Here is a 288,358-nt window from a genome sequence, read left to right on the forward strand (position 1 = left end):
ATGAACCTGTATTTCTTTATTCTTTGCAAGTTTGACGAACTTCTGCAGGATTTAAACAATCCCTGGATCATTTATTTGTTTTGGGGCTGGGAGATTTCTCAGAAAACTTTGCTCACGTTGGACACTGTAATTGGTATTGAAAGAAGGGATGTACTAACATTTGGAAACGATGCTAGACGCTTACAAATATCATTGTGGTACATGGAATGCGGAGAAGTTAAAGATTGAGTGATTCTTCCAGCTGACTGCCTGGGTTTAGTTTCGGACACTCCCTTGTCACGAGGTGGGGGGTGAAGAGAGACAGAAGGTGCAAAGTCTACCTGGTGTGTGGGTATAACAGGCGGGTCGTGCTGAGAGAGCGGCAGGCAGTGAGTGAATGAGAGAGGCAGAGGGACGTAGTGAGTGAATAAGAGAGAAGGACAGAAAGCAATTGTAACAAGCTTATTGCTCCAGCCATGAGGAACTGCAGTGCACGCTAACTCTGGCAATTGCTGAGACGACACTTCCCTATGGCGGTGGCAGAACTGTACACCAAGGTAACTCAGTAACTTATTTCACTCTCCACAGTCAATCCTTCGCCCTGAAGCCAAGCATTGCTGGCAGCATCAAATGCACCAATCTATTCCGCGTACCCTCCGCTGTACCTGTAAAAGGACTATATTCTCTGCAGGTGTTCGGGACTTTAAGAAACTCTGGCGGATTTGTTGTTCGGTGAATTACAGCATTGTGTAAAGTTGTTGCTGTGAAACGCCTACAGCAAAACAAAACAAGAACTGCGGGTGCTGGGACAAAAACAGAGATTGCTGGAGAAACTCAGCAGGGTTCTGATGAAGTTGGACTCGAAACGTTAACTCCGTTTCTCTCTCCATTAGATACTGCCGGACCTGCTGAGTTTCGCCAGCAATTTGTGCCTTTGTTCCACAGCAGAGACCATATGGAACCGCTTTTATCACTGAGGCGGTGTGACAGCGTTGCCTAATGTCATTGGGTCCTCTCTGTTTGTGATGGGCTGATCTACCAGCTTTCTCACGTGGGTTTCTGAGCCGTTTGGAGTTTGAGATGATTTGGACAGCAGGAAGAAAGTTGTACATTGTTCAGAAAGGTGACCTCACCTGGAGGCAGTAACAGGATCTGGCTGTGTACACTTGCCCAGAATTCATTGAACGCTGATCCTCTGAAATTTCAAAGGCAGAGAGAAGAATGCCCCGAATGTTGAAAAGTCCTGTTTTTTGTGATTACTCTGAAACTGTCTGGCACCTGCCACAAGCGATGTACCAGGTGCACCCTTCTGTATGCCAACTTTCTGGGGTCCTGTATAGTTTGACTATGTAATGTATTTTGTAATTACATCGATAAATCTGACATAGTTTGGCACCACGTTAAAATACTCAGAGAGCCAGTACAGATATGATGGGGTGAATGGCCACAAAAATACATTGTGACAGACCAATAGGAGTAGGCCATTCAGACCCTCGGTCTGCTCCATCATTCAGAGAAATAATGGCTGTTCTGTACTTGAATCTCATTTACCTCAACACAACAAAAGTCTTAATCTATTTCTGTCTTCAAAGTTCCAATTGCCCTAACATTAGCGATTATTGAGGAAGAAATCTCCAGGATTGTATTGCTTTTTTTTGTGAAACAAATCTGCTTTATTTCCCTCCTCATGACCCATACTCTAATTCTCAGATGATATCCCCTTACCAGAGGAGAATTTTTCTTTGCATCTACCTGATTGAATCATTTAAAATTTTAATCACCCTCAAACTTTTAAATTCGAGGGAAATTCAGATCATTTTTTTTCTAACCTGGCCTCAATTTAACCCTTTCAGCCCTGCTATATTTCCAATCAATCTGCACCATTGCCCACTCCAAAGCAATTTTTCTTTTGTGGTTTCCTGATTAAAACTAGTGAGAGAACTCCAGGTGGGTTCTGACCAAGACTGTGTCAAAACTTTGCATGCTCTTTTTTGATTAATTTTTGAACCTATCCAGAAACTTGGATGGGCGGCACGGTGGCTCAGTGGTTAGCACTGCTGCCTCACAGCACCAGGGTCCAAGGTTCAATTCCAGCCTTGGGCAACTGTCTTTGTGGAGTTTGCACATTTTCCCTGTGTCTGTGGGTTTCCTCCAGGTGCTTCGGTTTCCTCCCACAGTCCAAAGATGTGCAGGTCAGGTGAATTGCCCATAGTGTTATGAAAATCTGGGTGGATTACTCTTCAGAGGGTCGGTGTTGACACTGTAGGGAATCTAATTTTAGCAACACAAATAGTGGAAAAAAACAAGATGGGGTATGAGACTCTATTCCCCAAAAGCAATCATGGAGCACAATGTAACAGTGCTTTGAGAGAGGGGGTTCCAGAACTTTGACCCAGTGACTATTCCTTTGATATGATAGAGCTCCAAGCCAGGATGATGAACATCTTCGAGGGGATCTCCACATGTAATGCATTGGTAGCTCTTGTCCCTTCTAAGTGACCGGGATCATAGGTTTGGAAGATAGTGTTGAAGATGACTCAGAGTTGCTGGAGTACATTATGTATTGGTTCACACTGCTGCCATTGTGCATCAATAATGGAAGAAGTGAATGTTTACGGCTGTGGATGGTATACTCATCAGTCAGGCTTCTTTAGTGTAGTTAGAGCTGCACTCATGCAGGCAAATTGAGGGCATTCCATCACCCTCCTGACTTCTATCTTTGTGGATTCAGAAGATGGCTGACTTGCCTCAGAAATCCCAGCCTCTGACCTGCTCTTGCATCCTCAGTATTGACATGGCTGGTTCATTCATGTTTCTGATCCATGGTAACAACTTGAATGTTGACAAATGGAGGTTCAGTGACAGTAATACCATTGGCCTTCAAGGGGAAATGGTTAGATTCTCTGGTCGTACCAGGCATTTATGTGGCACGAATGCAGCACAAGCCTGAGAGTTGTCCAGGTCTTGATGCATGTTGGCAAATACTGACTGAGTATCGAAGGAGATGCAAATGAACATTGGCTGTTTGTTGATGATTGTACACAAGTCTGACCTGATGATGATGGAGAGGTCATTGTTCAAGAAGATACCACAGAAGGTGAAGGTGGACAGCATCTTGAGGGACTCCTGCCGTACTGTTCTTAAACGAAGATGATTGACCTTCAATAAGGACAATCATCTTCCTTTGTGCTGGCAGCATTAGAAACTAAATTTTCCCAATTTTGAGTTTTGGTTTTCTTGTCCCCTTTTGAAAAATACAATTGAGCCTCATATTTGAACAGTTGGCCGCTATATTGAGATGTGCAACAGGGTTCAGTACTGTGGGACTGCCACAGTATAAGAAGTATAATATATTCATTATTCACCTTCTTCCCATAGATCAATGAATGGAATCACAACAGGAGAGATGAAAAAAAGTGATGTAGATATGCTCTATCATCTAAAGCACTAGTCAAGTCATTAATTTTCAGAAGTGCCCTCATCAATGGTATGAATACTGTCTGAGAGGCTCTTGTGTTCTGGTGGTAGTATCACTACCTCTGTCAACTTAGTCCCAAGTTCAAGTCCCACCTACTCCAGGGATGTGCAATAATAACATCTCTGAACATGTAGATCTGAAAATATCTTTAAACAAACAGTCTGCAAGTTATGGACAAAGCAGCCTTTAACATTCTACTTTGACAATAGCATCCTAAAGTTGACAGGCCAGCTGTGTGTAAGGGAGCTGTTTCTGAGTTTTGCCCATAATTTATGCATCAATAGAATAGCCTGGCAGGGAGGGGTACCTGCTTGGTGACTTCACATTTATTTGGAACAAGAAGTAATAATATTTGAGATACTTGATATGGCTTGGCCTGGATTTTGAAATTTAGGATAATGTTTTTAAGAAAAGATAAGTTTTCAGTCTTTCCTTTCCATTGTTTTTTTTTGAGTTTTCACTTGAATTGCTATTTCAGGGGAATAAAAGAATTCTCGGCCCACTTTTTTTTTCTATGCTATGTGAGTTTGACTCACTTCTTTATTGTCTGTGAAGCACACTCCCTATGGATCTCTATTGCAATTCAGTTGCTTCCAAGCTTCGTTGCCAAGTGCCCCTCCCTTGTCTGCTCTTCTCATTGAGAGTAATTATTTTGTGGCTGCATAATTAATCATTGCTGTTGTTTAGCCATTTATGGGTCTGTAACACTTCACAAGTCCAATAAACATTCTGGCTTCAATATTAATTAGAAGAGGTGGGTAGGAAGTAGCGGTGGTGTGGTGTGGGATGAGAAGGTTGACCAATTTGTGCTTGGGAAATCCTGAAGGGTTTAGAGGGATATGGACCAAGTGCTACAAATGGGACTAGATTAGATTAGGCTATCTGGTTGGCATTGACAAGTTGGACCGAAGGGTCTGTTTACATGCTACACATGTCTATGGCTAAGTGGGTGCAGAATTAATTTCAAATTCATTTATCTTCCTAACATTGGTTACTCAACAAGAAATTATTTTAAAGAATCCTTGGGGATCAATTGGACCACTATAGGGGCAGCACAATAGTTAGCACTGCTGCCTCACAGCACCAGGGACCCGGGTTCAATTCCAGCCTCAGACAACAGTGTGTGGAGTTTGCACATTCTTCCCCTGTCTGTGTGGGTTTCCTCTGGGTGCTCTGAATTCATCCCACAATCCAAAGATGTGCCGGTTAAGTGAATTAGCCATGTTAAATTGCCCATTGTGTTCAGAGATGTGTAGGTTAGGTGTATTAGTCAGGAGAAATGTGGAGTAGTAGGGGAATAGATCTGGGTGGGTTATTCTTTGGAGGGTTGGTGTGAACCTGTTGGACTAAATGGCCTGTTTCCACACTGTAGGGATTCTATGAAATTCTATGTTACATTCATTGTTTCATGATTCTGTCTCCCATGTCCTCTGGGTTCGAATAGCATAGTGGTAGTGTGCCTACATCTGATCTAGGAGGCTTGAGTTCAGTTCCTCCCTGCTCCAGAGCTATATAGTAACATCTCTGAACAGGATAATCTGAAAACTCGTCTCCCTCCCCTCAGGTGTCTGAAAAGTCCTTTGATCTCAAATTAAAAGGACAGCAAGCTAAAACAGGTTTGCACCATTTACTAATCTGAGTGAGTAAGGGCAGACTTAGGGCCCCCTTTTCTCATTTGGATAGTGCTGAGTGAAACGGATACTGATTGCTCTGTTTAGGAATCTTCAGCAGTTCCGATAGCCAACAAAATGAGAGCACCTTTGTCAGTTCAATCATTGTAGGGTTGGATGGAGGAGAGTGCCATTCATTGACCCCATTCTCTTCGTACTTCCCCCTCTCCCTTCAAATCATAAGACAGGATCGAATTTGACCCATTTGAAAAGCAAAGATTGAGGTGTAATGAATGGTGGAAGCTCATTTACATTATTGAAAGAAGATTTGATGCCCAATTTAGGTTTTGCGGGATTCTCCTAGTTGTCGTGCTTTTGGGTATACTGCCAAAAACACACCATTCACAGTTTTTGCCCCTTTCTTAAAGAAGGAATTTATTGTAGCATACTGGCTGTAGTTATGACAGTCATGTAACTCTCACAACATGAATAACCTGTCAGGGTTAAATCTCAGCAACGACGATAGGTTACCTCTGGACCATCTTTAATGTGTTCCCTTCATTGTGGATCAACGGTATTAATCGTCTCCAATACATCATCAATGAAATCCGCTGTGATTGTGCAAAGTTATTTGTCCTTGACTTCTTTTCAGCCTATGACACTGACCATCCTGTCCTCCATTATCTAGCTCAGTGCATCTGCCTGATTGTAGGCAGATCATTTTCATGATTCTCTTCCAATCCTTGAACTTTTATCTACAGAGTCATCCAAGGATGTATCTGCCCTTGGAATTCTGTTCTTCTTCATCTACATCATGTTCGTTCACAGCATCATTTGCTGCTATTGCTATTGCTGTTTCATATACAATGACAACACCTGGCAGTACTTCCCACCAATTGCATGGAGTCCTTCATCCCCTCTGCTTTGTCTGATTGCTTATTTGATGTTCAGTCTTTGAGCATCCATTTCCCGCAGTTAAACTGTGCCAACCCTGCCACCTGCCTTCTCCATTATAAAGTCCATGACCTTGCTCCTTATGCAACCCATTCCTTTTTCCCAACCACTCTCTGGCTGAACCTAACTGTTGCATGCAGTTCAATGTTGATCTGAGTTCATTAGTCGCTGTTTAAGTGTGTTGGTGGGTAGAAACAAACACAAACCAGCAGACACAACGCAACCAAAAAAACAATAGCCACATTACCTTGCAGCAAAGACATATCAGAAATGACTTTCAGATTACTCCGACCCCTTGGCATCATCATCGCCCACAAACCTACCAACACCTTTCAACAACAACTAATGAACCAAAAGGATCCATTAGACACTACCAACAAAACTAACGTCATTTACAATATAGCATGCAAGAGCTGTAAAAACGCTACATTGGACAAACTAGCAGGAAGCTTGCCACCAGGAAACATGAACACCAACTAGCCACCAAAACATGGCCCACTCTCACTCGTTTCAATACATACAGACAAAGCAAGACACCACTTTGACTGTGACAACAAACACGTTCTAGGACAGGCGAAACAAAGACACATATGAAAATTCTTAGAGACATGGCATTCTAACCATAACTCCATCAATAAACACATCGATTTAGGTCCTATCTACCTTACCTTGAAAAACAGGACCGGAAATGACATCACCCACCTTAAGAAACCAAGACCTATAAATAGAGAGGCGGGTCATACCACCAGCGCTGCACCCGGAGACTCTCGCTGTTGATGTTACCTAGTATGGTGATAAAACGTCTGAAAACAAACCTTCCAGTTCAGTGGGCTAACTTACATACTTCCCCATATCCATAATTTTGGTCGCTTGCTTGGGTGGCCTGCCATACTGCACTCTCTGTGAAGTTCAGCTCCTTAAACTCTACTCTCCGTGCCCTAACTCTGTCATGATTGCTGGCTGACTTTGTTTTACTCCCTACTCTCTGTATATCCCATTACAACTTCTCGATTCAAATCTCTTCATTGCTTCACCCTCCACTGTCCCTGCCACTTTTTCCAGTCCGATAGCACCACCACATAACTCCCTGCTTCTCTGTCATTGGCCTTTTATGCATTTCACTCTAGCTGCCTTTCCTCTTCACTCAACCCTTGGCTACGGTGTCTTTCGACACCTGGGCTTGCTCCAAAAGTTATGTCCCTCCACTCTTGGCTTGTTGCCCCTCTCTCCTTTTAGACTATCCTGAAAAGCCACCATTTGATACAATCTTTGGCCAATTGTCCTAATATCTCATTCTTGGGTCGATGTTAGTTTATTTCTGATTAGACCTCCGTAAAGTATCCTCAGAAGCTTTTCTATATTAAAGACACCAAGGTTGTACAGTGATCTTATTAGCTCCAAATCCCTCCTGAATTACAGCTTTCACTTAACCTCTTGTAGACTTTGAAATTAGACAATTGTGTTCAAAAACATAACCTGACAGGATTAAGGAATAGGAAAGAGACAGTTACTGGATGAGAGAGATTTTCAAGTATGACCTCCAGGTGACAAGCGACATTAAAAAAAATGTTAGATGATGTAATGCTGCAGTCATTATAAGACTACACACCCATCACCACGACAAATGCTGTGAGATAGTAACCAGTTTAAAGAAAATGGTTGAAAAAACATGCAACTGTAGTTTTAAAAAGTAGAATGCTTACACAACAACGTACTTTCTTTCATGGACTTGAAGGGACTTCTTATTGCTTAATTTTAAAATAACTGTAGCTGTTTTTGAAAAATAATTGAATTTTGAGATCATTTTGGTGCAAAACATGCCTTTTTAAAATCTAGTAACACTTTAGGACGTCTTGCTTTCAATCCCTCAATAGTGACTTAAACGTTTAAAGCTTACAAAAACTTTAGAAGTTTGTTTTACAATTTCCTGAGTGGTTTCAGTGAGTGTAATAAACAGTTAAAATGAAGTATAAGCTGCTGCCTCGTGTACATAATAATATCTGCTTTAATTCTTAAACTAAGTGTAAAGGCCAGTGAACAGCTGCCAGTTCTCTCATTATTGTTCCTATCTCCTTTTATTTGAATAAAAGGCAAATAGTTGCCATAGCAATAAGTGAACATTAAAGTTAAGTGACTTCCATGATGGTCCGGGTAGTAAAATCAGTCTACAATGTACAACTGGCTACGTCATATCTATCTTGCCTGTTACTGCAAGTTTAAGTTTTAGTTGCTACTTTATAGTTTGACTCTATGACAACAATCACTAACTACAAAAATAATTTATTGTCTGGGACACTTTAGATGTTTGAACGCTGTGCATTATTGTGTTGATTTCTAGAAAACATTCTTTGAAGATATAGGATCTGGAGTGGTACCATTTAGAATATTTATCCTATTGAAGTCAGTTGCATAATTTATTTAATTTTGTGTATTGAATTTGATATTAATTGTGCTCTTTAAACATGTGATCAGCTGCATGACATAAGTTTTCATCAACATGTGAAACAAAATTTAGACCAAATGCTTAATTTTATCACTCCTCCAAATACTTATTAACTCTTTAAATCAATTGAGAAAAATAAACTAAATACCCTGAATGAAGTAATTGCTGTCCTAAGAGTATTCTAATGGTCAAAAAGCTGAAAGATGTTTTGTACAATGGTAAGTTAGTTGTTGTTTATTACACAGTTAAAGATGTCAGACACATGTAACGATCGAAATGTGTGGCACTGGAAAAGCACAGCAGGTCAGATAGCATCCAAAGAACAGGAGAATCGATGTTTCAGGCATAAGCGCTTCCCACCACCCACCACACCCCCCCACCCCATTCCCCCCTACATTCCTGATTAAGGGCTTATGTCCGAAAGGTCGATTTCTCCTGCTTTGCGAATCTGATCTAGAGTCCTCACTTTCTCAGTGGCTCATGTCACACTAGAGAATCTCCAATGTCAAAAGGTGAGTGGATATGACCATAGTCTAACTGAAATATCTGGAAAGGTCATCAACTCACCAAGAGTGCAGCAAGTCAGAAACTACTCCTCGAACACGATTCAAGAAAACTGTCCGTCCTTCCTCTCTCCCAATCAGTGCCATTGAGGATTTAAGGCTGTGACAATGTAACACCTGACTAGGATAGTGTAATGGAAATCAAGCCCCACTATTCCAGGAATTGTCACAAGAATTAAAAATTTTAAAACAGTGCACAAAATTCCTCAATTTCCTTATCTTCAAGATCCTGGGTGACAGACAGCAAGGACCAATTTTCTATTCTCAACAAAAATTACTATTTAGTACAAATAGATTTAAGCTGTAGGTAAAGAGTTATGAACTGTCAACATATAACCCTATTACCTTTTAAAAAGTTCCCCTACATGCACATGTGTGCTCACACACACACACACATTGGTACTAGGGATGGAGAGAAACACACACATACACACACACATTGGTACTAGGGATGGAGAGAAAAACTGTGAAAGCAATTCAATGGTTTCTGTCCGTAGGATTCACTGAGGTGATCCTTTTGACTTGTCAGGACTTGCTGCTCCTCAGTCTTTTCTCAAGATCTTTCATTCGCTTGCAGACGCACAGAGTGACTGGTTCACAACTTTTAAAGTTATTGGTTAAAAGCCACAGCAATTGAAGTTAATAGCAATTAGCAATGACTAAATATTCTGGGCTGATTTTATTTATTATCATGTCGGCTTATATAACAGTACACAACACCATAATTGAAAGATTCGTTTTACGACATGCTAATCAATCAATACATTGAATCCGGTAATTATATTGAGACATATTGTTTCATCTCTGACATTGTAATGTTAAAGTAAAATAAAGTGAGATTTTTTTTACTGAAGAAGTGAGTGATTAAAAATGGAAATGTACTGTAACTGAGGTTACATTGCAAATTAAAATCTGAAATAACTGTGGATGCTGTTCTGAGGAAGGGTCACTGGACCTGAAACGTTAACCCTGATTTCTCTCCACAGATGCTGTCAGACCTGCTGAGTTTTTCCAGCTATTTCTGTTTTTGTTACATTTTTAGAATAGTCTGACTGTGGTGGGCTGTTGGTAGATGATGCCATGCCCCATTCTTAAAGAGGACCAGTAAGGATAAATAATATTAAAAGAGAAAATCAGGGAGGACTGAAAGATAACGGAACTCCTGGATTAATCGAGTGCATTTCAAATACCCAGTCAAGTGGCATAACCTTTGATTTCCTCAGGGTTTTAGGAATAACAGGAAAACTAGATCTCCATAAGAGCATTGTCTAAATCCATAAAACACGTCATCCTTACAGATGTGAGAAGAGGAAGTGATAATGCAGAAAGTATAAGTTAATTTTAAGGAGCACCCACATTCAGAATAGAACAGGCTGGCATTTGAAGGGAGTTAACCACTTTGTTTCAGTAAGAAAACAATATGCCTGTTTATAAAAGGTGTATACAGTAAACTTGGTTAAAAAAATGGAGGAGTAACCAGATCAATCAAAAGGTAAATTGCTCCGTTTGGATTAAATATCCAGATCTACTTCTTACTGGGAGTCCACAAAGAACACATTTTCAATATGGCTTGGTTGCGTTAGACTTCCTTTACACCTGAACTTTTGTACCAATACAAAATAGCTTTAGGTGTGCTTCAAATCAAAGCTACAAGTAAACAATAGACAATAGGTGCAGGAGTAGGCCATTCAGCCCTTCAAGCCAGCACCACCATTCATTATGATCATGGCTGATCATCCACAATCAGTACCCTGTTCCTGCCTTACCCCCATAACCCTTGATTCCACGATCTTTAAGAGCTTTATCCATCTCTTTCTTGAAATATCCTGAGACTTGGCCTCTATTGCCTTCTGGGGCAGAATGTTCCATACACCCACCGCTCTCTGGGTGAAGAAGTTTCTACTCAACTCTGTTCTAAGTGGCCTACCCCTTATTTTTAAACTGTGTCCTCTGGTTCGGGACTCACCCATCAGCAAAAACATGCTTCCTGCCTCCAGAGTGTCCAATCCTTTAATAATCTAATATGTCTTAATCAGATCCCCTCTCATCCTTCTAAACATTAGTGTATACAAGTCCAGTCACTCCAATCTTTTAACATATGATAGTCCAAACCATTCTGGGAATTGACCTTGTGAATCTACACTTCACTGCCTCAATAGCCAGAATGTCCTTCCTCAAATTTTGAGACCAAAACTGCACACGATAGTACAGGTGTGTTCTCACCAGGGCCCTGTACAGCTACAGAAGGACCTCTTTGCTCCTATACTCAATTCCTCTTGATATAAAGGCCAGCATGCCATTAGCTTTTTTCACTGCCTGCTGTACCTGCATGCTTGCTTTCATTGTCTGATGTACAAGAACACCTAGACCTCGTTGTACTGCCCCTTTACCTAACTTGACTCCATTTAAGTAGTAATCTGCCTTCCTGTTCTTGCCACCAAAGTGATAACCACACATTTAATGACAGTATGATACCCTCCATGGTGTTTTGGGCCATTACCATTGTGTTGAATAGGCTGGATGTCAAACAGACCTGACATCTGGCCATTGGTCAGGCCCTGTGGATCTTCGGCTGCAGCGGCAGAACTGTATTTCCCACCATCCATAACCTTGTGACCTGGTGGATGTGCCACTCTACCATTGCCAACAAGTAAGGAAGTTACCCATGGTTCATTGAAGAGCAACAGGCATTTCTAAAAACGAACTGCCCCCCTCCCATTGTAGTTACAACACTGGCATCTACCTGCAATGTGGAAATTTGCCCAGGTATGTCCTGTCCACAAAAATCAGGATAAATCCTAGCTGGCCAATTACTGCCCCCATAAGCCTACTCTCAATCATTAGCAAATTGATCAAAGACATTGTTGACAGTGCTATCAAACAGCACTTGCATCAGAATAGCTACTCACTGATGCTCAGCTTGTGTTCTGCCAGCCCAATCAATCATTACATCTTTTGTCCAAATATGGGCAAAAGAGCTGATTCAAGGGGAAGTGAGGACAGTTACTCTTGATGTCAAGATAACATTTGAAGCCCGAGTAAAACTGGAGTCAATGATTTAAAGATTTTTAAATGGTTTTCAAAAGAAACAAAAGGTGAGAAAAAGTTTTTTGTTTTCTGTCAGCCAGTGTTTTGGATAGGAAATGTACTGCTTGGAAATGTGATGGAGACAGGTTCAATAGAGACATTGTGTCTCTTTCAGCCATCATTCAATGTGCAGGTTACGGGGAAAAGACAGGAGAATGGCACTAATGGCATGGTGTTCATCTGCAGAGCTGATGGGCTGAATGGCCTCATTCTGCTCAATTACATTTCCGTGGTGTGAGGCTTGGAGGGGAGCTTCCCAATGATGGGGTTCCCAGTTTGGACTGTCTTTATTCTTCCTGGGAGGTGGTAGAGGCTACATGTTTGGAGAGTGTAATTGCACTACAGCAAAACCTTTTTGGGCCACATCCAGTCAGAAGTCTCAAAAGATGTAAACTGGTTTTGAGAAATTTTTAATAATATTATTTAAAGTTAGGCTTGTGCCGTCCTAACTATAAACATTTACGACTTGGGAGCGAAACCATGCCCACATATAGACAGATACGTATAAGGGTGTTTCCTAACGTGGTTGGAGACAATTTGGAATGAATATTATAAATTGTCTGTCAAGCGAGTAGCTTTACAGATGCACTATATAAAGTTCAGAGGTAATAGTATCATTTCAGATTACAGAGCTGGAGTATATAGCGCTGAATTTAGCCAGTGCTGTTGGGCAGTTTTGCAATAAAGCTAGCTGAATCCAGCAGATGCTTGAGAAGGAACTTTTTCATTTGTTTTAAGATGCACAGGGGAATAAAAGCTCACTTCACCCTTTGGGGATAAATTTATTGCAGACACTCACATTAATGATCTCTTGTAAAAATTCTCCAGTACCTATAGTACTGGTATATGTCCCATTCTCCACACCCTTTTTAGTTGATTGCTCAGCAGACTGAAAGAAGAAACACTAGCAGCAATTTATAATTGTAAAGGATCTTTAACATAGTAATTGAAAGGGCAGATGTAGAAGAATATGGAAGGCTGAGAGCCTCTCTTTGCATTAATAGAAAATGTGATGATTTCCTTTTTGTTTTACAGTATAATAGTGTTTGGATCCCTGACCCTGATGAAGTCTGGCAATCAGCTGAGATTACTAAGGACTATAAGAAAGGATCAGATGTACTATTTCTGCAGTTAGAAGATGGCACTGTAAGTAGACAAAAGACTTTAAGATAAATGTGATTGATTTTGTTCCATGCACACTTTTTTTTTCATTTGCAAAATCATTTAACTGAATTTTTGGTTTGCATTGTGTTGTACAGCAAAGGGTCAGCTGTGCCTCAGTTGCTAACAATCCTGCTGCTGAGTTACAGAGTTGTGGTGGGTTCAAACCTCATTCCAGGATGTCAACATACAAATAAAAGCTGACAGTCCAGTGCAGTACTAAGGAAGTTCTGCAATGTAGGATATGCAGTCTTTCGAATGAGATGCTAAACCCTAATCTTATCTGCCCTTTCAGGTAGCATGAAAGAACTTTGGGACCTTTCTTTAAAAAAAGGAGTAGGAGAGTCATTTCCAGCATTCTGCCCAAAATCTATATCTTAATCAATGTCACAATAAAACAAACTGCTTGGTCATCATTATATTGTTGTTTGGTATTTGCAAGTTCCTTCACTGCAGCAATTTCTAAAATTCAAGTGTTTTGTTGCATGCAAAATGCTTTGGGATGTCCATTGGACATGAAACACACTATTGTATTGTTTTGTATACTGAAAGCTTTTTTTTGCTATCCTGGCTGTGCTTACATTAGAATTGTGACAGTTTGCATTCCTGCTAATAAAAAGGAACATTTCTTTTATGTAAATGACTTCAGCCTGTTGTTGGCCACAGCTAGCACCATTCCCAGATACGGAAAATGTAAGGTTAGTTTTATGTTATGAAGTTCATAGAAGCTGATTTTCCATTTCCTGGGCCTCCAGTAATAACTTTAGATGTATAAATACATAGCTCCATTGTTTGGTACTCTGCTTAATTTGATATCCAACTATATTTTGTAATGTTAAAGCACACAAAACCTATAAGCTGGGTTGTAAGCGTGTTTTCTACCCTACAGTTGTGGTCTGTGTGTACTTGACAGGCTTCTTTCAAGTATTTCAGGTACACTGTGTACCCTTTGTCCTGTGAGCATGTTGAACGCAGTGTTAATCCAAACTGACAAGTAATTGCACTACGTTTGAAATGTTTGGTATGAATTACTTCAAACTAGAGTAGAAGTTACTTTTTCACATAGAGGGTGGTATGTGCATGGAATGAGCTGCCAGAGGAAGTGGTGAAGGATAGTACAATTGCAACATTTAAAAAGCATCTGGATGGGTATATGAGGGATAGAGGGTTTAGAGGGATATGGGCCGGGTGCTGGCAGGTGGGACTAGATTGGGTTGGGATATCCGGTCAGCATGGACGGGTTGGACCGAAGGGTCTGTTACCGTGCTGTACATCTGTGACTCTATAAAATACTGGAAATCTGAAACATACACACTGAATGCTGGAGAATTAGATGAGATTTTATCAGAAGATTTGGAATTAAATCTCAGAAACGTTTCAATGCATAAAGCAAGATCTAACTTGTAAGTACTGACAATAGCCAGTCGATTTTTTTTCAGTTCCTGGAAAGAATGAAAAAGACTGGGTATATTAATTTGGGCATGCAGTCATCTTTGTAATGAAAATATATGTTTAAATAGCACCTTTTTAATATTGTAAAAACAACTCCAGACACTTCATGGAGTGTCATCAGAGTAACATGATCACCCAGTCACATACAGATGTTAGCCAATGTTCCCTCTGACCAGTGCGGCTGTGCAGCTCATCGGAGGCTATGCACTCACCAATTGGCATACACATGTATTGACATCTGGTTCTGGCAGCCCCTACTGTACATGGACCTCATGCAGAAGTTAATGAAGTGGCGGAAACCTTCAGAGGGAACATAAATGTTAAATGACTGAAAGTTTGGTCAAAAAGTATATTCCAAGCAATAACTTTAAAGGTGGGTTGACTGGGGCAATGAATTCCAGAGCTTAGGACAAAAGCAGTTGAAGGCACAGCCATCATTGGTGGAACGACTAAGAATTGGGAATGCTTAAAGGACCAGGGCTGATAGAACAGGGAGATTTCCACACTAAGTAATCTAATCTAATCTAAAAATCTCAGAGCATTGAAGAGTTGAAGGAGGTTACTGAGGTACACAAGGCCACAGAGATGTTTGAACATGTAATAGTGCTTTCAATCTCCTCAAATCATCTCAAAATGCTTCATGTTAAAAAAAAAATCTATTTGGAAATGTAGTCGTGTAAACGACCCCATGAAAAAAAACACAAGTGAATTTGCTTTGGCATTGTTAGAGCAATTAGGAAATTAGGATCTTATCTCACAGATGGTTGTTAAAACATTGAAAAGTTAAACAGAAGTAACAGATTAACTTGAGACTTGGAGTTGTTTTGGTGAAAACAGATGCCACTTGGTGCTCAGATGTGAAAATCTAGTTTGAGCAGTCAATTTGAGTCCTCATTGCGGCTTACCAGAATTTGAATTTGTCTGCAGGCACTAAAACAGGCATTGCAGGGTTTGAGCATCTGGATGGGATGACATTGGTATGTGAGTTGCAGCCAATCATTTCTCCTCAAGGTGTGGAGGCTGCTGATTGGTTCACAACAGCATGATTCAGAATAACTGTGACTGAGTGAGAGGTCATGCAGGATCCCAGACACATGTTGGGAGGTTCTGATGGAGCAGGTCCACAGGAGGAAGAAGCATACCTTATATCCAGACAGAAGATGTCTACCTTCCCTCCTGCCCTCGTCCCATATTTCAGCTACAGTTGTTCTGTCAGCTTTCATAGCCTTTGCCCATTCCTCCTCCAGATCAAGCAGAATGCTATTGACCAAGCATTTCCTTCTCCCTCACTCCTTATGAGGTGGCCAGTTATGCACTTGACATGAGAAATTAATAGCTTTCTATTCCTGATGAAGGGCTTTAGCCCGAAACGTCAATTTCGCTGCTCCTTGGATGCTGCCTGAACTGCTATGCTCTTCCAGCACCACTAATCTGGAATGAGAAATTAATTAATGTAGTATTAAGTGGCACTATGCAGATTCACATTGGTTCCTTGGTTGCAGACATGTTGTGGATTGCTACCTGTGTGGTCTGCATGGATTCTTTTCAATGCATATCACCAGAAGCAGTAGACAGGTTTTCCCCTCCAACATTTTCAGGCAAAACACTGAAGAGATTTTCCAGAATAATGATCAGAGTAGTTTTGTCATCCAGCACTTGAAAATTGCAGGACAAAGAGACACCATTTGAAGCTTTCCATTTTGCACTCACCAGTTCAAATGCAAGAATATTAAATCTGAAAGGGAAAAACAGTTTACACTGCATGAGGAGAAAAGTGTGCTGATTAGTTGGCAAGTGGAATCTCTGATCACAGTGGCTGCCATGGAGAGGACACCAGTAAACAGCCATCCCCACGGGTTGAACATTTTAATTGGAAACGGTGTATTGTTTTTCTGGTTGTAGAGGTAAGGGTCCTGCCTATGAATATACTTGTGTATATATAGCTTTCAGGGAACAATAGTATAATCCCTGCTGCAGTAGAATCCCTACGGTGTGGAAGCAGGCCATTCAGCCCATTGAGTTCACAACGACCGTCCAAAAGAGCATCCCACCCAGACCCACTTCTCTACCCTATCCATGTAACCCCATATTTGCCATGGTTAATACACCAATCCTGCACATCTTTGGACTGTGGGGGGAAACCAGAGCACTCGGAGGAAACCCATGCAACTCCACACAGACAGTTGCCTGAAGGTAGAATCGAACCCAGGTCCCTAGTGCTCTGAGGCAGAGTGCTAACCACTGAGCCACGACATGCAAATACTTCGACTAAGCAGAGTTGACTTACCTTTCTTTTCAAACCTCCAGCAGCAAATGAACTCAAATATTCCAAACTCGTGCTCAACCCTCCACAATGATTTGTTTACCAGTCACCATTAGGATAGGGCGTTAATCAAGTACTCATCACTAAAATCCCTTTCTAGTGATAAATGACGGTGGGCATTTTATGTGGTAATCAAGCTATTAACCACTCTCTGGGCAGTTGTTCTCCGAATAAGCTTCTAACACTTCACTACATTGTTGTCTCGTGCTAAACCTGACTTTCACAGCATCTCAGAATTATTATGTCACAAATGGAGGCCAGTGAGCCCATCGCACCTGCACAATACTGTACTGTACCAATCTATGAGACTGTACTGATGTTTCAGCTTCAAATCCTATCTCCAAGCATTCGGAGAACCTGGGGAAAATTGCTCCCCTTCCAAATATTTATTTAAATGTGGCCTTAGCATTTGAAATGAGAAAATATGAAAAGGTTTTGGTAAGGCAAATTAGGTGGTCATTTATTATTTGGAAAGTAAGAATTCAAATGGAGTAGACTTGCAAAGTGATGTGGGATCCATGTGCAAAATTCACTAAAAGTAACAATGCAGGTTAGTAAGACCACAACAAAACTACACATTAGGTTTAGTTCGAAAGGGATAGAATTGGAACGTGCAAAATTTGCACAAATCTTGAATGTTAGTTTCACCACACTAGACAGCAATGTGGACAGCAATCTGACTCTGGTAGATTGTTCCACCTAAAGAGTCAGGACACACTGCTTTCCACTGGAAGAATGCTATGATATCTGCAAGTGTGCCACTTTCAGATTATGAGTAAGCCAATGGTATTTTCGTTTAATTCATGGGATGTGAGCATTGCTCATCAGCATTTAACCCATTAGCAATTGCTTTTGGGAGATAGGAGTAAGTTGCCTTCCTAGCCTGCTGTGGTTTTTGTACAGTTGGAGCTCCCATACACCTGTTAGGAAGGATGTTCCAAGTCACACACTATAGTTACAGCAATCTATTCCAAGTCAGGATTCGGTGCAACTTTTGAGGGGAAATGGCAGCTGGTCGTGTTTCAATATACCAGATATCTTGTTCTCCTCGATGGTAAAGGTCACAGGTTTAGCCACTGCTGGAGTGCACTGCAGCCATGACGTGCCACTATTGGAGGAAGTGAACATTTTTAAGAAGGTGGCTCATTGATTAGCAGTGTTGCCTCACTGTGCCAGGGACCTGGGTTCAATTCCAGCCTTGGGTGATTGTACAAACTCCACAAAGACAGTCTCCCAGTATCTGCGAGGGTTTCCTTCAGGTGCTCCAGTTTCCTCCCACAATCCAAAGAGATGCAGGTTAGTTGGATTGGCCATGCTAAATTGCCCTGTAGTCCAGGGATATACAGGCTAGGAGAACCAAGTTAAAAGTCACACAACTCCAAGTTATAGTCCAACAGGTTTATTTGGAAGTATAAGCTTTTGGAACACTGTTCCTTTGTCAGGTTGCTACATACTGGAAGAGCAGCGCTGTGAAAGCTTGTTCTGCCAAATCAACCTGTTGAACTATAATCCGGTGTTGTGTGATTTTTAACTTTGTCCACTCCAGTCCAACACTGTCACCGTGACATCAGACTAGGTGAGTTGGCCATAGTAAGTGTGGTGTTATGGGGATAGGGTAGGGGCTGGGTCAGGATGGGATGCTGTTCAGAGAGTTGGTGTAGACTCAGTGGGACCAATGGCCTCTTTCGGCATTGTAGGAGTTCCATGAAGCGGTGATGATCAGGACTGATTTATTCCAGAATACGTTGAGCTTTTTAAGTGTTGCTGTAGCTCCATTAATCCAGACAAGTGAAGAATATTCCATCTACACTTGTAAAGACTTTGGGGAGTCAGGAGGTGAGTCACTTGCTGCAGTAGAGCTACCATCTGGTTATGATTATGGCATATCAGCTGACAGCACCTTTCTTATCTTATTGCTCATGGTCTCTTCAGAACATTATTTTTGCTTCTTATAGCAAAAGGCAAAGTGAGTTTTCCCATCAATTTTTGAGTCATTTATTTAACTAAATGAATAGAAATTTTATTAAGTTTCAGTCAATACTTATATAATAGTTTATAAAATTGAAATGGCCTATTTTAGAATATCAAATAGAATTGTATTGAGAAGTTATTTTTGAAGAAGTGTGTTGTAAGTTTTAAGTTTAAAACTCTCACACTGAAAACTTGAATTGCACACCTGAAGATTCAGTGCTTTCTGCTGAGTACAGGTCAATGCCAATTATTTTGACATTTATCCAAGCTTCAAAAACCTGAACGTTACTTGTTAAAGCCAAGTCATGTGCTTATGACGTTTACAATAATGTTTGATCATTCATTTAAAGAAAAGAGTCAACATATTCCATCAGTTTAGTGTTTCTAAATGATTCCTACATACTTCGGACAGTAGATTCTGATATGTTGCACAGTTGACTGTTTATTTTATATTTTAAATTGATTGAAATATACTGAAAGGGTGGAAACCAGTTCTACTCATTTGCCAGGCAGAATAAGTGAAGTATTCAAGCTCCATGCATTTTTTTACTAATATATAAATACGCAAATGGCAGTCAAACAGGTTAAACCTCTTGCTTTCCTTTATTTAACTTCAATCATTCATAGACAAAGACAATGTGGGTGTAGACATAGTTCACATTTTTTAAATTTCTAATTTGTCCAGCCCAGAGAATAAGCTAAGATGAATTGAATTAAATTGAATTAGCTTTACTGTTATATGGACTGCTTGAATTTAATTTGAATGTCGGTGCTCCCAGTTTTGCTAAATTTGCCCAGCAGACATACTTTAAATATTTTTCTGTAACCTATTAGCCAATTGTAAAGACTAATTTCTGTTCCATTCAATGAGGAACAGATATTTTACTTCCTTACTCATTGCCTTATAAATCGATCCGAGTACTTTTTCTTGTGTGTTTGCCAATGTACCTTTGTGCTGTAGTTAACAAACAACACTGGGGTCTGAGATGAATGGTGTTGATATAATATGATTGTTGCTTATGGAAGTTTGTACCATGCAAAAGAATAAAAATAAGTAAATAAATGATATGGCCTTACTCACATTTTGGTGCCTTAATATTGTTACTACACAGCATTCATCTGCGTATACTGTTTAAATATTTCCCATTCTTTAATGATAAAGTAGAACATGGCACCATGTCTGGTAATAAAGAAATGCTATACATGCCGCTGTATATGCTACCAAAATAACTAGTTTCCCAGTGTATTGATTCCTCCGTTGTGTGTAGCCTAATTGACTTCAGTGTTGAATAGTTGCATTTTTTTTAAAAAGTACGTCTCATATGCTCTGTTTTTCTCATTTAATTTGAACATTTTAGGAATTGGAGTATCCAGTTGATCCTGTTAAGATACAACTGCCACCTCTCCGAAATCCAGACATACTGGTGGGTGAAAATGACCTCACGGCACTCAGCTATCTCCATGAGCCTGCAGTTTTGCATAATCTCAAAGTGCGCTTTGTGGATTCCAAACTCATCTACACTTACTGTGGTATGAAATGAACCCACAGCAGATATCACAACACACTTTTTTGGAAATTGTCATTTGACTAACACGATGATTTTAGACTATGATAACTGTTGACTTTTTAAAAAACTTTAGGTATTATTCTTGTGGCTATTAACCCTTACAAAGAAATACCAATCTATGGAGATGCCATCATCCATGCCTACAGTGGGCAGAATATGGGCGATATGGATCCTCATATCTTTGCTGTGTCCGAAGAAGCTTACAAACAAATGGCCAGGTCAGTTTTCCCAACCTATTCAATATTGTTCTGGTCTCAGCTGAAGTTTAATAGATTTACTAGTTTAATAGATCATATTTTGATCTGTTTGGAGTTAACAATGTGTTCCCTCACTGAACCAGAAGCACACAATACTACAGGATTTGCTATAACAATAAAACAGAATTTTGTTAATGAAAGAAATTAAGATAAAATAGAATGAACCAAAATACCCACTTATCATAAAAATTCAAAGATTTTTAAACATTCAGCAGAAATGTTATTCAATTAACCACAAAATGTTCCATTTATAAATTGAAACAAAACAAAATGGCTAAATATATTACCCAAATTACATACTGGTACAATATACAACATATTATTCATATAATTCTCGTTCTAGAGTTCCTATATCGAGCATCCCAGTAGGTTTCAGTCACTTGTGCCTTCAAATTTTAAACTGCAAGTACCTTCAAGCTTGCTCCGCCATTCAATATGGCTATGGCTGATCGTTTAATTCAGTAGCCCTGTTTCAGCTTTCTGTCCATACCATTTGGTCACATTAACACTAAGCAACTAATTCTGAACATTCAATATTTTGGACTTAACAACTTTCTGAGACAGGCTCAGCATTCTCTGGGTGAAAGTGAGGACTGCAGATTCTGGAGATTAGAGTCGAGAGTGTGGTGCTAGAAAAGAGCAGCAGGTCAGGCAGCATCCAAGGAGCAGGCGAATCTACATTTCGGGCAAAAGCCCTTCCTCAGGAATGGTTTTCCTTTCTGAATGAAAGCATGTTTCCTCATCTCTAGTCCTAAATGGCCTGTCCCATATCCTTAAACTGCACACAGTACTCAGGTGTGCAACCATAGCTTCTGGTTCTGTCTCCTCTCCACTTTGAAAGTTCAGTCTACCACTTAGTTTCACTCTAAGGTCAGACAATCTGCTGCCGAAACACTCATCCAAAGTCTTATTCCTTCAAGATTCAATTATCTTGCAGCTTCTCTGGTCATTCATCTTCTGCCTCTTTATCCAAAGCTCTGCTACCTTTATTGTAAGATACCATTGTCCTGTTGATTTTTAACCTAGTCTCTCTTTATTCAAATTTTGCTTTCTTTTTATTCATTGTGTGATAATATTATGGCTTTAAGAGGTGTATTTTGTCCTGTTCTTTTTTATGAAGAGACATTGAGACAGAGGTGGTGATGAGTCTACTTCAAGCCGGTAAAATAAGCCACTTGTAAGACCTTTTTTTAAAAAATGTTGGAACAATAGAAGCAGCCTGAATGGGTGGGGTCAAGCTCCCACAGAACCAGAATTGTTTCTTTAGCTTTCAGTCGATGTTGGGGTTGTGAAAGCTGCTACATCTCCGTCTCTCTCTTTGCTACAGTTTCTCTTCCTGTTGCTAGAATTGCATGTGAGACTATCTATTTTACTGAATTTGCCTTTGCCGAGGGTCTGTTTATAGCATGTTACTATATTGGAACAGTTACTGTTTAGTAGTTGAATAATCTATTGCTCTGTTAAGTTTTTAAATAGAGGTATTCCATACTTTCTTTTGTTGTAGTTTAACTGTTGTGCATGAATAAGGTGTGTTTTGCTTCAGGTCTGATAGTTTGAGCAATTAAATTGCACCTGGAACATAACACTTGGCACTTTAAAATAAGAAAAAAGGTTTGGGTCTAGGCTATCCCCTTGACATGTTTTGAGGGGTTTGGTCTGGTCCATAACAACAGAATAGCTTGTGGTTTTCTGCTCAAATGATGAAATAGTTGAAATGTTGAATATGTCAGGATGTAATTTAGTTAACTGTGTAGTTTAGTTTCTGCTAAAAGTGCAGGATGTGTTGTTCAAATCTGTTGACATCTTTCTGTTGCCGCATTGTGATTGAGACAGGAAAAAAAATCATCTTGAGATAGACCTGGGCAACAGCAGGGATAAATGATTATTATGTGCATAGACAGTTAAAAGAAGTTGGTGAAGTAATTCCACAAAGGCTGGTATCCCATCACCAAATCACCCTTTATTTACACGGAGCCAGCTCTATGTCAATTAACCTCTGACACTCCACTCCTGTTTATATCTGTCAGTCAGGGCTCCCTGATTGGGTCTGTTAATTTGGTCCAATCAGGGAACTCATTTTTTATGATGTCTACCTGGCTGACCCTGTTATTAAACATTACATCTTCTATTTTGCAGGAAGGGGCTTATGAAAACAACCATTGTCAGGATATAATCATTCATCTTGGACATTGTGTATTTAGAGGTCCATACAGGTTTTTGAGCTTTCTAAAATATTTACTGAACGTGTCAGGAGCAAAAAGATCAATGAATATTATGTTTCTGCTTGGGAAGTTTGAGAGAAGGGTTAATAGTGTTTCCTTAGCTGCATATCTAATGCTTTAAGATTTCACTATACTCCTGCATGCATTGTTTTTGTACAAACATGAATCAATTCATTTGAAGTACCTAACTCTGTATAATATAGACAGGAGTTATATGTAATTAGAGGATTTTTGCATGAACTTTACCACAAGCTACATTTTTAAACTTGTTTTAAAATATAAGTGAACCAGTTTCAATGTTTGTACCAAGATATATGTTGTCTTTTAATAATGTGTAGGGAATATTTAACATCTGTGGTTTGTTTCATTATAATCTGTGGGAACCGTTTGTTAATCTCATACTAGGTCCATGGCACAGAAACCATCCATTTGGGGATAAAATAATACTCATAATAAAGAAACCAGTTATTGAATAAACTTTGATTCAAAGTCAAAAATAATTTGACTCCATTTTTATTTCAAATCATAAGCATTTAAAGCTAATTAAAATACCATTATTTTAATTATGCTGCTGATGGTATAGTTTAATGGTCCGATGTCATAGGTTATTTTCTTGTCAATCTTTAACCTTTTTAAACTCTTCAGCAGCAGAGAAGCAGTTTTTACTTTTAGTTTTTATTTTAAATAAACTTTAGTATGGTATGATCTGCCTGTAGACTACACTTCTAGGAAGGATATTATTAAACTGGAGAGAATTCAGAAGAGATTTACTAGGATGTTACCGGGTATGGAAGGTTTAAGTTCTAAAGAAAGACAGTGATGTCTTTCACTGGAATGTAGGAGGTTGAGAGGCAACCTTTATAGAAGTTTATAAGATAATGAGGGGTTTAGATAAAATTAATGTAGTTGTCTTTTCCCTAGGATGCGGTATTTCAAGACTAGGGCATGCATTTTTAAGGTGAGATGGGAGAGATTTTAAAAAATGCACGAGGAGCAAAATTTTACACAATAGGTGGTTCACATGTGGAATGAACTTCCTGAGGAAGTGATGGATGTGGATACAGTTACAATGTTTAAAAGACGTTTGGATAAGGACATGAATGGGAAAGGTTTGTAGAGACTAGTTTTAATGTGGGATTATGTTTGGCATGGACTGGTTGGACCAAAGGATCTGTTTTCCTGCTGTATGACTCTATGACTCTAAAACAACACTGTTCCCTGTATCTCAATATATGTGATGACAATAAATGAACTGAAATCAAGATAAGTTAGGTTTTATTTGTAGATCTGATGTATAATGTCTTCTTTCTTTGTCTTTGAAGGAAGAATAGAAACCAGTCTATTATTGTAAGTGGAGAATCGGGTGCAGGGAAGACTGTGTCTGCTCGATATGCGATGAGGTATTTTGCTACTGTTAGTAAGTCCAGTAGCAAGGCTTGTGTAGAAGATAAAGTCCTTGCATCAAATCCTATAACAGAGGTAAGAAGCAGCAAAGTAGTTTGTAATAGTTAAGAAACGTGATACCTGGGAAAATGCTCAAAACACGGCTATGAGAATTAAACATAGAACCATCTGCCTGGACTAGAAGGTCCAAGTTCAAGTTCTGTCTGTCTTGAAATGTTTCATATCATACCCAATCAGGTTGATTAAAAACAATCCCTAATGAAGAGCGTATGCCCGAAACGTCGATTCTCCTGTTCCTCAGATGCTGCCTGATCTGCTATGCTTTTTCAACACCACACTTTTCAACTCTGATCTCCAGCATCTCACATTCTCCTTTAAAGTAATTATAACCATCGTCCCCATTCTGTAGTTACTTACAGTTCTGAAATTATTCTAAGCTATCTCCTCCATTTATAATGTGTAATATTTCAACTTCTGAAGTTTTGTTTGGCTAATTTTTAGACAATCAAGAGCTATTGCTATTAGTTTCAATTGTCGGCATTATCTATTTGCTTGCTGTATAGTGATAAATAATCATACAGTCAATGTACAAGATATACAGTTCTGTATTACAAAAAAGTAGTGAAACTTAGGTTTATAGTTGACAGTGATAGGATAAATATCCCTGTCTATATGTTGTTATAGTTAAAATCTTCACAATGCAATATTTCTCTAACTTTAATTCAAGGTCGCTTTTTCCTTGCTAAATTTCAAAATTTATCCAATATAAATTAAACAACTTTTCATTATACAGATGTCTTTTTGCATGATTTAAATTCAACTTTAATCTGAAGTTATTTAAATGAATTTATCAATTGTGAAAATTGTTAAATTGACATTCTTTCATTTGTAAATTTTAGCCTTAACTCTAGCATTCTTTCAATGAAATGGAGAAATAACATTTCCATAACATTTTTTAGTGTTAATGTCACTGCTAATTATTTGTAGGTAATTTGGTTGCACTGTCCTTGTACTCTGTTTTACCTCCAGACGGCTGTAACACTGTTTTTGTTTCCAGGCTATTGGGAATGCAAAGACAACACGAAATGACAATAGTAGCCGTTTTGGTAAATACACAGAGATCAGTTTTAATAACCAGTATCGAATCATTGGTGCAAATATGAGAACTTACTTACTGGAAAAATCAAGGGTGGTATTTCAGGTAAGAATTGCATTTAGCAAAGAGTAATATTGTGGTTCTAAAATATGTTCATTTCTTGACCTTCTGTTACAGTCAGCTAAACACATTTACAATTGAAAAAAAATTGTCTTTTCTTTAGTAGATTAACTTTTGCTATTCTACACCACATCAGTCACTCATTCTTTTCTTTAATGTCCATTCATGGGATGTGGGCATTGCTGGCTGCGCCAACATTTTTTGCCTATTCTTACTTGCCCTGGAAAACGTGGTGAGTTGCCTTCTTGAACTGCTGAAGTCCATGGGTGTAGGATGGGTGTTCCAGGATTTTGACTCCGTGAAAGTGATGTACTTCCAAGTCACAATGTTGTGCACTTGGGGTGGGGGGGGTCATTCAGAACTATGGAACACAGTCTCAGAATAAGGGACAAACCATTTAGAACCAAGATGAGGATGAATGTTGAAAGTGGTGGAAATGTTATCTATCAAGTGAGTTTCTTTGTCCTAGATTGTGTTAAGTTTCTTGAATGTTGTTGGTGCTGCATACATCTCGGCGAATGGGGAGTATTCAATCACAGTGGGAGAAAGTGAGGACCGCAGATGCTGGAGATCAGAGTCGAGAGTGTGTTGCTGGAAAAGCACAGCAGGTCAGGTAGCAACCAAGGAGCAGGAGAATCAATGTTTTGGGCATAAGCTCTTTATCAGGAATTACTTGGGCCTTGTAAATGGTGGACAGGCTTGGGAGAGACGGGAAATGGGTTACTGCACAAAGTGACTTGCAAGGAATGTCCAGGTAGCTGATGATCATGTGCACTTTTGCTCAGGGTTATTGGATGATGTTTGTCTCAGATTTTGTGTTGGTAATGACAGCGAAACTGTCAGCATTGGCTATCGTTATAACATTGAAACTAACAGTCACTTCTAGTATCTACATATGCATTGAAGAACAGAGACATTCAGATGTCGCTGTTGCTGGTTCCATGTTTCTGCAAAAGGTGTGCTTTTAGGCATCCCACTCACTCGCTGCCCTCTTGTAAATTGAGGTTAAAAATCTCACAACACCACGTTATAGTCCAACAGGTTTATTTGGAAGCACTAGGTTTTGGTGCACTGCTCCTTCATCAGGTGGTGTGGAGCAGGACCATTAGACACAGAATTTACAGCAAAAGATTTCAGTGCCATACATCTGAAATAATATATTGAACAAACTTAGATTGCTGTTAGCAATATAGCACAGTTATTCTCACAGCTCCTGGTGAAGGAGCAGCACTCCAATAGCTAGTGCTTCCAAATAAACCTGTTGAATTATAACCTGGTGTTGTGTGATTTTTCTCTTGTAAATCAGCAGAGATCCAATTGACTTGATGGGAACATCCACTCTTGGTTGTTAGCCTTGCTGTAAAAAAAACCCTTGGAAATGTTCTATCTTCTTCATTGAGATACAACTCTGTTTAATAGTGTTCATGCATCGTAATTACTGCTGAGCATCCTTCATAGCTTTCAAACATAATTTTTATATCGACTTTGGCTTGTAGTACTGGATTTGAAAATCAGGACAAATGCAAGAATGCCAATTTTCATATCAGCAACTTGTTTCCTGTCAAATAAGTTGGTTTGGTGATTTGAAATTTGCCATTCTTGCATTTTTCCTGAGGAGCACAAGATGAAAAGTTCTAACAATATGCCTCTCTTTTCAGCAAGATTTAATTTTTATGTTTGTGGAATTTCAAATGATTCCAAAACAAATTCACACAATTTTTAAAACATGGGTTTAAAAAATAATCTTTGGATTATCCAATTATAATTTATTTTTTAAATAGAGAAATAAATTATTAAAAGTTCAAGACTTTAAGTGATTTTAACCTCTTGGTTTGCTGTCTGTGAATGCTTCAATCTAATTGGCTGCTTACCTGCTTGCTGATATCACTGTTGCTGGATGCAAAGAGATCCTTTTTACATGGTACCAGAGTTGATCTGTCCTTGGGATAGGACAAAGCCATACCACAGAATATACCATCTCTTTATTGGTAGCTTTTTTCAAGGTCAATAGTGAGTACCCTTACTTTGTTACTGAACCCAAAATCATCTGGTCCATTATTGCCATACCATTATCCTCTCACCAAAATAAACAACATCGAGGCAGATTCTAGTCACCCAGATTAACTAGATCAATTTCAAAACAAAACTGAATGAAGAAGAATACTTACTGCCCTGCAAGGAGATCTTAAGGAGACCAGGCCCATATTCTCATTGTTTCTCTTGCAGTATCAGGGAGGAGATTCAGAACTATGGAACACAGTCTCAGAATAAGGGACAAACCATTTAGAACCAAGATGAGGAGGGATTTATTCACTCAGAAGGTTTAGAACCTTTGAATTCTCTACTCCAGTTGACCATGTATCCTCTGACTTTGAGTATGTTCATGACAAAGAACGATATGTTTCTAGATACTAATAACATCAAAGGACATATAGATAGCAGCAGATGATGATGTTGAGGTAGATGTTCAACCAGACTCTAGAACAGTGGAGCAGACTTGAAGAGCTAACTGGTCTTTGTGTATAATGAGCAGTTGATTATTTGTTAATATTTTGAGGTATCTGTGATCTCCAGCAATGGATCTAATTTAATTCTTTTTTTTCTAAAAGCTATACAAGTTGAACAGTGCTGAATTTAACAGGGCCAACATGCTGATTGAAATAGGATATTGGGGGAAGCTCCAATTAGATAACATCGCTTTGTCCACTACTTTAAATTGTAACATTGGTTACTATTGCTTGTTAAAGTCTGTATCCTACATCTCCACAATAATCTTATTTTAAGTGCATTGGAAATGTGGTCCTCTAGATATTTAATGTCAGTTCATTATCAGTGCTGTAGTTGTATTTGACCCTATTATAATTGGATTACAATATCTATTTAATAAATCTAGGCTGAAAATGAAAGAAATTACCACATATTCTACCAGCTTTGTGCTTCTGCAGATCGACCTGAGTTCAAGCATCTGAAATTAGGTAGGTATATTAATAGCTTTCTGTCTCAAGAAAATCTGTTACCTTAAGAGCTTTACAGTCTGAATATTGTACTGTTCTTGTGAGTAGCATCTCTCTCATCTAGATGCTCTGGGTTTGAGTCCCACTCTAGGAATCAATGGCCAAGGAAGGTATGTGTGAGCAGGAGAAAGTGAGGACAGCAGATGCTGGAGATCAGAGACTAAAAGTATGGTATTAGATAAGCACAACAGGACAGACAGCATCCGAGGAGCAGGAGAGTCGACGTTTCGGGCATAAGCCCTTCATTAGGAATGATGAAGCTTATGCCCGGAACGTTGATTCTCCTGCTCCTTGGATGGTGCCTGACCTGCTGTGCTTTTCCAGCGCAACATTTTTTGACCCAACAGATTGAGCAACAACTTATAATTTATTTCAGAAAATGGCAGCCAGCCAGAGTGGGAATGAATTCTGGCCAGCCTTGTAATGGAAAGGAAATTGGAGCCTCTACGATCGCTATCTGTAACTCCCGATTATAACAAGTATGCAAAAATATACATGGCACCAACAAATCAGCCGTGAGGTATCAGTTGGCTGGATGACCTGTTGGATCAAATTGATGCTAACAGCACAAGTTCAGAAGAAGGGTTACTGGACCCAAAATATTTGACTCTGTTTTCTCTCCACAGATGTTGCTAGACCTGCTGAGTTTTTCCAGCAATTTCTGGATTTGTTTCTGATTTCCAGCATTCACAGTTCTTTCAGTTTTCTTGTCAGTAGATTCAGGACTTGTGCCATTCCTTTACCCATGCTGGCGATCACAGTGCTGTGAATCAGATGCACCTATGAGGAGAGAATAAGACTGAGTCTGTGTTTGCTTGTTTTTGACCAAGTGATTTTCAGTGCCATAAGCCTTTTTAATCAACAGCTGTCTTGCTCAACGTTTGATTCAATATGTTAAAATATCCCCAGCTCCTGCAGAGAACTTCAGTTACGTGAACATGGGAGGGAATACTGTGATTGATGGTATTAACGACCAAACTGACTTCATTGAAACACAAAAAACATTTTCGCTACTGGGTAAGTAACCATATCTCAAATTTTCTCCAATGGCTGTGTTACTATCTGTATTCACGGCAGAGTTAGCTCAGTTGGCTGGATGGCTTGTTAGTGATGCAGAGTAATGCCAAGAATGTGGGTTCAGTTCCTGCGTCAGCTGAGGTTACCATGAAGGAACTCAACTTCTCCTATCACCTGAGGTGTGATAACCCTCAGATTAAACCACCATCAGTCACCTCTCTCTAATGAGAGGACAGTCTTATGCTCCAATAGGGCCTCTTTGAACATACCCCATTCTAAAGAGAAAATCAGATTTAATAAGGGAATTAAAGATTAGCCCTGCAATACTTCATAATTAATAACAGTGGGATTAAAGTTTAACTAACGAACTTTGAAATGTTTAAGCCTAAAGTTGATCCTTCCCATATGGAATATATCTACAATAGAATTTTCCTTGTTCCTTGTTAAAATTTATTTAGTGTGATGTATACACTTCCCTTCACCTGATTCTTTTTTTGTTGTTAAAAGACTTGTTCAAAAGATGTGCGTGCCTCTGGCTAAGCAAGCATTTATTGCCCATTCCTATTAGCCTGAGTGAGGATGGTGTGAGCTGCCTTCCTGGAATATTGCCGTCCATGTGGCGTAGTTATACCCACAGTGCTGTTAGGGAGGCAGTCCCAGGATTTTGACTCAGTGGCAGTAAAGGAACAACAAAGTAGTTCCGAGATAGGATGGTGTTTGACTTGGAGAGGAACTTCCCTGTGATGGTGTCCCCGTACATCTATTGCTGTTGTCCTTCTGGGTGGTAGACATTTGTCTCGCTTCAGCTTTCAACAGAGAGCTTCCTCTAAACTGTCTTGGGTGTACTTACCTAAAAACAAAACCTATGTTGCAGGCTTGAACAAAGACTTTCAGATGGATATCTTCAAAGTGTTGGCAGGGATTCTGCACCTGGGAAACGTTGGAATAAAAGCTGTGGGTGATGACAAATCCTCAGTCAAAGTAAGATATGGCTCTCAAATCTTCAGTATTTGTTAGGTCTTGTAGTGCAACTCACGAACAGAATAAATACACAATGGAAGGCTGTAACTTCAAGTAAACAATGACACATCACTGAATTATATTTTCTGTGTTTTTGTTCATATCTTGAACTCCTACAGATCAAAATTGAGATATATTCTATACCAACAACTTTAACACTGTATTTGATTGTATTCAATCTGCTTCTATTGTTTTCTTTCTTCATTCCTGGGATGAGGGTGTTGCTGGCTAGACCAGCATTCACTGCCCCAGAGGGCAGTTAAGAGTCAACCACATTTCTGTGGGTCTGGAGTCACGTGTAAGCCAGATGAGGTAAGAACAGCCGTTTCCCTCCCTAAAGGATACTAGTGTACCAGACTGGTTTTTCCAACCATATAACAATAGATTCATAGTCATCAGACTTTTAATTCCAGATTTTTATTGAATTAAAATTCCACAATCTGCCGTGATAGGATTTGAACCAGGATCCCCAGAACATTACCTGGGTCTCTGAATTAATTGTCCAGAGATAATACCATTAGGCCATCTGGATGGGTATATGATTAGCAAGGGTTTTGAGGGATATGGCTGGATGCTGGCAAATGGGACTAGATTGGGTTGGGATATCTGGCCAGCATGGACAAGTTGGACCGAAGGGTCTGTTTCTGTGCTGTACATCTCTATGACTCTATGACTATAACACATGAGCAAAATAATCGATTGCAAAGGTAATACTAAAGAGATTTAGCAGAATGATACTGGAGGTGAGGGATTGAAATTATGTGGAGAAATTAAGGGCGGCACGGTGGCACAATGGTTAGCACTACGGCTTCTCAGCGCCAGAGACCCGGGTTCAATTCTCGCTCTCAGGCAACTGTCTGTGTGGAGTTTGCACATTCTCCCCGTGTCTGCGTGGGTTACCTCCGGGTGCTCCGGTTTCCTCCCACAGCCCAAAAATGTGCAGGTCAGGTGAATTGGCCATGCTAAATTGCCTGTATTGTTAGGTGAAGAATGGGTCTGGGTGGGTTGCTCTTTGGAGGGTCAGTGTGGACTTGTTGGGCCGAAGGGCCTGTTTCCACACTAAGTAATCTTAAAAAAAAAAGCTTGATCCCAATTGAGCAGCGAAAAGCCTTTTAATGGAGGTGTTCAAAACTAATGAATGTTTTTGACAGAGCAGACTGGGAGAATCTCTCTCCTCTGGTAAGAAAGTTGATACGTAAAAGTCACTGAATTATGTAATTAGTAAACACAGCCAGGGCAAGTCAGGCTTTATTTTCAACTCGACAAGTTATGAGCAGTGTGGTGAAAATATTTTCAGTGATAACTTTCTGAAATACATGGGATATGTGAATAAACAAGAGAATGTTTGCAGGTCTAAGGGAAAAGTGGGGTCAGTGGGATTAATTGGGAGAGGCACAGGCATGATGGGCTGAATGGTCTCTTTCAGTGCTCTGCTGACTGTTCTATGAATTGTTTGTGCTATGTCAATAGTGGCTATCAACACAGAACTTTTACACAATATTTTAGCTAATTACTAAGGAATAAGAGTATGTATAGCAACTGAATATTTAATTTTAAGAATTAATCTGTCATTATCTTCATTAGTCTTTCTTGTATTCCTCTAAACAGCGTGATGATGATCATCTGAAAGTATTTTCTGAACTTTTGGGGATCAAGCTGGAGGAGATGGCTCATGGACTGTGCCACAGAAAAATTGCTACTACCTCAGACACTGTGATCAAACCCATGACCAAGGGTCAAGCAATCAATGCCAGAGATGCTTTGGCTAAACACATCTATGCTCATCTGTTCAGCTGCATTGTGGATCACATCAACAAGGCTTTGCAGTTTTCTGGCAAGAAGCATACATTTATTGGCGTTCTGGACATTTATGGGTAAAAGCATCAAATATTGTTCTGTTTGTTTTGCAGCAAAGTGTCAGTTGTTGCTCTGGGCACTTTAAATTTTTTTTTTAGTTATTTATGGGATGAAGGCATCACTGGCTAAGCCAGAATTTATTACCCATCCCTAATTGCCCAGAAGGCAATAAAGAGTCAACCATATTGCTGTGGATCTGGAGCCACATGTAAGCCAGCCCAGGTAAGAGTGACAGTTCCTTAAAGGATATTAGTGATCCAGATGAGTTTTTCTGACAATCAGCTAGTGATTTTTGTGGTCATCGCTGGACTTTTGTTGCACTCAAGTTCCACCATCTGCCATGGCAGGATTTGAACCCAGGTCCTCAGAACACCACCTAGGTCTTTAGAATAACAGTCCAGCGGTATTACTGCTCAGCCATTGCCTCCCCATTTATATCTATTTAGCTGATGTTACGACGACAAAGATTTAGCTTAAGTTTAAAATGTTCATGGATGAGTGAAAACTGCATTACCTTATTGTTTTATGTATAAAGAAACATGAAGTTGAGAATCTATCTTTTCACAGTGGAGTTCACTTTTCTGGTTGGGTGATTGAGAGCATGACAGGTCTGTTGCCCAGAGTCTAAGGACAAAGGTACCTCTGATTTTGAGGTCCTACTTGGTTTACGTGTGGCCAGTGAATTGCCAGCAGACACTCCAGTGCAGTTGAACTGGATTGAGACCTATCAATAGTTGGCCACGTCGACATAGCTCAGGAAATTCAGGTGGCTAAGGTAGTGTATTGGGACAGTGACAGCAGCAGCCATGAATATTTTTGTGGACTGGGGCAGGAAGGGACTTTCCAGGAAAGCATGCACACAAACTGGTTCAAATCTAGATTGGTATCTAGGATCTTATTTATGCCGTGGGACTTGCCATTAATAAACCTGAAAATGATTAGTCCTATGGATTCTTGTTGGTAGGCCCTTGAAGTAAAGACCCAGTGATTTTCCCAAGGCGGTAATGCCATGTCCTATTTTGAGTTTGTTACTGCTGATTAATAACAGGCAATCCAAATGCAAATCTACCAAGAAGGTGCTCAACAATAAGTAGAGAAAGGAAGTGATTTTTCTTTCCCTTCAAAATCTGCAGAGGGTGCTGCCTTCGGTTCAGTGAATACTAATGGGTGCTTTATCCAGGTGTCATTCACCATATATTTCACTGGATAGAATCTGGAACCTATTCAGTTGGGGACAGCACCATTTCGCCATTATTTCTGATCCAAAGCTGATCTAATTGCATTTTCTAACAAAACGTTCACTGATCCATGCTGAACCTACAACTGAAAAGGAGAGATTTCAATTTGGGCTTCAGGCAGACATGGAATTGTTACATAGGCAATTCGCAAGCCAATTGGGGTCACTGTGCCTACAGATTGGTTTTCTGCATTGTCCCTGTGTGCGCTCACCCTCACTACCTACCAGCCAAGCAACAGCTAGACTTCTAAAATTGTCATTCTCACTTCAAGTTCCTCCCAATCTGTGTGTATGTCCTACAGCCCTCCAATCCTCTACAATGCCTGAGCTCCTCTACTCCTGGTCTCTTGTGTATTCCCAATTTTAAGGTTGGCTCACTTAGCTAGATGACTGGTTTGTAATTCAGAGTGATGCTAACAGCATGAGTTCAATTCCTGCACCAGCTTGAGGCTACAATGAAGGATTCTCCCTCTCAATCTCTCCCCTTACCTGAGATGTGGTGACCCTCCAGTTAAACCTCCACCAGTTGTCTCTCTCTGTACTGAGAGATTGGCCTGGTAGGGCTGTGGTAACTTTTCTTTCACTCAGTCTGAATTATTATAGAGTTTAAATGCTCTATGATTTATTTTCTCTTCCATAAACTAGGCACTGGGTTTGACAGTATTACTGCTGTGACTGAACTCATGGCAGACACAGACTTAAACCTAGAATCTACAACATTTAGTTTTGATCCAAACTATAAATACATCATTGTACCTTCAGGATGATGAACCGATTTTGTTGTTTCGATTAAATGTATATAAAGTAGAAGCAAAATCATTATTTCCTATTCATTCAGGTTTGAAACCTTTGATGTGAATAGCTTTGAACAGTTCTGTATTAATTATGCCAATGAAAAACTACAGCAACAATTTAACTTGGTGAGTAATTAAATAGCATGCTGCCAATACATTCTATTGCATGTTCATCATTTTGGGATATAACTTCAACCAAGTTTGTGGATTGGAAACTGTTGCATTTCTGTCCTCTACCATCATCTGTAAGATTATCTTAACATTAATGAAAATTAAATGCAAATTTAACACTTCAGATATAAAATCTCTGCAGCATGTGTTTAAACTGGAGCAAGATGAATACATGAAAGAAGACATTCCATGGGCACTGATAGAATTCAATGACAACCAACCTTGCATTGATTTGATAGAAGCTAAGATGGGCATACTGGAGCTATTGGATGAGGAGTGCCTGGTAAGAATGAAAAGTTTACATAATTGCCTGTTATTTATGAGCATTTGGCTGAAACAGATCCTTCAGGATGCAATTAGAAATACACCTGAGGAACTCTGATCACAAATGTAGTGGATCAAGTGGTGTCAGATCACATGCTAGATCATGAAGTAAACACAGATCCCTTTCTGGATGATTTATTTATTTAGAGAGCACGGGTCTAACCCTGACCTACTACTCTCATGTCCCAGCAGTCTTTATATGTAATGTAGTTCTTGATTAAATAATTCCCCATGCCCTATCTTAATAAACATGCCATTAACATGTTACAATAGTCCTTGGTGCATAGGGAGCCCTCAGTGCTGTTAGGAAGGAAGTTCCTGGATTTTGATCCAATGACTGTAAAGGATCAGCAATATTAGCATGTTTTTGAGAAGGTTTGTAGCTCAGGTTGAGGTTCTGGATGTAGGTTTGCTTATTGAGCTGGAAGATGTGTTTTCAGACGTTTTGTCACCATACTAGGTTACATCATCAGTGAGCCTCCGGAAGAAGCACTGGTGGTATGGTCCATTTTCTATTTCTGTGTTCAGGTTTCTGTAGGTTGGTGATGTCGTTTCCTGTGGTGACATCATTTCCTGTGGCAATGCCATTTCCTGTTATTTTTCATAGGGGGTGGAAAAAGAGATCAAGTAAATGTGTTTGTTGATAGAGTGCCGGTTGGAATGCCATGCTTCTCGGAATTCCCATGTGTGTCTCTGTGTGGCTTTTCTTAGGATGGCTGTGTTGTCCTAGTTGATGCGGTATCCTTCCTCATCTATATGTAAGAATACTTGTGACATGTGGCATGTTGATGTTCATGTATCCTGGTGGCTAGTTTTCTGCCTGCCTGTCCAATGTATTGTTTGTATCAACAAACACATAGACTTGGATCCCATTTACCACCCCCTAAGAAAAAGAACAGAAGATGACGTCCCCACAGAAAATGATGTCACTACAGGAAATGACATTACCAACCCAAGGAAACCTAAACACAAAAATAGAAAGCGGGCTGTACAACCAGTGCTTCATTCAGAGGCTCACTGATGATGTTACCTGGTATGGTGGTGAAGCGTCTGAAAATGAACCTTCCAGCTCAGCGAGCAAACCTACACCCAGAACAGCAATATAATTCCAAATCAGGATGGTGAGCAGCTTGGATGGGATCTGAGGATGTCCCCAAGCATCTGCTGTCTTTGTCCTTCTAACAAGAAGAAGGTGAAGGTGCTGTCAAAGGAACTGCAACGATTTTCTGAAGTGCATTTTGTAGATGGTACACACAGCTACCATTGTATGTTGATGGTTAAGGGAGTGAACATTGAAGCTGATGAGAGGGATGTCAGTTAAGTGCTGGAAGATATGAGGCTTCCTGAGTGTTGTTGGAGCTGCACCCATTCAGGTAAAGTGAAGAGTAATCCATCACACTCCTATAGCTGGTAGACAGACATCAGGGAATCATGCGATGATTTACTCGCCACAGAATTCTACTCTCTGATGTGCTGTTGCAACCACATTGTTCATATGGCTAGTCCCATTCAGTTTCTGCTCAAGGGTAATCTCCAGGATGTTGATGGTGGGGGATTCAATCATGTCAATTGTGCTGGCTGCAATATGATTAACTACAATACATGATGAAAACTGACACTGAAGTGGAAAGTTTAATGCCTAAAAATGCAGTTAGAAATGTAAAACTCTAAAGCAGGCACTGACCTGGGTCCACCACCACCTAATTTTAACGGAGGTGGGATAAGGGATGGACAACCAATCTGTTCTCAGGAAGGTGCGATTGTTACTTAAACATTTTAGTGAGGTTGCAATGCAACAAGGGCAAATGGTTTGATTCTCTCTTGTTGGAGATGGTCATTATTTGCTAGTTGTGCAGCATATTTGTTGATTACCACTTGTTATTGTCCATATTGTCCAATTGGGTATTGTCCATAGATGGGAAGAAAGTGAGGACTGCAGATGCTGGAGATCAGAGCTGAAAATGTGCTGCTGGAAAAGCGCAGCAGGTCAGGCAGCATCCAAGGAACAGGAGAATCGACGTTTCGGGCATGAGCCCTTCTTCAGTAAGAAGTCTGATGCCCGAAACGTCGATTCTCCTGCTCCTTGGATGCTGCCTGACCTGCTGCGCTTTTCCAGCAACACATTTTCAGCTATTGTCCATAGACGTCGACTGCTTCAGTTGCTGAGGTGTTGTGAATGGTGCAAAACATGGTGCAGTCATGAGTGAAAATCCCACTTCTGACCTAATGATGAAGGGAAGCTCATTAATGAAGCAGCTGAAGATGTTTGAACCTACACTACCCTGAGGAACTCCTGCAAGAGACATCCAGTACTGAGATGAAAAGGCAGCCAAGTGTATCATAAACCAGGGGTGGGTTTCCTTCCTGATTCTCACTGAATCTGGTTTTGCTAGGGCCCCCTAATGCCATGCTGTCTCAAGGGCAAGTCACTCTCACATCACCTTTGGAGACCAGCTCTTTTGTCCATATTAGAACTAAGGCTGTAGTGAGGGTTTGAGCTGAGTGGGCCTGGCAGAACCCAAACTGAGCACCAATGAGCTGATTATAGCTGTCCAAGTGCTGCCTGACAGCACTGTGGACAACCTTTTCCATAATTTTGCTGGTGATCAAAAAGTAAATTATTGGGGCAGGCATTAGCCAGATTGTATTTGTCTTGAATTTTGTGTTTGGGACATACCTAGGCAACTTTCCATATTGCCATGGAGATGCCGATGTTTTAGTAATATGTATCAAAATACCATTGTTTTACCAGTTTTCGAAAGTTTGGCATTCAGAAGTCAATAAACCTGAAGAGCAAAAGAACTAATCTAGTTTAGTGGCCAGTTACCTTGAGGCATTTCCAGAATAAGTATAACTTAAAGGATGATGGGGGGACAAGAGAAATTGGTAGATATTATTTTGACAATAAAGGTTTTGTTTTGCTGTTTAGGAGTGTATGATTTGAGTTGTATTTCCATTCTTGAACCTGAGTCTCAGTTTGCAGTTTTATGATCCAGTCACTTGAAGGTTCATGAGGTGGTTTCCATGAAACTGGAAAGATGAAATTGATTTTCTTTTTAATATTAATCAAACAGTTGCCGCAAGGAACAGAGGAAAACTGGCTTCAGAAACTGCAGAATAATTACTTAAATAAAAATCCTCTCTTTGAGAAGCCTCGAATGTCAAGTAAAGCCTTCATCATCCTGCATTTTGCTGACAAGGTAAGACACTGTCAGGGCAGTTGTTCTGCAGTGTCCTTGAGTTGTTCATTATTAACAATGTACCTGATAACTCAGGAAGCTGAGATTTATGGAACTAATATATCGCCATAAACTCTTTTTTTTTGTTTTTCACTCTGTCAAGGTGCAATATGAATGTGACGGATTCCTTGAAAAGAACAGGGACACGTTATATGAAGAATTGATTAATGTATTGAAGAAAAGTAAGGTTTGTGACCACTTCTGTAATGTAATGATCACTTTTAGATCTTTTTTTTGAAGGGAAGTTAGCCATTTTAAAAGGTTGCTTACAAACCTGAAGATGGAGTACTTTGTTGCTGTACAAGTAAGATAGCTTCATATCATCCCATTCTGCTCTGTTAGCTAGTTATTCTTTGTGAAAACAACACAAAATTACTTCCCAAATTTGTTTTTTAAACTTATTTTAGTTGTTAGGAGTGTGATTCCCCATATCAGCAAACGTCTGTTTTCTCCCCTTGTGCTTTCATTTTGTGAAGAGTGACTCTGGACTGTAGGTTTGACTGTTGTGTGGCTGTTATGTAGGTAAAATCTTCTCGAATGCCACTTTCTTTCCCACAGAACTATGGAATCTTGACTAAACCAGTTTATTTGGAGCTGAATTAGTCCCATTTACATTGTCGGATGCATTAATCAACAGTGGGCCAGGCAGCATGTGAGGTGTCTGACTTGCTGTGTTCTCCTAGCCTCCTGCTTATCTACCTTGGATTCCAGCATCTGCAGTTTTTTTTGTCTCTAAACAACAGCGGAACAATCATGCATGCAAGACTTATTTCGGGGGGGAATGAAGGCCTTATCAGTATTATCGGTGGACTGTTAATCAAGAGACCCAGATAACACTCTGGGGACTTGGGTTCAAACCCTGCCATGGTAGAATTTGAATTCAACAAAAAACAAATTCTGGAATTAGGGGTCTAATGATGACCATGAATCAAGTGTCAATTGTTCAAAAACCCACCTGGTTCACTGATGTCCTTGGGAAGGAAACTGCCATCCTTACCCTACATGTGACTCCACACCCACAGCAATGTGGTTGTCCCTTAACCGTCCTCTGGGCAAATTAGAGACGGGCAACAAATGCTGTCTAGCCAGTGATGCCCAAATTCCATGAGTGAAGAAAAGAATAAAAAGCATAGTTGCTGCAATAAGCAATATTGCACAGTCACTAAACGCAAGCATCGCTGATGCACAGTTTATTACATGGTTGCCTTTTTGACTTGATTTTGTTATTTATGGATTTCCTCCTGTTCTTAGGAAGAAATGGTAAAAACCTTTTGGCTGACCTGTTAGTGTAGCCTTGAAAGTATACCCCATCTGCAAATTGATGCTTCTGGCATAAGTATTGCCAGCAGCTGATAACTTATACTTTCTTTCCCACAGAACTGTAGAATCTTGACTAAACCAGTTTATTTGGAGCTGAATTGGTCCCGTTGTAGGATGTATTGAACAACAGTGGGGTCAGGCAGCATGTGGCATGTGAGGTTCTGAATGTGCAGTCGATTGTGCTGGCTGCAATATGATTAACTACAATACATGATGAAAACTGATACTGAAGTGGAAAGTTTAATGCCTAGAAATGCAGTTAGAAATGTAAAACTCTAAAGCGGGCACTGACCTGGGTCCACCACCACCTAATTTTAACGGAGGTGGGATAAGGGATGGACAACCAATCTATTCTCAGGAAGGTGCGATTGTTACTTAAACATTTTAATGAGGTTGCATGGCCACAGGTTTAGATTAGGTTACTTACAGTGTGGAAACAGGGCCTTTGGCCCAACATTTCCACACCGACCCACTGAAGCACAACCCACTCAGACCCATTCCCCTACATTTACCTCTTCACCTAACACTACGGGCAATTTAGCATGGCCAATATTTGCACATTTTTGGACTGTGGGAGGAAACCGGAGCACCCGGAGGAAATCCACGCAGAAACTGGGAGAATGTGCAAACTCCACACAGAGTCGCCTGAGGCGGGAATTGAACCCTGGTCTCTGGCGCTGTGAGGCAGCAGTGCTAACCACTGTGCCACCGTGCCACCCACAGTTCTAATTTTAACCTGTTCTCATGTAAACCAACAAGAGAAAGGAGATTGAAGATGTGAGGTAATTGCCTTTACAGCAATGCTTGTGGACCAAGAGGAGCAGATGTGTTTTACACCAGGTCCAGGAAGCTAAAAGCAACCCCACCAATGGACTGTTCCACCCTGTCACAACTCACTGGGAAACTGCACTGAGAGTCAAGCCCCACTCTTTCCAGAGTCACCACAAATATGCAAGTTTAATTAAATCACTCATTTGCTCAGTTCTACCAAACTGTCTAATTTGGGTTAAAAGAATATGCTCTTCCTGAACTTTTCCATGAAAAAGATTACAATTATTTGATGCAATCAAACTGCTTTTAACCAATGGCCAAAAAACCCCATGAATTGCTAACTTATCCCTATAAGTTAAGCACCATTCTTTTTTTTAAATTCCCATAGATGTACGAACACAAACAAAGGAAGACAAGGCAAGACACAAGTATTATGGCTGGGGGAAAGTAAAAGGAAAACAGAAACACTGTTGTGTTATAGGTCCAGCTCCCATGGGCATTAAATTGTTTACTATCTGTTCCTTTTGATTTCTTTTAACTCCTTGTTGATAACACAAGGTTGTGCATACACCAATTCTCAGTCTTTTGTTCATTGGTTAAGAATTCACCCTTTGACTGTCTCCAGAGATGCTTTTACCCCTCTTCCTTTCAACAGATTTGCAGAGATAGCAGCTGATAGAGAAAGATGAAGTAGGTGGGTTGCTGGGATTTTCTTCTTCTTCTCCACTCTGAAAGGAGACAAAAGGAGACAATACATTCTCTTTGAAGGCTGTATGCTTCGCTTGTATTGTCCACAACCAAAACTGTAAGCATCTACTTAAGAGTCGAAGAGTGTGGTGGTGGAAAAGCACAGCAGGTCAGGCAGTGTCCGAGGAGCAGGAGAGTCAACGTTTGTAGCATAAGCCCTTCACCTGCTTAAGAACCAATCAATTGGCTGTTACTATGCTGAGCCCACAGCAACTGTTGAATTGACAAACCAATCAAAAGGCTATCTCTGGACAAAATTGCCATGAGCCCTCACATGGCCAATGACATTTTTTTTCCTGGAATTCTTCCCCTCAATGCTCCAATAGGGCTGCATTGAGCATGCAATTCACAATGTTCTTCAATACGTTGTTTTCAACAAAGTAAGAGTGATTTGCTTGGTCCATTTCAGAGAGTAATTTGGAGTAGTAGGAGTCTGGATTACTCCTCTGCAACTGGCAGGAAAGGTTAGGTCACCCTTCGCAGGATGGTAGCCAGTGACTAGTCATGTTTAGTGTTAGGTCCACAACTTGTCACTTTATACATAGTGATCTAGATGAAGGAACTGTGTGCATTCTGGCTAAGTTTGCAGATGACATAAAGATAGGTGGAGGGACAGGTAGTATTGAGGAGGCAGGGAGGCTGCAGAAGGATTTCGATAGGTGAGGAGAGTGGGCAAAACAGTGGCAGATGGAATACAACATGGGAAAGTGTGAGGTCATGCACTTTGGTAGGAAGAATAGAGGCATGGGCTATTTTCTAAATGGGGAGTAAATTCGGAAATCTAAAGTGTAGAGGGATGTGTGGGAGTCCTAGTCCAGGATTCTCTTCAGGTAAACTTGCAGGTTAAGTCAGTAATTAGGAAAGCAAATACAATGTTTTCATTTATTTCAAGAGGACTAGAATATAAAAGCAGAGATGTACTTCTGAGGCTTTATAAAGTTCTAGTCAGACCACATTTAGAATATTGTGAACAATTTAGGGTCCCATACCTCAGGAAGGATGTACTGGCACTGGAGTGGGTCCAGAGCAGGTTCGCGGGAATGATCCCTGGAATGAAACGCTAAACATGTGAGGGATATTTGAGATCTCTGGGTCTATACTTAATGGAGGTTAGAAGGATGAGGGGGGATCTAATTGAAACTAACAGAATACTGAATAGCCAGGACAGAGAAGATGTTGGGAATATGTTTCCATTGGCAGGAAAGCCTTGGACCTGAGGGCATGGCCTTCGAGTAAAGGGAAGACACTTTAGAACAGAGATGAGAGAAACTTCTTTTCGCCAGAGAGTGGCAAATCTATGGAATTCATTGTTACAGAGGCTGTGGAGGCCAGGTCATTGAGTATATTTAAAACAGAGGTAGATAGGTTTTTGATTGTCAAGGAGATCAAGGGTTAGAGGGAGAAAGTGGGAGAATGGGGTTGAGAAACCTATCAGAGCTGAAAATGTGTTGCTGGAAAAGCACAGCAGGTCAGGCAGCATCCAAGGAACAGGAGAATTGACGTTTCGGGTATCAGCCATGATTTGAATGGCGAAGCAGACTAAATAGCTAAATGGCCTAATTTCTGCTCCTTTGTCTTGTGGTCTCTTACCCTGTTCACTGTTATCCTCACCAACCCCAACTGAAAAGCTCTCCTGAAACCCATATCGATCTGTGAGGGTCAGAATATAACCTGTCATCTGATAGTTCTCTCTGACCTGGGTTATTAACCTAGGCCAATCAGGAAAGCCCTGGCTGACCAATAATATCAGGAAAGGAGAGGTGGGTGCCACAGGGAGTGGAGTGCATTATTTCCCCCTCCAACTCTATTTTGATTTAGTCCCTACCCTCCCCTCCACTGTTTTGATCACACAGCATTGCCCTTTGATGTGAAGGGCACTGTTTGTCACTGGCCACTTGGGTGTTTTTCCTATCTTCCTGGTGGTGGAAATTGAATAAAGATTCGTACACTTTGTGTCTTTCACTGTGTCTCACACCTGCACACACACACCATGGGTGCTGGGGGAAAAAAAAAGAAAAAAAAAAGAGAAAAAAAATAATCAGAGCTGTCCCTAACCTTCCCTTCAATGTTTGATCACACAACAACATTGCCCTTTGAGGTGAAGGGTCACTGCTTGTCACTAGCCACCTGGGTGTTTAAAAAAAAGAAAGAAAAAAAGAAAAAAAAACAGGAGTGTCCCTTCCCCTTCACTGTTTGATCACACAGCATTGCCCTTTGATGTGAAGGGTAGTGTTTGTCACTGGCCACTTGGGTGTTTTCCTTTCTTCCTGATGGTGGAAATTGAATAAAGATTCGTGCACCTTGTGTCTCTCACTGTGTCTCACACCTGCACGCACACACACACCATGGGTGCTGGGAAAAAAATAAGCACTACCGCAGTCAGGCGGTAGTGTGGGGGTTTTAAAAAAAAGAATAGAAAGAAAAAAAACAAAAAATAAAAAATAAACAGGAGGGTCAGGGGTTCTAAAAAAAAAATAAAATCAGGAAAGGAGAGGTGGACACCGCAGAGAGTGGAGTGTATTATTTCCCCATTCGACTCTATTTTGATTTAATCCCTGTCCTCCCCTTCATTGTTTGATCATGCAGCATTGCCCTTTGATGTGAAGGGCACTGCTTGTCACTGGGCACCCCGGTGTTTCCTTTCTTCCTGGTGGTGGGAATTGAATAAGGATTTATTCACCTGTTGCCTTTCATTGTGTCTCACACCCACGCACACACAACATGGGTGCTGGGGAAATTAGAAAAGAAATAATTCGAAAGAAAGGGGAAAAAAAAATACCTGAAAGGGAGTGACTCTGTGCTGGCTGGCCCATGGTCAGTGTGTGAAAGGGAGTGACTCTGTGCTTGTTGGCCCACGGTCAGTGTGTGAAAGGGAGTGACTCTGTGCTGGCTGACCCACGGTCAGTGTGTGAAAGGGAGTGACTCTGTGCTGGCTGACCCACGGTCAGTGTGTGAAAGGGAGTGACTCTGTGCTGGCTGACCCACGGTCAGTGTGTGAAAGGGAGTGACTCTGTGCTGGCTGGCCCACGGTCAGTATGTTCCTGCGATTGTTGTTTTCTGCTTTTTTGGGGAGAACCTGATTCCTAAACTGGTTGGTTTACAAAGCCAGTTGTGTTAACTGGTATTCCTTTTTTTATTGAGGACTGATTTTTAAACTGTCTGATCTACACAGTTATTGTGTTTCAGGTGTAACTCAGTTCTCATTAGGGAACTGTTGTCTCACTGACTGGTTACAGCCTATGTGTTACCCTTTTCTGCTTTACTTTGAGAAAAGAACAATGTTGATTTTGTGGCAGGGCTTGGCCCTTGCACTCTGGCTTTTTTTACATGTGTTTTCACTTTTTGGTGTTTGGACTGAGACCTTGTGAGAAAATACATCTTTCCAGATGAGCTGTTCCTGTGGGTAGGCCTCTTTAAAGACTGAACATCTGTGTGTGCTTGGAGGTGAGCATTTGCTGTGTCTTGGAGTTTGGGAGTGAACCAAACCCCTGTGAGTTAACTACAATGTATTGTGTTCCTGTGAGTGGGCCTCTGTGGATAAACCAGACCTCTATGGAGACTGAACACCTGAGTATGTGCTATAGGGTATGTATTTGCAGCCTTCAGGAGTGGACTCTGTCTTTGGTTGTGGATTCCATCTCTGACAATGCATTCTGCATATTGGAATAGACTCTGTTCCTGGGAATGAACTCTGCATTTTGAAGAGAACTGTTTATGGTAATGAACTCTATACCAGGAAGGACTCTGTTGACAATTGACTCTGTCTTGTTGCTTGTTGGGTTTATCACCTGCACAGTTTTGTGTGCCTCTATGCCTGGCAGCCCTTACTGTGAGCTGGGAGGCTCATAGGTGGGTGAAAGCTGTCACCCTGTAAGTGGGTAGGCCGTTCTGGGCACTGTCATCCCTGGACTGGGCAATCGGGACTGGCTGTCCTAGAGGTGGCCGGAAAATGTGTCAGAGCGGCCAAGAGCCAGAAGGTGCATAGGGGCAGGCCAAGATTCAGACGGCTTGTGGGCTGTCCTCCTAGGGAAGGGGTGGGCCGGAAGGTGCAAAAGGCAGTTAGGGAAGCTGGAAGGTGGGTAGGCTTGTCCTGATCACTGTTGTTCTGGGTTTGGCGGGGGGGGGGGGCGTGATTGTGGTAATGGGGTGAGCTGTCCTAGAGATGGTCGGAAGGTGTCAGGATGGTTCAAGAGCCGGAAGGGACATGGGGCGGGCTGCCTTAGAGTTGCCGGAAGGTAGGAGGGACGGGTGGGTTGCTTGGGGGTGGGGGAGGGGTGGTCTGTATTCTATGCTCTGTGTTTCTTATACATAAAAGACAGTCTAATTAGATTTGTTATTGTTTTGTGATGACTGAAAGTGGGATTTGAGATTTGTTCTCATTTCCCTGGAAAATGGTTGAACAAATGGGGTTTGGGGTCTGGCTTTGCTGCTCCTCTCCCTTGTAAATTGCTGTTTCTCTGTATACAGCTGTTAATGTTAATTGTTTGTAAATTGTATTGTTTAATAAAATAGTACCAGGAAATGGATTGACTCTGTGCTGGATGGGCCACAGTCAGTGTAAAAAAAAACCTAGGGAAATTAGAATCTCAGTTCAGGCAACTGACTCTGAGCTGGCTGACCACAGTGCACAAGTAAATAAAGGGTGACTTGGTGATGGGATACAGGCCTCTGTGCAGCTATTTCAGTGTTGACAGGAGAAAACAGGATGTGCCTGAAGAATGTTTGCTTGCAACCGTCATCCTGAAGTTAGGGTAAGTATTTCTGGCATCATGCCTTTATTTGGGAAGTTTGACTCATTTCATCCTGCTGTTAAAAACAGGGTGCAGTATATGGAAAGAATGTAATATTTTTTTCCAGGCAAATGACATTGGGGCAGATGAAAAGCAATCTTTCTGACTGCTTGCGAACCCGCAGCATTCCCTGTTATAAGGGGCTTAATGTTCCCAGGGGCCCGAGGCACCTCCAAGAGTCAATGGAGTTAGTTAAGGAATATTATGATGCCAAACTACCTCTAATTCTGAGACACTTTTAGTTTTTTCAGCTGTTAGAGAACCGGGGAATCCATTTCAGGGTTTTTGTTGAGGTGGAGATGGAGGTTAGATTTCATGGAATACAGGGAGAACTAGCCATTTGGATACAGAACTGGCTCAAAGGGGTAAAAGACAGAGGGTGGTGGTAGAGGGTTTCTTTTCAAACTGGAGGCCTGTGACCAATGGAGTGCCACAAGGATGAGTGCTGTGTTCATTGCTTTTTGTCATTTATATAAATGGTTTGGACGTGAACATAGGACATACAGTTTGTAAGCTTGCAGGTGACGTCAAAATTGGAGGTGTACCAGACAACAAACAAGATTACCTCAGAGTACCATGGGATCTTGATCAGATGGGCCAATGGGCCTAGGAATGTAAGATGGAATTTAACTTTGATAAATGCGAGGTGCTGCATTTTGGGAAAGCAAATCTTTGCAGGACTTATACACTTAATGGTAAGGTCCTAGGGAGTGTTGCTGAACAAAGAAACCTTGGAGTGCAGGTTCATAGCTCCTTGAAAGTGGAGTTGCAGGTAGATAGGACAGTGAAGGCGGCGTTTGGTATGCTTTCCTTTATTGGTCAGAGTATTGAATACAGGAGTTGGGAGGTCATGTTGCGGCTGTACAGGACATTGGTTAGGCCACTTTTGGAATGCAACGAATTCTGGTCTGTCCCCTATAGGAAGGATATTCTGAAACTGGAGGGTTTGAACTCTCGGGAGGCTGAATAGGTTGAGGGGTGACCTTATAGAGGCTTTTAAAATCATAAGGAGCATGGATAGGGTAAATAGACAAGGTCTTTTCCCTGGGATGGGGGAGTCTAGAACTAAAGGTCATAGATTTAGGGTGAGAGTGGAAAGATTTTAAAAGGGACGTAAGGGGCAACTTTTTTATGCAGAGGGTGGTGTGTGTATGGAATGAGCTGCTAGTCGAAGTGGTGGAGGATGGTACAATCACAACATTTAAAAGCCATCTGGATGGGTATATGAATACGAAGGGTTTTGAGCTATATGGGGCGGGTGCTAGCAAATGGGACTAGATTAGGTTGGGATACCTGGTCGGTATGGACGAGTTGGACGAAAGGGTCTGTTTCCTGCAGCTGGTATTCCCTTTGCCCTAGCCTTTTCTCCTGAATTAAAATTGGAAGGAAGATGTCTCTGAGAGTTTAAAGGAGAGAGGCCCCCATTTACACACATGGGTTTTTGAGCAAACGACAAAAAAACCTGAACGTTTTTTTTAAAATTCACTTATGAGACAGGGGCATTGCTGCTGCCAGCATTTATTGTCCAGCCTTACTTACCCTGCAGAAGGTGGTGTTGGTGAGCTGCTTTCTTGAACTGCTGCAGTCCATATGCTGTGTGTAAACCCACAATGCCATTAGGGAGGGAATTCCAGGATTTTGTTCCAACAACGTAATTATTATTGTGTGACTTCTTGCATAATTTATTCTGCGAAGCATGTACACGTTTTGGGAATGAGAAATTTAATGTATGACGGTGAGCTACAATCTCCAGTGATTTATGGAGGTAGTAGTTCTTGCCAGATGCTGTAGCAGCCATGTGAATGGTATAGCACTCCTATATGATGGATCCATGAATCATCGAGATCCAGTTTTAATCACAATGCAAAGACCTGCATGGTTAACATACATAGTTCAGTGATGAGGGATCATACAGACAAATTGTCTCTGTGCCCCACCCTTTGTAGTCCATTGGTAAAATCTGTATTTCTGCAGACAAAACAGAAATGTGATTTCTGGGTCCATGATAAATTAGCACTTGGACAGCACAAGAGCAATAAGCTTAGCCAAATTCTACCAAATAAACCAAGTTGAGTTGCTTGGGTTTGAACAGCTATCCAATTGGTCTTACGTGAGTGTGTACTGGACACTGAGCAAGCACAGAACCAAACAGGAGTCCGAAAGCTTCCTGGTATTTAATTGTGCTTGAACAATGACCACTCCTGGAAAGACAAATAGTGCCCGTGAAACCTCAGCCAGTAAAAGAGTGGAATAAGCCAGGTTGACAAATCAGTGCTGATGGAAAATGTGGCTTGCCAAAATCTGGAAAAAGAACTTTTTAGGTAAAAGATCTAGAATGGAGCACAAATTAAACTGCCAAACATGATTTGGAAAACATAAATGCATTTCATTAAATCTAGCCTTTGCTTTTTTTTTCTCTTTTTACCTGCACAGTTGAGTCTCCTAGCTGATTTCTTTCAAGAAAATGAACAGTCTACAGGGAGCTTGAAGTCAAATATTAAAGTCAGGCCGGCAAGACCAGGGTTTAAATCCTTCAACAAACAGCACCGGACAACTGTCGGTAGTAAGGTATAATTAGGCAGTGTCCTTCTTGTTTAATGCTGAGGGGCTTTAACATTGTTGTGAAACAATGCATTTCTAACTCTGCTTTGTGGGTGTTAAATTATAGTTCCGTAATTCTCTGCATCTACTAATGGACACCCTCAATGCTACAACACCTCACTACGTGCGTTGCATTAAGCCGAATGATTTGAAGCTGCAGTTTGAGTAAGTGTGTTGCTGCATCTTTCCAACTTCCCATATGGAAATGTTTACCTTTTTGTTACAAAATTGAGAAGAAAATCCATTAATAACTTGAATTTCAAAGTGCTACATTGTAAGCTTCTGTTTTTAGGTATGATTCAAAGAGAGTTGTTCAACAGCTCAGAGCCTGTGGTGTTCTGGAAACTATTCGGATCAGTGCACAGAGTTATCCTTCCAGGTGAACCTAAACTTCCTGTAGTTCTTTGATCATCTGCCTGAAAAAGCATAAATATCAATTCTCAGCTTAATATTCTCAGGTGGACGTACTTTGAGTTTTTCAGTCGCTACCGCATTCTGATGTCACAACAAGACCTTGCATTAGATGATAAAAAACAGATCTGCAAAGAAGTCTTAAAGCATTTAATTCAGGTTAGTAAGTTAAGGCTATAGCTAAGTTGCAGTTGTCTAACTCAATTGTTGTCAGTTGTTAAAAATCACACATCTCCAAATCAATTGTTGTAGTTTGCTTTAGCCAAAACATATTTTCTTTTACATCAGCTTATCAAAATTCTGACAATTGATACATTGAAATTAATCAATAATGCTGTCATGGTTACTTTCTACATTATTTCTGTACAAGAAAATTACTGTGAATGCGAAGACTTAAGGTAAACTACATGATAATTAACCTTACTTTAGTTGCATAATTAATAACACACATCTTTTAAGAGTAATACAGTGAAATAACGTGTCTATGATTTGGATAGCCTATGCAACCAAAATATCATGAAATAAACTTATGAAAGTTACATGTCATACAAAAGTTAACTATTGTTATTGTAGCTAGCTGCCACTGACTCATATATTTTATCTCTATATCCAAACATTAACAAAAGTTGTGCACTGTGAGTTCAGTGGTCCCTCAGTGCTTTTCTGAGCAAGCAAATAAATACTATCCCTTTCATCATTCCCTCCCTCAGGATCCAAACCAATACCAGTTTGGTAAAACCAAGATTTTCTTTCGCGCGGGGCAAGTGGCATATTTGGAAAAACTGCGTGCAGATAAACTGAGAGCTGCTTCAGTCACTATACAGAAGAATCTGCGATGCTGGATTCAGCGGAAAAAGTTCCTAAAAATGAAACGTGCTGCTATCATCATTCAGCAGTATGTTCGTGGGGAACGTGCTGTACGGTAAGAGTTCTTGTCACACTGCTGCAATTTATGAGCGTGCTTTGAAATAACAAAGAAATCCCATATGCGGGAAAGGCTTAATCAATGTAGTGAAACCACGGTATGCCCTTTTAAAAGTAATTTCATGGAAGTGGGTGTCATTGTCAAGGCAGTCTTTGTTGCCCAACCCCAATTGCCCTTGAACTGAATTGTACTCCAGACTGTTTCAGAGAGCATTTAAGAGGCAACTACATTGCTGTGGATCTGGAGTCACATGTAGGCCAGACCATGTAAAGGTAGCAAATTTCCTTCCCTAAAGGGCATTGATTGGTCAGATAGATTTTTGAGTTAATAGCTGATAGCTCTCATCTCCATGTTTTATTAAGTGAATTTAAATGCCACCAGCTATTGTGGTGGGATTAGAACCTGGGCTCCCAGACTGGTTCTCTGGATTACTGGACCAATGACATTATCACTACACAACCATGTATTTGTGTTCATGTAACACATTTCACACCCTCAGGATGTTCCAAAGTGCTTTACAAGCAGTTAACTAGATTTGAAATCAAAGGCTGGCCATTACATGCTCCCAATGGGCGTGCATTCAGTTAAAAAGGGATGAGGGGTATGTAAATTAAGCTAAGTAGCCAACCCACTACTGGCATTCCCTCTACTTTTCGTCTGCACAGACCTCTAAGGTCCATGTGTGGCAATGACTTCCAGATGGTTTTTCACATTGCATTGGATTTTATAGAGTCAGAGTCATACAGCATAGAAACAGATCCTTCAGTCCATGCCAAACATAATGCCAAACTCAACTAGTGCCACCTGCCTGCTCCTGGCCCATATCCCTCCATTACCTTATAAATAAAATGCATTCCACATGTTACATGCTCTGCAGAATAATTACAAGTGTTTAATGTGTAATTAATTTGAATGTATAACAGGAAAAGGACACATTTTGTCATGCATTTGTCAGGATAATTCAAAGGGCAATCGAGCATTTATTCTAAATGAAAGGGTTGGTTGGCAACTTGACTCTGATTGGTAGACGTTTTGCCATGGAGAATGCACCAATTAATGATGTTTGATGGTTAATAACTAAAGAATGTGCCTTTTTTTTCAGCAATATTTAAGTTAAGCATTACCAAATGACTATTGATGCATGTATGATTTTATTTTAAGACGTGTATTGAATGCAGCTATTTTAAAACAATCCTGGGCTGCAGTAATAATCCAAAAACACTGGCGGCGATTTTCAGTGTCTCGTCATTACCGCCTCATTCTCAAGGCTATCATCAAAGTTCAGTCTTTCACCCGAGGCTGGTTAGCAAGAAGGCAATATAAAAAGGTAAGCTGTAAATCCACAAAAAAGGTGCAGACTATGGATATGTCAACTGTAGATTAAGAGAATATGGAAGCATTATCACTGTCTCAAAGGCTAAACACATTTTAACTTAATTACAGATGAACAAACTAACAAAAAATTGGAAAATCTGTAACTGCAGACACTAATTACAGAAGTGGAGAATTCATTTATTCATTCATGGGATGAGTGCGTCTCTAGCTAGGTCAGTATTTACTGCCCATCCCTAAATTGCTCAGAGGGCAGTTAAGAGTCAATCACATTGCTGTGGGTCTGGAGTCACATGTAGGCCAGACCAGGTAAGGATGGCAGTTTCCTTCCCAAAAGGACATCTAGTTTTTCCTGACAATTGGCAATGGATTCATGGTCACCATTAGACTCTTAATTCCCAGATATTTACTGAATTCAAGTTCCACCATCTGCTGTGGCAGGATTTGAACCCAGATCCCCAAGACATTACCTCTGGGTCTCTGGATTAACAGTCTAGCGATTAAATCAACTAGGCAGAAGTGGGTACTGCAGATGCTGGAGATCAGAGCTGAAAAATGTGTTGCTGGAAAAGCGCAGCAGGTCAGGCAGCATCCAAGGAGCAGGAGAATCGACGTTTCGGGCATAAGCCTTTCTTCATTCCCGAAACATTGATTCTCCTGCTCCTCAGATGCTGCCTGACCTGCTGCGCTTTTCCAGCGACACATTTTTCAGCTCTGATCTCCAGCATCTGCAGTCCTCACTTTCTCCCTGCTGGAGATCAGAGTCAAGATTAGAGCGGTGCTGGAAAAGCACAGCAGGTCAGTCAGCATCTGAGGAGCAGGGCTTCCTGTTGAAGGGCTTTTGCCCAGAATGTCAATTTTTCCTGCTTCTCTGATGCTGCCTGACCTGTGCTTTTCCAGCACCACTCTAATCTTGATAATACCAACAGGCCATTGTCTCCCCAGTATTCTTTCAGTATGTAAAAATACACAAACAATTAGCAAAGAAGATCACTGTCTAAGATGCTAATGGGGGAAGAAAACCAGGGAGAAGCAATAGACAATCAGTATATTAACTGAATACTTCCTCTAGTATCCACTGGACAAGCAAGCCCTCCCCAAATAGTGATAACCCAAGGGGACTTGATGCCTTCAACATAAATGTGTTTTAACAGTCAGGGACAAGAACAATTCTGGGATATGTCAGCAAATTCCATTAAATCTCTGCTAGATTGTAGACAGGGTGAAATAATGCCTGTGTCCAAAAAGGGTGACAAGATAGACACAGGTAACCATGGATAGTCAGCATCATTTGTGAAAGCCGAATAAGCAGCGCGCATTGGAAAGGAAGGGCAGGATGTTCTCTGTCCGCCTCTGAATAACCCCACCATGGTCACCAGGGGGTTAGAAGCTTGAGGAACATGGGGAACAGTCAGCAGTGGGTTTTTTTGTCCCCCTGAATTGACCTGAGGGTACACTTCTCATCCTATGAAATTCTAACAGGAATAAATAGGGTCAAAGCAGGATGGATTTTCCTGATGATTCTGCAGTCCAGAACCACGGGTTGCAGTCTATGTACTGGGGTGGGCCATTTCGGATTGAGACAAGGGGACATTTCTTCACCCAGGGAATGGTGAGCCTCAAGGAGTCTCTGCCACGGAAAGTTGAGGCCAAAACATTGAATGTTTTCAAAAAGATGTTAATATTGCTCTTGGGGCTAAAGGGATTGAAGGGTGTGGGGGGGAAGTGGGAAATGGGTACTAAGTTGGTTCAACTCAGCCACAATCGTACTGAATGACAGAGCAGGTTTGAAGGGCTGAATGGCGTACACCTCCTCCTAGATCCTATGTTTCTAACTAAGGATGTTAAACTTCCAATTGGGCATAAAGAGAGCAGATGAAGCCTAGTCTAGACCGGTGGAACACTCTGCATTTGGAAGATAAGTTGAGCACCTGATGTACTCCATTGATGATGAATAGTGGAGGCTGTGGTTAATAGGGCATTGATAGACTCATTGCTGAAGACATCCAGCAATTAACAAAATCAATAGGACATGGAACTATAGTCAAAATGTGAGAGGACAAGTCATAGAAAAACATGCTTAATCTTTATAATGTTGTGCTCAAAGAATGCCTTTAATAATACAATGTGGAGGTGCTGGTGTTGGATTGTGGTGCACAACGTTAAAAATCACACAACACCAGGTTATGTCTAACAGGTTTATTTAGAAGTACTAGCTTTCGGAGCACTGCTACTTCATCAGGTAACTAGTGGGACAGGATCATAAGACATAAAATTAATAGCACAAGATCATGGTGTTGTGATTTTTAACTTTTAATAATATGTGCAATCCCAGAGGAATGCTGCTCAAGCTCTAGAGAAAACAGCAATCACAGAATTGTTGAAACACTGAAGAGACTTGAATTATTGTAGCCCTGTAAATAAATGACTGTGATGTTTTGAAAGCACAAGTGATGGTAAATAGTTTACAAAAATCTAAATTTAGAAGATTAGTTCAACCAAGCTGTGTTAGTTGTGTAGGTAAATTTTAGATTGATTCAAATAGGGAACACATCAAAAGGGTTTCTGGTTTGCAAATGAAGTACAATGGATTGAGAAAGGTTCTACATCTATATCTGTCTGAATTGTATTCACACTAAAAGCTAATGCAAAGGAAGAGCTTGCATTTATACAATGTATTGGGACAATCTAAAATGCTCAGAGATGAGCTACTTTCTGACTGAGACATGGGCAATTACAGCAAGTTATGTTTTTGAAACAGTATTCATAAATATCAATGATATATGAGTGCTGTTTAGTTAATTATTTACCCCAAGTAACCAATTGAATGTTTTATCACTTTGGATACAGGAAGACAGAATCTTAAATCTGAGAGACACCTACCTTTTAATTGATTCAATATTTCTTGTAGATGCTGCAAGATCAGAAAGCCTTAGTAATTCAAAAGCACGTCCGTGCTTGGTTGGTAAGACGCAGATATCAAAGTATACGGCGTTTCGTTTTGAACATCCAGCTCTCATTTCGTGTTAAACAACTCCACAAGAAACTGGATGAGCAGGTGGGTCATATATCTGTCTGAAAATTGCTGCACGTTTTTAGAATATGTTTAAAATTTAAATGCATAAAATCTCAGACATTAATTACATGTTTAGCCTACTATTACTTTGACAAATTCTCACAACACTTTTGAAAATTCTTCTAAATAAATGAAGAAAGAATATAAATTACAATCCAGTGCTTGTCTTTCATGTTTAGTAATGTTCAGAAAACTTAGTTCAACTAAGCAAACTTTAACAACCGATGTACATAAGCTTACGTCCACTGGCATCCTCAAACATTTGCAGTGTGCACGGAGTTACAAGTATTGAAACTTATTTTGGCAATGCTTGCAAAAATGGCATGTTGTAGGCAACTCAATAGCAATTAATCATGATCTACTGTAACCTTCTAGCGAAAGGCAAACTTTGTTCTTCTTCTGCGATGATCTGCAAAATATAATGACATGCTAAAATAAAAAACTTACTAAGGGGTATAACTCAGTCATGTGGAAGACTGATGAGTTTCTAGCAAACAGTAACAAGATGGCAGAGTGGATGTGTAACTGATAAATGATATTCAAGGTTGAGGTGGTGCATTTTGGTAGACAGAATGAGGAGACTGCCCATTCTTTAAAAACTAAGTGTCTAAATGCAGTAGAAGTGGAAATTGACTTGAATGATAGATTCACAAATCATTAAGAAATGCAAAGAGGTACTGATGTCAACTAATTTTACCTTCTGGTTAGCAAGTCCATAAAATAGGCACAGTATTGCGGACAGACCTGTTCACTGATTAGCAAGTCAACTTTAGCCGTATTATTTTGGAAACAATTTAAATATAATGGGTGGAATCTTGGAATGACCCAGAGCTGAGGTTGGTGTGGGTGAGATCATTTAGTGAAGCGGGAAATGGTGGGTTGATATGCTGCTCCTTTTTCCCCTCCTCCACCCCTGCCCATCGTGGAATGGCCTATGGATGGGCATCTTGCCTTGCTCGGCAAAAGTGAGGACTGCAGATGCTGGAAACCAGAGTTTAGATCAGAGTGGTGCTGGAAAAGCACAGCCGGTCAGGCAGAATCAGAGGAGCAGGAAAATCGACGTTTTGGGCAAAAGCCCTTCATCAGGAATGAAGGCCGAAACATAGATTTGTTTTTCCCGCTCCTCGGATGCTGCCTGGCCTGCTGTGCTTTTCCAGCACCACTCTGATCTTGCCTTGCTGCCAATTGAGTGCCTTACAACCGAGTGTTGTACCCACAGTAACCACTGTCATTGCAGTGGAGCACTCATTAGTAGAGCTGCTGGTCTCTGCTGACTTGCAGCTCTCAATGGGTTGGACTTTAACCTTTTGTGTCTTTGACCCTGAGGAATGTCAAAGGTCTAATTGGCCCATTGCCTCCCTGACTCTTGACTACCAGCCAAAACCCCCTTCAGCTCCACAAGATATTTCTCAAACTATTTTGATTTCATTCTTGTCCAAAATGGTGCACTGAATATATTGGATGATTTTTAAACTTTCAAAAAAAAATGTAGAACAGAGAGAGACAAATGTCCAGTTTTAATTGTATCTAATCTGGGTTTATCTTCCTTTATCAGAGCAAAGAGAACAAGGGGTTGTTGGAACGGTTGACACATCTGTCTACAATTCACTCAGCTGATCTCAACAAATATCAAAAACTTGAGGAGGAGCTGCAGAAAGCAGTGACACAAAAGCAGTTCATTGAGGAACAAGTAAAGAAATCCAAGGGCCAAACTGAGCAGGTATTTCTGTTTGTAGGACCCCCAAGCCAATCTACACTCATATCATTTTGGAGGGGAAGCAGGAATTGGACCTTTCAGATGTTCTACTTTACTCATTTCTCCAATTTGCAATTCATGCAGACGCTGTCAGAGTTTAGAAAGCAAACATTATCTCTACAAGCACAAAACCAGAAACTGGAGAAGCAACATCAGGAACAGACGCAAGAATTGAAAGGTGTGTCTGCTACTTTTAGAAAATGTATTTTTGAGGTATTATCATTTACGCTTTTACTATTACAATTTGTTAATTGTTGTTTAAGAATATTAAGAAAACATGAATGGAGTAAACTGACAAAACAGTCAGAAGTAAAATGACAATATCCTTTATTTATTCAGTGAGCTATTTATGATCTGGAATACATTGCCTGAAATGGGGATGGAAACAGATTTAATAACCTACAACAGAGCATTCAATAAATAGTCAATGGGAGACATTTGCAGAGCCATGGACAACCCACAGAAGAGTGGGATTGATCGTTTTTACTGTCAACACACACACGATGGCTTGAATGGCCATTTTCATTATTGTATTATCTACAATGACTACTTATGCAATCCACCTAATTGTGGGTTGTTACTGCTACCTTTTGCATAACTCCTGAGGGCTTCCTTTATCTGATTAACCCAAAATCCTCAAAGGTAGCACAGAAAAAAATCTTCAATATATATTCAGCCCCACATTTTCACCAGTTATTCTAACAGAGTCAAGTACAACTTTGAAACAGACCAGATATTCTAATCAAGTCCCATTTGCCAGCACCCGGCCCATATCCCTTCCTATTCATATACACATCCAGATGCCTCTTAAATGTTGCAATTGTACCAGCCTCCACCACATCCTCTGGCAGCTTATCACACACACACCACCCTCTGCGTGAAAACGTTGCCCCTTGGGTCTCTTTTATATCTTTCCCCTCTCACCCGAAATCTATGCCCTCTAGTCCTGGATCTCTCCACCCCAGGGAAAAGACTTTGTCTATTTATCCTATCCTGCCCCTGATGATTTTATAAACCTCTAAGGTCACCTGATGCTCCAAGGAAAACAGCCCCAGCCTGTTCAGCCTGTCCCTATAGCTCAAATCCTCCAACCCTGGCAACATCTTTGTAAATCTTTTCTGAACCCTTTCAAGTTTCACAACATCCTTCCAATAGGAAGGAGACCAGAATTGTACATAATATTCCAAAAGTGGTCTAACCAATGTCCTGTACAGCTACAACATGACCTCCCAACTCCTCGACTTAATGCTCTGACCAATAAAGGAAATCATACCAAACATCATCTTCACTATCCCATCTACCTGCAACTCTACTTTCAAGGAGCTATGAACCTACACTTAAAGGTCTCTTTGTTCAGCAACCCTCCCTGGGACCTTACCATTAAATGTATATTTCCTGCCCTGATTGGCTTTTCCAAAATGCAGCACCTCGCATTTATCTCAGAATTATACAGCTTAAAAACAAACCCTTCCTGCCTGTGCATGGCCCATATCCTTCCAAACATTTCTTATTCATCTACTTACTTAAATGTTTTTTAAACATTGTAACAGTATCCACATCCATCGCTTTCTCTGGGAGCTCATTCCTTCCGAGAATCATTCTCTGTGTAAAATTATTGACCCTCATGACTTTTTAAAATCTTTCTCTTCTCACCTTAAAAACATGCCCCCCCCCCAACCCAATCTTAAAATTCCTCAGCTTAGGGAAAAGATACCTGCCATTCACCTTTATCTAAACCCCTCATGATTTTATAAACCTCGATAAGGTCACCCCTCAATCTCCCACACTCCAGTGGAAAAAGGTCCAAGCCTATCCAGCCTCTCCTTTTTAACTCTCATTCTCCATTCCAGATAACTTCTGGATAAAACTCTTCTGAACTCTCTCCAGCTTAATAATAACCTTCCTTTAACAGAGTGACCAGAACTGGACACAGTACTCCAAAGTATTTGGTTATCTTGTTTTATATGAATCCTTATAATTCCCAATTTCATTTTTAAATATCTTATTTAAAGAAGACAATTCATTGGCATCAACTACTTGATTCTGCTTTGTGCATTTATGATGCATTTGATAGGGGAAAATTTACATTTTTAAACATTCAAACAATGTCATAGCAATGCAATAATGGTAATGCTGCACCTCTGGAAATATTTCCATATCAGTGTACTATCTTTCAGGGATATTACCAGATGTAGAATATTCTCACTGACTAATATGTTTGCGTGGATATTAGTGAAAGACTAAGGTTCTTAATGCTGACACATAGAAGATGGAAGAATTCTGGAAGGACGTTGTGAAACTTGAAAAGGTTCAGAAAAGATTTACAAGGATGTTGCCAGGGTTGGAGGATTTGAGCTATAGGGAGAGATTTGAATAGGCTGGGGCTGTTTTTCCTGGAGTGTCGGAGGCTGAGGGGTGACCTTATAGAGGTTTATAAAATAATGAGGGGCACAGATAGGGTAAATAGACAAGGTCTTTTCCCTGGGGTGAGGGAGTTGAGAAGTAGAGGGCACAGGTTTAGGATGGGAGGGGAAAGATATAAAAGAGACCTGAGGGGCAACGTTTTCACGCAGAGGGTGTGGAATGAATGCCAGAGGAAGTGGTGGAGGCTGGTACAATTGCATCTGGATGGGTGTATGAATAGGAAGGGTTTGGAGGAATATGGGCCAGGTGCTGGCAGGTGGGACTAGATTGGGCTGGGATATCTGGTCAGCATGGACGGGTTAGACCGAAGGGTCTGTTTCCGTGCATCTTTATGACTCTAAGACAATGTAAGGAAATTGGTTTAGGAAAGGATCATTTGGCATTTGTGAATCATTGCATTCATCTGTCACTCACAAACATCATCATATTTTTCAACCTTGCTGACCATGTTTCTGAAATTAGTAATCTATTTTGTGTTTCTGAGCTTAGTCATCTCTCACTTAATCGGAAGAACCACACTGAAAATTAAGATGTCATGAAACAACGACTTGAATTTTTACCAAATGTAAATTTGCAAGAAACTGTGCAGATGTGTTATCAAACAAAGACTTTTCATCATACGTGCCACATATTAGGAGAGGTGACCATAAGTTTGTTCAAAGTAATCATAAGGAGCATCATAAAGGAGGGAAAAGAAGCAGAACATTTAGGGAGAGTATTCTGGAGCTTAGCAGAAGAGTAGCCATTAGAATGGAGCAAATACAATCAGATGTGCAAAAGAGGTCAGAATTGGAGAAGTGCAAATATCTCCAAGACTTGGAATGTTAGACAGATGAGGAGGGAGGCCATACAGGAATTAAACAATAGTTGTGAGAGTTTTATGCTGGCGGTGCCATCAGACAGGGAACCAATATAGATTATAAGGCACAAAAAATAGTGAGGTACTGGCAGCAGAATTTTGGATGAAGTAGAGTTTATGAATGGTGAAAGATGGGAAGCTGGTCAGGAGAGGGTTGGAATAGCAAAGTCTTGGGGTAACCAAAGGCCAGGTTAGAGGAGTCAGAGAGGAGAGTTGTTGTCAAGGTGGGAATAGGTTGATGGAATAAAATTACTTAGTGCATTGCTCGTGTGTTGAGTAAGTGTTTGTTTTGCTTTTATTATACTACTAGCAAGAATCGATCCCTCTAAACTTTTCTTTGTTATTTGACTATTTTCTTTGTTATTTCATTGCACAGTACCTGTTTGTGATTTTATGCAGAGCCAGGCAGGTTCATTGTCTTAAACAGGGGTGACTTGCCTGTCATGTGTGCTACCTTTGCAGTTGATAGGCAGATTAGAGAGAATTTAATAAAAGGAAAATACTGCAGTGGCTAGAAATCTGAAATAAAAAGTTCTGGAGAAACTCAGCAGATCTGGCAGTATCAGTGGAAAGACCAGCGGAGTCATATTGGATTCAAAAATGGCGTTATGATTAGATTGGATTACTTAGTGTGGAAACAGGCCCTTTGGCCCAACAAGTCCACACTGACCCGCCGAAACGCAACCCACCCAGACACATTCCCCTACGCCTAACACTATGGGCAATTTAGCATGGCCAAATCGCCTAACCTGCACATGTTTGGACTATGGGAGGAAACTGGAGCACCCGGAGGAAACCCACGCAGACACTGGGTGAATGTGTAAACTCCACACAGTCAGTCGCCTGAGGCAGGAATTGAACCCGGGTCTCTGGCGCTGTGAGGCAGTAGTGCTAACCACTGTGCCGTTAACTATTAATAATTTCTCTGGCCATTTCTTGCTCCTTTTTTTTTTAATCTTTCCATCTGCACAAACTCTCTGCTTGCATTTTACCATAATGGAAGGAGTGGACCTCTGATGCGACAAACCCCTCGGTTATGAAACCAAACCCCTTGATGGCACTTGAATCCACAATGTTCACATTCAAGGGACAGAACTCGGCCAGATCAACACAATATTTTTGGTGTAGGTATTAAATAACAAAGGAAACGGAGGTGATTCTTTCACTAGTCTGTTCTGAGCCTCAAAGCTGCTGAAACTGAATTGTAAAACCGGAAGATTCGAACTGTAAGAAGACAGCAATGTTTGCAGAAGTCTAGAGTCTTTTTGGATATGTCCTGTAACATAACTGCTTACTTAATTTTGTTTGTTCACAGAAAAAATGAATGCAATAACACGCCAGCATCTCGGTGATTTAGGAAGGGAAGAACAGCAGAGAAGGTGAGAAACCACATGTATCTTCTCTTGTTTTGGAGGTTTACTCTTCTTCTCCAAAAAAAATTTCTGCATGAAATAGATTAAGCGTGGAAAAGATAAGCTGAACAAGGACTCCATAACTTTGGCTTAAGCATGTAAAATTATAGTGCACACTTCCATTTTTGATATTTACCAATTACAACAAACTATTGGCAGTTCTCTCACTCCTGAACTGAATATGACTAAGTGGAATTTAACCACAGCGGCCTCTTCTGGAACACTGTGTCCAGTTCTGGTCGCACAGTTATAGGAAGAATATTATCAAGCTGGAGAGGGTTCAGAAGAGATTTACCAGGATGATGCCAGGTATGGAAGGTTTGAGTTATAAAGAAAGGCTGGGACTTTTTCACTGGAGCGTAGGTTGAGAGGTGACCTGATAGAAGTTTATAAAATAATGAGAGGTATAGATAGAGTTGATGGTAGTTGTCTTTTCCCTAAGATGGGGAATTTCCAAGACCAGGGACCTGTTTTTAAGGTGAGAGGAGAGAGATTTAAAAAAGACATAAGAGGCTTTGTTTTTACACAGAGGGTAGTTCGAGTATGGAATGAATTTCCTGAGGAAGTGGTGGATGTGGGCATAATTACAACATTTAAAAGACATTTGGATAGATACGTGAATGGGAAAGGTTTGGAGGGATATGGGCCAAGAGCAGGCAGGTGGGACGAGTTTAGTTTGGGATTATGTTCGGCATGGACTAGTTGGACCAAAGGACCTGTTTCTGTGCTATATGACTCTATGACTTTGTGTAGGAGATGGAAAGATTATGTTGAAATTACTGGATTAGTCATGTAGAAGTCTGGATTAATGCTGTAGACACATGCTTCCAATTCCTCAACCCATCCAGGAGAATTTAACTTCAACTAATTAACAATGATCTTGAAAATAAAGCCTGTCTCGTTCATCAATGCCCTTCAAGTGAGAGAATCTACCATCCTTAGCTGGTCTGGCCTACATGTGCCTCCAGACCAAAAACAATGAGCTTGAGGTTTATCTGGTCTCTGAAGTGGCCTGGCAAACCACACAATTGTAGGTAATTCACCAGCACCTGTCCTAGGCAACTAAGGACAGCCAATAAATGGCACCATGGCAGGTGAAGATCATTTCCCAAGTCTGAATTTTAAAAAGACATACAGGCATATATGTTTGTCCATATTTTAACAAATTGCTGCATTGTTTGTGAAAGAAGCTGCCAGCCAATTTTATTCCTGATTCTCATAACGTTTGAGTGCTGAGCAGACCTCCTTAGAAAACCTGAGCTGTGAATGTCCTAAAGGACTATTAAGAATTTCTTGGAACTGGTTAGATGTCAGGAACAACCAGGTTCTACAAATCACCTGGGCCCCCATATTAAATTTTCGTCACGGTGAATGTTTAAGCTGTAGCAGGTGTTACGATTCCTGGGAAGGAAATGACTGAATATGCTTTCCTGGGCAGCATGGTGGCACTGTGGTTAGCACTGCTGCCTCACAGCACCAGGGATCCGGGTTCAAGTCCCACCACGGGCTCTGTTGATGGAGTTTGTACATTCTCTCCGTGTCTGCGTGGGTTTCCTCCCACAATCCAAAGATATGCAGGTTAGGGGAATTGGCCATACTAAATTGCCCGTAGTGTTAGGTGCGTTAGTCAGGGGTGAATGTAGGGGAATGGGTCTGGGTGGGTTACTCTTCGGAGAGTCGGTGTGGACTTGTTGGGCCGAAGGGCCTGTTTCCATACTGTAGGGAATCTAAACTGTGAATTTTCTTTATCCTCCATTTTATCTTCACATCTGAAGCCAAGCAGCCATTTAGAAGACAGTGCTCTTGAAAAGCTTTACGGTGCCTATAAAACCACAAAGGCAGCAACTTTCATTTGTATAGTGGCTTGGAAACAAACAGTTCCAGGATGAAGTTTCATTATTGTTCTTGATCACAATATTCCAGGCAGCTGCTGCCATACTGTAGGGAGTGCTGGATGTACTGTCTTTTTAGGTTAGATTTTAGCTGGATGCAAAAGAATTTATGGTACATCATAGAATCACTACATTGAGGAGAGAGGCCATTCAGCCCATCAGGTCCACACAGACAGTGGCCTAAGGCTGGAATCGAGTCCAGGTCCCTTATGCTCTGAGGCAGCAGTTCTAACCACTGAGTCACCATGCCACCCCTTTGTAAGGTTAACTTCCACTGTAACCTCAAGCCAGGTGGGAATTGAACCCACACTGTTGGCATCACTCTAAGTTGCAAACCTGCCATCTAGTCAACTAAGCTAACCCCCTGATGTCCTGGCCAACAATGTATCCCTCAACCAACATCACAAAAAGCAGATATTGTCTGCTTAGCATCACATTGTAGTTTGTGGAATTTGCTGCATGCAAATTGGTGGCCACTTTTTCTTCATTACTAAACATTTCAGTTGTAAGTCATTGATGATGGAGCACTCTGAAATGTGTGGTGGGCATGAAAAATGCTCCGTAAATGCAAGTTTACCTTCCTTCACCGTCAACACAGTTTTGATACCAATCAATGATTTTCTTGCTCTCGTCCTTTCCAGAACATTGGAAAATAATTTTCAGACTCAGAAAGACAATTATGAAAAGCAAATCAAAGCACTGATTGATGAAATCAAACATCTACAAGAGGAAAGAATCCAGTTACAGGAGCAGATTCAGGAGGAGTACCTGATAAATGACGGTCTGCGTAAGGATTTGGCTCAACTGGCTGACGAAGCACTAGTAAGCACGAGAAAACTCTTGGTTTATAACAGTTTGGAAGAGCTTAGCTTTAATTAAATATCAGTTATATAATGGAATAGATTCGGGATAGAATGATCGATAGGGACTTGGGACCGGGCACACACACTCGTACCAATTGGTAGGGTGGTGGTGTCCTTCAATGCTGTATTCAGGGGGTGGTAGAGCTTGTCAGCTGAATCTGTGCCTGTGCCTGGTCTTAGTGTTCTGCTTTTCAGTATATTACAATGCAGAGGTTAAATCCCTCTGTTAATTAAAACCAAACACCCAGAAATGCTCACCTTGCCTCATAATCTGTTAAAACGTGAGTGAGTGACAAACAACTCCTAATTTCCACTGTTTATAGAAATGTAACAATTTAGTTTTTGAACTCTAAGAGTGAACACTAAATGAAAATATTAACAAACTGAACACTCTTTCCCTATTAACATGCTGTTCCAATAACACACTCATTAAATATCACATTAACTTAATCTCAAGTCCACACAGTCTCTGCCTTCTCCACTGCCTTCGATCTTCCATCTGCTGATAAACCTGGGTTTTCATCCTTCTTTTTACTGCTTGTACAGGAAAATATATCTTTTGTTAGAGAGAGTGCCTTCTTATTTCTTTTGAGAACAAGATGCTAGATGGGCAGTTAGCTCTCCAGTTCTACGGCAGCTAGCTCTGACCAATTTTTAAAATGCCTGCATTTTTATACCCTCAACGTTGTTCCCTCTCATTGGTCTGATGTTGGCAATATGATAAATTCAAACTCAATTGGGTTTTAGTACCCTTAGGCATAATTTAAATTAGTTGGTTAAATTTGAATTGTTGTCAAAACAGCAATCAAAACTCAAGTATCCATTTAACAGCCAATTGTTACATGTACCTATTTTGGAACAGCCCATCGCTTAGCTGTTCTGTTCTAGCAGCTGTGGCTGTACTTTAAATTTACTTTAAAAATTCAGAAAACACTTCCACCTTAGAGTGATCATGTAGCTCTTTGATTTTGTAACAAGTAGCGCAAACAAGGCAGCTAAGGTGCTGGCCCTCTGGTTGTTAAATGTTCACTGTCAATACAATACTGGAATGTTGTGAGGACCAGTAGCCTTTGCAGTTTCTAGTGTCTTCAGCCATTCCTCGTTACCATGCAGAGCCAACCAAATTGGATGAAGACTGCTATCCGTGATGCTGAGGATCTCCAGAGGGGTGGCCACTTCCAATGCAGAGAGGAACCTGAGAGCTGACTGGAAAGTCCCAGCCAGTCTCCAATGTTTGTTTGGCTTTAGGTGCCCATAAGCTAGCATCCCACCAACTTAGGGGCTGGCTGTACCCACAACGCAGCCCCATTCTGTGGGAAAATGGTCTAGGGTGTAACAGAGCTGGGGAACTGGTATTGCAGGTGGCAATGCCATATTTAGCAGTGCCTCAAAATTAACTGGTGGTTTCTGCTGACCTGGTGAACCTCAGCCGCAGTGATGATTTGGGGATCAATCTGCCGTGTGCCCATGTGAATGTGAAATGTCAGTGCATTGGATTCCTTGCTGATGGTCACCAATTTGTGTTTCATACACAGATATCCATTTGTTGAATCATACAGCTTTGAGATTCATTAAGCTTTTGTTGTAAATCTACAAACAGTTTCCACCTTCTGAACTATTTTCCTATCCTGAAACCAATCCCTACTGGTGAAAAAACTTGTTTTTTTTTGGAAGAAGTGTTTTAATGTCACTTGTTAAAAATATTCTGAAGTCCACATAGACTGAGAGGACAGAAGAGCATCAACAAACTACTCCTTAATTATATGGCAAACAGAATTGACTTCACTTGCTTTCTTTGATTTATTTTCTGACTGGTCATTCAGGATTGTTTGTTTTCATAAGTCTTGATTTTCTCATTGATTGTTTTCTCATACTGTCCTTGTGTTTGATTTGTACATTTCCTATCTGCCAAGAGATGTAAAGCATGTGATATTTTAGTACCTGCTGATTCCCAAGTAACTGCATGATGCCAGAAATGTTTACCCTAACTCAAAGACAACTGGGGCAAGAAAGTTTCTTCAGGAGCCACTGAAATAACTTCAGAGGGTATCCCATTAGCAAGTTGCCCTTTATTTACTTGGCATTGATCCAGCTCCCTCAGACTCAGCTCTCTGAGTGAGCAGAACCTCTGACACTCCTGTTCTTATCTGTCAGCCAGGGCTCCCTGATTAAACCAGATTAACAGCCCCAATATTCTGAGGTCCTTTGTCATAGTTACTACAACTTTGAGGTATAATTTTAACAAAGAAATTCACTCGGGGATGCAGACATTGCTGCATTGGTGGGGCAATGCCCAGAATGCCAACAAGACAAAAATTACCACCAACAGCTTCCCCAGATTTGTGGTAAACCCTAGACTAAGTTACATGTTGACTATTCCGGCCCCCTCATGGGCTCAATATTCTTAGTCATTGCAGATGCCCACTCAAAGTCACTGGATATGCATAGAGTTCATTCGTTAAACACTGGGCCAGCAATAAAAAGACTGCAAGCATCTTTTGCAGTACACAGACTCCCAGGAGTTGGCCACAAATGATGGGCCATTGTTTACCAGCAGGGAATTTAAGTATTTCCTAAAGTCAAATGGTATTCACCATTTTAAGGACTGCTTAATACCATCCATTATCCAATAGTCTGACAGAACGAACAGTCCAAATTTTGAAGGCAGGCTTAAAGAAACAGCCTACAGCTTCACTAGATATCAAACTGTCCCAGTTCCTGTTTGATTATAGGACCAGTCCTCATGCAACTACAGAGCTAGCTCCAGCAGATGCTAATGGGGAGAAGACCACGCACCAGGTTAAATCTGATCTTCCCAGATCTGGAAGTGGAGGGGGAAACAGCATCAGGAATGTCAATGCTGGACACAAGATTCTGCTAGCTGAGAAAGACTGTTTATTTCAGGGGACGAAGCTTGATGTAGGAACCATGGGAATGGTGCTCCATGGGTAAGAGGCATGGTGGTTGTGAGGTCAGGGCCAGTGATGTATAAAGTTTGGGTAGGTGCAATGGTCCTGAACAAGCATGTGGACCATGTGAAAGCTGCAAACTCACAAATGGTGCAGGAGCAAAATGTGCGCAGCTCCTCGACAACCTTTCCGACTGTTCCAGAACTGGTGGGGTTCTCCTCTTCCATCAGGCATTGAAAATGTCTCAGAATCTGACATGGACATGGTAGATTTCACCACCTTGATGCCTTTCTCACCTGAAGATGAGAATGAAATTCTTCAGAAATGCTCCAGGGGTGCAAGAGGTGAGCTATTGTGCATTACACAAGGTCCATCTTCGAGTCAGAGCTGGAGGAACCTGACTCAGTGCTAAAAACATTCCAGGAGGAGCTGCAAATAAAAGAACTGGCCTATGTCCTTCAACTCAGAGGGGGAGGAATGTAATGATTGCAACCATGTCAAGCTAGGTAAACCTCATAGATTGAGTTCCCTGATTGGGGGTGTTAATCTGGTCCAATCAGGGAGCCCTGGCTGACAGAATAGAACAGGAGTGTCAAGGGTTCTGTTCACTCAGCTGGCTCTGAGGGAGCTGGATCAGCATCAAGGACTCTCCATGTGTAAATAAAGGGTGACTTGGTGTTGGAATACCAGCCTCTGTGGAGTTATTTCAAAGTTATATTGTAGTGGCTGAAGTTTCACAACGTTCTGGAAAACAATCATATCGTTCGCTGGCTGGCAGCTAGATCTTCTGTGTCTGAAAGTCCTTTCATTAGAAATGCAGATTTAAATGATCATTTCTCGCTAATCAATAATCTACTTTCCAATGTCACCTTGCAATTAAGAATGAGACATTGTAGAAGTGAATGATTAAAGATGTCAGGAAGGGCAATGGGACTTCACACTGCGAGCCTCACACAAGCAGCACCAGGAGAACACACTGAATGCAGACACTGCAATCCTGATAGATGAATCATTTCCCTCCTTCAGCTCTAACATCACGCCAATGATGGTGTCCCAGCAGCTCCTGCTGGGCTTTGATTCTGCTCAAATCAGTGTCTCCAAACGATCATACTTCTGTCCTTGGCCAATGAGGATCGATACACCATTCAAGTTTGGTGACCGTCTCCTTCCCGTCTGGACTTCTTGGGAAATAATTCAAAGGAAATCACCTTGTGCAGATCATCACTTCTGTAGTGAAGCCTATGAAAGTGATTGCATGCAAGCCTTTAGAGATATGAGCTATATGTCAAATGTCACGCTCAGTAGCCATCAATCTTGGAATGACAATGTCATTTCTTACAAAAGCAAGGTAGCCTGGTAATTATAACTGGCCCGTTGAACTTCTTTTCTCTGTACATTTTTGATTGATCAAGTTTTCTTTTTCAATTTTGTTCGACATTACCATAATTTGCAACTTAAAACATTGTAGGTATTTTAAACTATGCAAATACTTTATTTAAATATTTCAAATCCACCAATGCTCCAAGATATTATGACACACCTCTGGAACAGTGGAAATTGAATCCTGGCCTTCTGGCTTAGAGATAGGGACACTACCACCGCACCAAAAGAATCCAAATTGCCAGTTGTACACTTTGATTTATGATGATATCAGTAATCTTTGCCGAATTAGCCATCTACATATGACAAGGATTTACTGCTGGAATTACTATAACCTGTGTATAATAGCTCACACAACTTTTCACAGGTAATTCCAAAACTTAAAGGAGACATTGCAACTCTTGAAATGAAGAACCAAGATTTGGATATGTGCCTGCAAAAGCAAAGAAAAGAAATGAGAGGTAAAACTGCCAGGGTCCTCGTGTATTTAAGCTCATTAATACTGGGGAAGAGATTATAACTTGTAGGCACTGGTTTGATTGTATTTAAAACTACATTTATGAGCAATATGAACAGGCCTTTAGAAAATGAAGAACTTTTAAAATGTATTCCTTGTTGTTTCTCCCCCGTGACTTTTGGCTTTTGGCTCTTTATTCCCAGTTCACATTATTCTCTGGATATTAAGGCAACGTGACTCTGTAAATTCACATGAAATCAGTAAATGTAGTGTTGACAGAACTTTGAATTTTGTGATTTTTCAGTTCTATAAGGCTCAGCTAATGAGGGGATTCGTTTGGAGAAAATTTCATCTCAACTTAATGAAATGCCCTGTATTTTCAGTCGTTCAAACAATTTTGGAGATTAACTGCCTTTCCAGAAGAGAGAGCATTTTAATTTTGTTTTGGTGAAACTGTACTAATTTGGGGTAAATTTGTCCTAATACCAGCTAAGGGAACCTCAAGTTTTGTAACTTGGCGTCAGCATCAAGTTTTCCCACTAACTGCAACAACAATAAGATGCAAAGTAATGTTTAGGTTTCAAACTCCAACAATACTCCTCAACTTCAAAACATTAGAACTGTGTGTAGTTCTGGCTGTGTTATTATAGCCAGAATTATCCATTTGCATATGACAAGGATTTACTGTTTGAATTACTATAACCTGTGTATAATAGGTCACACAACTTTTCACAGGTAATTCCTTTTATTATTATAAAAGGAAAGACTTAAAGGAACTGGGGATAGTACAGAGAAGATTTACAGGAATTGTACCTGGAAAGTGCAGGTTTTCATTCTAGGAAAGGATTGATAGGCTGTGTCTCCTTTCTCTTGAAAGCTCAAGATGGATGGGCTCCCTAATACAGTCATAGAGACATAGAGACGTACAGCATGGAAAGAGACCCTTCAGTCCAACTTGTTCATGCCGACCAGATATCCCAACTTGCAAGCACTTGGCCCATATCTCTCTAAACCATTCCTATTCACATACCCAACCAGATGCATTTTAAATATTGTAATTGTACCAGCCTCCACCACTTCCTGTGACAGCTCATTCCATACACACACCACCCTCTGTGTGAAAACGTTGCCCTTTCGGTCCCTTTTAAATCTTTCCTCTCTTGCTTTAAACCCAAGCCCTTTAGCTTAGGACTCCTCCACCCTAAACCTATGCTTTCTAGTTCTGGACTCACCCGATCTAAGTAAAAGACCTTGTCTATATAACCCTATCCATGCCTCGCATGATTTTATAAATCTGTATAAGGTCATCCCTCAGCCCTTCAACCCTCCAGGGAAAACAGCCCCAGCAGAGGACTTCAAGACAGGAAATTCAAAATAGAGTTCCTCAGCCAAGGATTAGTGAGAGTGTAACACTCGTCATAGGGAGTAGGTGAAGTGAATAGTATAGATACATTGAAGAGGGAGAAGGGAATAGATGGTCATGATGAAAGATTTTGATGAAAAACATGGGAGGAGGCTTGACTGGAGCATAAACGGGAACATAAACTAGATGGACTGAATGGTCAGTTTTTATGTCATACATCCTATGTAATCCTTTGTGGAAAATGAATTCTGTTGTTCTTCAGCTTTTCTGCACCATTTCAATGATTTTAGTTTTAAGTGTACTTCTCAAAATGCAAATGGTTTCTGTTTTAGAGTCAAAATAAAAGCTAATCTAACATCAGGGCTTCACAACCATTGGAGAGAGACAATGTGTATTGATAAATTCAAAACAAATCTTGCAGAAGCAATGGGTTTAATTTTGCATTGCTGACATCTAGATGTTTAGTTCAATATTTTTTAAAATACACATATGCATGATGTATCTTCCAAAACAGTGATGTTTGCCACCTCAAAGGCCAAGAGCGGAATATGCTTGGGACCATCACCAGCTACATGTTCGACTCCAAACCATACATCATCTTGAGTTGGAACCACTTTGCCATTCCTTCACTGTCACTGGGTCAAAATCCTGCAACTCCAACTCTCATGCACTGTATGTGTCTCTTACACACTAGGCAGCTCACCCCTTTTCGTAAGGGCATTTAGGTTTGGCAATAAATCCTAGCTGACTCATTAATGCCCACATCCCATGAAGGTTTTTTTTTTAAATTGTTCAATATGTAGATAAATGTCTGGTCTGAAATTATATTTGATGAAAATAACCAGCTTTTAAGTTTGCTTAAGAACCTTAGAAGCATTTTGTCTGGATGAGTGCAGCTCTAGCAAGAGCCAAGAAGCTTGATACCATCCAGAACAAAGCACCCTGCTTGTTTTGGTATCACTTCTTCCACTATCTCTATCACCGATTCTCAGTAGCAGCAGTGTGTACTATCTGCAGAAATTCTCAAAAAAATCCTGAGACAACACCTTCCAGACCCACAGCCACTTTCATCTAGAAGGACGAGGGCAGCAGAACACCGCTTCCTATAGGTTCCCCTCCAAGCCACTCACTGTCCTGACTTGGAAATATATTGCTATTCTGTCAATGTCACTGGGTCAAAATCCTGTAACTCCCTCCCTAACAGCCTTTAAGGATGTACCTAATACTTGTGGCTTGCCCTCATCTTCTCAAGGACAACTAGGGGTGGATGATAAATGCTGGTGCAATCAGCAAAACACCATGAAAGAATTAAAAAGGCCTTGTAAGGATCAATGGGATATACATACTGTACCAACTCATTGTTTCAGTTGATTGGTCCATTTGAACCATTAGGAAGAATTTGCCAGTGTTTTACTGATGTTGTCCTCTTGCTACTTAAAATGCATACGGAAGACTTAAGGAGAGAGTTCTCATTTTGTAAAGTTAGCAGTATTAGATTGCCACTGATTCTGTGCCACATCTGATTGACCACTGGAAACAAAAATTGGGTGGGCACTGTAAAGGTCAGTTGACCGATATGGCTACTTTCAAATTCCTGATTAAAATTGACGGTGGAAATTGCTAACTCTGCGTAGGGGAGCTTATTAATTTAAAAGCAAGTAGAAGTGGTGCTTAAACAAACCACTCGCTTACGAATGTTTGTTACATTGCTCCTTAAAGTGCACTTTCAACCAACATTGAGCAACCTGGCATTGCTTAGTAACATAATTCTGTAAACATTTTCCCCAGCAGTCCAACAGCTGGTCACAGAGTATAATGATACTGTAACTTTGTGCACATGACAATGAATCAATACTAAGTGTTAGATGTTTTTAATTCTAAGTTGATTCTGATCTATATTGAGTTGGGGTAATCGAGCATTCATGCTGCAGTAATGCCAATCTTGTGTAGCTATGACAACTGCAAAGTAAATATGTCTTAGCAACCAGCCACTAGGATTTCCAGCTGTATGGAAGATTTGAACTGCAGCAGATGTCTGCACTAATGCTCTATGAACTCAGCTGAGGTAGTATCCCTGCCTCCAGTCTAGAAGGTCTGGGTTAAAGTCCCACCATTCTTGAAAGTATCATTTAACATTTCTGAACATATTGAATAAAAATATCTACTATTGATGGGAGGGAACTGGTAAGGAGTTCTCCTAACTCTCCCTCAGCGAAATACAAATTGCTTAGCTCCTAGATTTTACCTTTCAGAATAGATGGTGTCAAACACAAGTATGAAATTGCAGGAAAATCGGAATTTTGTATGATTATCTTAATGCATAAAATGTAGGCAGATATGTCGTGACTATAATGCTTTAGCAGTTTTGGGAATGCATTCACATTCTAACATCATTTAGCATGTGGTATTATAAGCAGTTGCGATCGATAACTAAAATTGTACAAACATCTTCCAACTGACAGAAAAAGTTGAAGAAATTACAAAACAGCTCCTTGGAGGTTTAGAGGGTGAGGAGCTACGAAAGAGGTAAGAATATTTTTGTTTAAATTTGGCATTATCGCCAAGTAATTATTACATAAAGTACTGTGAAGATTTGGGAATAGAATGAGTCAGTTATGGTTTGAACTAAACAATTTTCCTGAATAATATTGCACTTCTAATACATTGGAACAAAACTTGGCTTTTTCCCAAGTCTCTTCAGTGGCAGAACAGTACTTCAGTTGGAATCGTGGGATTTTGACTGTGAGAGTCTGCCATCTGTTACTGTTCTCCATAATATCCACTGCAAGCAAAACAAAATAGCTTACCGACAATTTAATTAAACCATCCTATTACAAAGCATCCACATGTTTACAAAATAGAACTTGCTAATGTCTGTTTCAGATAGTAACATGTCTTTGAGAGTACATAAAATTAGCAAACCAGTCAAATTCTCTCTTTGTGTTGCAGTGTGCTATGCTGTAGTGCACGCTGGGAAACATAGACTGGGACTGCCTTGGTGTTAAAGGCTTGGACAGAGAGGAATTTAAATGTGTACAAAAATTTTTCTGATTCAGGATGTGGATGTACCTACTAGAGAAGGTGCAAAACCTGATCTACTCTTGGGAAATAAGGCAGGGCAGTTCTCTGTGGGTGTCAGTGACACTTTGGGGTCAGCGACCATATTTCTATTAATTTTAAAATAACGATTGGAAAAGGAGAGACTGGATCTAAAAGTTGAAGTGTTAAATGGAGGAAGGCTAATTTTGATCGTATTAGGCAAGAATTTTCAAAAGTTGATTGTGGACAGATGTTAGCAGGTAAAGCTCTCGCTGGAGAATGGGAAACCTTCAAAAACTAGATAAGGAGGGTCTAGAGACAGTATGTTCCTCTTTAGAGTGAAGGGCAAGGCTTTTAGGTGTTGGGAGAGCTGAATGATTAGAGAAGTTGAAATTTTGGTCAGGAATGAGAAGGAAGCATATATTGGAAATAGACAGCGGAGATTGAGTGAATCCTTACTGTATAAAGACAGTAGGAATATACTTAAGAAGGGAAATAAGGAGGGCAAAAAAGGGACATGAGATAGCTTTGGCAAATAGAGTGAAGGAGAATCCAAAGGGATTCTACAAATACATTGAGGACAAAAGGGTAACTAGGGGGAGAATAGGGCCCCTCAAAGAGCAGCAAGGCAGCCTATGTGTGAACTGCATGAGATGGCAGAGATACTAAACAAGTATTTAGCATCAGTGTTTACTTTGGAGAAGGACATGGAAGATATAGAATGTGGGGAAATAAATAGTGACCTCTTAAAAAATGTCCATATTACAGAGGACGAGGTGAATAAATCCCCAGGACCTGATCAGGTGTACCCTCAAACTCTGTGGGAAGCTAGGGAAAAGATTGCTGGGCCCTTTGCTGAGAGATTTGGATCATCGATAGCAACAGGCAAGTGCTGGAAGACTGGAGGTTGGCTAACACGGTGCCACTATTTAAGAAAGGTGGTAAGAAAAAGCTAGGGACTGTAGACCAGTGAGCCTGACATCAGTGATGGGTAAGTTGTTGGAGGGGATCCTGAGGGACAGGATTTACGTGTATTTGAAAAGACAAGGACTGATTAGGGATAGTCAACATGGCTTTGTGTGTGGGAAATCATGTCTCACTCACTTGATTGAGTTTTTTGAAGAAGTAACAAAGAGCATTGATAATGACAGAGTGGTGGATGTGATCTATATGGACTTCAGTAAGGCATTCGAAAAGCTTCCTCATGGTAGATTGGTTAGCAAGGTTAGATTACATGGAACTCGGGAAGAACTAGGCATTTGGATACAGAACTGGCTCAATGATAGAAGACAAAGATGGTTGTGGAGGGTTGCTTTTCAGACTGGGGGCCTGTGACAAGTGGTGTGCCACAAAGATCGATGCTGAGTCCAATGCTTTTTGTCTTTCATATAAATGATTTGGATGTGAATGTAGGAGGAATGGTTAGTAATTTGCAGATGACATCAAAATTGGAGGTGTAGTGGACAGTGAAGAAGTTTACCTCAGTACTTCAGGATCTTGATCAGCTGGGCCAATGGCCCAAGGAGTGGCAGGTGCAGTTTAATTTAGATAAATGTGAGGTGCTGCATTTTGGAAAGGCAAATCAGAGCAGGACTTGTACACTTAATGGCAAGGTCCTAGGGAGTGCTGCTGAACAAAGAGACCTTGGAGCACAGGTTCATATCTCCTAGAAAATGGAGTCTCAGGTAGATAGGATAGTGAAGAGAGCGTTTAGTATACTTTCCTTTATTGTTCAGAGCACTGAGTTTAGGAGTTGGGTGGTCAGATTATAGCTGTACAGGACATTGGTTAGGCCACTTTTGATATATTGCATGCAATTCTGGTCTCCCTCCTACAGGAAGAATATTGCCAAACTTGAAAGGGTTTAGAAAAGATTTACAAGAATGTTGTCAAGGTTGCAGGATTTGAGCTATAAGGAGAGGCTGAATAGGCTGGGGCTGTTTTCCCGGGAGCATCGGAGGCTGAGGTGTTCACTTAGAGGTTTATTAAACCACGAGGGGCATGGATATGGTAAATAGGCAAGGTCCTTTCCCTGGGGTGGGGAAGTCCAAAACTAGAGGGCGGAGGTTAAGGTGAGATGGCATAGATTAAGGTGAAAGGATAAAAGGGGCCTAAGGGGCAAGTTTTCACGCAGAAGGTGGTGTGTGAGCTGCCAGAGGAAGTGGCAGAGGGTAGTACAATTGCAACATTTAAAAGGCATCTGGATGGGTATATGAATAGGAAGGGTTTAGAGGGTTATAGGCCAAGTGCTGGCAAATGGGACTAGATTTATTTAGGATATCTAGTCGGCATAGACAAGTTGGACCGAATGGTCTGTTTCCATGTCGTACATCTCTATGACTCTGTGACTGGCTACCCAGAGAGTCATAATGGAGTTGAAAACCGAAAGAAGAATAATGAACTAAAATTTTGAAAGCCATTAATAAAAAACACAAGCAACAAAAGGAAGATAAGTGTTTTAAAGAGCAATTAAATAAAATAACAAGTTAAGAAGCAAGGCTTAAACCTGTTGTTTGACCATGTGACACTTGAGAACCACTCTGCAGGAGCCTTTGCATGAATGTCTGAGTGCTTATATTCTGACACTGTTCCTGCTGTAATGTATGAGCAGGAATAGATTAATTCATTTTATAATTAGCTTTTTTTAAAATGAGAATTATCTCTCCTTGTGCATGCTTTCCAATTATAACTAAATTTTGAATCGTAGATCATATTTTTGTAGGTGAGTAATAAGTGAGCCCATTGCATGGCCCAAATGTTGCTGTCCAATTAGCAACAGGTATGGTGCCCATGTGAGCATAGGTGAATGCAGAAGCCTGGGAACTGCTGTCAATGTAATATTATACAGGCTGCAGTGTTGAAGGCTTTTCTGGAAAATCTGCAGATGGATCACTGTGGTGATGTGAATTTAGGCTAATCACCCCTAAGCTCTCTCTAAAGACTGATAAAAACTTAGCTCTTCTGTTTTCTTAATGGCGTAGTAAGCTGAATTTGCTTTTGAACAACCTCTGACCCTGAAAAACATTAGTTGTAGCATCTCATTTTCTTTTGATATAAACTTACTGCTGTAAATTTCTAATAAGTGTGTAGTACTCTCTCTACCTTGCATTTAGTCCCATGCCTAGATCTGATTTTTATTTTGCTTCCATTTAAACATAGCTTATAATTTCTGTTTCTTTCAACTCCTTCTTTGCAATCTGTGTGGGTTCTTCAATATAATTGGTTGAATTGCTTCAGACACCTCATCTGCACTGAAAATGTGCTAATTGTCAGTGTACAGGTGTACATAAGGTGAACAGCAAAATATGTTCTTTTGTCTCTTCCAGAAAAATCCTGCCAATGCATTGAGTATTTAGTTTTTGTTTTAAAATCACCATATTTAAAAGCTTTATCTCTGTAAACAATTTTGATGGGAGCAATTATATTTGAGTAACCTGTGCGTATAAAAGAGACAGAGATCTAATATCTAGTAAGTCAGTCATTTAAAGTTGAAGATACAAAACTCTCTCTTGACGGCCGTCCACAGCAAGTACAAATCCTAAAAGTAAATTGGAAGTATTATTGCGACTTACAATTTGTTTTTGATGTCACTCCACTGTATTCTCCCTGTTTGGTGCACCTGATTTTAAAAACCTGTTGGATATTCCAAATAAACTTTTAATTGCCAATCAGGTTAAATATTAAACATGTTGGTGTTTGAATAACTTTAAATAATTCTTTACTTGAGACTTTCTCCAGAGGACATGGAGCAGCTAAATGAAGATGGAGAGCTCTGGTTGGCATATGAAGGATTGAAAAGAGCTACCAGGTGATGGGTTATTAATGAATCTTTTTCTGTGTAAATTAATAATGGCAAAGTTGCAGAATAGTTTGTGGGTTGCAGTTTTCTGGTGGTAGTTTAACTTGTATCTGCATGTTACAATTATATGTAATTCAGTCCTCCACTATAGAATTACTAAGTAAAGGACTATAAAAGGCTTGTCTTTATCTAGTACATTATTACATCCTCAGCCTGTCTTAATGTGCTACAAATTATATTAATGATCATGCAATTTAATGTAACACATTTGGTAAGATGGTTGTAAAAACATTATCTCTTTGATAAATACTCAGGCTGCAGTGACAGATTTGTGTTGATGCCTGAGTTTTAAACACAAGCTGGACTGTAATGAGCCCAGACAGTGAAGAGTGAATTCTGAACAGTTTTGACGGAGAAGTAAAAGTATGTATGTATATATATATATTATATATATAGGAAAAAAGATTTTAAGGATCTGATAATTATAGGAAGGATGCTGTCTCATTGTCACTGCTCACTTGGTTAGCTAGTTGGCTGGACATCTGGTCCGTGTATCAGAATGATGCCAACATTGTGGGTTCAATTCCTACCCTGTTAAGATTCTCGTGAACAACTCTCCTTCTCAATCTTTCCCCTTGCTTGGGGCATGGTGACCCTCCAGGTTAAACTACCACCAGTCATCTCTCTCTAATGAGAGAGCATTCCTCTGGGACCATGGTGACTTCATCTTGCCTTTTACCTTTTTGGTACATATTGGCTTCTGCATTCCTGGGTATCCAACCTGGCTCTGATTTTTTTTTTGTTTATTCCCTCCAACTACAGAGGAACCTCGATCATCCAAAGGACACTGGTGGGGAGTTTTTTTTTTAGTTAATCGAATTCTGGATAATCGAATGCCGGATAACACTGTTTAGCCAAGCATCGGGACCTTGTGATCTTGCCAGATAATCCGATATTTGGATAATCAAATGCTGGATAATCGAGGTTCCTCTGTATTATGTATTAAAATAGTGAGTGGTCTTATTCAGAGGTTTTGCAGAAAGAGGTGACATTATAGAGATAATATTACCTGGCTGATTAAAATTAACATTAAAATTAATGATTTTTCCAGTCTCTCAGAAATGACCATGAAATACAGATGTTACGACCTACACTAACTGATGTTTTAGCTATGGCCCTGTTCTTGAACGTGCGTTTTCCAGGTCTTTGCTTTTGTTCCTGTTTGCAGCCATTCTGCACTGCTCGTTGCCTGATCTCCTCTCCTGCCCCAGTTTGTACACTCACTCATCGTTTCCCTAGCCTACTTAGAGCTTTGCAAAGGTAGATTTTGGCTTTCTTTGACCTTTTATTTAGTTTCTTACAGGCAGCGTTTCCCCAGATCTGTGGTGGTCCTGATGTCCCTACTGTTGTTAACTCTGTGCAGACCTCTTCTTGATGATTTCCTCTCATTTGTTTGCCCTATTATAGGCCTGGGCTCAAGCAGAGTCTCATTTCCCATCCCTTTCATTTGCTGATTGAATTTGGAGATTGACATAGATAGCTTGACCATTCAGCCCCCAATTGACCAAATCTGATCATGGAAAAGCATCAATTCACATCCCCTCTCCATACCCTTCAACTGTGGAGTTAAATTTGGGGTTAATTGTCCCCTCTACATCCTTGTTGCTATCATTTGCCTCTCTTAACCCTCCCTCTCTTTCCCACTAGATCTTTTTCGTCCTCCTTTCTCTGTTCTCCCCCTCACCTCCTGTTATTCATACTTTCTTTATAACCACCTTCTCCCTTCCCACCAAATCCCATCATCCACCCATCCTCCCCACACTCCAACTTGCCACTCGCCTTTAGCCTTCTTTGGGGCAGCACGGTGGCTCAGTTGTTAACACTGCTGCCTCACAGCATCAGGGACCTGGCTTCAATTCCACCCTCTGGCAATTATGTGGAATTTGCATATTCTCCCAATGTCGGTGTGGGTTTCCTCTGGGTGCTCCGTTTCCTTCCACAGTCCAAAGATGTGCAGGTTAGGTGGATTGGTCATGCTAAAATGCCCGTAGTGTCCAGGGATGTGCAAGCTACTCGAATTAGCCAAGGGAAATGCAGGGTTACAGGGATAGGGTGGGTCTGGGTAGGATGCTCTTCAGGAGTCTGTGTCGACTCAATGGGCTGAATGGCCAGCTTCCACACTATAGGGATTCTATGATTCTTCCCTATTCTCTCCATCTTGTCCTTTGCCCCATTTCCATTTTTTATCCATGCTCCAGTGTCATTCCAACTTCCTTTTCCCTTCCCACAACACTCTCTCATCATTCCTTATCCTTTATCCTCTCCTCTGCTGTCTTGGTCAGGCAGCTGCCTAACCCAGTCTGCTTTCTTTTATGTTCTTGCTCGAGTGCTATGCAAATATTTAATTATTTTACAGGCACCTCGGATTGCAGACAATTTCAAGATAAAAGTCGGTTAGTGACGTTTTGGTCAGCTGCTTGCATTTCTGTGGCGTTTTCAGAGACACTTGTGCCTGTTGGAACAGCAGTAATTCAATTAATTGTGGCCTTCCATTCCACAGAGTGATGGAAATGCATATTCAGTCTCAGAAAGAGAACTACGAGAAAGAAATCGAGGAACTCAGTTTTAGAATTGATCAGCTCTGTGAAGAGACAATGCATCTCCAACAAAAAGTCGAAGCAGAGAATGACACTAATGAGACCATTCGGCAGGAAGTGACTAGACTGGCTAAAGAAAATCTGGTACAATCATCAAATCATTAAGATCTTGCATGTTGTACATTATATATGTTTCTTTCTAATATATGTCAGCAAAGGCCAAGATGGGTTCATTGACTATTTAACAAAAATGAACTCCATAATTAAAAGAAAGATATATAACACCACTGAAGTTGGGCGGCACGGTGGCTCAGTGGTTAGCACTGCTGCCTCACACTGCCAGGGACCTGGGTTCAATTCCTATCTCGGGCAACTGTCTGTGTGGAGTTTGCACATTCTCCCCGTGTCTGTGTGGGTTTCCTCCCACATTCCAAAGATGTGCAGGTCAGGTGAATTGGCCATGCCAAATTGCCCGTAGTGTTAGGTGCATTAGTCAGGGATAAATGTAGGGGAATTGGTCTGGGTGGGTTGCTCTTCCAAGGGTCGGTGTGGACTTGTTGGGCCGAAGGGCCTGTTTCCACACTGTAGGGAATCTAATCTAACATTACACTCTGAGAGTCTCCCTCTGTTGTTAGTTACAGGAAAGTAAAGGCAATGGGAATTTTATTCCTATTACAAATTTAACGCAATTTAGTAGTGGCACCCACTAGCCTTTCAATATTTTTTATATTTTAAAGCATTGTTTAAGAATTGACTGCAGGTTCAGCAACTCATTAAACAAGCCATTTATTGTGGTTTCCCATGTGCATCATTAGCAGAAACTGAGCAAAATGTTATAGGGGCAAGTCTTGCTATCCTTATGAGGGATACTCAAATAAATGCAAAATACTGCAGATGCTTTATTAGATTAGATTACTTACAGTGTGGAAACAGGCCCTTCGGCCCAACAAGTCCACACCACCCTGCCGAAGCGCAACCCACCCATACCCCTACATCTACCCCTTACCTAACACTACGGGCAATTTAGAATGGCCAATTCACCTGACCTGCACATCTTTGGACTGTGGGAGGAAACCGGAGCACCCGGAGGAAACCCACGCAGGCACGGGGAGAATGTGCAAACTCCACACAGAGTGTCACCCGAGGCGGGAATTGAACCCGGGTCTCTGGCGCTGTGAGGCAGCAGCTATAACATGAGGGGAGCAGAAGAGAAAATCCACCATTGTCCCTCTTCAAGAATAAATGAAAACACAAAGTACTAGAGAAACTTAGCAGCTCTGGCAGCATCTGTGGGAAGAGAAATGATGTTGATGTTTTGAGACAGATATAACTCCATTATCGGATATGAAACGTGAACTCTGTTTCTCTGTCCACAGAATCTGCCAGACCTACTGAGTTTCTCCAGTACTTCTTTATTTCCGATATGGGTGGCACGGTGGCACAGTGGTTAGCACTGCTGCCTCACAGCGCCAGAGACCCGGGTTCAATTCCCGCCTCGGGTGACACTCTGTGTGGAGTTTGCACATTCTCCCCGTGTCTGCGTGGGTTTCCTCCGGGTGCTCCGGTTTCCTCCCACAGTCCAAAGATGTGCAGGTCAGGTGAATTGGGCCATGCTAAATTGCCCGTAGTGTTAGGTAAGGGGTAGATGTAGGGGTATGGGTGGGTTGCGCTTCGGCGGGGTGGTGTGGACTTGTTGGGCCGAAGGGCCTGTTTCCACACTGTAAGTAATCTAATCTAATAAAGCATCTGCAGTATTTTGCATTTATTTGAGTATCCCTCATAAGGTTGCTGTCTTGGAATAAAGAGTGAATGCTTGGACAGGTAACAATGGCCCCAACAATGAAGTAGCCCATAATTAGCCTGTGAAATACTTGGGTAGAATCCCAGTTGTAGGTCTCTTGATCCCTCACTGTGACTTTACCAGCAGCTGCTGTGAAATGTAATATGTGCAGTTTCCATCAATGCTCTGGCAAACCATCAAAGAAAGTTGGTCACACTTTCAAGGTGTCGTTGACCAGATTCACAATGAAAAGTAACAGTTTGGCTAAAGTGCTGGAGAATTGCCTGTGGAACTATATTCCAAAAGTAGAGGAGAAAATGATTAAAATTAAGCCTCACTATTAATGTGTTGTCCCACTTTACAATGTGGGCAGGAGAAGGTTAAAAGATTTAACTACAGGGAAATATGTACCCAATATTCTTATAGCCTTATGGGGACATCCATACATCCCAAAGATGATGTTGACCTACCAATATCCATGAAGCCATTTGAGTTTGGTTCATTTATACCAGAGAGCTGCTGCATGTTCAATGTTGTTGATGGTGTTGAATTTACCTTCATCGGGAGTAAACCATTTTTGTGTGCATTCAGGTCATACCAGAATTCAAACTCCAAATCTTAGAGCTGCAAAAGCAAAAACAAGACATTGAGAAGCACTTACAAGGACAGGTTGTGGAAATGAAAGGTGATTATGTATGCTATGTCGCACGTATCCAGAGCATACAAATTGTGGAGTGTGATCTCTGATTTTTAGTTCAGTATAGCTTTTCCTAAAGTAAAATATTTGGCTTCGCAAGTGTTGAATTTTCCTAACAAACATAGATAACTTATTTTGTTAACAGTCTCTTGACATTTTAATAAGTAAGCTTCTAGCTAACGTTACTCATCAGTTGTATAGTTGAAGGCAATGCACATTACATGAAAGAAATTCTGTGCACTGATAAAATAACTCCAATTTACAGAAAAAATGGAAGAAGTTACTGATCAATTACAAGGCAATCTTAAAGAAGAAGGATTCCAAAGAAGGTGTGAATCTCTAACATTAGTCCCTTAACATCTAACTTAGTTTAAGATTGGTTCTACATGTAAGAAGGATACCAATATTTTGCATTAACTGCAAAAAAGCAGAGCTCTGGATATGTGTATCGAAATGCAAGAACAGAATAATTAATTACCAGCTTCTATTTATCTAATGTCTAATATTGCACTTCAGATTTCTAATCATTACCTCAATTGTAATGCAGATTTGCTGTTGCATGATGAGCGTATTACTAACAAAATTCTACTACTCTGTGCAACAATATAATCATAGTGTGATGTTGTAGTAATTTACTTTCTTGAATAATATTTTGCTATCCGTCTTTGAACATAATAATTAGCCGTGCAAATCAAAACCAAATGGATCGTATTATTTCTGGAACCTTACTCCTCAATACGTCTGGTTTACCATTTGAATGTAATGCTCATTTCAATCATAAAACGTCCTTGTTCGAAGGGTCAGGCCACCTGCTGTGGGCATGTTTTCATTGAATATTGTGAACAATTGGAAATGTCCAAAATGAGAACATCTTTGTGCAGCTCAACCATTTGCTCAAGTATAATCAAATGTTTATTCTGAAATGTGAACACCAGAATATTCATTTATTTTTCTCCTTCTGAGCCAGTGTTACCTTTGGCATGTTTTAACCAATTTTTTTTTATTTTCTAAATGTCCTATTTTGGAAAAAAGTAATTTTCCAAGGTTACCAATTACTCCATTATTATAGTTTTAATTCTCTTCTTTTCCCCATGAACCTTAATCTGTTAATATTTACTGAGTAAAGCATCAGATTAGAGTCATTGAGTCATAGAGATGGACAGCATGACAACAGACCCTTCGGACCAGATATCCCAACCCAGTCTAGTCCCACCTGCCAGAACCCGGCCCATATCCCTCCAAACCCTTCCTATTCATATACCCATCCAAATGCCTCTTAAATGTTGCAATCGTACCAACCTCCACTACATTCTCTGGCAGCTCATTCCATACACGTACCACCCTCTGCATGAAAAAGTTGCCTCTTATATCTCTTTTATATCTTTCCCCTCTCACCCTAAACCTATGCCTTCTAGTTGTGGACTCCCTGACCCCAGGGAAAAGACTTGGTCTGTTTATCCTATCCATGCCCCTCATAATTTTGTAAACCTCTATAAGGTCAACCATCAGCCCCAGCCTGTTCAGCCTCTCCCTATAGCTCAAATCTTCCAATCCTGGCAACATCCTTGTAAATCTTTTCTGAACCCTTTCAAGTTTCACAACATCTTTCTGATAGGAAGGAGACCAGAATTGCATGCAATATTGCAACAATGGCCTAACCAATGTCCTGTACAGCTGTATTATGACCTCCCAACCCCTGTAGACCTGTACTCAATACTCTGACCAATAAAGAAAAGCATACCAAATGTTGTCTTCACTATCCTATCTACCTGCGACTCTACCCTCAGGGAACTATGAACCTCCACTCCAAGGTCTCTTTGTTCAGCAACACTCCCTAGGACCTTACCATTAAATGTATAAGTCCTGCTAAGATTCTCTTTCCCAAAGTGCAGCACCTCGCATTTATCTGAATTAAACTCCATCTGCCACTTCTCAGCTCATTGGCCCATCTGGTCCAGATCCTGTTGTAATCTGAGGTAACCCTCTTCGCTGACTGCTACACCTCCAATTTCGATGTCATCTACAAACTTACCAACTGTACCTCTTATGCTCGCATCCAAATCATTTATGTAAATGACAAAAAGATTCTTTCAAACAAAACATAACTTGCTGGGAAACCTCCAAACTGAGTTCTGAGAAAGGGTCACTGAGCCTGAAACGTAGGTGGACATATAATTGCAAAATGATTTTACAGCAAGTTCATATTAATCTGCTGAAAAGTCTGGTGTACAAGTTGCATTCATATATGTTCTTTGCATATAAGTAATGACTTCTAAACCAGTGTAATCTATATATTGTTTCAGTTTCCCTGTAAAATTAATTCAAAAATACAATGTGATTTATAGACCATATCCACTGCAACTGATTTGCAAGAGACAATGCCAAGAATTAAGTCATAATTGTTTTACCTTAATTATCTTAAAAACTTTCTTAAAAACTCCCTTATTTACAATTAAGTTTATAATTGAACAATGTTCTAAACAGTAACAAAAAGGCATGATTCCTTTTTTTTAATGTTAATAATACTGGGAGTTTTCAGTATATTAACCAAAACAATTAATATTCAAATCAAGTATCGAATGCCTCAATTGCCCTTCTAAAATTTAAATAAAAACAGTCAGGCCTGTTAATCGACAACAGCACAGTAAGGTTTTTCTACTGAAATATTCTCAATTTGTTGACAATATATAGATTGGTAGAAATCCAGAAAGCTAACTGTGCCAAAGAAAATATGGAATTACTTGATAAAGTGAGAAAACTTGAAAATGAGAATCATCAGCTACTGAGTTGGACCCAAGCTGATAGTGCAGCCAGTAACAGAATGAAGCAAGAAGCATCTCAATTAACATTGGAAAACTGGGTGAGTGCTGGAATATTGCCATCCCTAAAGTTCAATGATAATTTTTATGTTAGTAGATGCAAATATATGTAATGCAAGTCTGTTAAAATCTTAAAGTGGAGAGAATGTATTTAAAATGCAATTTTTGTATCAGTGCAACAACTTTAACTTATGTCAGCACTAGATTGGCTGAGTTTGGATACTGTCCTTGGAAACTTGATCACCTACAATGGGGACATTACATACTCCATCAACAACATAGGACGTGTATCATTAAGCTCCTTTGGTGAATTGAATTCACAGCTCTTGGGGGGACAATTTGGAGCTTCATTAATTGAAATATGAATATGAAATATTTGTTATAAATAATCTGATATTGCTTATGTGACCTACTTGATAAAACATTCACTGACTTTGAGGCAATTCAAACATTAGCTAAGAGCACCCATTCTTTACTGCCCTTTTGAAAATATCCCTTTAATGGGATGACCTTACAGCAGATGTATATGATTTGCAACTCGTAAAGGCCACTGAGTAAAAATTAGGAGAATGGTTTTGCTTTAATTTAATGTTTTGTATTTGATTGGAGGGCCTTCCCTTGTTTATAAGAATTGTATAATGTGATGATAGTAAAGTTGGAACTGTAGTATGAATGTTTGACCTTTCACACAGATGATCAGTTTGTAGGACTGTGAAGATTAATCCTCTGTCTGCTTTGTTTTGGAGGATCTGGAGGAACGTCTTGATCAGAAAGAAAAGCAAATCAGGAAGTTGCAACATCAGATTAAGTCCTTAACCAAAACAATTGATAGAGGTACGTAACTCAAACTTTGTCCATAATTAGTGCTCTTTGGCTGAAAATGTTGGTGTATAGCAGAGACAGCAAAATATTAAAGCTAAAACCAAGCTTTTTGTAATCAAGAAGGAAAGTAATCAAAATATTTCTCAGATATTTGATGTTATGACAAGAAATCTAAAAGAGTATCACTTAGGTACTTGAGATTCAAAAGTTTGAAAGTGGAAGAATCTGCTTGATTCATAAACGTGTTAATGATTCTGGACAGGAAGTCGAGCCAATGGAAAAGTGAATCCCATTGTGAAGAAGGAGTTCCTTGGCATGTTAGAATGTAAAACTGAGGATGAAGAAAAGCTCATAAACAATCTAATTTTGGGTAAAATTGTTTTCTTTGTCTTACAATTATCTCTGATTTCTGAAAGACAGATGAACGGTATTAATATTAGACTTACGTTTAGGAGTCTTCTCTGTTGTAATGTATATGGTCTTGCTTCACTACCAGACCTAAAACCACGTGGTGTGGTTGTAAATATGATTCCAGTACTGCCAGCAAGTATCCTGTTCATGTGTATACGTTACGCTGACGATAGTAATGATGCTGAAATGCTGAAATCCCTGATGAACTCTCTACTTGATGGTATCAAAACAGTCACTAAGGTATGTAAACCTGGCACAAAGTCAAGAGGGTGGTGCTGGAAAAGCAGAGCAGGTCAGCCAGCATCCGAGGAACATGAGAATTGACATTTCAGGCATAAGCCCTTCATCAGGATGAAGGGCTTATGCCTGAAACGTTGATTTGCCTGTTCCTCAGATTCTGATCTCCAACAGTGGTTAGCACTGCTGTCTCACAGCACCAGGGAACTGGGTTCGATTCCAGCCTCGGGTTACTGTCTGTCTGTGTGGAGTTTGCACGTTCTCCCCATGTCTGCGTGGGTTTCCTCTGGTGCTCCGGTTTCCTCCCACAATCCAGAGATGTGCAGGTTAGGTGAATTGGCCACGCTAAATTGCCTGTAGAGTTAGGTGCATTAGTCAGAGGGAAATGGGTCTGGGTGGGTTACTCTTCGGAGGGTCGGTGTGGACTGGTTGGGCTGAAGGACCTGTTTCCATACTGAAGGGAATCTAATCTGCAGTTCTCACTTTCTCCACAAAGTCGAGGCATTTTTTTCAGAAAAACTTCCTTTTAAACAAATTTTGAAATATGAGCTGTTTTGTGTAAAGTATTGTGTGGGTTACCAATGACGTGTTTTGGAAGTTTTCAATTTTTAATTGAGAAAATAGCTAACACATTTAACATTTAAATAACATCAGGAATGTTGATAGAGATGTAATGGTGTATGGATATCAGCAAGTTTACCAAAATTAGGTTACATTTTTCAGTGGTTTTTAGATGAACAATTTTTTTTTATTTAAAATGAATATTCTGTAGTTGTTTATACTCATTCTTCCAATATTGTCTTGTTTAATAGAATCACAGTGAAGACTTTGAAATGCTGTCATTTTGGCTTTCCAACAGTGTCCATTTTCTTAACTGCTTAAAGCAGTACAGTGGAGAGGAGGTAAGAAGATGTCACATCCAGGAATGCTGGAATTGTTCATTATGTCTCCAAGTTTTGTTATAAATTACATTAAATACAACTTTAAATATAAATAGTAATTAATGTGCCACCCTACAATTGAGATAATATTAAACTCATGCATGGCTGTGCGATCCCTATTTATTTATTCTTTCACTGGATGTGGGGGTCACTGGTATGGCCAGTATTTGTTACCCACCCCTAATTGCCCTTCAAATGATGGTGCAGTAAGATCACATTTGGAGTACTGTGCAGTTCTGGTTGCCCTAATGTAGAAAGGATATTATTAAACTAGAAAAAGTGCAGAAAAGATTTACCAGGGTGCTACCTGGATTGGAGGGTTTATATTATGAAGAGGCTGAATAGGCTGGAGCATTTTTCCCTGGACCATAGGAGACTGTGAGGGGTGACCCTCAGGTCTGTAGAGGTCTATGAAATTGTGAGAGGCGTAGATAAGGTAGACAGGGAACAGCTTTTTTTCCCAGAGTAGGGAAGTTTAAAACTAGGGAACATAGGTTTAAGGTGAGAGGGGTGAGATACAAAAGAGTTCAGAGAGGCATTCTTTCACACAGAGGGTGTTGAGGCTCTTGAACGGGCTGTCGGAGGTAGTGGTGGAGGCAAGTACAATTTTGTCATTTAAGAAACATTTGGACAGTTAAGTGGATGGGTAAGAATGGAGGGATATGGATCAAACGGTGGCAAATGAGTCTGGATTAATTGTGAAAACTGGGTGGGATGAACAAGTTGGGCTGGAGGGCCTGTTTCCATGCTGTAAGCCTCGATGACTCTATGGTGAGCTACTTCATAATCCACTCCAGTCCATCTGGTGAAGTTATCTCCACAATGCTGCTCTTGGGCTCATTTGAGATATCTCTGACATCTTACTCTTGGCCACAATGTTTCCTCTATATGTTTGTTAGCAACTTCTTTCATATTCATTCTGGAGAAATGAGCCTTCCTGTCAACATTTTATTGCTCATTCCAAGTTGTCTTTGTAGACTTTGGAGAACACTGTCTTCTAGAACTGCTGCAGTTCATGCAGCAATATGATGTATGATTGGAAGGGGAGTTAGGACCCTGATGGTGTTCCCACATCTGCTGCTGTCATCCCACCACAGGTCATGTTTAGGAAGTGCAGTTAAAGGAGCCTCAGAGAGTTGCTTTGTGATGAATACTGTAACCACTGTACACTGGCAGTAGAGGAAGCAGATGTTAAATTTGGTACAATTACCTCTGGTTATTGGTGACTTCCAGTATTATACTGGTGGGAATTTGCTGATGGTAGTATTGAGGCAATGTAGTTTGGTTCCTTCTTGAGGAGATGCTGATTTCCTGGCATTTATTGAGTGTTTCTTTGCCATGTACCAGCCCAAGCTTGGATGCTGCCCAGATCAAATAATATTTGACTGTGGGCTGGTCTGTTATTCGAGGATTAACAAATGAATCTGAATCCTCTGCAATTAACAACAGTTTGTACTTGTATGGCAACTTTAATGTAATTAAATATGCCAGCGTGATTCACCGGGAATATTGTAAGGCTATTTCTGACACCATATTGTACAAGGTAGTACCTGGGGAAATGACCAATAGTTTTATCAAAGTGATGTGTTTTAAACAGTAAAGAAGAGAGAGGGGAGGGAGATTTGAAGGAGGAATTCCCAAGCTCAGGCAATAGGTGGCTGATGCCTCAGTCACCATTTGTGCAGCAGTTAAAATTGGGGATGCCCAAAAGACCAGAATTAGATGAACATCCATGTATTGGGACGATTTTGAGGGTACAGGTGATGACAGCGATAGGGAGCATCTTGAAAGCAAGAATGAGGGCTTTTAAATTGGGGTATTGCTTGACTGGGAGCCTGTCTAGATCAAAGATTATAGGGATGATCCCCAATTTAATAGTTTGTTGTGTGTAAGGACACAGGCAGCAGAGTTTTGGACAACCTCCTATTTATGGAGGAAGGATTCTGGGAGAGAAGCCAAGAGTCTGTCAGAATAGTCCAGGCTGGAAGTAACAAAGGCATGGATCAGAGTTCCAGTAACAGATGAATGAAGCTGGGTTGAAGTCAGGTGGGGAACACGACGGAGGTGAAAGCAGGTGTTCTTCATGGAGGCAAGGATGTGTAATGGAAAGCTTAACTCAAGGTTTAGAAATGACGCCAAGGTTGCAAATTGTCTGGTTCAGCCTCAGACAGTTGCTAGAAGGAGAAAATGGCATCAGTAAGCTAAGGACTGGAATTGCAGGTCCTTGTTCCTTACAAGTACTGTCACCACAATGTTTAACTGGAGGAAATTTCCGCTTATCCAGTAATTCACTCGTCATTACTGAAATAGTCTATGATGGTTGGATCTTGAATGCAGTTGATAGAAACTGTTGTTGAGGGTAGCACGGCGACTCAGTGGTTAGCACAGCTGCCTCACAGCGTCAGGGACCCGGGTTTAATGCCACCCCTGGGCAACTGCGTGGAGTTTGCACATTCTCTCCAAGTCCTCTGGGTGCTTCGCTTTCCTCCCACAGTTCAAAATATGTATAGATTAGGTGGGTTGGCCATGCTAAATTGCCCATAGTGTCCAGTGATGTGAAAATTAGGTGGATTAGGCATGGGAAATATGGGGTTACAGGGATAGGGTCAGCCAAGGATAGGAGAGGATAGGCCAAACCTGGGTGGGATGCTCTTCACCAGGTCGGTGCAGACTTGATGCTCCACTTTCTGCACTGCAGGGATTCTAGGAAACTCTTGCAGAAAGTGAGATGAATGGTCTCAAACATGTGTCTTCCTTTGTCTAGAGTGTCTCCAGCCACTGATTTCATTTTTCTGCCCAAGAGCCATCGACTTCAGTTTTACTCGGCTCCTTCATGCCATACTCTGTTCAAAGCTACATTGTTGTGAGGGACAGTCATTTACCTTTGCAGTTAAGCTCGTGATTCCATTTGTGAATCAAGACTGTCGTGAAGTGTGTGTTTGTGTGTGTGTTACATAAAACATTAGTTGAATTTTTTGGTAGTCTCAGCAAGGAGTATTTTAGTCCATTTGACAGCTGGAAAATGGGTCTTTCCAACTTATCAAGTGCGTGCCTATTGTTTGTATTGTGATTATTCTTGCTCCTTAACATACATTTATTGTTTTTATAAAGGAGTTTATGAAGTACAACACTCCTCAACAAAATAGCCAATGTCTGAAAAACTTTGACCTGTCCGAATATAGACAGATTCTGAGTGACTTGGCCATTCACATTTACCAACAACTCATTCAAGTGATGGAGGATGACCTTCAACCAATGATAGGTAAAGATATTTCTACATTTCATTTGTATTCTGTTCAGAACTAGCACATCAGGTCCTTGCAGAAGATCTTACACCATCACCTCCAAAATAAATCTCAAATTCTTGTCAAGGAATCTTAGACAAGTAATGCTAAATGAAATTCCAAGCGCCTCAGTTGGAATGGGGTGAGGTTGTACCTCTGTGCTGCATGTGTTTGCTAAATGTGTTTGTTGTGTAGGGTAGTGATGGCAAATGGACTGTATTGCACATATAAGCAGTGGTGCAGTCAAGTGATAGTGCTCTTCCTGGTGAGCTTGGATGGATTAAAGAAGTAGCCTGCATTATGGATCAAATCAAACCCCCTCAAAATATTCAGAAGATAGTTTAGACCCTAACCTTTTTTTATTTTAAAGGTAAACATAAGGTGTCACATTCCAGGTACAATTTGATTGGTCAAACCACCGGATTTAAAGCAAAGTACACTTTATTCATCCACTATAGTTCAAATAGAACAAAAGAGCGAAGAGATTGAAATAAGTTAACTCAACTGGAAAACTTAACAGAATGCGAGATACAGTAACTATTAGTAATTAACTGTTCCAATACAGTAATATCCCATAAACACACCTCTTGGGGAGAAAAGGTAAATTCAGAATGTCTCACATACAACTCCAACAGCACAGGAGGGGAACAAAAATCAAGAGAAAATTCTGAATGTAGCAGCTGGGAAAGATTTACTGCAGCTTCCAACCCTGTTGAGACCCCAGCAACAACTGCTGCTACTAAAAAAAAACTAATCTGAAAATCCTGCTTCTATGAGAGTTTGATCCCACCCATTCAGGCTGCTTCTGTAGTTCCAACTTTAGGAATAAAATCCAAGGCCTCACAAACTGTTCACTGTAGTGGCTCTGGTAGACTGCTCATCGCCTCTGCCTTAAAACCTCTCCTTATTTTAAAAAAAAGAACAAAATAACGTCTTAAAGCCAGAGTATCATCACACCTGTTTGTGTGGGGACGTGTACTGTCAGTGATTACATCAGGATATACCAGCAGCACTCTACAACTGTAATTGCTCATTCACAATTGTTATTGCTCCATTTTAGTACCGGGAATGCTAGAACATGAAAGTCTGCAAGGTATTTCGAGCATGAAGCCAACTGGACTTCGGAAAAGATCTTCAAATTATCAAGAAGAAGTGGACAAGTACACAATATCTTCCATTTTGCAGCAGCTCAGCTACTACTTCACCACCATGTGTCAGCATGACATGGACACTGATCTGACCAAACAGGCAGTTAAACAGCTCTTCTTTCTAATTGGAACAATCACCCTCAATAATCTCTTCCTGCGCAAAGACATGTGTTCATGCAGAAAAGGAATGCAAATAAGGTAAAGCATTCTGCTTCAGTACTTCCTCACAAAAAAATGAATTGCAATAAGTCTGTGAGAGGTGACATGATGGGCTCAATTTTAACCCTCTGGAAACAAAACAGATTAAATCTCACTTCCAGGTTTTTTATTTCTAAAGCTGAACAGAGATTTGAATAAAAATAAAGAAGTTACATTTGTATAGCACCCTTCACAATCTCTGAATTTTCTAACCAATTGAAATACGTCTGAATATTAGTCAGTGCAGAAATGCAGGGAAACACAGCGGCCAATTTCTGAAGAGGGAGACCTCCGAAATAGCAATGAGATTATCATCTGTTTTAATGATATTATTGAAGGCTGCACGCTAGACAGGATGTCAAAAGAATTTGCATGTTACTCTCTAAATCATCCATTATATCTATCCAAGAGAGCAGTCAGGGACTTAGTTTAACTTATCTGCTGAAAGACCTCATCTCTGACAATCAGCACTCCTTGAATATTTCAGCAAACTGGGTGGGTTACATGCTCACGTCTCCAGCTTATAAAGTCAACTTTTTAAACGTAAACGGAGCTGCTCCTGAGCTGAGGCTGAGACCATAATAAACATTTTTAAAATCCTTTGTGCATTTTTTATGCTGAACTGGGCTGCTCTGTGCTTGCAATAAACTGGACACAAGTTTTAGTGAAGACTACAGGTCTGGAAGAGAAAAAAAATGATATCAACTTCATAACCCGGAGGTGTGAACGTTGTTAAATTTCTTTTCAGTAAACACTCATTCTAACTTGCATTCTGTTTACATAGTGCTCAAAGAATTAAGATAATACTTGACAAGCAGTGCATTATTGTCACATATATGGATGCGTGCTACTAGGAGAGGACATTGAAGAAAGGGAAGAAGTGTATACAGAGCAGTAAATTTGCATTTAAATGGCAGGTTGCTAAAATAATGGAAATAGTGTTACTCATATTCTTTGTGATTAAGTTGAGTTATTTGTAATGCATGTTTAGCTCAGAATAATTCAAAATGTGGTGTTATTGTATTATATTTTTCATTATTAATATCTTTGTCAGAGGTCACAGTAACCTTTTTGATGTCTAGATGAGTGTATTATTAATGAAATGGTTTCTTTATTTTTGGCCCAGATGTAATATTAGTTACTTGGAAGAGTGGCTGAAGGATAAGAATATGCAGAGTAGCAATGCTAAAGAGACCCTGGAACCACTCTCTCAGGCTGCCTGGCTACTTCAGGTTAACAAGACCACAGATGATGATGTGAAAGAAATATGTGCAAAATGTACATCTCTCTCAGCTGTGCAGGTCTGATTTTAACTTTTAGTATTTCCAAATGACCTCTCGTGATTGTTGCCAGACACGTTTTAATTTTCTCTCTTTCTCCCTCCTCCCTGCGCTCCCGTCTCTCTCTCTCTCTCTCTCTCTCTCTCTCTCCCCCTCTCTCTCTCTCTCTTTTCCCCCCCCAAACCCTCTCTCTCCTCACAACTCTCTCTCTCACACCCTCCCACCAGCCCCTCACCCTCTTTCCCTCTTCCCTCCCCCCCCCCCACCCCCACACATCCTTGCCTCTCTTTTATTCCCTCTGTCTCACACCCTCGCGCTCGCTCTCTCGTCCTCTTTCTCTGTCATCCTCATCCTCTTTCTCTCACTTTTACCCTCACCTTTGCGCTCTCTCTCTCTCTCTCTCTCTCTCTCTTGCTATCACTCACAGCCTCGCCTTCTTTCTCTCTCTTTCGCACACCCTTGTCCTCTTTCTTTCTCTCTCGCCCTCACCCTCTTCTCTCTCTCTCTCTCTCTCTCTCTCTCTCTCTCTCTCTCTCACACACGCACATGCACACACACACACCTCTCTCTCTCACCCTCCTCTCTCTCTCTGTCTCTGCCACTCTCTCCACATACATATTTATGTTCCTTCACTCTCTCATCTCATCTGGCTCAGTCTCTATTTTTGATGAGATCATTAGATCAGACATTGAGAGAATTAAATAAACTACTGAAGGAAATATATCTGATTTTCTTACTAACCTCATTCGGTTTATTTGGGTTTCTGGTTTGATTGTCTGCATTCCAACATGTGTATTATATTTTGGTTTATCAGGTCTTCAGATATAACAATAATTTCTTATGTGTTTTCTCATGAAAGGCAAATGAATGAATTTATGCTGTACTGTTCTCACCACTACACAAAACATAAGGACAGAAACACATAACTATGATTTTGTCTTAGCCAGTGAATTTATTGAATTAAACCTGTTATCAGTAGGAATGATTAATGTTAATGACTAATATCCTCATGGCCAATGGAGTGTTTCCATTATGTAGATTTTTTCCCACTTTATTTTAACAGATTGTCAAGATTTTGAACTCCTACACACCAATTGATGATTTTGAGAAACGTGTGGCACCATCCTTTGTGCGCAAAGTTCAGGTGAACAAAAATAATCTTTGACATTCAAACTAATTCCATAATCTGCACACAAGCAACTATTGGACAGTCCATACTCAAGCAGGGGTTTGGGGAGAGAGAGGGATTGAGAAAAAAGTTACAAGCGGGCGGGCAGCATGGTGGCACAGTGGTTAGCACTGCTGCCTCACAGCGTCAGAGACCTGGGTTCAATTCCCGCCTCGGGCAACTGTCTGTTTGGAGTTTGCACATTCTCCCTGTGTCTGCGTGGGTTTCCTCCGGGTGCTCCGGTTTCTTCCCACAATCCAAAGATGTGCAGGTTAGGTGAATTGGCCGTGCTAAATTGCCCATAGCGTTAGGTGAAGGGGTAAATGTAGGGGAATGAGTCTGGGTGGGTTGCACTTCAGAGGGTTGGGTGTGGACTTGTTGGGCCGAAGGGCTTGTTTCCATACTGTAAGTAATCTAAAACAAGAATTTGCTGTTTTTACTTTCTTAGTCACAACTGAACAGTCGTGGAGATGGATCAACATTGATAATTGATGCCAAATATCATTTTCAAGTGACTTTTCCATTTAGTCCATCTCCACAAGCATTGGAGACCATCCAGATTCCCAGTAGCTTCAAATTAAACTTCCTTACTCGGATCTAAAAGAATGCTACTGTGTCAAATATCCGATTGGTAAACTTCGAAGATGAGAATTGTTTTACAATTAATATTTAAGACATGGATGACCTGGATTTTGGAAATTTGGGTATTTATTTTTCTTTCTCATGCCAAACTTAATGAGTTATTTGAGTTTAACAACATTTTTATATTGTGCATTTAACAAAAATAAATGCAGTCTAGTTTTATAAAAGTTCAAAACATGTTAAGTCTTGACTGGCTGCTCTTACAAGGACAGTATTCAATAATTTTTAAAACTCTGCCAGGATTTCACAAACGGTTGCAGACTCATGTTGCCTAATATTTTGTATAAAGGTGAAACAAGTGATGTTTTTCATAGTGTTTATAAGAGATTATTCTCCCAACAATTTATACCAGTAGATTTTTAAAAATGTTTGGGTGTACAGATTCTGAAGAAATTAGCTTTTTAACTATACAGAGAAAAGTGATGCATGTTTAGAACTAAAGGAAAAAAAGGTTGTTTTTATGGTTTTCCTATTTATCAAAACTTTAATTCTTCTGTACAGAATATATTTTAACATTATACACTTGTGTTCAATAAAAAGGACAATAAAAGAAAACAAGTGTTTCATTTCTGTGTGAGATTTCACTGTATATTTGTAAAATTAGAAAATAAATTTTAATCTCAAGTGATCAATGTATTGCTTTTTATAAATTTAAGAAACATTTTTGCCTATTGCCTGCATGAGGAAAGGCAATTTCTTTTAGACCACTAACAGCACAGCAAGACAATTGCCTCCTTTTTACTACGTTCCATCTGGTCTACTCTTCCACATTGAGAAGACCACCTTCAATTCAACATCATCCAACAGAAATGGATGTGTCTGCACTGCAGACTTATTCCCTTGTTGTAAATCTGTGCTATTTCCCTGTTGGCTAATAGGAAGGCAAGGATTTCAATTGCAATATGCCAGTTCTGCCAGTTTACTTTCCTAATCTGAAACAATTTATGATTACCTGGCACATCAGGTCTGTAAGGGTTTAGAAGAATTTCCCAATGGGCAACGAGAATTATTTCAAAATGCTTTAACTGTACTAGAACGAAATCACTGTTTTCACCTGCCTCAAAACACAGCAGCTTTAATTGTCATCATGAGAAAATGGAGTTTATCATCTATGACTAACCTGAACTTGTTGTAATACCCATGCAATGAGAGGGAATTGTAGCTCACCAGAACCATTACAGCTAGCAAAAATGTATTAACTATATTCTTGATTTTTTTAAAAAAATCAAATTATAGCATGAATAGTGTATTGCTTTAAAATGCAACGTTTTATTGTGATGAGGATTTTAGTGAGAAAGCCTGCTGTTGTATGTATACAATAATGCTGTTAAAAGTTATGCTTCTATTTGAGGGATTAATTACTTGTAGCAATCCAAGAACAATGTTCAATGATGCGTTCACTCCAATGGGTCGTCTGGTCCTTCTCACCAATACATTGCCTAACACTGTAAAGGCGCTGATGTTTCCCCTTTAATAATGTTTCAGAGCAACACACTGGTTCAGAACTTTTAACAGCTCTGTTCTGTAGACTTGAAGAGCTGGTTATTTGAGCTTTCATCAGGTTTGGCTTAAGGGAAACTCCTGTCAATTTAGTTCATTCTTAGTGTTTCACTTATCGACCTCTCGATAAAACTTCATAGCTGCAATGAATTTTATTACTTTAAGTTGGCCTGAGTTCAGTGGGAGCGCTCTCCCTTTTCAGTTGGCAGGTACTCCAGAGACTTCACACAATCTAGGGGGTCAATTCCCTGCGGCTCTGTAGCCCACATTGTGGTGAAATGTTGAATCAAGGTTCTGTCTCTCAGGTGATTATAAAAGATCCCTTGGCACTACTTGAATAAGAGCCGGAAAATCTCATGTCTTGGCTGACATTTATCCATCAATCAATACCACTAGAACAAATTATCTGGTCATTTATTTCCTTCTTATTTACAATATTTAACTCTTGAGTGGTTTGATGATTTTTGACCATTTGTACTGGTGACATAATTTGGGATGTCTCATGAAAGGTGCTATATAAATTCAAGTTCTTTATTACATCCAGTTATATTTTCTGATATGAACCTAACAAATTAAACTTATTGAAATTCACTTTTCTGTTGTTTAACTCAAAACATGATTCTTCTGAGTAACACAAGTGCATATGTAGTCTTCATAAACTATAGGCAGCACAGTGGCTTAGTGGTTAGCACTGCTTCCCCACAGCACCAGGAGCCTGGGTTTGATTCCACCCACAGACTGTGTGGAGTTTGCACATTCTCCTGTGTCTGAGTGGGTTTCCTCTTGATGCTCTGCTTTCCTCCCCTAATCCAAAGATGGTGAGAGGGGAAAGATATAAAAGAGACCTAAGGGGCAACTTTTTCATGCAGAGGTTGGTACGTGTGTGGAATGAGCTGCCAGAGGAAGTGTGGAGGTTGGTACAATTGCAACATTTAAGGGGCATTTGGATGGGTATATGAATAGGAAGGGTTTGGTGGGATATGGGCCAGGTGCTGGTAGGCGGGACTAGATTAGGTTGGGATGGATGGGTTGGACCAAAGGGTCTGTTTCCATGCTGTACATCTCTATGACTATGTGCAGGTCAGGTGGATTGGCCATGAGAAATGCAGGTGGGTGGGTCTGTTCTTCGGAAGGTCGGTGTGGACTTAATAGGCCAAATGGCCTACTTCCAAACTGTAGGATTCTAATGCATTTTACTTATGGAAAATAACAGTTTTTGTGGATATCTAAAAATTACGCACCACAGGTTAAGATTGTTAGGTACAGTGACTTTGTAACTATTGAAGACTTCCTTTGTTCAGTATTCCTGAAAGAATTCGGTTCAGTTCATTAGAAATACCAAACTGGAAGATTGTCACGACTGCATTGACTAAGTTGCAGTGCAGGAAGGAAGTCTTGCTGCCAAATTAGATAACCATAGCTGCATGTGCTACTTAAAGAACATGAATGTCTACTTTGAAACAGTTCTGAACAAACTGTTAACATTCCAAGAACTTTGAAGGAAAAAGATCATTCAGTACTTCCACTTTTACTCATTACTCACATCCGCATTCAACTCTGCAGATAGTGTTGTTGTCCCACTGTTTCTAAGCTATTATAAATAAACCTCTTGTCAAATTGTAATGTATACACTATTGAGTGCACTAGATGGCAGTATCTCCCATCCGGACATAATGTTTCTTCTGGAAATGGATCCATTAAATTCTGTTTATCTTCTGGACTTGCTCAGCTTCCAGTATTTTCGTCAAGTATACAGGTATTTACCCACCTCAAATCCTATTTCATTTCAAAAACAAGATTATTTTAAAGCTGCGTTTATCCACTTCTCCATGAGGAAAAATAAGTTGAGAATCTTCATCTCTTGTTACCATTGCTACACTGTCTAGCCCTTTCTATGGAACAGTTTGTGATTTAAATACAGTAGTTTTGCAGACAAGAAATGTCAGCTTTACTGGTCTGTTGTATACACTAAAGTTCTCTTGTCAAATCAGTGATGCCTGTTTTTTGTATTTGAAAGAATCGAGCCTTTTGAAGCTGTAATTTTATAATTTTCTATTGTTCACACTCCCCATTTTCTTTCAATTTCCATTAGTTCCCTGAGTGTTGTTAAACATCTTCTCCATTTCTGAAATGTTCTTCTAGTTTCTCAGATATTACCCAACTTGTAATGTTGCACGTTCTGCACCTGGGCTTTTTCGTTGCCAGGTGACGGTGACCTATGTTTGTTCCATGAAAGCACAACGTGACACTGTATCAAAATGCCGAATTGGATCCAATGGTAAGAAATACTCTGAAGAAAAAGATTGGTGTAGAGGTGAAATATTACAGAAAAAGTTAATGGTTGGATCAATGTCATGGCTTATGAAACATTTATTTATCGAGTACACAATTTATATGGATCCTTATTGGCAGAAATAAATAAGTACTCAAAGATTGTCAGGACACTAAGGTGATATCACAGGCTTCATAATTTTAATAACTGTTCATGGACTGAATGAATCAATAAAAGATAAATTGTTACACACAAAAACTAATAAAGGTTAGGACAGACTTAAATAGGAATTGAAAGCAATTAGCTACATATGGGAGTGGGAGGCTACATACACAATATTGCTTTGACCTCTACTTGATGAATTGAATGCTTCATGCCACAAGGATAACTGAATGCCCTGCTGAAGAACTTAAGGAGTTAATCATGGGAAAGCTATGATTTTGAACAGATAGTCAACGCCAAATATAACAAGAAACAAAGAGATTACATTTGATAAGAGAGGCAGCTGCAGTCTTGCAATAATTTGGATGAAAGTACTTTTTTAAAAAAAATCACCTCGAGACCGATGGAGGAAAATCTGTGAGAATCGAACACCAGAACAACTCAGCAGCAGAACTTTGAAGAACAATGTTGCAGAAGAACTGGACCCCGGAGACGTCCAGAGACAGGTTACTGTTGGTTGAAGCTCTGGTCAGGTTTCACTATTAACCAGGTAATAACTCATACAGGTACTGGCTTACTTGAGGGGGCTTATATTTGGTTGCTACATGCAACAAAGTTTTGAATCATTGTTCCAGTACTTGATTGTGTGATCTCTTAATAAATAGCCGAATTAAAGGTAACTTGGGATGATTTACCCACAACTCTAAGAAGCTAAGAGTGATCATGGGCTGTGTGTCCACAAATCCCTGAAAGTGGCTGTATCGGTTAATAGGGTAGTTAAGTAGATATATGGGATGCTTGTCTTTATCAGTCGATGATATTGTAAAGCAGGAAGGTTACGTTGGAGCTGGTCAAAACTGAGGCCACAGCTGGAGTACTGTGTGTACATCTGTTCACCACACAATAGGAAGGATGTGATGACACTGGAGGGAGTGCAGAGGAGATTCACCAGGAGGAACTCAGTATGGACAGATGCTGGATAAGCTCAGGTTTGTTTTTATTTGGAGCACAGAATATTGAGAGGGGCCTGATTTGAGGTGTATAAGATTATGATGGGCATGGGCAGGGCAAATAGAAAGCTGCTCTTTCCCTTAGTTGAAGGGTCAGAACAGGGGGGCACACTTTTTAAGTTAAAGGCAGGTGTTCAGAGGAGACTTAAGGAAATATTTTTTCACCAGAGGTTGGGGGGTGAGATCTGGAATTTGTTGCCTGGGAAGGTAACTGGAGCAGGTAACCTCACAACCTTTACAAAGTACATGGATGAGCACTTGAAATGCCAAAACATTCAAGATTACAGGCCTAGTTTGCTAAAGCGATCCTAGGGGTGGTAGATTAGATTCCCGAACCAGTCCACACTGACCCTCCGAAGAGTAACCCACCCAGACCCATTTCCCTCTGTCTAATGCACCTAACACTACGGGCAATTTAGCATGGCCAATTCACCTGACCTGCACATTTTTGGACTGTGGGAGGAAACCGGAGCACCCAGAGGAAACCCACGCAGACACAGGGAGAATGTGCAAACTCCACACAGTCACCTGAGGCTGGAATCGAACCTGGGATCCTGTGAGGCTGCACTGCTAACCACTGAGACACCGTGCCGCCCATGTAGTAGTGTATTTTTTAGTGGTGTATACTCAATTGGCAGAAGGGCCTTTTCTGTACTGTATGATCCTATGATTTGATAAGCTTGATACAATCAAAACATGTGCTGCATGATTCAAGTGGAAAATACACCAGTGTCACTTCCTTGATGAGAGGATTTTGAATTGGAATCACGACAGCAAAAAAAGGGAAAATAGACTAACGCACGTTCTATGTTGTATAGAATAGAAATTGATAGAAACAAATACCTAATGCCTTCTGGCAATGCAAAACCACAAGGGAACCATCCAGATAAACTACAAAGACCTTCCTTTTCTAAGATGGTGTATCAACAGCCTTTCTTCCCACAATGGAACAAACTGCCAAATGAAATAATCACACCTGTTATGGCTTGAATCCCGAGGACCTACCTTTAGATTATTAATTTCACTTTTATTATCAGGGTTACCATCTCAGCAGCTGAGGCCTACATTAGCCAGAACTACACCATTTAAACATTGGTAGAATTAGCCAGAACTACACCATTTAAACATTGGTGATTGACCCCTTTGTGAAGAAAGGAACAAATGACGCTGAACATTACCAAACACCAGACGAGTGAAACATTACTTTGATACTAAAATTAGGCACTTCTTGTATTGGAGGACAGTTTACACTTGTGTTGTTCAATAAAAAGGAAAATAAAAGAAAACAAATGTTTGATTTCTCTGTGAGATTTCACTGCACATTTCAAAACTCTACTGAGCTGGCTGCACATCTCTCTTGCCCTCCTACACTGACTGGCTTTATCTTTTCATTCAGCCTATTAAAAAATTAGATTGGTAAATTGTATGTACTTCTCTCTACTGGAATAGCATAGGATTATTATCAGGTGAGTTAATTCTCTTCTCAATGGATATTATTTATAATTTTAATTTAATGATCAATTGTTGGCTTGAGCAATAAATGTGATTGGTTTTCTAAAATCGGTAATTATTGCCCAGGATGACCACTTCAAAGTCATAGAAAACCTGCCCTATGGTTGTGACTACAATATAATGTTTTGGGCAATTTATTCAGGAATCAGTAATCATATTCCCTGAAAATATTGGGCCACTAAAATATACTCTAGAGAGAGTTCACTCTGCTGATATCAGGTTTGGAGGAACTTTCTTAAGAGAGGTTTAATAGATCTGGGCACCACAGCTTAGGAAGGATATATTGGCCTTGGAGGAACATAGATTTACAAGAATCATATCAGGATTCGGGGATTGTGAGGTGGGGGGAATTATATTAATTAGGCTTGATTTCTCTGGAATTTAAAAGATTAAAGGTGATCGTATCAATGTCTTCAAGATATTAACAGGAAAAACACAGTAGATAAAGATAAACTATTTCCACTGATTCAGGATCCTAGAACTAGGGAACATAGTCTGAGAATGAGGGTTACACTGTTCCGGGGAGATGTTAGGAAGGTCTTCTACAAAAAAAAGGGCAATAGATGTTTGGAACTGATTTCAAAAGGGCAGTGGATCTGGGATCAGTAAGTTGAGATAAATCAAAGAAATTAACAAAGCTGGCCAGATTACTTAAAAGGTTTGTACATTATTTCATATGGATTCCTTGATTACTCTTCTAGAAGTGTTGACCAGGGTCACCTCTTTCGTTCACTCAGGTACAGATAGTAATATTTCTAACTCACCCGTCTACTCTCTGGGCTTTTAAAAGCTGGTGTAGGAGATTAGGCAGGGAGCTTTCAGCTTTTCATGCTGTGTCATCAGCGGTAAAACTATTCTCCCAGAACAAAAGAGTCAAATATTTTGGTTCCACCCTAATAGATGGACTGTCTTTTCCCCAAGGTCTCAATTACTATTGGACATCTGGAGCAGATAGGTGGGAAGGAAGATGGACAGGTAGGACAGTTCAAGAGGATCCTGTGGCTGACCACTTCAACTCCCCCTCACACTCCCTAAAGACATGCAAGTCCTAGGCCTCCTCCATTGCCAAATCCAAGCACCCGATGCCTGGAGGAAGAACGCATCATCTTCTGCCTTGGGACCCTCAACCACACTGGATCATTGTCGACTTCACCAGTTTCCTTATCTCCCCTTTCCCACCTTATCCCAGATCCAACCCTCCAACTCGGCCCCACCTTCTTGAGCTGTCCAACCTGTCCATCTTCCTTCCCACTTATCCATTCCACTCTCCTGTCTGAACTATCACCTTCAACAATCTATCGCATTCCTAGCTACCTTTCCCCCAACCCCAAACCCCCCCCCTCCCATTTATCTCTCAGCCCCCTTGGGCACCCCCACATTCCTGATGAAGAGCTTATGCTCAAAACGTTGACTGTCCTGCTCCTCAGATGCTGCCTGACCGGCTGTGCTTTTCCAGCACCACACTTTTTGACTATTATTGAGGGAGACAGTGGTATGGTGTAACGCCATTGGTCTAGTCATCCAGTCACTCTGTCTGGTGTTCCGGGGGCTTGCATTCCAATACCCACCATGGCAAATCGTGAAACTTGAGTTAAATAAATATATGGCTTAAACAGCAAGCCTAATGGCAACATACAACCATTGCCAATTGTTGTAAAAACACACCAGGTTCACTAATGTCCTTCAGCAAAGGAAATCTGCCATCTTAGCCTGGTCTGGCCTACATGTGACTTCAGACTCTCAGTAGTGTGGTTGATTCTTAAATGTCCTCTGAGCACTTCGGGATGGGTAATAAATGCTAGTTGAGTCAGCAATACCCATATCCCAAGAATGAAATTTTTTTAAAACGTAAATATTCCACCCAGTTTCCAATCATAAGGGTTGTTCAAACCATTCCTGGTAACTGATATATCCAAACTTGTAGATTCAATGAAAATATATACCTTTTTAAAAATTTTATTTCATGGATTTGAAACTTTAAAGGAACTTTAAGGATGATTGACAGCTTTCAAATGCTGCGTTGAGTATTTGGAAAACTAAATCATGTGATCAACTTGCTGATCCATTTAAGACATCAATTGACTCGTAAATCACCTGAATGGTTAATCATTCCAAACACTCCAGAGACCCACAAAATATTCAATGTGTTTTTCTGTTAGATTCCCTACATTTCCCGCAATAAAGTGCAAAGTTGCAGTGAATATAAAAAATGTTCTGTCTAAAGGTGTCAGTAAAAATATTCAAAATGACCTGTAACCCTTTAAGAAGATTATCACTTGGCCATTGAGGCTGGATTAGTTTCTCAAATCCTCAGTCTCTCAAATCCTTAGTCTCTCAGAGCCTGACTTCAGCATCCCAACTGCATTCTTCCTATAACATTCAGGTACGTCTGAATTGAATCTCAATGTTCAAATGTTGGCATTTTACATGCAAATAAATGTTTCAGATGTTCCCATTCCAGCATATGTTTGGAATTAATGGATTTTCCGAATTAAAAGGCGAGGTAATAGCCTGTCGTGAGGAATTCTTCATGTGATCTGAATTACAGTTCAAATTGGTAAACATTGTGGATATTTTACATTTTCTTTTATCTGAGTAAATTGAGTACAGATTTTGGTGCTGAACAAAAGAGAAAGTGCTTGAAATAGTCAACTACCTGGATCTATTAAGAAAGACTGGATAGGCTGGGACTTTTTTCACTGGAGTGTTTGAGGTTGAGAGGTGACCTGATAGAAGGTTATAAATTAGTGAGAAGTATAGATAGAGTTGATGGTACTTGTCTTTTCCCTAGGATGGGGAATTTCAAGACTAGGGGGCACGTTTTTAAGATGAGAGGAGAGAGATTTAAAAAATAACATTAGAGGCAAATTTTTTACACAGTGGATGATTCGCGTGTGGAATGAACTTCCTGAGGAAGTGGCGGATGTGGGTACAGTTACAATGTTTATAAGACATTTGGATGGATACGTGAATAGGAAAGATTCGGCAGAATATGGGCCAGGCAGATGAGATTAGTTGAGTTTGGCATTATGTTCGGCATGGATTGGTTGGACTGAAGGGTCTGTTTCTGTGCTGTATGACTCTGACACTGTTTGGAGAGAGAGAAACAGAGTTAGCATTTTGCTTTGGATATGACTCTTCTTTCAAGATTATATTCGACTTAAAACATTAACTCCGTTTACACTTGACAGATGCTGTCAGATCTACCAAATATCTCCATTACTTCTTCTGTTTATATTTCAGATTTCCAGTATCTGGGGTATTTTTCCTTTATTTCAGACTTTTGTGATGCGTTGCATGTGATAAAATTGCATTTCTAAACTATCAGGAATTACTGAAAATTCTCAGGAAGTCGAACAACATTTGTGGAGAGAGAAATTAATAGAACGGTTCCGATGAGAGGTCATTGGGTGGAATCTTGTTAAGGCTGTGAATCACCCGTCAGCCAAATAGAGTCAGCGAGAGACCCTTGCTGCCCCTTCCCCTTTTAAGTGATGTGGTTTTAACAGATGCCAAAAGGTGTTTACAGCAGATGTAAAGGTCACATAACCAGTTGGTACACTAAATACAAGGGCATTTCTCCAAACATCCCCTTTTTGATAAAAACAAATGTGTGCACTATCATTTGCAGTTATAAATTAAGTTATCCAGCATGCATATTTAATAATGAAAGTTATCATTCATGAATGGAACATTGTGCATTAACTCTCGTCAGTTCCACGGCCATCAGTTTCTACACATGTTGTATACATAGTCATTAAATTGGGCAGGTCTCATAATTGTGTATTTGGGCATTATCAATGACTGTTCTTTTGTCTGATCATTCTTAAGATGATGTTCCTTCACTGGGGAATGTTGATCCCATGTGGTAGTGTGTGATGACTCTTGTTCCTGATCCATTTCTGTTGCTGGGAAAAGTGGAACTCCAGAACTGAATATTGTTCTGTACTCTGTAGAGGTGGTGAGATCACTTCTCCCTGAGCTGCTGCCTGCAGAGTACAGAACTACATTCAGTCCTACAGTTCCACTGTTCCCCAACAACAGAAATGGATCAGGAACAATAGTTACCACACACTACCATATGGGATCAACACTCCCCAGTAAAGGTGCAAATTCACTAGATGTACCAATATATCTGTGATTATGATGATAAATCTGCTTGTTCATATTCATTGTGTGTGATCAAGCTAACATTAGCTCTATACAGGTCCCAATTTGCTATATGAGCCAACTCTTGTTGAGAATGTTGAACGTTTGCACTCTGACTTCTCTCCAATGCTCAGTACTGACAACTACTTGGCAGTTTTATTAAAATAAAAATTTGCTTTCTGTCATTTCATGTTGATCTTATGCATATTACTACTTCTGGCATTGGTAGTTTTTTTTTCCCACTTTGGAAGGATAATTTGTGTGTTGTGTGACATTAATCTTTTGGATTAGAGTAATTTTGATGACTTTAGTAGGTGAATCCCTCCACTCAAGGATTGTCTTGTCCAAGACTGCACCAGATTTGTTTGCTTTCTTATGATCGCTTTGGCAATTGTTACCTAAGCCTTTCCATTTGACTGGAGATAGTGTACAGCTGATGTATAATATTGAATTTCTCAATCATTTATGAAGCAACTGCATTTTTCAGTCATGACTTGAGGCCAACACCCCAATGTCTAGAATGCCACAACAACTGCCATAACAGTGAGACAATCTCACTGATTGTTGTTAACATCAGTTAGTCAATAATGCGAATAATAGTTAATGGTGACCAGATAAGGAATTCTGCAAGCTTCATCCATGGCCTACGATGTCACACACATCAGAAGCATATCTTGTGAATCATTAGCTGACATCTCTTCAGCAGTCATCTTTATAAGCTTGCTTTGTTTCTTTCTAGCTAAACACTTGTGTGAAAAGTTAATCCAGTTTTTTGCAGTTGGACACTAATCCCCCACACTGAACATTCTTTCTTTTCTTTTGTGTGAGTAATATAGAATCATAGGATTCCTATAGTGTGACAATAAGCCATTCAGCCCATCGAGTTAACACAGCCCCTCTGAAGAGCATCTCACCTAAAACCACCCCCTACCCAACCCTAACCCTGTAACTCTGCATTTCCCGTGGCTAATTCATCTCGCCTACACATATTTGGACACTATGGGCCAATCTCCTTAACCTGCACATCTTTGGACTGTGCGAGGAAACCGGTGCACCCGATGGAAACCCACACAGACATGGGGAGGATGTGCAAACTCCACACATACGATTGTAGCAGTGCTAACCACTGAGCCACGGTGCTACCCACATATGCATATCCTGTCCTCTGGTCATTATCTATCCACTGGTTTTTCTGCAACTATTTATCCCTTATTCCCAATCTGTTTTTCTCGTTTGACCTGGAACGTCAATCAGCATAAAGCAAAGCATCATCTGTTCTCGCATTAATATTTTGTAGCTGATGATACTCTCAAAACTGCTACCCATATCAATCATTTTTTTGGTGAGATGTTGCCTCTCTCTCAGGAGATGTGCTCTCACTGCAGAATCTCTAATGCCTGGCCAATCCTATCAATGATGAGATCAAACTTTCATTGCCCAATCTGATAGGATTTAGTGAGGTGTACCAGTATGGTCGCACACTTACCAATTGTCTCCTTCTCCCTTAAAGCTCCAAACTTCAAACACGTACATAAGTAACATTAATATGGGATTCAAAGTATATCTTCAAAGCCTACATACCTCTCATATGCTTTTCTTCTCCTCAGTGAGATCGAGACTACAATGCAATTTGTTGCATTCTTTCTTCAGCTCTGATAGAAAACCCTATTTGTTCAGAGTTTGACATTAATTCTGTAGCTATTTCATTGCTTTGACACTGAGAGTGCAAAAAGATTCCAATTCTGTCTCATATCTCCTTTCATTTTGACAGCATGAGAGGTGTGACTCGCACCGTACTTCAAAGTTTCAGACTGTGTTTTTGAACAAAATCTTCCATGCTCTTTGTTTTAGAAGCTGGCTTTCTTACAGGTGTTTAAATCCACACATCTGCAGGTACACCATCCCTGACTCATTTCAAGTGATACGTGTCTCATGGCTGCAACAGCCTACACACAGAAGCAACCTACATTGAAGGTAGAGGTCACATGACTACAGCAAACCAGCCAATAGAGTTATAGAGATGTACAGCACAGAAACAGACCCTTCTGTCCAACTCATCCATACCAACCAGATCCCCTAAATTAATATAGTCCAATTTATCAGCATTTAGTCCATATCCCTTTAAACCCTTCCTATTCGTATACCAATCAAGATGCCTCTTAAATGTTGTCATTGTTCCAACCTCCATCACTTTCTCTGGCAGTTCATTCCATATACACACCACCCTCTGCATGAAAAAGTTGCCCCTTAGGTTCCTTTTAAATCTTTCCCCTCTCACCTTCAACCTATGCCCTCTAGTTGTGACTCCTCTACTTTGGGAAAAAGACCTTGGCTATTCACCCATCCATACCCCTCATGATTTCATAAATCACTGTAAGGCTACCCCTCAATATCTGACATCCCAGGGACAACAGCACCAGCCTATTCAGCATCTCCCTATAGCTCAAACCCTCCAACCCTGGCAACAGCCTTGTAAATCTCTTCTGTACCCTTTCAAGTTTAACAACATGGTTCCTACAGTAGGTAGCTGGAAGTGTGTTGCTGGAAATGTGTTGCTGGAAAAGCACAGCAGGTCAGGCAGCATCCAAGGAGCAGGAGAATCGACGTTTCGGGCATGCGCCCTTCTTCAGGAATGAGGAGAGTGTGCCAAGCAGGCTAAGATAAAAGGTAGGGAGGAGGGACTTGGGGGACGGGCGTTAGAAATGCGATAGGTGGAAGGAGGTTAAGGTGAGGGTGATAGGCCGGAGAAGGGGTGGGGGGCGAGAGGTCAGGAAGAAGATTGCAGGTTAGGAAGGTGGTGCTGAGTTCGAGGGTTGGGACTGAGACAAGGTGGGGGGAGGGGAAATGAGGAAACTGGAGAAATCTGAGTTCATCCCTTGTGGTTGGAGGGTTCCTAAGCGGAAGATGAGGCGCTCTTCCTCCAGCTGTTGTGTTGCTATGGTCTGGCGATGGAGGAGTCCAAGGACCCGCATGTCCTTGGTGGAGTGGGAGGGGGAGTTGAAGTGTTGAGCCACGGGGTGGTTGGGTTGGTTGGTCCGGGTGTCCCAGAGGTGTTCTCTGAAACGTTCTGCAAGTCGGCGGCCTGTCTCCCCAATATAGAGGAGGCCACATCGGGTGCAGCGGATGCAGTAAATGATGTGTGTGGAGGTGCAGGTGAATTTGTGGCGGATATGGAAGGATCCCTTGGGGCCTTGGAGGGAAGTAAGGGGGGAGGTGTGGGCGCAAGTTTTGCATTTCCTGCGGTTGCAGGGGAAGGTGCCTGGAGTGGAGGTTGGGTTGGTGGGGGGTGTGGACCTGACAAGGGAGTCATGGAGGGACTGGTCATTTCGGAACGCTGATAGGGGAGGGGAGGGAAATATATCCCTGGTGGTGGGGTCCGTTTGGAGGTGGTGGAAATGACGACAGATGATACGATGTATATGGAGGTTGGTGGGTTTGTAGGTGATGACCAGTGGGGTTCTGTCCTGGTGGCGATTAGAGGGGCGGGGCTCAAGGGCGAAGGAGCCGGAAGTGGAGGAGATATGGTGGAGAGCATTGTCGATCACACCTGGGGGGAAATTGCAGTCTTTGAAGAAGGAGGCCATCTGGGTTGTTCGGTATTGGAACTGGTCCTCCTGGGAGCAGATGCGGCGGAGACGAAGGAATTGGGAATATGGGATGGCGTTTTTACAGGGGGCAGGGTGGGAGGAGGTGTAGTCTAGGTAGCTGTGGGAGTCGGTCGGTTTATAGCAAATGTACATGTTGATTCGGTCGCCCGAGATAGAAATGGAGAGGTCTAGGAAAGGGAGGGAGGAGTCTGAGACGGTCCAGGTAAATTTGAGGTCGGGGTGGAAGGTGTTGGTAAAATGGATGAACTGTTCAACCTCCTCGTGGGAGCACGAGGCAGCGCCGATACAGTCATCGATGTAGCGGAGGAAAAGGTGGGGGGGTGTCAGTATAGCTGCGGAAGATGGACTGTTCCACATATCCTACAAAGAGGCAGGGATAGCTGGGGTCCGTGCGGGTGCCCATGGCTACTCCTTTGGTTTGGAGGAAGTGGGAGGATTGGAAAGAGAAGTTGTTCAGAGTGAGGACCAGTTCAGTCAGTTGAAGGAGGGTGTCAATGGAAGGGTACTGGTTGGTACGGCGGGAAAGGAAGAAGCGGAGGGCTTTGAGTCCTTCGTGATGGGAGATGGAGGTGTACAGGGACTGGATGTCCATGATGAAGATAAGGCGTTGGGGACCGGGGAAGCGAAAATCATGGAGGAGGTGGAGGACGTGGGTGGTATCCCAAACATAAGTGGGGAGTTCTTGGACTAAGGGGGACAGGACCATGTCGAGGAATGCAGAGATGAGTTCGGTGGGGCAGGAGCAGGCTGAGACAATGGGTCGGCCGGGGTCAGGTTTGTGGTCTACCTACAGTAGGTAGGCCAGAACTGAAAATGATATTCCAAAAATGGACTCACCAATGTCCTGTACAGCCACAACATGTCCTCCCAGCTATTACACTCAATGTACTGACCAATAAAGGCAAGTGTACCAAACATCATCTTCACTATCCTGTCTACCTGTGACTCCACTTCAAGGAACTATGAACCTTCACTCCAATTCTCCACAGGTCCTGCCCTGGTTTGCCTGACTAAAATGAAACAGTTCACATTTATCTAAATTAAACTCCATCTGCTACGTCTCAGCTATTGGTTCATTTATAAAGGTTCTTTTGTAATCTGAGATAAGCTTCTTACTGTCTACTATTGGAGTCATCTGCAAACTTACAAACTATTTTTCCAATGTTCACATCCACATCAGTTATATAAATGACAAAATACATTTAAGTACAGTTGCATTATCTGCAGATACTTCCAGTGATGGCCTGCTAAATTGCATGTCAACCAGACAATGGCAAGGCTACCAGTGGACTTTCATGCAGAATCATTAACCTGGCATTGAGAGCTACATTATAGAAGGGCCTAGACTGTTGCAGGAGGAAGACCCAACATAATGGAATATGGGACAATGGTAAGTGATGTGTAGGTGGTTTGCTCAGGTTTGGCCTTACTTGAAAAGGGGGAAATGGAATAGAAGTAAAGGGAGGGGGTTGATTCTAGCTGGCAACACCATCCCCTCTATTCCCTCAGTCAGATACTGATTGCCTTTGGTCAGTAGAACCCTCTCTTGCAAGGATACAAGCATATATTTTTTATCTATTTATGGGATGTGAGCATTGCAGGCTAGGTCAGCATTTATTGTCCATTCATAATTGCTTGAAGAACTGTTATGAGCTAACCTAATTGTTGTGAGTCTGGAGTCACATGTAGGCCAGAATGGCTAAGGGTTCCTGAAGAACATCGGTGACCATATCAGGTTTTTACAACCATCGAACATGGTTTTGCGGTTCCCATTGGGCCAGCCCCTCCAGATTTTTATTGAATTCAAATGTCACCACCTGCCATGGTGGGATTCAAACCCATGTCCGCAGAGCATTCGGCCAGGGGTCTGGATTACAAGACTAGTGACGTTTCCGCAGTGTCACTGCCTCCTCCACCACTGTCAGGTGGTAGTTACCAGGAGCATCACATGGTGACAGGGCCATCTGAAGCTGAGTTGATCCCAGTGATGATGAGCCAAGGCCCATAACTGGTCATTTAAACACTCTTAAATGGCATTGCAACAGGCAGGTCAACCAAGGGTCTTCCTAACCAGAGCTTAATTCTGACTGAGGTGGAAAGGCAGCAGTGTGCAGTTGCACCAACATTCCACTTTCCAGCATCCAAGCCTGGCACCACTCGGGTCAGACGATCCCACCCTTTATCTCTACGTCTACCTTTGCCATCGCTGTGTGCTTCCAGCAAGTCCTGTTGCATTTCTGACTTTGCTTTCGTGTAATTGCCGTTCAAATTTAAAAGGGAGAAAGTGAGGACTGCAGATGCTGGAGATCAGAGTTAAAGAGTGTGGTGCTGGAAAAGTACAGCAGGTCAGGCAGCATCTGAGGAGCATGAGAGTTAACGTTTTGGGCATAAGCCCCCCCCCCCATATTTCTGATGGAGGGCTTATGCCCAAAACGTTGACTCTCCTGCTCCTCGTATGCTGCCTAATCGGCTGTGCTTTTCCAGCACCACACTCTTCGACTCTTCAAATTTAAGATGTCCCTTGTGTGAGGAGGTGGTCTGGTCTATGCTTATATTTCTTATAATATTTACTTTGGTGGTATGAGGTTTGATTAATCTAAATTCACAAGATGTAATTTGGTCCATCAGTGGAGAGTGAATGATTGAGTATGTGTGTGGGAGTGAGTGTGTGTGAGAGAGAGAGTTTCTACCTGATTGCATTAGACTATATAGCTTTCTTGTCACTCACCAAGTGTGCTGTTGAATATTTGTTGTTTCTTCCCTCATTTTACTTTTTCTGTCTGCAATTCCAGGCTGAGCTTCCTGTGAAATGTGTGACCAGACGTTTGCTGCTGCGACCTTTGGGCCGTGTGAAAAATGCCAGGAGGTCGGGCCATTGCGGAACCTTTACATCGACACAGAGCAGATCAACTTTTGCTCACTGTGTGTCGAAATGGTATGGCCAATTAGTCGCCTAGACTTTGAGATCTATCAAATTAGCAAACACAATTCAAACTTCAAATATGTTTTAACAAGTTAACGGAGAGAATGTGAATGTAATCAGCATTCATATCTCTCGGAATTATTATAGGCCTCAAACCTCAGCAGCTTCACATGGTCAGTTAAACTGGATTATTAATGTCTCTAAAAGAATGTCCATTGAGAAATCCTGCACTTACTGTGCTTCTATGTGTTTGAACAGATCCTGATCTAGCATTTAAACTGCTTTTACTTTTATAGGATTGTCCAGGCCAGAATGCCAATCAGTGCCTTTGACAGAACTACTCAATGATTCCCTTTCTCATGCTCTTTCCCCATCGTCTGCAAACACTTCCATTTCAAGCCTTTAGCCCATTCCCTTCTGAAAGTCACTGTTGGCCCTACGTCCACCACATTTTAGATATTGCAGTCCATTCTATTATGGCAGTCCACTGTGCAATGTCAGTGCGGAGTAAAAGCACTTCACACAGGAGTTCCAATTCAGTCTGAGTATGATCCTAGAAGACTTTATTCATATGAAGTGATTGAGATTTGAAGTAAATTACATTAATGCCCATTAGAGTTGAGTGAATCACTGGTTCACAGGAAACAACTAACTTGTTCAAACTAGACAGAACATTGATTCACTGCTGCCCAACTAGACCTTTAGCCATCTTTTTAGTTGCAGATACAGGGAGTGCTTTCAAGGTGCTGAAATCTATGTCAGATTAGCCAGTAAAGTGCCATGGAGTCCAACAAATCCCTAAACATTCGATACATGAAACAACATGTAATTTACACTCCAAACTCAAACTAATGGTGTGACCTTTCATTCCTAGTCAAGTCAGGTGATGGTGCCAGATTTTCAAATTTAATATTTGGTACAAAATGGAAATTCGTTCACATTGTAATCGTGTCTTTTAAGAGGGAGCTCGATTAGCACTTGAAGAAAGGTAATATTGTAGACTAAGTGGAATGGTTAGGAAAATTCAATTGGATTTGATAGTTGATGGCACCATTGGATAATGACCTCTTCTGAGTTTAATGTCCATAAATCAAACATTTCTCCAGTTAATATTAGAACCATTGGCAATGTAAGTATGTAATTCATTCCTTTAAAGTTGAATTTCCAGTCATCTGCAGGTGCCTCATCAATTATTTTCTTTCATCATATAGTTAGAAGTAGGGATTTTTGCTGCTTGTTATACAATTTCCATTTGTATCTCTCCCAATAATGAAGCTCACACACAGCAAGACCTGAATAATATTTGGGCTTGAGCTGATAAATAGCAAGTAGCATTCACACCACACAAGTGCCAGTCAATTACCTTCAACAACACAGAGAATCAAATAGTCGGGATCTTTTTCCCAGGTTGGAATCTCAAATACAAGGGGGCATAGGTTTAAGGTGCGAGGGGTAAAGTTTAAAGGAGATGTGCAAAGCAGGTTTTTTACACAGAAGGTGGCAGGTGCCTGGAATTCACTGTCAAGGCAGGTGGTAGAAGCAGATACAATAATAATGTTTAAGAGTCCTTTAGATATACACAGGAATAGGCAGGGAATAGAGGGATATGGACCATGTGCAGGCAGATGGGATTTGTTTAGAATGGCATCATGGTCAGCACAGACATGGTGAGTTGAAGGGCCTGTTTCTGTGCTGTACTATTCTATGTGCCCCTACCATCCCTGAATCCCATACCATCACAATCCTGAAGGTTATAAATGGGCCTGATAAACACTGCAGCTAAAAGAGCAGTTCAGAAGCTGAGGGTTCACCTCCTGAATCCCCAAAGCCTGTCTGCCAGCTACAAGACACAATTCAGGAGTCTGATGGAATACTGTCCACTTGGCCTGGATAGGTGCAGCACTCAAAGCTGAACAGCGTGAGACACAGAGGGGTGGGTTTTATATTTTCAATCAATGGGAACAAGTCAGGACCGTGGTGGAATATTGTTTATTTGCCAGGATGAGTGCAGCTCCAACAATGTTCAAGAATTTTCACAACATTAAGGACAAAGCAACCCACCCTGGTTGATACCCCAACTAACCCACCTTAAGCATCCTCTCCCACAGTGCCAAGAATGTGTACCATCTACAAGGTGCACAGCACAACTCTCCAAGGCTCCTTAGACAACACCTTCTGAATGAAAATCTCTACCATAAATTTCCTTCCAACTTAAACCCCATTCTTTCCCTTGCAACAATATGCCATTCTTTAATTGTCAGTGGTTCAAATTCACAGAAGCTCCCCGCAAACTGTCCTGTGGATGTATAGTTTGTAGACTACACAGACTTAAGCTAAGATTAGATTCCATACAGTGTGGAAACAGGTCCTTTGGCCCAACAAGTCCACACCGACCCTCCGAAGAGTAACCCACCCAGACTCATTTCCCTCTTACTAACGCACCTAGCACTATGGGCAATTTAGCATGGCCAATTCATCTGATCCTCACATCTTTGGATTGTGGGAGGAAACCAGAGCACCCAGAGGAAACTCTCATTGACAAAAGGAGAACGTACAAACTCCACACAGACAGTTGCCCGAGTCTGGAATCGAACTTGAATTCCTAGTGCTGTGAGGCAGCAGTGCTAACCACTGAGCCACTGTACCACCCTCACATCACATTCTCTGAGACAATAAGGGATGGTCAACAGATGGTGGTCCAGCATCAGATGTGTTGATTGCTGAAACAAGTGAAGAAAAACATTAGCACTGCATCTGTTGGAAACCTGGAAAAAAATACAGAAAATGCTCAAAATTCTTCACAGTCAGGCAGCATCTGTGGAGTGAGAAACCAGGTTAACATTTCAGGTCTGTAACATTATGGATTGCACTGAGTAAAGCTCAAGATGTTTTGAAGGAAATGGGAGCAGTGATTGTGATGGGCAATTGTTGAACATTGAATCCTACCGTTCCCTACTTTTTAGTGGTGCTGGTTTCTGTCTCCACATATACAGTCTGACCAGCGGTTTCTGTGTTTATCATTCTGCGCTGTTAATGGTGGTTGGGGGTTTAACCCATATTGAGAACACAGTGAGTGGAAACCAGTCTGAGTTAGCACCTCTTAAAAACGAGCAGGACATTTGTCCAGTGTCCGTGCATCCACATTAATAGACTGCAATTTTTCCAGCTCTTTGCAAAATGAGACCATACAAACCTTCCACGACAGGAAGACACTAATGAAATAATAGAATCAACCCTTCCCCCGTTTAATATTTTCATGTTTTAAAAAAAATGTGGGAATAACTCCAGTGTGTGGTGGCGCAGTTCACATCTTTGGGTGGAGGGAGTCTGGAGAAATTGTGGAGAGAGATGCACGGGGCAGATTATAGACATCCTTCACCTGGAGAGTGTTACTGCAGGAACGCGGTGGGTACAAGTGTATCCTGGGTTTGGGGATTCTTTCAGTGTTGGCTTGGGAAATGTCACATTTTGAAACTGATAGCTAACCAGTAGGGTCACACGCACACCCACACAGGGGAGGGTAAACTGTCTGGGTGTGAATGCTCTCCTCCTGATCCTTGTCTGGTCAGCTTGGCTGCCTGATTGATCAACCCTGGTCATTTCAGAATGGAAATCTTGCCGCTTAGAGGCTGATGTATCCTCCCACTGACGTCAGCCAGCCTCCATCTAACTGTTTGAGCTGGGCTTTGGGTATCATTCCCGACAACAAACAGCATCTAAACGCAGGGAGAAAAATCCTTGCCTTTGTTTGTGTTTTTTTTTAAAAAAGAAATCTTGTTTTTGTTTCCTTCTTGGTGTCAAAAAGATGGCAACCGAGGGGCTGCAGGAGAATGAGTCCGTGTCGTCGCTAAGGGAGGAAGCAGAGACGCTGAAGGGGAAACTGGAAGAGGAGAGAGCGAAGCTTCATGATGTGGAGCGTGAGTACAGCAGCAGCACCAGGGCCCAGGCAGTCTGCTCTCACACTGAACATGGACGGTGTCTGCCTTGGGTGTTCTGCCAGCCCTCCCTGTCATGGCTCCAGCTTGAGCCAGGGCATAATCCAAAACTGCAGCATTAATCATGGAGAGATGTGTGTGTGATGTGGATTTTAAAATTATCACTAACTGTGTGTGTGGGGGGGGGATGGGGTTTCTGTAATAATCAGTATTGATAGTTGCTAAATGTGTTTCATGTCTTTGTGGATTTTAAAATAAGCAGTAATTGTAGAGGTAGTTGCTAAGTCTGTGTGTGGATTTTAAAATCCATCAGTAATTGGATAGGTGATTGCTAACTGTCTGTGTGTCGATGTGTGTGTGTATTTTAAAATAATCAATAATTGCATAGGTGGTTGCTTAGTGTGTGTCTGTGTTTTAAAATAATCAGTAATTGCATAGATGGTTGCAAAGGGTGTGTGTGTAGATCTTAAAATAATCAGTAAATCGTTTCTAGGATAAACTGGGCATATTTGCTTTTACCCAGCGATGCCCTGTGCTATTCTTGTGAAAGATTTTCAAGAATGGGGTTTCTTATAATTGGACAGTGCTTGGAATATTTATACCAGTCCCCATCAAGAACATATTGTAAGTAAAGTTGAAAGGAGCGAGCCAACCCACTTCAGGAGAACAGATGTGAATGAATCTTTCACATGGTGCCATGCTCACAGATGTTCTCCTGCCTGCTACCAGTGCAGAAATGTTACCTGTTTTTAAATGCAACTTTGGTTTAAGAAGAAAAATGAATGCCAAAGCAATGGGAGAGTGTCCTGTTTCAAAGAACATTGGAGACACAGTGAAGTCTCCCAGTTGTTAAATATGGTACTCTATATAAACCAACATCTATCCAGTATAACAGGAGCTGTCAGTCACTGGGTGATCCATACAAGGGTTTAAAGAGTCTGCCAAAAACAACCAGATTGTGTCTACAAAAAACAAACTGATACGATAATAGACCATTCAGAATTGGAATCTCTACAAGGTGCTTCGTCAATCACAAGATGCCATTCAATAAGAGTTTACTCAAGGAAGAATCTGTCAGAAATCACACAGGATACAGGATGAAGTCTATAAAGAAATCAGAAGAAGGTTCATGCACAGAGTGGACACAGAGCAAGGATGGAAAGCTGGAATAGGACATTAAAATAAGATACTGAGTTGTTGGACATACAGCACCGAGGATCATTGCCCTGACTTGAAGCTTCAGCTCCTGTTTCCCCAGTGAAATGATTACTTGCACCAAATTGTTTGATAAATGGTCCTCCATCCCCATGTTTCTTTTTTGCTACTTTGATTTCTCCTTGGTTCCATCTCATGCATGTAGTTTCCCTCTCTCCATCCATCCATCCAAAGTATAATCTGGTCGGCCATTGGGAATTCTATTTGTGTCCAGTAGCATATTGAGACAAATAGAATTTTTAGAAAATGCTTGTTAAAGGTAAAGGAATCTGAACGTTTGAAGACTAATGATGTGAGGTCTTCCTGGTCAGTTGGATTTTGGAGAGAACAGACAATGTCAGACAAGAGAGGGGAAAGACTGGACGTTAGCAACCAAGTTGTAAGCAAAACAGATAAATTTAAATCTGTATATTTTTCTCCTCTCTGGTTTTATTTTAATTTGAGTATCACTGGTTAATACAGGGAAGAAATAGTTACCCTACAGGAACCCGGGCGAATTTCTATAACTCAAGAGGTGGTCTTGGGAGCAATAAGATTGAGAACACCTGCACTACACCAAATTTATCCCACCAGGTTCATCCCCAGGTCTTTCCCTATAGCCATTTCTGAGCAGGACAATTGCTGTGTTCCCTCAAATCCTTGATATATTGAGATCAACAAATCTCATCCGATCTCTCCATTTCTTCATGAACTGGCTCTCAAGTGTTTACTCACTTGAATATCTGATCTGAATTACCAGTTCGGAATTTGTTTTCTGAGACTCTGAAGGAGTTTGAGCATATCCAATGTATTTTATAACTGGGCCAATATGCGTTCTGTGCAACCAGATATGGCCACCTCCCTTAGGATCATGGAATCCCCACAGGGCAGAAAGAGGCCATTCGACCCATCAGGTCTGCACTGATTCTTTGAAGAGCGTCCCACCCAGACCTAAACCCCACCCCAACCCTATATGGGGATTTTACCATGGCTTACCCACCTAATTTACACAGCATGGGGTAATTTTTAAGTATGGTCAATCCGCCTAACCTGCACGTCTTTGGACTGTGGGAGGAAACTGGAGCACCCAGAGGGGACACACACAGACACAGGGAGAATGTGCACACTCCACGCAGACAGTCGTCCGAGGCTGGAATTGAACCCAGGTCCCTGGAGCTATGAGGCAGCAATGCTAACCACTGAGCCACTGTCCCTTCCTCATACCAGAGTCTGCTCGACAGTATCCAGGAACAATCAACAAATAATCTATTACTCGCTAATTTACCAGAGAGCAGCATCTCCTATGAGACTCTTAAGGACCAGTTATAATAGATCAGATAAACCAGCATCAGGGCCATTTACCATGTCTTTTGACTCATTCATCACTCAGTGTCTGATGTTGCTAAAGTGACAAAATTGGTGAGATGAGAAAAATCAGCAGAAGGATACCATTTATGCTTTGCATTTGAATGCACATATTTTTATCAAAGGAAGAAAATTCAAGAAATACAATTTAACCTAAAGTAGCAAATTTGAATTTTTGTTTTGCTTCAGGTCTCTTTTCCTTGGGGCCGTGCTGACCCATTTAAAACAAATCTTTACCCTTTCGGAATTGTCAATATCTTGGCTCTTGTCAAGGCCTCTTTATTGATTCCATCCTGTTTTCCAATTTTATGATGGATAATGGACCATGGATTAACCCGATCGTGAAGACTGTGGCACTTTGTCCTTGTGCTCTTGTGCTGTTGTGTTGCTAATGGTATGTTTGCATGGCCTAGCAACAAAGTAATGAATTACTTTCTCAAGAAATGTTAGATTAAAAAAAGACATGTTGTGATCTGAGCTGTGGACACAGCTCTGGGCTTTCTGCCTTGCAGTGATGGCGAAAGGTTAATGGTTTGTTGGAGACAAGTGGAAAATCTGGACTGTAAAATGGAAAAAAAAATCAAAAGCATGTAATGAACTGTATTAAATGTTTTCACTTTGTTTTACCTGAATGGGAACCAGGAAGCTGACAAAGGAAGCTTACTACAACTGACAAAGCAGACCTTGCTGCATTGATCAGAGGTTATTGCGCAGATAGATAACATTGGCTATGCAATCTCAGGAGAGACGGCTTTCAAATGTAGAATATCTATCACAGCACTATTTCTGAGAAGTATGAACTTTCAATAAATGTGTCTGGATTTCTTTGAACTGCATTTGAGAGTGATATAAGACTTTTAAAAATCCTTAATTCATTTTATAGGACGCATAAGAAGATCTCAGTCACTCATTCTCAAGTTGTGGGCAAGGCTGACCAGCCCGTTATTTATTGTCGATCCTTAATTAGCCTAAGAAGATGACAATGGACCTTCTGGTCACACATAGATCTAGAATGGATAATGAGAGCAAGTTTACTTCTCTAAGGGACATAAATGAACCAGCTGGATTTTTACAACAGTCCTATTGCTTAATGACCCACTTGTTCTGGCATCAGATATTGTTTTCACATTTCTTTTATTTGCTCTTTTCCCTTTATGCTTTATTCTGCAGTATATAGTCCATTTGCTTCTCCACTGGAGTTACAATGTACATTTGAAGGAATATTAATTGATCTACTGTGCTTCCTATGTGAACGGTCAGTGTTAAATATGCTGTTTTCGTTTGGCACAGGCTTAGTGAGTATTAATATGATGAAGATACAAATCAGTATAGGAACCATCTGTTTTAAATGGCAAGGTACTTCTGATTACTAGTAGGGAATAATGCAGAGTTGAAGATGTAACTGTTACTTTCAGGTGGAGCAGTGACTTCCTCAGTTGTCAGGGATGCTAATATAATTCTTATCCTCAGTTGGAATTATTCAGTTTCATCTACTAATTTTGGAATCAAATTGCATTGTATTCAGCTTTGTAGCTCTGCCCACATTTAATCTTTGCTGGTGGAGACCATGAAATTGGGATCATGTTTTTTAATAAACTGAAGGGGGCGTTCTATACATTCAGTCTTTCGGTTATTGACACTTCTGTAAAGAGTGCTGACAGGGGCAGGACCACTCTGTCTTCATCTGCCACAGATTAGCCTGAGGCTGTCTGAATAATTCACTATTAAGTTAGATTTACATTGAAGTCTTCCTAAATGATTCGGTGCAGGAAGGTATAATGTGCATTTTTATGTAGGGGTTAAACTGTGTACAATGAACGAAGATTAAATTGATACCAGACAGTGTCCAGGGCAGTCCATGTTGAAATTCTGCTGTTTATATTTGCCAAAGCGAAGATCTGGTATCCATTTCGAATGTCATGATACAAAACCATTTTATAATCTCTCAGTCATTGTGTTTTTTAAAGATTATCAAATGTTTCCTCCTCTGCTGTCCTTACCAGTTCACCAGGTGGCTGAGCGAACAGAGGCACTTGGACAGTTTGTGATGAAGACAAGACGGACTCTAAAAGGCCATGGAAACAAAGTGCTGTGCATGGACTGGTGCCGAGACAAGAGAAGAATTGTCAGTTCCTCCCAGGTCAGACCTATCTGCATCCACCCACTATTTTATTGCCTTTGCATAATTATAGAAACCTGCAGTAGAAGAAAACATAAATCTGTTTGGGGAGGCAATGATCTTGGGCTTAATTTTGGAAGTTATTCTAGAAAATATGCACTTACTTCTCTATCATCAATTTGTATTGCAGCTTAAGTTAAGATTTTCTCAACTTCAATTGCTTGATTTTCTATGAAGTTAAAAATCACACAATACCAGGTTATAGTCCAACCGGTTTAATTGGAATCCCACTAGCTTTCGGAGCGTCGCTCCTTCATCAGGTGACTATCACCTGATGAAGGAGCGACGCTCTGAAAGCTAGTGTGCTTCCAATTAAACCTGTTGGACTATAACCTGGTGTTATGCGATTTTTAACTTTGTACACCCCATTCCAACACCTGCATCTCCAAATCTTGATTTTCTATATTTGCTATTGAAGAAAATAATCCAATTTTAATTGACATATGGCATATTCAATTCATTTGAATTCAAGTTTCAGATTGAAACTGGAATAGAGGATGCTTAGAGGTTTGCAGAAAGGAAGTCTATTTATTTTATTATAAACCTGCTACAACCATTTCGGGGAACTCTTAATCTGGTATGGGAAGAGAGCTTTGTTTTTCCAATAATCTTTACTCTCTGGAAATAAGAAGCTTAAAGGGCACTTGAAGGCTTTGTCTGATGGGTAGACTTCGGCCTAATTGACATAATGGATGTTGTAGCATCTCTTGCTTGTATGATGTTAAGAAATATTTTTTCTGTCATAATTTTACAAATTGTCCAGGTACATTAATAAAAATAAATTATAGTTAAAGACTAAAGATAATTATAGATTTGATTCAGCATTGCCAAAACCACACTTCAGATTACTTGTATTTTACTTTCACTGTCATCATGTTTTAGCTGCTTCTGGTCACCTATTGTTATGAGCTGCAGAGCAATTAAACTCCTGTTGAGCTGTCACTTAGACCCTATCCTGTGTTGAGTTTTAATGAGCTATTGTTCTGACCTCTGCTAGCTTCCATTCATGTCGTATTTTCTCATTTGTGTTTAGAATTCCTTTCACAATTTTGCTCTATTTCTTCACAGCCTCCCTTCACCACAATTCACAGGTTTCATTGTGGACTACTGTACTCTGTATTCTTGCTGCCCCTGTCTCCACTTCTCACTGACAGTAATGCCCTACTCAGGCAAAAACTAACTGCCCTGGATCAGAGGTGGTGATTCTCCACCGTCAGCCACCACAGTCATTTGTATGATGCAGACCCTCCTAAAGTGATCTGAGGGAGGGAATTCCATGGTTTTGACACCGCATTGGTGAACAAATAGAGATGTATTTCTAATCTAGAATTGTGTATAAATGGGAAGGCAGCTTGCAGATGATGGTGATTCCATACAGCTGTGGCCGTTGCCCTTCTTGGTGGTCAAGGTTGTAGGTTTGCTGTGCAAGAAATCAGGGTAAGATGTTGCTGTGCCTCTTGTAGTTGGCACACACAGTTGCTACTATGAACATGGTTGGATGGGTGCAAATCAAAAGGGTTTCCTTTGTCCCGAATCATTTTAAACTTGAGTGTCATTGGAGTAAAAGTCACTCAGGCAAGTCAAGAGTATTCTAGATGCTTGTCACTCGTTGTGGTTTTAAGGAGCCAAGTGGTCAGTCATCTGCGGAATACCTAGCCTGTAACCTGCTGTTGTAGCTGAAGTTTTATGTGGTTGTGCCTGTTAATTTTCCCATTATTACTGATATTGAGTGTTTCTGTGATGGTAAGACCTTCATTGAATATCAAGGGGTTAAGAAAGAATACAGCTTGACCTTTTTTTCAGGGATGAATTAAATGTCAACCACATTGTTGTGGTATGGACAGCAGATTTCCTTCCCTAAAGGTTATTAGTGAATCATATTGGTTTTATGAAAATGTCATTTCATGATCACCATCACTGAGATTAGTTTTCTATTCCAGATTTATATCATCAATTTCATCTCAAAGTCCCAGATCATTTGTTGAGGCCTTTGGTTAGCTAGTTGATTAACTTAACGCCAGTAAGCCTGTTGCTACATTTTTATAAATGCTTGTGTCTCTTGCCCTTCATTTCAAAAGGAGTGGAGTGTAAAAGTAGCAAGGCCTTGCTGAATCTGTCCAGGAAGTTGTCAGACCACGCCGGTGAACAGTTTTGGTTTCCTTGTTTAAGGAAAGATATACTCTCATTGAAGGCCGTCCAGAAAAGGTTCAATGGGTTGGTAGAGAGATTTTCTTGTGAGAGGAGGTTGAGTAGGTTGGTCTTATACCCATTAGAAGTGAGAGTTTAGAAGAATAAGAGGCAACCTTATTGAAGCCTACACAATTCTTGGGCTTTTCAGAGTAATGTGGAGAGATTCCTTTCCCCAAGACCAAAGGACATATTTCAGAGTATGGGATCACCAATTTAAGGGAGAGATGAGGAGGAATTTTTTTTTCCCTTAGAGAGTAGTGAAACTGGAATTCTTTACTACAGCACGCTATTGAATCTGTGTTGTTTAATATATTCAATGCTGAGATAGACATATTTTTAATCAGAGAGGAAATCAAAGGTTATGAGAAAGTGGAGTTGAGGATTATCAGATCAGCCAGGATCATTTTGCAGATTCAGTGGGTTGAACCACCTGCATTTATGGCCTTACAATCTTATATGTAATACCCAGAATTCTTCAAGAAAGCCTTAATTTGCATCACATGTAAGTCCTTGAATTGTTTGTGCAATAATATATCAATCTCTAATTCTACATTTACAAGTTTTCCAGTGGGTGATTATTATGGCATTTTTCCGTAAAGCTGATTTTAAAAATAAGTTCTAAACTCACTCATACTTCTTGATTGACAGTTAAGGTGGTAATCCCACATGCCATCTCATAAACAAGAATATGTGTAAATTGTGGGAGTGGGAAGGAGGACATTTTTATTTTTAAAGAGACAGTGATGTTGTTTACATTTGTAAGGTTAGCACGTCTTTACTCTGATTGATGGATAAATCATTGCCTGCAATAGTGTAAGAATAGGCTGGAGCATGCTCCCGGGACCAAGAGTGGAACTTGCTTTGACCCCAGTGGTGTAGGTACCTTTTATTAAACTGATTGATTGAATTGCACTGCAATGCATGGAGCTATCTGGCTCAAGTAGAAATGAAACTATTGGTGTGACAGTTAGTGGTAGCCTTGAGGGACGCAGGAGGAAGTGGTGCAAGTTTTAATATATTAACTGGAAGAGCTGTGAGAATCACAGGTCAGTCAACTTCTGGTGCAGTTGGTAAGAGCCATTTTCTCAGCTAATCCATATGCTACTTTGTGGCATTATTGTGTTTCACTACAAGTACACATCAGCTTATATTGTTGCAAAGGAGACATCCTCCGGGCTTTCTCCAGACCCGGAAATGTACTGGGCATGACGTTGACCACTTCTGATATTCATTGGGTCAATGGAAGGCTTGCTGTTGTGTATGGTGACCTTTGTGTGGTTTGCCATATTGGGCTGTGTATTTTAAAATTACATCTTGATCACAAATTATGCTGTTGTGACCTCGTCAGTTGTATTTTGATTGCTGAAGAACCATTATCCTAATAGCTGAGACCTCATTGCCACAGAGGCCTGTGGAGGCTAAGTCATTGAGTGGTTTAGAATGTAGAAGGTAGAACAGGCCTACTGGCCCATAATTTTGTGCTGAGCATGACACCGACTTAAACTAATCCCTTCTACCTGCCCTTGGTCCATCTTCCTTGCATATTCATGTCCTTATCTTGAAGTGTCTTAAATATCCCAATCATATCTGCCTCCACCATCATCCCTGTCAGCGTGTTCTAGACTCCTACCATGCTGTGTGTTTAAAAAAAACTTGCCCCTCACATTTCCTTTGAACTTTCCCCCTCTCACCTTAAATAGTATTAGACATTTCAACTCTGGGAGAATGATTCTGACCTTCATCCCTATCTATGCATCTCATAATTTCATAGAAATCTATCATGTCTCCCCTCAGCCTCCATCGCTCCAAAGAAAACAATCTGAGGTTTTCTAGACTCTCCTTATATCCCATACCCGCTAATCCAGGCAGCATCCTAGTAAACTTCTTTTGCACCCTCTCCAAATACTCCACATCCTTCCTGTAATGTGGTGACAAGAATTAAATGCAATACTCTAAGTGTGGCCTAACCAAAGTCTTATAAAACCACAACACGACATCCTCACTCTTGTAGTCAAAAAGTGTGGCGCTGGAAGAAGCACAGCAGGTCAGGCAGCATCTGAGGAGCAGGAGACTTGACGTTTCGGGCATAAGCCTTTCATCAGGAATGATGACTCTGATCTCCAGCATCTGCATTTCTCACTTTATCCTGACTCTTGTACTCCATTCCCTGACCAATAAAGGCAAGCATTTATTGGTCGGGCAATTCTTTACCACCCTATCTACTTGTGTGGCCACTTTCAGGGAGCTAAGGACTTGAACCCCAAGATCCCTCTGTGCATCAGTGCTGTTCAGGGTCCTGCATTTAACTGTATACTTTTACTTCGTGTTTGATCTCCCACAGTGCAAAACTTCACACTTACCAAGATTAAACTCCATCTGCTTTTCCTCCGCCCATATCTGCAACTGATCTATATCAGTTGACAAGCTTCTACCACAATTCCACAGATCTTTGTGTCATCTACGAACTTACTAATTCAAGCATCTACATTTTCATCCAAGTTCTTTATATATATCACAAACATCAGAGGTCCCAATATGGATCCCTACGGAATTCCTCGAAGTCACAGACCGCCAGCCAAAAAGACATCCTTCCACCACTACCCTCTGCATTCTATGGGCAAGCCAATTCTGAATCCATGTGACCAAGTCACCATGGATCCTATGCATCTTAAGACCAAGATACATAGGTTCTTGATGAGTAAGGGGATCAAAGATTACAGGGAGAAGGCAGGATTGCAAAACCTGACCGAATGGCAGAGCAGACTTGATGGGCCAAATGGCTGAATTCTCCTCCTATATCTTACAGTTTTAATGAATATAGACCTTGTGTTTGTTTATTGTGATGATATTACAGTCTTGGAGCTGTGATGATTTGTCAGCAGTTTGAGTTGTGTCACTGAATGACAAAGAAAGAAACAGTGTGGCACTTATTTTTGGAGTAACAGGTTGATGGACTGAGCACCTAATGGGGCTGGTCATCAACAAGGTTGGAAAATGTGGAAGAGGAAGTCTGTCAGTTCACTGAAAGTATAATGTTGTTATCACATGTGGATCTACCACCTACTTTTTGTTTTTTTAAACTTTCTAATTAACCTGGAGCAGGTGGGACTTCCTAGTTCAGGGGTAAAGATACCACCATTGCAGCACAAGGGCTCCACCTAGTTTTGTATTTGAGTTTTGATGAGATCTGACTCCCTATTATGATCCTGGGTTTCTAATTAGACAATATTCCAGAAGCTGTGTTCCAATGAGTGTATACTCAGAAGCAATAGTCTAACAAATATTGGGATGTACCAACTTTGAGGATTTTCTGTTTTCTTTACATTAGTTTCACTTACCCTCTGAGAAATGTAATGGAGCAGTAAACCCTCCTGGAGGTTTTTGCAGAAGTGAAGGAGAGGATCATTAATAGTTTGCACAATTGCAGATAAGCAGTGTAATCCCATTAGCTATCCTCAAACAAGCTGTGCTGCAGATGGCATTAAATAAGGTTATATTTTTGCCACCATCTTCCATTTTTGTTTTACGTTTTGAATAAAGTGCCTCAGCTGAATAGTATTTTGCAACAATGAATCAATAAAGCTACCAAAAACAAAGAAAAACAATTATCAGAAAAAAGGAACTATTAATGATTAGATTTTGATAGTTGGAGCAAAGTATCATGTTTTGTTCAGTAAAGGATTTAATGAAAAACAAATCCTTTCATTCCCCTCTACAGAGGAACTTCTATTATCCTGCATTTAAATATCTGAATATCGTATTATCCGGCAAGATTGCAAGGTCCCGATGCTCGGCTAAACTGTTACCTGGCATTAAATTATCTGGAACTCAATTAACCGAACGAAATACTGCCTGCCCGGGTCCTTTGGATAATCAAGATTTCTCTGTATATGGATCCTAAAACTATTCAGTTTGACCACAAGTCCTAGCACTGGCCTGTACCATAGAGTAATAGTGGGGAGGCTGTCAACGTTCACTATTATTAAGGAACAAATTATGTGACGTCTTCGTATGAATGGTCCTGTTTCTCCAGAAGCTGAAAATCTCACTAAACGATTCAGCCATAGAGGCCCACATTGAAATCCCACCTGCTCCAGAGCTGTGTGATGGCAACTTGGAACAGATTGATAATACTTCCAACTACTCAAACGGAATAAGGTTGCATTGTTTGCCTGCCAGATACCCTCTGAAGACATCAAAAAATGTTGGGGTTTGTCAATTTAAGTGTAATGTTTTGTTAACATTATACATTTAAATTACTGCCATAAGCTAAAACGTGTCCGCTAATTTGTTTTTATAAGTGTGCAGGCTCATTCTTTCAAGTTTTAATCATTGGAGATTTTGCAAAATGTGAAAATATAATTTTTCTTCCCGTCCATTTTCTCTTACTTAATATCTTTTTCTCTATATATATCTTGCCTTCTGTACATTTGTTTGTAAATATATGGGATTCATACTTCTGTGTATAAACATAATGCATTCATTTCGAGAGGACTAGAATACAAAAGCAGGGATGTAGTACTGAGGCTGTATAAGGCTCTGGTCAGACTGCATTTGGAATATTGCGCACAGTTTTGGGCCCCACATCTAAGGAAGATTGTGCTAACACAAGAGGGTGTCCAGAGGAGGTTCACAGGAATGAGTCTGTGAATGAATGGCTTATTGTTATGAGGAGTGATTGAGGAATCTGGGACTGTACTCTATGGAATTTAGAAGAATGAGGGGGAATCAGAGTGAAACTTACCGAATACCAAGAGGCGTGGGAAGAGTAGATGTAGAGAAGATATTTTTACATGTAGGAGAGATCAGGACCCAAGGGCACAGCCTGAGAGTGAAGGAACAACCCTTTAGAACTGAGATGAGGAGGAAATTCTTCAGCCAGAGGGTGTTGAATCTGTGTCAATTGCCACAGAGGGCTGTGGAGGCCAGGTCATTGACCATATTTAAGACGAGATGGATAGTTCTTGATTAGTAAAAGGATCAAGTGTTACAGGGAAAAGGCAGGAGAATGAGGTTGAGAAACATATCAACAATGAGAGCAAGGAGAAGAAATGATTGTGATCAAGAACAGGAACAGATCCACCAGATTCAGTTTGGAATGCCCGGAAACCTATGTTTAGACTTCCAAAATGCATGAATGGTTCCAAATTGAGAGAATGGATCAGCTTAATGGCTCAGTGGGTAGTATTACTGCCTCACAGTGCCAGGGACTCAGGTTTGACTCCACCCTCAGGCGGCTGTCTTTGTGGAGTTTGCACGTTCTCTCTGCATCTGCATGGGTTTCCTTTGAGTGCTCTGGTTTCCTCCCACAGTACAAAGGTGTGCAGATTGGTTGGACTGGCCTTGCGAAATTGTCCAGTGATGTGCAGGCTCGCTGGGTCAGCTATGGAAAATGCCGGGCTACAGGGATAGGGGGCTGGGTCTGGGTGGGATACTCTTTGGAGGGTAAGTATGGCGCCGAAAGGCCTGCTTCCACACTATAGGAATTCTATACTGAGGGAATGGGGACACATCAGGGAAATCAGACTCATCTAGAAAATCGCTGGAAGTTTTTCGAGATTTTGTGAAAAGGGAGCTTTCATGAGTGAAATGCTTCAGGAATCTGTGTGAGAGACCACTGCTGTTTCCAATATATCTCAATGGCTCAGAGGTAATACCAGTTGGTAATAGTTTCAGATGCTGGGAGGAGGTAGTCAGTTCTTTAAGAAGGCTGCTGCTTTTGCAATTCTTAATAAATTAGGCAGTTAAGCAAAAACAATTGCGATAGAATTTAGCAGAAACAAGTGCTGTATATGGGAAGAAAAATGAGGAACTCACATGCAACACTGATGAAATTGTTAAGTGTGAAATTGAAAGAGATATAGAGCTTTATAGATTCAAAACTGAACAAAGCCAAAACAGCAATCAGATCACTGAGTTACATCTCCAAAACGATAGATTATCAGTTAGGGAATGTCGTGTTGCAGAGTCACACACTGAAAGAATGATGGAACAATGTACGTAAAGAATCATTCATAACTTTAGGATGATTTCCTGAAGTGCAGTCCAGTTACAATAAGGGAAAGGCAGCAGCTAGTTTGTATTGAGCACTTGATAGTGACTAGGAAATCAGATTTAATGAGGTTGGTTGAGGAACAAAAGTTTAGCTGGACACAAGAAATAGCTCTCCTGCCTGACCAGTATCCCATCACCAAGTCACCCTTTATTTGTGCAGTATAGCGCTTGACACTAGTTGTGCTTCCTCAGAGCCAGCTCTCCAAGTGAATTGAACCCCTGACACTCCTGTTTATATCTGTCAGCCAGGGCTCCCTGATTGGACCAGGTTAACAGCCCCAGTCGGGGAACTGTATTATATGAGGTCCACCTGGCTGACCTTGTTACAGTCACTACACTGCCCTTCCTTGTCACACTGCCAAGGGCTCTTTTATCCAAGTTTGAGAGCATCTTCTCTGAAAGGTGACTTCTGTGAATGTGCAGAACTCCCTTTGGTACCAGGCTGGACTGTGTGCATAGCTCTCTGGAATGGGACCTGAACGCACAACATTCTGACTCAGTGGTGAGTGAGTTACTGACCGACGCTTCAAATGAGCTTCCAAATTGGTATCAAATCCTGAAAGGCTTTTTAGGTAATTTTGTACTTTCAGAAACTGTTTTACGTTGATGGAATGAATATTTTCTATGAAAATGCCTGATAAAACTGCAGTGGTACTGCAGTTCTTTGTGAGGATAGTCCCCATGTACGATCATATCCTTTCAACTCCCGGCCTGCACAGTGTTACAGTGTTCTGTCGGCCTGTCTGTTATGGCTCAGAGCTCCATCCTGTCTGTCTGAAGCCCAGATGGTGCTCCAGTTCCTATTTAATTGCAATGTGGTTCTCAAAGCAATCTATTGTCTCACGCGGTGCTCCATCTCCCCCACCCCCTGAGAAAACAATTAATTTGCAATTAATTTGATTTCCTTGCTGCAAGAGTTGGATTTAAAAAATTGCAGCTTCTCCAGACGAGACAAAGCGTGACCAGGCTCAGAGGGGAATATTTGTATTAAAATTGTTGGAGATAGATAAAATGCTGATTCATTGATTCAAATGAAGCATATTGATTGTAGTTAATAGAGACAGTGTCCCAATGGGAAACGACTGGGGTTCCGGCATTGCTGCTGGAGTCAAGAGATTCCATTCACTGTTTTAGCAGCTGTTCTTCAGTCCCCATGGGGATGTGACATCCACCAGGAGATTCGAGCACAATGCCTCTCCTTACAGAACAGGCAGATGCTCATTTGTGTTGTTGGTACATCCTATGTATGGAGTAGCCACTTCAGAGAGAGAAAGGCCTAAGTCCCGGGATTGTTTGTGTACAGCTGGTTTTATTCTTCTAAGCCTGTTTATGCACAAAGCACAATCAATTAAGTTGAAAAGTTTATTGACCCAGCCCCTCCAATAATGTGCCAGTCCTTTGAAGCCTTCCCCGAGTGATCACCTATCATGTTGAAGTTTGTATGTGAGTAAGGAATCACAGATGTGGCCATCACCATCTCTGAGTTTGACCTGTTCCTGTGATGGCACAGTCAGGATGCAGTTGCCTTGGAAGTCTTCAATGTTGACTGTGGACCACATGAAGTCTCAAGACATTCTGGTTAAACATGGGCAAGGACAGGGGCATTGGGAATCAGGGAAAGCTCTCTGTTGGTCAGAGTCATACCCTGGCACAAAGGAAGATGGTTTTGGTTGTTGGAAGTCAGTCACCTCAGCTCCAAATCATCTCTGCAGGAGTGCCCTAGGCTAGTTTCCTATGCCCAACTATCTTCAGCTGCTTCATCAATGACCTTCCCTCCATTGTAAAGTCAGAAGTGGGCAGGTTTGCTGATGATTATACAGTGTTTAGCATCATTTGCAACTCAAGGCAGCACTTGACCGAGTATAGCATCAGAGAGCTCCAGCAAAACTTGAGTCAGTGGGAATCAGGAAGATTTCTGAGTTGGTTGGAGTCATACCTAACACAAAAAAAGGTGGTCATAGTTTGTTGGAAGACACTCATCTAAGCTTCACGGTATCAGAGCAGGAATACCTTTGGGTAGTGTTAGAAGTCCAACTGTCTTCAGCTGCTTCTTCAGTGAGCTTCCCTTCATCGTAAGACCAGCAGTGAGGACATTCTCTCGTAGTGACAGCAGTATTTACCATCTACAGATGCCCTCCGGATACCCACCATGTCTCTTCAGATAGTTCCTAGCAAATGCTGCGATCTCTCCCACTAAGGAGAACAAGAGTAGCAGATACATGAGAGTGCTGGCACCTGAAAACTCTACCCCTCAAACCACACACCGTTCTGACTTGGAACCATATGGCTTGTTCCTTCATTGACACTGGTTCAGAATTCTCGAACTTCTTCTCTAGCTGCAATGTGGGTGCACTCAGCACCCAGCAATGAGATTGTAATAATGCTCACTTTTCCATGTCCTATTCTGTGCTCTTTCATCTACCCAGGCCAGCTTTCGCTCTCTTTAGACCATATACACATGGTGGCCACAGCAATGGCTGCTTGATTGGGCCAGAACGTGGCCTCTTGATTCCAGTCCACTCCTACTAATTGGTCACCACTCCTGACCCCCCACCAATTAATGCCTTGATCCACCAATGTCAGAAACATTGTCTAGACAAAAGAAACCCAACGAACTGGGGATGCTGGTTATCAGAAACAAAATCAGAAATTGTTGGAGAAACTCAGCAGGTCTGGTAGCATTTGTGGAGAGAAAGTAAAGTTAATGTTTTGCGACTCATTCTGAAGAAGAGTCACTGGATCTAATGCGTTAACTCTGCTTTCTCTCTGGAGTCGCTGCCAGACCTCTTGAGTTTCCCCAGCAATTTTTGATTTTGTTTCAGAAGTGTGGTCTGCTTACCGTCACGGCTGAGTTCACTATTCAAAACCTGCTTCCTGAATCCTCTGCCAAGATTCTGCTCTTGGTTTCGAACCTGGTTCTCCGGTTTTGATCAGGGCTGGGATCACAGGCTGATTCTACTCCTTGCTCAGAGGCTGTGTGTAAACCCAAGATCTGTACCAGTAACCAGACTGTCAGCAGTATCATTGATATTGTCCCACAGCCAGCAAGGTTGGGCCGGGCACTTTGCTTGGTATGTGTACCTCACTGGCAGTATTCAAATGAAGTCAGGGCCTTCAGTCTGCCAACTTGGTGAATGTTCCATAGAATTATAGGATGGCACAGTACAGAAGGACTAGGTGAAAGTAGGTACTGCTGGGGATTAGAGTCCAGATTAGAATAGTGCTGGAAAAGCACAACAGGTCAGTGCATGACATCAATGTGGACTTCACCAGTTTCCTCATTTCCCCTCCCCTGACCCTACCCCAGTTCCAACCTTCCAGCTCAGCACCGTCCTCATGACTTGTCCCACCTGTCCATCTTCCTTCACACCTATCCGCTCCACACTCCTCTCCAACCTATCACCTTTACCTCCACATCCATTCACCTATTGCACTCTCAGCTACCTTCCCCCATCCCCATCCCCCCTCCCATTTATCTCTCCATCCCCGAGGTTCCCAGCTTCGTTCCTAATATGCCTGAAATGTTGATTTTCCTGCTCCTCGGATGCTGCCTGGCCTGCTGTGCTTTTCCAGCACCATTCTAATCTTGCCAGTACAGAAGGAGGCCATTTGGCCCACCATAGATACCTCTGTCGGTTCTTTAAAGAGCTATCCAGTCAGTTCCAAGTCTGTTGTTTCCCGACAGCTCCATGAAATGTAAACACTTGTCTTCTCGATTTGACAATAGTAGTGTCAGATTTTACCCAATTGATATTGTGTTTACAGAGATATGTGAATGTAGTTGTACTGAATGAGCAAGTTAGAGTTTAACAGATTTGCATTCATGTGATGCATAGACAACAATTCAATAGAAATCAAGGAGTTAATGTTTGGTAACACTGCAACTGAAGGTCTCCTTTCTGGTTTTTGTCACCAGTTTACTGACATTTTTTGTTTGTTGGTTGGTGAGGAAATTGTGCAAGCACAATTGTTTCCATAGTAAATAGTTTTAAATTTGAATTGGTAGACGTGTTAGGTTTTGACATGGAGCAAACCCTTGCTCTCTCAGAGTAGATATTGAAGTCAAGTACTGGTCCTAAGATTTTAAAATCCACCCACAGCCCTGATGTGGGCCTCAGCTGAAGCCTAGCTTCTTACTAGTCGATGAGATGTGACGGGGTGGTTGGGGGAACTCCCTGAGGCTGACTTGAGTCATTGGGAATGTAAGTCTGCTGGTGCGAGGAGGGTTCGCAGAGCCCCCACTACATTCTTGTCAAGCTCTCCCTTCCTCCTCTGTCCCTGCAAATAAAGAATTGGCAACAGAAAGTGTAATTTCTGAGCCTCCCTCTCCAGAGCACTTTGCACCTGAAGTATGGAATCCAACCAGCGCATGGCAATGAACTACAGATTGTAAGCAGCCTTGCACCCTCTGAGGAAGCAGTGTCAGGCCAGCCTGACTGTTTCACTGAGGGGGGAAAATGAGATGCTTTCTGATCTTCCTCCTCTCATTCTCCTACGGGTGGCTGTAAGTGCAATTTTTCCCATCCCCACCAATGGAAGCTGACATAATGTGTACCGCAGGTTGTTAACAATGAGATTCTAAGCCCGTTCAGCTATCAGTAGAATATCAGCAAGTGGAATTTACTACACAAAGCAGAATCGTCCATTCTTGTCCGCTGTCTTGCTCACTTCCTGCAAAGTTGGCACGGTGACTATTCGGAACAGTTAGGGTGATCATGGAGCTGGAGAGGAGTAAAGATCAAGCAGGTGGCTCTTAATGGCCACTCTCTGCCCCATGGTGATGGTGTAAAAACTAGTCTGTGGGAGCCCCTCCTCCCTGAGTCACCAATTGAGGAATTGTCCTCACTGGTTTAGGAGGGCCAGCTGTTTCTTGTTATCTCATACAGAGCCCCAATATCTTGTGGTGTATCTTCAGGGCTGTTACTTCATTTGCAAAACACATCAGTAAATAAATTTTCAACAAATTCTCTGCAATGCGGGGGAAAGGGTGACATTTGCCTTTATAGTTTCACTTGTGCCTCACAAGGGACCTCCATTGCCAACGCCCATTCTTGGTGCAATGTTTGCAGAACTCTGGATGAGATCTCCGAAAGATTTATTCTGATAAAGAAGCCCATTCCCCATGAAGCCTCCACTCCAACATAGAAATGTCACGTTTACTGGACTCTGTACAAGTTCCAACAACAACCCAGCAAGAATAATGAGGAAAGCAAGATCTTCCCTTCCAACCAGCCCCGGTGCCCAGAATGGAATGTTCCGGCCTTATTCCCCTTTCTCCCCTGTTAGAAAAACATTCTATGTGTATACTTAATGGAAATAAAGAAACCATTTCATTGTTTCATTCTTATCTTTTCAACATTTTGCAGAAAACCATCTTTTGCCCTGGAGCTGGCCACTCTATTAGAAATGCTGTGATGAGTGGATTGGTTAAATTGATTTCTCTGGGTTTCTGCCTGTGAGGATGTTGGAACTGTGTCAAGTCTGTCAGAAAGGTTCCAGAGAAATTCCGTAACTCTAAGCGACCCCTGGTTGCACCTGGAGAGACTGGAAGATTTTGTGTTCACACGGCACTGCCTTCTCTCAGTCAATAGGCTTGCATTCACATTTGTACAAAGTTAAGAATCACATAACACCAGGTTATAGTCCAACAGTTTTATTTGGAAGTACAAGCTTTCGGACTGCTGCTCCTTTGTCAGGTAGCTAGTGGGACAGGATCATAGAACACTCAATTTATAGTGAAAGATCAAAGTGTCATAGAACTGATGTGATGTATTGCACAAACCTAGGTTGTTGTTAAGTCTCAATACATTGCCTCAGTTATATGATACTTTGATCTTCTACTACGAATTCTGTGTTCTATGATCCTGCCTCACTAATTACCTGGTAGTAGCTCAGATGACTGAGGGAAGGAGCAGCACTCTGTGAAAGCTTGTACTTTCAAATAAACCGGTTGGAGTATAACCTGGTGTGTGATTTTTAACTTTGTCCACCCCAGTTCCACACCAGCATCTCCACTTCACCTTTGTAAATAGTGCTCAAAGACACCGTGTGAAAGTGCATATGTCCTGACTAATTTTTCTTCTGTTTGCAGGATGGAAAGGTTATTGTGTGGGATGCTTTCACAACCAACAAGGTAAGCCCCAAATTAACAGATTGACTCCACATTCTTCTAATTATATGATGTTGCAAGCTGTGATTTTTAACAAGTTAGCAAACTCTCAAAATATCCTGATCCTTTGAGCAGATCTGCAGTTTTGTAGGCTCATCTCCATTAGGATGGCAGCAGGGGATGTTGCAATTAGTCTCAATATTGAGAGGAAGGGGATGGACAGACATCTCTCAAATATACACACACTCACCCCCACACTCACTCTCATCCCCAAACATCACACACTCACACACACCTGCACAGCCCCCCCCATAAGCACAGGCACACACAAATACACATACACCCAGACATACATACACACCCAAACCTGGAACAAACACACATAAACATAGACTTAGACATACTACCAGACACACACACACACACACACACACACACGTCCATACTTACACATACATATACACACACACGTCCATACTTACACATACATATACACACACTCTCACTTTCATGCCCAGATACCCATAATCACTTATACACACACACTCACACCTACACACCCAAACACAACTACTTGCACACAACCTACACGCTCACTCTTGCACACTCCCACATACACACCACCATTCTCACTCACTCACTCAGCCTGTACATAGGATGTGCCCTCATATAAATATGCACTGTCCAAACACACTGTGCCCTCATATAAACACATATTGCCTTCATGTACCTATACACAGACTGCCCTTTATACAGACTGTGTCTGTGTACACATTTACAGGCTATCTGCCTACTCCCGTCTCCACAGCCCACCCACCCATTGATAGACACGTACTTCATAGACGCACATGACCTTAACAAATTCATCTCACACCCACATACAGTCATACCTTCAACTGAACATTTTGAAAGATTTACAATTGGACTACTGAGTTGTTTTAACATTATTTAGATTGACATCTGTATCTGGGCCCAGCACTTGCTTTCACTGCCTGACTGTTTCACAGAGTGACTCTGGTCAGACTAGTGACCAGGCTGAAGGAGCCAGGAGATCAGTGCTTGCTGTTGCTGTTCCTGTTCCTGATGCTGTCGAACCCTGTGATGATAATTGTCTCTCCAGAGTAGCATGCAATGCTTCTGCTTCTAGTTCTTGCTGTAGACTGAGCTTTAAAGGGAATCAGAAATCCTGAACCCACAGCTCAGACCAAGATTTCTTTCTTTCACTTGTGGAATTTACTTGTGGAATTGATGTTTGTTTTTACTGACCCCAGTTTGTGTTGGCTGTTTGCCTGATCAGTAACGGTGCATTTTGTAGGAACACGCAGTGACCATGCCCTGTACCTGGGTGATGGCATGTGCCTATGCCCCGTCAGGCTGCGCTGTTGCATGTGGGTGAGTACAGTCTCTTTCAACATGAACCTTCATATTTTCTATTGACAACTTTCCCTTTCCATGAGCAATCAGCACATACTCAAATCTATGGCAGCATTTCCAATTGAAAAGTCAGCCAGGGGTTTGTTAAAATCTGCTGCCATGGCTTCCCTGGGCCCTGGGAGGAAGTAAGGACTGCAGATGCTGGAGATCAGAATAAAAAAGGTGTGGCACTGACCAAGCACATCAGGAATTCCTGATGAAGACCTTATGCCCGAAACATCGATTCTCCTGCTCCTCGGATGCTGGTTCCAGGGCATAACATGCTCATGTGCTAGTCTCAGTCAAATTGCAGGAGGCATTAATATAGAGTCTAGTGAGTGCCCTCTACATCTGGCATTCAGCAGCTTAACCAACAACTCATAAAAATGCCCCCTGGAGGCTGCTCACAAATGACTTAGTGCCCACTATCCACTCATTTTAAAAAAATCCATCCTGCTTTCCAACACCTCCTCAACTCAAACTGCTACTGACTCATTCTGGATGCTAGCCAATTTCCTTACAGCCCACTAAGAACATCTAGTGTGGGACACTAGGCAGTTTTCAGTATCGGCCTGTGATATTTTCATCTGGGTTCCAGACAACCACAGCGAGAGAGAGAGCGCGATGGTGGTGGTGGGGGGAGGGGGGGAGAGAGAGAGAGAAAGAAAAAGAAAAAGAGAGCGAGAGAGAGAGAGAGAAGAGTTTCATTTAATTACCATGTCAGGAATTGTAGCCCAACATTGAAGACTCAATATGTAGCCCCCTCCATCGCTCAAGAGCCAAAGATGTCATCTGAATGAAATCAATCAGAAGTAATTTTCCTGCTGTTGGAAAGTTCTGGATTTCCAAGTCAGGTCTGCAATGATGAGGAAACTGGTATGCTCTACAAATAAGTTACAAGTCAACTGGATTGACTGAATATCCTTTTTTCACTCCGTCTGAAATGTTATGGGGGCAAGGGCAGGAAAATAGGCTGAATGGAACAAGTTCCAGTTGAAGAACTAGGCTTGCAAGGATCTAATGGACTGATTGATTGTGCCATACTTTATCATTGCTGGGACGTTCAGGACCATTCATGAGTCTTTGCGGTGCTGTGTTCAGTCATCCCTCGCAACCTGTTCATTTTCTTTTCCCCCCAGTGGCTTGGACAACAAGTGCTCCGTGTACCCACTGACTTTTGATAAAAATGAGAGTATGGCGGCCAAGAAGAAATCTGTTGCGATGCACACAAACTACTTGTCTGCCTGCAGCTTCACTAATTCAGACATGCAGGTAAGGCCAGTCAGGGACAGTGTTTTCAGTTTGAACAGTGATCGAATAAACAGCGATCGAAAAGGGTTGACCATCTTCATACCAATTCAGGGGGAAACCTTTCATGATATAAAATCCAAATGCAAGTGCAGGACATTGGGCACTTCTTTATGGTGGTGTGGCTTTCCCATGAATGAATACACAATCTTCTTAAACATCGTTATGCATCGACTTATCTGAAGCATTTAATTATCTGTTTTAGAATGTCTTTATTCAGTTTGAGCTTGTTTTGTGTATCTTCAGGCCCTCTTCTTTCCTGGAGAAAGGTATGGAGTAGGGGGAGGATTTTTCAGTCAGATTAATTGCTTGCATTGAACTGCATGAGCATTCCTTCTGCAGCCAACAAGACCTTGAGCAGAATTTGAACCGGGAGCCTTTTCATCCCCAGACAGGTTTGCTGACAATTTTGTTGTTTAGCGAAACAGCCTATAGCAGACGTAGTGGCACCACTGACATGTTTCTGAACATTTGTGTTCCCATTTGTTTTGTCTAGATTAGATTAGATTAGATTAGATTACTTACAGTGTGGAAACAGGCCCTTCAGCCCAACAAGTCCACACCGACCCGCCGAAGCGCAACCCACCCTTACCCCTACATTTACCCCTTCACCTAACATTACGGGCAATTTAGCATGGCCAATTCACCTAACCTGCACATTTTTGGACTGTGGGAGGAAACCGGAGTACCCGGAGGAAACCCACGCAGACACGGGGAGAACGTGCAAACTCCACACAGTCAGTTGCCTGAGGTGGGAATTGAACCCAGGTCTCTGTCGCTGTGAGGCAGCAGTGCTAACCACTGTGGCACTCAGGAGAACAGAGAGAACAAGAGTGAGATGCAAGTGATGGAAAAGTGAGCCCAAAGTACAGGAGACCTGAAAAGAAAAGTGGTGGAGAATGAGGTAAAAAGAGAGGGATCAATTACACAAAATGAAAGACAATGGTGGGAAATGGGGTGAAGGAAGAGAGTGAGAAAAATAGAAACAAATGCCTCCAAAAACAAGACATCACAGATGCTGGAACTCTGAAATGAAAGGAGGACATGCTGGGATTGCTCCGCAGGTCTAGCAGCATTCCTGAAGAAGGGCTGATGCCCGAAACGTCGATTCTCCTGCTCCTTGGATGCTGCCTGACCTGCGCTTTTCCAGCAACACATTTTCAGCTCTGATCTCCAGCGTCTGCAGTCCTCACTTTCTCCTCCAGCATCTGTAAAGAGGAAGGTTTCAGGACTGACTGTTCATCAGAGTTCAACCTTAACGGCAAATGAGTAGGGCTTGAATATTTGTACTGTCTGTTCAAATACGTACCCCCAAAGCTGAGTGGGTCACAGTACTGATGGGCAATTATGTAAAAACTTAAAGAAAAAGAATACACTAAAGAGCACACAAAAAAAAGTTTTAATTTGAATACTTGATTATCTGGGATTCAGCTGTCCAAAGTTCGGATTATCCGGACAAGATTTCAAGGTCTTGATGCCCGTAACACCGATTAGTCAAGTGTCAGGACCTTACGATCCTGTCCGGATAATCTGAAATTTGGATAATTGGATGCCGGATAACACCATTTAGCCAAGCATTTGATTATCTGAACATTCGATTATCCGAACAAAATACTCCCCACCCGTGTCGTTCAGATAATCGAGGTTCCTCTGTAGACAAATTTTGAGAGTTGTGGAACACAGAGCATAATCACAGAGTAACGGGTTGCCTATTTAAGACAAAAATGAGGAGGAATTTCTTTCTGAGGGTGGTGGCTCTGTGAAACTCTTTATCACAGAGGGTCATCGTTTTTAAGAATACTCAAAGCTGAGATAGATGGATTTCTGAGCATGAACAGAACCAAGCATTATGGGGATAAGGCAGGAAAGTGGAGTTAAGGATTATCTGATCAGCCATGATCTCATTGATGACAGAATAGACGTAATGGGCCAAATGGACAACTTTTATTCCTACGTCACATGGCTTTATGGATTGGGAGTTAGCACCAACACGAATGTAATGGGCCAAATAATCTCCTCTGCAAATGTTTCTGATTATACATGGTTTTAGTCCCAGTTAGGAACAAGAGTTTTCCATTATGAATTATCGTTCTCAGAATATTTCAGTGCATTATTAAGCCTGAATACTGATGATGAAGAGAAAATGTATTCAAGGTGAATTATGTCTAACATCAGCCAATTAGTCAGTGGTGAACAGTTCTACTCCTAAAAACAGAGCTTTTAATCATTATTGTGACTTAATCACTCATGAATCATCGTCCTGCATCCCTGTATTATTAGTTTCCCGCTGAGTATTTTATGTATCCCTCAGTTAAACACATTAACTGAAAGCATTATAAAGGATTTATATTTGTACACCATTAATGTAGAATATAGTCTTTGCTTCTGCAAAATTATTAACTCAGTTTAATTCTTCCTTTGATATAGTCCAACTTTCCTTTAGAAACATTTCTTGTCTTCTGTTGTGGTTACGGTTAGATATCAATGGCTCTGAAGCTAGTTACCATGGCAGCAGCTTAATGTGCAGAATGTACCCAGAGGCCTCTACTGGGATTGATTGAGGCACAAACAGTTGGAGTTGATTTAATCAATCCCAAAGGATTTAGAAAATCAATCTTGGTGAGCTGTTATATTATTGACTGTTGAAAAACATTCCAAAATGAATTTCATCTTAAAACATGCAAAATCTAAAGAAAGTAAGAGAACGCTGTAAAAATATTCATGTTTGTTGCAGCTAGCTCTATGCATCCTGGAGTCATAGAGATCTACATTACAAGAAAAAGGCCCTATGGCCTGTTATGTCCTGTTTGTCAAAAGCAACCACCTCACCGTTCTCATCCTATTTTCCATGGCTTGGTTTTGCAAGTACATATCAAAATACTTCTTAAATGTTATAAGGACTTCTGACTCTCCTACCCTTTCAAACAATGAGTTCCAGATTCCCAACACCCTCTGGGTGAAAATGTTTAGCCTCACCTCCCCTCTAAACCTCCTACCCCTTTATCTTAAATTTGCACCCCCCCCCCCCCCCCCCCACCACCACCACCACCCCAGTTATTTTCCTCATTTTTGGTGTGAAACTGTGAGATGCAGTTGAGAATTTAACTTTAATTTTGGACAGTAGCTTGTATTGAAGAAAAGAGAGCAAAAGACTGATACTTGCTGTTGGAGCTGGTCTGAGGACAATGTAGATGATTCAACACTGAGATGTTGCTACGTTCAAGGGCTGGCAGCTGGTTGGAGGTTGACATGGTCAGTCAAGGGGGCACGATAGAGAACTTTGAAAAGAAAAGAGTGAACCGGTTTGAACAGGAGGTAGTTTTGCTTTAGAAGCTGTTGAACTGGAAAGCTGTTTTTGGTTTTGTTCTGTCTAGTTATTCTCCAGTTAGCGACATGTTGAAAGTTCTGAGAATAAGACCTCAGTCAGTAAAAACTAGAAAAAATCTCTAGAGGTCTGCAAAAGCTGTTTGCATTGATCAGTGATTTTTAAATTTAAGCAAAATGTGTAGTTCTATGTGCCTGTAATATTTCAAAAAGTTCTGGTATTTGTCATTGAAATGATTATCAAACTGACAAATGACAATTATTTTCTTTTCTTTTAAATTGATGTCAGGCAGATATCTGTATGGTTAAACCCATTCCATTTTCTTCTTCTTATTGAAAACCTATCAATGTGAGGGGGGGAAAAGTGGTTTATATTCGGAGAAGATTGGGCTTAGATAGCAGGTACTGATTAATGATTTTTTTGTTTATTGATATTATATTCTTAAACAAAATTAACAATTTCTTCTTAAGTTATAAACTTTGTGACCAATAGCTGTTATTTTTAAACAAAGTTAGGAACAGTTGAGTAATTTTGAGGATCATTAAATGTTTTACTTTCACTGTGTTGTGAATCCAGTGAAAGGGAGACTGAATTGATTCAGCTTGCTATTCCTGTGTTGTAATACCAGGCAGGAATTGGCTGCACTATTAGCATGCAGAATAGTTACTCTGCGATATGTGGAGGTCATTGTAATATTTCCAAAGTCTAGGAAGAATGTTTGAAGCCTTCTATATCTTTCATCTTTTTGATGGCTATGGGATTTTCTTTTTAATTCACTCATTAGATGTGAGTGCAAGGCCTACACTTATTGCCTTTTGAGTCCACATTTTTGAACAATTGCAGTCCATGTGGTGTAGCGACACTCCATACAAGCTCTTGGCTAATAATAATGACACATGGGGCATAGTGAACATTGTTGGAGTGGAAGGAGCAGTCCTCAAAACCCTGTTGAGTCCCTGGTCTGAGCTGTAGCTTTGGGACAGTCAGCATCCACATACAAAAGATAGCAGAGCAAATTGTAAACGGTCAGTGATAGACTCAGATCTTGGGAGAGAAACGCCCACTGTGGGAGGAAACCAGAGCAAACCCATGCAGACAAGAGGAGAATGTGGAAATCCCACATAGATGGTCAACGGAGAGTGAGATTAAACCTGGGTCTCTGGCACCATGAGGCAGAAGTGCTAACCACTGTGCCAGCCAGGACTATGCAGCAGACTGAAGGAACCCAGATAGAATGAAACATTCAGTGAGATAGGAGTGTTTAACAAATGAAGAGTTTGATGGTTTAGGAGAGAAACTTCACCTCTCTGCATTAATAATGCTTATCCAAATTTAAGTGGGCAGAGTCAAGTTTAAAACTTCTCTCCATTGTTTTATGTACTTGAGAAGCAATGTATTAGAAGAAGATAATGGAATGTTTTAAACCACTACATTTATAGAGATGATCTGCTTGACATGGCTAATTGGATCATGTGATTTCCACTTTGTTGTCATTATAGAGAGAGTGTTTCTGAGTTCACCAGCTTTTTTGTACATGTTGCATTAGAATCCTTCCCCAGATATTGGCACACCTCACATTTCCTTCCTGACAGCAGTCATGTATTTGGCTTCCGATTTGGTACAGCAGGAATATTGAGCTCGGTACGACCATCTAGCTGTTCCCCACTCTAAGTTCATGATTTTTAGAGAAGAAAAAGGTGGCAAATGACTGACCTATGTAAAGTCCAAGATAATTATTGTCAGTGGAGACAAACGGGATGTGCATACGGTATCAGTCTGGATCCCAGCCAGTTGGTGAGACAGAAACCTTTCTTTGTGGGTAGTTTATCGACTACTCAGTCATACAGCTCCTTCTCCAGACCAGTCCAACCCATTTCAGTGTATTTTTAAAAATGTTTATATCCAGATGTCTGTTCGCTGTTTATATCTACCCAAACGATTACTCAGTCAATTAAGCCCAATCACCAGCTTAGCCCCCTTACTATATTAACACAATGCATTTATACTTTCTGAATTATAGCCTAGAGCATCTCCTGTCTGTCCTTCTTGTTACGGGCCCAATCTCAAATAAAGTTTTTACCATCAGTTTGGCACCTCAGCAGGAAAGTAACATGACAACTTCAGATTCAAAATGAAAAGCACAAATGGACTGTATGATCCAATTAATATCCTACAGTGAAAGGCAAGATGGATGAATGAATTTGTCTCACTAGATGGCACATGTGTACAGGAAATGGCAGCTGTGCATCAGGCTGAGTTACAAAGCAGTGAGAGAAAGATCTTGCATTTATACAGCACCTAAATCACATTGTGAGGGGGGAGGTCCTAAATACATCTTTTTTTTTGTTGAAATGCAGTCAAGATTGTTAGTAATACATCTGTACAGAAGCAAGACCCACCCTTGCAGCACTGTCAGTGTGTGTTGACAGTCCATGGATACTTTATTAAGGGCAGCGTGTGAGTGTAACAAATAATTGTTGAAGTTTCAAAGAGCAAAGTTGTGAGATTCATCAGTAGAGATGGGTACAGGTACCCTTTTGTTACCCGGTTGCGTCAGTAAGGCCATAGTACTTTTAGTTTCTGAAATGTTTCTCGTTCTCCTCTGTTGAAGATCCTGGGGGTTGATGTAACAAGAGCCACTATCCTTTCTCACTAAATTGTCTGCATAAAGAAACAAAACGTTTGCACGCCATTCAGTCATGTGGATGAATGAACCCATTCTCCTGGAGTTCACAAGATTATCTTCAGTATGTTGGAGATAAATTTTCCAGTTTTTACAAATCAGTTTTGCATTTTATCATTCATTGTTGCCTCTGTCAAACAATGGCACCAGCATTTTCTTTTCTGGTTTTAACTTGAAGCTAATTGAGAGAATAAAATATTTTGGAAGTATTTGCATAGACTCTTGTTGATGATTCAGCAAGTTCCCCCAGTCCTGAGCTGATTTTGATGGTCCTGGAAGGTCCCAAGTCCAGTTCCTGAATTGTGCTGAGTAGGCTGCTCTCAGTCAGGTTTCATCCTGAATCTGACAACAGCAGGGTTTGTAGGAGCAAATTACTGCAGATTTTGGAATCTGTACTGAAAACAACTAAAGCTGGAGATCAAAGCAGGTCTGATAGCATCCATGGAGAGAGAGCAAGCTAATGTTTCGAAGGGGAAAGTGAGGACTGCAGATGCTGGAGATCAGCATCAAAAAATGTGGCGCTGGAAAAGCACAGCCAGTCAGGCAGCATCTGAGGAGCAGGAGAGTCGACGTTTCGGGCATAAACCCTGATGAAGGGCTTACGCATGGAACGTCAATTCTCCTGCTTCTCGAATGCTGCTTACCTGGCTGTGCTTTTCCAGCACCACATTTTTTGAAGCTCATGTTTTGAGTCTAGATGACTCTTCATCAGAGCTTGCCAAGATTTGGTTTGGTTATGACAGCTCCCACATTAAACAACCTGCTGACAATTTATCAAGGCTAATATGTGGAAAGTAACCTCTTGGTGTGTTTAGGATACTTCATCAGCAAGCAGTCAGTTTCAGGAGATGTCAGGACTCGGGAAGCTGTTTGCAACCGATTTGGTCCTCTCACCCATAAACCCTGAGAGCTGTTTCAATCGTCCAGTAGTGGGTACTTTGAGACAAGTTGCTGCACAGATGAACTTACTGCCTCTCACTTAATGAGCCACTGATCTCTCAGAATCATATCTCACAGAAGCAATTCATTTGGCCCTATAGTCCATTGTGCTTGTGCTAGTGCTTGAAGAGAGGTTTCCAATCAATTCACCTCCCTTGCTGTTTCTCAGTAGAGCGATCAATCCTTTCTTGTGTATATTTTCTGTTAGTGCAGGAGACACATTGTCTAATGTGCCTGAAATTGCCATGGGAGCTGTATGGCAGGAGATTGGCAGAACCCAGGAAGGTTTAAAAGTCCAATTTTCTGGAAGTTATTTCAAAATTACGGTCGGAGAATCAGAGCTCTGCAATACAAACTGGGACATGTGCTTAGAAGGAGTTTACATGGGCTTGTGTGTTTAAGGGAAAGTGTTGATGGTGTGGTAATGTTACTGGGCTAGCACCCCTAACCCCTGGTGTATGACGCAGGAGGGGGATCAGGGGTCTGATGGTGAAACTTAAAGACTGTTGATTCTTGGTAAAACCGTCTAGTTCACTAATGTCCTTTCGGAAAGGCAATCTGTTGTTCTCACCTGATCTGGCCTAAAAGTGACCTATCTGGTTCACCTTTGGGGTAGGCAATAAATGCTGGCCCAGCCAGTGATGCACACATTCTGTGAATCAGTGTTTTTAAAAAAGCATGCATTCCTTGATTTACTTCAATATTCTTTTTTAAAGTGATCCTATTGGAGAATTTAGTGGTAACCCAAGATTCAAACCTGATTCTCTTCTGACAGAAACCAAAAGAACTGTGGATGCTGTAAATCAGAAACACAAACAGAAATTGCTGGAAAAGCTCAGCCGGTCTGGCAGCATCTGTGGAGAGAAATCAGAGTTAACGTTTCAGGTCGAGTGACCAAGGCTTTCTCTCCACACTTGCTCCCAGACCTGCTGAGCTTTTCCAGTAATTTGTTTTTGTTCCTACTCTTCTGGTCTTTATCTGATAATTATTATATTGATGTTTGTGGGAGATTACTGTGCACAAATTGGCTGTTGTAGTTCGTACATGACAGCCGTGACTCTGCTTCAAAAGCACGCCATTGGTTGTGAAGAACGTTTGGATGTCCTGAATTTGTGAAAGGCTATATATAAATGGAGGTCTTTATTTTTAATTCAGCACTCGTTGGAATCTTATTAAGAAAGACTAGAAGATGCTTTTCTGGGAAATGGTTAAAAGGTGATGCTATGATGGTAACTGATATTATTTTGAGGCAGGGGAAAGTTATTGGGGAATAGTTAAAGGTACAAAGTTTAAAAATCACACAACACCAGGTTACAGCCCAACAGGTTTAATTGGAAGCACACTAGCTTTCGGAGCGACGCTCCTTCATAAGGTGGTAGTGGAGGGCTCAATCCTAACACACAGAATTTATAGCAAATTTACAGTGTGATGTAACTGAAATTATACATTGAAAAATTGATTGTCTGTTAAGTCTTTCATCTGTTAGAATATAGTGATAGTTTCACTTCTTTCATGTGTAAATCACAGAACCTTTTTTTTTAAATGTTGCATTCTTGGGTTAGCTGTTAACAATGGTGATAGCTCGACAATATGTTGAAGGTATTGGCCCCCTGTGTTCTCTGGGTAAAAACAATGACTGCAGATGCTGGATACCAGATTCTGGATTAGTGGTGTTGGAAGAGCACAGCAGTTCAGGCAGCATCCGAGGAGCAGTAAAATCGACGTTTCGGGCAAAAGCCCTTCATCAGGAATACCCCTGTGTTCTCTGTCTATGCCATGCTGTTTAGATTGATTCTAATCTAAAAAGTGAGATAACGGAGTTTTGCATAAATTCATGCAGTTTTTGAGCTCAGAGTTCTACATGAATGCATGCAGTTTTTGAGTAAAGTACAATGTAACCCTGCAAGTACAAATTCACCCCACAAAATATGTGTGCATGTGGGTCTTTGTCTGTCTGTGTGTGTCTGTCTGGGCTGGGAGTTGTGAGTGTGAGAATGTGTATGTGTGTGTGTGTAGTGAGTGCAGGGTGTCTTATGTCTGTGAGGGGTTGCATGTGTGAGTGTGGGGAGTGTGTGGGTGTCTGTAAGGGTGTGTGTGTGTGTGTGTGTATGTGTGTATAGGAGTGTGTGTGTGTGTGTGTGTGTGTGTGTGTGTGTGTGTGTGTGTGTGTGTGTGTGTGTGTGTGTGTGTGTGTGTGTGTGTGTGTAGGAGTATCTGTGTGTGTTTATAGTGCAATGGTGGTCACCTGTAATGCAACATGTATCCAAGGTCCTGGTTGAGGCCCTCCCTATAGTGGGCAGCACGGTGGCACAGTGGTTGGCACTGCTGCCTCACAGCTCCAGAGACCCGGGTTCACTTCCCGCCTCAGGCGACTGACTGTGTGGAGTTTGCACATTCTCCCCGTGTCTGCGTGGGTTTCCTCCGGGTGCTCCGGTTTCCTCCCACAGTCCAAAGATGTGCAGGTCAGGTGAATTGGCCATGCTAAATTGCCCGTAGTGTTAGGTAAGGGGTAGATGTAGGGGTATGGGTGGGTTGCGCTTCGGCGGGTGCGGTGTGGACTTGTTGGGCCGAAGGGCCTGTTTCCACACTGTAAGTAATCTAAAATCTAAAAAAAATCTAATCTATAGGTACCGAACTTAGCTATCAGCCTCTGCTCAGCCACTTTCCTCTGCTGCCTGTACCAAAGTCCACCTTGGAGGATGGTCACCCGAAGGTCCGAGACTGAATGTCCTGGACCACTGAAGTGTTCCCCAACTGGAAGGAAACCCTCCTGTCTGTTGATTGTTGTGTGGTGCCCATTCATCCGTTGTCGTAGCCTTTGCTCGGTTTCCCCAATGTACCATGCCTCTGGGCATCCTTGCCTACAACGTATAAGATAGACAACATTGGCTGAGTCACATGAGTACCTGCCATGTATAAGGTGGGAGGTGTCCCCACATGTAATGGTGGTATCTATGTCCACACTCTGATACGTCTTGCAGCGCCTACCGTGACAGTGTTGTATGGAGTTGTCCTGAGAGCCGGGCAGTTTGCTACGAACAACGATCTGTTTGAGGTTTGGCGGTTGTTTAATGGCAAGTAGTGGAGGTGTGGGGAAGGTCTTGGTGAGGTGCTCATCCTCATTGATAATGTGTTGCAGGTCACGAAGAACATGGCGTAATATTTCAGCCTCTGGGAAGTACTGAACAACGAAGGGTACCCTGTCGGTTGCTGCATGTGTCTGTCTCCTGAGGAGGTCATTACGGTTCCTTGCTGTGGCACATCGGAACTGGTGGTCGATGAGTTGAGCATCGTACCCCGTTCTTGTGAGGGCATCCTTGAGTACTTCCAGGTGTCTGTCACATTCCTCCTCATCTGAGCAGATCCGGTGTATGCGTAGGGCTTGTCTAATATGTTTTGGGTGGAAGCTGGAGCAGTGTAGCATTGTGAGGTTGTCTGTGGGTTTGCGATAGTGTGGTGCTGAGGTGTCCATCCTTGATGGAGATGCACATGTCCAAGAATGAGACAGATAGTCGAGAGTAGTCCATGGTGAGTTTGATGGTGGGATGTTGATGTCACTGTGTAGTTTTATCAGTGACTCCTCACCATGGGTCCAGAGGAAGGAATTATCATCAATGGACCTGATGTACAATGTTGGTTGGAGATCCTGCATAGAGAAGAAGTCTCGTTCGAACCTGTGCAAATGTTGGCATATTGGGGTGCAAATTTGGTCCCCGTAGCTGTTCCGTGTGTCTGGATGAAGAAAACTGGTTGTCAAAGGTGAAGACGTTGTGATCGAGGATAAAGTGGATGAGTTGTAGGATGGTGTTTGCAGACTGGCACTTGTTGGTGTTGAGTACTGAGGCTGTTGCCGCGATGCCATCCTTGTGGGGGATGCTGGTGTAGAGTGCGGAAAAGTCCATTGTGACGAGGAATGTTCCCAGTTCGACTGGTCTGTGGGTGCTTAGTTTCTGTAAGAAATCGTAGTGTCGTGACAGAAGCTGGACATCCCCTGTACAATAGGTTTCAAGATACCTTCCATATAGGCGGAGAGATTCTCACATAGGGTCCCATTGCCCGACCCGATGGGACGTCCCAGTGTGTTGGCTTTGTGTACCTTTGGAAGGCAGTAGAAGTCGCCTACACAAGAAGTATGTGGGATGAGGGCGCGTAGGGAGCTCTGAAGGACTGGATCCAAAGTTCTGATCAGTATGTTTAATTCGCGGGTGTGTTCTTTGGTTGGATCAGCTGGTAGTTGCCTGTAGTGTTCCTGGTTGTTCAGTTGTCGGTACACTTCCTTGCAGTAATCTGTTCTTTACCTGCTGGTTTGGTGACAATGTTGTGATTGGTTTTGAGAGCCTGGATGGCAATGCACTGTGAACGGGTGATGTTTTGCTCTACCTTGTGGGTATGGCTGATGAATCTGGCATTTATATATTTCCTGACAGTTTGAGCATTCATGTCAAGCCCAGGGCAGCGGCCCTCCGGTGGGGTCCAAGTTGACACCTTCTTTGATCGCTCCTCTACAGATCCCTGTGATGACTGTTCCAGTTCATCAGTGAGCTCATTGGGATCACTGCTGGCACCTTGAAAGAATTCCCGGAGTCTCATTCGTCTGATGAACTCCTCCGTGTCTGCTGCCAGAACCAACGGGTCCATTTTGGTGGTGGGGCAGAAGTTGAGACCCCTACTCAGGACTTCAATCTCTTCCAGTCGAAGGGTGTGGTCCGATAAGTTGATAATAGACTTCCCCGCAGAGATAAATTTGTGTACTGTGGTTCCAGGGTGGGCTTTGCTATTACTGGTGAGAATGCCAACTTTCTCCAATTTTTTGTTCTTGGCGTGCATGTATGTGATGTAGTTTTGTCGCCTTGTCTGTTTGGCAATGTCGGGTAATTGTACTGATGTATCCTGAGTGCACATACACACGGACACACAGACACACAGACACCCATACACACCCTTACAGACACATACACTCCCTGCACTCTCACAGACTTAAGACACTCTGCATTCACTACACATACACACACACTTTCTCACACTCACAACCCCCAGCCCAGACAGACACACACAGACAGACAAAGACCCACATGCACACATATATCTTGTGGGGTGAATTTGTACTTGCAGGGTTACATTGTACTTTGCTCAAAAACGGCATGCATTCACGTAGAACTCTGAGCTCAAAAACTGCATGAATTTATGTAAAACTCTGTTATCTCACTTTTTAGATTAGAATCAATCGAAACATCATGGCATAGACAGAGAACACAGGGGGCCAACACCTTCAACATATTGTCTAGCTATCACCATTGTTAACAGCTAACCCGAGAATGCAACTTTTTACAAAAAAAGGGCTTTGTGATTTACACATGAAAGAAGTGAAACTATCACTGTATTCTAACAGATGAAAGGCTTAACAGACAATCAATTTTCAATGTATAATTTCAGTTACATCACACTGTAAATTTGCTATAAATTCTGTGTGTTAGGATTGAGCCCTCCATTACCACCTTATGAAGGAGCGTCACTCCGAAAGCTAGTGTGCTTCCAATTAAACCTGTTGGACTATAACCTGGTGTTGTATGATTTTTAACTTTTGTACACCCCAGTTCAAAACCGGCATTTCCAAATCATAGTTTAAAGATAGCTTTACTCAATCCCTGCCTGCATTTTACTTAGGCCTGGGGCTCGGGGTGGTGGGCGGGGGAGGTTACTGGAGACATGTGACCTGACCCCCAGAACAATGGTGATGCTTGAATATCGGAGGAACCCGTGAGTGGAGTCTTTCAATCTTGGGAGGCTGGTTTGCTGCAGCTAGCACATGGTAAACTCTCCCATTCTTACCATCTTGTGTATCAGAAATGTTTATTAATTGATTGATAATCAATTAGCCACATTATGGCACACCTTCCACAGTCACCAGGTCCTGAGGTGGGACTTGAATCTGGAGCTTCTGGCTTAGAGATAGGGATAGCTACCCACTGTGTCATGAAACCAGCAATGTTGACTTTATTGCCAGTTTGAAAAGCAATCATAATTGCCTCCTTGATGACCTTTTTGTCTTCTTTTCCTGTATCTCCATAGATCCTGACATCGAGTGGTGATGGAACCTGTGCCCTTTGGGATGTTGAGAGCGGACAACTGCTTCAGAGCTTTCATGGGCATGGCGCAGATGTCCTTTGCCTTGACTTGGCCCCATCTGAGACCGGCCATACATTTGTGTCAGGGGTGAGTATTTTCTCGGGGACTAGTACAAGAACACCATAGCTCTTTGAAATGTTGTTGTGCAGTATCTAGAACACTGTGTGGAATGTTAACTTCATGAGTTTTGTGAGGAGTCATGCATGTTTTGATTGGTTCTTCATTCACTAGATATTACTATAGACAATTTAGTAACTCCATTCTCTATGCAGTTATATTCTGTCCTTAAAAAAGCACTACATTTGGTAGCCCCCAGAAATGGGCAAGCAGATAACAATGTGATTATCATGTACCTGTGGGTTGCAGTTCCCACAGTTTGCTAACTTCAGGCCGGCAGCTATTGTAAATTATTTCAGCTTCTTGCTCATGCAAACTGCACTGTTCATGGTTGTTTTTTTGTGCAGTGGCTAATGTCATGTGTGGCTAGCAACACTTAAAGCTGACATGCAACTATTTAAGGGGAGGTGCATTGTGGCAGGGGCAGGGTTGGCAGTTGTGTAAGAAGTGACTCTATTCTGGGTAACAGTGAATGATGGAATAAAATGGGAGAGTGTGGGCTTCGTTGTTTTGGATGGTCCACTGGAGACCCTGGTGGAAGAGGTGGACAGAAGAAGAAACGCCCGGCATACACAGGGAACTAGGAGACCTTTTGGATGCACAGTCAGAAAGCAGTGGATGCCAGTAGCCATAGACATCAATGGCAGGATTCAAGCCCAAGGTTTTGGATATAGTGCTGCAAGAGGTTCAGTGACCTGACACTAGTGATCCAGGTCAATAATTGTGTCTTCAGATGCCATTTCCTATCAGCTTCACCAGTTTTCCTACATGCGCTGTTCAATTCACCACTTGCCAATCACCCACACACCAATAGTTCTCGATGATTGTCTATATCACCAATACATTTCCTCAGACAAGCCTCACACCCACACAGTGTCAGCATTTCAATCACAACAGACACACCAACCAGATTCTGATACTCCAGATACATTTCCACTCTCATGAAGGGCATGGTGGCTGCAGGTTATAGGAATGACTGGAGGGAACAAGGGTACCAACCTGTTTTACCCTGTGAAGGAAATAGTATTGACAATTTGTGAGCATTTATTGCTGAGGCCGTGAGCAGTGGAGGGGCTCAAACCATCAAAATTGACTATGTCCTCCTTGATAATCCTCTTTCTCATATCCCCCTACTCTTCTTATCCAATTCACTTCTAATGTATACCTACAGCTATTATAAGCATGCACCACTCACTTCCCCATGCCCAGTATTCCTTTACCACTGTACGTTTCTGCTTTCAGAACTCTAGAAGTGCTACCAGCACAGGCAGTGAAGGGACAGCATGAAGACATTGATGATGAAGATGCTCATCACTCGATTTCAACCTCTCACCCTCTTGCTCTGATACTGATGTGTCTAGAGTCACAGAGATGTACAGGACTGAAAAAGAACCTTTGGTCCATGCCAACCAGATATCCTAAATTAATCTAGTCCTATTCATAGTATTCCAAAAGTGGCCTAACCAATGTCCTATACAATTACATAATGATCTCCCAACTCCTCTATTCAATGCACTGACCAATAAGGACAAGTGTATTAAATGCTTTCTTCACCCTGAATACCACAAATCCACTTTCAAGGTCTCTTGGTTTGGCAACAGTCCCCTAGGACCTTATCATTAACTGTATAAGTCCTGCCCTGATTTGCCCTGTCAAAATGCACCATTTATTTAAACTACATCTGCCACTCCTCAGTTCATTAGCCCATCTGATCAAGATCACATTGTACTCTGAGGTAACCTTCACTGTCCAATATACCACAAATTTTGGTGTTATCTGTGCTGTATGGGCAGCACAGTGGCTCAGTGGTTAGCACTGCTGCCTCACAGTGCCAGGGATGCACATTCGATTCCAACCTCTGGCATCTGTTTGTGGAGTTTGCACATTCTCCCCGGGTCAGTGTAGGTTTCTACTGGGTGCTCTGGTTTCCTCCCACAGTCCAAAGATGTGCAGGTTAGGTGAATTGGCCATGCTAAATTGCCTGTAATGTTAGCTGCATTAGTCAGGGGTAAATATAGGGCAGGGGAATGGGTCTGGTTGCGTTGCTGTTTGGAGAGTCATTGTGGACTTGTTGGGGTGAAGGGTATGTTTCCACACTGTAGGGAATCTAATCTAATCTGCAAACTTACTAAGGACAGTGTAGAGAAAGGACTGACATCTAAGCACCTGGAGACATGGCTGGGGCAGGAATATGACATAAATTACACTGGAGATGATTCATTCCGTTGAAATGGCAGCCTACAGAAGAAAGCCGACGGGTGAGTGTTATGCTTGGTGCATTGGGGAAGCCTGCCAAATGGTCAATCCATGTGCTAAGTCAAAGAACGAGGAAGAATCCCACACCAATGTAGTGCAGGACTTTGTGCAGAGTTTGGAACCCATCATTTCCAGGGCTGGCCAACTACGCCTAACTCTTGTGGCAACTGACTTGAGTGTAATATCTGATAGCCGATATTTCCGCTTCCGCTGCAACACAGCTGTGATGCCTTCCGCCAGCAATGACATAGTGGATCAGCAATGCTGAGGTTCAGGCTAATGATCCAGGGAATAAAAATAATATATTGCAGTTGGTGGAAATCTGAAACAAACACCGAGAACGCTGGACCAACTCAGCAGGTCTGACAGTGTCTGTAGAGAGACCAACAGAATTAAAATTTTGAGCCAGGTATGAGTATTCTCCAGAAACATTGACTTTGTCTTTTGTACAGATATGGCTTCTGCCTTTCTCTTCCAGCAACTTGTCTTGCTCTGTGTGACCGCAGTTGATTCTCTGAGTTATAATTTATTCGAAGGGGAATGTCTGATAGCAACTGATTTTTGGAGAAACTTTAAATTCAGAAATGCGTACTCAGCAACTGCCACCCCACTTGCTGTAAAGCAGCAAACAAAATGGGAAACACCACCCACAAGCAAAATCAAAGCATCAGATAGAAGAAATTAACCAGGAAATTGAAACACATAAAAGTGGATGAATCCCCAGGACCTGATCAGGTGTACCCTAGAACTCTGTGGGAAGCTAGGAAAGTGATTGGTGGACCCCTTGTGGAGATATTTGTATCATCGATAGTCACAGGTGAGGTGCCAGAAGACTGGAGGTTGGCTGACGTGGTGCCACTGTTTAAGAAAGGTGATAAGGACAAGTCATGGAACTATAGACCAGTGAGCCTGACATCGGTGGTGGGCAAGTTTTGGAGGGAATCCTGAGGGACAGGATGTATATGTATTTGGAAAGGAAAGGACTGATTAGGGATAGTCACATGCCTTTGTGTGTGGGAAATCATGTCTCACAAACTTGATTGAGTTTTTTTGAAGAAGTAACAAAGAGGATTGATGAGGGTAGAGCGGTGGACATGATCTATATGGACTTCAGTAAGGCGTTTGACAAGGTTCCCCATGGGAGACTGGTTAGCAAGGTTAGATCTCATGGAATACATGGAGAACTAGCCATTTGGATACAGAATTGGCTCAAAGGTAGTGGTGGAGGGTAGCTTTTCAGACTGGAAGTCTGTGACCAGTGGAGTGCCACAAGAATCGGTGCTGGGCCCACTACTTCTCAGCATTTATATAAATGATTTGGATATGAGTGTAGGATGTATAGTTAGTAAATTTGCAGATGACAGCGAAGAAGGTTACCTCAGATTACAATGGGATCTTGATTAGATGGGCCATAGGCTGACAGTGGCAGATGGAGTCTAATTTAGATAAATGCAAGGTGTTGTATTTTGGGGAAGCAAATCTTAGCAGGACATATATGCTTAATGGTAAGGTCCTAGGGAGTGTTGCTGAACAAAGAGACCTAAGAGTGCAGGTTCACAGCTCCTTGAAAGTGGAGCCACAGGTAGATAGGATAGTGAAGAAAGCATTTGGTATGCTTTCCTTTATTGGTTAGTGTATTGAGTACAGGAGTTGGGAGGTAAAGTTGTGGCTGTACAGGACATTGGTTAAGCAACTTTTGGAATATTACATGCAATTCTGTTCTCCTTCCTATCGGAAGGATGTTGTGAAACTTGAAAGGATTCAGAAAAGATTTACAAGGATGTTGCCAGAGTTGGATGATTTGAGCTATGGGAAAGGTCCACTTTCCCTGGAGCATCAGAGACTGAGGGGTGACCTTATAGAAGTTTATAAAATCATAAGGGGCATGGATAGGGTAAATCAACAAAGTCTCTTCCCTGGGTCGGGGAGTCAGAACTAGAGGGCATAGGTTTGGGGTGAGATGGGAAAGATATAAAAAAAACCTACGGGGCAATGTTTTCACATAGAGGATGGCTGAGCTGTCAGAGGAAGTGGTGGAGGCTGGTACAATTGCAACATTTAAGAGGCATTTAGATGGGTACATGAATAGGAAGGGTTTGGAGGGACGTGGGCCGGGTGATGGCAGATGGCACTAGATTGGTTTGGGATATCTGGTCGGCCTGGACGGGTTGGACCGAAGGGTCTGTTTTCATGCTGGACATCTCTATGACTCTAGAGGGCATAGGTTTAGGATGAGAGGGGAAAGATATAAAAGAGACCTAAGGGACAACTTTTTCACGCAGAGGGTGGTACGTCTATGGAATGTGCTGCCAAAGGAAGTGGTGGAAGCTAGTACAGTTGCAACATTTAAAAGACATCTGGATGGCTATATGAATAGGAAGGGTTTGGAAGGATATCGGCTGAGTGCCGGCAGGTGGGACTAGATTGGGTTGGGATATCTAGTCTGCATGGACGAGTTGGACCGAAGGGTCTGTTTCTGTGCTATATATCTCCACGACTCAATGACTCTAAATAACCTGTGAGTTGTTGATGGTCGCTTTAACTAACACTGGTTAGGCCAGGTGGTGGAATTCCTCCTGCTGCTAATACCTGCTCAGCTGTTTGAGGGCCAGATAGAGCATTCACTGGAGTGTTGAGCAGTAAAATGGCATTGCTGGTGTGAGAACAGCACATGATCAGATGTCATAATCTGGATTCGTACCTCTGGTCATTCATAGCACATCCAATGATGCCCTCACTCAGTGTGGCATCCAGCACAAGGAAGTATTGCCATCTTTTTCTGCACTAGGTGACACCCTTGGCAACTAAACGACAAGCACTAGGATTCCAATTTTGCCTCTGAAGCTCTGGAATTTCACCAACAGGCACAGTTTGACCCAAAAGTCCAACCATTCTCTCATTTGAGTTGGGCTCAAACTTTCTGCAAATCTCATTAGAATACGGATGAATTTAAACTGGGGCGTAACCGAACATAGACAGATGGGGCCAAGGATAGTGAGGAACTCTCACTATAGGTTGCTTCCTTAATTATGATAACTGAAGTTGTGACTTATTTAATGAACATTTATGTACATTAACTTATTTATTAGTTGTGTGAGTAGGGAAACTTTTTAATGAGATTTACACCAATGCCATAAAAAACGCATTCAATGAGCCATCTTTGGAGGAAGTTGTTTTTGTGTGAAACGTCAGAAAAAGGAACTTCAACTAAAAATCGGATCTGAATATGAAGAGAGGATTTGAGCAATTACCATTGCAGGTTGTCATGTTAGGGACTGGTTTATTCTGGTGGACAGATTGGTACTTGGCTGAAGGAATCAGTTGGAAAACATGGAAAAGCTTTGGGGTCTAATAATACATGTGCCTGAAATTTCTCAGTCTCTTGGGCCACATCGTCAATTGCAGTCTGTATATCGGTGCACAAATACACAGGAAATTCCAGTGTCAGACGGGAAAGCATTTGCTCTGGTTGCTACGTGCACTGCAACTGCGTACATCTGCATTTGTTTGCTTGGTATTTCTTGCAAAAATATGAACGTCTCTGTGGCTCATTTATTTTGTGTACTTGCAAGTGCGGCACACATAGCCAATGAAGCAGTTCTTCCTGACTGTGAGGCAGGAGTGCTATTTTAATGACAGAACTTCACTCATTCGTGTTTTGAAATGAACCCTGTTGTATGATCAGCACAATCTTTGCAAATGATGCACCAGATGTTCCTTTTAATGCAGTTTTCAGATTCCAAAGTGGTTGAACTAAATTGCTTTCTGCTCTTGTGGTTGTCAGCGTCACTGCATCCTCCTGTGTGTAAGTATAACGACCAGCTCTGCCTAGCCAATTGGAAATGGTGTTTTACAGGAAGCACAGCACAGGAAATTGTTAGCTTGAAGTCTGGGATTTTCCAACCATTCATTTTGATTTGAGGAAAATTACAGGTTGGACAATTGAGGTGGAAGGACAGTAAAAGGACCAAGTAACAGTGACATCACCTTTTGAACTAGTGAGAGTGACTCAATGAAAGGAAGTTGGATAGACACTTGAAAAAGAAACATTGACAGAGCTGATGGTGAAATACTAACCAATGAATCTAGGTCACTCCTACCCCAATGTTTCTCCAAGGCATGATGGGCTGTGCTTCTGTGCTGAGGACTGGATTTTACAGGGAGTCATTGTCCACGTCTCCAAGCTTTCCGCTTTTCCAAATGCAGCCATTTTACTCTGGGAGTAGAATGAATTACTCCAGGGTGAGACTTTTGCACCCATCTGATTGGCTGTCATCGCCTCTAATCCCCAAAGCACCAGGATAGAGCAGTGGCCACTGCTGGAACTGCAGGTGGTCCCAATACACTAGTGTTGGAGTCTGGACCTCCAGTGCAGACTCTGGCTTTGGATTGGCTTGACTGCTGTCCCTAAGGTTGGGCTGTTAGCTTTGAGAGGCCTTGAGGGTGAGATACTTAAAGAGGAGGGAAAGGTGCTGAGTGGGGTGTCACAGATGGCTACGGGAACCCAGAAAGAAAATCCTATCCTGCTTGCCCAACAGCCCAGTGTAGTAAAATCTTGCCAGGCTCTGCCTTCCTCCTCTGTCATGGGTGAAAGAGCAGCTGAGGCAGTTGCCTTAAGTGGGAACATTTGATTGCTTTTAAGAGAACAATAAAAAGGGGCGACTGAAATTCTAATATTTGTAAACTTTGGTAAAACACGGGAAATTTTCCTTAGAATTCTTTAGGACTCCTTGATAATGCATTTTCAATTGGACATTTAATGTTCATATTTATTAATGTTAAAAGCTGCTGCATGCTAAAGAGTCTCAGAAGTAGAGACTGGTTTGGGAAATGCAGATGTTTTTTTAAGTAGTCCCTCTCCAGGATGGTTGAATCATTATTGGAGGCACCTTCTCCTGGTTAAATCCTTCAGGGGTACATCAGTGAAATACTGATTTCAAGATGACTAGAGATTGCTTCCATGTAAAGAACAATAACAGGGCATTAACTGGCTGTTAAATGGCTACTTTAAATCCTCACTACGCCCAAGGGCATGCGGGTTACCTGACACCTTTCCTGTTCCTTTTAATATGGGAGAAACGCCAAGGGTGAGTGGGAAGGCCATTTGGTTAACTTTATGACTTCCACATTCCAGCTCTCCTCTCCTCGCCAGACAAATACATCCAGAGGGGTCCATCAAATCCACTCCATTGATTCCAAATCTCCCACTTTAATGAGTTTTTACGATGCTGGAGCATCGAAATGGTTGCAATTATGTTTCCCCAGGAGCTGTGGGCAAAGTAGCATTGCTGTTTCACTTCATCTGTTCCACATTTACTTTCAGTTTTTCTCAATTTAATTTGTCCATGATAGGAGCATAACAGAAAGATTTTCTGCTCTGACCTTCCATCTGTAATTAACTTTAAATTGGATTTTAGGGAGATAATTGGTTCCATTTATAGACCTGAGTCTGCGAGACTGAGCATGTCTGGTGTGGTGCAGCAGGGGAATCACTGTGATATGCAGATGCTGGATTGTAATCTCATTAAAAAATAATTTGATCATTTGCCTTTCTTCTCACTGAGAAACTGTACGAGCAGATGCAACCTGCTTCTGAAAACCTGTCATTGTTCTTTAATGGCCAGTTAATGCCCTGCATTAATTCTTTCTGTAGAAACCATGACAGTTGTCTTGCAATCAGGAGTTGACAAGCTACCATAAAAGGACTCCGAATTATTTGGGATCCTCCCAGGAAAAGGAGCCTCTGAAAATAATGCAACCATCCATCCATAGGACAGGCTACTAGGAGAATATCAGAATGTGCTGAATGACTAATCTGTCTCTGTTTGTGCGACTCTACAGCTTGCAGAGTCTTTCAACATTAACAGCTATGATCTGCACACATTAAATGTCCTCTTAAAGGTGTATTATCAAAAAGTCCAGAAGAATTCTGAGGGAAATTTCCCTTGTTCAATCAAAGTTTTCAATTTGTAAAATTCCAGCTTTTCTTTGTTGTTGTTCTCTTTAAAATGATCAGATTTTCCCCACCCCCCAATTGATTTAATTCAGGTACTTTCCATTTCTTCATTATTGGTGCATCAGGAAAATTACTGGTCAATGTACATGCATTAGCTGAAGGCTGTGCAGTGGTTTTACTGGTTTATTGTTGGAGTGATCTCATCCTTGGACAAGAATTTCTGCAGGAAGCGAATTAAAATGAAAAGTGGACCATTTCCTTCCCTTCCAATTCTGTCTTGAACTGGTGGATGATTGTTTATTCAAATGGTTAAAAAGAAAATTGGGGCACTGATTCCGGATTGGCGCTGGAAGTTCAATATGAGAATTAAAATGATTTATTGTGTGCAAAATATTCTTTTGAAAGTGGATTATATTGCTACAGTTGGCTACTGATCCATTTCAGTCAGCACATTTAAAGCCGAATGTGACTAATATTTGACAGAAGGAATATATTGACAGGGAAATACGGCTTGAACATTGAGTTACAAATGTTACCATAGGTCAGAGTGGCCGACGATCATCTCCTGTAACAATTAAAGATTTTAAGATGGGCATGTCTCTGACGATGAGAAAGTGAGGGCTGCAGATGCTGGAGATCAGAGCTGAAAAATGTGTTGCTGGAAAAACACAGCAGGTCAGGCAACATCCAAAGAGCAGGAGAATCTACGTTTCGGGCATAAGCCTTTCTTCAGGAATGAAGAAGGGCTTATGCCCGAAACATCAATTCTCCTGCTCCTTGGATGCTGCCTGACCTGCTGCACTTTTCCAGCAACACATGTCTCTGTCAATGCAATGTGGCATTATAAAGAAGAGGTTACTCCTCGCGTCAAATCTTCATTTCATCAGGCACATGTCTTCTTTTTATCACTTCTGAGGTGTCTGGAGAACACATATCAAAAACAGGCTCTTGCAAAGGATTCCCAGTCCCCAGACTGGGGTCTCAGGAGCCTCTCTCAGTTCTGCTGCAATTGGAGCTTAGCATCATTAATGGCAGCAGAGTGAAAATCTAACAGCAGAGCAAGCTCTTAATCCTGTGAATTAATGCAGAAAGTCCAATACTATGGATTTGAGCTTTCATGTCCAGAAGTAAAATAAAAGATGCTCTGGTATTCAAATATTGTAATCCATTTTTTTTTCAGCACGCTTCCAGAGACAGCTCAACATCACTTGCAGCATGACATTCAACTTATTTCAGCTTTCTCCAGGAAGAGTCAAGGTTGAAACCTAAAGATCACAGTCCAGGAGGGGTGAGGGGGAAACTTATGCAACTGGGTGCAGTAGGCCCAATTTTAACTTTGCAGTTGAATAAGATCCTGCTCACAGTATTTCAAACATCGACATGATGTGGTCATTGACAAAGGGTATTAAGGTTGCACTTTCTGTTGGCTGTTTTCCAACACAGGAATGCCTTTTGTTTTCTTTCACCCCCACCAATGAGCCAAGTGGCCTGGTTAGTCAGGTAGAATCCTGCGCAAGAAGATGCCTTCGCAGAGATGGCGATGGTAGTTAACATTTCTCCCCAACACGTCAAGCTCCCCAACACAAACTACTGATTTCAACAAGTCAGCAGGAGGGTGAACTATCGTCATTCAAAAGGAGAATGATTGGGCGTTACCCGATATTCATGCAACTCTCCCATTATAACATTTCACATGACAGTCCCTCCTGCTTATTTCAATTGTTTTTACACAAAGAAATGTCATGATCCAATGATTCAAATAAAACAATTTAATCAGAACAGTTGTGTCCATTTTTGAGTAACTAATAGATGATCTTATGGGTAATTCCGATAAATGACTTTGAGTTAGCAGGAGTAGATTGTATGGGACCATTCCCACATTTCTTTTTATCTGTTTTAATTTCTCCTTGCATTTGACATAGTTAATGGTCATTAAAGTCAACTAAATACTTTTCAGTTAAATGCAATCTCTTGTCTATTTATGTTCTTATTTACTTGCAGGGCTGTGATAAGAAAGCAATGGTTTGGGACATGCGCTCTGGTCAGTGTATCCAGTCCTTTGAAACGCATGAATCTGATATAAACAGTGTTAGGTTAGTGTATTTATTCTGTAAATTTCTTGAAACTACACGAGAGATTTATGAACTAACTCCCTCATTTAGTTTAACAAATTGGATGACGTGTGTGTGTGTGTATGCATGCCATGTGGGAAATGATGTCTGTACACTGCCTATGGTTATATGTTTAAGATGGAAGCTATGGTCACACAGCTAGAATATGTAACATTCTGGGTTACAATAATACACTGGTCTGTTGCAAACCTGATGCTAAAGTCCATTTTCTCACAATAGGTATTTCCCCAGTGGTGATGCTTTTGCTTCTGGTTCAGATGATGCCACGGTAAGTCAACTTTAATCAGATGTCATATCATTGTTTCCCCTGGATGTTATATAGAAGAGTTTTATTTTGTCAAAAATAGGTCCTGACAAACATCATACGATCATCAAACTTGCTGTCTTATTTTGTTCTGCTAAATGTGAATAACTTTTAGATACACTATGTAGCACTTTTTTGTCACCATTGGGTGATAGCATATAAATACTTCAAACTTTCTGTTCCTGAGCAATCTTTCATTTCAGTGAATTTAAGTAAATCGTTTTGAGACAGCTTTTGGTTATTAAAAAAAAGCGTCAAGTCGAGGTTGTGGTTTCCTCAGAGATGCTGTTATTCCCAATCATGATGTTCTATGTGGCTCTGTGGTAGCACTCTGTCCTCTGAGTAAGGAGGCTTTGGGTTTGCATTCTGCTCCAGACCCTTGACAGACTGGTGGTTTCCATCGCAGTACTGAGGGAGTGCTGCACTGTTGAAGGGGCTGCCTTTCAGATAAGATCTTCAACTAATCTGTCATTTCAGGTGGTGGTAACGGATCTGCTGCCACAATTTCCAAGAACAGGAGAAATAATTTGGCAGATATTTGTTCCTCAATCGACATTACCAACATTGTCTGTGAGAGCTTGCTGTGCACAGGATGGCTGCCACATTGCACCAGTAACTGAGCTTCAAGAATACTTGTCTAGATGAGTGCAGCTCCAACACTCAAGACTTGACACCATTCAGGGGCATTTGGCTGGCATCCTACATGGCCTCACCATCTTTGAAAGGCTGCTATGCACTTGGATATTGCCCGTCACCAACAACATTGTGGCACAGCAGCCAGAAGGCCATGCTGCCTTGACACGGTCGGCACTCCCTCGCACATGCAACCCTCTTTTCTCACTCTAATTTCTGTTTAACCACCAGGCCACTCACTTACGAGTCCCGGGGCTACACCCTGCTGAACACTTCAAGTCAGTGCTACCTTGTTCCCAATGCAGGCAAGCAATCTCACAAACTTGAACACAGATGTGAGCTTTTATTTACAGAATGGCAAAGGGAAAAGAAATGAAGCCAACGGAGGCCGACCTTTGCCCCCATGATGCCCAAGGCTTGGGTATCATGATGACCATATTTATCAGTCAACAATTGTATGTTGCCCCCACTTCTCTTCAGTGAAGTTCCTACTGACGGTTGGCGCCCATCACAGCTGATCTGTGTAAAGGACAATGTCAGCTTCCTTCACCCCATTGTCCTAACCTCCTCCTTGGAACAATGGTGTTGTTCACCAGTTCCTCAACATCCATCTCCTCACTTTGTTGCCTGCTGTAGTTGTGCAGAGTGCAGCACACCAGGATGAGACAGCCAGCCATGTCTGGGCTCTTCTAGAGGGCCCCCTCACAACTGTCAAGGCAGCAGAACCACATCTGGAAGAGCTCCATACTCTGCTCCATCAATGCCTGATTGAGATCAGTGCAACACTAAAGCATCTGCATCATGAACTATGTTCACACTGGGTAGCCCATGTCCCTCAGTAAGCAGCTTTGTAAGGCCCCTTGACCCTCACAACCACTGGGACATGAAAGAACTCCAGGATGTAGGAGTCATGGTAGGTGCCAGGGTAGTGGGCACACAGCTCTAGGAAGAGTGGTCACAGGGCTCCCGGACAAGGATGGAATGGAATCCCTTCCTGGTGATGAATCTCCTGTTGTGATACAGCCCTGTCAGTGTCACATGTGTACTGTTGATGGCATCCTACACCAGATCTGGTCCTGAATCCCACTGCCCGTGGGCAGCAGCACTGAACACATCATGGGGGATCAAAATGATCCAGCGTGGTGTTGCCCAGACAGCATTGGTCACTGTCCTGATGTTTTTTGTCAGAGTACAACTGAGAGATCCCGCACTGGGCACCGGTCACTGCCTGGAAAGTGCCAGTGGTAAAGATGTTTAAGACAGTGGTCACCTTCCCGGCTCCAGGGTAATGACAGTCTCTCACTCCTGCAGCCCAGTTCCAACCCTGTGTATTGGGATATATGGAGCCTGCATTGGCACTGCCCCTCGCTCATCCCCAGAAAATGGAGTGGGAGCTGTGCCTCCTCCTGCGCAGTGTCTCCATGATCCTGAAGGGGCGTGCAGCTGTGACCGCTCCCTGAGCCAGGCGCTCTGTGTCCTTCACGGGGCGGGCGGGGGTGGGGGTAGGGGTGTGGGGGGGTGGTGATGATGATCTGCTGCTGCTCCTGGACATCCCATTGGCCCTGATCCTCCTGTATCCAGGGAAGGCAGCCCCCATAGCAACCAACATCCCAGTAGCAGCAGGGCCCAGCACTCCTAGTGGACAGAACTTAGCATTGGGAATGTAACGAGTGAAGGAGGATATTAGGTCTCAGGGCAGTCATTGGTGGCATGTTGTCCGGGCGAGAGCTGACCATGCAGTGAAGCATGCTGAATGTGGATGATACGTTGACATGAGGATTCTACCTCCGCGTGTACAGTAACTTGCCAAAGGTGCCACACCGGCTGAGTGATGACCAATGGCAATGAGAACAACACCCCCCTTCGTATCCTCCTCCCAATCAAACCTTGAATCAGCATTCAGTACAGAAGCCTGAACCACCTCCATGACAGAGAAGAACTCTCACTGGTGTGGCTCACACAGGAACCATGGAAGTTGAACGAATTGTGGTTTCCTTTTTTGAACCATCATTGCTGCTTTCTTCAATATTATTGAGATGACCAAGTTCAATGTGCAAGCATCAAACGCATGCATCAAACTGCCTTTTGACTGGCCACTGATCCTTAAACAGCTTCAATTTGCACGCTAGCAAATCAGTGTTTGTAAATGAAATATTGAGTTTTGCAAATGGCTGCTTCGTGTTTTTGATGCTGCAGTGTCAGCAAATATGGAGCTTGTCAGCCATCAAACCAATGCTCCCTTGCACCCCCCCCCCCCCCCCCCCCCCCAACCCCCCCGCCATCCCCAGATATTGTTCCAGACAGTTTCCAGTACCATTTTATCTGTAGAGAAGGGAAAGTCATGGTGGGACACCATGATAGTGGTGAGCACCGAGCTGTGCTTGGTCACAAGGTACCCCACCCTGGAGCCTGCACGTCCCCCATACCTCTCAATACCTCCATGTCACATTTCCAGTCCTCCCCACAATGTGGAAATGCATTGTGTTGAGCTTTGTTCATTACTGTTCCTCCCTGCCCCCGAACCCTGAGCATTACACCCGAATGGTGCCCACCCTGCTCTTCTCCTCTGTGGTGGTTACTGCCAACAAACCCCCCCCCCACTGTGTTCAAAGCTGTACCAAATTCCACTGCCCGCTGCCTTCCCCTTGAATTTCCCCCTCTCATTGTTCTTATCCCTACCTCTATGAATACTTCTGCTTCCCTCTCTGACCCAAGCCTTGATTCCCCCAACGATTCCCCCAACGCTGCCTCAGTCATTGATGCCCCCACTGCCCTGGCAGGTTTCCATCTTGAAAGCTTTTTTTATAATTCATTTGTGGGACTTGGGCATCGCTGGCTGGCCAGCATTGATAGCCCATCCCTATTTGCCCTTGAGATTGCTGCAATTCACTTGCTCTGGGTTAACCCACAATGTCGGTAGGGAGGGAATTCCAGGATTTTGACCCAACGACTGTGAAGGAATGGTGGTATATTTTCAAGTGAGGGTGGTGAGTGGCTTAGAGGGGAACTTGCAGGTGGTGGTGTTCCCAAGTACCTGCTGCCCTTGTCCTTCTAGATGGAACTGATCGTGGTTTTGGAAAGTGCTGTCTCAGGATCTTTGGTGAGTTTCTGCAGTGCATCTTGTAGATAATACACACTGCTGATACTGAGCACCGATGGTGGAGGGATTGAATGTTTGTAGATGTAGTGACAGTCAAGTGGGTTGCTTTGTCCTGGATGGTGTCAAGCTTCTTGAGTGTTGTTGGAGCTGCATCCATTCAGGCAGGTATGGAATATCCCATCACACTCCTGACTTGTGGCCTTGTAGATGGTGGATAGACATTGGGGTGTCAGGAGGTGAGTTACGCACTGCAGTCTCCCTAATCTCTGACCTGCTCTTGTAGCCACTGTGTTCATATGGTGAGTCCAGTTGAGTTTCTGGTCAATGGTGACCCCAAGGATGTTGGCAGTAGGGGATTCAGTGATACTGCTCTAAGATTGAAGGGCAGATACCCAGGACTGTGTTCAGCCCAGGCTTTTGCCTGACATGGAAGAGCAGCCCTAGACAGGACTGAGCAGAGTCCAGCCTGCTGTGTTCACAGCTCTCTGACTGACAATATGCCACTCTGCTTGCTGTTTGTACTGGTCCTACAGGACTGACCGCTGAACAGTCGCCAGAGTATAATGGAGCAGATCCCCCAATGTGAGAATTCCAAGTGGAGGGGATCAACCATGAGAAAGCCACTGAAGTGTGTGTGGCAGTGCCCCGACTGACAAAAACGGCACCAACCCTCCCCTGACCAATATCTGTTCCCCTTAACTGGACAGAAGACTGGCCCCACCCAGTTTCCGACATGTCCACTGAATTGAACAAAGGTGCAGTGTGCTTGCAGCACATTCCTGGTGAAGAGCTTATGCTCGAAACTCCGACTCTCCTGCTCCTCGGATGCTGCCTGACCGGCTGCTTTTCCAGCACTGCACGTTTTGACTCCAGTGCTTGCTGCGCAGGCAACTGGCACATGCTGTATCTCTGCATGTGCCATTCACCAAAATGTCCCGATGGTTCCACAATGCCAAACACAACAGGCAGCCTGTCTGGGCTTAAAGTGGCAGTAGTGAACTCTGGCTGAAGTGCCAATGTGCTTACAGGCATGGCACTGCGTGACAAGGCAGGGCATGGATGGTGTGAGCCTGCAGGTGGTCACAAAATGAACAAACACTAGGAGCGCGAGCAAGCAGCCCTGAGATATAGCCTGGTCCGTTTTGTGAGCTGGGAGCCTGTCCCTGAGCACAGTGTCCCTACAGCAGCCTTCTTGATGCTATTTGCAGAGCACCCTGCAATGCAAGCTTTGCCTCGTGAGCAGGAGAAAGTGAGGACTGCAGATGCTCTCAGGTTTCCCCCCCCCCCCAATTCCTGATGAAGGGCTTCTGCCCAAAATATAAATTCTTCTGCTCCTCAGATGCTGCCTGACCGACTGTGCTTTTCCAGCGTCACACTTTTCGACTCTTGCCTCATGAGCAGCCATCCAGTGAATCAGACAGTTGCCATGATGGTCAGGATGCGTTGGCAGTTGCAAGATGCCAATGCCTTAGGTGAAAGCTTTGTGAGGCTGGTGCCTGAGGATCATGCCGTGAGATGTTGTTGCCCAGTGTCCAACATAGAGGTCGTCTGGGACAGGCAATGAGCTGAATCCACCAGGTACCTGCTCCAACTTCCTTGTCGAGTCTTTCTGACATCTACCTTGTTTTGCAAGACAGGAGGCTCATTAGTAATAAGACAAGTGTGGCATTAACGAGGTGTTTAATAATCGCTGTTAATCCCCATTAAGTGAGATCTGACTGCTGCCTGAAGGGAATCTCAGCACGCTTTGCTACTGAGGAGATGGAGTGAGCTGAACTCAATGTCGAGATGAGTCTCGTGGTATTTGTCATCCTCTTCTGTCACACATCTTGCCATAGCTCATGTCACTCAGGCCCCTATATGATTTCACCATGGTGTTTGATTTGTTAGAATCTTAGAATCCCTACAGTACAGAAAAACGCCATTTGGCCCATCAAGTCTGCACCAATCCTCCAAAGAGTATCTCATCCAGACCCAGCCCCCACCCCATCCCCATAACCCTGCATGAGGTTTTTACAATGGCTAACCCGCACATCCCTGGATACTACAGGGCAATTTAGCATGGCCAGTTCATCTAACATGCATTTCTTTGGACTGTGGGAGGAAACTGGAGCACCCAGAGGAAACCCTGACAGACACTGGGAGAATGTGCAAATTCCACAAGATGGTCCCCCAAGGCTGGAATTGAACCCAGGTTCCTGGCACTGTGAGGCAGTAATGGTGACCATTGAGCTAACGTGCCACCAATTTGTTCAACCAGTTGCTGGGATTGCTTGCTTGCAATGGCCTGTTATATGTCATCACAAAAACTGAAACACAACCACACTAGCTCAGTTCTGTTGTGGGTAAGATGCTCTTCTGAACTGATGATAGCATTCTGTTTGTGGAAAATACCCTCCACTCATGCTGAAAGAGTGATTCATCAGATCTAGTCTATGGTACCTTGCTCTTAAACTTTGAGCTGGAAGTTTACAGAACTACGCAGGGGTATTTTAACACTTAATGTCTGTTCAGAAATTCCCTATTCTTTCATGAACTAGTCCCCATCACAAACATTGGAAGCCACAGATTTGATTGAAGCCTTTAAATTTGTTGAAGAAAAACGCTGAAATCTTTTCCTGTTTTGTTTCCAATTTCATTTTGATGGTCCTGACTGGCTCCATCAAGGATAGGAATATATCCATTTGCAAGCGAGGAAAGTGGAGCAGAGAGGGAATAGAAATAGATTTTTAAAAAACACAATATTCCCCAACGTTACATCCTGAGGTTTGAGAATACAGAAATACTACCTGTGTGCGATTGCAATGAACTTACGTGAGAAAAGAAAGACATATATCTATCTAGCACTTTTTGGCTAACATCTCAAAGTGTTTTGCTGCCAATGAAGGACTTTTTGATGTGGAGTCAGTAAACTGTAAACCTTCAGAACTTTTTAATCAACAACATTAACCTTTCTCTCTTGAGCCAGAAGCTATCAGCTCTCGATCTTGGAAACATGTGCGGAAAATTAGCTGATTTTTTTTTCAGATGTAATCAAACACTCAGGAGCTCTGAGGATTATTTGTTCCATCAATGATTGATATCTATGAATGGTGGGTGGGCCGGAAGTCTCTTGGTGTCTGTGAATCTTTGCCAACAACAGCAGCAGACAGTTATGTAAAGCATTTAGTGCGGTGTTCCAAGGGATTTTTAGATAGGGCTGGGAGTGGACTGGAGGTGGGGAGAGGGAAATAGATGAGAGTAGTAAGGAGCAGGTGCCAAGCCTGGGTGGGAGTGCTTTAGAGGTGGTTGAATATTCAGTTGAGAATGCATTTTGTTTGTTTTGTTTATGAGAGCGCTTTTGAAGAGGAAGATTGAAATGGGGAGGAGGCGAAATGCCGTAGGGAGGAACTGGCAGATTGTGTGATGTGATGATGCATCTCCTTCAACAAAGTTAGGTTGCCCTTAGTCTTTTGCCTCTAACTCAAGCTGCTTTAGTTGAATTTTAGCTGAAAATGTGTTGCTGGAAAAGCGCAGCAGGTCAGGCTTATGCCCGAAACGTCGATTCTCCTGTTCCTTGGATGCTGCCTGACCTGCTGCGCTTTTCCAGCAACACATTTTCAGCTCTGATCTCCAGCATCTGCAGTCCTCACTTTCCCCTCTTAGTTGAATTTTAGCCATCTCCAAAGATTCTGATGGTGTTTCCAGCAAAGTTAAATGCTGAGCTATTGCCATAATTATCTCTCCTTTCCTCAGGGAAGGAGGCAACTGCAACTCCAGATTGTCTGCTAATTCCAGCAGTTTGGCCTTATTCACCTTTTCCAAAGCTCCCAGAACCGACTTCTTCCACCCTCAGAAAACTCTTGGTGACTGAAAGAGCCATTGCAATTCCCAAACACAACTAAAATCAACACCCAGAACAAAAGACACAAGCATATACCACTCGCTGCCTTCTGGTCCAGCAACCCTAATCCAAGTCAGAACTATAGAGCCCCCAAACTGTTATGGACCAGGTCAGACCCCCTCAAAACATTTCAGGAAAGTAGCCCTAACTTTGCCATTTGTTTAAGTAGATATAGAATGGATATTCCAGGAGGGATGCAGCTGGCCCAACCACTTAGTTTTAAACAAAATAGAATTTATTTGCAAGATTACCAAATGAAACACAAACAAACAAGAACAGAATGTAGGATAATCTATCCAAAAACCCAACAGATTATCCCAACTTATTGATGCTGTTCCAAATACTTGCAACAATCCCCAAAAACACAACTTTGCAAAAATAAAAGATCAAACACGGTCTTACAGGTGAGAGAGACAGAGAGAGAGATGGCAGAGAGATTCAATATGGAACACCTTCTTCCATGTAGCTGTTTCTTTGACCAGCAGCCTCAAAACTGACTGACTGCTGGCTCTGAACAGCCAGACTTCTAAAACCCAACCAAACCAGAGAAATGCTTAGCTGGGAGAACTGTATTTCATTGTACAAGTGTTTTGTTTTAAAAATTTTAAAGCTTCCCCAAGTAGATCAACCCAGACATTTTGGAACCTGTGTGTGACGTTTCAAAAAAAAACAAGGACAATCTAACCTTGTTAAAGGAGCAGCATCATCACAGTGACAATGGAAGCTGAGGTTTTTGCTACTAATGAGGGGACAAAGACATGGGGATTCCACAAAAGACCAGCGTCTAAGGATTGGTGGTCACTGGTAGTAATGTAAGTCTGAAGGTGGGTGTATAGTTAAGGTGGAACAAAGCTGCTTATGGGTTAAAGGTGAGGGCGAGATTTTCAATTTTTGTGCTTTGGGGGAAGCATACAAGAATACGGGCAATTTTCATTTGCAATAGAAAGCTGGGTCGCTTTGTGACCAGTTCAAGTGGGCATGGGTAGGCAGAGCAGGGCAGTGCAGGAAGAGAGGGAAGTAAGAAGATCGGAACCCGAAGAGGCCATTTAACCCCTCAACCGATTCTGTCACTCAGTATGATCATGGCTCATTTGTGGCCTAAATTCACATACTCGTTTTTGGCAGACATTCCTTGATACCTTTGGATAACCAAAATCTATCATGCACAATTTTAATATTAAGAATGATCTAACGTCTTCTACCATTCAAAGGAGAATTTTTTTGGTAATTATGTCTTTAGTCCTAAACATCCCAGCAAGTGAAGGTAGGTTCCCCCAATCTACCTGAAATATCTCCAAACCACCCAACAAGATGCCTTTCGGCTTTCTGAATTCTAGGGAATACAATCCCAGCTTATTTAATTAAGGGCCCCCAATCTGTGGGTCACAACCCCCAGTGGGGTCACAGGATCATAGATTTCATCCTCCGGCAACTGTCTGTGTGAAGTTTGTACATTCTTCCCGTGTCTGTGTGGGTTTCTACCTTATGTTCTGGGTTTCCTCTCACAGCCCAAAGATGTGCAAGCTAAGCGGATTGGCCATACTAAATTGCCCCATAGTGTCCAGGGATGTGTAGGCTAGGTGGATTAGCCATACAGAGTTATGGGGGTAGGGGGTAGGGTCTGTGGAGAGTCAGTGCAGGCTCGATGGGCTGAATGGCCTGCTTCCATGATCTTATATTATTAATTAGGGTTGTGAGCACCTCCTCCATAATAGCAACAGTGACTGTGGAGCAGAGACCTTTTTAGGGCTGAAGTGGATGACCACACAGTGCCACAATTTTGACAATTCACTTGAGTGCACAATATCTCTCATGATGATTGTTCATTTCAATACACAGTGCTTACTGTACCGCACATGCTTGTGTCATTGTAAAATTGGATATGTGGCTTTCGAACCCACCTTCCAAGTTAATGAATAAAGTGGCTTGTTGAGGCCCAGCACACATGCTTGTGGGACATCACTAGTCACTTCCTGCCAATTAGAGTATCCTGTCCACTATCTATACAGTCTTGTCACCTTTCGTTTTGCCAATCTCCTCATTTCCACCCAGTCTGATATAACTGAATTTACCAGTTGTCTCCTGGAATTCCACAGAATTAACATACATAGTCATACACCATGCTTTAACCACATTTTAAAAAATTTACCAAGCATCTGCCCGTTTATAAAGATATGCAGCCTTCAAGAAAACCAAAGGATCTGTCTTTTGAGAGTTGGATTGTTTTGAACTGAAACTGGAATATCTTTTAAAGTGTCCCATTCTGCCTTGACAAATTTTAAACCATCAACATCTTTACAGTTTTCAAAGTAAGTCTGAAATTATAATAATTTAAGATTTTCATAAGACTGTTGCCTGTTTTACAGTGTCGTCTGTATGATCTCCGTGCAGACAGAGAAGTAGCCATCTATTCAAAGGACAGTATTATCTTTGGTGCCTCCAGTGTAGACTTTTCACTGAGTGGTGAGTATCTTCATAACGGCTAAAACAACCAATTCTAGGAAATCGGAATTACACTCAAAGGCTGAAAAAACACCATCGAATCTAAACTTGTACTTCAGCCCTCTGTGTTGTCCATTCGTTTTTTATTATTACGCACAGCGGAGTGACCTTCCTACCACCAAAATCACTGCGATTTATTTTTTCCAAACTAGTAACCACCACTAGTAAAACACCAAGAAGGCTAGTTGAATGTTTACAAACAAAGCCCATTAAGGGCAATGCAAGCCACCAAAGGTGAGGTGGGGGTAGAGAGAGCAGGAAGGAATTAAATCAAAATGGAGTTAGACGGGGAAATAAAGCACTGTGTCCCCCATGGTGACCACCTCTCTCTCTAAAGGCATCGAGAGCATTGATGGACACAGTGTGCTCCCTCTCCAAGGATACCCTCTCTCTTTCCAAGCATGAACATCCAGTCTCTTCTTATCCTGTTGAAATAAAGAAAGGTATGCAGTTAATAGCAATGATTAGTACTTTCAATGCCATTTGGTAGTAGTATCTAATGATTCAGCAGACTTGAGTTGTTCTTAGATACCTGACCTGTGAGTATTATGTCAGTGTAGCACTTCCAGTTTGGGAACCAAAAATTAAATACATAATGAATGCCAGGAATGGAGAGAAAGAAAATTACATAGATATCCTTTCAAATGATTGCTGCCAGTTTCTCTAAATATAGTTTCCAAAGCTTTTGAAGAATGTAGTTAATACTTTTACTAATCATTAATTGTTAAGGAAATTTTAACTAGCCTTTCAAAGTTAAGGCTAGTTTCCAAATATGATGAGTTTTCAATAATGGATCTATTAAGCAAATTGGTAAAATTGATTTGCAAACATTAGGGGATGGATGTTCTTCTTTAGTACATGGATGAATATGTCGAATTAGTTCTGTCAACACACACTCCAAGGAAACAACTAACAAGAAAGGGATGCTGGGGAACATTTCAAATTGCACAGAAAACCATTGTAATTTTTTTTAAAAATTAGATCTATAATTGATTAAAATAAGAGTGAACTTCATAACGGAAATATATATATATAAACTGGTTTCTATCAGACTAATTAAAAAAATCTTTTAAGAGTCTGATTATAAACTATAATAATTAATATTATAATTCTGTGAAAAACCTGCATGGTGAATTGTTCTCACCGAGAGCCAGTACAGACATGATGGGCTGAGTGGTCTCTTTCTGTATTGTAAACATCCTGTGTATGGTGAAAGCATGTGATGTCAGAACAGAACTTTAGTGCATTCAAGACTGATCATGGACGTGGCCAAGGAGATGTCCCTGGCTGCAAAGTCACATGAAACAAGCAAGTTACTAGATAATAGGCACTTGGAGAGCAGATCATAGCAAAGGTCACCCTTTATCTTGCCTTTCTTTTGATACCATAGCCTGATTCCCTTCTTTCTCCACTTGAGGTCGAGACATTTGTAAACCCACTACTCATCTTACAACATAATAGGTGCAGCCACTCCTCCCGAACAAAATTGTCAATAATTGTATTGTTCAAACATATTATGAATAGCTGGGGTCAAAGCACTGATGCCTGAGATACCCCAATAGTCATTGTCTGCCATTCTGAAAAAGACTTGTTTATTCCTACACATTGTCCCCTGTCTGTCAACCAGTTCTCCAATAAACTACACCCCATCGCATGCACTTTAATCTGTGTAATTATAAGAGTGAGTACATACTTTCCTGTAACCTCCCAATGACAAAATGACATGTCAGAACAAAGTCTCATTGAATACACAAACAGTGACATGCAAACAATTGCTTTGCTGGTTAAAGTGGCCATTAACATAACAGTAAGGAAAGATATTTTCTCTGACAATGTGGAATCTGTGTAGATATTTTGGATGTCATATAAAGATATAAAGACTCCCCCAAACTGTAGACACCCCTTCCCCCCGCCCCCCCACCGACTGTTATGAGGAATGGCATTAAACAGGAAGTTAGAGATGCATGCAATAATGGAACATCTGCAGTTATGGGTGATTTTAATCTGCATATAGATTGGGCAAACCATAGAGGAGGAATTCCTGGAGTGTGTATGGGAATATTTTGTGGATTAATACATTTTGAGGAACCAACTAGACAACAAGCCATCCTAGACTGGGTATTGCATATTGAGAAAGGAATCATTAGTATTGGCGCGAGATTTGTGCTCATGCTCGAAATGCAAAGAAGAAAATGAGAAGTTAGCATGTAGATTACCTTGCCAACTCTGCTGAGATTGTTGACATTCTTTTGCCATAGTGGTCTGCAGCTCCAGGGTTGACAGAGATGGCACTCATAGCTAGTGCCATCTCCCTCCAGTTTGCACATTTGATATTTATGCCAGTCTTAATAGACTAGATTAGATTACTTACATTGTGGAAGCAGGCCCTTTGGCCCAACAAGTCCACACCGACCCTCTGAAGAGCAACCCACCCAGATCCATTCCCCTACATTCACCCCTTCACCTAACACTACAGGCAATTTAGCATGACCAATTTACCTAACCTGCACATTTTTGGATTGTGGGAGGAAACCGGAGCACCCAGAGTAAACCCACGCAGACATGGGGAGAATGTACAAACTCCACACAGACAGTTGTCTGAAGCGGGAATTGAACCCAGGTCTCTGGCGCTGTGAGGCAGCAGTGCTAACCACCATGCCGCCCATAGTACCCAAATCCAACAGCTTCTGCCTCCTACATTATATCTGTTTGTGTAGGAGTTGGAGGTTGGCATCAGTATATTTTTGTGTTCTTCAAGGTTGTGCCCTGTCCTGGTGCAATCTGAGTACACATCATGCTCAGTAACGTCTACAATTTTAATAAGACTGTTGCTGTCATGTCCAATGAAAAAATCATGTACTATTCTCTTGTACTAGTTTTATTGCAAATATGTACTTTATTCATAGATAGAAATCTTTAGGTATGTGTACAGTTAATGAAGCCATTCAGATCTATACTTTCTTTCCTTACAGAGAACAAATTAAGCCTTTGATGTTCATGATTCTCTGTATTTACAGTCAACCTCTTGGCATTTAGCTGAGGTGTCAGGAGGGCCCAATTATTGAATGCCCCCCCCCCATTATTCTTTGGCAGCAGGACTTCACATAGTGGTCTTTCTCCTCTATGCCTTGGCAGCAACTGCCCCAAGCTTTAGTGCATCCCTCAGCACGTAGTCCTGGACATTGGAATGTGCCAGTATGCAACACTCAGTCAGGGTCAACTCCTTCAACTGGTAGATAGCAGGTTTTGGGCAGACCGAAGAGCATCTTTCACCAAGTTGACGGTACTCCAGGCGCAGTTGATGTTTGTCTTGGTGTGCATCCAAGGGAACAGACTGTAGAGCACGTAGCCCCATGTCACAGAGCTGCTTGAGACGAACCTTGAGAAACACCACTGCATTCCTCTCCAGACTTCATTTGCATAGGCACAGTCCAGAAGGAGATGTGTGACAGTCTCGTCCCCTCCACAGCTGCTTTGAGGGCAGCGTGTGGTGGCGCAGACAGTCCAGGCATGCATAAAGAATCTCACAGGCAGGGCACTTCTCACCACCAGCCAAGCCATGTCCTGGTGCTTGTTTAAAAGTTCTGGCATTGAGGTATTCTGCCAAATGACTTTGGTAGTCTGCACAGGAAACCGTTCAACAGGATCTGCTCTCTCTTTTTCCCAAAGTGTCTCAAGAACGCTAGGTGCTGACCACTTCCTGATGGACTTGTGGTCAAAGATGTTTTCTGTCATAAATTTCTCCACGAAGGACAAGTAATACGGAACAGTCCAACTACTTGGAGTGTTCAGCAGCAGTGAGGCCAGGCCCATCCTTCGCAACACCAGGGACAGGTAGAATTCATTTCTGTCGTACATGCTTGTTCTCCAATGAAATGTTGACCTGTCTTTTTCAAGGATACATAGCTTCCACTAGGTCAGTTATTTTACTTCCCTCAGATTTAGTACCAGTGACTGCCCCAGTGAGAGGTGGAAACTTGCAGACCACTTGATGGCACAAGTTTTTGTAAAGATACAATAGCAGCATAATTCACTTTGAGAAAATAAAAGGTCAGACAGTTCACAGAAAATAATCAGCAAGGGATTTGTGATTATAATTTAATGAAGTCATTTACAGTGTAAGAACATCTATTGTATTGATCTCATATAAAATACACAACACAGGCTATATGAAAGAGTTTTGAAACTGTACAACAAAGGTCCATCTCTCCATTCCAGTAAGACTGTAAAATAAAAAGTGTGTTTGAAAACTAATCCAATTCAAAATATTGTTGACCACTCTCAGGAATTTTAATGTTATGGGGACTTTCCAAGCAAAATATTTTTTGTTCAGTATAACTGTGGCTCAGAACAAAAACATGTTGATGACAGTAGTGAAAAGGAAATGTCATTTAGTCAGAGAGATGAGGGTCTGACTGAACTGTTCAATAAAACTGGAGAGAAAATGCAAAAGGGATGTTCAACCAATCCATTTTTGTCCATAAGAGAAAGGCTTAAATAACATACATAAATGGTTCTTTCTAAATGGATGGTTGCTGAACATTGAATAATTGCACCCCAAAAGGCTCTGTGTCTATTAAACATGTGATGCCCCTGGCACCATGCTATTTGCATAGTGTCAGTGCTCTACTGATGAACTCCCCTTTGCTTTGTAGCAAAAACTGTAGAGGTGGGAAGGATTACAGAATGGGAGCTGGGAAACTTAAGTGCTGTAGTAATGATAATGTGTGATGATTTTAGACCATTGTCTGGGGAGGAGGACTTCAAACTTAAAAATAAACACCAACACAGTGGTTTTTGGACTTGCCCCATTTGTCGGATTAGCAGCATGAAGCCCCTGCACAAACCTCTCAAGACATCCCTCCAACGGGACACAGGATGAGATAACTTGGGGAGGCAGGAAGCCATGAGAGTCCTTCTTCCCCCATTTTGTACATTGTTAAAAATACTTCATTTGCTCCTTCTTGAGTGATGGACCCAAAGACCCTTCCCGGGAGGCCCAGGGAAACTGAGAGCAGTGTAGTGGCACAGGACAGAATTCCTGCCCGTTCAGTGGTTAGCACTGCTGCCTCACAGTGCCAACGACCCAAGTTCGATTCCAGCATCGGGTGACGCTCTGTGTGGATTTTGGACATTCTCCCAGTGTCTGCGTGGGTTTCCTCCAGGTGCTGTAGTTTCCTTACAATCCAAGGATGTGCAGGTTGGGAATTGGCAATGCTAAATTGCCCATATTGTTCAGGGATATGTAGGTTAGATGCATTAGTCAGAGATAAATCTAGAGCAATAAGTTAGGGGAATGAGTCTGGATGGGTTACTCTTCAGAGGATTGGTGTGGACTTGTTGGGCCAAATGGCCTGTTTCCACACTGTAGGATTTCTCTGATTCTGTGATTCCTCCTTGCTAAATCTGGGAAGCAGTGGTTTTCCACATACAGTGAAAAGACAATCCTTCCTTGAAACAGCTATTTGCAATGTTTCACTATCCCTCAGGACGATAGAGAGTTTTGTGACAGAATGTTCCATCTTACGCATGACTCTTATTATCATTCTGTTCTGCCAGTATGAAATGGGATCCGCAGTCCAGAATTATGAGGGACTGAGGTTGTAAAGTTAAAAATGGTCACCAAAACTATATGCTTGCTGTATTCTCCAGGTCGCCTCTTGTTCGCTGGTTACAATGATTACACCATCAATGTGTGGGATGTATTGAAAGGAACACGAGTGTCAATCCTGTTTGGACATGAGAACCGGGTCAGCACTTTGCGAGTTTCCCCTGATGGCACTGCTTTCTGCTCAGGATCGTGGGATCATACTCTGAGGGTTGGTTTGTTAAAAAATAGATATTAAATAAGAACATTTTGCAACTTTGTGCTTGAGGAAGAGATCTAGCGCAAAGTCTTCTGCTTTCTCAAGTTTCCATTTATATTAAAGCAGCCCCTCCAAGGGCAACCCACAGTGTGCTTCCCAAAGCACTAATAGCTGGCAGGAGGTGGTGTTCCTGATACCCAGTCAACATACTCCTGACAACAAATAGAAGTCACTGCTGGTATCACTATTTCTCATCAACTCTGGAAATTGAATGTCTGAGTGCTTAATATAAGCCATAATTGCAATTTCCACTTGCAAATTTGTACAGGTCTTTGCTGACAGAAGGCCTGTGATCAAATTGATAGATTTTGAGATAAACATAGCAATACACTGCACAAATGCAATTGCGCCAAGATTGGGCTCTTGACTTTTGAAGATCTGTGATTTTTGCTCACACACTTATTCCAGTGTTGCCAGCTGTGACAGGCTAATCTCAACCACCCAGGACTTTGATTAGACTAGCATCTTGTAATCATTTTCAAGCAGACATTACCTGTGGAGAAAGTGAGGACTGCAGATGCTGGAGATCAGAGTCGAGAATGTGGTGCTGGAAAAGCACAGCAGGTCAGGCAGCATCCTGATTCCTGATGAAGGGCTTATGCCCAAAATGCCGATTCTCCTGCTCCTTGGATGCTGCCTGACCTGCTGTGTTTTTCCAGCACCACACTCTCCTATATTACCTGTGTCAATCTGGATCCAAGCCAGTCAAGAGACAGAAAAGCAGTATATTTTCCTTTGTATATAGAGTTTAACGACTCTAGTCTTAAAGTTATTAGAATTCCATTCGTTATAAAGTTCCAATCTGAAATGTCGACTCCCCTTCCCCTCTGATGCTGTGCTTTTTCCAGCTTCACACTTCATTGACTCTTTCATATACCACGAGAAAGTGAGGACTGCAGATGCTGGAGACCAGAGTTGAAAAATGTGGTGCTTCTTCAGGAAGCCCTTCTTCAGGAATGAGGTTGATGTGCCAAGCGGACTGAGATTAAAGGTAGGGGGGAGGGAATTTGGGGGAGGGGTGATGGGAATACGATAGGTGGAAGGAGGTATTCCCAGCGCCCCTCCCCCAAATTCCCTCCCCCCTACCTTTTATCTCAGCCCGCTTGGCACACCAGCCTCATTCATGAAGAAGGGCTTATACCCGAAATTCTCTGGCTCCTCGGATGCTGCCTGGCCTGCTGTGTTTTTCCAGCACCACCTCTTTCATATACCAGTTCCACCTTCTCCCCTTTATGTTCCGTTTTCTCCCCCCTCATTTTCTCCCCTTTAGGTCGACTCCGACTCAGTTAATGTCAATCACCTGGTTAGCTACTTGCTTCATTAGTGATTACGCTGTTTTGACAGCTCTGATTGTGCAATGCAGAACCTGGAAGACTGTAAGTCGTAGTACCAGAATTAGGCCATTCAGCCCATTGATTCTGTTCTGCCATTTAGTGAGGTCATGGACAAAAACATAAACTGCTGGAAAAGTTCAGCAGGTCTGGCAACATCTGTGAAGAAAGATCAGAGTTAATATTTTGCGTCCAGTGACCCTTCCTCAGAACTGATGGTGCTTGGAAACTGTGCGTTTTTATGCAGTAGATGGGGGTAAGCAGTAAATGATAGGTGAACAATAGAGAGAGAAAAACAGTTGAACAGACAAAGAAGTGGATAACGATCTGGCTAGGAGGGTGAATAGCTGTTAATGGGGACTGTTAGTGGCTAACAGTGGGTTGTACTTAATAACAGACAATGTGATAAGATCATCTGGTGTGTGGAGGTGGGGGCTAAGACATGGGTGAGTTCAGACCCTAAATTTATTGACATCAGTATTAAGTCCAGAAGGCTGCAGGCTCCCCAGGTGGAAATTGAGGTTCAGCTTGCGCTGAGCTTCACTGGAGCGCTGCAGGTGGGGTGTTAAGGTGGCGACATGGAAGTTCAGGGTCTTTGTTTTGGGCAGAATGAAGTTGTTCTGTGAAATGGTCACCCAGTCTACACTTCGTTCCCCAATGTAGAGGAGACAACATTGTGAGCAGCTCCTACAGTAGACTAGATTGTGAGAAGTGCATGTAATGCGCTGCCTCACCTGGAACATGTGTTTGGGCCCTTGGATACTGAGGAGGGAAGAGGTAAATAGGCAGGTGTTACACCTTCGGTGATTGCAGGGGAAAGTACCATTGGGCTGCGGGGTGTTGGGAGGGAAGGAAGAGTGCACCAAAGTGTCTCTGAGAGAATGGTCTCTTGAAGGCAGACAAGGAAGGGAAGTGGGGGTATGTGTCTGGTGGTAGCATCTTGCTGGACGTGGCATAAATGGCGGCTAATGATCTTCTGGATGTGGATGCTGGGGGGATGGTATGTAAGAAGAAGGGGAATCCTATCGCTGTGCAGGAGATGAGTCATCCCCAATTGAGAACCCTGTCAACAATGGTTCTGGGGTATTGTCTATTAAGGAAGAAGGTGAACATTAGGAGGCTCCTTTGTCATAGTTGGAATCTGAGGAACATTTGTGATTGAAGCTGGAGGAACTGGGAGAATGGAGTAGACTCTTTACAGGATGCACTTCTCACAATCTAGTCTACTGTATTAGCTGCTCACAATGTGGTCTCTTCTACATTGGAGAAACAAAGGGTAGACTGGGTGATTGTTTTACAGAACACCTACAATCGGCCCTCAAAAAAATAACCGTGAACTTCCAGTCATTGCCACTTCAACACCCATCCTGTTCCCTGGCCAACATTTCGGAATCAGGCTTGCTGCAGTTCTCCAGTGAAGCTCAGCACAAGCTGGAAGAACAGCACCTCATTTCCCCCTGGGGGCCCTGCAATCTTCTGGACTTAATATTGATTTCAATAATTTTAGGGTCTTGAAATTTCTAATGTCCCAGCCCCCACCCTATACACCAGGCCTTGTTGTAACATAATCTGCTATTGCATACAACCCATTGTTAGCCACTAACAGTCTCCATTAACAGGTATTCACCCTCCGAGCCAGAACATTATCCACTCCTTTCTCTGTCCAACTGCTTTTATCTCTCTTTGGGTTCTATCCCAACCTATCATTTACTCGTTAACCCCTATTTTCTGCATAAAAGCCCACATTTTCTGCATAAAAGCCCACATTTTCCTAACCACCATCAGTTCTGAGGAAGGGTCACTGGACCCGAAACATTAAATCTGATTTCTTTTCACAGATGTTGCCAGACCTGCTGAGCTTTTCCAGCAATTTCTGTTTTTGTTTTTGATTTACAACATCTGTATTTCTTTTCGTTTTTATTTAATGAGATCATGGAGTTGATCCTCAACTTCACTTTGCTGCCTTTTCCCTATCATCCTTGATTCCTTTACTGATTAAAAATCTATCTGTCATAGCCTTGAACATGCTTAACGACCTTATCTCTACAGCTGTCTGTCTTAAAGAATTTCACAAATTCACAACTGTCTGAGAGAAGAATTTCAGTGTGTCCCTTGGTGGACGATTTCTCTCTGTGCTGGACAAGTGAAATTATAAATCCATTCTGCATAAATATGTTCATGACTTTATTGGAGTGAACTTGAGAAGCAAATTTGTGCCATGAGAGTCAAATATTTCAAAATGCATAAATGATCCAAAATGTCTTCACTTAACAGTACTGAGATCATTACCAGTATAAACCAACAAAATGAATTTACCTTTTTTATTCTGTTTTTCAGATTTGGGCTTAAAATTTCTTGAACTTGATCACCCAACCTTCAATAAAGTTTCCACTCTAGGATTTCGTGGTGTTACTAATTTGATGGCTTGACTCCTAGATCTTCTCTGTTATAGGAAATGTGAAAATATTTGGGGTTTGTGACATATAACCAAGTCTGTAATGACAATCTAATAATTTAAGAGTTCTAGTAGAAGATTAGAGAATTATTATTTTGGTACCGTCATTCAATTCAACCTACAGCAAATAAAATGTTTTCAAAATAGTTTCTGCCTTTTCCAAATGTTATTCAGTAATAAGTTTCCCCACTTTCTGGCCATGCGTCCATTTGTAAGTTGTTCTTTAATTTGCACATTTACATCAAAACTTTAATGTTTCCATGCAGGGTGGGTGAGTTCAAAACTAGGGGACATATTTTTAAGGTGAGAGGAGAAAGATTTAAAAGAGGCCCGAGGGGCAACCTTTTTACTGGTTCATACATGGAATGAACTGCCAGAGGAAGTGGTAGATGCAGTACAGTTACAACAGTTAAAAGACATTTGGGTAGGTACATGAATAGGAAAGTTTTAGAGGTATGTGGGCAAATGTAGGCAAGTGGGAACTAGTTTGGGAAACTTGCTCAGCGTGGATGATTTAGACTGAGGGGTTGTTTCTGTGTTATATGACTCTATTCCAGCAAACCCTTCAAATCAGAATGATTTAATCTGTGGGGCTTTTTTTTTTGTAGCTTTCTTTGGTCAAATTGTTGATTGCACTGGGGGAAGAGACCCTCTAAAGAATTGTTTATATTCTGTGTTTAATAAGAACTATATGTGAAAATTTATGGTGTGATGGTGAATGAACTGGATAATGAACAGTGTAGAGAATCTATTTAAGCTAGATAATATGTATGTGATATATATACAGTAATTTGAATTGTGCGGAATAGGTACACTACTTATAGGTGGCAAAGTTCCCTTTTGTTTAAAATTCGGCATGCCCATTTTGACAGCATAATTTTTTTTACAGAATTGTAAAATAATATTTAATAGCAGATGTCAAATCTGTGTAGTAGGTCTATAGTCAATGACTGTTTGAGAACATTGAATATTGCTACAGGACTAACCTAAGCATAAGATGTTTGAAGTGGTAAATTGTAAAATTCAATCAATGTAATCCAATGCAGTAGATTTAAATGCACTGTGAACTTTTGAAGATTTCAATTCACTTGGTAAGAAGTGCAATACTATGTTACAATACTACTGAGGTCTAGGCAAAAAGTAAAGCTCTCTGACTCTTTGTAGGGTCGTTGTTAAAGCATTTCTTTTCTGTAGAACCAGTATACAATTTTGGTTTTGTTTACTGTACTTGTTTTGTGTATATTTAAACAGTTCTTTTGGTGAAAATTTGTGTAAATCTTTTGAAATGTACCAAAAGTTAATAAATGGAACATATAATATTTTAAATAATGTCAAATGTTTTGATTTTACACTTTAAATAAGGAAGAGGGTAATGATTCCACATAATTTGATTTTTAAGCTCTTTAAAATGAACAGGGTGATAGTTTCTCAAACAGCCAGTAATTTCACTCCAGAAAGAGGGGTGACCTCGAACAAAAAGAGGAGTTCTAGTCACCGGCAAAGATTATCATTAACCATGGTGGGGCCCTGCTTCTGAAAGTCACAGTAATATGAGTTATGCTGAATAAATAGGTCAGCCAGTGAAAAATATTTCAAGGAAATAAGTCCTTCTTTGCACCAAAGAATATATCGTGAATCAAAATGGAAATAAAATCTTTATTTCATAACCTTTCTTAACTTAGAAATCTATTATGTTTAAAAAGATATTTTTCAAGCATGCAATGTCTGTTAGCGCCCTGACACATTTGACGAGTGGGTGCCACAGGGACTGGGAGGTTTTGGATTTGATGGAATGATATTAATTAATTCAATGTTTCCTTCTGGTGTTGTTTTCATATTGATGTATCCCCTCAAAAAAAAGGGTATATTTGCAATAATTTGTTTAATGTTACCCTAGAAGCCTAATGTCTCCTTTTGAGATTATACATAAAGGCAGACCAAATCCTTCAGCTAAGATGTCCTGAAACAAACATACTTGATAAGTGATCCCTTTCTCATTTTGAATCTCATCCCTTCCATTCTACTATTTCTTGCTCTTTGATGAATATTTATAATGTTATTGTTACCTTTGAAATTGTGTACATTTGAATTTTGCTCTCTCGACTCGCATGATCTTTAAATATGCCTCTGCATGCTATCCCTCAGCTATAGGCACACATTTTAATGAAATTGTCATTCAGTCTTCTGCCAAAACCTATTCTTTCTCCGGCATCAGACTGTTGAATGCCTTAGCTTCATTACTGGTCCTAAACCTAAATTTTATACCAGTTATTCATTATTTCCTGATCAACTTTGTCTTTTATTATCTTTACCCTGTTGGTGTGCTGCACTGATGCATGGCCTTTCACTTTAATTTCTCAAGAAATAATGCACGTGCATACCTATCATCTGGTGTGCTTTAAAATGTTGTGCCAAACAATTTATGTACATATATAGGGGTGCAAGTCATAATGTGGCAGCTAGCCTGTCTGCTTATGGGCATGACGGTGTTACAATATTGTGGTGTACAGCAGTCCTAGCTCTGTAACAGTAAATGAGCACGTTGGAGCTATAATGCACTGGTAATCAATGTGTAGCATCAAAGCAAAAGATGTGAATTTATACAGCACAATTCTTGATCATAAGACATCCCAAAGTGCTTTCAGGCCACTGAAACACTTTTCAAGTGTGATCACTGTGTTCACTTACAAAATAAAATCAATTTCTACACCGCAAGATCCATTTAACAGCATTGAAATAACCAGACCATACCACTGGTTGAAGAAGATGTTTGCCAAATAGGAACCTTTTACACCCTCTTGAAGGTGTAGATGTTGCTGCAGTAAATCTCATCACTTGACTGTACAGCACATACCTAAGTATCACATAAAAGCCCATCTGAGGTAATGAAGAGTTTAGAATGGCTTGAACCAACATACTTCTGAATCAACAGACCAGAATGCTGGTGCTGAATCATAGCTGGCATGGTGTTTGGAGTGTTATAAATATTTTAATAGAGAAATATGTAGAATTAGCCTCACATCGCCAGGGACCCAGGTTCAATACCAGCCTTGGGCGACTGTCTGTGCTGAGTTTGCACATTCTCCCCGCATCTGTGTGGGTTTCCTCTGGGTGTTCTGGTTTTCTCCCACAATCCAAAAGATGTGCAGGTCAGATGAATTGGCCATGCTAAATTGCCCATAGTGTTAGGTGCATTAGTCAGAGGGAAATGGGTGGGTTACTCTTCAGAGGGTTCGTGTGGACTTGTTGGGCCGAAGGGACTGTTTTAACAATGTAGGGAATCTAATCTAAAATTTACACCATAGCAATTGGCCATTCAATCAAATTGGCCAATGCCAGTGTTTTATGGTCCACTGACTTAGAGAAATAATGAGCCCATCAAATCCACACAACCCTCCGAAGAGCATCCCACCCCCATCTCTGTAACCATGCATATCCCATGGTTAATCCATCTAACCTACAAATCCCTGGACACTATGGGGTAATTTAGCATAGTGAATCCATGTAACCTGCACACATTTTTGGACTTTGGGAGGAAAGCCATGCAGATAGACAATGTGCAAACTCCACACAGACAGTCTTCCTAGGGTGGAATCAAGCCTGGGTTCCTGCTGCTTTGAGGCAGCAATGCTAACTGCTGAGCCACCATGCGCACTGACTTGCATAGTCCACTTGGCAGCATTACTGGTCAGTGGAAGGGGGTGAGAGTGGATTGGAGAATTGGGAGTAGAGATAAGGATGGGTAGGGATGAAAGTGGCATTGGGATGATGGTTGAGGGTGTGGGTATGGGGAAGGGATTGTGATGGTTGATGAGGGTGTGGGTACAGGGCAAGAGATTAGGTTCGGCGTGGGATGGGGTTTGAGGGTGTGGGTGTGTGGGAATGGGGGAAGGAATGAGGATGGGAGTGGGATGGGGGTTGAGGGTGTGGGTGGGTATGAGGGAAGGGATTGGAATGAGGGTGTGGGTGTGGGGGAAGGGATTGGGATGAGGATGTGGAATGGGGAAAGGGATTGGGGTGGAGGATGATGGTGTGGGTATGGGGGAAGGGTTTAGGATGGGTGATGAGGGTGTGGATATGAGGGAAAGGATTGGGATGGGGATGAGGGTGGTAGGGGATGATGGGAATGGGGAAACGATTGGGATGGGGATGAGGCTGGATATGGGGGAAGGGACTGGAATAGGGAGAGGATTGGGTTGGGGGATGCAGGTGGGTTTGGGGAAGGGATAGGAATGAGGGTGGGTATGGGGTAAGGGATTAGGTTGGGGAATGAAGGTGGGTATAGGGTAAGGGATTGGGTTGGGGAATGAGAGTGGGTTGGGAAAGGGTGTGGGTGGGTAGGTGCTGGGCAGCTTTTGGTGGGGGGGCGGGGCCAGCGCCCCTTTAATACGTGACGCTCGTGCGCCGTCACAATGGACGTGACGTGCATTTAAAGGGCAGCTCCGCCGCTACTGTCGGCGTAGTCTCTGTCAGCGCGAGGGGGACTGGGTGCGTTACCGGGCAACGTCAGGAAGGAAAAGGGGCCACGAGCGTCACCGGGGCAACGGGAGTTGGGGAGGGGAGGGCGGGGACGGTTTACGGGGGAAGAAGCCGCGAGCGTCACTGGGGCAACCTGACTGTCTGAGGGCGGGGCAGGAGGAACAAGGAGACTCGGCAACCGTTACCCCTGGCAACAGCGGAGCCCTGGGAGCAGGTAGCGAGCAGCCTGAGGAGCGAGGCCTGCACTCGACTGAGGCGAGGAGGATGCGGGAGGGTGTGAAGGAGGAAGCGCTGCTGCTGGCCCGCGATTACCTGCAGCATTGCCTGAACCCGGCCCGGGAGCCGAGGCCGCCCAACAAGACGGCCTTCACCCTCCGCAAAGTGGCGGACCAGATGGTGGAGCAGCACCAGGCCGCGTTCAACAACATGAAGAGCCGCTTCGACAACGGCCTGCAAATGGCGGCCTGGCCGCGGAAGGCGGCGGCCGGGCCCGAGGGAGAAGCGTCGGGGACCCCAGCGTCGGGCCGGGAGGGGACCGAAACCGCGGCGACGACGACGACGGCGGCGGTGGCCGCGGCCGACTTCCTGCGCCGGGTGGTGGAGGAGATGTCGGCCGACGAGAAGATGAACTGGGGCCGGGTGGTGAGCATCTTCGCGTTCGCCGGGGTGCTGGGCCGGCACATGAGGGACTCGGGCATCGTCATGAGCCCGGAGGCCGGGCCCAGCCTTGTGGATTCGCTGGCGGAGAGTGTGGCCAATTATCTGGGCAAGGAGCGGCGAGAGTGGATTGAACAGAACGGGGGCTGGGTAAGTCCGGGAGGCAGCCCATGGCCTGACCTTGGGTACAGATTCCCTGCTCATTAAAGAATAGTTGCTCCCTGTGTTCATCAGCGCCTTGCCTTTTTATACTAGTCATTGTTTGGAGATGCTGGTGTTGGACTGGGGTGTACAAGGTTAAAAACCTCTCAACACCAGGTCCTGATCAAGGAGCGGCGCTCCGAAAGTTAGTGCTTCCAATGAAACTTGTTGGACTATAACCTGGTGTTGTGATTTTTAACTTTGCCTTTATACTGGCTCTTCCCTGTGACTCCTGTAGCCAAGAGTTAAGCGCTGACTCGCTGGTCTAACATTTTGAGGCAGAAGTGGTGAGCTACTTGACCAACCCCCCCCCCGCACCCCTCAAACGTGGCCTCATGTTGGGAATTGGAGAAGCAAGCGGTTTGTAAATGGGACGTGGTGGTTTAGCCTGTAATGGGTTGGGGCAAAGATTGAGCAATGGCTGAGATGTCACACTTTCAAGGCAAGCTTAAAGGTTGGTCACGTGCTCACCAAGTCCCTTGAGATTGTTAGGGAACATGTGCTGATGGCCTGGACCTTCCACAACAGACCACCAAAAGATTGGATAAGTGGTCTCTCGCTTATCCTTTCCATTGAATCTTCGTGCTAATACTATAAGGTCATGCTGCAACGACTGACTTCAATATTTGAAGCATTCAGGCAGGAACACTACTAACTCCTTGGGTGTGTTTATTTAGCATAACTTGTCCACCCCAACCAGCATAACTAAAATGACCATGGAACCTTTTCTTACAAAAGAAATCTGTTGTGGAGGAGGTTTTCATGTGACATTGTTTATTCAAGGTGTTGCATATTTGAATTGTCTTAGTTTAAAAGTCACGTGTTTGTATGTGAAATAGAATGTTAATATAATGTAATCTCAGAAGCCTCGTTTGTTTAGAGTTGCAAGACTCTTCATGCTACAGCATAGATCTACATTTTAGGGTTTTTGAATGTGTTGAAGATAAATTAATCCTTAGTGTTACGGGGAGATAAATGTTTTAAATTGTACTAGAGATTTTGGCTGACTTTTTAAAAATTGTCTGAATATTTTAAGTTGTACACTTGTTTATATGTAGATTTTTGTATTTGATCCTCTATCAATAAAAGTGCATTAAGAAATATGGACTAGGGAAATTTACATAGACATCTGGCAGGCGATACGCAAATACACCAGCTGGGCTTATGCATACACAATGCATGATATTGAATGTAGATCTTGAAGCAAACACAGCTGCTTGTCTTCCCTGTTTTCTGAATGGGTTTGATTTCTATGTTGAGCAGTGCTGTGCTTGGCATTTGAAATCCAAGAATACAAATTTATTAATTTTATGGAAGTGATAGTACTTCATTGAGGTTCAAATATTTCTCATGTTCCCATTGATTTTCCTTGTATTGAATACAGTCAGAATATTTTAAAGAGACTTTATGCATCGGCATAGACTGTCAGTGCTGATGTCTGAAGATTATTTTAGTGTGTAATCTGATTTCAGTGCTCCCTATACCTGGGTGTCAAGATATGACCATTTTAACATTCAGAATTTTATAAGGTTGGTTGACTTTCATATTCTGCATCTGTTAGTATTCCAAATATTAATAGTAACATTAGACTGAACAAATGGAACTAAAGGGGTGAAGCTGTTTTGGTGAATGTAAAATTTGTTCTTTGTCTTAACAGGAGGGATTTCTCAGATTCTTTGGCAGTGATGACCATTGGCAAGAGTCAACAGTACGCAACATGCTGATAACAGTTGCTGGGTTTGGCATAGCTGGATTAGCTTGTCTTCTTGCTGTCCGATAGACTGGTGCTTCTGATCAATTGGAACAATTGCTAACATCTAGAAGATATAAATTTCTCAGCACAATGTTTTCCATTTTTATCTTCCTTTATAAGGTATTTTTGGAGGTTACCATTGTGTGCGACATTACAGCAAGAAACCTGAAGATTTTCAAAAATTGTCTGCAGTTTTGCTAGTGTTATGTTTGTACACTTAAATTTCATTTAATATACTGCCTACAATATTACAAAGTATCTCTTAATCTTTTTAAAAAGGCTTTCCTAAGAATAGTGCATTGAAGGAAAAAAAGACAAGGTTATGACCAAACTGGAAATTAGAAGCCTTTTTCTACAGCCTAGTTCTGTTCTGAGAATCTCAAAGAATTGCACTAACTTGTCATATCTAGACTACCCAACAAGGCATAGCCAAATACAATTGACTCATCGCAATCATCCATTTGGCTTTTTTGCAACAAAATATCAGTTATGGCATCTGACATCTTTTTCCAAATTTAAATTAAAAGAAACCACCTAATACAGAACCTTTCAGTGTATATATATCAAGTACTGTTAAGTTTCTCCCCTTCCATTTTCCTGTCATTAGTTTTGGTTTATGAAAATCCATTATTATTTTGTAGTAATGCTTATTCAATCTTTTTAGTCTTAAATGATAACCACAATTTTAATGGAATATGGTATTTCCATATTTATTTACAGTGTAAACATTAGCTAGCAAACCATTGCAAGCAAAGTAACTTTTAAATTTTTCCACTAGCAAAGTGTTAATAATTCTGTACTGTATCAAGGTTGTATTACATTGTACATGCAAGTTAGAATGTTGTAAGCAATTCACTTGTGAAAGTTGACTGGTAAATCACGATTTAAACATCCCACATATTAAATTGCATAATAGTATTTATTTTATTAAAATAAAATCATGCTGTGATTTTTTTAAAATCAGCTTTGAAAAGCTCGCTTTTACCTGAGCATTTATCCTTGGTGTATGGAGCTATTAATATTATATGTAGTTCCTGTATTCTTTGGGATGTTCTCAGACATAGGATGTCAAATTTGTTTGGTTGATCAACAAAATTCCTTGCTGTGCCCTAATTATTTCTAAGTAGTGTTAGAGGAGGAAACATTGCTTTTTCAGGGTTTCCTGTTATATGTATTACTTTACTGTCCTTTGTTTTTCTCCAGCTCTGATATATGTATGCCGTTTGGGTATAATGCTTGAATAAGCAAGTAATTCTACAGTTTCAAACAATTTGAATTTTCAAAATGTTAATGTGCCTAAGTTTTTTTTTATCTTCCCCCAAATATGATGGTGTGCTTGTGGCTAAAGTTGGTTGTGACTGTTCTGTAATGCTAAAATGGCAAAACCAATGAAACTTGCAAATTCTGAGGCTCTGTGTGGTAACACTCGATTAACTTATTTTATTCAAGTGGCTCTGTGAAACTTGATACAAATACAGGCATATATTCTAACCTCAACCACCATTGCCTTCAAGCTTTTGCTATTTGAGAGCACTTTTTTTAAGGAAACAAATCATTCCAAGACAATTGACAAGAACCTTGTGGTCCCCGGCTGATTTGGGCCCTCTGACCAAAGGAGGCAGGAGTTGGAGACACAAAGTATGAACCAGAACTGAATGTCTGCAATTGAAAGTGCAAGGCACTTTCAGCAATTTAAATTTGGTGCTCATGCAGTCTGGATGGAAGTGGGGGAGGACTGAGGACCTGAGTGACTTGAAAAAAAGGTTGCTTCACTGGCATAGGAGCCAGTGTGTAGGTGAGCAAGTGTTTTGCACGACTTCCAAGTGTCTGGAGGGGAGAGTATGCAATGGACTAGTCTAGGAGTAGCTGAACTTAAATGGGCTAAAGTTTGAATGATGTTAGAGATGGATGTAGGCTGTCTTGTTGAATTCATACATTTCATCAAATGTTTATATCTATCTGGTGACACCACTGATCAGACTGACAAATTATGCACATATGTAAGGACAACAGCCTAGTCCCCAGCTCTCCTTATGTGAATTGTTTTGCATTTAGTTTTGAACTGCAGATTTAACCTGAGAAATCTAAGAATGCATATCATTCGAGCAGTTTAGGGTAGTGTTGAGGAATGCATAATTGCTGATTAAATGTTTAAATGGAAATAAAGCAGATTGCAGTCCTGTTTCCTAGTTGACTCTATATTTGAATGTTCTGGTTTTAAAAAAAACAAATGAGGTAAATGGTTTTCCTTTATTATGCCAATGACTTGTGACCTTTCACAAAGGAAGGTAAAATAACAAGGACATTGCTTCACAATTTGCTCCCTGTGAGATCAGAAATGAAGATATTTGAATGATAACAAAGCTTGGGGTGATGTTTATTGCAATTGCTGAATTCCATACTAAAACACTGTACTCCATGGCAAATTGGTTCTATTATAAGAAACTTCTGCATTTATGATGCACCTTAAAATTTCTCCAAACAATGGGATGTTATCACTCAGCAATTTGTCATAAATATTGCACAGCAGTGAAGGCTGCACTTATTTAAAAAATATGGTTACTGAACGCCAGCCCAGCTCACTCGTCATAAACATCTAATGGTGTTTATAAGCTCAGACCCCACCTCTAATCCACTATCTTGCAGCATTGATGTAGTTCTTGATATAATATCGTTATCAAATTACATACAAGTAATGGCAAAGAATGCCTACAATCTATATAATTAGCAAAGCTGGTTTGATATGGAATAAAGGATTTTCCTGAAGAAAAGCATAAGAGCCAATTCTCATTGGCAGGTGAATCATTTCATTAATCAAATGAATCCCTCTTGAAATAACATAATGTGGTAGTTCAGCTCACTTGCATATAAATCCTGATCCCTGCTAGAAAAAACACTGAAAGGTAAGTCTCGAAGCTCTACTGTGGTCTGGAGAATTTATTTCTGGAATTTGTTTCCAGATTTATTTTTGAATATTAAGTTTCCCATATGCTATTTCCTCTTTTTCTCCCCCACCCTCTCAAATCCATCATGGAATCAAAAGTCAAGAGGGAATTGATGAAAAGGAAACTTGCACATGTAGCTCATTTATTTCTTTAGTCATATAGTGATGTTTGGTTAATTTCAACAGGATACATGCAATACACTTTGGTTAATTTCAAACATCAAACAGTGTATTGCATGTATTCTGTTGGTACCATGATGTTTTGAAGTTTTGAGAATTTTTAAGTCAGTGAATCCAGAGCTCCAGTAATGTAATATTTTCCACTTTAGATTAGATGTCCACTGTTTGTGGAATTCACACATCTACAGCTATAAAATCCTGCTGTAAACAGTGAGTGGGAAATTTTGAGAATTTTTGAACTCCTTCAAATGACCCCTGTAGTCACTGATCAGCAATGTTTTTTGTTTACAACTGGATCAATTTTGATCTACTTAATACTTTTCCCAGGGCAATGAAAACACCAATGGATGTGTACCTGAGGCTTTGAAGGGTATGTGGGATACTTATTCCCACCTATAAGTGCTGATTTTGTCATTTGGGTGATGTGATCAGCAAACAAGAGAATTTTAATTGGTCTTTTAGATATGAATAATGTGGCCAAGGCCATATTTCCATGAAAAGAAAGGCTTTCATTTATATAGTATCTCTCAATGGTTCATAAACACAGCAAGATTTCAAACGTTGATGTAGTAATGATCTGACTGAGATGTTAATTGAGAAACACTAAAATAGCACCACAGGACAAACACTAATTCCATCTGTTGCTTCCTCCTTTTTTTAAAAAGGAAAAGTACTTCCCACCAACTTAAATTGCATAAGTGTGTCAACTTGATGCATTATTTTTGGAATGTAACCTGAGTCATGGGCTCCAAGGCAAGAGTAGTATTAACTAACTCTGTGGTTGCCCCAAGAATGGTGAGCTGACACCTGGCACTGCTTTAGTGCACACTCATGGGAGAAAGTGAGGACTGGAGATCAGAGTCAGTGTGGTGCTGGAAAAGCACAGCTGATTGGGTAGCATCTGAGGAGCAGGAGAATTCATGTTTGTCATGTCAGGTTTAAGTAGGGCATTCTGAAATTCTGACCTAACGATTGTATATCTAAATCCAGGTGATGGGGAAGTTGGGAGTCAGTGTTGCTGTACTTTTCTGTATGTAAAGTCTGCAAATGTAAAAGTAATTATAACTTGTGGCTGGTATGTTTGTAATTACTGCACTGGATATTGGTGCCTCTGGCAAGTGTTATCAGGATGTATGTGTTCCTTTTATGTTGCATACTCTCTACACTGGCTTGAACAATATAGATGGAGAGGCTTTCAGGGGTTGGTATGTAGATCAGTCGTTACGAAGTACTCAGCCTCTGCTGTATTTCTGGTTATAATTGGCAGCATTGATTCTAATACAGATGATCAGAACATTGGTAATTGTGCCTTTGAAACTCGGGTGGTGGTTGGTTTTGTTCGGTGACTTAATAATTAGCAACCAAATGCACAGTTGGTGCAAATGTTAACATTCATTAGCCTAAACAGACTAGTCAATGAAGGAATAAATACTGCTGATTTAGTTTTCGATAGCATAGAATCCTACAATGCAGAGGACACCCTTTTGGCCTCTAGACTCTAATCACCAAAAATACACTGCCTGCGTTAGTCCCATTTCCCCCACACTTGGCCCATAACATTGAAATGGAGATGCAAAATATTCTTCAACCAGCAAAGAGCTTTGAAATTACTTCCGTCTGAATGGAGCTGAACAGTGGAGTTGTAATTTCCCGATGCAGCTAATGACTGGTTCAGTAATTTCTAGAGGCTGCAATGATTGGTCTAAGATTGTGTTTTTGGTTTGTTTTTGTGTGGAGTACTGAGACATTGGAAGTTACAATGGGAGTGTAAAATGAATGAAGAACTGAAAGGGAGCAGAAACTAACAGGATCTTGAGAGAATGCATGTATTGATGTGATTAAATATAAAGTACCTTGGACTCAGGGAGTGGGCCACTGAAAAATTAAGCAGTTAGATCAAATACACAACAGCTTTTTTTTGTCAGCTAAAACTCCAACCATTCATTCCTAATTGTAATTTTGCTCAAGCATATGAATAGTATACCTTGTTTAAATGCTGGTTAGTATTGAAGACAGGGTTGGGATATTTCAGCCTTAAAACTTTGTGAATCTGACAACATTCCAGCTTGCAGTATGGATGACCTAACCAGAGCTCAGAGCCTAGTGCTAAGCCCACTCAGTAGGATATGAAGGTGGGTCTGACCAACAGTTCAGCTGAAAATATGGGTTATGAAAATATGGGAAAACTACAAATGTACATCTCCCTGCTGCTGCTGAGGAATTGCTTGGTGAGTTGCAAACAAACAAGTTGCCTCGCTGCAAGGAGATGAGCTCACTCAAGCCAAGGAGTTCACTCTTGCACTTTAGGGCCACTTTCTGAAGCTAACAGTGCTTTTCTGTTTTGTGTGCAGAGCTGGCACCTACATGGAGATGGCCATCTGCCAACTGTTTTTGGTTTTTGGGCTTTCAGATTTTGAGAAATCCCCCTTGACAATACATGTCTTTTTCCTGTTCCAACAATCTATCCCTCTCCATTTTGTAGAAGGTATGTGAGATATTTCATACAGAGGTATCCTCATTAGTACTCTGTGGATATGTGCAGCAGGTCCTCTCTACTACTAGCCTTGGGCATCCACTCACCACCATCTTTTTGTTAATAGGATGTGGAAGTGGCCACTTCGGAAGCTGTCTCCTAGAAGGTTGCACTGAGAGATATCCTGATGACTTGCACAGTCTTGGCATAATGTGGTTCTGACAATTTCTGGGGAAATGCAACCTCTGGTATCTACTGCCATTCAGATGAACTGGTCTTTGTCGATAATTGTATTCCACAGAAGCCTCCTGGTACTCTTGACAAAGGTATGCTTTTTCTTGAGCCTGTAACCTGCTGAGTTTCTCTGTTGGCAATGATATGCAGCTTTCTCTCTGCTGCCGTTGGTATTTAGCATACAGGCTAAGTCGCACAAGTCATAGCCCGATAACACAATCCTTTCAGTAAAAACCCACAAGTTACTCCCTTTACTTAAATGTGCTTAATGTCCTTTCCCCAAAATGGGTAAGTTTTTAATAGGAGTTGCCGATTTGAATATTCAGTTTTGAAGTTTACGGTGTTCTGAATTTGTTTTAGATGTGCACGCATGTAGAAAAGCACTTAATACATAAGAGGCCAGGTGGCAGGCCTGGAGCCACACTATAATGTAGTTTAGTGCCTTCTGGTGAAATGGGAGGCAAATCTGTTTTGATTAAACTTGTTTTAATGTTGGCAGCATTTCATAAGTGATTAATTGCTTGTTTTGTGTAACTACCTGTTTAGGTAGGAACACATTCTGCACTCACTAAATTTAGGAAAAGTATCTTCAACTTTGCCAGCAGACAGCAGATCTTGGGGCTTCATGATGTTAATGTTGAACCTATTTACAGCATAAACTGGGGGCGAGGGGAAACTCCCAAGCTTCAACTTGAAAAATGTCTAACCGACTAACACAGAACAGATGAGACATGACCCACATAAATTAGTTGTGGCTAATTGGGGAAATCCCTAGTGTCATTTAAAAATGATTATGTAATTAGGTTGCACTTGTTTCTGCTGATGCGTGGAAATCATTATTGATCTGGGGCATTTACAAATTTAAAATTGCTTGAATAAAATTGAGGTGTCAGCTCTTTCAGAATTGGTTTCCATATAATGAATCTGCCCACCAATGAAACATTTCATGGAGTTTCCAATAGCAGAATCTATGTTAGAGCATAGAACGTAGAAAAATACAGCGCAGTACAGGCCCTTCAGCCCTTGATGTTGCGCCGACCAAAGCCTACCTAACCTACACTAGCCCAATAACCTCCATATGCTTATCCAATGCCCGCTTTAATGTTGAGGACATTAAGCCTGTAGTTAACTGAAAATTATGCATTCAATATCAAATTGTAGTTAAAAGAAAGTCCCATGGATTTCCATGTGTATTAGCCATTTTTGTATCAATGTCCCCATTGGACAGGGAGTGTTTGTGACTGGTTGGTTGATTTTCACATTCTACAATGTTATTCCCCAGCAACTGTTTCCGTTGACAGCATTTGGACAGTGAGCTGTTATCTAGAATGTGCTGCATAACAGGGTGGCAGTGACAAATACAATTGTAACTACTTAAAGTTTCTAATAGAAAATGTTTAGGCTAAGTGCTAGGCATGAAGAAAAACATGGGAGATGAGAGGAAAGAAATGAGGAAGGGACGAATAGATTACTCATCGATATGATGGACCAAGTAGCTGTCTCCTGAGCTAATAATCCAATGATTCAAACTCCATCTTAATTTGCCTTCAAATAAAAATGTTGCCTGCCATCATAGAAACCTTGGATTGGTCCTAAGACTTCTCAATTTTCTGATGTATGTAGCCTGTGGCAAGCTTTGGATGCAGTATTTGCAATCTATAGATTTAGAGGAACGAATACAAAATAAGAGTTTCCTGTCAAAATGATGGCAGATTTCACACTTTTTTAAGAAACTGATATTGCATCTGATGGTAATGTTTGTTTGTAAATCCTGTCCAATTAAAAGGAAATGCATGTAGCTGGAACTTGGGTAGCTTCCCTCTTTAAATTGTTCTGGGTAAGGAAGTTTCTTCTTATTCCATATTGGAATTTTTTGGGTATCTTGTACTTCAGGTTTGCCAGATTCTTTACTGCTGGCAATTGGAACACCTTCTCATTGCCTGTTATCAAGCGCCCCTCTTTTATTCTTCAATATTATCAAACCTCTGTCTCCGCAACCTTTTCACAACCTGAATTTGATTCCTGGCATTTTGAGGTTTGCCTTATTATTTTTGGTGGGTGTGTGGGGGAGGGAGAAGGGGTGGGAAGGTGTGGCAACACTGACTTGGATTTATGTAGCCTTTGTAAAGGAAACAATGCCTCAGGCACTTACAAGAGCATTGCTTGACAAAATTTGAGGACAGGAAAAGCAGATATTGGGGTAGATTGCTGAGATTGTAAATGGTTCCTTCTCTTGGTATTGTCACCCTTTCAAAATAGCAGTCTTCAATCTCCACAAAACATCCATTCTTTACCCCTCTGTCCTTACAAGCTCCAAGCTATTTTCTAACCTTTCCTCAAATCATTAATGTTTTAATTACCATTTTAATTCATTCCCATCTCAGTTTGTTCAAATCCCTGCCTATCTCCTGTCCTGCACCAAATCTCACCTATTTGGTTTTCTTCAACATGCCCCCCCGCCAAAAAAAAACTTCACTTACCATAACACTCCATTTCCTACCATTCTTATCCTTACACTATTTCTCTAACCATGTCCAGCCCTACACTCCACTCCACTTCTGCCCCAACACTTCTGTGTGTGTCTCTCTCTGTCTCTTCAGTCAAGTTATTAGTCACCCTTCATAACATTGCTTTTAAGGTCTTTTTGGTCATTCCAGTGAGACGTTTTGTGATTTAGTACATCATAATGCAATGAAAATTCTTCCTGAAATTAGTTGACTGTAACAATGAAGCACAATCTGAGTTAATAGTGACTAGTTTTATAATCTGAGCTGGCAGGGAAAGGATGGGCTGAATTTATTTTATTCTATAGATTTTTATTCTATAGATTTCTATACTTATTCAAACTAGGATCTTTATCAATAGTGAAAGCAAAACAGTTCAAAAGGTCATTTAGGTAAAAACAATGACTGCAGATGCTGGAAAGCAAATACTGGATTAGTGGTGCTGGAAGAGCACAGCAGTTCAGGCAGCATCCAATGAGCAGCAAAATCCCAGTTTAATGGCTATAATTCTGTCTGTCTGTCTTTCAAAAAAAATTGTTGAGTCAGTAACATTCATCCTAGCATTTGGAATCAAAAGATGTGAAATGCGCACTCTTCAACATTTAAAATCCCAATCCTATTTTTACAAAGTAATAAGAGTGAAACTTTAATTATCCAGAGCTGCAGCTTGCTGTGCTCCACTTTGAAGAGATCATCAGAACTAACTTGCACATGAAGCTTGAAATTATACATTATTCAATCAAGAAAGCTGGTGTGGTTTTTGAAGTCTTGCATTGGTTATGCTGTGAGGTTGTGCATATTTGTGCAAACACATTGGAGCCTTGGAATAGTTGCTCAATGTCTACTTGTCAACGCTTTAGCCTGAAGCTGTGGTGAATTTATTCAGATGTGTTATTTCCACGGCTTCCCCACTACAGCTGATTTCTCAGAATTAACATGCATTTAGCCAGAAACAGCCGATTTAACATCCTGTACTACTGGTCATAAGTGAAACTTTGCTTATTGTAAAACATTGGGCATGATTGCCCCTTGCATGATGTGAAACTTGCATTTTGTGTTTCTAAGTTTGCAACCACTACTAATTTTGAAATTTGAGTTCTCTCTAATGTCTTTCTGAAGTTATGCACATGCAGTCACGATCTCAGTGACATTTAAAGTTTTATCCTAAAATAATCTTAATGTTCTTAATTGCATTTAGACACTTGCATTTAAGCCACTTTTTATTGAAGCCTGTGACTAACATGCAGTAAGCCTTTTGGAACACTAAATTTTGTGACCAAATGTGGCAGTCAACTAGTACTCAGTAATTGTGTGTGTGTGTACTAGAATTTTATGCAGAGTGTTTATATTTGTTTATAGGTCTCGACCTGTTTCTGATAATTTGCATGTAAATATGTAAAATCTATTCACTGGCCCTCTTTCCCCCTTGTTCCAGGCATAAATGACTTAAATTAATGAATTCTGTTTTATTGAGACCAATATGGCAATCTTCTCATTAACATTAGAACAGGAGGCCATTCCTTACACATTCCACTATTCAATGAGATCACATTCCACACTGTAAGTAATCTAATCTAATCTCATCTATGTAATGTCATGAGGGCATGTCATCCAAAAGGAATTACCTATCTCAGATTTAACATTTCAGTCTGCTGTAGAATGTTCCAAATTTCTATAATCTTGCCCTTTGTGAAGAGGTTGCCTAATTTCACTCTTATTACTCTTCTTAGATTTACCAACCAGCAGTTTCTCTGTCGATCCATTGTGTTTCCCTTAGAGTCAGAGTCCTACAGCACAGACAGGCCCTTTGACCCAAATTGGATCTATGCTGACCAAAATGTCCAGCCATGCTGACCCCGTTTCCATGGACTTGGCCCATATCCTTCTAAACCTTTCATATGTACGTATTTGTCCAAATGCCCTTTTAAAGGTTGTTAATGTACCTGCCTCAACCACTTCCACTGGCAGCTCATTTCTTGTGCGTACCATCCTCTTATAAAACAAAAACATTGCCCTTCAGGTACCGTTTTTATTCTTTCTGTTCTTAAACTGATGCGCTCTCTCTAGTCCTCAATTCCCCAATGCTGGGGAAAAAAGGAAGAGAGCGAGTGCACTCAGCCATGTCTCATGATCTTGTGCACCTCCTATCAGGTCTCTCTCTTTCTCCCCCTCTGTCTCCTGTGCTTGAAAGGGGGGGGGAAAAAAGTCCTAGCTTGTCCGACCTGTTCCTATAGCTCAGACCATTGAGTCCTGGCAACATCCTTGTAAATTTCTTCTGCTTTTTTTTCAATTTAATAACATCCTGTAACAAGGGTGATGAAAACTGAACACTACTCCATGTCAGGCCTCAGCAATGTCCTGTATAACTACAAAACTTCCCAACTTCTTTAATCCATATCCTGATTGATGAAGGCCAGTGTGCCGAGAGTAGCTTTCACTGTCCTGTCTACCTGTGATTCCACCTTCAGAGAACTCCACCTGATTTCCAAGATCCCTCTGTTCCACTACACTCCTTTTTAAGGCCCTACTGTTCAACATCTTAAAACTGAAAAGAGAAATTCAAAATTCCTTGGAATGACAACAATGGGTAGTAACATGTCAAAGAAAAAGACAAATGAGTGTCATGTTTACTCTCATCATTCTTGAACTATCTTCCTGTAAATTTTATGCTGGAGGATTACCCTGTTGAAAGTTAAGTTAGTTTTTAGACCAATAGATAGCTAAATATGTTCTATCTTGTCTCACTTGAGGATCTTGGACTTACAGGATTTCTTTTGAAGGTTTGAAGATTGTGCTGTAATGTTTAGTGATAGGGAGACCGCTGCATAGACTTGATGGATGAACAGAGCACAGTGAAATCCTTTTTGTTTCCTCCTATTCTCTTCACCACCTCCCACTCCTCTAGTGAACATGCACTCTGAGAGCAGAATAATACATACAGGTTGGATGACATGGCCTATTCCTGTGCTAATATGTTCTATTGGTATCCAGTTTTCCTAATCCAGAATGGTTTACGGTCCTAAAAATTACATTATTTTTAATCTAAGGCTGCACAGCTGATGTTAAAAGATCTTTATTCAGGAGATGCTATGCACAAGAGTTTTAAAGGAATGGACTGCACGAGCCATGCAGTATTCCTCAAGCGACAAGAGGAATGATGCCCTAATGCCTTGCGAAGAAAATAGCTTCGGTCGCATTTTCTGTCGGTCAAGCTCAACAGCTAATTAGCATGTGATTAAGCATTCAACTATTTTTTGAAAATGTAATGCTCCGGATTGCTGCTTTATTTTTTTTGAAACTATTAAGGTACAAAAGTCTTTTAGACTTTTTTTTCTCTGCTATATTTATTCCAGTTACAACTTTCTGAACTTTAAATATACAAGAATAGAGCAACATTGATCTTCCAGCCTGAGCAGAGTAGGAGTTTGAATAACCTGTATTGAAGTTGGCTTTGTTTACTTGAACATTCTTTAGCATGCTCCTGTCCCTGACTGTAAATTCCTCCCCAGTTATGCTAATCATTGTGATTAATCAGGAACGTTGGATTTCAAGTGCTCAGTTTCGGTTTTTGGAATGCTGGCAATCTTTGACCATTAGAAGTTATACAACACCACTGGTAGTCTTCCAATGATTTGGTTTTTGTTTTGAGGTTAATAAACCTACAGGGTTTGTATGAACATGTTTTGAGGTGTAACTGGATAAGTATGCTTTCATTGTGTGCCAATAGCCAACTCATTTAAAATAAATAGTGATGTTTTATGTTTTCAGCAGCATAATGCTAAGAGGACTGTTAGCAACCTGATTATAGGCTTTTGTCACAAGATGATTTTTTGAAACTGATTTTTACAATGATTCAAATTAAAAACATTTGACCATCATGCTTTTACTATTCAGAAAGCCAAAACCCTTCAGGTGTATGCCTCAATTTAGTTTCCCTCTTTCTGTAACGGGTGGTTGAGTTTCCATTGCTAATTTAGAAAGTGGTATTTTATTTTTGAATCCAGTTCTTTCTCTAGTCTCTATTGTGTATTTTTAAAAATAAAACAAAATACTGGAGACTCAGCAGATCTGGTAGCATTTGTACAAAGCACTAGAAATAACACTTCAAAAAATTCCCTCACTGTTTCAGTTCAGAATCCTAGCATTTTGCTAGGATTTAAATTTGGACCAGTGCTCCTTTTTGCCTCTACTTATTCCTTCATGATCAGAGAAAACAGCCTTCACCAGCTATTGTTCCAGAGGAAGCTCAACAGCTGTCTCTACCATGGGAAGAAAGTAAAATGGAAATAACAATATTAAAGGGGTAAGAGGATTAGTTGAGCTCGACTGGCTAGATGACTAAAGAGTGATGCAGAATAAAACCGAAAGAATGCGTTCCATCCCTGTCCTGCCATTGGTAGTTCATGGACTGCCTTATCCCCCACTTAGGTAATGGTTACCCTCCAGTTATACATAATCTGTCTCTTTTAATGGAGAGAAATTACAAGGTGAAAGACACTTGCAACTGCAGCAACTCCATGACTTTGGGACATCCCAAAACATTTTTAATACTAACCAAATACTATTATTTATTGAAGCATTGTGACAGTTGTATTGTCAAATGTGACAGCAATGCCATCAACCATGGTTAAAGCTAGCTAAGTGATTGAAAAGTATCTCAAATAGTTTAAATCAGAAAAGTGAGAACTTGCCCTGCTCTGAAATGAAATCTTTTTACACTTTTAATCAGAAGGCCTATAATTTCTCACTGCTCTGTGGTCCCCTGTTGACATTCCACATGAGTCTACTGTAACATTAATTACTTGTCCACTACCTGTGGTCGGTGACATTGCTAATTTTTTTTTAACTGTGCAATACAAGTTCCTGATCCCTGTTCACATGTGCAAGCATACTCCGTGCTAGCAAGCTTATACAATCTATTCTTGAACCTTGTGAAAGAATCAGGAACATGTTAATTCCTGCTGTGTAATGCAAGAAGTCTTTCTCTGATTAAAATTGTTTGGTCTCCAAGGTAGAAATAGGATGTGTTTTACTTGAACCATGCAGACCGTGCCCTGGTAGAATAAATAACTCGGGCTGCGTTGAGAGCTCAAACTAATGAGAGGGGTATGATTTGGACAGGGGGAAAGGGAATCTACAAAGCACAAGGATACACCAGCATTATAGCTGTGACAGTTACCTAGACAGTATCCTGAATGAGAGAAGAGGAGAAAGTATATCAACATAGGCAAAGCGCAGTAAATAGGATCAAAAATGGGGGGAAAAGTGCCAAAGTCAAATTAACGACTCTTTCTTCAATGTAGGTGGTATTAGGAAGGAAGTAAATGAATTAGCAGCACAAACCTAGTTTAATGGGTTTGATCCTCTAGCCATTATGGAGTAGCGGTTACCTGAACATCAAAGCTGGGAACTAAACATGTGACTGACTCTTTTGGGGGGGTGAGAAAAACAGATGGGAAGTATCCTCAGTACATTAATAACCAAGAAGTTATTTCAAATGAAAAAGTGGAATCCATATAAGTGGAGATAAGAAATAAAAATGGGAAGAGTACACTCATAGAAGTAGCCTGACATTAGGTGTGATGGGACAATAAATTGGAAGGTATTAAGGGCATTCTTTTTAACCTTGTGTGACTTTAATCTTGTAAATTTGGGATGGTCAGATTGGCAGAGGTAGGCATGTGAAAGATTTCATATGTATTTGGGGCAGTTTTGTAGAAAACATGCTGTGGATCCAACCAGGAATACGGCTGTTTTGGATCTGGTGACTTGTAATGACTTGGGTTTGTCAAATGATGACTGAGTAAAAGATCCCTAGAGACTGACAGGGACATGGAATTTAGCATTCTGTTTGAGAGGGAGGAACTTGGGTTGGAAGCAAAAGCTTATGAGGATAACTTCAAAAGAATGAGTGCAGATCTGGCTGGTGTGCATCAGGAAGGAGCCTAGCAGCAAAGACCGTTGAAGAACAAAAATAGTGGTGTTTAAGAAAATAGTTCATGGCTCTCAGGAAAGATTCTAATCAAGAAGAAGGATTCTGGCAAGGGGGTAAGCCAACCATGGTTAACCAGGTAGAGGGGTACCATCAAATTGTATGTGGTCACCTTTTGTGGTAAGGTAGAGAAATGGGAAAGTTTTTTTTAAAAAACCAGACAACCACTAGAGTAATAATGGGTGAAGGTAAACTTGAGTATAATCAAGATGGACAGCCAAAAGTTTCTTTTGAATATAAAAATTGAGTTCAAAATTAACATGGGCCTCTTCACGAATGAGGGAAAGGAAATAATAGGGAACCACAAAATGGCAGGAGTTGAACAAGCACTTAGTATTTTATTTTGAAGATGGATACGAATAGCATTCCAAAATTCCTATATCAAGGATCAAAAGGGGAAAAGACTGAAAGGCCCTGGCCCTAATAAAGTGTGATATTGCTACAGAAATAGTAGATGCACTAGCAGTTTTCTTCCAAAACCTTAAATTCTGGAAAAGTCCAGAAGATTGATCGTTTTCAAATGTAACACTTTGTTTCCTTCCCTTTTTTCAATAATACAATATTAAGTAGTGAGGGAATCTGAGGTAAACAAAATTGAGGCATAGGGTAGACCATGAGCATTTTCACCCATGGCAGATATGCCTAAAGCTAGAGGAACAAGTTTAAGGTGAGGAGTAAGTATTGGCATAAATATGGTGGGACAAAGAGTCCATTTCCATGCAGTGATTTTAACTAACTGTTGGCCGGTTTGCTCTATCTGTTATTTTGAAAATGCTACAGTGCCATTATATCCTCTATAATAAAATACATTCAGAAATGTGCAATATGATCAAGCAGGGTCGGTGTGGCTTCATGAAGGGGAAATTGCACCTGACAAATTTGTTGGAATTCTTTTGAGGAGATATCCAGCAGCATAGATAAAGAGAAAGCAGTGGACATAATATATTTGGATTTTCAGTAGGCATTTGTTAAGGTACCATGTTTTAGGCTACTTTTGATACTACCCTGTGGTGGTGGAGGTAGTATGGATGGAGGACTGGCTAATAGAGTTGGGATAATGGAGGCATTTTCAGGATGGCAAACTAGTGGGGTGCAACAGGGATTAATGCTGGAGCCATAACTTACAAATGTTAATGACTTTGAGCGATGTGGATATGCTAAGCCAAGTTTGTGGATGAAAAAAGTGAGTGAGAAGGCAAGTGGTAAGGATGACAGCCTAGAAGGGTATAGACAAGTTGAACGAATCTACAAAAACTTAACCTTACATTTTCCTATATATTCCATCGGTTATGCACTTTGGTAGAAGGTATACAGGAGCTGAATATCTGAGAACATAGAGAGCTGTAGTCTAGGAATTTGGGAATTCTCGTGCAATAAATTGCATTAAGCTCACGTACAAGGTCAGGTAATAGGGAATGTAAATGGTATGTTGCCCTTTCAAAGAGAATGGAGCATAAAAATAAGGAGGTATTGCTAAAACTATACAAGGCACTGCTTTGACCACAGCTGGAATGCTGTGAATAGTTTTGGTCCCATTATTGTAAGGAAAGATGTAGTAATATTGGAAGCAAACCAGATAATGATCAAAAGCAAATTACTGCAGATGCTGGACTCTGAAACCAAAAGAGAAAATGCTGTAAAATCTCAGCAGGTCTGGCAGCACCTGTAAGGAGAGAAAAGAGCTGACGTTTCGAGTCTAACTGACCCTTTGTCGAGGCTAAAAAAAGGAGAAATAGGGAGGTATTTGAGGCTGAGAAGGTGAGTCATGGCTCTAGAAGCAAAGGTCACTATAAAGAAATTATAGTGACAGTGCATAGAGAGATTATAGGGAGATTAGGAGCTGTGAATGACCTGGCTTCAGCCTTGTGCTGTGAGACAAAATATGTAGGCAATTTGGGGGGGTAAGGAAGGAGAGAAGCAGAGGCAAAATGGAAAACCAGGGAGAAGGGTAGCAAAGGGGGAAGAAGAGGAGAAAAGGATGATAGTGGAGAGTGAGAGAAAGAGACAATCAAGAAATAAGAGGTACAAAACAGTGGGGGGAAAAAAATTTTTAAAAAGTAATTAAAAATAAATGAAATAAAATTCTGAAGTTGTTGAATTCAATGTTGAGACCAGCAGGCTTTAAACTGCCTAGTCGGAAGATGAGATGCTGTTCCTCCAGTTTGCGTTGAGCTTCATGTTGAACATTGCAGCAGGCCAAGGACAGACATGTGGGTATGGGAGCAGGATTGTGTATTGAAGTGGCAAGCCACAGGAAGGTCCTGGACCTGATTGTATACAGACTGAAGGCGCTCAGCAAAGTGTTTTGTGTCTCCAATATAGATGAGACCACACTGGGAGCAACGAATGCAATAGACCAAATTGAGAGGTACAAGTGAAATGCTGCTTAATCTGAAATGAGTGTCTGGGGCCTTGGATGGTGAGAATGGAAGAGATAAATGGGCAAGTGTTGCACCTTCTGCGATTGCATGGGAAGGTGCCGTGTGTGATGGGAGAGGTGTTAGATGTGATGGAGGAATGGACTAGGTCGTCCTGGAGGGAACGATCTCTGCGGAATGCTGACTGGGGAAGGAAAGGGAAGGTGTGCTAAGTGGTGGCGTCATGTTGGAGTTGTGAAAATGGCAGAGGATTCTTCTTTGCATGTGAAGGCTGGTGGGGTGAAAAGTGAGAACAAGAGGGATTCTATCCTTGTTCTGGGAGGGGGAGAAGGTCGTGGCATGGGAGATTGACAGCGCCCTGTCAACAACTGTAGGTGGGAAACCATGGTTGGAGAAGGAGCACATATTAAGAGCACCATTTTGGAAAGTGACCTCATCGGAACAAATGCAGCGGAGGCGAAGGAGCTGAGAGAAAGGGGTAGAGTCCTTACAGGACGTAGGATGAGAAGAGCTGTAGTCAAGATAGCTGTGGGAGTCGGTGGGCTTGTAATGGATATTAGTGGATAGACTATTGCCGGAAATGGGGAGAGAAATGTCAAGGAAAGGAAGGTAAGTGTCGGTGACGGACCAGGTGAAGGTGATGGAGGGACTGAAACTGAAAGCGAAGTTTATGAATTTTTCCAGATCAGAACGAGAGCATGAAGCCGCACTGAAATAGTCATCGATGTACTGAAAACAGTTGGGGGAGGGGACCCGGGTAGGCCTGGAACAAGAAATGTTCCACATACCCCACGAAAAGGCAGGCATAGCTAGGACCCGCGCAGGTACCCATTCCTACACCTTTGATTTGGAGAAAATGGGATGAGTTGAAGGAAAAGTTAGAGAGGACAAGTTCAGCCAAGTGGAGGGCGAATGGTGATGGATGGAGATTGTTCAGGCCTCTTTTCGAGAAAGAAGCGAAGAGTTTTCAAGTTGCTTGGTGTGGGATGGAAGTGTAAAGAAATTGCACATCCATGGTGAATAGAAGTTGGTTAGGGCCTGCGAACTGAAAGCTGTCAGTGTCGCAAGGCATCAGAGGAATCCTGGATGTAGGCCACCCTTCTCCCCTGTTTTCCATTCTGGCTCTGCTGCTTCACCCCTTCCTCCTCCCTCCAACCCCCCCCCCCCCCACCCCCTCCAAATCCCCCACATACTTTGTCACATAGCACTGGCTTCAGCCTTGGTCATTCACTGCTCCTAATCTCCCTATGCACTGCCATTATCATCTCTTTTATTGCTACCTTTGCTTCTGGAGCCATGACTCACCTTCTCTCACCCTAGTATAAATACCTCCCTATTTCTCCCTTTTATTTTATCTTTGACAGAGGGTCAGTTAGACTTGAAACATCTGCTCTTTTCTCTACTTACAGATGCTGCCAGACCTCCTGAGATTTTCCAGCATTTTCTCTTTTGGATTCAGATAATGTTCACTAGGCTGTTCCTGGGTATGGAGGGGCTGTCATATAGGGAGAGTTTGAGTAGGTTGGGCCTCCATTCAATGGAGGTTAGAAGAATGAGCAGTAACTTTTTTATTGAAACAAAATTCCTAAGGGACTTGACTCAGTAGATGCAGCAAAGCTGTTTGTCCTTTGGGAGAGTATAGGACCAGAGGGCATAATCTCAAGGTATCAGCAATTTGAGGTGGATGATGAGGAATATCTCTGTAATTCTTTCACTGCGGAGGCTGTCCAGGCTGAATCGCTAAGTGTATATCTCAGCTTTGAATATAATCAGTAAGGGAATTTAGGGTTGGGGGGGAAATGCCAGGAAAGTGCAGTTGAAGATTACCAGATCAGCCATGATCATCTTGAATACCAGAGCATGCCTGATGGCCTATTTCTGCCCCTACGTCTTATGGTACATTGTATGTTCATTTAGCAAAAGTGAATTTGATCCAATCATGTTGAGTACTAATCTCCACTAGAGATTAAAACTTTCATGAATTTTTGAGCAGGGTCATTGTCTCTCACTTGATTGTATTTGAGTAAATCAGATGATTACTATCTATTTTCTTCTGAACAACATAATTATCAACATTGACCATGTTGCCTTTGAATTCTTAGTTAATGCATGACTCAAGTTTTACAATGAACATGACTCCTGTCTGATCTGTGACTCAAACTCATTTACTGTTGGTAACAACAATGTGCAATAGCATTCTTCATGTAATGGACTAATGCTGATGCAGAAAGGTCAAATGAGGACAGATTTGGGAAGGGATTTATTTACTCTCTCTGTTCATAGCATACAACAGTACAGCTCAAACTGTCCCAATGGCCCACCATGTCTGTGCCAACCATGATGCCATTCTAAACTAATCCCATCTTTAACTGTACTTCATTGTATTTTGAGTGCTTTGATTATGGGAACAGATTTTTAAAAACCACCTATCATTAGTCCCTCAATTATGAGAGCAGCAACAGAAGCCAACAAGTTACATTTCTAAGCAACAGATGAGAGAGCAGAGTCAGCAGTTTCTCCAACTGTGTGTGTATGTGCGGACAGTAGCTTCATGAAGGGAAAACCTGAGAGGGTAGTGGCAGCAGGAGATTAAAGTTGGTGGCAGAGAGCCTCATTGTGCCCCTCCATTTTGGCTCTAACAGGTATAAAGAGATTGTTAGTGAATATTTCTTCCATGCCCCTCCTTGGCCTAGTGGCTTAAATCAGGAGGTATTATTGTAGCTGAAAAGTACACTTAAACATTTTTTTACCAGAGATGGCTAGACAGATGTGTTGCAGCTATTGTATGTAGGAGTGGGTGGATCCCAATGGATCGCATGGTGACCGCACCTGCGGTGAATGGCTGCCTGAAACTTAGGTTGTGTTCAAGCTGGTGACTGAGCTATAGCCACTGCAACACATCAGAGGAGAGATACCTGGCCATTGTGCTTCAGAAGGTGGTCATAACTCTTTAATTACATCAGGGACCTGAGGGTTTGACCGTGAATGATCCGTCTTCCACCAACTCCTGCCTGCCATGCATGGGTACACTTATTTACAAAGAATAGGGCTCTGTCAATATGTAACTTACAACACTATTAATTAAGCCATACTACTAGCCCAACTGTTGATCTTAAATTAGTTGTTTGCATATTTGCCAGACAGAGGTCTTTGACAACCTGCCCCTCTATTCAACAATAATGCTTGATTTTGTAACAAAGCTTGACATCAAAATTTCTGAAGAAGCTGGTAACAAGAGTGATAAGTTGCCTGACCCTTCATTCTTCTTCCCCTTTTAATTAAATCATGGCCAATCAGCTACATTTTAGCCAGGGCTTTGCTCCAAATGTTTTGATAGGTATTCTTGATCAACCTGATTGAGATGCCGGTGTTGGACTGGGGTGTACAAAGTTTTTTAAAAAAAAAATGACAACACCAGGTTATAGTCCAACCAGTTTAATTGAAAGCACACTAGCTTTCGGAGCGCCGCTCCTTCAGGTGGTTGTGTGATGAAAGAACAGCACTCTGAAAGCTAGTGTGCTTCCAGTTAAACCTGTTGGACTATAACCTGGTGTTATGTGATTTTTAACTTTGATCAACCTGCTCATTATACCTGGTGAAAGTTGAACTCAGGCTTTCTGACTCAAGGTAGGGATACTACCACAGTGCTTTTTGTATCCCTTGAAAGCCTTTTTCATATACTTTTGGCTCATGAACAACAAGCTCAGATGCTATTGGTATGTATTTTGAGAAGGTTTTTCATCTAAATTTGTCCTTTTGAGATTTGGGAAAGATATTACAGTTATCCTTTATCTGGAATGATGAAAGTATTCCCTGTTGCAATATGGCACTATTTTACTGGTCAAATAAGCTAAAGACTAAATAACAGCATTCTGAATGTACAAACCTGGTGAGCTTTTACATGTTGATCAACTACTGCAACTGTACCATATTCCTTTCCCAGACATTCCTTGATTCAAATGACTTTTTTTGATTTTTTTTAAATTGTGGATGTGATTTTTAGCTGAGTCAGGTTAGTAACCTGACAGTGTCATTCTGAGGTAAAGTACTTGTGAATTCAGAAGACACTATCTGTATTTGTACTGTTTTTATTGGCTGCAGTTGATGCCAAATGATGTCACTAGCATACCTTTTCTGGTCCAGAATTACTGAATATACAAATAAACAGAAGCCTCCTTTTGTGGGTGGCCATCAAGACTGACTGAACAAATAGTTTACAAAATGAGCACTGTGTATCACAATAGGTGAAATATTTTATTATTCAGGAGTGCCCAAGAGTTTTAGGGTGAAGCATATTAGAGTCTTAGAGATCTACAGCCCCAAAACAGACCCTTTGGTCAACTCGCCATTGAAGTGATTTCACTCATCCAATCTAATCTTCAGTGATCATCAAAAGACAGTTCCTGACTTGTTTTGATAGATTTCTAAATTTGGATAAAATCAGGTAAATGGCTGAATCCTGGAGTTGGGCCTGTGGGGATTGCCATTAAGATGGCTCTATCCATTTGAGTAGTTGTGGCCAGGCCAGATGTTATCCTCTTAAGTCCAACATGGATTTTACAATTTGTTAAAAAATTAAGTGCAAAAAGCACTTCCCAACCAATTATTTATCATATGAGTACTACTTTTGAAAATGGTTCGTTCATAGACTAAATGCTAGCATTTAGTGATGAGGGAGTGACTTATTACAGAAGTAGTTGTGTGGAAGCAAGATGACATTGATTTTACTTGAATATACACCTTAGGTGCACAGTACCGTGAGTTGTTATATTTTTCATAAGTCTGTTAAATATTCCCTGAAATACTAATTTAGGAAAAAAAAACATTCTGTAGCACGAAAGAAGGGGATTGACTGCTCAACAAACTGAATATGTCAAAACAAGAAAAATGTTTAAGGGCTTTTTTTTTCCGGTGAAGATTTTAGTTTTATTCATAAGAATAGAAGAGGTCTTTTCAGGTACCAATTACCAGGTTTTTCTTCATGAGCAGAAGTTCCAGATGTTGTAACAAATTGGTGGGTACCACAGATCAGAGGACTGCTCAGTTTGAGATGTAAAGAATTGCTGAATTGGATACTTTGTTTAATTCTTGATGCATTAACACACCTAGAGTTAAATGGAAGCCCAAAGGTTTCTTGAAAGTTATTGGTTCTGTAACTCTGTATATTCAGGTTCCTGGCTATACACAAGAATGCTTGAGTTGTCTAACTATTCTTTACTTGTAAGTGGGATGTCAACATTTATTGCCTAACCTGGAACCTTAAGATTATTGAAAACCCCTTGAACTGCTCTAGTCCATAAGAGTACATGCACCTACTCTGCAGATAGTGGGAACTCCAGGATTTTGATAGTTATAGGGAAAGGACTATATTTCTAGGTCCAGATGATGTGTGGTTTGAAAGGGAATTTTCAGGTGGGAGTTTTCCTATTCATCTAATAATGTCTTTTTTTTAAAAAGTCTTAAATTGTAATTCCAGCTTATTCTCAATACAATTCCTTCATGACCAACATTTGAAAAAGTTCATTTCTCAAAACTGAACATTCTGTAGCATTTTCAGTGGGCCAACTTAATTGATCTGTTTATACTTTGGCCATGGTCAAAGTCATTGATCTGAAGCCTTGAATAAAACCAGAAGAGACTAGTCAGTGCTGGCAGCATCTGTGCAGAGAAACTGTAAATGCTTTTGTTGATGATGACACTTCATCAGAACTGGAAAGTCTAGAACTCTGATCAGGTTTGAGTCCATTTTTTAAAAAAAAGTGTGCACGCACAAGAAAGACAGCAATGACAGTCAAGTCTCTCTGGAGTTGCCACTTGTCTACCTGGCTCAATAGCATGAGCTGCCAGGTTTTCCTGCACTTTGCCAATCATAGACTTCTACTTGCTAGCCTCCAACTGCACCAAATCAGCAAACAGACATAAAGCAAACAGGAATTGGCTACATGGGCCTTTTACTGGTGGTTGTTAACCTTTTAGAAAGGAAAATAGTCACAATGAGTTTGGTAACTCAGTTTGTGTAATAGCACTTCTGGGTATTCTTTTTCTTAAAAAGGAGGCCATCCGGCCAGCCAGTTCCTTTTAGAGTCATAGAAACGTACAGCACAGGTACAGACAATTCAGTCCAACTCGTCCATGTCGACCAGATATCTCAACCAAAACTAGTCCCATCTGCCAGCACCTCGCCTATATCTCTCCAAACTCCTCCTATTCACATAGCCATCTAGATGCCTTTTAAATATTGCAATTGTACTAGCTTCCACCACTTCCTCTAGCAGCTCATTCCATACACGTGAGCGCTTTAGGGAACATCTCCGAGACACCCGCACCAATCAACCAAACCGCCCCGTGGCCCAACATTTCAACTCCCCCCTCCCACTCTGCCAAGGATATGGAGGTCCTGGGCCTCCTTCACCGCTGCTCCCTCACCACCAGACGCCTGGAGGAAGAAAGCCTCATCTTCCGCCTCGGAACACTTCAACCCCAGGGCATCAATGTGGACTTCAACAGCTTCCTCATTTCCCCTTCCCCCACCTCATCCTAGTTTCAAACTTCCAGCTCAGTTACTGTCTCCTTGACTTGTCCGACCTGCCTATCTTCTTTTCCGCCTATCCACTCCACCCTCTCCTCCTTGACCTATCACCTTCATCTCCTCCCCCACTCACCCATTGTACTCTATGCTACTTTCTCCCCACCCCCACCCTCCTCTAGCTTATCTCTCCACGCTTCAGGCTCACTGCCTTTATTCCTGATGAAGGGCTTTTGCCCGAAACGTCGATTTCGCTGCTCGTTGGATGCTGCCTGAACTGCTGTGCTCTTCCAGCACCACTAATCCAGAATCCTATCACTCGATTAGCCAAGCCACAGTCTCTGTAGTCTCCTTATGTTCTCTTTGCAAGTCACTTTCCTACCTCACTATATGTTATCAACAAATTTGTCAACTACACATTCCAAGCATTCATCTGAGACACTCGTGTCAATTGCAAATGGTTGAAATCCCAATTATGATCCCTGCAGCACACCACTTGTTTCAGTTTGCCACGCAGAGAAAGACTCTCCATACATACACATTTCCTGTTAGCCAACCATTTTCTATCCATGCTAAAATGTAACCCCAACTACATGAGCATTTATGAATTAGGTCGGCCAAAAGAACTCCATTATCTTTGCTATCTTCAGACTTGTTATTCACTGTGAATTTAAAAGCTATTGAATTCAAAATAACCACTATCATTCTTCACACTCCAATTGAGAGGACTGCTTCCAAGCGTTATCTTTAGTAGTATTAACCTGGTGAAGCACTGGTGGCTTCCACTGGAGATACTCTATGGTCACAAGCCCAGAGAGTTCAGTCATGGTGCTAATTATGCCAAGAGCATGGGTTCCATGCTCAAGATTCAATATCTTCACTGCTGTGGCCTGGGTTCAATTCGCAGTTCGGTATGTGAATTTGCTATTCAGACAGGACTGTTGTGATGCAGGTGATTGTGTCTTTACCCCGAGCCAGGAGGTCCGGGTTCACATCTCTCCTGCTCCAGCGGTAAGTAGTAACATCTCTGGAGTGGTCAATTAGAAAATAAAACTAACTTCAGGAGAGAAAGCAGAGTTAATGATTTGGGTCTAGTGACCCTTCAGAACCAGCAAATAGACATGCCAGGCTCTCTAAGCTCTCTGTTAGGAGAGCTTCCTAAGGTGTTTTGGGTGTTTTGAACTTGCTATCTGACCCTTGCTCTTTGACATCAATCCAGTAGATCTAGGTTTTTACAGCCAGAGTTTGTCTTGCCGAAGCACCACTTCTGCCTCGGGAGAGAGAGTATATGACTCAAATTGTTCATCCTGTGACCCAATTATGGGTCATGGCCCATAGTTTGGGAGCTGCTTTCCATTTTCAATTTGTGCCCTTTAGCCTACTTCAAAAGTCCTGTTTCAGTTTACGTGAATCAGGATTTTTTTTTTAAGAAATGAACTTTATGTTGATTATGAGGAAACTATCTGAAACAAGCTGGAATTTCAAAAGTTTAAGACCTGTTCAAATAATGAATGGCATCATCAGCAAAAGTGCTCATTGGACTAAACCAAGAATGCAAAGACCACCCTCACCCACCAAACCCCTGACAAGACCTTGCAAAATATGTGCCTGTTAACATGATCTGAGTTGTTTGCAAATAATTATACTGACTTTGCCTTTTGCTTCCTCAGTTAGATAATCAGGCACACATGACTGTGAAACAATAGCTTGTGTTGCATTTGCACAATGCTGTTTTAATAAATTATCCTTTAGTGTGTAATTTCAGGGCAGGTACAATCTAACAACATTGATGTAAGCTTTTGTTGTGCCAATTATTTTAAAGTCCAGTAAACCATTAAACCAGCCTTTTTAAACATTACTGACATTGTTGAATCATAGTTTAGTTGTAAAGTATTATACAACTTGTCAGTTGTTTAACCCAGAACTCATTTAAATGTTAACTGACCAAACTTTGTTTTCATAATAATAGTTTAATGACATTCACTGTAAGTCAGCCAGCAACTTCTAGTGAGACAAAAGTAGGCCATGAATTGCAAACTGCTGCAATTTACTGGACAACATGCACTGCTCCACCATTTAACCATCCAAAGAAAACAGCCTTCACCTTTAACCTTCTTGAGTTAAGAAATTGATGTATACATTGGAGATTTTCGTGTAGAAACTTAAAGTGCCTGTCTAGTTTGTTCCTGCAACACCACTCAAACATTCTGGCATAGAATGGAAACTAGAGTGCTGTTCCAGTAGGGAGTAAAGTTAGATAATTTTTTTAAAAATGATTTTTAGTTTTTTCACATGTACCCAACCTCTCCCTTCTGGCTCTTTGTTCTCAAATGTTAAACCTCTATGGTTCATAAAATAGACTGTTAGGTCCCAGATTTCCTTAACAGTTCCTGTTCCCAGCAATTTCCAGCATTAATGCATGCTTGCACAGTGCATTTGGAGGGATTCTGGAATAATCTAACAAGCAATGTTGCTTTGGTCTAACAATATTGGAGACATGAGCTGAATGTATCCACCCAATTAGGCTCTCAACAGAAGTGGGCAGGGCATAGATTCAGCCAACACGTTGGTGCTCCTGTATGTGTCTCCAGGCTATTTTTGCAGGGGTGAGTTTATGGGGTACAGCAAGGGTAATGCTCATAAGTGATGGGTAGTAATTCAGCACTCAATGGTCTATTGAGAGCAATTATTGATCAGGTTGACTGCAATTATCCAATCTGCCTGTGAGGTGCCAGGAAGCAGATTTGGGGCCTAGCACTCCAGGCAGGCTGAAATGCTGTCCCTGCTTTTCTGACTTCACCTTTGGGTTTCTGGGGAGAGGGTGGCTCACCTTGTGTCTCTCTCTCTCTGCTGGGGGAAAAAAATAATGCTGGAGGGGCTCTGGTTGTCTTATCAGCTTTGAGAGCTCACCTGCTACCCTGAATTGAACAATGAGCCCACCACTGATCATTATTTGGCTAATTCAGGGAGAATTGTAGTTCAGTCGCCATTTACCTTTTGATCCCAATTTGATTAAAAACTATTGCGTTTTAAAATCTGCAAGGAAATCTTCAGAGAGGGTTTAATATTGAATTATTCAAGCACATTTTATAATGGGTTTGGGAATATTTACTGATGGCAGATTCCCTCACCAATATGCTGTGGAATCTGTGGTGAATTTAATGCAGACCAGTCAACCCTGTTGCTGACCATCTCCACAAAAAACATGACATTTACTTCGTTGATTAATCTAGAGTGGATTGGATTAGATCTGAGTTGCATTGATGTAATCCTGACTTAATAACATCCAGTCAGTTTTTTGTCTTTGTCAACTGTTCATGACATAAATTGCTCTTATATTGAGTCTATTGCATTGCAGAAGTTCCTCTATTTAAATTTAAGGTGGAAAAGTCCTCTGTCAATGAATCAATTCTGATTTTTGTGGAAAGGTTTTTAAATCTTTTCAGTTGGTTGAACCCAGCTTCCATTAAATTTGAAAAAGGCCAGTCTCTTAATATGATGTTGATAACACACAGAACCATTCAAAGTTCTATCATAGTTCTTTTTGAATCTGAGTACATTTCACAACACTAACCTGGAGTAAAGGCAGAGTTTCATCTGCAGGAGTCTGTGAAATGCCTAGTTCCCAGGCTCTGAAATGATTGGATAGAGGCCTTCTGTATTTTCTGATATCATGTAGGAAGTTCATGGCTAGGTTCAGAAAAGTAGAACCATGCAAATGCTGGAAATCCTAAATAAAAACACAAATGATGGAAATAGGCAGAGGTCGGATTGTATGTGAAAGAAGAATTTGAATTAACATTAAAGTGAAACCTGATAAAAGTTCATCAACCTTAAATATTAACTCTTGTTACTCCTGAGTGTTTCTACATTTTTTGTCAGCCCTGACTATTGACTTTCTCTTTCTGTGGTTGGGCCTGTGCAGGATTACCATTTGAGTGAAAGAATCATTTGAATCCAGGAATACAAGCAAATTTGGATCACTTGGTAATGCGCTGTGTATGTGTATGTTACACTCCCACCTGACTCTCTGCACCTGGGAACCAAAGATGACTGGTGTTTTTAAACCAGGAAAGCCACGACTAATTCCCACAACCCTCCAACTTCCCAAAGCAAAATGCTTACATTGGTTTACTGTTTTGAAAAGAAACTATGTAAAATCAACTGGTTTTGAGAAGACTCTACATCACACATTTATCTTCAACCCTAGTCTTGAGGCATGGTCTGTTGCAACAGTGACTTGTTATCACAAGGCCTCAGATGACATCCCTTGCATCAGAGCAGCTCCGAGCAGTACAAAATTGCCTAAATAGTATTTGCAAGTACTAATAACAACCAAAGTTCAGAGAACCGAGATTTCTAGTCCAACAACAATTCCCTTCTCTGCATATGTACACATTGCCAGTGTACATTTCTTGAGCTTATTAAACAAAAGAGAAACCAGAGCCAATAATGATTTCTGCACTGCAGAAATCAGCTTTAATAAATGTAGACACTCAATTCGTGATTCACATTAATTATAATTCAGCAAAAATATTTTTATAAAATCCCCCACCCCCAGAAATATAAGTAGTTAAATGGGTCTGGGGTAATCCATTTAGTCCCTTGAGTCTGACACATGATTCAATAAGGTCGTGACTAAACTGGACATGATGTAAACTCCACCTTTATCTGTTCTCCATTACCCTAGTCTAATTTGCAGATCAAAAATCTTTCTCACTTGGCTTCAAATCTATTCGTTCACCAGCTTCCCCTGGTTTTTGGATAGAGAAAAACTCTCCAAGGAAAGAAATTTCTGTCTTAAACTCTGAAACTGCCTTCTAAAGACGATTTAATGATTTTTAAATATATATATATATATTTTTCAAATTGTATCATTCCTTTTTAAAATGAAAATAACATTACTGAAACCAGCTGGCTGAATCAAACTGGACTTCAAAGTGCTCACACCTGCGCTGTCCACAATGGACTTCTCTTTCAAAACCTCAGTTGGGTCATACATCACCAGCATGATCGTAAGACTGATGAAATGCAAATTTATCTACTTTTCCCTTTATTCACTTTTGGAAAGTGAATAATGTTCCTTTGTATTTTTCTTGTACTGTATCAAAGCAGTTTTGATGTTGGATTCTGACAAGGTGAAAGGAGTATGGTCAGTAAGGCACAGAAGCTCTATTGTCTGTGATTGAAGAAAGCTTTCCAAACATACAAGTTCACAGCATGAGTTCAGAGCACGTTATTATTAACTAAAAAAAATTGCAACACAGTCAGAACAAACACTTTCGCTGTTGCATGACTAAACATAGATGGATATATCCTAACCACAGGTACCAGCCTTGTTTCTTAGCATTAAACCATTCCCGTTGAGTTATGAGGTGTGATCTCACCTGTACGGTGGCAAACATATTTTACTTGTGTACTTGTCTATCTTCCTTCTAAATTTTGTGATCGAGCATATTGTTATTTTATGCAGATTGTACCTCCACTGGAGGGTGTAATCACAGCACCACCATTTTACTTCTATAAAAATAGACCTGGGTTTTTAAGGCAGTTAAAGTTTAAAAAAATTAATTGGCAAGCGCCTGGATATATCTTTACTATAAAGTACAGAGGCATCTTCTCTAAGTATAAGGATTTCTGCAGAAGAAAATTATTTGAATGGTACATTGAGTGACGACTTAGGGGAACAGTGACAACTGGAATTAATACATTATATCTTTGAATTGTTTCACCCAGGATAAAAGAGTACCTGCAGAGAGCAGGTGGGGAAATAACACACCTCTCGTGACCTTAGACCTCCCAAAGTTCTTTTATAGCCAAGAAAGTATTTATTGACTTGTGGCCACTGTTGCAATGTCAGAATTTGCACACAGCAATGTCCCACTAACAGCGGTGTGATTGTGTGTAGATTGTGCCCATTATATTCAGTATATACTGGCAGCACTTACAAACCACATTAATCAATTCACAAGGTAAATGGATTTTTTTTTATTCATTCAGGATGTGGGTGTTGCTGGTTGGACCAGCACCTATACCTCATCTCTAGTTGCCCTTAAGAAAATGATGGTAAGCTGCCTTCCTTAGCTGCAGTCCACAGACCCACAGTGCTATTAGGGAGGGAATGACTGGATTTTAATCCAGTGACACTGAATTGGCAAGATATCTACAAGTCAGGATGGTGAGTGGCTTGAAGGGGAACTTGCAGATGGTAGTGTTCCCGTGTATCTGCTGCCCTCATCCTTCTAGATGGAAGTGGTCATGAATTTGGAAGGTGCTGTCGAAGGAACTTAGACAAATTTCTGTATTGATGCTTGTGGACAGTACGCACTGCTGCTGCCGCCAAACATTGTTGGTGGACGGAGTGGATGTTTGTGGATGTGGTGCCGGTTAAGTTAGCTGCTTTGTCCTGGGTAGTGTCAAGCATCTTGTGCTGTTGGAGCTTTACTCGTCAGGTAAATGGAGATTATTACATCACACTCCAAATTTGTGCCTTTTGTGATGGTGAACAGGATTTGGAGTCAGGAATATGATGTTTGCTGAAAGATTCCTAGACTCCAGTTAGAAGCTGAACTGGGCTAGCTATGTAAATACAGTGGCTACACAAACAGGTCAGTGACCCCCGTGCTGTTGATAGTAGGGGATTCATTGGATTAAATGTGAAGAGGCATTTAATAGCATTTAATTAGTTTTATTCTCTCATTATCTCTTGTTGGATACGGTAATTGCCTGGATGTGTGTTACTTGTCAGCCCAAACTTGGATATGATTGCTTCAGTATCTGAGGCGTCACAAATAATGATGAGTACTGTGCAATCTTTAGCAAACATCCCCAGCTTTGCTTTTATGATGGTGGAAAGATTATTGAAGCAACTGGAGATGGTTGGGCCTAGGATACCACTACACTGGAAAAACTCTGAACTCTTGTGCAGTGGTAGTGTCTCCACCTGTGGGCCAGAAGACTTGATATCCCATCTGCTCCAGAGGTGTGTCATGATCAGAGTTAGTAGGTTGAATTTTTCATTTTAAAATAAAGTATCCTGAGGAACCTGCGCATAAATGACTGTTCCTACATTAACAATCACCATTTTCTTTTTGTGCCAGGTATAAATTTGACTCTGGTTTTGTTAGGGCTTCTGTCAAGTGTGGCTTTGATGTCAAGGGCAGTCACTGTCACCTTGCTTCTGCAGTTCAGCTCTTTTGCCCATGTTTGAACCAAAGCTCTTAATGCAGCTGCAAGCCCCTGGAGGAACCCCAACTGAACATCAGTGAGCAGACGATTGCAAAGCAAGTGTTGCTTTGATTGCAGTGTTGATGGTCCGTTCCATTACTGCTCTGGACTGTGATCAAGACAAGACCAAAGCAATAGCAATTGGCCAGCTTGGATTTGTCCTGCTTTTTGTGCGCAGGATATACCTGAGCAATGTTCCCTGTTGAGGTTTCTGTGGCTGCAAGCATCAAGCTAGAGAGGCTACTGGCCATAGCACAAGAAATAGCCACAGAAATTGGTGCGGAACGCATGCACCTGGGAGTCCAGGACCTGCAGCAAATGTTGACTTAATATCATGGATGTTAAAACTTCTGTGAAAGAAAACTACTCTTTCTGTGGTTACATAAAAGATGGTCCTGTTTGACTATTGTGAAGCCTTTCAGTAGTTTTTAATAACTTTTTATTGCACAATAGGAAAAGCAAAGAATAAAACAATTGGTGAGCTGCATTTGGGAATAAATAATAAATATTTGCAGAGAATGTCTGACAATGTGCCCCAACTCTTCCATTGGAAGTGGTTGTCACATAAGTCCGGTTGTGCTTGACGTTTCTCCATACTCGATGGTGAAGGTGTGGTACCTCCTGATCAATGTTCTCATCTTTATCTTTCACAGCTCCTCATTGTTCATCCGAGCACATCATTCAAAGATGACCCTTATAAACATGGAACCCTCCTCTTGAAGCCTATTGCACACTTGCCTTTAGTTCCAATGAAACAATGTTACATTTGTGCATACAACTGTCTCTGCTGCAGTTTGTGTAACAATCATCAGTCATGGTTGGAGAGAGTCACCTTTGTCTCCCAGCAGTCATCCTTGTAAGGCAGGTGAACCTCAAAACATAGATGCAGTCTAAGGGGTTTCAAGGATATGAGAATCATAGAAGCTTCCAGGATCCTTAGTGCAGTGTTCTAAGATATATTTATGACAATGACAGGTTACTTAGAGGTTGACGGAAGGGACACTTTGCTATTAATGAGGTCACCTGCCTTTGATATGGTGCTATCAATGGTCTGCACTTGAAATGCTCCTGCAGATGACCATTGCATCATGGTGTCTCAGAACATTCTTATTTGGTAGTACTGCATCTTGCTCATCTATCAAAAAACTGTGTGGGTCTCCTGTGCTCTGCCTGAATGGAGCTTTTGCTATAACCTCTGTTTGGAGGTTAGTCAACATTTGCTGCTGGTCCTGGACTTCCAGGTTCCTCACCAATTTCAGTGGCTATTTCTTGTGCCATGGTCACAGTACCAGTAACCACTGCCAAGCCTGGATTTATTAGTGATCATTTCAGTGAGCCCATGTGGGCAGTATTGCAAACAAAGCAACTTCTCAGTAATATGCTCATTCAGTAGTCAGTATGCGCACCCAACAGCTAACTATGGTCCTCCATACATTATGACAAGGAGGTTAATGGGATGACTCTGTGTAGATCATTAAAATAGTGTAGCATATATCTGAATAAAGTGTATTAATGTCACATGTAGGAGATTGTAAATGCCTTTAACCACCTGATCCCATAATTCTTTGATAGATTGTCATTGATCAGAAATCTGCATTTTAAACATACGCAACAACAGTCTCCACAACACTGGGGTAGAGAATTCCAAAGGTTCACAACATGAGTTTTTAAAAAAGAAATTCTCATCTTGATCCTAAATACTATTCCCCTTTTGTTCTTAAATTGTGCCCCTGCTTCTTGATTCCTCAATCAGGTGAAACGTTTTCCCTGCACCTACTAACTATACCTCTTAATGTAATTCATAGGTTTCATCGAGACCACATCTCCTTGTGAAACTCTGGTTACATCCTTGGTTTACCCAATCTCTGTTCATAGAACATTTCTGTCATCCCGGGAAGGGAAGAGAAAACTGGTAGACCTTCATTGTATTCCCTTTACGACAAAAATGTCTTTCCTGAGATAAGGTAACCAAAACTAGACAGTACTTCATGTGTAGCCTAACCAGGCTTTTATACAACCGCAGCAATATAGTCCCCTTTTCCATATTCCTTTCTGCTTTGCACACTCAACCCATTAGGTTTGAGTATCCCCATGTGACCACCAAATCCATTTCATTTAACACTCCTCCTGCTTTTTACCCCTAAACCTCACACCTATTGCTTAGTTATGTCAAGTATCCATTTCCATTCTAACCAGAGTGGTGGTGACCATAAATGACAACCTGCCCTCCTAAGCTCTGTTGTCTCCCAGTGTTGTATGTTGAATTATTGGCTTATACTGTTATCCCCTCCATATCCGAACATGCTGTCTCCTACACTTGACTTCTGCAACTTATTCATCTTAGTTAGCTTTCAATACCCAGTAAATTTTAGTGCATGGATCCCTAGAAATGATTGTGGCCTATCCTACTGTCTGATATGTAGACTGCTCCAATGGATAATGGATCAGGCTCTAGACTAAGCTGCCTCCAATTGACTTGATACAAATCTCTGCACAGGTTGGACTCTAATCTCCAGACTGTATTGAGATAGATTCCACTCTCCCTCCCCCATTTTAACTGTCCCAAGCAGCCAACTGTCTAATACCCTAGGTGGAAATCCAACTATACCCTTGACTGACAGCAGTGGCACTCTTGACTCAACACCATACTCCTTTGCTGGACTAAGGACTATTCTTGAAAGTTTGAGACATGACCATTTGGTTGAAACAGTGTTTTTTGTGCAAGCTGCTGGTATCTGGTGTAGTTGTGACATTGGGATAGCATCGTGCTATCCCAATACATTCACCCCCTTCAATGCTCATTGCAAACACAGTACAAACAATCAGCTTTATGTCTGCACATCAGGATGAAGCGTCAATGTACAAAAAGGCAAGGCAAGGTAGAGATGATGTGAGTGTCCAAGTGCATACAAAATGAGGTACTAAGGAAGCAAGTTCAGAACCCTGAGATGCACCTTTTATTTTGACATCAACACAAGAACCGGTGCAGAAGTAGGTTATCTGACTCATTGAGGCTGCTCCACCATTCAATAAGATCATGGATGATCTTTTTGTGGACTCAGCTCCTCTTACCCACCCACCCCCCCCCCCACCCCCCCCCCCAACCCCGACCCCGCCACTCACCATTATTCCATTACTGTTCAAAAATCTATCTTTGCCTTAAAATATATAACCAGTTTGCCTCAAATGCTTCACTGGGCAGGGAATTCCATAGATTCACAACCCTTTGGTTGAAGAAATGTCTCCTCAATTCAATCCTAAATCTACTCCCCCTTATTTTCAGGCTGTGTCTGCCAGTGGAACAACCTCCCTGCTTCTATCTTATTTACTCCCTTAATAATTTTGTTTCTGTAATATTCCCCATCCTCATTCTTCTAATATCCAATGACTATAGTCCCAGTCTACTCAATCTCTCCTCATAAGCCAACTCTTTAAACTCCAGAATCAACCTAGTGAACCTCCCCTGCACCCTATCCAGTGCCAGTGCATCCTTTCCCAAGTAGGGAGATATAGTACTCCAGGGAGTGTGGCCTCATCAGCACTCTATGCAGCTGCAGCATAACCTCCCTATTTTTAAACTCCATCCGTCTCACAATGAAGGACAATATTCCTTCGGCTGCCTTTAATTACCTGCTGCACCCGCAAACCAGCTTGTGATTCATGCACAAAAACAGTCAGGTCCCTCTGCATAGCGACATGCAACGATTTTTTATCTTTTAAATAATAGTCAATTTTTCTGTTATTTCTACCAAAATGGATGACTTAACATTTACCAACATTGCATTCCATTGCCAGACTCTTGCCCACTCAACCTATTCTATATCCTTCTGTAGACTTTCAGTATCCTCTGTACACTCTGCAGATGACACTAAGATGAGTAGTAGAACAAACTTTGACATATTGCACTTTGACCCCAACTCTAAATCATCTATGTAAATTGTACACAATTGTGGCCCCTGAGGTACACCACTAGCCTAGTATATTAACCATATTGCTGTACACCTTTATCTTATACAGCAGCCTTTTGTGCAGCACCTTGGCAAATGCCTTCTGAAAATCCAGATACACCGCATATGCTGGATCCCCATTGTCCACTGTGCTCATAATGTCCTCCAAAGAATTCTAGTAAATTAGTTAAACACAGCCTGTCTTTCATGAACCCATGTGGGATCTGCCTGATGGAACAATTTCCATCCAGATGTCTCGCTATTTCTTCCATGATAGATTCAAGCATTTTCCCCATGACACAGGTTAAGCCATCAGGCTTATAGTTGGATTTTGCCTTTTGTCAACATCCTTTCTTAAGTAGAGGTGTCACAGTTGCTGTTTTCTAATCTGCTGGAACTGCCCCAGAATCCAGTGAATTTTGGTAAATTACCGCAAGCTGTTTTGCTATTTCCCACACCATCTCTTTTCATACCTTGGGCTGCATTCCATCAGGGCTACCTTTTAACTCCATTAACTTGACCAACACTTCCTCTTTAGTGATAATGATCATTTCTCAGTCCTCACCTGCCATAGACATCTTGTCATCAATAACTACCATTTTATTTATGTCTTCCACCATGAAGACTGACACAAAATATCTGTTTAATGCCTCAGTCGTTTCCTCATTTCCCATTATCAAATCCCCCTTCATGTCCTCTGAAGAATCTGTGTTTGCCTTAGCCACTGTTTTTCATTTTATATATTTGTAGAAACTTTTGCTATCTGGTTTAGATTCTGAGCTGTCTTACCTTTCTTTAGAGCTTTTTTTTCCCATGGCTTTCTGTTGACCTTCAAAGATTTCCCAATCCTCTAGTTTCTCACAAATCTTTGGCTGCGTTAGCTTTCACTTTGATACCCTTCTTTAACTCCCTAGTTATCCATGGCTGATTATCCCTTTTTCCTACACAGTTTTTAACTGTCCTCCAAAGTGCAGTATTGAAGTGCTGAACTGTATAAGTAAATCTGAGGTGTCCAATGCCAACCTCCATGGATGGAAGGATGCTCAGGGCATTGAGAAAACCCAGCCCAAATGGATACCTAGAGAAGATGCTGGTGAACTGTAACTCTGACTCTCTGAGGTAGTCGAGTTTTTCTTTGCTATCTGGGGAAATCGCAACATGCATATAATTGAGGTGAAATTAAGCAGCAATGAGATGCTAATGAATGCAAATAGGCCCCTTGTTGCTCACTCATCAGATTCTCATCAAACTGTTGAAACCTGAAGCAGAAAATTGGACTTTGTTTTTCTTGACATTGAGAATCTTTTTTTCCATTCTTGTCCTTTTTCCCAACTGTCCCTCCATTGCAGACGTCAATCAGAAGTTGGGAAATTCTGCCTGATATTTTCCCTTACCTCAGCAACTCGTTAGCAGCACAAGGAGACTGGGAATATTACAGTGATCAGAGATGACCTTGTTTACGATTGACTTTGAATAAGAGGGACCACTTGAGACTGAGATTGTCACAATGTAAGGAGAAACTTTGGGATACTGAGGACAAAGTTCTGGAATACTGTTGAGAAAGGGGGTAGTGGAGAGATAATGAACAGTTGGCATGGAGATTTGGGAGCACAGGGTACCTGAGAAGGGAGCAGTAAAAGCAGAATTTCACTTGGGCATAGAGACAACTCGCCTGCTTGTTCCCCTGCCATGTCCCACTTCCTGATGGACAGCTGTAGGTGGGCTAAGTTGGAGCATCATGGGACTTCTGCCACTCGGATGATTTTCAGACAATCTGGCCGGCAGCTGTAAGGGCACGGCAATGGCCTTTCTTCATCCATAAAGAAGGCCCAGTGAGATTAGTCAGAACGATGGGGGACAGAGTTTGGGCACTTTCAGGATGCTGGGGTTTGAAGGAGTTAGTGGTTGTATCTTTGGTGTGGGGACTGAAAACAAACAGTGAGGGGAGTGGGGAGTTGAGAGAGAGAGAGAGAGAGAGAGAGAAAGGAAACATTTGCTTTCCAGCCTAAAATGACACATCCATGCCGAAAGTGAAGTTTAGAAAAGAGGTTTTTTTTAACGGAAAACCCAAGAATGGAAAAGGAAAGGGTGATTTTTAGTAGGCTTAGGTCATTAGCAGTAGCCACTTTCGAAGGAATATCTATCTTGCATAAGCATTGCAAAGCTTAGGATCATGTGTCCAGCTTGTAGCATTAAAATAAGGCAGAGACAACAGGAGTTCTTGTGAGAGATTTCATGGTCGACAGAATGGAGTCAGTTTGGGGCTCATTTGAATATGGTGCCCGGTTTCAGACGTGGGGACTCCAAGTGAGTGTGTAGGAACTGCTTGCGGGGCAGAATATCAACCAACACACTATTAGACACTTTTTTTTTCAGTGGAAATTGGCAGGTGATGGGGCTTTCGAATCAGCTTTGGCCTAGGGGCGACTGATGTCTTGGCAATGGGAAATGGTCGAAAGCTAATCAGCATCAGGATGGGAACTAGCAAAAACCAATCCGTTAGTTCAGTGTGGAGTGATACATTTCAAACTGAGGATGCAAGCAAAAAGCTTGTTTCTCAAATTGAGATATCTAGCCACAGCCACACCCAGGCCTACCGCCACCGCTGCTGACTGGGCTGATGACTTTTATAGTGGCATATGAATATATATGAAACCCATGAAGGGACGGTGAGCAGGAAAGAGTCTGTGGGAGAAGCATAATGGTAATCCACACAGACTTCACTGCAGCAGTTGGAGGCCTTGTTACTGCCGAGTCTTCTCAAAACAATGACTTTGCAGGTCACTATAGGGACTAGAAGTAGAAGAGAATTGACTTCAGCTCAGCAAGTGTGGGCTATAACCCTGCACACCAGCAAAGTAAATCCCATTTATAAACCTGAAAAGAAAGCTATTATGATAGGAACAATGAATATCATTGACAATAATCATACAGTTGTAGAAAAAATAGAATTTGAAGCTGACACCGTAACTTATCTAATCAAGCCAGTGGACCTGAAAGGACAGTGATAACAGACTAACTGCTTGTTAGTACATGCTGTCTTCAAAAAGCACACTAAAGTATGCTTTCTGGCTGTAATGTAACATGCTATGATTCTTGCCAAGTCACAAATAGATAGTTGAGCTGCAAACCTGTGTATTATTGGAATTCATACACATCCTACATCCGATAATGTTTACAAGATGTTTTTACTTTGCATCTGATCCCTGAGATCCATGTCTCCAGGTGTAGTTTTGTACAAGACAAGCTTAACTAAATCTTGCAATTCCTTTTGATATATTAAAGTTACAGCTGTGTCAGTAAGTACAACTGTACTTCTTTTAGACAGGTGATTAGTTAAAGAAAGGCATACATTTAAATAGCTACCTTTTTATAATCTTGGGACATCTCTGTGTTTTAAAGTCAGTGAAGTACTTTCAATATTGTAACGTGAGAAGCACAGCAGCCATTGTGCAAACAGTAAGCTCCCAAAATCTGCAACGAGATAATGACTAGGCAAGCTGTGGTTAATCACTTTGATGTCAGCCAGAAGACCACAGATGACTAACCTGCTTTTGGAGTGTCATAGACTCATTTACCTTGACCCAAGAGAGCAGATGGGCCTCTGTGTAACACCTCCTCGGAAAAACAGCACCTCTGACAGTGCAGCACCCCTTCAGTATTGCTCCAGAAGGTCAGCTTAGGTATTCTGTTCAGGTCAGATGACATAAAACGTTCTGTGCCACTTGTGCTGTGTTTCCAATTATTTGATGGGGTTGATTTCTTAGATGCATGCAAGTGGTTCTGAACATGAAATCTAGGAAGTTACCATTCTATTAGATAATTTATCTAATACTTTTTGTTATTTGCAAAACGTAATTACAATTAGAGATGATAATGGGCTGAATTAACCCAAACATTGTTTGCCCTATCATTTGAAGTTGAAATCTACTTTCAAACAGCAGATGTATTTAGTCTAACACTATATATTTAAATTAAAATATGTTGAGAGATGTAAACTAAAGTTTAGTGTTGAAATTATATAGGAATTTCTTTTTGTTTATAGGTTGGACATACTACTAGTTAAACTACTTAAACCTTGAGTAGGCTTTTGTATGAAAGGTAAACCGTTCTTCCAGTTTGTCAAGCTGCCAACCAATTGCAAAATTGGAAACTGGTTCTTTGGCATCACTGGTATAAAGTCACTTCTGTCACATACAACATCTGTTCAGCATTAACCAATCAAATCACTAAAAGAGTTAAAAGTTGTGGCTCAAGGATGAATTTGCTGATGTATTCCATGTGCTGTGTTTCACCAATGCATCTATTTAAAGATTTTAAAAGTCACTGTTCTGGATAGCAGGTAATCAGTAAAGTTGATTTTTAGAATTCTTTGGGGTGACACAGTGGCCCAGTGGATAGCACTGCTGCCTCACAGCGCCAGAGACCTGGGTTCAATTCCAGCCTCTGGCAACTGTCTGTGTGGACTTTGCACATTCTCTCTGTGTTTCCTCTGGGTGCGTTGGTTTCCTCCCACAGTCCAAAGATGTGCAGGTTAGGTGAATGCTAAATTGCCCATAGTGTTCAGGGATATGTAGGTTAGGTGCATTAGGCAGGGGTAAATGTAGAGTAATAGGGATAGGGCGATAGGTCTGGGTGGGTTACTCCTCGGAAGATCAGTGTAGACTTGTTGGGCCGAATGACCTGTTTCCATGCTGTAAGGATTCTATGGATTAGAATCTCATGATTCCATTCTTCATCAGAGAGAATGACCTGGTCCTGTGGTGACCAGGTTGATTACATTGCCAACCATGGCACCATTATTTCCTATTAAATGACCAATTGGCACAATGAGGGTGGATGAGAACAGTACTCGCCACCTTAACCCCACACTGAAAAGCAGTAAGATGCCATGTAAGAACCTCTAATGCCTTCTTCAAAAAGTCACAGCTAACTATTTTCCTGTGCTATGGCTGTAACCCTGTCAACAACATATAGCCTGGAGCAGTTCTGTAAAATACAGTAGTAAGTATGAACTCGATATAATGTAAACTGAACCCTATATGTTACCACAGCTATGCTTCCGTTATTAAACGCTGACATTTACCTCCTACACATGGCCTTTCTGTGATTCCCAATAGCACTGGAACTATTATGTTCCATGATGATTTAATCTGTTGTGGATTGAAATATGAGCAGCACGGTGAAAATTGAAGTGCTGTTTGGCAGTCTCCCTCAGAGATCACATGGATGGTTGGCGTGAGACAAGGAAAGAGCACATTGGGGTAATTGTGAATGAATTCCTCAGATTAAGGAAATGCTGTTGTATTAAACTTGAAGTTTTGTCTTCAGTCCCGATCATTCAAACATACTCTTTACCAGCCTTCTGTTTTCTATTCCCCGCAAACATGAATATGTCAAAAACTGCTGTCGGTACATCTTGGCTCACACCTTGTCCTATATTAGAAGTGCTCTTTAAATGCATGCTGTTGTTTTTGTCACACCTGTGCCATTTGCTTTGTCCAAACATTTTATTATATAGCTGTAATGATTTCACACCAAAAAGCAAAAGATACTAAATAATCTTCATCTTGTATTTGAAGAAGAGAAAATTTAATCCGAGAACAGGGACAGAGCTGCATCCAGTGCTGTCATTGGCAGTTTACCAAAAGTGAGTTTACAAACCCTTAATACAAAGAAATCATAGCCTGATGGTTGAAAAGTTTGCCGATTTACTCAGACAACCATGATCAAAGTTAACCTTTGAAGAGATTCAGAAAGGCAATGTTACTGACTGGCGCTAGCATTTATTGTAATATTGTTTACCAGCGGAGTAATTGCTCAGTGTTGCACTGCTGATGATGTTGATAGTCTTGCTTCTGAACAGTTAAACAAATGGAACCTGAGATTACAAAAAGTGCAGACCTTTCCTTTCAACTCTTCCTGATTTAACTATTTTGCTGCTGCTAGAGTCTGTCACTTATCTCTGAGTTTACCTGTTCTCTACTTTTTCAGTTTGTACATTCTGACACTGAATATTAATGTGAAATACTAATGTGTAAAAGAGAAGCTTATATAAGTATTTAGTGATCAGCCATAAGGTCCCAAAGTCAACACCAAAAACCAAAAATCCAAATTCAAAAACAAGCAAAATTTTATTTTTTTTCTCTTTTGTGCCTTTATCTATTTTGCCAAGTCATATACAGTGCAAAAGATAAAGGTTGAAGCATTCACAGCAATCTTCAGCAGGAAGTTCCAAATGGATGATCCACCTCAGCCTCCTTTAGTCATCCCCAGCATCACAAATACCAATCTTCAGCCAGTTCGATTCAAGCTATGTGATATTAAGAAACAGTTGGGGGTACTGAATAGTGCAAAGGCTATGGGCCCTTGACAACATTGCAGCAATAGTACTGAAGACTTGTTCCAAAACTTGCTGTTCCCTAAAGTAACCTGTTCTAGTACTGCCACAACACGAGCATCTACCCAACAATGTGGAAAATTGCCCAGCTATGCCCTGTACACAAAGCAGGAAAAATCCAACTCCATCGAATACTGCCCCATCACTCTACACTCTGTCATTAGTAAAGTAATGGAAGGTGTCACCTACAGTGCTATCAAGCAGCATGTGCTCAGCAGTAACCTGCTCAGTGATGCCTAGTTTGGGTTCCACCAGATTCTCTCAGCACCTGACCTCATTGCAGCCTTGGTTCCACCATTGACAGAAGAGCTGAATTTCCATGTTGAGATGAGAGTGACTGCCCTTGACATCGTGGCCCTATTTGACACTGTGTGACATCAAGGAGTCCCAACAAACTGGAACCAATGGGTATTGGGGACAAACACTGCTGTTTGGAGTCATACCTGCCACATAGGCTGATGTGGTGGTTGTTGGAGGTCAGTCTTCTTAGCTTCAGAATGTCTCTGCATGAGTTATTCAGGGTAGTGTCCTTGGCTTAACCACCTTCAGCTGCTTCATCAATGACCTTCCCTCCATCATGTTTGCTTATGATTGCTGAAGGTTCAGCATCATTCATTACTCCTCAGATGCTGAAGCAATCCAAGTTCAAATGCAACAAGATCAGGACAATATAGGCTCCGGCTGACAGTGGCAAGTAACATTAACTCCACACAATTGCCAGGCAATGATAATCTTCAATAAGAGAATCTTACCATTACCATTAACATCCTTGGGGCTACCATCGACCAGAAATTCACCAGACTTGCCACATAAGCACAGTGGCTACCAGAGCAGATCAGAAGCAATAACACTCTAGCTTGACACTCTCCAGGCCAAAGCAGCCCGCTTGATTGGCACCACATCCACAAGCATTTATTCCCTCCACTAACTATGCTCAGTAGCAGCAGTGTGTACTATGTTCAAGATGCAATTCAGAAATTTACCAAAGATCCTTAAACAGCACCTTCCAAACCCATGAAGGTCAAGAAAAGCAGATACATGGGAGCACCACCACTTGCAAGCTCCCCTCTAAACCACTCGTCCTGACTTTGGAGATATATTGTTATTCCTTCAGTATCACAGTCTCAGTCCTTGAATTAAGAGCATTGTGGGTCATCCTACAGTATGTGTACTGCAGCGGTTCAAGAGACAGCTCACCACCCCCGCCTCCTTGAGGGCAACTAGGAAAGGGCAATAAAATGCTGGTCAGCCAGTGTTGCCCACATCCCACGAGTGAATTGAAAATAGAAAGAAAAAGGTCCTTTTTCTAACTGCACGTTTCCTTTTGTGAACTTTCTCTTGCTCCCCATGTCAATTTTTAAAATGCCACTTGACTAGCTCAAACCTTCAGCTTGCCTTGCATAGGGAGGAGAAAGGCATTCTCTTTTTCCAATACTTTGCGAGCCCAGTGAGGTGCAGGTTTGGCATTCCCACCCTCTGTCCTATGAAATCTTGTTAAATCCTGCTACCAAGGATCACATCTAAACAATGAATCAAAACCCAACTCAACCTGATGGAAAGATACATCAGCAAAGGGTCAATGCCTTCGAGAGGAGGTGTCAAACTAAAGAGGAAAAAATTAACTTCAATGGTGCATATGTACAATCATTGAAACATTAATATTATCCCACACATATGCAAATAATGTCTGAAATTTCTCGATGTATGATTGATATCAGTTAATCCTTTACAAAAGTCAAATTGAAGTGAGTTACTGGCTGTATGATTCATCACTAGTTTAAAGTGTTTATGAAAGAATGTTCATAGGATTGTAATGTAATATATTGCTGTTTGTGTTTCATTTTGTGACTCCCTTCATGTTCCTTTACAAGGTGTGAAAGTCCCTAAAAGGTCGCTTTACAATGCACTGATCTCCAGTATACACTTTTTGAAAATAGTTTACGCACGTGCTGCATTGTCAGAATTCTTCACAAATTTTGACTGGTTAAACATTGCCTATGCAAAACTGAACAGAAGGATGTTTGAAGGTTAGTAGCAGAGTGGAAACTAAATGTAAATCTAGTCACTGATGATAAAATCACAATTTGAATGTCACCATCATAATTCACTAGAACACATCCTGCTACTCTCAGCCCCTCATAGACAGTATCGTTTGGAACCCTAAGTCCTAAGTGCTGACTAATTGAACAGCCATAATTTTAAATGGGTTATCGATACTATATAGAGAGAGAGACTCATTCTAAGGCTTTGTCAACTTACAAGGTATAACTAATAATCTCATTATGGAGAATATCCTTTTACCAGTCAACTGAAGCAAAAATTCAGCATTACTGAATGGTTGAAAAATGTGGCTCCAGCAAAATGTCAATGTGAGACTGCAGTTCTTTGTTAACAAAAAAAACGGCTTGTGAAAATTCTTTCTGTCATTCATGACCCGGTGATGACATTATGGGATCATGGGGTTTTGGAATTCAATGTCTTTCAGGGCTATCAATTTCAGAGAAAAACACCCTCCCATATTTTGTTAAGAGGACTTTTACCCTTCTGCTCTTTCTTTTTCAGTTAATAGTCCAAGTTTTTGACTGACTGTTTTAAATAATGAAACCATGCTTTTTTTTCTATTCAAGTTTAACCTTTGATGACTATGATACTGATTTGAATGCATTTATGTTTCACATATACCAGGAAATTGACTGCTGTCCTGTCCTATGTGGTTTTGTATATTTTAAAGTCATTTTCATTGTGATATATCCTCTTGCACTGTGAATCAAACTTCACCAAGTTGTTACTATTAAATATATCAAGCAATACTTTACAAACCAATTTTTAATTTATTTTTAAATATGGCCTCATTGCATTGATCCATGGCAAATTTTCCATTTGTGAAATGGATATTGGTTTGAGGCAAACATAGGGATAAAAAAAATTCTCAAACAGGAACAATTTTGGGTACAGTTTGCATCCAGATGGCCAACTGCATGCATACAAAGCCGAAACTCTAACTCTCAAATTGTAGTATTAAAATCTAATCTAAAACATTCTAAATACAGGATCTAGGTTTGGAGTGGTGCTGAAAAAGCACAGCAGTTCAGGCAGCATCCAAGGAGCAGTAAAATCGATGTTTCGGGCAAAAGCCCTCCATCAGGAATATAGGCAGAGAGCCTGAAGGGTTGCGAGATAAATGAGAGGAGGGTGGGGCTGGGGAGAAAGTAGCATAGAGTACAATAGATGACTGGGAGAGTGGATGAAGGTGATAGGTCAGGGGGGGAGGGTGGAGTGGATAGGTGGAAAAGAAGATAGGCAGGTAGGACAAGTCATGGGGACAGTGCTGAGCTGAAAGTTTGGAACTGGGGTGAGATGGGGGGAAAGGGAAATACTGTTTGTGGCAGGTCACTGTTTAGCTGCTCTGTTTCCAACATCGAAGACCGAAAGGCCTGTTCTGCGCTGTATTGTTCTATGTTCTATTACAGCAATGGTTACACTTCAAAATTGCTTAATTGAGTATATAGGTCATTGAGAAAGATGCCATCCTTGTATACCACAAAGGAGTTGCATACTGAATCCTCTTCATCGTCCAGTTGTGACACAGATCCATGACAATCATTCCATGCTATAGGTTCTCAGTTTCCATGGCAAATTCTTCAAGTGAGACAGACTCCACCTGGAATCTGCCTCATTAGTCGACCTGGTATTCAACTATAAATTGACATTGGCAGTGGTGCTGCCTTGGCATGAGTTGGACAATTTCCTTTCTCTTTTTTAAAGAAAATTACTACGCTAGATCACAGAGGAGGTACAATAAAAAATTAACCTGGACTTCCTCCAAGTGCAAGAATGGACTACAAAGTCCCCTTGGCTTTTAAAGGATTTTTCTTTTCAATTGATTGAAGGGCAAGTCGAGTGTTTTTTTTTTAATCTGTAAACATGAACCATAATTTTAATACTGATAGAAAACAAAAATGGATCATATTTTGCATTGAAGAAAATCTTTATCTCTTGTGCTCAGTCTGCCGGGGCACTCCAAAAACAGGAACAAAAAGACTTCGCGATGCAATAAATCTCTTTTTCCTTGGATTCTTCACGAGTGCTGACAAGTTGCTTTGGCAGTGCTTTCAGTTGGCAAAATCTTTCAAAGCTTCAAGCCATCACCAAGGCCTCATACACAGGGCATGCCTGATCAGAAAATCAGTGCATTTCATTCATTCATGTCAAATGTTAGCACAATACAGCCCCTAATATCCCAAAAAGGGTTGGTGCAGGGCTTCAGGAAATGATCAGCAGGGTTATGAGGAAAATGTGGCAGCCAATAACAAGCTGTGAGATCCCACACACAACAGGTGAGACAAATAGTTGTTTTAACTTCCAATCCACCCTTGGGGTTAGCACCGTTGGCAAGCCTAGTGTTTATGCTTGTCACTAATTGTGCTCACCATTCTGGCAAGCTGCTTTGTCAAAGAATTGCACTCCATCTGATGTAGGTCCATCCACCTTGCTGTTAGTGCGGGAGTTCCATGATTTTGACCCAAACACCATGAAGGGACAGCAATGTATTTCCAAATTAGGGCTATGTGTGACTTGGAAGTGGTGGTGTTCATGCACACCTGCATCTGTTGCAGAGACTGAAGATTCTTGGAAGTTGCTATCAAAGTAGTCTTGGTGAGTTATTGCAGTGCGCCTTGTAGATGCTACACTCTGTGTGCTGGTGGTAAAGGGAATACATGTTTCAGGTGATGGATGGTGTGATAGTGAAGTGGGGTGCTTTGTTTTAAAGGATGACTAGTTTCTTGAGTCTTGTTGGAGCTGCACCCATCCAGGCATGTGGAATGTATGCCATTACATTCCAAGTTGCGCCTTATCGAGAGTCATGAGGTGAGTCAATGGTCTCAAAATTCCTGCACTCTGATACATTGATTTTGGTGCCATTTATTGAGAATGAAATGTTGTCCTGGGTTTTAAACTGTGTTTTGAGGTATGATTACTACTGACTGAGCCATACTGAAGAGGGTGTCAGTGTAGGGGGCGATTGAAGATCAGTTAAATATGGCCTATAACCATTAGATTGGATGCAGGCACAGAATTAGGCCAATCATTTAAACATTTGGATGGAATCTTCCTTTATTAGGGAAGATGGTGAGAAGGGCAGATATTTCCATGGGTATCAGGGAGATATTTGCCACTTTAATGTCTCCACATCAATTAGGGTCTGAATGGAATAGCTCAAACTTGACATTCCAGGTTACGGAAGGTGAGGGTGTGGAGGGGGCATGTGCGTCGGCAAAGATGGAGAAGAGGGCACGATTTGCCCCGATCTGGGGGTGATTAGAGTCTGGCTGGTTGGGGTGGGGTTAGCAGTGTGGCAGCTAAAAGCCACCTTGCTTGTGACTTTTCCTGAAACTCTCCCCTCTTTACCCTCACTCCACTATTCCCCACATCTCTGGAAAGTCACCTTCTTTGACTGCTATGCCTGGACTTTGGCGTTGCTGTGCCAGCAGGAACCTGAGGTGGCACTATTGCTCACAGTACCTGCTGCCTTCTGATTGGCCAGCAACTTGAGGCGGGGCAAGATGTCACTGTCTTGTGAAGTGATGTAATGCTTAAATCTGCTAGGCGACCATTTATGTGCCTTACTGACACAGGATTCGGTGGGCTTTTCTGTTTATGTTTGTAGGAGGTATCCCATGCTTTATGACACTTGCCACCGTTCTTCAGACATTCCAGGCCTAAGTTTCATTTTTCTGGTGTGACTCAGATCAAGAACTGCAAAGTTTCTTTTCTACATCAATATTGTCTCAATGTCTCAAAATCCTTCATAGCTCAATAGCGGGGTTTGGGTGGAATGCTCTTCAGAGGGTCGGTGCAGAAAAGCTGGGCTGAACAGCCTCTTTCCCTACAGTAGGGATTTTATGCTTCTAATTACTATTATGGAGATTGACCAACACCACATCCACCACCTTAAGTATTAATTCCCTTCATCAATAATGCAGAATAGCAGCAGTGTACCACCTACCAGATACACTGCAATAAGTCACCATGTCTCCTTTGGCAATCTCCAATCATGTGACCTCCACCACCTGGAAGGACAAAGATGATACATGGATAGGAACATCACCTGCAAGTTCATCTCCAAGCCACACAGCAACCTGACTTGGAACGCTATTACTGTTCCTCCATTATAGTGAGACCTGGAACTCTCTGACTAACAGCACTGTGAGTATACACCACACAGACTATAGTGGTTCAAGACTGCAGCTTACCATCACCTCAGGCTCAGTTGGGAAGAGTAATAAAATTTGGCCCAGCCAGCAAATTTCACACTCCATGAGTGAATGAAATAAAAAGGACATGCAGTTATTCATCACCCCATAAGCATTGAGGGACTGAGTGAGTGAAATGGATTTTGCACCAATACCCATTCTTGCGAAACAGCTGAGTGGCGTGATATGATGTGAAATAACATGCAGGTGCTATTGACTTTTACAACTCTCGTCTTTACACTCCAGCACACCAGGTTACCCTGTGAATGATGAGACTGTAGCAACAACTCATCGAAGCAGTGGACGCCCAGTTGAGTCATCAGTTGCTGATCGAGATCCAGCCTTTCAGTACAGCAGGCTGGAGATGCACCGAGGTGCAGGCGGGGTAGATCAATCCCAGCAACCTGAACATTGGATGTATCCAAAAACTCACTATTGTTTGCATCAGTTTTAATTGAGGCTTTTTTTTTCAAAAGTAACTCAGCACCTTAGTTGTGCACTGCATTGGCTCCACAATCCAAGGGATCCTTGACCTCCACCAGACCCAGCTGGACCTGAGCCGCACAACTGGAAATCCTGAAATATCCAAGATCTGGCAATTCTCCATCCTGACTGGGCCAGATTTGAAAATGTGTAGCTGTTTAAAAAGTCAGTGCCTGAATCATTAACTCTTGTTTCTTGTTCCATAGGTGCTGCTAGGACTGCTGCATTTCCCCAGCATTTTCTATTTTTATTGAATTGAATTTATAGTCATGTGTACCGAGGCATAGTGAAAAGCTTTGTCTTGCGAGCAATACAGCCAGATCACACCGTTAAGTAGCATAGAGAAGTAAACAACAGGTAAATCACGGCAAAAACAAAAACACAGGTACTGGCGAATGTTAGGAGTTTGTGAGTCCATATTATTTCAGATCTCTGGCCTCTGCAGTGTTTCGTAGCTTATTTTTTCTTTATCATTATACAAAAAAGAGGAAGAACAAAATGAAGAAGAGTCTGAAAGGGAGAAAATAAGATATTTCAATTGAAAATCTCCTAAAATGGTTCATAATCTGAAAGAATGAGACTTGCCACTCTTTCTGGGGGAAAAAAAGCTTCACTGGCAGTAATTAACAATTGTCATGTCATTAGCAATCATCATCTGATTCAAGGGTACTTAATGCAGTTAGGTACAAGAGTGAACTTGCTGTGGCGAGTTCAATGAGAATCGATGTGCAATTACAGCAATGTCTTGAAAATTTTGATGTTTTCTTTTCATTCCCTTGTGGGATGTGGTCATCACTGGCTGTCCAGCATTTACTGTCCCTCTCTAGTTGTCCTTAAGAAGGTAATGATAAGTTGCCTTCTTGACTCACTGCAGTTCATGTGCTGTAGGTAGACCCACAATGCTGATAAGACTGAAACTTTAGAGTTTTGACCAGCAACAGTGAAGAAATTACAGTTTATTTCCAAGTCAGCGTGGTGAGTGGCTTGGAGGGGAGCTTGTAAGGGCAAAGTGATGTTTTCATGAACCTGTCTGCAGTGTGGTTCAAATTGTTGGCACCTTGTGATGATTCACTAGTCAGGAACGATCTTTGCTTTGTCACAAGGAGCTGGCCAATCTGCAGGTTACCATAACATTTAGATCCTGTTGTTCTTTTAGCAGAGTCTGACCTGTTGGTGCAGGCCCCCACAGCTGGCCCACATGTTAATCTGCTCCAGTTGCAAACAGATCTTTTAAGAGCCTGACTGACCTCTTCAGGTCTGTACAATGATTATTTGGGGGCAGCGCAGCTTCCATTGTCCCAATTCATTTGAATGTCGAATGTGTAAATTGAGGGAATTGGCTTAGATCATTTTCAGTAAAACTGAGCGGTTCATGTTGTGGTGACCCCCCTCCCTGTTACGTCTACTGGAGCTGCCTTTCTTTCACATTGCACAGAGATATTGGAAATACTCCTTTGATACAGAAACTCATGGGTTAACAACTGTGTTCCATTTTGCAGAGCTGTTTAATAATATGTTTCCATCGCTGTTGGCTGTGCATACACTCTGGGATTATTGTGCTATGTCTGCAAGGCAGGTTGAACATGAACAATACACCTCCACTGTCTCACAGGGTGGAAAGCTATCACAGTATTAAAATATGTTCCATTTGGGCTTTCGGTCGCTGGTGTGTTGCGGAGATTACATCACTTATTCCCTTTTGGGCCATTATGTCATTACAGCACTGTGGAATTTTCCTAACAATTCAAACCGTGTTATTTGTAGTTTAGCTACATCCAGAATAGAGAGAGCCAGATTTAATGCAAAATGTCTGCACTCCACATTTTTGCAAATGTTTCTGAAGAGCACAGCACTTCAGTAAGTATAACTCCACAATCCTGATTGATGTTGCACACCCTGTGTCTGGAGACATTCAGCAGTGCAGCTATTATGTTTATCATGTGACAGTGCAGTAACCAGCATTTCTGTATAAAGTGAAGCATGGAGTAAACTTCAGTTGCAAACATGATCCTGAGTCCCTGTCATTTTAATTCTCCTCTTTGTTCACAGACTAACCTTTCTGTCCCTGGCCTCCAATTCCAACGAAGCTCAGTATAAACTCCAGACATAGTACCTCCCCATCTGATTACCCCAGAAAGGTAAAAAACAATACTCCTCAATCCATTGAAATGGTTGACAACTGGTCTGTGATATTAATCAGGAATAGTTGATCCCAGTTACCATTGACCAACTTCTCCCCAGTTGGGAGCAGCCAGCATGGGTAGCAGTACGTTGACATTACTGATTGGAAATGGCTGTCACTGGTTGCTGAGAGTTGATCATTGCTGCTGTTGAGTATGTGTGAAAGGCTATAGTGCGGCATTGTGTTCAAACCCTTATGATTGTAATTGCACTTTCCCCATTGTTAATGTTAAATTGACATGATATTAACGAAGTCAGCTTATAGAAAGAGTGTGGGCCCTGAATGAATTAGGTCTGTACATTTGGCTGACGGTGAGAAGAATTATGTAAAAAACCTTGAAGGAATTGAAGAGACACTCAGCTGAGTTTCAAACATTTTATTGAGGCATATAAACAAAATAAACACATGAATAAACACCACAAAATGCAAATGCAGAAATCAGATGACATACAAAGGCACACATAAATCATACAAACAAACAATTCCTTCACAATATCTACAAACAACCCAATTTATCTAAATGTTTTTAAGATCTAAACTGGTGAAACAGGATTTTTAAAAACCGATTTGTTACACCCTCTCGCTCTGGTTAAACACTGGTTGCAGATATAGTGACTGGAGAATTCTGAGGTTCCATTGAGTCTCCCCAGTGATGCAAAATAAAGTTCCAATAAAATTAATAATCTCAGTAGAATGTAAGCAACTTGATAAAGAAAGCTGTTCTCTATATTGACTTCTCTCGTTAGGCCCTCGCATTCTGGAAAATAAGAGAATATAAATAAACTCCTAATTGTGCACAAGAATTTGCACTTCACAGCTTCTGGGCTCAACACTGAATTTCACAATTTTGGATTGTAATCTGTCTCCATATTGACTCCTTTCTCCTTGTAGCATTTGTTTTTAATTGCTTCCGTGTTTTTGCATCCATCATTCTGCAATTCACATCTCCTCCAGCCATCTCTTTTTGTCCCTTACGAAAACAGAAACTCAGTAGATCTGGCAGCATCAGTGCAGAGTGTGATGTGACTTCCTCAAAACTCTTCTTGAAACATTAACCCTGATTGTCTCTCTGCAGATATTGCCAGATCTGATGAGTTTTTGCAGCATTTTCTGTCTTTATTTCAGATTTCCAACATCCCACAGTATTTGGCTTTTACCATTTTCACCCTTCATTTGTGGCACTGCCACTCACTTTTGCCTTGCATCATAATTCCTTTTGTCATTCAATCTCTCCTCTGTTCCACCCTATCAAAGTCTTTCCGTTTTCCTTCTCTTTTTAATCCCCCCCATTCCCTTGTGTATAAACTATTGCATTTCTAACATTTCCCCATTCTGCCGAAACATCATTGTCTGACATATAACATTAAATCTGGGCTGTGTTTTTATGGGACTGATTTGCTGTTTGCAGCCCCACCAATGCCCAGAAAGAGAATCAATCCCAAACCAATTGACTTTACACAAGGCTGCCTTCCCAGTCCTGACACACTCTGACTGTCCTTAAAGAGTTGGGGGTCAGGTTTTGACCCCTCAGTGGGACAGAGTCCCACTCGAAAGCTGCAGTTTGGCTGGTCTTGCACAGTCCCAGCAGCATCAGAATTCAGTAATGAGCACTGCTTGGACTGCAAGGAAGCCCATGAGTAACCTCAGTGATGTCCAGATTAAACTATGTCCCAGGTCTTTTGGACAGGGAGGTATCTGGGCCTTTGGGGGATGATCAAGGAGGCTGTGGAACAGTTTCAGAGGCCACACACGAAGGCACAAGAGTGGGGAAGGATCTCCCCAATTCACTATTCCCACCTTCTAACCAGTTAAAGATTGGCCTTTTCACATTCACCTGCCTTTCATTGTCAGTGTAGTACAGAGGCAAACTAACGGTCTCCACTGCCAATAATTGACCACTTCAGGGTCTCAACAGATCCTAAAGCTGGGTGCCTCCCCAACACCCTGCAATATCATTATACCTGCATTCAGATAAGCAAACATAACTACAGATGTGGGATGCAGAGTGAGAATCTCTAATAACCTACAGACTCAGCCCTCAGTTTCATAAGATCTGTGGCACAGTAGCTCTTTATGCACATGCTTAGTAACTATCCTTCAAGTAATCGCTTACTTAACCCTTTTCTCAATATCTCACTGTATGATGAGGACCAGAATAGGGTGGGTAGAAAGGCAGTAGGCTAGACACCCAAAAGATCTCATATGCTCTCCGTCACCCACTTCTTCTAACTCTCCAGAAACGCACATAGCAGAGGCTGGAGGGACACAGATGGTATCAAATCTGCTGAATATTCCCAGCATTTTCTGTTCTTACTTTGTTGCTGTAACCATTTCTCTTGAAACTTGAATTGTCTGAAGATGGAATGTCAAATGAAGGTAGATTTTAGCAAAACGACAAAGAGTGATTGAAATTATTCACAGGCGTGCAAGAAGAAGTTGCAATTAAAGGCTGTGTTTTATCTCTGATCTTCTGGGTCCCTTCTTCAGGATGTTCCTGATACTGATCACCCTCAAATGTAAGGCCATTCTTCAGGTGGGACTGAAGTGAGATGGTCTGGTATGGGCCTGGATACCTGGTGAGAAACTTCTTGTCACCTCCTCTGGAGAAGGCCAGCTGGAAATATTACAACGATCAGGGACACCAAGGGTGGAAATCCATCTCCCTCCAGTTAGTGGGGGTCATTGCAGTCAGTTCCAAGGGGAGCTGTGGCAGCTGCACCCAATATACTGGGGGAAATTGAAGCCTGTGATCAGCGACAGACCCAGGTCACTGCTGAGCGAGGGAGGGAAAAGGGCAGAGAGTAGACGGGATTCAAAAGGTCTACCCTCTTCCCGATGCTGGCTCCCTCATTCAGGCACTGATTACCTTTGAACAATGGATCACTCCCTCCACAAAAGCTCATGAGTATCACTGACTGGGTTTGTTCCCATTAACCCTGTGTGAGGACTGCCCAGTGACTGCTGAAATGCCAGTGATGGAGAGTAATGTCCTGAGAAATGGACACTAATTGCCCATTTAAGGGCATTGAATGGTGTGGGCAAGAAGCCTTGACTGGAGCATTGGCAGGTAAGCAGTGGGGTTCCCAATTGCCACTCCCTATCTGATAAGCACCCCTTCCCTCAGTGCCAAACTCTCCAGGAGGGAGGATTGTCAATTCCAGCCTTTATGCAGAGGGATATGGGCCAAGTGCTGGCAAATGGGGCTAGATTAATTTGGGATATCTGGTTGGCATGGACAAGTTGGACCGAAGGGTCTGTCTCCGTGCTGTACACCCCTATGACTCTATAGGGGTCATCAGCTTCATGTTCAACCAGGGGTAGGTGGCCAACAACTGTACAGCCTCACCGTCTCCTTGCTTTCTATCTAGCAGCACTGTGGGTGTACCTTGACCTCAAGCTTCAAGAACTCAGCTCACCATCATGATTTAGGGCAATTAAGGGTGGGCTATAAATGCTGATTGAGCCATTGATTCCCATAATATCCCATGAATGAATGAATTGAAAACCCAGATAGCGACCAGGCAAAGGTGGTCAGCTGATTATTTCTCACTTTTCTCTAAGCTGTAGATGTTTAGGCTCACCCCTCACAGCCCTCTGATTAAGATGAAAGCATTGATCAAAGTTAGAGTCTTCCTGTCAATGTGGGCGATCAGAATCTCTTGGGGTACATAACTTCTGAGCCAGTGAGGAAACTGACAGACTTTGAGGCTCCCTTGTTTATTGGTACTGTACAGAAAAATATTCATTTCCCCACTGAATACATTGCCATTATCAATGATGACGTGTACAACTGAGAGATTATCAGCATCACAGCTACTGCTGTTTTGATGATCTTATTTGAAAAATATTTGTAGGATTTTTAAACTAGGTTTTGACATTTAAAACCTATATTGATGAATACTTATTCCATGCAATAGGTTGAATAATACCAATTCTGAAAGATGAATACAAGTTATTCTTCTGAAGAATTAGAACACTCGTGGCAAAATATACTTTTATTTCTAGAGTATTTAAAAGTGCACAAACACACAACTTGGTTGAATTCCTCTCTTCGCTTAAAGCAAATGGAATTGTCCCTCCAATAGTCCAATTTAGACTCTGGCTAAATCTCACAACTTTTACTGTCAATGTCACATTTCAGTAACACATTTGTCAACTCGACAGGGTCGATACTGATAGGAGATTTCCCCTTGTGGAGGAATCGAAAACTAGAATCAAAGAATCCCCACTGTGTGGAAGCAGGCCTCTGGGCCCAACAAGTTCACACTAACCCTTCGAAAAGCATCCCACCCAGCTCCACCTTCCTACCCTGTCCCTGTAGCCCTCCACTTCCCATGGCTAATCCACCAGTCTTATACATCTTTGGACTGTGGGAGGAAAGAGCTGAAAAATGTGTTGCTGGAAAAGCGCAGCAGGTCAGGCAGCATCCAAGGAGCAGGAGAATCGACGTTTCGGGCATAAGCCCTTTTTCAGGATTCCTGAAGAAGGGCTTATGCCCAAAACGTCAATTCTCCTGCTCCTTGGATGCTGCCTGACCTGCTGCGCTTTTCCAGCAACACAATTTCAGCTCTGATCTCCAGCATCTGCAGTCCTCACTTTCTCCACTGTGGGAGGAAACCAGAGGACCTAGAGGAAACCCACACAGACATGGGGAGATTGTGCAAACTGCGTACATTCGTCCAAGGGTGGAATCAAACCTGGGGTCCCTGTCCTGTAAGACAGCAGTGTTAACCATTGAGCTACCGTGCTGACCCCATGGGAGTACCGTGCTCTCGGGAGAACGAGGGAACACTGTTTAAAAATAATTTTAAAGGGTTTCCTCTTTGAATTTGAAAGAGCGACTTTTTTTTCTCTCAGTGGGTTGCTTATCTTTGGAATTCTCTATCACTGAGAGCACTACAGGCTAGATCATTGAAAATATCCAAGGACAGATTTTTTTAACCTACAAGGGAGTCATGGGTTATGAGTGTGGGGGTTGTGGAATGACAGGCAGTAAAGTAATGTTGAGGCCACAATCAGATCAGCCATGATCTTTTTGGATGACAGAGCAGGCTCAAGGGGCTGAATAGGCTACACGTGTTTCTATTTCTTACAATTTTTTGTTGATTTGATTGGGATTGAGGTGTAGGACAGCAATGCAAGGAAAGTCAGGGAAATAAGATCAGCCTATTTGCAGTCTCCTACGGAAATTTGTGGCTGGCTGCCAGTGTCCAACGGCAGACAGACAGAAGGCTTGAGACCAGCAACCATTAACAGTCCCAAACCAGTTACTAGTCACAAGGCTCTGATCGGTGGTCAAGTTGGCAGTGGACATATAAACAACCTGGTATGCCAAGTCTACCTAATGTCTGAATGCAGGATGTGAGGGCAGATTAACATGAGCCACATGTTGAAGTACAAAGGGGCAGTGATAAGCAATATTCAATAACTAAATGTACTAAGTCAGGATGGTGCAATTGCTAAAATGGGATGGCACCTTGGATATTCCCTTCAATGTTGTGTTCAGTTTTGATAAAAACACACTATGGAGCTACCACAAAGACTTGAACCATGAACCTTATCACAAGATTAAAGGGATTGAGTTGCAAGAAAGAAGGTGTGGTTCTTTGGCTTTGAAGTCAAGTGACGGAGTAAAGATCTAATAGAGGTGTGTGCAATATTAAGAGGCACAGATAAGATTAATCCATGAGCCTGTTTTAAGATGTGCCAAGATATGACAACAAGGGAAATGATGAGAAAAAGTAAACATTTCAGACACATGATACGAAGAACCTCTTCTTGCAGTGAATGATCACATTGGATTGACCTGCCAGATACAGTTGTTTTGTCATTTTGGAACTGGGTACATTAGGCAGTTTTTCTGCTACATTGTAGTCTTTGTGCCACAACATGTATGGACTCGTCATGGTTTTAAGTCTTCCAATGCCATATTTTCCACACTGTACAACTTCAGGCAAATGTTATTCTGCCTTCTAATTGTCCTACCTTCCTTGATAAAACAATTGCTTTCAAGAACTTGAGATTGTAGGAAAAGTACCCATTGTTTTGCAGTCCTGGAGAAAAGAACATTGGGACTGTATGCCATTGGATCTCTTGTTTGGCACAATAGACAATAGGTGCAGGAGTAGGCCATTCTGCCCTTTGAGCCTGCACCACCATTCAATATGATCATGGCTGATCATCCTTAATCAGTATCCTGTTCCTGCCTTATCTCCATAACCCTTGACTCCACTATCCTTGAGAGCTCTATCCAACTCTTTCTTAACTGAATCCGGAGACTGGGCCTCCACTGCCCTCTGGGGCAGAGCATTCCACACAGCCACCACTCTCTGGGTGAAGAAGTTTCTCCTCATCTCTGTCATAAATGGTCTACCCCATATTTTTAAGCTGTGTCCTCTGGTTCATCACTCGCCCACCAAAGGAAACATGTTTCCTGCCTCCAGAGTGTCCAATCCTTTCATAATCTTATATGTCTCAATCAGATCCCCTCTCAGTCTTCTAAACTTAAGGGTATACAAGCCCAGTCGCTGCAGTCTTTCAGCGTAAGGTAGTCCCGCCATTCCAGGAATTGACCTCGTGAACCTACGCTGCACTCCCTCAATAGCCAGAATGTCTTTCCTCAAATTTGGAGACCAGAACTGCACACAATACTCCAGGTGTGGTCTCACCAGGGCCCTGTACAGCTGCAGAAGAACCTCTTAGCTTCTATACTCAATCCCTCTTGTTATGAAGGCCAGCATGCTATTAGCTTTCTTCACTACCTGCTGTACCTGCATGCTTACCTTCATTGACTGGTGTACAAGAGCCCCCAGATCTCTTTGTACTGCCACTACAGATTGTAGTAATCTGCCTTCCTGTTCTTGCCACCAAAGTGGATAACCATACATTTATCCACATTAAACTGCATCTGACCACTCACCTAACCTGTCCAGGTCACCCTGTAACTCCTAACATCCTCCTCACATTTCACCCTGCCACCCAGTTTAGTATCATCAGCAAATTTGCTAATGTTATTACTAATACCATCTTCTAGATCATTAATATATATTGTAAAAGGCTGCGGTCCCAGCACTAATCCCTGCGGTACCCCACTGGTCACTGCCTGCCATTCCGAAATGGAGATGTTTATCACTACTCTTTGTTTCCTGTCAGCCAACCAACTTTCAATCTAAGTTAGTACTTTGCCCCCAATATCATGCGCCCTAATTTTGTTCACTAACCTCCTATGTGGGACTTTATCAAAAGCTTTCTGAAAGTCCAGGTACACTACATCTACTGGATCTCTCTCGTCCATCTTCAGAGTTACATCCTCAAAAAATTCCAGAAGATTAGTCAAGCATGATTTCCCCTTCATAAATCCATGCTGACTCTGACCTATCCTGTTACTACTATCCAGATGTGTCGTAATTTCATCCTTTATAATAGACTCCAGCATCTTTCCCACCACTGAGGTCAGACTAACTGGTCTATAATTTCCTGCTTTCTCTTTCCCACCTTTCTTAAAAAGTGATACAACATTAGCCACCCTCCAATCCGCAGGAACCGATCCTGAATCTATCGAATTCTGTAAAATAATCACCAACGCATCCACGATTTCTCGAGCCACCTCCTTCAGTACCCTGGGATGTAGACCATCAGACTTATCAACCTTCAGACCTAACAGTCTCTCCAACACCAATTCCTGGCAAATATAAATTCCCTTAAATTCAGGTCCTTCAGCCACTGTTACCTCAGGGAGATTGCCTGTGTCTTCCCCAGTGAACACAGATTTAAAGTACCAATTCAATTCTTCTGCCATTTCTTTGTTCCCCGTAATATATTCCCCTGTTTCAAGGACCCAATTTTAGTCTTAACCATTTTTTTGCCTTTCACATACCTAAAAAAGCTTTTACTATTCTCCTTTATATTATTGGCCAGTTTACCTTCGTAGCTCATTTTTTCTCTGCGTATTTCCTTCTCTGTTGTTCTTTAAAAGCTTCCCAGTCCTCCATTGTCCCACTAATCTTTGCTATGTTATACTTTTTCTCTTTTAACTTTATATGTTTCTTAACTTCCCTCATCAGCCACGGCCACACACGTCTCCTCCTAGGATCTTTCTTTCTTTTTGGAATCTTCTGCATTATAAACAGAAATATCCGCCATTTTTCCTCCACTGACACTGTCACTGTCCACTGTTTTGTAGTCGTTTGTGGGATTTGGGTGTCACTGCAGGGCCAGCATTTACTGCTGCTTGAATGGAGTGGCTTGCTAGCCCATTTCAGAGTCAAGAGTGTGGTGCTGGAAAAGCACGGCAGGTCAGGCAGCATCCGGGGAGCAGGAGAATTGATGTTTCGGGCAAGAGTCAACCACATTGCTGTGGGTCTGGAGTCACGTGTAAGCCAGACTGCATAAGGATAGCAGGTTTCCTTTGGTAAAGGGCATTAAAGAAGCTGATGGATTGTTATGACAATTGACAACAGTAATATGGTTATCATTACACTAACTTTTAATTGCAGATTTTTTACTGAATTCAAATTTCACCATTAGATTAAGATTAAGATTACTTACAGTGTGGAAACCCTCGGCCCAACAAGTCCACACCGCCCCGCCGAAGCGCAACCCACCCATACCCCTACGGGCAATTTAGCATGGCCAATTCACCTGACCTGCACATCTTTGGACTGTGGGAGGAAACCGGAGCACCCGGAGGAAACCCACGCAGACACGGGGAGAACGTGCAAACTCCACACAGTCAGTCGCCTGAGGCGGGAATTGAACCCGGATCTCTGGCGCTGTGAGGCAGCAGTGCTAACCACTGTGCCACCGTGCCGCCCACTAACTTTGGGCTGTGGTGGAATTTAAACCCATATCTCTGGAGCAATAGGGACTCTGGATTACTATTCATGGAAGGATCAAGTAGCCTCACTTTGGGATCTTGCCATCTAGTTTGTACAACTAATTTGCTTTCTGCTTTTCTCTTCCTTCGGCTGCGCTTTTTTTCATTTTTGGAGATTTGGAAAGAGAAGCCTGTACAACTGCCATTTTTGTCACTGTCACACAGAAACAAGGCTCCTTCCTGTTGACTGTTGTACAAGATCACCCAAAATAATCACCGTGAGTTCATTTCCAGGTGTAGTTGTCACTTTCCCAATACTGAGCGGAGCAGTCATCTGTGAATGAATCAACATGATACCCAAAGCCCAAGGGTGGAAACGAAGGAGCTCAGTTTCACAAACATGCTGGTTGCTGGGAAATGCACATTGAAAAGCTCCACCCATACTGCTCGGTGTCACCTGGGTACGGGTGGCCCAGGCCAGGTGTAAGTTCAGGAATCGCAGATTACCCAAAATGGCGGTGTGAAGTAATTTTAAAATTAATAAGAAGCAACAGTTTAAATACAATGCATAAATTGACAGGCAAAAGCATTCAAGTTTTGATAGGAAGGATAGCCTTACTGGACCTGGAGTATGACAGGGCAGAGGGGGTACAGAGCGGGTATCAGTCTGGTGGTGGCAGCACCTTCTGTATTTTATTGAGATGTTAGGCAGGTCGCCTTTGGTCTCATTCTGTCTGATGAAGGCTGGTTCCTGTTCCCCATCTCCTCCAAACGCTCACAGCGACTCACACTTAATCAAAAAAAAAGTAAGATTTAGCCCTGAGACTCTGTTCCACCAATTTAGAAATGTCCACATAGACACCTGGGTCAGTCATCCTGACATGGGACCCCTCCCCTGACAGAATCTTCTCTTCAGCATTATCTGCATCCCTGGCCGCTGAAATATTTCAGCAGAAGAGAATGAGAATCAACCTCCTATCAGATCCTCACAATTCTATATCTGTGGAATTCATTGCCAAAGGAAGTAGCAGATGCTAAAACCTTGAATGTATTCATGAGGTAGCTAGATACAGCACTTGGGGTGAATGGGATCAAAGATTATGGGGAGAAAGCAGGATTAGACTATTGAGTTGGATGGTCAGCCATGTTTATGATGAATGGTGGAGCAGGCTTGAAGGGCTGAATGGTCTCCTCCTGCTCTATATTTCTATGATTCCATAAGAGTCTTAAAGCCTATCACTGCTAAAGGGGTATTTTAGAAAGTGCCTTATGAAAGTCTTTCCTTTTAAGTTTATAAATCGATTTCTTTCCAATTCTGTTTGTTATGATGCACAAATGTTAGATTGTTAAGTTTTATGTCAGTGAAGAATTCATCAGGGGCTAGGATTTTCCAGTGTATGCCATTAGCAAACAGCCCTGCCAATTGCGGATAATTGTAATTGCATTGCTAATGTTGGCAATGTAAGGTTGAGAGCTTGGCTGTGATCCCATTTCTTGCCCCTGCGTTTTCTTGTTACCATTTGGTGGCGATTTGGCAGCCACTAAGAACCTTAGCTTAGAGATGGTGATAGTTTCTTCTAAACCTAATAATATGAAGCACAGCTCACAACCGTTAAATCTTGTTTACAACTCAACAACATCAGTAACTGTTACTATTTTGACTTTGTACAAAAATAAAGGCCACAGGGATTGTCAAAATGTTGCCTTTTCCCTCCCGATTTTAAAATGTATTCAAAGGGTTTCAATCATTGGGTAACTTTATCATATTGTTCAAAAATTTGTTGTTTGATGTAGGACTAAGATATAATTAGTTTTGTGAAGGTAGGTGGAATCACATTACAAGAGATGAAATAATAGAGGGCTTGTTGAGTATGAGATTGTCTCTACTCATTCAACATGTAAGTATCCTCACAAAGCCTGGACTCTTTATCTTTACTGTAGAATGGAACTCTGTCACGATTTTATTTCAGGGAGCTGTACATTTTACAGATCCTGGGATGCTGTTACCAAATCATGAATCTGCCTTGCATGCAACATGTCAATCCAACAATCTTTACACATAGTGCAATGGAACAAGGGGTTGTTGTGACACATTGTGACTAATACACCATTTGTGCAGACTCAGTGTGAATCATTAATAGACGCACCCTTTCACATGCCTGCACCTTTCTTTTTGAACACATACTGAGGATATAGATGTCACTGGCATGTCTGGTATTTATTATTCAGCTCTACCTGTCCTGAGAGGCTGTTGCCGGAACGCCTTATAGAAAGCATTTTGGTACATCTTGAATGGTTTGCAAATGCCTGCATTAAAGGGACATCCAAAGGCAAATAAGTAAGCGATTGGAGTGCTATGGAGAGCAGATGAGTCATCCTCTCCTAATGAACCAGTTTGGAGTTTACAACAATTTAGACAATAGACAATAGACAACAGACAATAGGTGCAGGAGTAGAATTTGTCACCTTCTGATCATCCTTTTACTCCCAGCAGCACAAATATTTTTTAAGCAACTGAATTTTCAAATGACCATGAGGGGACTTGAGCTCACATTCTCTGGATTATTCAGCTAGGTATGTACAAGTAGGTATAACATTCACCATAGACTGAAAATGTCTTGCAGTACCCAGTCACTGCAAAGCAACAAATTCTTAACAAAAAAGGAGATCAAATTGGACATTGGTTCGGCCACTTTTGGAACGCTGTATTCAGTTCTGGTATCCTGGAGGATGTTTGTAAAACTTGAAAGGGTTCAGAAACTATTTACAAGGATGTTGCCAGTGTTGGAGGGATTGAGCTATAGGGAGAGGCTGCAGTGTCGGATACTGAGGGGTAACCTTATAGAGGTTCATAAAATCATGAGGGGCATGGATATGATGAACAGTCTCTTGGGGTAGAGGAGTCCAAAACTAAAATGCATGGGTTGAAGGTGAGAGGGAAAGATGTAAAAGGGACCTTAGGAGCAGCTTTTTCACACAGAGTGTGGTGCATATATGGAATGAGCTGCCTGAGGAAGTGGTGGAGGCTGGTACAATTACAACATTTAAAAGGCATCTGGATGGGTATATGAATAGGAAAGGTTAGAAGGATATGGCCAAATGCTGGTAAATGGGACTAGATTAAGTTAGGATATCTGGTCGGCATGGACAAGTTGGACTGATGCGCCTGTTTCTGTGCTGTACATCTCTATGACTCCATGACTCTAAATCCTGACAACAGTTCAGGGTAGGTAGATCCAGAAAATCATCTTAATTTTCAAAATTAATTTCACTGTGATAAAGGTTCACATGTACAGATTAGTGCAGGCTTTTTACTTTCCCTTTCAAGTTATTTCATTTTCTGTGAAACAACAAATCAGGTTTCCAACCACACTACCCAACATATGCTTTATTGTCTTTTTTGAGTTACAGCTGCTCTGCAACATTATGCATTTGACAATAGTCTGATGTTTAATAAGTTGCTGTGCACTACACCTCTTGTCAATAATCCCAAATGCTGGTGACCAAAAGCTTTCAAGTTGTTTTCATGCCACAGGATCAAAGTGCTTGAAAGAAAAAACAGGTTGGGATTTTTCTCCTTAATCTTTATGTATTTTCCTACAGTGCAGTCATTACATTCTGGTGTTGCATAATTGGTTCTGTTCCAGACCATGTTGATCAACTTTGAACATGATCCATGCTATGTGCCATCTATGAATCAGTGCCATCTATGAATCAGTGAGCACTGATCTGAATCTGAAGGTGTTATCCCTGTTCAGATGATAGAATATACGACTCTCAGATTCTCTAAAAGACACAAGCTGTGAGTGTAGTGGAGTGTTCTCCATTTGCCTGGAAAAAAGCAACTGCAAGAATTTAATTGAAACTGTTCTGTTTAAAATTCTCAAGGAAGATTTTGGATTTAGTGGAAGATTATGTGAAATATAATTCCTGGTCACTGAAATTAAGAGAGATGTAAAATCATTTACATCGGTGAGGAAATCATATAAGAACTCGGGTCATCTTGATTCTCAGATATGTCTTGTGTTATGACAAATCTAAAATACCTGGTGGCTTTTTAAACTTAAATGCTTCAAATCATATTTTGTGCTTTTTTATTCACTCGTGGGATGTGGGTGCTGCTGGCTGGTCACTATGTATTGCCCATCCCAAGTTGCCCTTTGAGAGTTTGGTGCTGAGCTATAGTTGCTCCAAGATGTATGGCTAGCACAACTGCTTACAAACTGTTACTTACTGGGAATGAAATGAAACCCTGGTCTAGAGTAAACTCAATTTTGCTTTTACACGGCTTTAATAATGTTTGTACCCTGCCACGGGGGAGAATTTAGACCTTACTGATCTTATTTCTTGCCTGTGGTAACTTGTCACCTGTATAAAGGCTGCCATAATTCATCAAACAGTTCAAGTTTTTGGTGAAGTACTTAGAAACATAGAAATAATGGAGCAGGATGAGGCCCTTCAAGCCTGCTCCACCTGTCAATATGATCATGGCTGATCATCCAACCCACTCCCTTTGATCCTTTAGCTCTAAGAATCATATCGAACTCCTTGGGGATATCTCTCAGAGAACTGGGCGGCACGGTGGCACAGTGGTTAGCTCTGCTGCCTCACAGCGCCAGAGACCCGGGTTCAATTCCCACCTCAGGCGACTGTCTGTGTGGAGTTTGCACATTCTCCCCGTGTCTGCGTGGGTTTCCTCCGGGTGCTCCGGTTTCCTCCCACAGTCCAAAGATGTGCAGGTCAGGTGAATTGGCCATGCTAAATTGCCCGTAGTGTTAGGTTAGGGGTATGGGTGGGTTGCGCTTTGGCGAGGCGGTGTGGACTTGTTGGGCCGAAGGGCCTGTTTCCACACTGTAAGTAATCTAATCTAAACTTGTAAAGTATTACATATATGCAAGTCTTCTTCCTTACTCTATGACGTAACAGTTCAAAAAGTCAAAATCCTGATGAAGGCAACAGCCAATATATTCAACTTGCTGAGATATGCATGAAACCTTCCTGCCAGCCATACTTCTTGTCCAATGTGGTCAATACAGCACAGCTGAGAGCAAAAGATTAGGGCATTTCATCGGTCACACCATTGTGTACAGGAGTTGGAACGTCATGTTATTGCTGTACAAGACATTGTTGAGGCCACATTTGGAGGATTGCTTACAATTCTGGTCGCCCTGCCATGGAAAGAATGTTACTAAACTGGAAGGGTGTAAAAAAAGATTACGGAGACTGGCGGGATTGAATTAGAAGGAGAAGCTTGCTAGGTTGGGATGTTTTTGCCCTCGAGAATCAGAGGCTGAGGGGTGACTTTATAGTTTTATAAAATCATGAGGAGCATAGATAAAGTGAATAGCCAAGGTCTTTTCCCCAACGTCGGGGAGTCCAAAGCTTGAGGGCATAGGTTTAAGGTGAGAGAAGGTCAGGCAGCATCCAAGGAGCAGGCGAATCGACGTTTCAGGCATAAGCCATTCTTCAGGAATGAGGAGGGTGTGCCAAGCAGGCTAAGATAAAAGGTAGGGAGGAGGGACTTGGGGGAGGGGCGTTGGGAATACGATAGGTGGAAGGAGGTTAAGGTGAGGGTGATAGGCCGGAGAGGGGATGGGGGCGGAGAGGTCGGGAAGAAGAGTGCAGGTCAAGAAGGCGGTGCTGAGTCCGAGGGTTGGGACTGAGATAAGGTGCGGGGAGGGGAAATGAGAAAGCTGGAGAAATCTGCATTCATCCCTTGTGGTTGGAGGGTTCCTAGGTGGAAGATGAGGTGCTCTTCCTCCAGGCGTCGTGTTGCCATGGTCTGGCAATGGAGGAAGCCAAGGACCTGCATGTCCTTGGCGGAATGGGAGGGGGAGTTAAAGTGTTCAGCCACAGGGTGGTTGGGTTGGTTGGTGCGGGTGTCCCAGAGGTGTTCTCTGAAACGTTCCAAAAGTAGGCGGCCTGTCTCCCCAATGTAGAGGAGGCCACATCGGGTGCAGTGGATGCAGTAAATGATGTGTGTGGAGGTGCAGGTGAATTTGTGATGGATATGGAAGGATCCCTTGGGGCCTTGGAGGCTCCAAGGCCCCAAGGGATCCTTCCATATCCATCACAAGTTCACCTGCACCTCCACACACATCATTTACTGCACCCGATGTGGCCTCCTCTCCATTGGGGAGACAGGCCGCCTTCTTGTGGAACGTTTCAGAGAACACCCCTGGGACACCTGCACCAACCAATCCAACCACCCCGTGGCTGAACACTTTAACTCCCCCTCCCACTCCGCCAAGGACATGCAGGTCCTTGGACTCCTCTATCGCCAGACCATAGCAACACGACGCCTGAAGGAAGAGCACCTCATCTTCCGCCTAGGAACCCTCCAACCACAAGGGATGAATGCAGATTTCTCCAGCTTGCTCATTTCCCCGCCCCCCACCTTATCCCTGTCCTAACCCTCGGACTCAGCACCGCCCTCTTGACCTGCAATCATCTTCCCGACCTCTCCGCCCCCACCCCCTCTCCGGCCTATCAACCTCACCTTAACCTCCTTCCACCTATCGCATTCCCAACGCCACCCCCACCCCCCCAAGTCCCTCCTCCCTACCTTTTATCTTAGCCTGCTTGGCACACCCTCCTCATTCCTGAAGAAGGGCTTATGCCTGAAATGTCGATTCTCCTGCTCCTTGGATGCTGCCTGTCCTGCTGCGCTTTTCCAGCAACACATTTTTCTGCTCTAATCTCCAGCATCTGCAGTCCTCACTTTCTCCCTTTAAGGTGAGAGGTGCAAGATTTAAAAGGGCAACATTTTCACACAGAGGGTGGTTTGTACGTGGAATGACCCGCCAGAGGAAGTGATAGATGCAGGTATAGTTACAACATTTAAAAGATGTTTCAAACAGTACATGGATAGCAAAGGTTAAGAGGAATATGGACCTAATGCTGGAAAATGGGACTAATTCAGTCCAGGAAAGCTACTTGTTATGGATGAGTTGGGCTGAAAGGTCTGTTTCTCTGAGTCTATGACTCTATTCAGCCCCTCGTGCCTGTTCTCCCAGTCAATAAGATTGTGACTTATCAGATGTAGCCTTAAGTGCACTTTCCAGCGTGATCCCATAATCCTTGACTCCCATGTCAATCAGAGGTCAGTCTAAGTCAATCTTGAGCAGATTCAGTATCAGCAGTAGGGAAAATACTAGAGTCCAATATGAAATACATGAAAGTAAAACGCTTGGAAAGCATTCACGGGACGAGGCAATATCAGCATGGGATTATGAAAGGCAAAACATGCTTAATTAATCCACTGGAGTTTTTTTGAGAATGTAGCTAGTAGAATAGATAAGGGAGAACCAGTGGATGTGGTATGTTGGTTTTCAAGAGATTTGTGTTAAGGTCTCACATAAGAAGCTAGTGAGCAAACCACATAGGATTGAGAATAATATACTGACATGGATTGAGAATTGGATTACAAATGGGAATGAATGAGGGGGATTATATGGATCTGTTTCCAGATGGCAGGCAGTGACTAGTTGTGTACCACAAGGGCTGCAGCTATTCACAGAATATATAATGACTTGGATCAGGGAGCCAAATGCAATGTAAATAACTTTTAGTGTGAAAACAGAAAGGCAGAGTATTATTTAAATGATGATATTTTGGGAATTGTGGGTGTACAAAAAGATCTGGATATCTTTGCACACCAGTAAGTGAAAGTAGTAGATAGGTGTAACAGGCAGTAAGGATTGGCCTTCATTACAGGAGGATTTGAGTTCAAAATTAAGGATGTCTTACTGCAGTTATACAGGGCCTTGGTATTATGTGCAGTTTTGGTCTCTCTATTCAAGAGAGGATATATAATCCATAAAGAGAAACTTAGAAACATAGTAAATAGGAGCAGGAATAGTCCATTGGCCCTTCAAGCCTACTCCCCCATTGTAATGAATGTGGCTGGTCATCCAATACAGCCTGTTTCCACTTTTATACCATGTCCTTTGTTCCTTTAGTCCCAAGTGCTATATCCAACTCAGTCTTGACATCATTCAATGTTTTAACCTCGACTGCTTTCTGTGGTAATGAATTCCACAGGCTCACCACTCTCTGCATGAAGAAATTTCCCTTCACCTCAGTCCTAAATATTTTACGCTCTATCCTTAGACTGAGATTCCTGGTCTGGATTCCCCGCCACTGGAAACATCCTTCCTCCATCAACCCTGCCTAGTTCTGTTAGAATGTTATAGGTTTCTATGAGAACCCCACACCCACTCACCACCCCCCTCCCAAATCTTCTGAACTCCAGCGAATATAACCTAACTGATGCAACCTCTCATCATACATCAGTACCGCTATCCCAAGAATCAGATCAAAACTGTATACGATTTTCCAGGTGAGGTCTTATCAATGAGTTGTATAATTGCAGCAAGACAGCCCTGCTCCTGTACTCACTCTCTCGGCGGAGCAGGTAACGGCTGTCTGATGGTGTTTTTTTAAGTCACGGTATAGTCCAGTTATTGTTTTTTTAACGGCTAAAATTTAAAGTTTTTTTTTAAGCGCCTAGCGGTCCCGGAAGCTGGTGTCGCGCTAACTTACCTGGGAAGGTTTTTTCTTATAAAAGCACGCAGGCGAGGAACCCGAGGCACTACAGGGGTAGAACCTCCCACCCGCCCTCCTTCTCTAACCTAATAATAAGACCCGTTGTGATAAGCAGGTAAGTGCTGCATTTTGCTTGTTTGTTTCTTTAGATCTAGTTTTTAAAGTTTACCTTTTAGAGGGATGGCAGAGAAGGCAGTGCAATGTTCCTCTTGCAACATGTATGAGGTGAGGGAAGCCATTAGCGTCCCTGCTGATTACACTTGCAAGAAGTGCACCCATCTCCAGCTCCTCCAAGACCGTGTTAGGGAACTGGAGCTGGATTTGGATGAACTGCGGATCATTTGGGAGGCAGAGGTGGTCATAGATCAGAGCTTTAGGGAAGTAGTTACTCCGAAAGTTATAGAGAGATGGGTGACAGTGAGGGGGAGTGGGAGGAAGCAGCCAGTGCAGGGACCCCCTACGGTCATTCCCCTCAAGAACAAGTATACCGTTTTGGATACTTGTGGGGGGGATAACTTACCAGGGGTAAACAACGAGGTTCAGGCCTCTGGCACGGAGCCTGTCCCCATTGCTCAGAAGGGAAGGGTGGAGAAGAGCAGAGCAATAGTTATTGGGGACTCGATAGTTCGGGGAACAGATAGGCGGTTTTGCGGGGGCGACAGAGACTCACGATTGGTATGTTGCCTCCCAGGTGCAAGGGTACGTGATGTCTCTGATCGTGTTTTCCGGGTCCTTAAGGGGGAGGGGGAGCAGCCCCAGATCGTGGTCCATGTTGGCACCAACGACATAGGTAGGAAGAGGGGTGAGGATGTTAGACAGGCTTTCAGGGAGCTAGGTTGGAAGCTCAGAGCTAGAACGAACAGAGTTGTTGTCTCTGGTCTGTTACCCGTGCCACGTGATAGAGAGTCGAGGAATAGGGAGAGAGAACAGTTAAATGCGTGGCTACAGGGATGGTGCAGGAGGGAGGGATTCCGGTTTCTGGACACCTGGGGTTCTTTCTGGGGAAGGTGGGACCTCTATAAACAGGATGGTCTACACCTGAACCTGAGGGGCACCAGTATCCTTGGGGGGAGGTTTGCTAGTGCTCTTTGGGAGGGTTTAAACTAACTCTGCAGGGGCATGGGAACCTGGACTGTAGCTTTAGGGTACAGGACCTTGAGTGTAGGGAGGTTAGGAACATGGCATCGATCTCGAAGGAGGGTGCCTGTAAACAGGAAGGTGGCTTGAAGTGTGTCTACTTCAATGCCAGAAGTATAAGAAATAAGGTAGGTGAACTTGCAGCGTGGGTTGGTACCTGGGATTTCGATGTTGTGGCTATTACGGAGACATGGGTAGAACAGGGACAGGAATGGCTTTTGCAGGTTCCAGGGTTTAAATGTTTTAGTCGGGTCAGAGATGGGGGTAAAAGAGGGGAGGTGCGACATTGCTTGTCAAGGATAGTATTACAGCAGTAGAAAGGGTGATGGAGGAAGACTTGCCATCTGAGGTAGTGTGGGCGGAGGTTAGAAATAGGAAAGGTGAGGTCACCCTGTTAGGAGTTTTCTACAGGCCTCCTAATAGTCCGAGAGAAGTAGAGGAAAGTATTGCGAGGATGATTCAGGAGAAGAGTGAAAGTAGCAGGGTGGTTGTTATGGGGGACTTTAACTTCCCAGATATTGATTGGGAAAGCTATAGCTCGAGTTCGTTAGATTGGTCGGTGTTTGTCCAATGTGTGCAGGAGGGTTTCCTGACACAATATGTAGACAGGCCAACAAGAGGTAAGGCTATACTGGATTTGGTTCTAGGTAATGAACCAGGCCAGGTGTTAGACTTGGAGGTAGGTGAGCACTTCAGGGACAGTGACCACAACTCGGTGACTTTTACTCTAGTGATGGAGAGGGATAAGTGTGCACTGCAGGGCAACAGTTATAGCTGGGGGCAGGGAAATTATGATGCGGTGAGGCGTGACTTAGGATGCGTGGATTGGAAAAATAGGCTTCAAGGGAAGAACACAAATGATATGTGGAGATTGTTCAAGGAACAGCTAATGGGTGTCCTTGATAAGTATGTACCAGTCAGGCAGGGAGTAAAGGGTCTTGTGAGGGAGCCGCGGTTTAATAAGGAATTGGAATCCCTTGTGAAAGGGAAGAGGGCGGCCTATGTAAAGATGAGACGTGAAGGTTCAGTTGGGGCGATTGAGAGTTATAAGGTAGCCAGGAAGGATCTAAAGAGAGAGCTAAGAGCAGCGAGAAGGGGACATGAAAAGTCCTTAGTTGGTAGGATTAGGGAAAACCCAAAGGCTTTCTATAGGTATGTCAGGAATAAAAGGATGACTAGGGTAGGTATCGGTCCAGTCAAGGATAGTAGTGGGAAGTTGTGTGTGGAGGCGGAGGAGATTGGAGAGACACTAAATCAATACTTTTCGTCAGTATTCACTCAGGAACAGGACACTGTTGCTGATGTGAATATTGAGTCATAAGTGATTAGAATGGATGGCCTTGAGGTACGTAGGGAAGAGGTCTGGGGAATACTGGAAAGGATGAAAATAGATAAGTCCCCTGGGCCTGATGGCATTTATCCTAGGATCCTCTGGGAAGCTAGGGAGGAGATAGCGGAGCCATTGGCCTTGATTTTTATGTCGTCGCTGTCTACAGGAATAGTGCCAGAAGACTGGAGAATAGCGAATGTGGTCCCCTTGTTCAAGAAGGGGAGCAGGGATAGCCCGAGTAACTATAGGCCAGTGAGTCTCACTTCTGTTGTGGGCAAAGTCTTAGAGAGAATTGTAAGGGATAGGATTTATGAACATCTGGATAGGAATAATGTGATCAAGGATAGTCAGCATGGTTTTGTGAAGGGCAGGTCGTGCCTCACAAACCTTATTGAATTCTTTGAGAAGGTGACCAAGGAAGTGGACGAGGGTAAAGCAGTAAATGTGGTGTATATGGATTTTAGCAAGGCGTTCGATAAGGTACCCCATGGCAGGCTAATGCAAAAACTACGGAGGTATGGCATTGAGGGTGCATTAGAGGTTTGGATTAGGAATTGGCTGGCTGGAAGGAGACAGAGGGTAGTAGTTGATGGTATAGGTTCATCATGGAGTGCAGTTACTAGCGGTGTTCCACAAGGATCTGTTTTGGGACCATTGCTGTTTGTCATTTTTATAAATGACCTGGAGGAGGGGCTTGAAGGCTGGGTGAGCAAGTTTGCGGATGACACGAAAGTCGGTGGAGTTGTTGACAGTGAGGAAGGATGTGTCAGGTTACAGCGGGATATAGATAAGTTGCAGAGCTGGGCAGTAAGGTGGCAAATGGAATTCAATGTAGCTAAGTGTGAAGTCATTCACTTTGGTAGGAGTAACAAGAAGATGGATTACTGGGCTAATGGTAGACTACTTGGTAGTGTGGATGAGCAGAGGGATCTTGGTGTCCATGTACACAGATCTTTGAAAGTTGCCACCTAAGTAAATAGTGCTGTGAAGAAGGCATATGGTATACTGGGCTTTATTGGTAGAGGAATTGAGTTCCGGAGTCCTGAGGTCATGTTGCAGTTGTATAAGATTCTGGTGCGGCCTCATCTGGAGTATTGTGTGCAGTTTTGGTCGCCATACTATAGGAAGGATGTGGAGGCACTGGAACGGGTGCAGAGGAGGTTTACCAGGATGTTGCCTGGTATGGTAGGAAGATCGTATAAGGAAAGGCTGAGGCACTTGGGGCTTTTCTCATTGGAGAAAAGAAGGTTTAGGGGAGATTTGATAGAGGTGTACAAGATGATTAGGGGTTTAGATAGGGTTGACAGTGAGAACCTTTTTCCGCTAATGAAGTCAGTTGTTACTAGGGGACACAGCTTTAAATTAAGGGGTGGTAGGTATAGGATAGATGTTAGGGGTAGATTTTTTACTCAGCGGGTTGTGAGTTCATGGAATGCCCTGCCAGTAGCAGTGGTGGACTCTCCCTCTTTATGGTCATTTAAGCGGGCATTGGATAGGTATATGGAGGATAGTGGGCTAGTGTAGGTTAGGTAGGCTTCGGTCGGCGCAACATCGAGGGCCGAAGGGCCTGTACTGCTCTGTATTTTTCTATGTTCTATGTTCTATGTTCTATGTACTCAAACCCTCTTACAATGAAGGCCAACATACCATTTGCCTTCCTCACTGCCTGTTGCATTTGCACACTTACTTTCAGTGACTGTTGTACAAGGACACCCAAGTCTCTTTGCACATTCCCCTCTCTCGATTTATAGCCATTCAGATCATAATCTCCCTTCCTGTTTTTGCTATCAAAGTGGATAACCTCACATACACCCACATTATACTGAATCTGCCATGGGAGTGCAGCAGATGTTCACTGGACTGATGCTATGAGGAGAGACTGGTTTGACATTTACCAGCAGTTGGAAAAGTGAGAGGGGACCTGATCGAAATGTATAAAATTCAAACAGGGCTGACAGATTAGATGCAGGGTGGATGTTTCCCCTGGTTGGGGGAATCTAGAACCTGGGTCACAGTCATGAGGTAGACTATTTAGGAGTGAGATGAGGAAACATTTTTCACTCATTATGTGATCAACGTATGGAACTCACTAGCACAGAAGTTAGTGGAGGCCAGGTCACTGAATATATTCAAGAGGGAGATTGATCCTTTTTTAGATGTTAAAGGCATCAAGAGGTATAGAGAGCATGGTTTTTTATTAGAGGATCAGCAATGTCCAAAAATGGCAGAGCAAGCTTGAAGGATTGAATGGCCTTCTCTTGCTGTAATTGTCTACGTTTCCATGTCTGGCTTCATACAAGAAACAGTTTTGTTGAAATAGTTGGTGGGTCAATTTCATGGACAAAATGTGTGTGATTAGCCGTAATAGCTCCACCACATCCAGGCTGTCCCTATGCTTGTCTATTTCTCATTCTCAAAGCAAAAGCCCAATAAGGTAAAGGGACCATTAATGTCCAGATATAACATTTCTCAACAAGGTGAGACCAACTTCTACTGCCTCTGCTTCTATTGGGTACAGTTCAGAAAATAGCTGTAGTTTGCATATGTGCTCATGCCCTGACTTCATTAACCTGCTTGATATCTATTTTTTCTCGCACTGTGAGTGATGGAGAGGCAAGCAGTTTATGTTTTGTGCCTGGATGCAAGTTTGCAACTGGTTTTGCCCCCAGAATCACCAGACTCCAAATGCTTGGTGACATTTGCATGTGATTAGTCAGTATAAGTAAATTGTGTTTTTGTACATGTGATCTACAACAGGACTCACTATCAACGAATGTCCATAACTTCCTTTACATCCTGTTCCATTGCTGCTGTTTTTTATGTGCTTGTTTCTTTGTCACTCTCCCTTTCACATGATTCAGAATTTGTCAGGGACTAACATGAACTTCTCGATTTTCATATTGCTCCAATGAGTCATCGATCTCATGGTCTCGCCTCGGGTTTGAATCACATGTCAACTTTAAAGAAAACTGCAGGCACTTTTTGCAGTTCAATAAATCCTTGCTGCCCACACTGCTCTTGATATTTGTGTGGTAATTGGATGCAGCATTAACATTGTGATTTTGACCTTACTCCTAAGAACAGAGCTTTCCCCTTCATGTGTATTTGCCACCCTGAGCTGCATTTTGTCAACTTGTGGTAGTGGTAAGGCTCCTTTGAAATTTGCAGCTCGTTGACCCTTATCTGTTTTCTCCTTTCGGTTTTCTCCTCTCCTGTAGGGACTGACTCATTGTGGTCTAGCTCCATTCTTAAATGCTGCGCTCCAAGTGGCCATTGAGTTTTTGTGATTGGTGCTGTTTTAGTGTCAGTTCTAGCTCAGTGGGAAACAGGATCTGAAAGTCACATTGCTTCCTGGCAATGACCTGAGACTGTCATTGTCTTGCAGCACAGTTAAGCACACTGCTAATCAATTAATGCCCTGACTGATAATATTTCTATTTTTTTTGGAACAGCAGAGGTATTCTCTCTGATGTCCTGGCTGATATTTATTCCTCCAATAACATCACTCAAATAGATCATCTAATAATTATTAGGGATCATCACATTATTAATCCAGAGACCCTGGGAATGTTGTCGGCATCTGGATTTGAATCCTATTGCATCAGATGGTGGAATTTGAATCCAACAAAAATCTTGAATTAAGGGTTTAATGGTGACTAATGCTCTTTAAGGAAAGAAAACAGCTGTCCTTACCAGGTCTGGCCTACATGTGACTCCAGACCCACAGCAATGGGGTTGACTCTTAATTGCCTTCTGAGCAATTAGGGGATGGGAAATTAATGCTGGCCCAGCCAACAATGCCCATATCCTGTGAATGAATTAAAATTGTGTATATATCATGCTTTTTGCTGTTTGTGTGATCCTGCTGTGTGTAGATTAGCCACTGCATTTCCTAGTTTACAACAAAGACTAGCATTTCCTAATGGCTTTTGGGTGCTTGGTGACGTCCCTGCCTCTGGGTCAGGAATCCTGGTTTCAACTTCGATCTGCTCCAAAGGTGCGTAATAATATCTCTGGACTAGGTTGATCAAAAATATCTCACACTTGCCCTGGGTATGGCTGGAAAGGACATGCTGACATTGTGAAAGGCATTATATAAATGCAAGCTATTATTTCATTTTCAGTGACTGAGGATGAGCTTGGGCCAGTCCACAGAGCACACAGATCCTGAGGCCAGTTGTATCCCAATGTAACTGAACTCGAATAACTCAGAGTTGATCCAAGCAAATCAGCAGGGGAGATAGTACTGACTGACATTTTGGAACACGTAGGTGATTGACTTCATATTTCGCAGGAGCCAGGGAGCTAATTGTACCTGCAATGTGCCTGAGGTATTTTGTCACACTGCCTCACACTAATCTTCTTGTCGCGATCTGTCTTGGCTGGTATAACCTTTTTAACCACAAACGAGACAAAATAGAACGCAATGTTTTCTCTTAATCCAAAGACATTCAATAAAGGTCAAAGTAGGTAAAAATGCTCATTTGAAGAACCGATGTAGATACAAGGGACTGAATGGCCTCATTCTGCACCATAGGACTCTTGTGCTCTTATTAACTCGAGTGCACAAGCAGGGAGACATGTGAGTGTTTTTGCACAAATCTTGACAAGCTAACAAAGCAGGAGAAAGTGAGGACTGCAGGTGCTGGAGATCAGAGCTGAAAATGTGTTGCTGGAAAAGCACAGCAGGTCAGGCAGCATCCAAGGAGCAGGGGAATCGACGTTTCGGGCACAAGCCCTTCTTCAGGAATGAGGAAAGTGTGTCCAGCAGGCTAAGATAAAATGTAGGGAGGAGGGACTTGGGGGAGGGGCGTTGGGAATGCGATAGGTGGAAGGAGGTCAAGGTGAGGGTGATAGGCCGGAGTGGGGTGGGGGCTGAGAGGTCAGGAAGAAGATTGCAGGTTAGGAAGGCGGTGCTGAGTTCAAGGGATTTGACTGAGACAAGGTTGGGGGAGAGGAAATGAGGAAACTGAAGAAATCTGAGTTCATCCCTTGTGGTTGGAGGGTTCCTAGGCGGAAGATGAGGCGCTCTTCCTCCAGCCATTGTGTTGCTATTGTCTGGCAATGGTGGAGTCCAAGGACCTGCATGTCCTTGATGGACTGGGAGGGGGAGTTGAAGTGTTGGGCTACGGGGTGGTTGGGTTGGTTGGTCCAGGTGTCCCAGAGGTGTTCTCTGAAACATTCCGCAAGGTAGGCGGCCTGTCTCCCCAATATAGAGGAGGCCACATTGTGTGCAGTGAATGCAGTAAATGATGTATGTGGAGGTGCAGGTGAATTTGTGACAGATATGGAAGGATCCCTTGGGGCCTTGGAGGCTCCATGGTGGGAGGTGGGGTCATGGTCAAGGCGGCAGTAGATGATGGTTTGGTGGTGGGAGGTGGGGTGCCCATGCCCCAACCTCACTATCAAACCGGCAGACAAGGGAAGCGCGGTAGTAGTTTGGCGCACCGACCTTTACACCGCTGAGGCTAAACACCAGCTCGCGGACACCTCCTCCTACTGCCCCCTTGACCATGACCCCACCTCCCACCACCAAACCATCATCTCCCAGACCATCCATAGCCTCATCACCTCAGGGGATCTCCCATCCACCGCCTCCAACCTCATAGTCCCACAACCCCACACCGCCCGTTTCTGCCTCCTGCCCAAAATCCACAAACCTGACTGCCCCGGCCGACCCATTGTCTCAGCCTGCTCCTGCCCCACCGAACTCATCTCTGCATACCTCGACACGGTCCTGTCCCCCTTAGTCCAAGAACTCCCCACCTACGTTTGGGACACCACCCTCCATCTCCTCCATGATTTTTACTTCCCCGGTCCCCAACGCCTTAACTTCACCATGGAGCCTCCAAGGCCCCAAGGGATCCTTCCATATCCATCACAAATTCACCTGCACCTCCACACACATCATTTACTGCATCCTCTGCACCCGATGTGGCCTCCTCTACATTGGGGAGACAGGCCGCCTACTTGCAGAACGTTTTAGAGAACACCTCTGGGACACCCGGACCATCCAACCCAACCACCCCGTGGCTCAACACTTCACCTCCCCCTCCCACTCCACCAAGGACATGCAGGTCCTCGGACTCCTCCATCGCCAGGCCATAGCAACACAATGGCTGGAGGAAGAGCACCACATCTTCCGCCTAGGAACCCTCCAACCACAAGGGATGAACTCAGATTTCTTCAGTTTCCTCATTTCCCCTCCCCCCACTTTGTCTCAGTCCCAACCCTCAAACTCAGCACCACCTTCCTAACCTGCAATCTTCTTCCTGACCTCTCCGCCCCCACCCCCAGTCCGGCCTATCACCCTCACCTTGACCTCCTTCCACCTATCGCATTTCCAATGCCCCTCCCCCAAGTCCCTCCTCCCTACCTTTTATCTTAGCCTGCTGGACACACTTTCCTCATTCCTGAAGAAGGGCTCATGCCCGAAACGTCGATTCTCCTGTTCCTTGGATGCTGCCTGACCTGCTGCGCGTTTTCAGCAACACAAGTTAACAAAGCAGTTAATAAAATAGTTAATAAAGCATAGTAAGGGGATCCTGGGCTTTTATAAATAAAGGGAACACTGGTTGGATCCCATGCTGTTTCTGGTGCTGGCGGTTCCTGATTTACGAACATCTGATTAGGAAAGCTCATACTTACGAATGATAGCCCATACATGGGTACATCAATATTAATTTTAACGATCTGACATTCAGACATTTGCTTAAACTTACAAACAGCTATTTATATTGTTCTGCATTGTATACGAATCGGCTTACTCAAGAACAGAACCCATTCATTACCCCGGGGCTGCCTGTATATATTAATCACATAAACCTAATTGTGAGAGGAATTTGCAGATACGATGAAAAATTGGCGAGGTGTTTGATAGTGAAGAGGATGGCCTTCAGCTGCAGGGTGATGTCAGAAGTTTGGTTGAGTGGATCCTGAAATGTAAAATGGAATCCAACCGACAGAAATGTGAGGTTTTGCATTGGGGAAGATCAGGCAATACAGAAGAATACACAATAAACAGCAGGATACTGAGAGGTGCAGAGGAAGTGAAACAATTCCGAGTGCACGTCCACAGGTCCCTGAAGGTAGGAAAACAGTAGATACGCTGGTAAAGAAGGCATATGGGATGCCTTCCATGTGGGCTGATCAGATACAAATTCAGGGATGCAAAGCTGCAATGACGTAAGTCATTGGTGAGGCCGTAGCAGGAGTTTTGTGCACAGTTCTGGTCACCACATTACAGAAAAAACATCATTGATCTAGAGAGAGTACACAGGAGATTAACAAGGATATTGTCACTGTTTGAAAACATTAGCTACAAGGTTAGATGAGCAACGGCTGTTTTCATTACAATAGAGGAGGCTGAGGGGAGACATGAATGAAATGTGCAAAATGTTGAGGGGCTTGGATAGAGTGCTGGGGAAGAAATGTTTCTCTTTGCAAAGAGGGCGGGTACAAAGGGAAACAAATTTAAGGTGAAAAAGTGAAAGGGGAGATGAGGAGAAAATATTCTCACCCAGAGTGAGGTGGCTGCCTGCAGTTCATTGTCTGATTTGATGCAGAGCCCCTCAATTCATTTAAAGGGAGTCTGGATCTATACTTGAAGGGGTGTAACCTAGAGGGATGTGTACCCGGAGCACTGTAATCTAGAGGGATGTGTACCCGGAGCACTGTAATCTAGAGGGATCTGTACCTGGAGCACTGTTATCTATAGGGATCTGTACCCGGAACACTGTAATCTACAGGGATCTGTACCTGGAACACTGTAATCTACAGGGATCTGTACCCGGAACACTGTAATCTACAGGGATCTGTACCTGGATCACTGTAATCTACAGGGATCTGTACCCGGAGCACTGTAATCTACAGGGATCTGTATCTGAAGCACTGTAATCTACAGGGATCTGTACCTGGAGCATTGTAATCTACAGGGATCTGTACCCGGAACACTGTAATCGACAGGGATCTGTACCCGGAACACTGTAATCTACAGGGATCTGTACCTGGAGCACTGTTATCTATAGGGATCTGTACCCGGAACACTGTAATCTACAGGGATCTGTACCTGGAGCACTGTAATCTACAGGGATCTGTACCCGGAGCACTGTAATCTACAGGGATCTGTATCTGAAGCACTGTAATCTACAGGGATCTGTACCTGGAGCATTGTAATCTACAGGGATCTGTACCCGGAACACTGTAATCTACAGGGATCTGTACCTGGAGCACTGTAATCTACAGGGATCTGTACCCGGAACACTGTAATCTACAGGGATCTGTACCTGGAGCACTGTAATCTACAGGGATCTGCACCCGGAACACTGTAATCTACAGGGATCTGTACCTGGAACACTGTAATCTACAGGGATCTGTACCTGGAGCACTGTAATCTACAGGGATCTGTACCCGGAACACTGTAATCTACAGGGATCTGTACCTGGAGCACTGTAATCTACAGGGATCTGTACCCGGAGCACTGTAATCTACAGGGATCTGTATCTGAAGCACTGTAATCTACAGGGATCTGTACCCGGAGCACTGTAGTCTACAGGGATCTGTACCCGGAACACTGTAATCGACAGGGATCTGTACCTGGAGCACTGTAATCTACAGGGATCTGTACCCGGAACACTGTAATCTACAGGGATCTGTACCTGGAGCACTGTAATCTATAGGGATCTGTACCTGGAGCACTGTAATCTACAGGGATCTGTACCCGGAACACTGTAATCTACAGGGATCTGTACCTGGAGCACTGTAATCTATAGGGATCTGTTCCTGGAACACTGTAATCTACAGGGATCTCTTCCTGGAACATTGTAATCTACAGGGATCTGTACCGGGAACACTGTAATCTACAGGGATCTGTATCTGGAACACTGTAATCTACAGGGATCTGTACCGGGAACACTGTAATGTACAGGGATCTGTACCCGGAACACTGTAATCTACAGGGATCTGTACCTGGAGCACTGTAATCTGCAGCGATCTGTACCCAGAACACTGTAATCTACAGGGATCTATACCTGGAACACTGTAATCTACAGGGATCTGGACCTGGAACACTGTACTCTACAGGGATCTATACCTGGAACACTGTAATCTACAGGGATCTGTACCTGGAGCACTGTAATCAACAGGGATCTGTACCTGGAACACTGTAATCTACAGGGATCTATACCTGGAACACTGTAATTTACAGGGATCTGTACCCGGAGCACTGTTATCTACAGGGATCTATACCAGGAGCACTGTAATCTACAGGGATCTATACCTGGAGCACTGTAATCAACAGGGATCTGGACCTGGAACACTGTAATCTACAGGGATCTATACCTGGAGCACTGTAATCAACAGGGATCTGGACCCGGAACACTGTAATCTACAGGGATCTGTACCTGGAGCACTGTAATCTACTGGGATCTGTACCCAGAACACTGTAATCTACAGGGATCTGTACCTAGAGCACTGTAATCTACTGGGATCTGTACCTGGAGCACTGTAATCTACAGGGATCTGTACCTGGAGCACTGTAATCTACTGGGATCTGTTCCCGGAACACTGTAATCTACAGGGATCTGTACCTGGAGCACTGTAATCTACAGGGATCTGTACCGGGAACACTGTAATCTACAGGGATCTGTACCCAGAACACTGTAATCTACAGGGATCGGTACCTGGAGCACTGTAATCTGCAGCGATCTGTTCCCGGAACACTGTAATCTACAGGGATCTGTACCTGGAGCACTGTAATCTACAGGGATCTGTACCCAGAACACTGTAATCTACTGGGATCTGTACCTGGAGCACTGTAATCTACTGGGATCTGTTCCCGGAACACTGTAATCTACAGGGATCTGTACCTGGAGCACTGTAATCTACAGGGATCTGTACCTGGAACACTGTAATCTACAGGGATCTGTACCTGGAGCACTGTAATCTGCAGCGATCTGTACCCGGAACACTGTAATCTACAGGGATCTGTACCCGGAGCACTGTAATCTACAGGGATCTGTATCTGGAACACTGTAATCTACAGGGATCTGTTCCTGGAACATTGTAATCTACAGGGATCTGTACCCGGAACACTGTAATCTACAGGGATCTGTTCCTGGAACTCTGTAATCTACAGGGATCTGTACCGGGAACACTGTAATCTACAGGGATCTGTACCCGGAACACTGAAATCTACAGGGATCTGTACCTGGAGCACTGTAATATGCAGCGATCTGTACCCGGAACACTGTAATCTACAGGGATCTATACCTGGAGCACTGTAATCTACAGGGATCTGGACCTGGAACACTAATCTACTGGGATGTGTACCTGGAGCACTGTAATCTACAGGGATCTGTACCTGGAGCACTGTAATCTACAGGGATCAGTACCTGGACAACTGTAATCTACAGGGATCTGTACCTGGAGCACTGTAATCTACAGGGATCTGTACCTGGAACACTGTAATCTACAGGGATCAGTACCCGGAACATTGTATCCTGCCGGGTGACAGACCAGGTGACAGGAGCATTAGAATGGGCTGCTAACTGTTTTATCCAATGCAGATAGAGGGACAGAATGGCCTCTTTCTGTAGTTTTATTCCCAAATCCTATATTAAAACAAAAATAAACAACTCTCATACTGGATAATGTTTAAATACTAAAAGTCTATTATTAGAAAGTGATGAACGGTATTCAGAGCACAAAGGTTAATCCCCTCATATTGATATGCTCAGGTCTGAGATTAAGCAGAAATATTTGAATTGACAGCTTGCTGCACAACCTTGTGGTTGTTGATGTGAAGTGGTTTGTTAAATATTGATGATTTTAACAGCTTTGTACACACTTGGTCAGTGACACAATGTTGTCGTTGTTCACATGGGCCTCCCTCAACCTCTGTTAAACCTTTAAGCCAGAACAGAATCGTAGAATCCTTGCTGTGCGGAAGCAGGCCATTCAGCCCATCAAATCCCTGCAGTCCTTTGAAGAACAGCCCACCCTATAATCCTGCTTTTCCCCTGGCCAATCCACCTAACCTGAAGATCTTTGGACTCTGGGTGGAAATCGGAGCATGTAATCGAAACCCATGCGGACACGGGGAGAATATGCAAATTCCACACTGACGGTCACCCGAGGTGGGGATTGAACCTGGGTCCCTGGCACTATGAAGCAGCAGTACTAACCACTGAGCCTCAGAAGAGAGAAAGAAACAACTTGTAAAGAGAATTTTGCCTGCCCCCCCGCCATGATATCTGAAAGTAAATGACAATCATTCTCAACATGCAGGCAATGTTATTTTTCTTGGCAAATGCAACTACTAATTTTTGCAAAACAAAGTCTCACAAACAACAGTGAGATAGCTCACCTGACTTAGTTGTGAGTTAAACGGCAGCTAGCAGATTGCTGAGAATGTCCTGCTTTCCTTTAGCCATGACACTGTTCTTTTACACCCATTTGAGAAGCATGAAAACAATTTCATGTTCCACGGAAAAATATTGCACCTTCAACAAGGCAACACTTTGTTTTCAAGTAGGCAGCAGAGTAGGGGGCCTGACACTGGGGCTCGTCCACCCCCAATGGTTTTCTCTTTCTTTCTGTAGTTTCTTATCTTTTAAGCCTGGAATGTAGGGGGTGAAGGAGGAGGCCTCCGGCAACAATATCAGGATATGCCAGACACAACTCCAACCTACTCCGGGGGTCTCCCAGGCTGGCTCCCCTGACCAGGACTCTCAGGCTAGACCAAGGCTCCAGGTCTGCAGCAAGACCTGGGCACCTGAAGAATGGGAAAGGTGGTCACAGTCCAGAGCGGCTGCCTCCCGGTGGGGCAGTCTCCCAGTGTGGTGGTCTCCCCGTGGGTCTTGCTGTGTGGCAGTCTCCCAGCGTGGCTGTCTCCCACTGGGGCAGTCTCCCCTGTGGGGCGGTCTCCCCATGGGTCTTGCTGTGCGGTCATCTCCCACTGTGGTGGTCTCTCAATGGGCAGTTTTGACCCCATGTGGAGGTTTTCTTCGTCTTCATTGTCCAGGTTTTCCAGTGGCCTGGCAGGTAGTGGTGTCCATTGCTGTAGGCACCGTGGTGGGGGCAACTTATAGAATGTTTCACTGTAAAAGTGAATGTGAAATAAATATCTAATTTTTTCTATTCTGTCTTTCTTGCACTGGAATTGCAGTCAAGCCTATGGGCTGAAATCTGAGGCTAGGGTTTGAAACAGTATCCTTCTCAAAGTCTGGGAGAAGATTTGTAGTTCGTGTGCTCGTTGTTGTGGTTCTGTTCGCTGAGCTGGGAATTTGTGTTGCAGACGTTTTGTCCCCTGTCTAGGTGACATCCTCAGTGCTTGGGAGCCTCCTGTGAAGCGTTTCTGTGATGTTTCCTCCGGCATTTGTAGTGATTTGTATCTGCCGCTTCCGGTTGTCAGTTCCAGCTGTCTGCAGAAATGGCCGGTATATTGGGTCCAGGTCGATGTGCTTGTTGATTGAATCAGTGGATGAGTGCCATGCCTCTGGGAATTCCCTGGCTGTTCTCTGTTTGGCTTATCCTATAATAGTAGTGTTGTCCCAGTCAAATTCATATTGCTTGTCATCTGCATGTGTGGCTACTAAAGATGGCTGGTCGTGTCGTTTCGTGGCTAGTTGGTGTTCATGGATGCGGATCATTAGCTGTCTTCCTGTTTGTCCTATGTAGTGTTTTGTGCAGTCCTTGCATGGGATTTTGTACACGACATTGGCTTTGCTCATGCTGGGTCCTTCGTCCTGGTGAGTTGTTGTCTGAGAGTGGCTGTTGGTTGTATATAACAACCAACAAGCAACATGAATTCGACTGGGACAACACTACTATTATAGGACAAGCCAAACAGAGAACAGCCAGGGAATTCGTAGAGGCATGGCACTCATCCACAGATTCAATCAACAAGCACATCGACCTGGACCCAATATACCGACCACTACAGCGGACAGCTGGAACTGACAACCGGAAGCGGCAGAGACAGGCCACTATAAATGCCAGAGGAAACAGCACAGAAGCGCTTCACAGGAGCCTCCCAAGCACTGAGGATGTCACCTAGACAGGGGATGAAACGTCTGCAACACAAATTCCCAGCTCGGCGAACAGAACCACAACAACAGTATCCTTCTGACACTTTCACCCATATCAAAACAATGAAATTAATTGTGTCACAGCAAATACAAGGTAATCAATTTGTGACAAGTATCACCATTAATATTCAGCATTATTCTGAGTGCAAAACTAAAACTGAAGTCCACGTGGATATAACATGAAAGAGTGGGTTAATATTGCTACAGTAACAGGCTTTCCAACTGCAATATTTTTCAAAAGTGCTGCTTTGGTTCAGTTGTGCCTGAAAATCTGGTGACAAATCATCACAAATAAAAGTAGCAGTTTCAAGGTAACCAAGTTATCAAAACAAGAAGTGCAAAAATAAATTCTCCAAAGTCTACAACACAAAGCAACAAGGTTTGTGCATTTGCTGGTGAGCTGGGTCAGAGCTGGGTAGAAGTCCCAGAGTTATTGACCATTTAAACTGAGGACTGTTGTTGTCCATTCAGCTCCTGGAAGATTGTGTTGGCAGGGCTTGGTGTGATCAAACACTTTTAATCAGATGGTACATATCCTGTTACCTCAACAGCCCAACATGACATCAATTCAAATATTTTGAGAGCTGTCTATTCCTGACTGTTCCAGGAACCCAGCTGGCAAGCCTTATATAAAACAGCAGCACCATAATATGTAAAGGTACAGCTTTCATTGTTGCAGCTCTACAGACGTCATTCAATATCGTCTGCATCGTGGCAGAGGAGATCTTTAATAGATTCCTGCTTCCAAGCTGAAAGAAGAAAGCAATGCAATTGTAGAGGTCTTCAATGTGGTTAAGGGTTGTGATGAAGTACGTACTGGTAAATAGATATTAGTGATCGGTGAAAAAGTATTGAGAGGAAACAATTTTTGAGGAAATTTGTTTTTAGCATTACTTCAACAAACTCATGGATTAAGCATTGACAAGGAGAAGTATAACGAGGAATGTTGATTGTACCTACATTGCATACACAATAAGCTGGTATTATGCTTTCTGGTAAGTCTGAAGGTTATGAATTCAAGTCCCACTCCAGGATTCAGGAGCAATATTGAGGCTCCCATTAGCTTGTACTGACAGAGTGCTGCACTGCCTTTTGCTGAGACACTAAACCAGGTCCTGTCTGACTTTGAAGGTGTGAGGAAATAATCTCCTGACACTAACTGAAGAAGATGGGTAGAGTTCACCCTGGTGCTCTTCCTCCACCAACATGATTAAAGCAGATGATCTGGGTCATCCTTGTATTTGGGTTTGTGGGATCCTGCTGTGCTCAAAATTAGCTGCTGTACTTCATACACAACAACTGCAAAGGTATTTCATTATATGTGAAGCACTTTGGGGTGTTCCCAGGGTTGTGAAAGGTGCTATATAAATGCTGATTTTTGTACTACTGTATTATGGCACTTCCATTATTTCCCATATTGGACAACATATGGTGTACAGCACTGAAAGAGGCCATTTGGCCCCAATATCCCATGCTGGTATTTACACTCCATTAGTTTTCTCATATCCTTTCTCATCTAAATCTACCGTCTATCTATTCAACAGATGACTAAATATTAACTATCTGTTCTCTAATGCTCTATAATCTTGGATTTACATAGAGAATATTCAAGAGCCAAAGGGTTAAAGAAATGAATTCCACAAGAAAAGAGATCACCATTGGCAAATGTGCTGGAGGCTGACACAAACTTTCTTACATAAGTTCCTAGTGATGCCTTGTATGGACATTTGGTGGAGACCAAAAATAATTGTCCGTATCTAGCATGCACATGGGAATTCAAGCCAGGTCCCTGAACTCCAGGACCATTTTAGTAAGTGACAGAAGCTTTATCCATTTACAGAGAGAGATACAGAAAATGGAATCTGTGTCTGAGGTGCCAAGTAGCTGTATCAAATTCAAGCCTGTGTAGTTTAAAGGAACACTCACCAAAAGTGTGTGACAAAACCTTTTATTTGGAATTAGAACTCTCCTGGAATCTACGTGCTGCAATAGTACTACATGTTGAAGATTCAACAACTTGTAAGATAGTCAATATAGGCCATAAATCTTGCTGAGAAGAGATGTAAGTAAAGCTTTTTATCTTGCAGCCATCAAGGTGAGTGCCCCTAATTTCAAATGGTCACAATAATTTAGACTACAGGAGAAAGGGGAACAGAACTCTGAAGGTATTTGGTAAGGTAGATGTTGAGAGATTGTACCCACTGGTCAGGGAACCTAAAACATAGGAGTGCCGTTTTCAGACCATTTAGGACTGAGGTGAGGAGAAAGGACTTCACTAAAAGAATCAATGGAATGTTCAGTCCTAGAGGGTTGGCTTTGTTCCAATGTCAGATACATTCAAAGCTAGGTTTGAAACTGGGTGGAATAATGTGCAGTCAGTGGAGATATAATTCTCACTGGAAGGATTCAAATAGCCAGCAGCAGGAGAGGTGAGCATTGAACTGAAAGATAACAACACGTTTAAGGACATTGAGCAAGAAAGGGGAAAGATAGGGTAGTCAATAGTAATGAGAGAGAGATTGAGATGTTTTCGTTCAGCAGGGGTTAATGGTGGCAGTGTCAAAAAGTGATGTCTACCAGAGAGGCAAAGATTTACATTATCAGCTGGAACTGGGTCCTAGGCCATGGGAAGCTTGGTTATCAGGATTTTCTTGGATTTGGAGTTGAAAGAGAAGGAGATAAATCTCATGAATGAGCAATGATTTAAAAAGGAGGGTTCAGATAGGGGAGAAATGAAAGAGAGCTAGAGAGGGAGAAAGTGAAGGAAAGAGGCAGAGATGAGATTTCAGGTCTAGCGTGGGGATGTAGATGTTGAAGATTTGATCTAATGGATAAGGATAAAGGAAAAAATAGCAAAGGAACTGAACAGATCTCTTAAAATTCCAAACACTCATCAGATTTATAAGTGAGTGCGATGAGGCTATGAATGAATGGTTTTAGAATTAGGATAACAATGAATATCAGGAGAGTCCTGCAGTAGTAGAGAGTTTTAGCGGGGGAGAGGGCAGCAAGTCAGGGCTAGAAGTGGTCAAGCCAGATATGGTGAAGGATGACAAAGTGTACGAGGAGATGGGACATTCCCTGATCTGTGTTCAAACTCACTGAATTACTTGTTGTGTGGCAATGATCAGAAGATCAGGCAGATCCTTTACAGATGGGCACTCCAACCCAGTCTGATGTTCTGATATCCGCACCCTTCCCCCACTCCAGGTAATCTAGTGAATCCAGTGGCCACAGATGCAGGAACAAATCCACTAGCCTGTCCCTGATGTTTGACATCCATGGACTTCTTACCATCATCACTTTTAATTGAAATATCCAAGTCTAAGATATAAAATTCATTGATTTCTTGTGTCATTATTCTTTCTATTTCCAGCACCTTTCGCTTCCTCTTCTGAACTGCTGACTTGGCTGCTTTCCCCTCCGTGGTATCAGCAGCTGGGTAAAGTCATGTCCAGATTCATGACAATTGAGGTTGTCATGACAACTATCCAGCTCCCTATACCCCTGACCCCACTAACCTAACCCTTCTTCAAACCTGTCAATTGCAACCTACTCAGGCTAGGATTCCCAATTAAGTCAATGAGATCTTGCTTTAAATATGCAGATTGGACAGGGTCTAACGAACGGACAAGGACTGATCAAAATGGGAGAAGAGGCTCTGAAGTTAAGTCCATTTCTTCGTCTGGTCCTTGGGCAGTAGGAGTGCTCTCCTACAGGCCTCTCAGGGAAGTGCATTCACCCTGCATCCACACTCCTTTCCTTCCTTCTGAACCCGATTCCCTCTCCCTCACCCATTGCAAGATTGTCCTGGGTCTGCCCAAATGGTTTCTGACTCACCCTGTCTCAACCACGGGGGCGGCTGGTTCCTGAGAAAGGTCTGGAGATTCTGGTCAGGATTTAACCAGCCACGCGTTCGAATGAAGCTGAATGTTAGAATTGACTAATCCTCCCACTGCTGCTTCCCAATGGACCAGACACGTTTCAGAAGGAAAATACCTTCAGGGAAGGAAATTTGCCATCCTTACCTGGTCTGGCCTACATGTGACTCCAGACCCACAGCAACATGGCTGACTCTTAACTGCCCCCTGGGCAATTAGGAACTGGTACAAATGCTGGCCAAGTCAGTGACGTCTATGTCCTGTGAACAAATTAAAAATAAAACACTCACGCAGAGAAAACAAAAGGGAGAACAACAGCGTCTACTCGAGGCTCGCTTGAAGGAAGCTGAGACAGCTTATGTTGATAGACCCTCTACTGCTAAATTACAAAGGATTACAGCCCTTAGGACAGCCCTGAATACTGCACTTACCCAAATGGCAAAGAGGGAAATATTATTTGCAAAACAAAGACTATATGAATATGGCGATAAGGCTGGTAGATACCTAACGTATCTTGAAAGGAGAAAAAAGACCCCTCAAGCTATCATGTCCATTAGGGAAAGTGCTGGTACTTTGACTCATGACCACAAAAGGATCAATACAGCCTTCAGAAAGTTTTAATCTGATCTGTATAAATCGCAGGATTGTGAAGACAGAGCTAAGAAGATGGAGTCCGTTTTTAAAAGCCTGGCCTTTCTGGACTTAACCCCGGAACAGGTGTCGATCCTGAATGCTCCCCTCACAACCCAGGAAGTACTTGATGCAATCAGGCAGCTTCAGAGTGGTAAGGCACCTAGCCCAGACGGATTCCAGGCTGAATTCTACAAAGAGTTTATAAGGGTACTGGCTGGTCCACTTATAGACATGTATAATTATTCATATAGTCAGGGCTACCTCCCGCCTTCGATGAGAGAAGCAAATATTTCTCTCATTCTTAAAAAAGGAAAGGCCCCAGAAGATTGCACATCATATAGACCAAAAACCTTGCTAAATGTAGATTTTAAAATTCTTTCTAAAATATTAGCATTAAGGCTGGAGAGGGTTTTACTATACATTATAAAAGAGGATCAGACGGGGTTTATCAAGGGCCGCAGATCATCTAATAATATTAAAAGGGTTTTAAATGTGATCCAAGTCTGTCATCAGGAAAGAATACTGGGAATAGTAGACTGTTTAGATGCGGAGAAGGCATTCGATCGGGTTGAATGGTCAGATCTGTTTTACACACTGGAAAAGTTCGGTGTCGGAGAGGTATTCGCCAAATGGGTCTCAATGACCCCAAAGCAGCCATGATTACTAATGGTTTAGGCTCGGATAGCATCAGTGTGGGTAGGGTCTGTCGTCAGGGATGTCCTCTCTCACTGTTAATATTCACGCTAATAATTGAACCACTAGCGGAAGCTATATGGGCCAATTCTAATATAATGGCTCTGAGGATTGGTTCAGGTAAATGTAAAATTACCCTTTATGCAGATGATGGTCTCCTTTTTCTGAGTAATCCTTTGATGTCCGTGCCCCACTTGATCCAAGTAATCAATTTATTTAGTGCGTACTCAGGTTACAAAATCAATTTCACAAAATCAGAGGCCATGCTGATGGGTGGTCTCGCTAGTATGTCCCACTTATCGGAGAGGTCTCGCTTTCCCTTTCGGTGGTCTCTGGAGGGTTTCTTATATTTAGGGATTTTTATCACCCCAGTTTTTGGTCAGCTGTACAAAGCCAATTTTTTGCACCTATTAGAGAGGATAAGGCAGGACCTTCAACGCTGGGGGGATCTTCCAATATCTTGGTTAGGCAGAATAGCTCTAATTAAAATGAATATTTTGCCTTGTCTCCTATACCCTATGAGAATGCTCCCTGTGATGTTGCCGAGGCCAGCATTGTGTAAACTATATGGTTGGCTTGGTTCTTTCATTTGGAATCATAGACGGCCCCTTATTAAATTAAAGAAGCTGCAGCTCCCACAAGCAAGGGTGACGGCTGGATTTTCCAGACTTTAGGAAGTACCAGCTGATTTCTCGATTAAGCTACGTAGCTGATTGGGTCTCGTGTGACCCGCAATCAATCTGGCTGGACATTGAGGCTTCTCAAGCAAAGTGTCCCCTTATTAATCTCTTATTTTAGATAAGATGAAAGTCATTATGGACCACTGTAAAAACCCTATTGTATTAAATACAATTAAAGCTTGGAAGATAATGTGGCAAGATGAGGGTAAATCACAAAAAAACCTCTCCTTATACTCCTATAGTGGGAGCATGGGATTTTCAACTGCGGCTCACAGACGCTACATTTAAAATCTGGAGGTCCAGGGGTATATCTTGCTTAGGGGATCTGTTCGATGGGGAGGTTATGATGTCTTTTGAACAGCTGCACCAGAAATTTGGACTACCTAATGGAGACTTTTTTCGATATTTCCAAATGTGATATAGTCTTTGTTCTGCAAATAATATTTCCCACTTTGCTGTTTGGGTAAGTGCGGTATTCAAGGCTGATCTAAGGGCTGTAATCCTTTGAGAATCAGTGGATCCCAGTCCAATTCAAGAGGCTGGAGTATCCAAATCTCGGCTGCTACTTCAATGCAATAAGGACAGAGTGCTGCACTATTGCAGGTGTCAACTCACAAATGGGCTATCAAACTGAAAAGGTCCTGTCTTCCATCTCAGCAAGATGTGTGGAAGGTTCCCTGGCAAACTCTTTCAAAAGTGATTAGAGAGTTACCCATGCTGTCCCGGACAACGGTTATTCCTCAAGCAGCATTCCTAAAAATGGGATGATCCGTTTGTTGTTGCGCTGTAGGAGCTTGCTGTGCTTGGGATGCCAACGTCTCCGACATGACAACAGTCTATGTGGGCTGAATAATAAGGATGGGGTTGGGAGCAAAGTCGGTGATGAACGCATCAGATCTACCTCAGACGCACAAGCTCGGCAGGACGTGGAGATTTCCTGCCCTGGCTTCCGTACACACAGTGTCAGGCCCATCTGGGGGAAGAGAGGTCACTGCTGCAGCAGAGATTTTCACAAAGTGACTGGACTGCCATCTTGATCCATGATCATCCTATAGAGTGAATGCTGATGGCCTGAAAACACCTTCCTCACCTGCTGGGGCCTTCTGCCTGTCTCAATCGCACCCACCTCACCTGGCAGGGCTGCCAGCCAGACAGTAGGCTACCTGATTGCCCAAAAGGAAGAAACCAATTAAAAACTCAGTAATGATTCGAAATGTATACACTGGTCATACTGGGCCATCATTATGAAGCATAGAAGTCAATGGGACCAGTATTTATCTCATTTGCCAGCTTTCGTTCTGGGAGGTCTCTTCCTTTTTTTTCAAGCATGGGATGAGGGCCCACTGGCTAGGCCCCGCATTTATTGCCCATCCCTAATTTAAAGAGTCAAACACACTGCTGTGGAGAAAGTGAGGACTGCAGATGCTGGAGAGTCAGAGGTGAAAACTGTAGCACTGGAAAAGCACAGCAGGTAAGGCAGCTTCTGAAGAGCAGGAGTGTCGACCTTTCGGGTAATAGCCTTTCATCAGGCTTATTGAAGGGCTTATGCCTGAACCTTCGACCCTCCTGCTCCTCGGATGCCCCTGACCTGCTGTGCTTTTCCAGCGCCACACTTTTCGACTCTGCTGCGGGTTTGGAGTCATACAGGGGCCATAACAAATAAGGATGTCATTTTTCTTTTCCCAAGAACATTAGCGAGCCAGATGGGTTTTTACAATAATCAACAATGGATTCATGGTCATTGTTAGATTCTTAATTCCAGACTTTGTTTAAAAAATTGAATTCAAATTCCACAATCTGCCTTGTATCCCACATCACTGTTTCACATGGCATTCTGTGTCAGGCAGGGATCCCAGAGGCAATTTTTTTTTAATTGCTTGCCTCCGGGAAGATTGCCAGTGATGATCTGCCCCACAATAACTCCCAGATTTCCAAGCCGGATTTGAAGCTGATGTCAGGAGCTGATCCGACTGGGAATCTCAAGTCCTATAAGTCAAAAGAACTTAATTGTTTGAAAATGGCCACAGGGCATCCTCAGTTTGTGTTTTCTTTCTCTTTCGGATTTCCTCCTTTTGCAGTGGAATAAGTTACTCTCTAATCCTCTTTCTCTTTCAGAATGATTGTTTTACTTCAGTTTCTTGGAAAATGCTTTGAATATCTTTGTGTTCATCGGTCTGTTATTACGGAAACATCAAACATGAAAGTATTTACTGAAAGCTCTTCTTTTTCTATCAAATAGGATTTAAAATGAGCAAGCCCTGTTTTAACCTAATCTCTTTAAATTGGTAAACACATGAATATTATCCAAAGATTATTGTTATCATTCTCCCTTTTAGGTAGTTTTTCCTGCTTGAAGATTAAGATTGAGGATGATCTCAGGGTCCCATTAACTTGTGGACATCATAATGGTGGCCCAGTGTGACCAGTGAATACATTTCTAAACATTACTGAGTTTTTAATTGGTTTCTTCCTTTTGGGCAACCAGGGGAGGTGATGATATTCTCACTGGCCTACTAACCCAGAAGTCTAAATTAATGTTCCAGGGGCATGGGTTCAAATTTTGCTGCGGTAGCAGGGTGGAATTTACATTGTTAATAAAATGTTGAATTGGATTGTTGTGGTGCAGTGGTAGTATCCCTGCCTCTGAGCCAGGAGGCTTGAGTTCAGGTTCCATTGACCCCTGAGGCATGAAATATCATCTCTGAACAGGATGAATAGGAAATATAAAATCCAGAATTGAGAGCTAATCACAGGAAACTACCTTCAAATGTCGCACAAACCCACCTGGTTCACAAATGCCCTATAAGGAACAAAATGCACCATCTTTGCCCAGAGTGACTTACATGTGACTCCAAGTTCACAATGAAGCAGTTGACTATTCACTGGCCTCTGCCAAACAAGCCAGTCAGTTCAAGGGCAATGAGAGATGTATAACAAACGTTGGCCTTTCCAGTGACGTACATTCCACCAAACAACGGAAGGAAACTTGTTTCCACTCTGGTTTTGTGGGTTCTGAAAGGGCTGCTGTCCAAATGCGATTTGCAGGCTTCGTCATACATAAAGCCAGTGGTGCTTGAAGGAGGGGTTAGAGATTTGTGGACTTCCTCTAGTGCAAGCCCTCCTTCTCTCTCTTAATTTCACCATTGTATATTCCCAACAAAGTCTCCTGGTCTGTTTGACATCTCCTCCATTTTGATTGGCCATAACTTGGGCTCTCCCATGAGTCAGTGGCTATGTTTGATCTCTGTAGGAGGCTTTGAGGACGCCATGACCCTTCTGGGAGCCTGCTACCACAATCAAGTTCCCAGTAGAACAATTACTTGGGAGTCTGGTGTCAGAGACTTGAATGACATGTTAGGCCCAGTGAAGCTGGTTTCAAACAATAAGTACCTCAATATTTGGTGATTTGGCCTGGGAGAGGGCAATGCTGTTGGATCAATTGACACTGGATATGGCAGATCCAAATCCAGCAGTGATATTTCACCAGTGCTTTGAGATTCCTGCTGCAAGTTATTAAAATCTCTGAAGTAGAAATGAACACAGGAATCATTGCTACTAATAGATCATGCCTTGGATTCAAGACCCTAGTCCCCAAACACTCAATTGAACAAAGGCTGACCTGGCATGTTGGAGGTGATGATAATTTTAACCATCTACATCTGCAACATTGAAAAGAGGCTCCCAAGATACAAAAAAAATCCACAGAATTTCACCAATGATTTTACTCAATGGTGGGGAGATGTTTTGCTGTGGGTGTTGGTTGGAGGAGGAGCCATTAGTGAATGGCTCATTTTCTTATATGCTTCAGAGAAGGAGCCAATGACCTGAAGCTCACTTTTTGTGTGAGTGTACACATATGCGCCATCTGCAAACTGAAACTCAATGACTGAGGTTGAAGTGGTTTTGGTTTTGGATTGAAGGAACTATAAGCTGAGCAGCTTCCTGTCTCTCCTGTATTATTTATATGCCTGCGGCTAATTTGCTAAAGACAATTCTCCAATAAATTAGTTTCACTATTAACCTCTTGAGGATCCAATGAAACATTGCGTGTTTAGATATTTGATCATTGAAGCTAGCAAGACAAATCAGAAGTACTGATATATAGCATACAGGAGCCAGGGCTTTATAAAGGAGAGGCAGTGGTGTAGGGGTAGTGTCACTGGACTAGTGATCCAGGAAAACTGAGGCTAATTCTGGGGTCTTGGGTTCAGATCCCATCATGGCAAATGATGAATGGAATAGATATCTGGAATAAAAAGGTAGCCTGTATAGCAGAGAAGCTGACGTAAGTTGTTGGAAAGGATTGAGAGACAGGATTTACATGTATTTGGAAAGGCAAGGACTGATTAGGGATAGCCAACGTGGCTTTGTGTGTGTGGGAAATCATTTCTCACTAACCTGATTGAGCTTTTTGAAGAGATGATAAAGAGGATTTATGAAGGTACAGCAGTAGACTTTGTCTATATGGCTTCAGTAAGTCATTCAACAAGGTGCTGCATGGTAGAGTGGTTAGGAAGATTAGGTCGTATGGAATCCAGGGAGAGCTAGCCATTTAAATGCAAAATTAGCTTGATGGTAGGAGACAGAGGATGGTAGGAGACAGAGGATGGTAGGAGATGGCTGTTTTTTTGGACTGGAGACTTATGACCAGTGATGTGATGCAAGTATTGGTGCTGGGTCCTCTACTTGTTGTCATTTATATAAATGATTTGGATGTGAATATAGGAGGTATGGTTAGTAAGTTTGGAGATGACACCAAATTTGGAGTTGTAATGGATAGCGAAGGTTACCTCAGAGTACAGTGAGATCTTGATCAGATGGGCCAATGGGCCAATGGGCTGAGGAGTGGCTGATGGAGTTTAATTTAGATAAATGTGAGGTGCCGCATTTTGGTAAGGCAAACCAGGGCAGGACTTACATGGGGAGAGTTGCTGAACAAAGAGACTGAGAGGTTCAAATGCATAATTCCTTGAATTTGGAGTCACAGTTAGACTGGGTGGTGTTTGGTAAGCTTGCCTTCATTGGTAAGTGCATTGAGTACAGGAGTTGGGAGGTCATGCTGTGGCTGTACAGGACATTGGTTAGGCCACTTTTAGCATACAATGTTCGTTTCTGGTCTCCCTGCTATCGGAAAGATGTTGTAAAAACTTAAGGGTGCAGGACATCTCTGACCAGCTTGAAAGGATATTGGAGCAGGAGGGCGAGGATCCAGTTGTTGTGGTCCACGTTGGGACAAACAACATTGGCAAGTTGAGGAAGGAGAATCTGTTGGGGATTGTCAGGCATTAGGAACGAAATTAAGGAACAGGTCCTCAAGGGTCATAATCTCCAGATTACTAGCCAAGCCACGTGCAATTGGTTTCGGGATAAGAAAATTGGGGAAGTAAACACTTGGCTAAGGGAGTGGTGTGGGAAAGAGGACTTCCATTTCATGGTGCATTGGCATTAGTTTAGGAACAGGAGGCACCTATACCAATGGGATGGTCTCCACCTGAATCAATCTGGAACCAGTGTACCAGCAAAAAGGATAAATAAGGTGGTCACTAGGACTTTAAACTAGTGAGTCAGAGGGAAGGGAAGGGAAGGGAAGGGAAGGGGAAAATGACAGGATGTTTGGTGGTAAATAAAAAGGAAAGCAGCAGGTTAGTGTTTGAGCAGGAAGGCTTAACAACATTGCAGACGATGAAAGAAGTAAAAAGAAAGGATAATTCAGGATATATTATTATTGGAGATGTTGGAATTCATAAAGAGGGTACAAAGACTGGCACTTTACCCGAATGCTTGTAGCATTCATAACAATGTAGATGAGTTCACGGCACACATCATCACTCCTGAATATGATTTAGTAGCCTTGCGGAGACATGGTTGCAGGATGGCCATGACTGAGAGTTAAACATCCAGGGGTATCAGACTATTTGGAAGGACAGTCAGGGAGGTAAGGGAGGCCGTGCAGCTCTGCTATTTAAGGACGACATCTGGGCGGTGGTGAGAGATGACATCGTTCTATGGAGAATGAGGTTGAAAATATTTGGGTGGAAATGAAAAATTCTAAGAAGGCAAGAAGGTCACTGATAGGTGTAGTCTACAGGTCACCAAATAATAATATCAAAATGGGGTGGGCAATAAACAAAGAAATAGCTAATGCCTGTAAAAGTGGTGCAGCAATTATCATGGGGGATTGTAATCTATGTGTTGATTGGTCGAACCAGGTCAGTCAGGGTAGCCTTGAGGAGGAGTTCATGGAGTGTATCCACGATAGTTTTCTTGAACAGCATGTAATGGAATCAACAAGGGAGCAAGCAATCCTAGATCTGGTCCTGTGTAATGAGATAGGAATAATTAATAGTCAGGGATCCTCTTGGAAGGAGTGATCACAGTCTGGTTGAATTTATAATACAGACATAAAGTGAGAAGATAAAATCCAATACCTGAGCTTAAACAAGGGAGAATACAATAGGATAAAGGGAGGGGTTGGCTCAAGTAGACTGGAAGCAAAGACTTTATGGTGGGACAGTTGGTGAACACTGGAGGACTTTCAAAGCAATTTTCCAAGTGCTCAGCAAAAGTATATACCAGTGAAAAGGAAGGACTGTAGGAAAAGAGGTAATCTGCCATGGGTGTACAGGGCAATAAGGGAGGCTATCAAATTGAAAGAGAAAGCATACGAATTGGCCAAGATCTGCAGGAAACTAAAAGATTGGGAAAGCTTTAAAGGTCAACAGAAAGTCACGTAAAAAAGAGTTTTAAAGAAGTGTAAGATAGATTATGAGAGAAAACTACCTTGGAATATAAAGGCAGATAGCAAAGGTTTCTATAAATATATAAAAACAAAAAACAGTAGCCAAAGTAAACATTGGTCCTTTAGAGGTTGAGAAGGGGGATTTAGTAATGGGATATGAGGAAATGGCTGAGGCATTGAACAGGTATTTTGATTCAGTCCTCCCAGTGAAGGACACGAATAACTTGCCAGTAATTGACAAAGAGACGAAGGTAGGTGAGGACCTGGAAGCAATCATTATTACGGAAGAGGGAGTGTTGGGCAAACTAAGGGAGCTAAGGGTGGACTTGTCTCCTAGCTCTGATAGAATGCATCCCAGAGTAGTAAAAGAGATGCCTGGAGAAATAGCAAATGCGCCTGTGGTAATTTTCCAAAATTCACTGGACGCTAGAGCAGTTCCAGCAGATTCGAAAACAACAAATGTGACGCCACTGTTTAAAATGGGAGGTAGACAAAAGATGGGGAATTATAGACCAGTTCATTATGTTTATAGTAAAGGAATTAAGGGTTACAGTGAGAGGGCAGATAGGTGGAGCTGAGGCCATGGAAAAAATCAGCCATGATCTTATTGAATGGGAGTGGGCTCGAAGGGCCAGATGGCCTACTCCTGCTCCTAGTTCCTATGTTCTTATGAAAGGGTTCAGAAATGATTTACAAGAAGGCAAATCTCAGAGTAGTCGGGGTGTGGAATACACTGCCTGCAACAATAGTAGACTCACTACCTTTAAGGCCATTTAAATGGTCATTGGTTAAACATATGGATGAAAATGGAATAGTGTAGGATAGATAGGCTTCAGATTGGTTCCATGTTGAAGGCCGAAGGTTCTGTACTGTGCAGTTATGTTCTATGTTCTATGCTCAGTGATGTTGCCAGGGTTGGAGGGTTTGAGCTATAGGGAGCGGTTGAATAGGCTGGGGCTATTTTTCCTGGAGTGTCAGAGGCTGAGAGATGACCTTATAGAGGTTTATAAAACCATGAGGGGCATTGATAGGATAAATATACCAGGTATTTTCCCTGGTGTGGGGTGGAGCCCAAAACTAGAAGGCATAGGTGTAGAGTGAGAGGGGAAAGATTTACAAGGGACCTAGGGGGAAATTATTTCATGTGGAGGGTGGTGCATGTACAGAATGAGCTGCCAGAGGAAGTGGAGTACAATGACACCATTTAAAAAGGCAGCTGGATGGGTATATGAGTAGAAAGGGTTTAGAGAGATATGGGCCAAATGTTGGCAAATGGGAATAGATCAGTTTAGGATTTCTGGTCAGCATGGACGAGGTGGACTGAAGGGTCTGTATCTATGTTGTATATCTATGACTGTAATAATGACCATGTCGATTATCATAAAACCCCAACTGGCTCATTAGGGCAGGAAATCTGACATCCTTAGATGGTCTGGACTCCAGACCCACAGCAATGTGGTTGACTCGTTACTGCCTTCTGGGAAATGGGAAATAAATGCTGGTCCAGCTAGTAATGCCTACGTCTCACGTATGAAAGAAAAATAGCTGTACAGAATACAAAAAACTGTGAAGTCATGACAAAACTCTGCTTTGAGCTCAATTGGAGCATTTCCTCCAGCTCTTAGGAAGGCTGTGAAGGCATTAAGGGAAGCTTCAGGAGCATGTTTCTGGGAGTGAAGACATATAGTTACAAGATTGATTAGAGAACGTGGGGCAGTTGACCATGGAGAAGAGAAGGCCAAGAGAAAATTCGGTCAAGGTGTTCAAAACCATATCAGTTAAGCCAGAGTAGAGAGTGGAGAAATGATTAAGGACCAGAGGAACCAATTTCGGGTGACTGTCAGAAGAAGTAATGATGATCTGAGGAAAACTGTTTTTGTGTAGCGAGTTGTTCAGATTTGGAATGTGCTGCCTGTGAGTGAGGTGGAGGCAGATTCAATTGTGCCTTTTAAATAAAAATTGGATCGCTTTCTGAAGAGGTAATGTTTTCTGGGCAATGGAGACAAGAGTGGTACTGGGTGGATCTCTCTGACAAAGAATTTCCACAGACATGATGCTGCCTCATTCTGTGTTGCAACCTTTCTATGAACCAATCACTGATTCTAATCGTTTTTCTGAGTATCTGTTTCTCAATAATTCCATTCAAACTGTAGTACAGAAAAGCTGAAATCTCCTCAATATGTTGTTTAGATAAGCTGCAGTTTAATCATCAGTTTGAAAGCTACCCATGGTTTATACTTGACTCAGTTGGGGTCCCGATTTCACACCCTTCCCCTCCCTCCTCAACCCCTGCAATTGTCCCCACCTGGCAAAAACTGGTTTAGGGAGGGCAGTTAAGATAAGAGCAACACTTTACCCCTTTTTGATCCCAGTGTCTTCCCATCAGGACACTTTGGTAAACATTTCTTTTGAGTAGCTGAGCAGGATATGTTTCAGAAGGTACTGAGGAACAGCTTTAAGTAAGTTTTTTATTATTATTCATTCACATGATGGTTAGACCTGCATTTATTGCACATTTCTAATTGCCCAGAAGGCAGTTAGGAGTCATCCACATTGCTGCTGGTCTGGATTTACATGTAGGCCAGACCAGGTAAGGATGGGAGTTTCCTTCCCTGAAGGACATTAACCAATCAGATGATGGGGTTTTCGAACAATCAATAATGGATTCATCTTCGTCATTAGATTCTCAATTCCAGATTTTTTTTTGGGATACCTTGGGATTTGAATCCGGCTCCCCAGAACATTACCTGGGTCTGTGAATTAACTGTCCACTAGGCTGTCACCTCCCCAAACAGTAGGCCCTGAGGGCTTCAACTGAAATTTTGTTCTGAGGCCTAAGCAGTGATCCTCATCCAAACAAACCTGCCAAGAGGTGGACTGTGAACTGCAAGAGGCCCAGACTGGTAGGTACTTAGGAACATAGGGGTAGGTTATTTGGCACTTCAAGTCTACTTCACCAATCCATAGGATCATGGCTGATCTGATTGTGGTAGCAGTCCATGATTGTTCTGTTCCCTACAACTTTTAAACACCCTTGTCCATCAAAAATGTACCCGTGCCTTGGATAAATTCAACAACACAGCCACAGTCTGGGGAAGCGAATTCCACATATTAACAACCTCTATAAGAAAAAGACAATTCTCTTCAACTCCTTCTTAGAAGTGATTTGGAGATGCCGGTGTTGGACTGGAGTGTACAAAGTTAATAATCACAGAACACCAGGTTATAGTCCAACAGGTTTATTTGGAAGCACGAGTTGACACCACCTGATGAAGGAGCAGTGCTCTGAAAGCTAGTGCTTCCAAATAAACCTGTTGGACTATAACCTGGTTTTGTGTGATTTTTAACTCTATCTTAGAAGGGTGACTGCTGATTCTAATTTCCCCAGTTTTAATCTCCCTCACAAGAGGAAACATCCTCTCATGACCTACTCTGTCAAGTTCTCTCAGGATTTCTATCTTTCAGTAAGTTCACTTCTCTTTCTTCTGAACCCCAATAGGTATAGGGCCAATCTGTTCAATATTTCTTTGAAAGATAAGCCCCTCATCCCAGGATCCAGTTGAGTGACCCTTCTCTGAACTGCTTCTAATGCAATTAAATTTTTTTCAAATATGGAGAGCAAAATCGCACATTGTGTTTCCAATATAGAGTCACAAAAGGCCCTGTATAGTTACAATAAAACTTAAAAGTTTTTATATTTCCTTCTCCTTGCAATAAACAACATTCCATTTGCCTTTCTAATCACTTGTGGTACCTGCAAACTAACATTATGTGATTCATGTATAGGGCACTCAGATCCCCGTGTAACACTGAGTTCTGTGGTCTGTCTCCATTCAAGTAGAATCCCTTCAGTGCACAAAGAGGCCAATCAGTCCATCAAGTTGCATCAACCCTCCAAACAGCATCCCATCCAGTCCCAACCCCACAACCCCACAACCCCACATGAGGTTTTTAACCATGACTAACCCACCTAACCTGCACACTACGGGACATTTTTTTAGCATGGCCAATCCAGCTAACCTTTGGGTCTTTGGATTGTTGATGGAAACCAGAGCTTCTGGCAGAAACCCACACAGACAATCACCCAAGGCTGGAATCAAACGGGTGCTTAGAGGCAGCAGTGCTAACCACTGTGCAGCCCAATAATCTACTGTTTTTAAGTGGAGACAGATTGGGAAGTTCAGAGAGATCTGGGTTTGACACTGTTTTTTAGGTTTTACAGATCTTACAAGATTAGATTACTTACAGTGTGGAAACAGGCCCTTCGGCCCAACAAGTCCACACCGACCCGCTGAAGCGCAACCCACCCATACCCCTACATTTACCCCTTACCTAACACTACAGGCAATTTAGCATGGCCAATTCACCTGACCTGCACATCTTTGGACTGTGGGAGGAAACCGGAGTACCCGGAGGAAACCCACGCAGACACGGGGAGAACGTGCAAACTCCACACAGTCAGTCGCCTGAGGCGGGAATTGAACCCGGGTCTCTGGCGCTGTGAGGCAGCAGTGCTAACCACTGTGCCACCGTGCCACCCACTAATGTTTTGTTTCTCTTGTCCCAGTAATAGAAGCTGACTGGTGCCCAATTGCAGCATTCCCGCCCTCTCTCTGGTAGAATTAGGACCATGGGAAACTATAATGCCAAGCTACACTTTGGGAAAGGTCCCTTTTTTTCGGGTATTAAAATATTGTACCCTTTTCAACAGGCTATCTGAAGGATTGAACAGATGTTTATGCTCACACATAAGTAGAAGGAGTAAGGGTTTGGACTCTATTGTCTCCCACTGGCATCTGCAACTCACTCTGTGAAATGGCGATCAGAAAATTACAGGATGGAAATGAATAAAGAAGGCCATTCAGCCCCTCTCTAGCTCACTCAGACAGAAACTATTGCCCTCCTATCATGCCATCCATCTGTTTCTTCAATAATTACAGGGTAATTGCAAACTCCCTTATCCAACCCAGAAATATTCAAATGTTAACCTTGCCTTAA

General features: G+C 41.9%; 3 protein-coding genes across 4 annotated transcripts; all 3 read left to right on the top strand.

The window, feature by feature from the left end:
* Window positions 1-296: 296 nt before the first annotated feature.
* myo5c (myosin VC) lies at window positions 297-95,045 on the top strand. Its single transcript, XM_072565074.1, has 41 exons — window positions 297-536; window positions 13,150-13,260; window positions 20,380-20,551; window positions 20,663-20,807; window positions 24,391-24,547; window positions 25,530-25,673; window positions 28,582-28,663; window positions 29,612-29,719; window positions 30,594-30,700; window positions 32,348-32,613; window positions 34,672-34,753; window positions 34,941-35,081; window positions 38,197-38,322; window positions 38,465-38,548; window positions 48,423-48,557; window positions 48,658-48,755; window positions 48,883-48,969; window positions 49,049-49,160; window positions 49,712-49,923; window positions 51,088-51,253; window positions 54,170-54,316; window positions 55,890-56,054; window positions 56,175-56,268; window positions 60,689-60,752; window positions 63,319-63,499; window positions 68,197-68,290; window positions 72,112-72,175; window positions 76,416-76,496; window positions 79,048-79,228; window positions 81,456-81,549; window positions 81,827-81,890; window positions 84,253-84,421; window positions 85,127-85,214; window positions 85,465-85,572; window positions 85,699-85,853; window positions 86,663-86,752; window positions 89,903-90,053; window positions 91,136-91,421; window positions 92,548-92,722; window positions 93,765-93,845; window positions 94,318-95,045. Exons 1-41 carry the CDS (start codon window positions 510-512, stop codon window positions 94,468-94,470), a joined length of 5,247 nt encoding a protein of 1,748 aa, XP_072421175.1. The 5' UTR covers window positions 297-509; the 3' UTR covers window positions 94,471-95,045.
* Window positions 95,046-103,255: 8,210 nt separating this feature from the next.
* gnb5b (guanine nucleotide binding protein (G protein), beta 5b) lies at window positions 103,256-182,332 on the top strand. 2 transcript variants are annotated; one of them, XM_072565075.1, is made up of 13 exons: window positions 103,256-103,350; window positions 111,517-111,659; window positions 115,453-115,564; window positions 120,145-120,281; window positions 134,656-134,697; window positions 135,989-136,065; window positions 137,226-137,358; window positions 150,411-150,554; window positions 160,798-160,889; window positions 161,148-161,196; window positions 171,215-171,311; window positions 177,003-177,169; window positions 180,886-182,332. In XM_072565075.1, the coding sequence occupies exons 2-13, from the start codon at window positions 111,534-111,536 to the stop codon at window positions 180,895-180,897; spliced, it is 1,188 nt and encodes a 395-aa protein (XP_072421176.1). In that variant the 5' UTR covers window positions 103,256-103,350; window positions 111,517-111,533; the 3' UTR covers window positions 180,898-182,332. The 2 variants fall into 2 exon arrangements, with proteins under 2 accessions (XP_072421176.1, XP_072421177.1); XM_072565076.1 differs by lacking the exons at window positions 103,256-103,350; window positions 111,517-111,659; window positions 115,453-115,564 and adding an exon at window positions 115,776-118,535.
* Window positions 182,333-185,573: 3,241 nt separating this feature from the next.
* On the top strand, window positions 185,574-190,277 carry bcl2l10 (BCL2 like 10). Its single transcript, XM_072565077.1, has 2 exons — window positions 185,574-186,289; window positions 187,998-190,277. The coding sequence occupies exons 1-2, from the start codon at window positions 185,747-185,749 to the stop codon at window positions 188,118-188,120; spliced, it is 666 nt and encodes a 221-aa protein (XP_072421178.1). The 5' UTR covers window positions 185,574-185,746; the 3' UTR covers window positions 188,121-190,277.
* Window positions 190,278-288,358: the final 98,081 nt, after the last annotated feature.

The sequence above is a fragment of the Chiloscyllium punctatum genome, chromosome 48, assembly GCF_047496795.1.
Source record: "Chiloscyllium punctatum isolate Juve2018m chromosome 48, sChiPun1.3, whole genome shotgun sequence".
Lineage (NCBI taxonomy): Eukaryota > Metazoa > Chordata > Chondrichthyes > Orectolobiformes > Hemiscylliidae > Chiloscyllium > Chiloscyllium punctatum.

Bases quoted from the DNA above. Each gene is read 5' to 3' on its own strand.
- myo5c (XM_072565074.1), top strand. From the start codon at position 510: ATGGCGGTGGCAGAACTGTACACCAAG. The intron at 35,082-38,196 runs GTAAGAATGAAA...TTAATCAAACAG, and splicing joins TATTGGATGAGGAGTGCCTG to TTGCCGCAAGGAACAGAGGA. The intron at 84,422-85,126 runs GTGAGTGCTGGA...TTTGTTTTGGAG, and splicing joins AATTAACATTGGAAAACTGG to GATCTGGAGGAACGTCTTGA.
- gnb5b (XM_072565075.1), top strand. From the start codon at position 111,534: ATGTGTGACCAGACGTTTGCTGCTGCGACCTTTGGGCCGTGTGAAAAA. The intron at 120,282-134,655 runs GTCAGACCTATC...TTCTGTTTGCAG, and splicing joins GAATTGTCAGTTCCTCCCAG to GATGGAAAGGTTATTGTGTG. The intron at 150,555-160,797 runs GTGAGTATTTTC...ATTTACTTGCAG, and splicing joins GCCATACATTTGTGTCAGGG to GGCTGTGATAAGAAAGCAAT.
- bcl2l10 (XM_072565077.1), top strand. From the start codon at position 185,747: ATGCGGGAGGGTGTGAAGGAGGAAGCGCTGCTGCTGGCCCGCGATTAC. The intron at 186,290-187,997 runs GTAAGTCCGGGA...TTGTCTTAACAG, and splicing joins TTGAACAGAACGGGGGCTGG to GAGGGATTTCTCAGATTCTT.